We start from the raw sequence: 288,358 nt of genomic DNA, 5'->3' as shown, positions 1-288,358 counted from the left end.
ACTCAGACATCGCGGGAAATACAGCAACATGCTATATGCCGTTCACGATTATTTTAAACACGCAGGAGGCCGCGATATTTTTTTGTTAGATTGGTGTCAGGTCCTGTCATATGACGTTTCGTTTTTAAATATTCGCATTGTTGTCAATTCCGTCATTAATTTAGTTAATAAGAATTTACCTAGAACTCTACAAATATGTATGTTTCATTTCATGTAACAACTTGGGAGCAGTGTTCGGTTGAATTATAACCTAAAATAGATTTATTAAGACAAATCACAATACTGCCAACTAAAATGTCAGATTTTCATAGATAGTCCGAATTTGAAATAATCGTGAATGTTTATATGTTCATTTTGATAGATCCGCATGTCAGGCACTTTAGTGAGGGAAATCAAACAGTGTCCAACGTTAAAAAAATAAATCATGGCCTTCCATTATGCCAAAACAACGTGAACGGTGTTTACGTGTGATTGAAGAATTTTTGAATAACTTTTGAAAAAAATTTCGATTGTAATTTTAGTAATGATTCAAGGACCACTAATTTTGTGTAAGTCGGATTCACTGAAAACATGCACAATTTTGCACGGGTGTGTAAATAAAAATCTGGTCAAGAATGCGATGTCACAAATTTCGTTTATTTCCTCTTATGAAACCTTGTAGCTGTCACCACATGCTGTTACTGTCGCCAGATTTCACTTCCAACTTGTAATGAAATGTCCTTTTTGTTCATTTTGTGCTCTATTTGTAATAAAGAACTAATTGGTTTCTAATGTCACAAAATGACTTATTCAATTGAACAAAAGGCATTTTCTACAGAAAGTTGCTTTATCAACGGGCACAGGACCAACGGTGAGTTATTATTGCAATGATTTGCTACTTAATTAAATGTTTTACTAGAGGTACATTCCTAGCATTTTTCAAAATACTCTTAGAAATTATGTACAGTTTTCCATACCGATTTTTTAAATTCAATAAAATAACAAATAATTTCCAAATAAGACAACGTAAGAAATTGAAACAATTTATTCTCAAATTGTGATATGTACCGAAACTAAATTTGACAATCAAGAAAATAATCCTAACACTAGAACTATAGCTCGTAAATAAATTTTTCATTTTTTAGAGATAAAGAAGCAAGAGGTAGTTGTTTTGTCTTAATTTTTATCGATTTTTGAATTTTTTATAGGATCTGATTCTAAGCTATTATATTAGATTTTTAAACACAAAATTGCCAAGAGGGGACCATTTAATGATAAGAAGCGGTTTATTAGCAACAACATTTTTTTGAAGACTTCATTTGATTTTTTCAAGCGTGAACGTTTCTTTCACCTTTGCCATTGCCACATTGATCACCAATATTACTAAGTGTCTATTCCACAAAATAACATTTTTCTTTCTATCTTAATTCTTTTTCAATTCTGCCCCTCCTTTTCCATATCTCTTTCATCGATCCTATCTCTTGTCCGTCTTCATTCAGTATTTCTCCCCGTTCCTTTCTCTCCCTCTCTCTCATTTCGCTACATCCATTCCACATGTGCTCAATTGTCTGTCTCTCTCTCTCTTCATAGCACATTCTGCACCTTCTTTGCTCTCCTCCATCCAATACCTGTTTTCTCTCTCCCCTTTCCCACATTTGATTCTCGGCATCATTTTTCTCTCTCTTGCATTATCTCTCCCCCGGTACTCCGGAATTTGCTCTCATATTCCTAGACTCTTTGATTCTTTTCCTTCTTTCTTGCTTGTCCGTGTCTTTGTCCTTTTCACTCAGCTCTACGTTCCTCAATCTTCCTTTTGCTCTTAATCTTTCCGCTTCTTCACTGGCATACCCATTTCTCTCTCTCCTTCTTCTCCGTTTTTTTTTCTTTTCTCTCCAGCATTCCGTTAGTATCCTACACACTTCCCTTCAAACTTTGTCGCTTTCTTTCCCGCTTTCTTCACTATGTAATCTGGCGTTTCGGTGTCCTCTCCTAGCACCCCTCTCAAATATTTTTTTGCACCTTCTCTACCTATTCTTATGCCTTTCATCCCCAGATCTCTGCCCCGTACATCAATACACTCTATCAGGCTTTCAAACATCATCATTCTCTTGTAATCACCTCCCCACTTTCTTTCTCCTAATCCCCAAACACATCCTACTTCCTTATTTGCTTTCCTCACTATCTCTCTGATATGTGCCTTATCCGTAGCTCTTTCATTGAATGTGTAAGCCAAGAACTCGTTTACTTGTTCTATTTTCCTTCCTTCCCAGTTCCGCTCATTCTCTTCACCCTTCCTCTTTCTCTTATTGAACACCATCATTTTCGTCTTCTCAAAATTTACTTCTAGATTTTTTATATCAATCGTTTATGGGATACAACTTCCTCTGAGTTTTGAGTGGCTCTAAACAAAGTAACATCCTTGTAAAGTTAAGGGTTTTAGAAGAAACGTTTATGGGACCACCTTCATCCCCATCATCCAAATCAGATTTCATAATTGTATTCATAATTAATACTAATTATCACAGACGTTTTGTCTATTAACCAATGTAAATTATCGTATCTTGTAAAATTATGCAGTTGAAAAACTACAAAACAATTGAAATATTCCTTGGAAGCATACTTTTTTATAATCATATCTCCATGTGAATCCACTGGTAGATTTATTCCAACTTTTTCCATTAAGAATTTCTGTTTGCTTTGTGTGGAATAAACGAAACTAATGCAATGTAGGAACAATAATAGCACAATAAAATAAACTTTCAGGAAAACGCTGCACCCTTTGTTGTTTAGAAGATGAGCACAACTGGAAAAATTTAATATGCTATCATAAAATACGAATTATTTTGTTTCGTTTAACTTTATTACTGACTTGCCACAATCCGCTCTAAATGGAAGAATAAACTCTATCTATGTAAATAGAGTAAATGATGTAAACTGGGTAAATTATTATTCTTATACAGGGTTATGATAAAGTAACGCACAAATTCAGAAAACGTAAAGTATTAATTTTTGAAAAAAAAATGCAAAAACACGTCAAACAGTGTTTAGAGTAAATTTTTGCTTTAAAGTATTGTTTAATTTATATTATTATTAAAATCAAGTTTATTTCGTTCTTTATAAATTTGCTTATTTTTTTTATGTACTTAATCCCTACTTAAACTAGATTTTTATGATCCAGAAAAATAAGTTCTATCAAATAATCTAATCGGAATCGTAACTTCCCATTTGACAAAAATATTAATGACGTCATAACTTTGACAAATTTGACCCAATTTTTTTTTTCTATATACATACGTTGAAAGACACTTTTGATGTGTTTTTGCATTTTTTTTCCAAAAATTAATACTGTGCGTTTCATGCATTTTGTGCGTTATTTTATTATAACCCTGTATATCAAAAGGGAACAATATTGGTAGAATTATATTGAATTCACTGTAATTGTTGTACTCAAACATCAAAGTAAATACTATGGTACTAATAAACACTTACATAACAAGTAAAATCAATCCAAATATTATGGATTTAGTATAATAAAGATAGGAGAAGATAGAATAAATCCCTATCAGTGCTAATAACAAAATTGTACAAACAGAACAGAGTAAATAAATTGTTTCGAGTCGTAGAATATTTTTTCGTATTGCGTACAATAACGACCATATTACTAAATTCAAAATCATTTAGTAAGGTGGTACTTTACAGCATATACAATTGTAAATACGTTGCTTAGGGTTTTCAATACTGTTCGGTTTTAGGCATGAAATGAGACAAATCACAGCGGAAATGTTACAAAACGTAAGGAATGCATGCTACTACCGATACGCAATTTGCCAAGAAAGAAACGGTGTCCATTTTGAACATTTGATGCATTAAATAGTCTTCAAGTTATAAAATGGGTTTTTATTTCTTAGCACGTAGGCTTTGAAAATATTCAGGAAACAAATAGTACGTTGTATTCCTTGCTAAGTAACCTTTCAAAGGAGGTGTCACCTGGCATACCCTTCCATTAAAAAAAAAAAGTTAGGAGTGGTTGCAAACTTCTAGGAGCAGATACGCAAAAACCATATACGCCAAAATGTGGGCAAGGAAAAACAAAAATCGACCTGTTTCGGGATTTTTTACAAAAACTACATATGTCCAAGTTATGAATTTTATTCCAGTTAAAGTTTCTACACTGTATTATCATATCTAATGTCACTTTTACATACTTTTGTATAAATGAAAAATTGTAGATTTTCATATAAAATGCAAAAAAGTAGTCGTAAAGCCTTCGAAAGTGGTTTCACTGCTATTGCAATTAAAAAGATGTAAACACACACTCATTCAGTAAAACATCACTTTTCTAAACTTGTTGCGAAATATACCTACAATAATCGACACAATCGACATAAGTGACACAATTGTTTTTACTGTCGAATATTTGATTTAAAGAAGCAACGACAGTAGCTTATAAAACATTAAAAATAGGTCAAATATTTAGTAAAAAACTAGATAACCTAACAACTAGGACAAGAATTATTACCCTTGAAGATGATTGATATAACGAACAAATTTAAAGTGGTGAGGATTACCTAATGTTGTTGTTATCATTTTACGTGTGCAAAAATATTAAGGTCAGTACTAAGTCAACAAATACATCAATTATTGTTATGACAATTACTAAATTCTACTAGAAATACAAAATATTAGTTACAAGACAACTATTGCAAAAATAGACATGAACAGAAATGGCTTTGGAGTCATTTGATTTGACGTTTTCTTGCTTTTGTTTTAGTTAATAACCCATTTCGTTATTACTGATACACCTAAGTATCGTATTCGTATTCGTATTCATTTAAATTTCCCCTAAAAGTTGGCGTTGAAGAGTCGATTGTGAACGCACCACTCGTCAGTGTGCAGAGTAAAAGTACAAACAACGTAAAAAGTGAGGTTACATTTAAAGAGCTGCTCCGTGATCTGTAATCCGTCGTCCGTTCACAATCGACTCTTAAGCGCCAACTTTGGGGATAAATTTAAATGAACACCCGATATAATTTCCCACTATTTTAAGCCTACCTATTACTTTCAAATAATTTTTTCTTTCTTGACTTTGTACTCTGAATCACTTTCCATGAAAGTTACAATGAATATCAAATTATTGTATGCCTTGCTATAAGTAGAAATTCATAGTAAATTTATTATTAAAATATACAAATCAAGACTAATGTGGTCGTTCTACGACATAAATAAATTCGAAAAAAAATAGAATACGCGACATCTGTTTCCAAATAAATAAAAATTTATTACCATAGATAAACTTGCTTCCTGGTGAGAACAACTATTTGATTACATTGACATTTATTTTATTTTTTTTAAATAAAATTCTGGTTTTTATTTTGTCCAATAATTTATTTATGTACATAATACTCTCAATTGGTTGATAAAATAACTGGTGCTAGAAATTGTAATGTCTGTAATTGTAATACATTCAAGCATCAGTTGTTTCCAGTTGAAATAAATAAAACTAACCGTTGCCTTTTTATCTTAATTTTGCTTATAAATTATTGCTGCTAAACATAAATTACTCATTCAAATTTGATCTATTTATAACCTTGCAGTGATCTAAATACTTTCTAATCCCTAAAATTTATTTGAACGCTTTGAAATTTGTATCATGACAAATATCCCAACAAAATTGACAACGCTCCACAAGTTATTCATATTTTATACATTTGTTGTTCCAACAGAATATTCTTATATGTATAAAGTATTTGGCATCTCACTATTTTTTGTACAGTCTGAAAAAAGGAACAGTTACAAAAGCCAAATTTATTAATGGCAGCGATTAATCTTAAAACGATAAAAAATACAAAATCGTTTCGATTTGTCGTTTTGCAAATTCTTGGAACACTCGAGCAGTATCGACCATGTGCATTAACCCAATTTTGACTGAATTATCGGGAAACAAGAAGAGTAAGAAATCCGCTTGTTGTTATTCAATTTGGGGGATTAAGTAACAGTGCGGAAACAAATAATAGATGAAAAAAAGATTTCATCCCATAACATTGACAAAACAAGCAACAGCGGATCCGACCTATTATTTGAATCCCAAAATAGCGAATTTTCTTGCATCTCGAGTTATATCTCTGCATAATAAAACAGTGCGAACGCCCTCATTCCGTAGTTGCATAAAATATGGAACATCGAAGTGTCTTACCCAGTTTAACAATTTCGTTTCAAAGCTACGAGGTTTTTTTCGTTTTTGTCCCGATTCCGTTTGGGGTGAATGATTTACAAGGTAGAGACTAGAGAGTTAAAATAAAGTTATCAGAGTTATTCAATCATGTTTCTTGTTTCATTTTTAAACTTACATAATTAGTTAAATAGGGCGGTAACACGTTGATTTTAAACAAATTTAATAAAAATTTATTGTAATAAATATTTTAAATGTAGATTTATTGTATTTATTGTTAAGTAATGCTAATCATTACCCGCAAGCGTGAGTAATGACTAGTTACTTCACGGATTAACCAATTGCAAAATTGGCTATAACACAGCGCAGTATTCATATATCATAAATCATAATTATTTTTTGCACTACCGACCTTTATCACTCGTTTCCCGCTTCGTTAACAGGCACAGTTATATCAACTTACCGTATCCATGTCGGTTGTTATGGAAACTTCGGCTCTCGTTTCCCCAACTTTTTCTCGATCTGTTATAAGGCGATTACCGACCTCGTGCGTAATACACTATTGAAGTATTATAATTCGCGAGTCTGTGCACGTTTTTTATTAAAGAGAAGTGATAAATGAGTTGTAATAGTAAAAATGATGGGATTTGTACGTCGTAGAAAAGGTATCGTATTCTACTCGCATCTACGAGGTTTACACGCTCGTTGAATAAAACGCCATTATTTACAGATTTATTTTATTTGATGGTATTGTACGTTTTACATCATAGAGAATATGTATTTTACAAACTTTTAATAATTACCCATCCTTTGACAAATGAAAACAGTACAGATTTTTTTAAAATATAAAACAAACATGCACTACACACTACTTGTGTGAGTGTTTTTTAAGGATTTCACGAATTAATGAAAACAGTTTCATTTAAGTTTTAGTGAAAATGTCACTATCCACAAAACAGAGATAATACGCACGCAATGAGAATAAGAGCGATTCAAAATTGATCTCTGGGGAAGAGAAACAAACTCTAAACCACAAATTCTTGCAATAGCTGTTTAATCGAAGAAGTCAATAAATTAGGGATTGTAAAATAATTTAGCTTATCAAATAATGTAGTCAGCTCTATAACTTAATATAATTTTTTTGCAAAATGAATTTGGCAAAATACAAAATTTGTATTGTGAGATCTTAGTAAATTTCAAAGAGGAAAAATGCAAGATAGAAAATAGTTCGCGCCGAAAGTTTGGAAAAATGAAAACATTTTCTTTTCCCTTCATTTTTTAAGAGAAACATTTTCTGATTATTTCAGTTTTTACGCTCATTTCCGTATCCGCGCAATAACATCAACAATAGTTTTTTAAGCGGTAGTCCCCATTTTTTTTTGCAGATTTGGACAGATTATTAAATCCTAATTATGCATGACCTTTGGATTGAATGTTATATCAATATGACATAGTGACTAAAAGTGAAAACAGGTTGGCCGTGAAATTCTAATTTCACAACGAAATTTCCAAAAAAAGATCTTCAGTAAAAAGATTATATTCACATGGCTAAATTTCGATATTTCAATATCAGAAAAGTAATTTTGATATTGGCAATTCTTTCTTTCAGTTACTCCCACTGTAGCTGGCCAATTGAAGTAAACCTTGCCATTGACATAACTATCGGGTATTCCAAATAGATTTGCCGGTTTGTTGTAAATCGTAGCGGCTAAGAGTTTCTACTATTCAGAGTGGTACCGCAATAAGGGTCTAACAAAAGAAAGTGCGACTACCGATGCGGATAACGTGTTGCCATTGTGATTTGACGCTTGTAGTAAATAATCAGTGGTTAAAAAATGTTTCTTGATTAAAATACTTTGTACACAGCTAGTAATAAGAATTGTTGTAACTACCGTAGAAAACAGACTATTAAGTAAAATTAAATAATGTACATCTTCGTGTACAGTACCTATATTGAATGAGGTTCGAGACTGTAAATAATAAATAACAGTTGAAAACTGATTTGGAAGCGCTGGAGACCTGTCACTGCTAACCACCGCTGTAGAAGTTTTACGACAAACCGGCAAATTTAATTTATTTGGAATTCCCTATACATAGAAAATTTAACGGGGTGAGATTGAGAGACTACGTAGGCCACTCTTCGGAGCTCCAAATTAACCACAAATTTAAGAAAGTTTAGTTTCAAAAATAAACGACCTTTCAATTTATTGTTTTAGGTACTTTGTTGATCCCGTGGTGAGTAACATTTTCTTATTAATTATTGTTTTTCGCTTTAAAACTTGAGATCTCAGAGTAATGTCACGTTTGTGACTGACAGGCACCGTTTACCTTTGATTATTACTGTTGCTAAACTACCAGGATAACCAATTAATCACCTTTAACTCAGCAGCGTACTAGCAATTTTGACCAAATTTTCAATCATTTGTATCTCGAAAAAACTTCTATAAGAAAAATTTTTTGTCTATGACTTCTTCTCATGATCACCAATTACCTGTTTCTTTTTCAAATTTATTTCAGAATCACCCTGTATAAAATATAAAAAAAGAAAAATCGACCTGTTCGATTTTACTCAGCGGGAAAGAATAGTATATTATATCATTAAGAGTAGAAGTGTCACTTTTTGTGCTAAGCCCAGAGATTGAAGACGGAAACGCAGTTGAGGGCGACAACTGGGCGAAGCACAAAAAGAGCTTCCTACTAGCACAAAATTTCAACTGCCGATTACGCAACAGTTGAAGATAAGATAGAAAACACTCCCAGATAAATTTGGAAAATGAAGAAGAAAGGAAATAAAAGCTGGAAATTGCGTTGAGGTCTTGCTTATTACACAGTTTTTGAAAAGCTTTACAGTATTCAAAAGAGGTGACGGTAGTTTCACAATTAAAAAGCTTCTTCCGGACAAAATTGATATCACTATTTATTCTGTCATGTAACTAAATTTGTGACCAAGATTCAATAAATAATGCCAACAATGGTTTTTTATCTCTTTTAAGAACAAAACCCTGCCGTAACAATAATTCATAGGTCAGATTTTGTTCGTGGTCAGTTTAATTTCAACTTTTAGTGTTTGTATCACAACTCAAAATTTTCCTCGTTCAGTTTATAATTTAAACAGTCTTGAATCTCTTTATGACGGTAAAGTTTTAACTTTTCAGACTGCACCCGCAGCGCAACTTTGCTTCTGGTCAAGATTTATGTGGCGAAGCAATTTACAACTTTCACGATAACACGAGAAATAAGTCGACTATTTAGATCAACAATGAACCTTTTCAATTATCTTTATACACTGCGCGTGTTAACGATTGATTTAATTGTCAAAGCTCGCCGACCAACAAAGGGCGAACAACCCCAGGCGCTATCTTGATCGGCTAAGTTCCGAATTAACACATTGATCAGGCGAACAAGGTCAGATAATTAGATTATAAAAAAGTCACGACCACCAAATGGGTCGAAATAATCCGTAATTTCCGGACTCGCCGAAATTCTCTCGACCAGGAACTGAGACTTGACACACTTTGGGATTGATTAAACGTTCGGCGGAAACTGTAAGGCATAATAAATTTCATATCTAGCGACGTAACGAGCCTAATATCAAATCAAATAATGATAATTCTTGCGCTTCCGTTTCACCGAAATTATATTTGGCAAAGCCCCAGACGGAACAACGCTCGTAATGTACGGATTTTATACAACGATGAGAAAAGGGTTTGGGGAAGGTCACAAAACGGAATTAAATGACGCAAATCTTTAAAAAAGTACTTTATCTTCTTAAGTGACGTAAATCGCAGGAAGTGATACAGAGTTGGGTCCGCTCCTTTGTATTAATTTTAGTTATAAATCAAGGGATTTCCGATATTTTGTTTTATTAAATAAATCAACGTCGCTGCGATAAACCCGAACAATTGGGTAAGGCAAAAAATGAAGGGCGAGGACTGAGGGAATTAGTTTATTAAAAAAAGGAGAAGATTGGAATCCGGGATGAGCGACTTCATTATTAACTCTGTTATTAATGTACTAATCCGCTAAAAGATTTACGTTGTGCTGTGCTGTGATAAAGAAGATATTTTTAAAAGTCATCAAGCAAAATTGTGTCAGGTGTTTGTCAACGATTTAACAATAAGGGTGGCGTTGCTTCAATTTGTGCTCTGCGCCGAACATAGCTACTTGAGAGCGATGGGCAATGGCGGAGCTTCCCCGACCACGAGAGCCCCAAGGAACGAATAATAAATGAAAAATCTATCCCTTCAAAAGAAGACCTTTAAGACTCGTTTTAACATTTACTTTTACCTGCAATTTGCTACATTATTTTTGCGTGCCAAATTCGTAAAAATCCGTAACCATTCGTTTCTTACAAGCACATGAGCATGGATCATTTATAATAAAATTTAAAGTAGCATTTGTTCCAGCTAATGAAATTTTAATGAAGATTCCGTTCATGGTTTATTAAGTCTTAAGAACTTCTCGCAATAATAGCTTCAAAGATGTTCATAGACTGCACAATAAAAAATTATTTGCTGTGAAGGCAATTACTTACCGTTGTTACAAAGATATTATGGAACTTCAACAATCTCAGAAAACTCCTTTCGAAAAAAAACTTCATGAAAAATAATAAAAAATATGTAATTCGGTAGTTGTAATGGTTTTTTTTTCAAGTTTTGGTGTTAAGCCCTGTGGGACAAATCGACCGAAAACTTAATGAAAAGATTTTATTTTCTTGAACTTGAACTTTACGGAATCTCGAGGACAAAGCAGTCGACGATAATATCTGCCACTGTGAAACAAACAATAACAGTACAGCAGACAACGAAATAATTGCCAATTATTATCACTCGACTATTCTCCTTGGCTAGTTTTCAACCAGCGCTGTTATTTACAGAAATCCTTTCAATAGTGTAGGTTTGAAAAGGTTATGCAGTAACATTAATGAGGACATAAACATCGAGTAAAAGTCATCGCATAAATGAGGGATGAACGATTATTACTGAAGTGCTTTGCAATTCAATTAAAAATTATGAAGTGTAAAAATTGCAATCTATTAAGGCCTGCATTAATGCGTCATAGGGGCGCTAATTAGGTATCACCCAATGTGAAAAAGTGGAACATCAAGTGCACCAAAGTTTTGCATTTTGCGCATTTTCCTGCGATACCGCCAAGTCGCGGCCTAACGGTGCAAGCTACTTAAATCACCATTAAAGTCACTTAAGGGGAACTCCTCGCGATACATAAATTCGTCATAAATTCATTAGATATGCAACGGTTATCCGTGTGTACTACAATAGGTCGTCACACATCCCATGTGGGTTCTAAAATTAGAACTTCAAGTCTCTTCGTGAATTTGTAAACAGGAATTTAAATGCGAGTCTAGTTAAGCGGCAAACACACGATTATGACACCGTCAACATGCACTCGTCAGATGGTGGCGCTTAATAAAACAGAAATTTTGCTGGAGGAGGGAGAAAGACGCATCGGAGGTGTGACGAGACGTCTCCTAATTAAATGCCGTTCGATTCGTTCAAAGTAATTAACATAGTTCCTCGGCCCTTAGGGCGAATGTAATAAATCGTTGTCGGCGACAGCCTAACCGTTCCAGAAGTTGCTGGTGACGTGGTAATCCACCACTAATCTAATTTAAACCGATCTACTTGTCCCCATTAGATATGTCCCAGTTGTTTGTAAATCAAATTTCAGGGAAGGCTGAATGTCGTGTAAGTGGAACGTAGCCCAAGTCTGTCAAAAAGTATCGGCCTGCGGATGAAACTAAAAAATATGCAAAAGGGAAAAGTATTCCGGTGCACATAACATGTATCAATTGGTCAAATAGATTTCAGCTCTAGTCATCCTTGAAAATTTTAGTCCTCTTCATTAATGCAAACAAACAAACAAATGCATTGTCACTAATAATTATTTTAATGAGTTGCTAATTAGGAGGAGGAGCACAAAACCGTTTTCCTCCACGTTCTTCTTTTGCTTTGACGAATTTGTCTCCAAGAAGAATTGTTTTCTGCTCATATAAAGAGGTTAGGAACCTCATGCTAGCTGAGTAACCGACCATCTAAAAAACATCTTTGTTTGCTGCTCTTGCGTCATAACAGCAGTACTTGCAAAATGAAATAGTTCTTTGCTTTATTAGGCGTCTGGATATAATCTACAGTATTTATTGGATTATGGAAACTCGCTCCTTGGTCGCTCGTTCCACAAATTCCAGCTCGCCCGTAAAGATTAATTTACTAAGCGCGTCACATAAATACCTATTACAAGCTACGAAGCAATTCCTTAAGCAGTGAAGACGCAAATAATCCCCTTCCTTCTCAAAGGGAAGTCTTGTGATACATCATTAGAAGATCTTCCGCTGCTCTAACAGTGGCTTACTTTTTCAATTCCAGCAATTCGTTCTGGAGTTACAATCTTTTGAATGTGGGTTCATAGGTATGCTTTTGAGATGAACATTGTTTTTCAACAGGATGGAGCTCTCCCGTAATATTTTAGACCGGCACCTGTATTTATTATCCAATAAAAAAATATATTAAAATTATTATTAGTTGAAGGGTGCCAGAAGAACAAAAAGAAAGTCACATTCCTTTCGCATTTGTTGCAGGACCGGTATCCAATACAACCTGCTGCATGTTTGCTATATTTATCATTTTTTTATTTATACAGGGTGTTTCAAAATTCGCGAATTCCGAATTCAGAGCGTTGTAGGAGATCACTTCAGTAGTCCAAATATGGAAATTTAAAAAAAATCGTGACTCCCCCACAAAGATACATTGGTCTGAAGGTGCACTCTTTGAACTGCGTTTTCTTCAAATACAGGCTGAAAAGTTCAGTGTTTATTGTTATTAATGGTGTAGATGATTGTGGAAAATAATAACGTAAAACAATTTTTTGAAGAATAACTTTACTTTGGAGTAAAAAAATCTTAAATTTTTGTTATTTTTCTTAAAAATGGAACAGCAACGTAGCCTAGAATAGTATTTTGTCACAATGGATATGAAGGCTGGTATGTATTGAACAAAATTAAAGTGCTTATATCTTCTTCAGGAAGAGCGAATTTTTTTTTTCATTTTGGTCACATCGATTTTTCCCTCTTTTATTCACTGGAACGGGAATATCATACCGAGATTTTTTAACCTAATACAGGGTCATTATAAAATATTGTACCATCATAGTTGGCGTTAAAAACCCACACAAATTTTGGATGTGCCGCCAGCCTCGCAACGTTAGACAAACTAGTAGACAGATTTCCACTACCGCCAGGAGCGCCACCTATCGGCGATACTAGCCTCACTCATGTTATGAAGCTTGCGGCACATTCAACTACCACCAACGCCTACTACGATGGTACAATATTTTATAATGACCCTGTAGAAAGAAACTGCATTCTGAACATACAGTTGATGTCAGACATGATGAATTTGGAATGCCACTTTCATAGCCTTTAGAGGAGAGATATTTAAGGAAAGCAATTTTTTAAACTTACTTATTTAATTCTTGATATCATAAAGTGTACCGTGATGAATGCATGACTAGTGATCAATCTTTGTATATTTTTATTAATAAAAATAAATATCAACTCGGTGAACTACATACTTTTAAAAAAATTGTGATACCTCAGTGCACATGAAAACATAATGAAGTAACTCAACTATACAAAATTGTTACGGCATTTTATCCTCATTTACAAGTGTTGACGCCATTAATCCAGTTTCTAAAGACTCAGTGATCCAATCATCTACTTCTTTTAAAATTTGTATTTAATTAAAAATTGTTGGAGTTTATGGAAACGTAATGAAATGTCTAAAAATGTAGAAGAGCTGTTTGTTGCAGAATAGCTGTCATGTCCACATTCAGCAAGACCAAAATTCCTGGCTTTCAGATTTATTGCATCAAATCTGATTTCTGTCAAGTGGCTTGCAAGATAGAACTTCCCCAGGATTTAATTAAATACACTACCGGCTTAGAGCCATTTCGACCACATCAGACAAATTAAATTAGACAGAAAAATTAAATTAACTCAACCGAATTCGCGAAATACACTTTTGTTCGATATTTCGTTTGACACCAGGCGCATAACGAGAGGGTATGCAAATAGCTTTACACATTTAGAGATAAGTGCTTATTATTTCTGCACACATAAAGAAGCGCTTTGTAAAGCTGTTGTGCCAAACTGTTAAAAAAGCACGCAACGCTTGGGGCTATAAAGCAATAACAATCTGCACAAAAGACGAACAGTATCTCGAGTTTTCGATTCTTGAGACAATATTTATCGACTCCAAAGGAAATACCATAAAAGAAACAATGTACTGGAAGGATTGATGCAAAATCAGTCTTCTGATTTTAGATGTAGTTAAATATTCTAAGGGGTGTTTTCAGAGCTGGAGCACGCTAGCGAGTTTAAAGTGTTTAAGAGGATTGTGCGAGTTACATAACATGTTTTAGCTCTCCAGTTGACTTTATTTGGTCGTTGTCGAAGATGTTTGCTCTGCTAAAATGTCAATAAAATAGAATCTTTTTTGAATCGGGTATGTTTAGAGCAGAATCTAATTTTCCATGACGAAAACGACGTTATTCCTTCCAGTTTATATCATTTCTTATTTGTTTGTTGTTTCTGTTTTTGTAATTTATTCTATTATTTACATTATGATTACGACAAAGGCTTGATAAATATTTATGAGAGACAAATCTTTAACGAATATCAATCACATATAAACCAATTTAAATTGTAGTAAAACTTAAATTCTACCCGCAGGAATTTCTCACTAAGGTAATCAGTCATAACATAACAAGTGCTGTGATTATCTGTTACTACCATAATTACTACCATAATTCAGCCGATTAAAATAGTTGACAAATGATGATATATAAGTGTTGGATTTTTCACTGGTTTATCGCTCCGTTTCGCGCAGATATTTCCAAGGTCACAGCCCATGAGAGAATCCAATACCTCTAACACTTGAGTTATTATAGTTTTGTAATTATAAATACCCAAGCTATACATAATTAAATTTTACCCTTTATAATATACTAGCTTTTACCCGCGGCTTCGCCCGCAAATTTCAGAATGTTTTAAAATTATGTTTTTACTTTCATGTATTGTGATAAACGCAGTAATTTCAATATGAAGTTTGTCTTTTTACGAAGAATAATTAAAACTTTACTGCAGACTACTTTTTTCTTGGACTATATAAACAAAAAAATCAATACCATAAGAAACTAACACTATGATCACGTACCAATTCATGAAAATACGCCAACATAACACTTTTATTTTCAGTTGTAACCTTATTTAGATCCTCCTATTGTTTGATTGTCTCGTTTGATTTCAGATACAGTCGCGGCCAAAATAAAGTAGGACAATGTTTTTTCGCTAATGTAAATTTGCTTGCCCTTTCTATGGTTACTATGAAAATATTTATTTATTTATTATAGTAACCCCGGTTTACTCAACTCAATTTTGGCTAAATTTCTTAATAAGACTTGTCCTACTTTATTTTGGCCGCCACTGTACCTGCCTTTTGATTTCTCCGGTATTAAGCTATTTGAAGCTTGTTCTGCTTCATTTAAGACATCTTCCGGTAAAACACAATCATTCAAACACATTTTGCGAAATTGCTACTTTTATAAACAACCAAATGTAACTATGACACCTGAACATATCATGCAAACGCGATTTCCAACTCGAAAAAACTTTTTTTGTGCTTAACAGGCTTAAAAATGATAATAGGGGTTGATTTTTGTGGGTGTCAAGCGGCGAAAGTGACGATATACTCAGAGGATGAAATAGGGGTGAAGCGGCGAAGCAGAGGGTATTTCCAACTCGAAAAAACTGTCTTTTTTTCTTAACAGGGTTGAAAATGGTAGTAGGGGTTGGTTTTTGTAAAATTAAAGTAGACAGTAATTTTCTTTTTGTTTTGAAGATCAAGTGTACAAAATTTCATCAAGATCGGAGTAAAACTGTAGATTTGCATACAAAATATACAAACAAACACACATTCAGTTTTATATATATAGATTAAGAACATTATCCTAGTCTTTTGATTTTATTATTAGTTAGAAAAAATATCTAGTCTGAAACGTAATTGCTGGCATTTCTTTACAAATGAAGCCATTGTTACAACTCTCTTGTTAAATATTTTTATGTTTTCTACCTAAAGATAATGAATCAACCAGGATAATGCTGACGTCAGTTTCTCCGATAATTTGAAGACAAATGGTTTGACATGAACGCCAACTTTAGGGTCTTGAAGCATTAGTACGGTTCAGGAATCATCAATTAATAACTAGAGGCCTGGTGAAATTGATCTCCGCATCACACCGTCATGGGAGATGTCCTGTGAAAGGAGTACCTAAATTGTGCGACATAAGTAACGAATTGTGATTCCGTGAAAAATGCCAACAAAATGCAAATGTGACATGCACGATGTAGAATGTTTCAGTAAATTTAAAAGTTTGCCAGTCGTAGAGGCCAATATTGGAAATTCCATCCGAAGGATGTAAACTGCAAAACGCCAAGTGTTGGAATAAATTTCAAAAATACGTGTTTATAGGATACGCGGTGTGGCTTCCCGGAATAAATGGGCAACTTTCCGGACGAGCCGCTTGGCAAATCAAACACGCCGGAGTGGATTAATCCCTTAAAAAATCATGAGAGACGCTTCTTTCGGGAAATCACGAAGCATTAGTTAAAATCCAGTTACAGCACCGCGCGAATTAGACCCACAATAACTCACGAGGGAAAATGCGACTTGAATTATTGGCATGCACCAGATTTCTTCCTCGGGATGGGTTTATCAGTGGCTCATAAATTTGCCCAAACAGTCCGACTATTGATTTAAAACGGTTGTATTAGTGGTAGAGATACAAACTTTTCGGGTCAAGTGTTTGAAGATCCGGCATAAATTCGAGAATAGGCCTGCTTAAGCCGCAACAACCTCCTGCATATTTCATCTGAAAACACAACAAGAACTTGGAAATGCGCTTGTGCTTTGTTGACCGTAAACGTCCCACACTGCAAGTGTTGCAAGGCGATAAGCGCGACAAAGCGGGGGTGAAACCGCTCGACCAGACACTCCCTATCGGTTTCGCATCGACCACCACCACAAAAAGAACAAGCAAATTTTTTCGATAACTTGACATGAATAATGATCCGAGCTTTGTTTGTTTTCCGTCAATATTGAACTTTGCAACAATTAAATCATTCGGGGGAAAAAGTTGCCGAAGCGAAATCCAGTTGACAAAGCTGAAACTCTCTTTGCAACGAAGTTTCGGTGTCTTTTGTCTCACATGTACCTCCGATAGAGTCAAATTATTTATGGGCGAATAAATTCTTCCCCAATTTAAATTTTCTTTTATTTTTTCGACATAAATTTCACTGCATTAACCAGTATTTTCTTCCGATTTAGCTTTGGCTTGAGAAAAATGAAAAGGAGAACCGTGCAAAAAGTTCTCGTTATTGTGAAAATAACCTTCAACGGATAACTTAACTTCATTTTCTAGCTCATTTACTATTGGAAAATATACGAAAACCTCTTGCGTTTACATCACTATAGCTTTTATGTCTGTAGACTCGATTTAGATTGAAATCTTGAGGGGTATAAAGCTCATATTTTATGAAGCTCGGTACACATCGAAACTTTTGCAAACGTGATAATTCGCAGGGGTAATAATTAAAGAAATTCATTTCTCTCGAGGCTAAATTTAATGCGAATGTCATGTCTGACGGCGTTTAAATGCACAGTGGGCCCATCTCAGTTATTTACAGAAAATTGCATATTCATGTACCTGGAGTAATTTATAGAAAGCGTGATCAGCAAGTGCTCCAAATTTAAATCATTTAATGAAGAATTTCATACTTGTGCATCGTTTTGCTAAAATATGCAAATTGCTCTTGATTGACTCTTATACGGAGCTACTTAAATGTCATTTGTGTTCTGCACGTTCTTGTATTTTGGAAACTAATTTACAAGACTGTTCAAGATAATATTCTGGTGCAAAAATGTATATTTCAAATCTACTTGAAAATAATTATTTGTATGACAAGGTATATAAAAAGTCTGGATTTCCAAATCAAGATTATTAATGCGGTGGTGTAATATTCCATAATTGCACTAATGCATTAATTTCCGTTGTCATTTCCTTGTCATTGACTGAAATTCAAATTTGTTAGACATCTGATTGGTAAGCAGATTTTTCGCTGAAATGTCAAAAAAACGTCAACGATGTGCTGTTGTTAACCTAGAAAACAACTTTCCGATTCGGCAAAATTATAGACTTTTGTAAATAATAGTAATTTATGCAACAAATGTATAAGGTAGTACTTTTTTATCGGTAAGTTTAAACGCACGAGTCGCATTCGAGTGCGGCAATACCATGAGTGATTAGATAAGACTTTATGCGCGAGTTCCATACTATATTTTTCTACGACTGTCTGCACTTAAAAAATCAATTACAAATCAATACAGTTCATGTATTTGTAAAACACTAAAGGAAATAACGACAGCCTACGACACATTTTTTAACGGTTTTTTTAATTTTTCGACAACTTGCTAACAGAAGAATCATGTATTTCAACAGTCGAAAAGCTATTTTAATCCAGTTAACACTAATTTCATCCAAACAGTACAAAAATACATGAGAGCTCGCAAATTACACGCAAAGCTAATCGCATAAGCAATCTTTTACAAGACGTGAACAGCATATTAAGTGTAATTACGTAACACTATCAGCACAAGTGCCGCATATTGGCTGGAATTAAAATTTTCTAGACGTGTTCCAAGAACAAATTTATTTACGAGGGTGATTCATCATTTATTGTCCCTGGCGTGGAAAGCGTTAACTGACAAATAAAAAATTATTTGTCCACGAATTTATTGACAGTAACGTGTTTTGTGAATTTGGTTAAATGCCGTTTTGCTTTTCACAGTTTCAATTTTCAAATCACGCATTAGACAGCTTTAGATGCAACCCCATTGATTAGTATGTACTGTTAGTTACAGAACCTTGATCACAAAGATTTTTCTAAAAGGCTCAAACAAGAACAACAAAGTATTAGTATCTTAGGAAACTGTGTTAAAAAAAGTTGAATTGTTGGAGTCTTTGCTTTTGTCAAGGAGATCAAATCGTGAACAACCCTCGTATACTCCAGATCCATACCTCACGTACTACCTAACAAAATAAAATTTACATTTCCAACAATATATGTGATAAATTTATTGTCACTCTTTGACAATATTCAAATTAACACGATGAAGAGAGAAAATTAAATTGAAAATATACAAATATAAAAATAATAAATAATTTGTGTTGAACGCAATTATCCTAAATTGGAATCTCTGGTAAAATTAAATTGGTGAAGTAGATTTATTTTATTCCACAGAATTTAAACGTTTTATTTTTTTACAAAGATCTCTTTACTGAAATTGACAAAGATATGACACTTCTTAGTTTAATCAACAACCCAGAACAATATGAAATATCGATTATTTGTACCTAGATGTCAAATTTTTTTATTTTATAAATAATTCGGTACCATTGATATCCGGTGTTCATTTAAATTTCTCGTCAAAGTTGGCCCCGAAGAGTCGATTGTGAACGCACCACTCGTCAGTCTGTAGAGTAAAAATACAAACAAAGCAAAAAGTGAAGTTTGATTTAAACAGCTGATCCGTGATCTGTAATCCGTGGTGCGTTCACAATCGACTCTTCAACGCCAACTTTGAGGAGAAATTTAAATGAACACCCTATATGTTTCATTCTTGCCTGAATTTTTTGAATATATACCTAGTTCTCTTTATGTTTAGTTTTCATCCATTGATTTCTTTGAAATTATCAATACATATATGAATTCAATTTAAAAGTAAAATTTGATTTGCAGAGAATGGAAAAAGGTCTGTTCCATAATTCAAGGATATTAAAAATTTTAATGTCTCTTGACTTAGTTTAGTATTATTTTAAATAGATCAGATCAGATCCTGCGTTTTTGTAGGCTGTTGTGATTTCCCTAGCTGACAAATACAAAAGAAATTTAAATTAAAGTTTCGTAATGCATGTTGAAATATATTTTCGCTTGTAATAGCAACTAGAGAAAACAACCCTTAAGAAATGTTCTATGATAAATTGGGCACTAAAACTCAGTTATTTAATTTTCATCTATAATATTGCAATATATTTGCCTTCTTGAAGTACCGAGAGAATGTATTCTGTTATTCTATCTGCCAAGATATTGACTGTTTCATTTTGAAACTGCAGACTACTACAATAGACAGTTTAAGTTGTCTCACTATAAATTGTGCATTTGAAACTAGTCTTCCAATATAAATACATATACAGTGCTTTCGTAAAGTTCGGAATAAATTCTATAAAACTGTAAGTATTAATTTCTGAGAAAAATCCTCGAAGAGATCAACTTTGTTATATATTCTTCAGTACATGCTTTACTTATGTTTTTCATCTCCTAATTATGACGTCATCAAATTTTTTTTTTTTAATGACAACCCCCACCTTTTTCTTGTTTTTCTGATAGGCCTTCATACTAGCAAAACGATGAACGAAAAAAATTGATACCTTACAACAATTTTTTTTAATTTTTATTGTAAAAATTTTAATTGACCTTAAACAAAAACAAACAAACATCTAAGGTTAACAATAAAATTCAATGCAAATGTTGAAATTGCCTCCCGCCAACCATTTAGGATTCACCGACATTTTGTACACTGCGCTCAATAATGTCAGGGATTATTTGTTCCGTTTCGGCGCGAATTCTCTGCCACAAATCTTCTAAATTGTTTGGTCTATTAAAATAAAATTCGATTTTAACTAAACCCACAGAAAAAAAATGTTTACTTCAAAAATTAAATTACATTTTTGAAATAAAAATTGTCATTTTTTTTCCAAAAATTGTTATATACGATACGATTTTTTTTCATTCATCATTTAAGTAGTACGAAGGTCTATCAGAAAGGGAAGAATAAGGTGGGGATTGTCATTTAAAAAATTATTGATGACGTCATAATTAGAAGATGAAAAGTTGTCAACATAAGTAAAGTACTGAGGATATGCACATTTTAAAAACAAAGTTGACCTCTTCGAGACAAAGGAATTATCATCGAAACAAAATAATTTGTATTTATGCAGATTAGATAAAATTTTATGTTTCTGCTGCAATAAATGTACCTGGAAATTATTTAATAATAATCACCGTCCGCTCGTTGTTAGAGTAAATATTAGTAACTGAGACTAACATTGCGACAACTAACAAATTGCTACAACATAGAATCTTATTTCTGAAATATTAACAAGCAAAATCTTGCTCCATATAATTAATAGTATTAAATTTTGATGAAACTCCCTCCAAATGAAATTTTCGTGCTGGTATGCGGAATAAATCTCTGCCACGTGGTTTAATTTGATACTATTGGAAATGCCCGGAATTTTAATATAAAATCGGTATCGGCAACAGATTTTTTTCTAACAAAACACATTTTATTTTCAGACTAGAATACTCGTCCAATATTTATTAGGATTCAATAAGCGTACGTCTTGCTCTTCTTGTAGTTAACTTGTAGTCTGTTGTAAAGCCAAACGCTGTAAAACAATTTATGTTTATCACAGTCGCACATTTGGTTTCATGACTTACATAAAAATGTCGCGGAAAAGCAGAACACTTTCTACTTGCCCTGATAAAACTACATCCACCAGAAAATTAAATAATTATGTAAATTAAATATAAGTCAATTGTGTATGAAAATATCGTAAAATAAACTTCTTGTTTTTAATATACTTAAATTATGAAAAATCAAGATCCAGAGCCAGGGCATTATTTTAAGCATTTTAAGACATAATTACCTTAAAAACTTTTCGGCGACGGCGATTTCTACTCAAGAAAATCTAATTAATCTGTCAGCGAATCGACCATTTTCTGCTTTATACTAAACTGCAATTTATTGGATTTGATGGTATATCAATTAACCCTTTTACTACTTTTACTAAGCGTACAGTAAACAGAGAAGGGTTCTAAATTGCTTCTAATATAGCTTTGTTACTCAACCTACGTTGATACCAAAATAGATTCACAGAACAACATCCGAACTATTTGACAAATTGTATTGACAACAATACCAGTTGGCTACAAAATGTTGTAGTTGGCGATATTTTTTAAATATTGCTTTAACAAAGCTGATTATTTTTAATTCATTTTCTCATACAATACATTTTTCTAAAAATTGTTTTCACTGTTTTAGAAGTTATTTTTGAGAATACTCACGACCACCGATATATCATTAGTTTCTTATTGTGTATCCAGAAGTGGAATACCGTGTTTTTTGACAGCATTATACAAGAGTGGTTAAACGCTTTTTAAATGCTGGCAGTGTAGCTATAGACAAGTTTACAGTGGCTATACCAGATGTTGTGAAAAATGTTACCTAAAAAAAATACATTTACATCTTTACAAATAATCCTTGATTCATCAACTCCTACCTTCAGATTTTTTCTACGAATCCATTTTTACCAATTGGTACAACAACAATTTGCCTAATAATGACCAATAAGCCATGACGTATTTTTGTGATGAGGCATGGTTTCACATTTCTGATTTCGTTAACTCTCAAAATTATAGAACTTGATCACCAATATAATTCTCACAACATTATTGAGGTGTCATTGCATCCAATTCAATTTGGTGTTTGGGTTCCCAAGCGAATTATTCCAATCTTCTTTAATAAAAAAAAAATATCCAAAGATGCCAAAAATTGATTTTTGAAACATTTAGAAGTCAACTTCACGATAAACAACGGGGAAACGATTGTTTTTAGCAAAATTTGGTGCAATTTTTTCGTTAAAAAGACAATACAAAAATCTAGTAGGCCTAACAAAAGATAATCACACAATATGGTCACTCCATAAAGATTAATCAACCAACAAAACAGTTTAATAATTAAACATTTAATTATTTTAGTGATTTTAGTGATTTTAAGATAGCACCCTAGACTTTCACATTAGACTATACAAACCCTATACCGTTGGAAAACTTGTCAAAAAAGCTTTCAACCAGTGCAATAATAAATGCGGGGTGTCATTTGGAAAAAAAAATAGTTTTTGACATTTTTAGTTTGTTTTATTTAAAAAATCGCAGTAGGCATATGCGACTAAGCATGTTATTGAGTAAACACTTAACAGATGCGGCAAACATTCAGGAATCAAACAGCGTCAATTATTTTAATTTATGTGCAACTATTTCGAAGGTACGAATTTTCGAAGGGACCCCTGCAATTCGGAATTCTGGTAAAAAAAACGCCACTGATCAAAAACGATGACAGATAAGTAAAAACGACCTGTGTAGATTTGATTCACAATTTAGCATAGAATCCAAAAATGAAATCAAACTGGGTAGGTTCCATTTAAAAGAACATAACTTTAGTGTTTTTTATAATATTGGGACACCGTGTATGTATACCGCAATATTTTCCGAATATGCGTAGCTATCATCTAGAAAAAAGAAAAAGTTGATATCTTTAATATCAAACAAGTTATGGAGCTTTTTCGCAACTCTGGGACACCTGTGTGTACTAATAATATTGAAAAAAGAGAACTTTGAATTGCTGGTGCCTTAAAATTTGAAAATTGTCACTGTAACTGCAGCAAAAGAATGTCCGATTTTTTGTTGTGGTCCGCTTGAAGATAAAATAGTATATATCATTCAGAGTAGGTCTTTTTGTGCTTCGCCCAGTTGGCTGTTTCGACTTCGTCTGGGTCTTCTTCTTTTAAAATTATTTTAGAATCACGTTAGTGGTAGACCAAGAAAACGGAATTAGGTATGTGGTTTATAAAATTCGTCACTTATTGTTAACACTTTACTGGAGACATTTTATTTGAAAAGATATTCCTTATAAAAGATTAATTACATTTATTTCACAAGAACGAATTTTCTGGGGCTGTTGTTTGAAACTTTCCTTTAATTAGCAGCAGTTGTTAATTGACGCTGTGTAATAAGCGTCGTTCGCAGCTCGGACTGCTCCAATGTTTTGTGCAATCGTCGTCATAAATGCAAACTGCAACTGCATCTAATTTCAGTTTTTCACGAGAAATTAAACCCGTGACAATTATTCGTGGCGGAAACATATTTTGTGGAAAATTCTGCCAGCGACGGATGATTAAATCGCGAATTAAAAGAAATCCCTGAATTCGCCTGAACGGCTGGTGAAGTGGTGGAGAAAAAGCTCTTAAACTAAAATATAATCCAATTTTGGGCTTCACCTACGCATATGACGAGAAATTCCCCCGTTTTGATGGATTATTCCTGCCAGTTGAGCGACAAGCGGTGCATTATATTGTCTCCAAATTTAAATCATATTTGGAATTAATTTAATCTGGTTTGGTGGGTGGAATGTCACGATCTCTGTGCACGAAGGAAAAAAGCACTAACCAAAGTTTTACTGAAACTTCAATGGATCAGAATCTTTCGGATTTGCTGACCTTGAAGAATTAAATAAATTGCCGCAGACTAACAACGAAAGAGAAGCAGTAGTGAATAAAATTCTTCTCCGCTCATTCCGAATCGCCATAATAATAAAATTGAACAGTTGTGTTAAAACAGAAATAAGCTTACTTCTCGTATTCTTGAAGGTCTGTTCGTTCAATGTATAAACAAAATTCTTTTAGTTTCGCAAAGTGTTCTGGAATGAATTGCTTTTACAGAATCGAACATTGTTTCGTGTTGCCTTTTTCTCTCGTGCATTTTTAAACACATGTTGAAAATGTTATCTTATATTATTTTTTACAAAATAAAAAAGATACATAAAACAACCAACAAGTACTTATCTATAAATCATTTAAGTAAGTCAAGTGTTTTAAATCTTTTACTTAAACTTTCGGTCTCTGATTGCTTAGGACATTGCTCGTGAATATTAAGGATTGTAGAGGTACTGGATTCTCTCATGGGCTGTGACCTTGGAAATATCTGCGCGACGGCGGAGCGACAAACCAGTGAAAAATCTGTAAATGAAAACAGAAAACATCGACTACTTTACATGCAAATAGACGAGAGAGAGACGACACTAACGTAACGAATGACGATGTTTTTTGGTCGGTTTGTATTTGAGACCGATATCCCGTCGTTTGCGCAGATGTGACTCATAACCCATGAGAAAATCCAACACCTCTACAATATACGAGTGTATTGTATACATATTATAAGACAAATTAGGTCTCTTGAAAAAAAGGAACTTGTCTAACATAACAATTTGAGAAATTAAGAAAAAATCAAACAAATAAGTAAAAAATTAATGAGCTAAGCGAGCTCACTACACCACGATAACTTGGTACAGATTTATCGTTACTGTGTGGCTCCCTGACGTCACATCACGAGGAAACAAAGTGTAGAACACCATCAAAAAGTAGTTAAGTTTAGTTACCTGAGTTAAATGGATTCAAACAGTACAGAGTCTTTTGTATCGCGTACGTAACCAAAACAGTTGGTAAATTTATTTGAATATCAAAATAACAGAGAAATTCTCCAACTTTATTTATATGTAAAAAAGATTTAAAAAAAAGAAAGTATTGTGTAGGTATGTCAAGATCGTTACATTTTTTGATAAAACAGAGCGGTACACATAAAACCCATTATATTAGCAATAAAACCAAAATTGATAAAATTATCAAAATTTAAGAAACCATTTGAAAGTGGTTATTACCTTTCTTGTCTAGTTAGGTTTCGGTTATTCTCATTAAAACTAACACAGAACAAGCTTACTTTTAAATTTATTTTAGATTTAGATTCTGTTGGGCTTCCATTTGGTTCAAATATCTGTTCAGTTTTCAGATTGTTGTATGAATTGAATTAATGAGTATTTATGGCAAATTAATTCAACAGAACTATCTAATTCAGGCAATTTAACAATAACATATTTGTTGTGGTCCATATGTTCTCCCGTGCGATTGATGCTAATTAGAACACTACACTAATGATCATTACGGATTTTATTTAGCATAACGAATGAGTTATGGCTGCGGAATCCCAATCCCCAACAGATTATCAACAGCAGTTTGTAATTTATGGACAATTTAGCAATGGGTTGATCTGTCATATGTGAAATTAAATAAAGCACCTATGGCTGCACCGGTCTTTAGTCACAACTAATAAATTGTCAAGTGTAATAAATGGGATCTACCTCATAAAAAATAAATCATATTTAAACTGACTTATAAATGGCTTAAACATAATCAGATATTAGTTCATAATTAATGTAGTTATAAACTATAATTATAAATTACCATGAATAAACTATAATTATAAATTACCATGAATATTAGTGATAAGCTTTTTAAAAGCGTAGATTAACTGGAGCATGTTGACAGCTAACCTAAAATTTAGAGCCAAAAAATCTTTCTTTTTTTTCTTTCTTTACAATGTTTTACATTAAAAATATAATTCCTATTCTCGACACCTTTTGCTGAAAACAAACCTGTTCAATAATGTCCTGATTAAACATAAACATATGTCATTCGTGTCAAATGGCGGGAAATTCAAACTTTACACTGTTCTCAACGGTTTAATTTTTCAAACGCCTACTCAGCCTAGGATTTCATTTGAACGCACGATATCTATTGTTAGTTTAATTTACGAGTAGGTATGTTTCTTTTAATTTGCTGGATGAATAAGTTGGATATTTAATTTTTTCGTCACACATAAAACGGAAACGTAACAAGAACAAATAAAATTAACTGAAAATAATTTTCATAATAAGTTTTAAAGTAAGGATGCTCCAGAAAGTTTCAGGAGAAGTCTCACAGATAACGCTGATAAGGCTCAAGTGTGTCGTGAAGCAATGTTCGGTGAACACCACTGCGGCGATAATTCTAAAATTATTTTACTAAATTTAAGCGGATCTGCTCTAAAGGAAAGGCTCAGAATATTCCTCTTTTTTTTTTCTAATTAAAACCAAGATGAAATAGTTTTGTGTTAGGTATAGTAAGAGCACAAGATATTGGAAACTCATTATAAAATAACCCGATTGCCCCTTACAATGGTTTATGGCTTGTCCGTAAAGATGTCGTAAATAATACCGGATTTTGGTCGCTTCGGCACGCTCCGAGCGTTTGCAGCTTGATGGTCCGTACTCGAAAATTTGTAATGTGTCGAGGGAGAGACCGCCCCCACAGTGAGTCACGTGAATCTGACAACTGGAATCTTACCAGCGGCGTAACGGGTAACGGGAAACGGTAACGGGTAACGCGCACTTCACTGGTAAACTTCAAACTTTGGTACATTACCTTGGTAAAGAACACTGCAATCCTGTGTATCTCCGAAAATAACTAATTTTACAAAAATCACCAAAAACTGGAAATCACCAACAGACTAGGCAAATTCGAAAAGAATCTGGAAACAAGACATTTCAGCACGGGTGCTACTACCCAGGTAGAACACCCCTTCAATTTAAAAGTGGACACTTTATTACAATCCTGATCGGTGCGACCTATTTTGAAGACCCCCAGTAAGAAATATTTAAATATGGCCCATTTCTGAACCTTCAATAATATGAGCAATTTATAACGGCCGACAGCAATGTGCTGTCCCCACCGTTCCAACCCTCATAAAAGTATTAGTACGTTATAAAGACCTTCATAAGTCGTCCTACAATGATATTAGTGTTAAACAAACAAAAACTTTTCAAACTCTTATTTAATATCGATGGTCGACTCTGCTTTGAGATAATATATCTAACCGACCAGTTTTGTTTCTTGTTTCAATATGATGACAATATATTATCTTTTCCATTCCCTACATTATGATTTATACCTAAAATTTATTGCAGTATTGTTTTATTTATTTCCTATCAGGCAATCCAATATTCTCTAAATTCATTCCTCATATTAATACAATTCCTTTCTGTTCCATACGTTGCATCAGAACCTAGAATCTTTAAATGTGCTTCTTATTTCCTGGACGTCGTCTTATTTTAGAAAAATAACTAGAGCTAAAAGCGTCTCGCTCGTCCAATTAACAACAAACATTATTAGCTGTACTTTCAGTGAATACGTAACAGTTAAATAACGTTAAAATATTCGCCTCAGCTCTAGACCCAGACAGGAAGAATTCTCCTTTTATTAAGCAGGTATAATAGTGGGAAGCCAATTTCGTAGTCATAAATTGCCTGCAGTATGCTGTTTGCATGTACTCAGTGTGTAACATGTACATGTGTTTTGTCAATGAACATCTGCGCCTAACAATTTACTCGCTGCAGGAATATTTAATATGTGAAGCCACAAGTTTGACACGTTATATTCGTTCCCTTTACTCGCAATACATTTTTAGATTTCCATCCTGCAACATTTTCAAGAGTGAAATTGATGTTCTCATTAGAAGCTTTTATTACACACTTTTAAAATGTTTGCAGGAAATTATGAAAAAGTTAGACGAGCTTAATTGGTGGACTTGGGATTTTTCTCGTGTCTGGGGAAACAAAATTGACTAAATATGCATTAAATGTGTCATTTCTCATACGATTCGTTACTTAACGAACTATAGTGCTTCTTATTTAACTTCTATGATGCAAGATACATTATTTCTCTATTTTAGAAGAAGCTTTATCCAATTTAAAAGGCCTTAATTTTCAAGCGGTTTTAAATCTTGCTGATTATACAGACTGTCTATAAAAGAATGTAAGATCCCAGATAATTACTAAAATGATCTTCACACTTGAACAAAATAAGTCCATTATAATGTCTTATTACCGCAAAGGTGTTAAAAGAGACGGAGAACGGACATACAGCGTTCAAGCTTGGAAAAAAGAAAATTAAAAAAAAAATCGTCGGGACTGTAGCGTCAGAAGTACCTGTACCTTAAGCCTCAGGGTACTTATTTATTATTTACTTTTTCACCCTCGATGTTGTTGTTTACTTAAATTCCAAAGTGGGTTAGTAAAATTAGCATAAAAATGGATTTAAATGCAAAGCTGATCCACAAAGCATGGTTATGTAAGGAGGTCAACGGCAGTGCAGCAACTCTATCAGAACAGTTGGCAGTTAATGTCACAATAGAGTGCCACTTACGCACCCAGCGGGTCGCAGATTTTTCAGCCCCTCACGCTAAGACCCCGAGGGTGTTTCCTTCGCTTCCTCTTAAAACAGTCAGGTGGCCACGATCTAATTCTTATTTTTTTTTTTGCAGGGCTTCCTGAAAGAGATGCTCGAGCTGTTGGTCATAATAGCCATGACGTTATCCGAGACCAGCACCGAAACTTTTACAATAGGTTATCTGACCGGGTCGCAGAGGAGACCGGGAGATCTGGAATACCCGAGGCCGGGCTTGACCATCTCGGGGGCCATATCTTTGGCGGTTGACGAAGTGAATAGAGACATCCTCGGCGAACGTGGCCACCGGCTCGACTTCATCGTCGCCGAGACGTACGGGGAGGAAGTGATAAGTGTGCAAAAGACGGCGGATTTGTGGACGAAAAATGTGTCGGTGTATGTGGGGCCTCAAGAGACTTGTGAACATGAGGCTTTCATGGCGGCTGCCTTCAACCTCCCCATGATTTCCTACGTAAGTAGAAAACTTCAGAATTATGCAAAATACGCATCAGCTAACAATTGGCAGCATCGCTGAAAGCTTATTTTTCCAATTTTTTATCATGTTTTCTTATATTTCATATCAAAATATGTAGTTACATATACTATACTTTTTTCATTATCTCTATTTGTTTTGTTTTTTCATTGAATTTTTTTATAATTATTGTTCTTTTGTATTTGAAATAAATCTTATTTTATAAATATGCCCTCTTTTTTCAGTCATCACCCTTTATTTGTATTTTTTTTTCATCCTATAAAATGTACGTCCAATTTTTTACTGCTAAGAAGTTAACCCCATTCTAATAAAAGTAAAATCGTTGTAAAAGATAAGGTCTGTCGTCAAACGGTAGAACCAGATGCAAGACGGATTAGAGAATTTAAGAGCTATCATTTAAGCAGATAGAAAAGTTATAACACTTTCTAATTACAATGTACAGCTCTCTGAACTCCGTATCAGGGAAATTTTCAACCAAAAATTTTACTCAAACAAGGACAAGGAATTGAAGTAAATTAATGAATTTAAAATGTTAGCAAATTTCAAATTGAGAGAAACACCAAACGCCAGTGTCCGCAGCTCTGAAATAACTTGGTCCGGCGCAGAGCACAAAATACAGCGACGCCACTCATTAATGAGGAAATGGATGGTTGACTTGGCTGGCTTGTGAAAAGAATTTCTCGTGAGTGTGATGTGATGCCTAATGACACATTTACTTTTTATTCAAATTTGACCCAGAAGTTCCATAAGTATTCGCCAGTAGTCAGATAAAATTAAGCAATACAACACAGCGTAGGATGAATAAATTTTTTAGGCACCCTTAACCAAAAAGGTAATTTTACGTACTCTCATGCGGACAAGAAGTAACGCTTTTTCGGACGCACTTTTCAAGGCATGGATCGTGGCGCCATCTGTTGGTCTATTTAGTAAATTAACAAAGAAACCGACAAAACCGGCATGGACCGTGCGGCCATCTGTTGGTCTATTTAGTTACTCAACGAAACCGACAAAACCGAGTAAACCGACTGAAAATCAACGAATATTTGACAGTTAAATTTACCTAACCAAACTGTTTTATTTGCAAATGTTGTATCATTTACTTCTGGTAGCCGAATCTCAAGAGTGCATCGAAAACAACTGAATTTGTGTCATCATCTTGGCTTTAGACACGTCAAATTTAAGATCTAATTGTTTATTAGTTGTTAACAAAAATTGTATAGAACGCATCAAGTGTCATTTTGACACTCACGAGTCGCCTACGACTCGTGCGGCGAATCTTTTCATTCGTAACAAAAAGTGCTACTTTATGCACTTGTTGCGTAAATGACTATTAGTTACGCTCGAGCGTCATCGTAATTATATCAATCTACTTTAACACACATGATTATGTAGGAGTGGCAGATGCATACTAACTAGCAAAGTGTGAACGTCTCTCTAGCACTCCTAAGTACAACGCTTTGTCTCCTTAGCAACTTAATGAAGACCCATTTAACTACCACCAGTGGGTTCTGATTGATCTTAGTTGTCACACGTATAATATTATAGCCGCCCTTCATAATAAAATCGCGAATTACATATTTAAATTTTGCATTTTCTATGAACTGACATGTTCTAACCAAGTTCTAATGAAATCTTATTAAATTTCTTTCTCCGTTCCAGCTAAACCTTCATTCATGATAAAAGGAAATAACCCACACTGAAATTCCTCCTTTTGGGTCGACTTGTTTTTCACTATTTGTCGAATAATGAACGTGTCTGGGTGCAAAACATAAATCACTGATCAAATCAGAAAAAAAAAGCGTCAGCTGCTTATCTGTCTCCTCGTTATAAGTAATCCGAACCTTTGATGTAGATGGTCTCGAGATTACCACAAAACGATTTTCTCTCACGTCACCAAAAACCGCACATACAGGGTGACAACGAAAATTGCTTCATCATTTTTTAATTAGTATTTCCAAAAATACATTTTAAAGAGTTGCAACCAAATGTACTAAATAATTGTTTTCTCTTGAACAATTTTTCTTATAATATTTGTTGTAACGGAGTGTACAGAATGTAGATAAATCGAGTGAACCCTGGTGCGTTATTTTCTGCCCCACCGTGTATATCTCGATTGGCCCGAGTTAAAATCAGCCCGAGGGAATTTTGAGAGATCACGTGAGTTCAATGGTCGCACTAATCACGGCCAACCGTGAAGCTAACACGAGCATTGCGTGTTTGTTTTCCCTTATCGGTCCTCGGCCCTTTTCTTTCCACATCCTCCGTTAAATAGGACGTCAGTTGTTCAGCGAAAGAACAAGCAAGACGTAAGAAAACAATCAGGAAGGCCGCGACACTCGAACCTCCGACGTGACATTCCTCCAGATGGGGGATCGAGCGGTTGCGGAAATATTTCAGGAGAGTAGCCTATCTCTTTTACGGCAATTACACCGGACGAGGGGTCGTTTGCACCACGTGACCACTGTCACAATTACCTAATCTTGACTGTTTTAAAATTCCATTAAGCTTGCGAGCTTCCAAAGCAAACGATTCGGTTAAGTAATGGTAAATGTGTCGCCGAAGGAGGGTTGGAAGAGGATTTTTGGCGAGGGAATGATAAATTTGCTCGTGCTGCTGACGGTGTAGATGTGAACAGTATCTGTAAGCTGGAGACGGAACAAATCTCCAATTTAGTGTCGACAAACATTTATGTTTGTTGCTTTACACTGCTTCTTCAACAAACGAAAAAGATGGAGCCACAAACAATTTCTTCCTCTAGTACGAGGGTCATTCATCATTTATTGTCCCTTACCTAAAAGATTATACAGGGTGTCTTAAAATTATCGTATTCCGAGTTCGGGGCTTAGTAGGGGACATTCTGTTGACCAAGTAAAAATGTTAAAAAAAACATTGCTGTCACTTTGAAAAAAATATCAAAGTTGCCAATATTTGTTCAAAAGTACTTGATTAATATTCTAGCTATGTTGTACTTCCCTTTTGAACAAAAATTGGAAAAATGAAACTTTTATTTTTTCGAGATAAAGCTGTTTTTTCAAGAAATATCTTTTCATTTATATTTTAATATTTTACATAATCATCCTCACCAGATTTCAAAATGAATGTCAACCATTTATATTTTTTATTTGAAGAAAACATGATGAAAAGTTTGAACTTTCAGACCCATATATCTTTGTAAAGACCCCCCCTATATTTTTTGTTTTATTTTTTCGAGATTCCTGAGATTTTTCTCTACAAGACCCCCGACTTGGAATACGTTAATTTTGCGACACCCTGTATATTATTCTGAATTTTCTACAAGATATAAGTATTTTCAATTCACTTGAATATAAAATAACAATTTGCCCCTGGCGTGTTTTCTACTAAAATCAAATTATTAAAATAATTAGAGAATGGGAACATTTTATATAACTTATATGACAATTATCTAATTAAATCATTATAAATAGATATTACTTTCGCTTTGTACTTTAAAACTAATAAAAAACTAATTTTGATGATATACAGGGTGTATCTGAAATACGTGTGTTAATTTTAACCACAGAAAGAACTTGCCAATTCATGAAACCTTTCTCTATAGCATTTTTACGAAAAAGCATTACAAATTGATTTAAAATTTGGAATAAATTAGTCATCAAAGTGTATACAGCTGGTTGCAAAAAAAAAAACGGAAACTGTCAGAATAAAATTGACCCATTTTTACAATTTTTCCATAGTGTGAAACCTTCTTACGAGAGGAGATAGGTTAGAATCAACGTCAAAATTCAATGACATTTTCAAAAATTATTTGATAGGTAATTGTTAAGTAGACAATTAATTGACAAATTGACGAATCAAATTGACATTAGGAAAATTTTCGTTTCCCGTTTTTTTTGCAACCAACTGCACCCGCCTATGGGTAAGGGCGAAAATTTTCTGTTGTGTTAGAAACGTAGCCTTGTGAAAAAGTTACATTGTTACAGAAAAAAATAAATAATTAAAATAAAAATTTTCATGGTTGCAAAAAATAGAGACTAGTTAATCACACAAAACGACTCGTTTGGTAAAAATTGGGGGGCAAAATATTTTGGAATACTTTTGCGAATTTTGTAAAATGTTATAGAGAAAAATTTCATAAATTGGCGAGTTCCTCCACTGGTTAAAATTAACACACGTATTTCAGATACACCCTGTATATGTTAACGCGGCAGAAATAGTTGAATTTCACAAATTTATTAATATTTTTACTACAGGTCTGCTATCTCGATCACATAATAATCCTTTATTCCTACAATATAAGTAGCACGAATTTTATTCGTGCAGACTAATAGCACCTTTTTATTGTCGATGTTAAAGTGGGCAATTTTACTTTTTACACTTTTGTACATCGACATTTCCCAATCCTTTGTGGAGATTATCCAATATAAAATGTACATTAAAAACATAATTGTGTCGCCTTGAAAATTACTATTTTTTTTCTAAAGCTCCAATTAGTCTTTTCTGGTGTTATAGGAGTAAATGATTCTTTTCTTTAATAAAACGTACATTACAAAATAAAATCAAGTTTTTTATTGCTGTAATGGAGAATTATTAACAACAAATAAGTGAAAAAAGGAATAAAGAATAGCCCAAGGAAAAAGCTTGTCTTCTGCAAATTAACCACTACAATAATATTTATTTCAGGTAATATTTTGAACGCTGATTTGGAAATACAGTATGGAAACTTTAACTGGAATAAAATTCGTAACTTGGACAGGCGATTTTTGTAAAATGTCCCGAAATAGGTCAATTATTATTTTTCCTGGTCCACATTTTGGCGCATCTATCTGCTTCCGGAAGTGCGCAACCATCCCTAACTTTTTTTTTCAAATGTAACGATATATCAAGTAACACCTCGTTTGAAAGGCCACTTCGCAAGGAATACAATGTATTATCTGTTACCTGAATATTTCGAAAGCCTACGTGCTAAAAAATAAAAACCAATTTCTTGCAAAAATGGTGGAGGCGCCGGAATACTTTGTTTCTAAAAAAATTAAGACATATTTGTTATTGTTTAGGGCATATCAGTTCTAGAAACTACCCTTGACAGGTATAATTCTGTGTAAAAAAAATGCATGTTTATCTCTACTCGTAACAAATAACTGCAAATTTATGTTCCACAAATACCGTAATCGCCGCTAGATATTTTATTCAATTGTATTTTATAGATAAATCAAATGTAAAAATGATCGCATTACTCCATCTCTTGTATCGGGCGTTCATTGAAATGTATCCTTAAAGTTGGCGTTGAAGAGTCGATTGTGAACGCCCCACTCGTCCGTCTGCAGAGTAAAAACACAAACAACGAAAAAAGTGAGGTTAGATTTAAACAGCTGCTCCGTGACCTGTAATCCGTGGTGCGTTCACAATCGACTCTTCCACGCCTACTTTGAGGAGAAATTTAAATGAACACCCGATATTATAGTATTGCCGTTATAACTTTTTATCTGCTCCGCCCACTAAAATTGACCAATCAGAATCAAAGCCAGATTCAATCTGTATACTTTTTCATCACATTTGCCACGTAAAAAAGTTAAGGTTAAAATTTTGCTGTCAAGTCCACAATTATTGTTTTAGGTTCTAAAAAATAAAATGTCATTAAGACAATTCGAATGTCAGCAATTTTTACTGTGTAAATCAGATCGTCTTAACAACCTATTTGATTGGTAACTAAGAAAATGAAATAGGCGGGGCAGATAAAATGTTACGTTGTCCTTAGTATAATATAAAAACTACCACAACCAGTTTTGTACAGCTGATGAAGATGCCAGGATACTTTTAACCCTGTAACTTTGTTAACACTCAATTCTGCATTTTATGGATATAATTGTGACGAATGGAATGCACATAACTCTATCTCTAACATCTAATTTATTTTTCACACTGACGCTACTGGTCTTATCGATTCGGATAGATCAGAAGTTAGATTGCTTAAACATCGACCTATTTGTGACATATCTAATGCAAAAAAACTGCATGCTTCTATTTCTTGCACAATTATTTTTAAAGAACGCAATTTTATATTTTGCAAAATGGTGGAGGTGCCGGGATATTTTTTCAGTTCAAGCAACAGTATCTTTCTTGTTGTTCGAGCTAGCCCAAAGGTCAAGTCTAATAACTCTATCAGATTTATTTTCTAAATGTTTATAACAAATCAGATACACAAAACTTCATAACGCTACATCTAGTGTTATCTACACTTTATGAAAGTGGTGCAGACGACAAGATACCTTTTCTTTGCAGATAATGACATCTTTGTTATTACTTAACACAAAAAACAAATATCCAAGAACTCCAATATTTTTAAAACTTTAATATTTTTAATTGTGTCTATGCTAGTTTCCATTGAACACTTTATTATCAAGAATATTAAGTGAAAATTGGTTTAGTTGATCAGAAGACGTGAAGTCAAATGAGATTTAAATTGCTAGATTTGGAAAAGAATAGTACATTCTTCAACGAGCCGTAGGCGAGTGGTGGCATCATCCGAGTGAATAATAGCTATTCTACGTGAGTTGAAAACAATACTTTCTCCACGACTACACCAAGAAAAAGCAATCTTTGCAAATTGAATTTATTTTGATTTTTAATATTTGACAATTAAAATTGTGCCTCGTTAGCGGTTGCTACGCGATGCGCGACTTATTGTTTACAAACGCATCCGATTGACGATCTGCGACTGACGAATGAAAACAGGAGGGATATGATGTGAATATCCAACAAGAATGCATTCATTCTTTAATTGTCGCGGAGAAAAGACTTGATAGTTCTGTAATATTTTGGGGAAAGTACCTAATCTTTTTCCCTACACAATAATATCCATATGATTGTATCTGTTTGTAGGACAAAGTAATATTTAATATGTACAAATAAACGAAATGTTTATCCTACGAAATGTAATGCGCAAATGTTGCTATATGGAATTTTCGGTTTACTGCTGCGGTCACAATTCCAACTCGAAAGCTGCAGCCTTTCAGGTATAAACTTCCACAGGAACTGGCGTCGTTCATATTTATTTTAAGTTCACTGTTAACACAAAGTTAATTCAAAATAAAATAGAGACAATTGTTGACATTATTTTAGAGCACCTGTCAGATAACAAATTGTATCATAAAATTGAAATGAAATACTTGTCGTAGTCGTAAGCTTTGATATTTCACAATTTTCTTCATCGCACAGAAACGTGACAACCCCTCCGAATTTTAGTACATTAATTTTGTCCCAGTCTAATATATTGTAGTGGTACATTTCGTAGACGTAGACAGCCGTGAATTCTTGGATAATATGACACCCTGGAGCACCACTGATATCAAACGGTTGAACGCTTCACACTTGCTGCGCGAATGATCCACGACACCTACGCCTGATGTTCCACTGTAAAATAAAAAAAAAGTATATTGACGTTTTGTTTTACGAAGAATCGCCCAAGTTTCGTGAAAGAGATCAAGTAGATACCTACACGTGATACAGTATTAAGTACATCTCGCGTGAAATTACTTTTCGATGGTGTCACTGACAAGTAAATAAATATACCAATCAATTTCGAAGTAATCAAAACGAAAGCTCCCGGGAGTGAAAAACAGTCATCCTGAATTTACTCGGTGACATCGACAGATGAGTTTCAAACATTAAATAATATGCCCCAGAGCAATAACTGTTAATATTGTAACAGTCGAGCACCAAACTTTCCGAACCGAAGAGGATATGTCCTGTTCAATACTTTAGGTTTTACAACTTGAAACTAGATATTTCCAGAGTTTTTAATTAAATACAAAGTTTACGAAAGCTTTACTTTTAAATTTGTTTGGGTCAGAATTGCCAACAATAGAAAAAATAATGAAGGAATTGTGGACTCTTCCCACGATTAATAAAACAACAATGTTTAATAAAGAAACAAAACTATACAAGCTGTATAGGTAATTATGGAGAAACCTGAGAAACCTGGGAATCCTCCAAAATTGGAGAAAATGATAATGAGAAAAAATAATTCTCATGCTTCAAATAATTTAATTAACTTTTCAGAAGACACAATTAGCTTCTTAAACAAGATGTAATAATTGACTTTCTGAAGTTCTTTGTATACAGGGTGTCTCAGCTAAGACTTTCGAGCCTAATATCTCGGTTATTTGCCAACGGATTTTTATGAAATTTAAACTGTAGATATTTTGGATCGTGAAGGTTCAATTAGTAATAATAAAATTACCTCAAGTTAAAAAATGTAATTTTAACACATGTTTCCTTTATCGAAAATTATGCGCGATTATTATTAGATTGTTAAACATTAAAAAATAGGGGTCTACAGAAACAATTAAGTTAATCACTTGTCTGATTCAACGAAAAGATTAGATTTTGTCGTTAAAAATTTAATGTAAAATTTGAAGGTATTTGAGCAGTTACCTTTTGAAACAATTGATGATTAATTGCCAAACAGCATTTTGTACACCCTTTAAAGTCTGTCAAAATTGGGCGCGCTTTATTAGAAACATCACATTGTGAAAATTTATCGAAAATACCCTAAAAATAGACTACAGCGGCAGAAATTTCAATAAAAAATTGAAAAAGGACAAAAATTTTGCCTATGGAGAGTGTCGTAAGAACTTCAATGACACAGTTCGTTTTCTCGTGGAACACTATCCAAATGTAGGCTTTACAAAATGTAAGGTTAAGAGAGTCGTCGATTTATTTGAAGACACAGGAAGCGTACGTGAATTAAATTACCTTGCTAAAATATCCCGATCGTGCTTTAGTCCTTTATGGAAGAATTAAAGCATCCAGTATAATAAATTACGTCCAAATGTTGTCTTTAACTTTGTAAGTGTTTGTAAGGTCAGCAAGATAAACATCAAATATGTCACCTGCGCTTCTGCGAAAAGGGATGACCAAAATTCTGCAAAATTGCGCGTTTGTTTCATACGCGTCTACGTTTTTGTATTTGCCGCCACGTTTAACACAGTTTTTTGCTTTTTTCTTGCAAACCAGACGTCTTTCAAGGACGAGTTTTTCCCTACAGCATTTTTTATTGACGATGAATTTTTTATGTAAATCTTAATTGATTCAACATTTTAAAAAGCCATGTAAAAATTACTAAATGTCTAAAATATTTGCATTTTAAATTTCACAAAAATCTGCTGGAAAATAACTGAGTTATTAGGCTCGAAAGTCTTAGCTAAGGCACCCTGTATAACATCAGCCTATTTATAGATGGTCTGCTCCAAGGAGGGGACACTTCGAAAAACATGCGATGTAACGTGAGTTCTAGTTAAAAATCCCATGCTTTTATTTATGGAGATAAATATTACATTTCAAGGTCATTTGTATGTTTGTTGCCTATACAATCTGATCAAAAAGAAAACAAGTCAATAGTGCTACCTCATAAAATTTGTTGTGCACAGTCGTTTAATTGGTTGCCTATTCACCCCGTTTCGAAAGTAAGATTCTAATAAAAATACTTACCTTCAATGGTAAAACCCATTTTGCCACTTATTCTTATAATAATTGTTGCTTACAATTACAGTGAACGTCTGTAAACTTTGCCGAAATCGAAAAGTTGTTTTCTAGGTTAACACAGCACACCGTTGCTTTAAAATTGAGGTTTTTTTTGAAATTTCAACCAAAATTCTGCTTACCAGTGTCGCTTTATTCACAGTTTTAAATGCGCTTAATATCAATATACAAAAATTAAGGAATGTATCGCTAATCCTAGTTAATTATCCCATTTTAAATTTTACAAAAATGATGGAGGCGCCGGGATTCTTTTTCTATTCAAGTAGCGATATTGTTGTAATTATAACGCATCAAGTGCAAAAACTCTCTTCAGTAAATTAAATGTGATAAATCGAACGCAGAAAACCACATTGTGCTACCGTGCGATGGAAAAGTAAAAAAAATCGAGATAGCCATGATTAATACACTTCAGTTGGCAGCATGTAAAAATTTAATTCAAATCTCACTACAATAGTAATTGTCATTATTAATTATTGACTATTAAAATTTGGTATTACAATATGTTCACTTTAGAGCAACAAATTTTCATTGTCCAGGCTTGGTCCTATTCGACACCTCGAGTTTTTGAGAAATTTCAACAAACGTTTCCGGACCTTCAAGGCACTTAATCAAACAACTTGCCCAGAAAGTCTACAAATGCGTAAACAGGTTTTTGAAAACAGGTAGTGTTCTGCGCCAAAAAGACAGCAGACCACCGACAAAAAGATCAGCTGAAAATATTGAAGAGGGTGAACAAAGAATTATTGCAGAGATTAACCCAAGAAACTAACCTATCATTTGGTACAGTTCAGCTTATCCTTAAAAAATATTTGCACTTTTTTCTCTATCGTGTGTCTGTTGTGCATGAAATTACCCCTTGACAATAAGAGCCCCCACAACCGGCAACAACCTCTCTGGATAATATTGATTGATCGATGATCGTTGGATCTTGGATCGATTTATAAACAAGCGGCGCCACAGTGGGGCGAATGGCCTGTTTCGCTGGACAAAACTCGAAAAGTGAATATATCGCTCTGAAAATATGTACTGTAAGATTTTCATGGTCGCTGATTACGAATTTGATTTTAGATTTATCAAATTCAAAATGGCGGATCCAAAATGGTGGACCTATTGTGAAAAAAATTAAGTTATTGCTCCGAAAGTATATACTATAAGCTTTTCGGGGTCGCCGATTACGAATTTGATATCAGATTTATTAAATTCAAAATGGCGGACCTAAAATGGTGAACCAATTGTTAAAAAAATTAAGTTATTGCTCCGAAAGTATGGACTATAAGCTTTTCGGGGTTGTTGATTACGAATTTGGTATCAGATTTATCAAATTCAAAATGGCGGACCTAAAATGGTGGACCTATTGTGAAAAAAATTAAGTTATTGCCCCGAAAGTATGTTCTATAAGCTTTTCGGAGTTGCTGATTACGAATTTGATATCAGATTTATCAAATTCAAAATGGCGGACCTAAAATGGTGGACCTATTTTGAAGAAAATTAAGTCATTGCTCCGAAAGTATGTACTATAAGCTTTTCGGGGTCGTTGTTATTAGTTATTGCAATGAGAAATTGTATAAAAAAGTTTTCGGCATCAGTAATCATGAATTTTTGCTTTGCTTGAACTTTGAACTCCTGTCATCTCGATGAAATCAGCATTCTAATATAAATTGGAATCGTTTTTATTAATAAGCAGTGAAACATTTTAAATGGAAATGGAAATTATAAAAGCGAAATAAACAAGTACTAACTTCGATAGAGACGTTTTGTTCAAGCCAATTTTCATTTTTTGCGTTAAAAACATGCAGAGTTCGATGAGAATCATTCCTTTTCATTTTCGATATGAGGCTGCAACAATTTGTCCTTTGAATTTTGGGAAATAAAGAAACGAAAACCTTTTATTGCAGAAAATTTATTTTCAAGAATTTCTAGTTGTTCTTGTAATGTAGCACCCCATTTATCCTGAATGTATAAAAAATCTGCTGCCGTGTGCACATGATATTTTTGCAGGTTTCTTCTGAAAAAACAAAAAAAAAATATTAATATTATTATGACGGAGCGCGCCAGCCTGTGCCGCGCAAGACATTAACGGCTGTAACTTCTAAATAGGCAACTTTAGGCAATGCGCACTTTAATATTCAAAAAATATACACTTTAACGAACATGTGCATGTAAAAATCACGGCGGTTGCTCGTGGATGTAAAAAGTATACTCCACTTGTCGCCCGGCATGAAACAAATAAATTGTGAATTGCATTTCTACAGTTAGGCTTGATTTTACAAAAGAAGAAAAATATTTTTCGTTAATTAAAGTACATACAATAATTATACATACCTTGCTGATCGATTTCCATTTTATAAAATCAAAATCGTCTACGTCATTTTTACACAATGAGCACTTGAATTTTATGTTTGAAACACGGTAGCGAAGCGTCGTACGTGCTTACTCAAGAACCCTAAATTCAGACTGCTCTAGGGAAGCAGGTAAACAATATTTTGACCCAGGTTTTTTTGATATAGATGCAGCAAAGTCTTATCTATAAGACTGTGCACAAAAAACATCGAAATTTTGACCTTCGTTTTTCGAGTTTTGTCCAGCGAAACAGGCCATTCGCCCCACTGTGGCGGCGTGCGCGTGCTCCGTGCTCACCGTTGACGTTAAATAAAAGTGCGGGAGTTTTAAATCTCATTTTTTCATTGCACTAGCTGAGGAAATTCTTTTACAACCGACAGGTCACACAAAATTCTTTATGATTTATGAAAATCAAGATTTCAACATTCTCAAAATCACTAACCTAACTTTTAAGACTGACATCTGTTGAAAATCTCACGAATTGCCAACTGAAATGTTTGCTCAGCGCCTACTCTATTTCTTTTTCGATCTTACGGTATTAGTGTTACTACCGTTACTGATAAAAGAATGGTTTTTATTTATTTCCAAATCTAAGTTTTTTATAAAATATTTTCACAAAACCCGTCAATTATGAAACTAATTTTTAATATTGTTCAATACGGTGTGAGCAAAACCTTGCAGATATTACTGTGCGTACCTACCAATCAGGTGAAGATTTAAAAAATGCTTCGGAAAATAATATTATATTACAGATGGGGGCAAAATCCTGGTCATCACTTTTAAAGACCAGTTTATATCGACGTGTCACTTGTTTACTCCACCTTTTTATTTCGGTAAAAACAAGTCGATCAACACGATGTCCCGACTCGGTAAAAGGAGAAGGCAAAAGGCAAAGCTCGTCCGGTCCGAGTGTCGGAGATCCATTATCCTTTTCTCAAAGTAACAACGTAGAACGTGCCGATATCGGAACCCAAGTCATTTTTCTTAAGTAATTTTAAAGAAAAATCTTACTGCAGATAGAAACGCTCCGCGATTTTTTAACGAAACAAATGGACCAGATTGAGTTGAGAAGAAGCTTCTGAAACCGTTCCATATGATTAATTATCGCGTTATGCGAGAACGACCAAATTTTATCTTTTTAAAGTTCAATGGAACGCGAACAATATAATGGAGACGTCTTTAGCTAGAAAATTGGTTTAAATCAATGTCTGCTTCGATGAATGTACAATTTCAACTAAAATTGCCTCGGCTGGAACGTTCTCTAATCGAGCGCTTCCATTAGTGCAAGACAGGTTATTTTATGCCTCATGGAACCAAAACTGTATCAAAGACTTACAGTGTTACTGCAAATTATCAATACTGTGTCTTGAAAAAAAAATACGTTGAACTTGGTGGAATTTATGTCTTTTTGAAGTCGAAGCTACATCTATTTATTTCATGTAGATTTTTAAGCTTAGACTCTGAAATAGTCAACACTAGTGATATTTACTAATTAGAAAAAATGTAAAATAAGAGTTTATTCTGGAATAATACCTCCTAGGCCTTAAACCGCAGACACTTTGAAGGTTGTTTAATCCGGATCCATAATAAATACTTAACTCTAAGATCAGCACTAACTATACCGTCTTAAAGGGCCATTTCTTGCTTCAATAATCCGGATTATCCTTTAATCCGCGTAACCTTACCCTGGAAATAATGCGTCCTAATGAATTTGAACAGTAATTCGAACATACATATTCTCCAATAATATAATACGTGTTTTTCTTTTGGTTTTCTTCTTTTGTCAATTGTATTTCACTATTGTTCAAAACTATTTCATATTTACCTCACTTTGACATTTAATGGAGATAGGAAATAGTTTTGAGAAATAGTGAAATACAAAAGAGGAAAACCAAAAGAAAAACAGTGTAATAGATTTCCAAAAAAATGTATTGATATTTTATGACAGTAATTAAATTTGAAAGACCGAACAAAGGAAAATTATAGGTTCATTTGAATTTTTCCGCACAGAAAGAGTAGAAGTTTTTGTACTAAGCCCAGAAACTGAAGACCGAGACGAAGTCAAGGTCGCAACTGGGCGAAGCACAAAAAGACCTACTCTGAATGATATATACTATTTTATCTTCAAGCGGATCACACAAAAAAAATCGGAGAAATGCTTCAAATGACCTTACATTTGACTCGGTCAATGTGGACATTTCAACTCCTAGGACTTAAAGTGTTACAAAAAAAAGCCACTTCGACCGTTTCTATGTGGATACACAAAGGCGCGATTTTCGACGGCTTGAAGATAAATATATAAATGGAACCTGTTGCTACGTACATGCCGGTTTTTATTTGATTTTATTTTACATTTACATTTTCTCTACAAATTCCACAAATTTCTGAGCCAGTTTAATCTATTTAGAAATGTCCAACAATTCTCGCTTTATACCCCTTGATGATTGCAGATCAGCATAACTGTGAAAATTTACACCTCCATCATTATTTAACAACCGCAATAAATTGAAGCTTGCATATTTCAGCCTACTGCTGCGGTTCCACCACAAGCGTTAAATTAACCAATCATAATTCACTCTCGTCGCTCGACCATACTATTGTTATCTGCACAGTAAAGACAATAGAGTACTAAAGGTGACCATCATCACACTCTGTACGTTGATAAGGGTCACTTAACAGCCCATAACTTATTAAACCCTCCCCGGACGTGCCAAATCGTCGCTTTTTGCGATTAATTAATCCACAATAATTCCGCCGACAAAAAATCGCGTTTGCTTTACAAAACCAACTTTCAAACTTCCGCTGTTTAGTCAGACTTGTTCCTGCAGTCCTGCAAGGACTTTATCTGCCGTAAAGGGAAAATGTGATGAATCTGTCTATTTGATTCCACCGACTGTCCCTCTTTAGTGAGATAGCCGAGCAATAAAACTTGGACTGTGAGTCTGAGTGAGTCTATTTTGTTAACAGGATTTGTAAACTCCGAGTTAACAAGAATCTGTCACCAGAAACGAAATACATTCATTAATTAAGAAACCAAGATTCACTAAATCGAAACAATTTTAATTAAACGGGGCCCTCAACGTTGAAAAGCCGTTATTTATAAGTTGTATCAGGTGGCACCGGCTCTTCTCTCACCCCCCAAATAGCTATTGCTAATTAATGTAACACACAAAATAACGGGCCTTCAAATAAATTTATATTTAGAGCAACCTATGGAAATTCAATTGTTTGCAACATTTTTCCAGCGTAGAAAATGACACAGGAAACGTCTGACATTTAACGAAATAAAATTAGGTTAGAAAATATTTTTAATTTTTGTAGTGCATTCTTTCTCCACGGAATATGACAATATGAAATTGAGAAAAAGCTTACTATGAAACAGAATTAGAATGTCGCCTACGCCTACTCTAAATATATATTTATTTGAAGGCCCGATAGATATTGTTTTACTCATTTTTCTTATCTCTTATGTTCATTGCCAAATTTGAACATTTTTATGGCTCACTCAGGATAGCAAAGTCATACTTCTTACTTATCATTTCAGTTTGAAAATCATCCCTTTAATACACTAGTGCGAAAATAACTTTGGCCACTAGTGTGAAAAGAAATGTATAAGATATGAAATCAAACTTCATTGAAACCTTGACAACTTATTTATGTTATTTTTCTTTATTTGCAAATAAACAATAAAATCATCATTTGATTACGTATTGAGAATCTGACATATTGTGAAATGTCATATATTTATATTAAATTATTTTTTAATCTTGTCAGGTTCGTTGAGAAAATATCTTGTGTGATACTTGTGTGAGAAGTGCGTTTCAGACCACTGAATTTATTACTCGTGCGTTAAACATGCACTTTCAACACTAGTATCATAAATGGCTATTATATTATATTTTTCTGAATTTATGAGCGTTTTAGTTATTCTATAAATTCTGTGCAACGAATTACAAGCAGAGATCAACAGAATTGACTTGCAATAATGCTAAAATATTGAGTTATAGGAAGTTATCCAAGTATCAAAACATGTTAGTGAACAATTACTTTATATTTTAGGAGACACTCTGGACGAAACTATTTTGATTTATTTTTTGCAGTTTTGTACACACTACGCCACCTCCGACAAGACGAAATTTCCAACTTTCGCAAGAACCCGACCACCTGATACCCAAATCTCCAAGTCCGTGGCTTCCGTCCTGGTGGCGTTCAACTGGACACATGTAAGTTTCGCACTTCTTTTATTGCTTTTCCTTCATCTCCCGTTTTCCAGGTGGTGCTATTATATTTAAAATCGCCAGATTTGGAGTTTGGCAACATCGCAACTATCATATTACAAACTTTGGCGTCGGCTGGAATCACTGTGATCACGGCGAAACACTGGGACACCCCTTACCACCACGGCTACGGAGAGAACCCTTTTTATAAATTGGTCGAACAGACCTACAGGGATACGAGGAGTGAGTTTATTCTTGTTTCAACACGACTGTTCAATTTTATGATTACGCCGCTCGAGTGCGAGCGCCCGTTTTCTCAGAATAATAAGATTATCATGAGCCATTCATATCCGAATAAAAAGGAAAGTGTATAGGAAAAACATACAAACGGTTATAAATTACCGCCGCCCTACGCTTGTCGAATCTGATCTCGCTCGGAATGAACTTTTAGAAAAAGTAAATTCTGCTTTATGGAAAACATGTGGATGGAAAATTGGCCGGTTGGTGTCTTTTGATGTGACACAACTTCAAAGCTCGAAACAGCTTTGATCTTGTACAGTCATAAAAACAAACGATTAAAATCAATTATATCAATAAGTGGCTGATAATGAATCATTCGGTTCGAATCCAAATGCGATTATTCATTTAAACGTTTACTGTCCATTCAGTTTAAAGGGATAATGTACACTAAACCTCTTCCATGTTTGTTCAATTAAACATTCAGCAAACATAAAAGCTAATTCGAAAATGATGAATCCATACGAGGACTGAGTGTTTATTTTCGCTATAGTCCTCACTAACGTCAAACCAGCCAGTGCTTATAATTTTTTGAAACAATTATCAAAAGATTTATATTAAAAATGGTCATCGACGGCAAACTTTATCTCATTTCCAGTTGGAAATCTTCCACCCTACAGCTCTATCCGAAATATCCAAATATGTCCAAGACTTGAGACACACTTGTTGATTTTTTAAGTGAAAACTTCTTTAGGCGCACACATACATTTTATTCCCGGGTAGGACTTCTTTTTCACTTCTATTGTTTTTAAATTTGGCGTCGAAGTAGGCGTTGAAGTGTTGATTGTGAACGCACTATACAGGTTACGGATCTCGGATCAGCTGTTTTACACGAGTGGTGCGATCTCAATCGACTCTCCAACGCCTACTTCGACGCCAAATTTTAAAAAACACCCTTTATATATGACATTTGTTTTTCTTCTTTTTGATTTGTTTCTTAATTTCTTCATTCCACCAAGCTGTTTGTTTTTTATTTTTATTTATTACTACGATTCCACATACTTTTCTGGCTCCTTCTTATGGTATCGTTTTGAATGTTTGCCAGGCTTCTTCTGTGCCCATTTGTTCTTGTTGTTCTTTTGTCTGCCCCATTTTTGGTTCTACATATTCTTTATATTTTTCAGCTTGCAGTTTTTCTTTTTTATAGCTTCATGGTTCCAATTTATTCCTTGCTCCCTTTTCCGTATCTTGCTTCGTTACGTCTGTTATTCTCGCTACTAACATATAATGGTCGCTATAGATTTCCGGTCCTCTTTGGACCTTAGTGTCTTTTATCATTGTTCTTTGGTTCCTTTCTAGTATTATAAAATCTATAATTGATTTTTCTGATCGGCTTTGTACTTCTCTTGTTATTTTATTTGTTTCTTTCTGTGTTTGCTACGATTAAGTCATTTTCTATGCAATGTTCTATTAATCTCCGTCCGTTTCCATTTCTTGTATTTTCTCCATGTTTTCCTATTACTTCCATTGTGGTATTATCCTTGTTCCCAACTCTTCCGTTTAGGTCCCCTATGACGAATACTATTCCATTACTTTTTTCTACAGCTAAAGTCTTTTCTTCCCAGAATTTATCTTTTTCTTCTGTTTTTTCATCTTTGTTTGGCCCATACGTTATTATTATTGTTATTGGGTTTCCTCCATCCTTCGCCTCATCCTAGTATTTTCTTTCTCCATTTCTCGTTTACTAGGCAACCCACTCCCGCTTTTGCTCTTTCATTTGTCGGTACTCCGCTGTAAATTAGGTAATACCCGTTTCCTCCTTCTGTTATTCCTTGTCCTTTTTTCTTTGTTTCCGTGATTCCCAGAATATCTACTTTTACTTTTCGACATTCTTCTATTAATTCGTTCTCTTTTCCACTTAATCCTCTTATATTCCACGTTGCCAATTTCCAATAGTTCCTTGAGTTATCCGTATTTCGTGTTCCTTTTCAGTGCCATGTCTTTTCCATTTTCTGATTTCCGTGTATATGTTTATCTAGTTTTTTGTATCTTGAGGTTTTTTGGCTTGTTCTGTTTGTTCTTCCAGTTGGTATGTCTCGCTCTTCCATGTTCATATTTTTTTGTTTATTGTTAATTTCTTGTAGCCGATTCTTACTTTATCGCCTTTTCTGCATTTGCCTCTTCTCGTACCCATCCTTGTATGTCTCGTTCTTTCTTGGTGAGGTCGTTTGTTATAAAGATCTTTTTATTTTCGTTTTCCCAGGTAAGCATGATTTTTTCTGTATTTACCCACTTGTCCCACGTACATTTTCTTGTTGAGTTTCTACACACAATCTCGACGACTATCCCCAGGTTATTTTTGATCCACTTTTCTAGTGTTTTCTCCAACGTGTCATTTTTTTCTTTCATCAATTCCATTCGATAAATTACTATATTGTTCTTTTTCTGGTGTCTTTCCATTTGCTCTATTTTATCTTCCATGTATTGTATTTTCGTCCTCATTTCATTGTTTTCTCTCTTTATCTCTTTATTTTCTTCATCGAGCTTGACTAGTATCTCTTGATATTTGTGGTGTCGGATTTCCTTCACTTCTTCCATGAGTTTTTGGATCATGTTTTTCAGATCTTCCATTTTATAATTATAATGATATAAAATCACTCTTCAAAAATTCTTTATTGAAAATATCATAAGGCGGGAAGAACAACTGGGAAGCGTCCAGAAGAGTAGCCAAGCAGCACCTTTTTACAAAGGTGATGTAACTGGTTTAGATGAGTAATGATCCACCGCGAAGTGGTGAGGCCTACCTGGAATGTTCAATACAGGGCCGGCATCGGGATAAAAGGGGAGACGAATTATTGGCACGAATTATTGGCAAACGAAGACTGTGATTAACAAGCATTAATGCAAAAGTACGAATTTCAATATAATTTTGTGCGAAATTAATATTCATTCAGTGTGAATGTAAATTTGCTTAATTAGGTCTCTGCCTTGGGGTATTTTTATTTCAACAAAATTATATTGATGCATAATTTTTTCCAGATATTGAAAATAAACAAATTCATAATTTTTACATACTTGACAATTTTAAATCTGCACCGTACGTTGAAGGAAAATATTTTATGGACATTGATTAGTAGCAGTAAATAAATTTTGGTGATAGCTAAGCTTTATAGACCATTTTCCTAAAGACTCTTTTTAATGCTCCGAAATAGGCTTTGTGTCTGTCTAAATAGAATTTAAAAGATAAATCGGATTTTTCCGTTTTGTCTACTGCACTAAATGGGATTTCCACACATCCTTGGAATTTATTTCCTTTCACGGAGCAAATAAAACTCCATTAATTAGATAAACTGAATCGTTCTAATATCGAAAGCGTTGAAACCTTCACAAATTATTCAAAATCTTCACAGTTCGATTTTATTTGTTTGTTTTCAGAAATTCCACCAGAGAACCACGTCTAGGTTATTAACATAAATAAGGAAGTAAACTATCTACAAAATCCAAAAACAGCCGATTTTTCTACTTTCCGAGTAGATCCAATATACGTCATTTTTCCCAATAAGACGTATCCGGCGAAATGTGAAAATTATTCTATATTCTTGCATCGCACTCAATTTGAAACTGGATTACAGTGATGTCAACCTAATGACGTTTTCATTCATCCAAACTGAAAAGTAATAACCGAACTGTAATATTTCCTGATTTGTGTGACGCTAACACCATTACATCCTCCCCAGACCCTGCAACTTCTTTTACTTTCATATTAAATCGATTACCTGCGGAGTCGGAGAATTTTTGTAATAATTCTGCGGGATATATTTCACAATGAAATAAAAAAGTTTACTCCTTAAGGATCGACGCACCGTGCTTAAAAGCTTGTAGGTGTTTCGGATTCGAACAACACTCAAAAATTTCGTAAAGTTTCGAGCTTTCCAGAGATTTATTCCGCTCATAATGCGTTTAATAAATAAAAACTTTATTCGTGTTTCCTAATTTTGAGAAAAGGACGATTTATGCCGCCATTATCCTGCCACATATATTAGCCGGCTGTTCACCCCAGTCGCAAGCATCTCTTTAAAACCGAAAAGAAAGAGCTGTGGTTAATTCATTGTACAACACAGTTAGGGAATTTATCTCCCTATTTGTCTTCTTTGATATCTGAACTGGAACATACCACTCGGTGGAATCTAAGACTAATAACTGTGAATTGTGTGGATCATATCGTGGCTATTTGTTATGATAACAGCCACGTATGAGTCCGTAATGTGTAAAGTTTGATACTAAATTCGGTCTAATTGTTGCAGTTTTCGTAATTTTGGGTCACCATTACGAGCATTTGGGTCTTATGGTCGCGATGGAGGAGAAGAAACTGTTCGATAAAGGTTTGTAATTGCACCACTTAAAACTCTTCACGACTGCTCCAGAGGTTTTTAATATGGCACGAATGGCACTCGAGAACTGTAATAATGATAAAAAGAGATATTAGTTGCACTAACGCGATGAATGTTCCAGTTTTAATCGACACGATTTATTTACTTAAATTAGGATATTAATGGCCGAGGCGCAGCCGAGGCGCAGCCGAGGCTTGACAACCGGCGAGGCAAAAGGCACTTTTTGGCAATCTGATTTAATAAAGAGTGTCGTGAGAAAGGAATAAGAATCTTGTGGCCCAGTGTAAAGTAATCTTTAAAACGTGTGAAAACGTGATAGAAATGTTTAAATCACCTCCCCCGCGACGAAATCCCTTCATAATAAATTTTTGATCGATCGAAGATTTCGTTCTTATCGTGTGTTGTACTTATTGTGACGTAAACCACTCCGTTATATATCCGGAGTATTCAGTTCGAAATCCACCCTCCTCAGATACCAACATCCCGCCGACTACTTAGGCGAGCTCTGGAAACTGGAAACGTATCAATGTTCCGTATATTGATGGAGGGGACGGAGATTAAATCACATATCCGGACATTGCTCCAGCTTCCGGTGTGATTTCCGGTAAACCGGAACCCAACCAGCTTTGCTCCGACATAAGGGATGATTATGTTGGCTTTTTCCACCGGATCCGTTTGTGAATTATAAACCTATCGGGACCGCCAAATTCAGGATTTTCATTCCAGGTCAAGGTCCGCTTTTTCAGCTCGTTTGATAGAGCAACAATCAATTAAAGCTCCTAGTTGTGTAAACCTGTCACGTTCCGTATGTAGCGTAATAAATTTGAGATGAAAGTAATGGTTTCGGCTCGATCCTACACACAGTTTAACTTTTCCTCTTGTTGTCTTTGTTACACGACTTTCCGCGACGTCTCCTGAATAATATTAATTAACGAGGGGGTGATTTCCTAACTAGAACGCTGTGTAAATTATTTGCTTTCATCGAGAGATTGGGCAACAAGTGTTTAAGAAAACAAAACTAGAAATTTACTATTTATTTGCAATACAATTACTTTGGTTTCGTTGCTAACTTACTAAACAGACCAACAGATGGCGTCCAAAAAAGTGCGTCCGAAAAAATGCGTACGAAAAAGTGCGTCCGAAAAAGTGCGTCCGAAAAAGTGCGTCCGAAAAAGTGCGTACGAAAAAGTGCGTCCGAAAAAGAGTTACTTTTCGTCCGCTCGTGAGTACATAAAATTACCGTTTTCATTAAGGGTGCCTAAAAAAACAAACATTACATATTCAACTTTTAAAATCTGAAAGACTTGAAAGTTTTCGTAAGAAAAAATTCCAATTTTCTCATAAATATGTATTCATTAATTTACAAACCAATGTTCTCTCATTTCGTCCTTTCTACGCTCCCAATTAATCAATTTAAAGTTTTTTTGTCTTAGGCGAATACTTTGTCCTGGGCGTGGACATCGAGCAATACGACAGCGAAAACCCATCGAAATACTTGCGAGGACTGCTCCGTGACGAGTCGGACCCAGTGGCCCAGAAAGCCTTCCGGAATTATTTAGGAGTGGTTCCTTCCAGTCCTGTGGGCTTCGAAAACTTCACAATACTCGTGAATTCGTATATGGAGAGGCCACCTTTTAATTTCCCTAATCCCCTTATCTTCGTCGGGGGAGCGAAACGGGTAAGACGTTCGTAATTCATCCATTCATGACTGAATGTTACCTGCACCCCAGAAACACCCCCAGAGATGAAGTACCGCGCTTCGGCCATTATTGACATAAGAGCAGGGAAATATGGCCATCACTTTTTATCCTGCAAATGGTACATTTTCAGTGAGGCTTAGGCAGCGTCCCCCATTTTTATATAAAATGGGGTGACATTAATCGTTCGATATTACGTTGTGTATAGACTGTTAAGGGACGGTATGAAATATTCGCCGAAGAAAAAATATGAATGAAAAATGGGAGCGGTGTCTCAGGGTTTAAAAGTCTTCGATTAATTTTATGTCAACTCTAACCACAATAAATTAAAAATGCATGGAATATTTAATTTTATATCGCAAATTTTTGGGGTATCTGCGAAAGGAGATTTATTTTATGTATTCAAATAAAATATGTTTCTTCGCAATGATAAATTGCCTGATTCAGACTGGAAAGCAGGACGTGTTCCTCGACATTACACACAAATGTATTGATAAGAAATGATCAATCAAATGTCACAACCAGTACAGGAAACGGGTTTTATCGCGATAATAACGAATTACGAAGTTTTGAAATTTACATTTGACAAATGACACCCATCTTGCCTGAATGAGAAGACCGTAATGGTGTTTTAATCTGACATTTTTGTAATGCTAAAATATCTCCCTTACAGCTAATATAAATTACGAAACAGGTTATCTTGTTTAATTTACTTTTGCAATTATTATAATTCTTTTAAAATTTGCGTCTCTAATAGGTCTATTATTGTATTCAATTTGGAATCGTTTATGGCTATCTATTAAAGCACTCGTGGTTTAATACATCTCTAAGAATAGTTATTTACGAACCAAGTGCGGGAAGACGATGTTCCCGCATGAGCGCATTTTTTAAAGCACGAGCGACGAAGGAGCGAGTGCCTTTAATTAAAGCGCGAATGAACGGAAGATGTCTTCACGCAAGCGGTTCGTACAATATTTTTTGTACGAAAATTAAATTAATTTTTTTTGTTTTAATACATTAAACATAAACGATATAAAACCAAGTAGGCAGTGATCTTTGGTTGTTGGAAACAATTGTTTCACTTGATATTTCAATTTTTGCAATAATTTGTGAATTTTGTAGGAACAATTTTCAACGATTATAAATCTTACCGTACTTTTTTAACGGAGGAAAACCCAGGGAAGTTGTATTTTATGACCTAAATTTTATTATTATCAAGACAGATTTTTTTTTTAATGCCTCAAAGGGCCAGTGTTTTTTGCAATTTTTACATTCGAGTCGACCGGGAAGCACTCGTTTCGGAGCGAGCATTGAATGTTGGAAGCGTTGCTTTCAAGGCTATGAGTACAAAAAATTTTTATCAATACTTCAGTGTATTATTGTCATTTACACCAAAAAACTTCCAATATTAATGTTCAAACTCTACTTTTTAACATCTGTTGCAGATGTAGTTGCATCCGTTACCTTGAATTACCAATTAATGTTTTTATTTAAGAATTAAAACAAGAGTGCAAATTCGAAAAAATAACATAAAAAACTCGTTTTATAAGGGCATTGGCGCACTCGTCCCATAGAAAACTCCCCTACGGCTCGTATTCTACACTTGGGACTCGTGCGTCAAATCAACCCTTATAAAACTCGTTCTTTAATATACTATTTTTCTACTTTGCGTCTTTAATGACTATGTTATAACACCAAAAACAGTGTTTTAATGAAGCCTATTAAGATACTGTTTTGGGAAACTTTTGTTTTTGTCATATTGGCAGTATCACGCAATTTCTGTTAGTGGACCTTGAATATCCAACAAAATCGAACGTCAGTTGTCAAACAATAACAATCAGAACAGGAGTACCAACCCAAACATCATAGACAAAAAATCCCCCCTGTGAAGTGAAATTTCGTACAAACAGAAATTTTCGTAAAACTAACACAGCAAAGTAGAAAAATAAAAATGGAATTATCATTGCTTGATAGAAATAACCGCGATGATATATAACTCCGGCCTGGATGCCGTGCCTTCTTTTAATACAATCACCCGAACAACCACAATTTTATTATTTTACTCTTAATACATTCTTTCTTTATTTTTGTTATCTCTTGTCCTCTAGTAGAGAAACTGTTCTTGCAATAAGTAAATCACGTGCACTGCCCCAACAGACAAAAAATCTAATTTCCATTTTAAACAACTTACATTGCAAGTTGCACTCGCTTGAACCGAAACCCCGTATAATGCAACGTCAACTGCATTTTAACACAGCGTTTGCTAACTCTTGCATTTGCATTTTGTGGCTTCGTCTATTTACCGGCGCAGTGCTACAATTGGTAATGCAAAAAGTATCGTTCATTCGAATTAGCCAATTCAATCATTTTGCACGGGTGATATTTGCCCCCGCAATTTCAATCAATTGATAATCGCTAATTTCTTCATTAAATCAAATAGGTGTCTGTGATATATTTTTATTAAACATAAAATAACAAGATAAAATAACAAGACCTAATTTTTTTTATTGGATAAATTTTTCAATTTCACGAAAACTTTTTGCTTTGACAATTTTACGAGTTGAATTTGGGCATTTTTATTCTGGTTAGGCCCGAGAGCTTTAGCTCGAGGGTTTAACCTTGAATAAAAATGCCCAAATATGTTTAAGTGAAAATTGGGAAATTTATCAGATACTAAAATTTAGGTCGTGTTATTTTTATTAATTCCAGAACACAAACTTTAACGTTAGGTAATTATTTATTTATAATACAGTTATTAAAAACACAATTATTAAAAACAATTTGAGAATCTGACAAGAGTAGCATGCAATTTTAATCACTTTTGACAGATGACAGAGTAGTAGGACGTTTTTATCACGATAAACATTTTTGATAAAAGCAAGCGCTCTGATTGGCTGAACACGCACGTTTGATGTATGTGGGAATTAATCTTTCGTATTTGTCCAGATCAGAGCCGAAGCAGCTTACTTATATGACGCCGTTCATCTTTACGCCAAAGCTCTAATTCAAGTTATGGATGAAAATGGAGACCCCAGGAACGGCACAGCCATCGTTGACCACATGAAAGAAACTCATTACAAAAGTGCTATGGGGTAAGTTAGTTAGGTTTCAGCTTGCAGTAGTAATTCATTGGTTTCATTTTAACTGCACGGATATTGGAATCAGTTCGGTCGAAGGAGATTAATCCTTGGATCCTGCAGGAAACTGCACAGATTAAGACATAACTCAAATCACAGATGTCAATTTTATTTTACAATTGCTACGCTTTTATTGAGAAGTCGGGGTTTGATGTTTTGCTCATTAAATGTGTTTCGGATAATTATTTTGTTACGTGGTGATTAAAAAAAAGTAATGAAGCAAATACAGTTAACGACGTACATAATTAAGTTTCTCAATTGAGTTTGTTGAAAATGTGATTTTATTAAAGTTGATCAACAATGTAACGATTGGTAATTAGATACTTTCTGAAGCAATTTCAGATATGCTTGTACAAAGCAAAAGAAATAACTTCGACGAATTTGAGATCCAATTTCATTTCAGGAAACCATTTCATTTACGCACATTTAATTAACAGTTAATTGGGCGCTTTGTACGTCTTGACACAAAATTAATTATTTGATAAATAATGGCAAGATTTTCGGAAATAAATTACTGCTCATTTACGTTAAAACATTTTTTTAGAATTTAGAATAAATAATAGTAATAACTACTGGATTTTTCTTTTTCGATCGTCAGTTTTACGTTTGATAAAAAGATGTGGATTTGGTTTAAATGGAGCAACACAAGTTTGTTAAATTTTCTGTGTTGCGTTTTGTTTGCCCCCACAAAAGGGGATGATAGATGGGTGACAGAAAAAACATTGGCAGCTCGTTGTTATGGTAATTTCACGGGCGTGAAATGCCGATTTGATGGCAGAAAATCGCAAAACCGAAACTAAAATGGTCTTGTCACTTCATCTTTTTATATTTTCTGTCTAAAATATAAGAGGACGCCGAGTCGACGGAAAAATACCTGAGATATAAGCAGTCTCTCACAGGATGACTTGTGATGAAACAAGGGTTTCCATTGAGGTGAATAACAGTAAAAAATTGCTTTGACGATCAAATATATTTTGTGACTTATTGTTAGTTTTCATAAAATATAAATTTAAAAATATTGCTTAACAACAAGAGGTATTGAAACATAAATACAGACTGTCTATAAAAGAATGTAAGACCGCAGGAATTTGAATTTGCCACCTCGTTTAAATTCATAAGGTTTGAATGGTAGGACACGATCTAGGAGGACGCCCTGAGGCTGTCTATCCAAAAAAAAACGCGAAAATTCCAGAAGTAGTTAAAGTGAACAATTACCAAATTCATGAAATACTAATTGCAAACTCTCAAATATTCATAATCTGTCAACAAAGTCAACTTAACCTCATTTCCGCTTTCGAAGTTCTGCTTTGTTGTTTATTGCCGTCCTGGTCTGTTTATTCTTAAAAAACTTTTATGCAAAGGTAGATAATTTCCGGTGGTGTTACAAAGGTATTGTCTTTATCTGTGTTTATATTCGGCATAAATCAGCATAATTTTATAACCTCGCAAATATTTTTGAAGTAATTGCTCAAATGATCTTCACACAAAATAAGTTCATTAGGTATAATGTTTTATTGCCGCAACGGTGTTAAAAGAGACGGAGAGTGGACATAGTTGTAAATATTTTTTAAAATAAGAAAGTGAGAGTGGGAAGATGTTTAGAGCAACATTGAGGAAGGACACTTTGAGCCATTTCTTTAATTTTCATTGTTACTTTTTTAACTCAATCACTGATTGATTACCTTCTTCTTAAGTGTATAATAAATACGTAATTTGTTGAGAGTGTTCAGACCTATCAATAATGCATTTCATTATTTTTTTTATAAGCACCTATTTTGTCAAGCTATGTAATCAGTAAAATTTGTTCTGAGAGTTGCATATTGTAGATCATACTAACATACATATGTAATTCAATTTTTGGTGAAAGAGTCGGTAAACTTTCAACGCCTACTAGGATCCCCCATTCATTAATAGACACTGTATAATAAATTTGTTCAATTTATTTTCACATAAATTGTGATTAAACAGGTTCGATAATTTTAACAATTCCTAAAATTCTTGTTTCTTCGATATTTCAATTACAACAACTTACAGATGAATTTGTTATTTTATTGATCTCTATATCCGAATGAGACATCCCGGACTCCATAAAATTAATTTTCTCCTTTTCATTGAGCTACTTATCATTTAATCAAACCCACAATGCGTACATTTATTTTATCTTCTTACACAGTTTCCGTAAAATTATTCCCTAAAGCTTGATTTGTTATGTTGTAGTTGACATTTCTGACGATATTAAAGATAATTATTTTCTTTTCACAACTGCTTGTTGTGCAAGTCGCCAGAGGTATCATTTTCTTAACAATTTCATCTAATCTAATTTCCCCTTTCCATATTTGCTCCAATATCAAACACACACACACACACACACACAAATTTAAAAAGTGACCACACGTGAAACCGTCAGGAAAAATTCCATTCCAATTTCTGCTAATCGCCAATTCAATTCTCTTCGTATTTTGTACCGTAAACGCTCCAACCAGAACCGGGATAATTCCCAACAAAATTTTTACAATGCAGCGACTTCACTGCCAAGTCAATTCCGTCCACGTAACTGTTTTTAATTAAATCGGGACGCTCCGGAATTTCTTCACATTTCATTTAATCCCTCATGCATGTTAAAAGGATTGCTCGCTACTATGACAGTAACATCACAAGTGACAATCTCGACAGTAATTACTCCACTGGAATCGAACTGACTCGGATGTCGAGTAATTAACTCATAGACATAACTCCCGACTAAACACTTTTTATTCAACAGTTACATTGTTTATATGGACGAGAACGGCGATGCCGAAGGCAATTACACTTTAATAGCCCGAAAGGCCTACAATGGAGAAGAGGAATTCGGTTTGTTTCCTGTTGGGGTTTTTGCGCTGAAAAGAACCGACTCTAGGCTACCGGTAAGTAATAAATTACCACAATTATCTCATTACAGCACAGTTTTTACACGAATTAAGTGCCACGATTTTTCCCTCCTCGATGGAATTAAAATCCAGCAAAACGCCAACAATACCACAAAATGAGAACTCCTGTACAGGGTGTTTTTGAAATGCGTGCAGAAATTTTAATCACGAGCTACTGGCTTCAAAAATGACATTTATTTTTTGAGCTACAATTTTTTTAAATTGCTTTTAGTTTCTACGTTGTCCTACAACCTCGTTGGTAAAATTTCAGCACATTTTAAAAATACACCCTGTATATCAGGTTTTATAAAATGTACGCCAATGCGAAGTAACCTATAGGAAATATGCTTTAAAACAAGGAAACCGCGTTGGTGTACGTTTTATAAAATATGATATACAGGGTGTATATTTAAAATGCTCAAAAAATAAATGTCATTTTATTAGATATTTTTTCCGAGTTCTACATGAAGCCAGTAGCTCGTGGTTAAAATTTCTGCACGCATTTCAAAAACACCCTGTATATAATTTAAAAAAAATGAAAAACACTTTTCTCAAGTTATTTTATCGTTCTTAGTCGTTTAATCTCTAGGTCCAGTTCTGGAGTTAGGTACATTGCAGAGCATCTTTCAGAACTTCCGTTATCCTACTCTCGTATCTCTTCATAACTCCATCGACACAATCGTTGGCCACATTTCTTATCTCAATCGTCCTGAAATGGCCCTCCTTGTGCGCTTCGATGGCCCCTAACAGCGTCCTTTTAACCGGAGCCACGTCCTCCGCAATCACGTCCTTGTAGCAGGATATCACCTGCAAGCCAGGCCTGCGACTGCAATTATACAACGTATCCAGCAAATTTTGACCGCATTCCGTCGCAAATAATGTCGTGTTCATTAAACTGAACGAGTTTGCTGTCACTTCGGCCGAACCCTGGCTCACGCAGGCCTCCAACTCCCCCGCACCGTCTTCCACCAGTTTCTGTATAATTTGTTTGGATTCCAGCATGCACACTTGGTTGCTTCCGCAAGACATCTCTACAAGAGATCGCTTAAGCCGGGATTTGCACTCGAGCGGTACTTACTTGTCAGAGATAGTTCTTCGACCAACTCTAATTTGTCTTTGGCTCTTTCAACCGTTCTGTTTATGTCGCTCACCACAGACTCATCTGTTGAATTCGCCTCGATGTTTACCATGAGTTGGAGTTGTTCGAAAACTTCTTGAACGTTTGTTAAGAGATTCGCTTGTTCCTCTTTTGTCGGGAGCACGTTAGAGCCACCGCCGAGCATCATCTGCAATTCACAAAGTAGAAAAGTTCGATGTTTGTTCGGGTAACTCACGTCGAAGAGGCCGGTGCTTAGGAGGAAAACAGACATCGCGCAACTTTTCATCGTAGGCGAGGACCGCACTGAGACAATTTCCTCGAGGAGGTCGCTTATCAGCTTGTTTTTGTATAATTGCGAAACGCTGAGTAAGTGATGTGCTTCACGGTCACGTCAACAAAAATGTTGACGTTGTCTAACACCGGGTTTGTCCTCAGATTCTTCACATCACGGACACGATTGATTGGGTGGGGGGTCAACCCCCGATCGCCGCCCCCGCCTGCGGCTTCAGAGGGGAGAAGTGCATCAGTAAGTATAAAGTCCGAGTCTGAGTTTTCTGGCCGAGGCGCAGCCGAGGCGACACAAAACGCACTTTATAAACGTTATGTCACCCATCTTAGAGTCGATAGGGGATCGTGTTAAGTAAAATAAAATCATTTGACAAATATGTAGTTTTCTCTCATACTAGGCTAGAAAGTTATCAATACACCCTCGTATTTTGTACGTTTTTATTCCAAATAAAAGTAACTTTAATTTGCCAGATCCTAAGCAAATAATACCTTGTTGATCTATGCGTAACAATCGAGCACTGTGGCCAAGCGCCTGGCGCGCCACTTTGCATTCGGGAGGTCCTGGGTTCTAACCCCGGTACCGCCTGCCCTGGTGTGGGTTTTTTTCAAAGGTTTCCCCACACCATCACATCATGGTTTGAGCACAGGTCTCTTATCACAGATAAGGTAAATGCTGGGTCAGTATCAACCTCTCAGTACCTACCAACTTCCTTCTGCACCGTCAGTGTGGTTGAAACAGCTCTGGAAAGCCTCAGCAGCCGCCCCCCTTCGGGCAGGAATGAAATATGTATCCTTTCCTTTCCGATGCGTAAGAGAGCCCCCTTCCGACTCCTTCGAAACATTAAGTTAATCAGACTTAACGAGAGCCTCGTGCTCATTCGCCGATTGAACCAATTAGCGCCCTTTAATTGGCAATTAGCTAATTGATTTCTCCGGTAGCTCACACTATGGAGATAACGAGCGGCGTGACCGGAGGAATCGTCCTCGTCTTCCTGATAATCTCGCTGGTCTTCTACCGGAATTGGAAATACGAACAAGAATTGGATAGTTTGTTGTGGAAGGTCGACTTCAAAGACATCCAAATCAACGAAGAACCGAACGCCAACTCCCTAGGCACTAAAATAACTCGAGTCAGTTTAGATGTTGTCGCAGGTACACTTTTTCATTATTCTATTTCAGTCGATTCATCCCCTGATAAGGACGAGCCAAGTGTCTCTCAGCTCCAACCCCGACGCAGACTTCCGCTATTCAACAATTTTCACCCAGATCGGTATCTACAAGGGTCGAGTGTTCGCGATCAAGAAGGTGCACAAAAAGTCCATCGACATCACCAGGGAAATGAAGAAGGAATTAAAAATGGTTTGTCTTTATGGAAATTCGTTGCTCTCTATTAAGCACCCTCTGTGCGGACTCAAACGCCGTTTTAACTGTTGAAAAGTTTTAATTTATATTCATTAAAGTTGCAACGCGGATTTCGCCGGCGCTTTCTCTTATAATTTTCCGGATTATGATTTTATTCCGGTCCGAGTTTGGTAACAAAAAACAGATTAAGGAGGTTCGAGATTTTTGATTTACATTGTAACACAAACCTGAATGAAATGGGGTGGTTTTATTGTTGTTTTGCCGGCGTTTAGTTTATATGTTTACTACCCTCGTACTCGTATTTCATCTTGCCGTGACATCTAATATGATGAAACTATAAAAACACGACTGAAGGAATATGAGAATGAGATGTGATAGAATATGGATAAGGGGTCGGATTTCAGGTGTATTTCACTACAAAATTATTTTTAGGGACTCACTCAATATTATCTAGTTTCGAGTAAAATCGCTTGAAAGTCAAATGAAGGAAAATTTACAGCGGGGGGTGTTAAACGCGGGAAAATAAAATAAATAACCTAGAACTTTGAAATGTGAATCTAACAAGCAAAAAATATCAGATGTCCGAAAATGAGTGAAAGAAGACACTTATTTATTTTTCTCACAAGCACAACGGACACTATTTATGTTTTATCTCATGATTTGGGGCAAAAATAAAAAAAAACAACCAAAAAAAAACATTATATTTATTGATAATTGAAACAGAAATGTTATTAAATTCACAATGACACTTTAAAAAGTATAAATTATGAAAAATAGTACATTGTTCAATGAGCGTATAATGATTATTCTAGAGGATGAAAATTCCAACACGAGCCGAAGGCGAGTGGTAAATAATAGCCATTATACGCGAGTTGAAGACTATATCAAGAAAAAACAATCTTTGACAATTTAATTTAATTTGATTTTTAATATTTGACAATTAAAATTGTGCCTCGTTTCGAATGAAAATACGAGGGATGTGATTGGCCGACAGCCGTGGATTTCAGTATATTCTAACACGGGGCGTGGAATGGATATCATTCTTTCATTGAATATCCAACAAGAATGCATTCATTCTTTAACAGTCGTGGAGAAAGATCATTTTCTTTTTTTGCCATGTTTTTTATAAATCTTTTGAATTGAAGCTCTGTACTTGAATATTTTCTACAAATTTGAATAAAATGATTTCAGCACGAAGGTCCACACCAGAAGGAGCTTTTTTCTTTTATTGAATATGGTTCGCAATTTAATGATAAATTCTAAATCAACGAAGCTGTTTCGTCTCACTGTCCCTGATAATTAACTTTATGAATTGTTTCTTTGTTGCCAATTTAATATCGACTGTGGAGCAATAGATTTGATGCTCAAAAGATAACTTTCAGAAGCTTTTATTGTCCCATACCCGTAAAGTTCTTTGGAAGATGATTCAATCCTCTTAGACCATTTCTTCAAAAGTAATTTTAATGGTCCGACTAATCTTCCTTTTAACCTCGAGTCAATGTGGAACCACTGGTTTGTCTCTTCCCATATCTTCCAGGTACTGAACCGTAGAGTACTATATCGAAGTCTCTTGAAAAAGAGTCTATCTTTTCTGTACTTGATGTTCTTTTGTTCGCATATCATAAGCTTTATGAAACTATTTTTCTTCTTTTTGGATTTTTTCCAAGAACTTTGAGAAGGACTAACAAAAGGTTCTTTTGACTAGGTCAGGTCTTCTACTCTATCCCTGACCTGACCTGACCTGACCTGACCTAACTGGATTGTTTTCGATCAACTCCTAACATTATTCCAAAGTTAGGATTGTTTCTATTTCTTCTTCTTTTCTTCTTCTTCTTCTTCTTTGGGCCCTTCATTGTTCAGATTCTTTTGATAAATTGGTTTTGTCTAATAGAAATTCTCATAAAAAGGAAGTAGTGCTCTTTGTGCTGTTACTTAAACACAGTTCACATTATTTTGACATAGTGAGAGGCCACGATTTATTTTTTTAACGTTGGACACACTGATTTCCGTCACTAAAATGCCTGATATGCGGACCTATCAAAATGAACATAACATGTTGCTGAATTTCCCGCGATATCTGAGTATTCTTCTACTGCAAACTAGTAAAACTGACAACAATGCACCAGCATTGACGCTATTTATAACCTCAAATTTAGAAAAACATAACCTAATTCAACAGACACTTTACTACCAAATTAAATGCATTATGCCAAAACAACGTGAATGCATTTACTTTCATAGATTTTGGTCAAAAATTATTTCTCTACGTACAGTCTCCGCAAAAACAGTAAATATTTTTTTACATTTTTTAGCGGTACAGTCACTGAATTTTTAAAAACTTTGACACTGACAATAAACATCTATAACAATTTTACTTTACGTATCACTTTCATATATTTTTTTAATGTCAAATTTGACATATACCGAAAATCGTTTTGTTTTGTAAAATTTTTGCTGAAGCAATCAATTGCATACTTCTTGGTAAGCACTGTATCTGGTTTAATGGACCCCTTTAAGTCCCCAAACTTACAAGAAAGAGAAGTTGTTTATCCTGCTAGATGATGCAAGGGTTCTTCATTATTCAAATTTTAAATCAGCAATATTTCTTAATAATTACCTCGAATTTGTACGAACCAGAGTCTCAAACCTCTCACAATCAATTTTAAAGAGGGAAGCAACAGGTGTTACAATTATAAACACAAACGACTGATAATAAATTTTCACGAGACACGTTTTCCCCATTTTGAAACCTAAAAAAAAATACTAACTGACTAAATGGTGAAACAAGAGAAGTAGATATAATAATTTTTAAGACCTTTCAAAATGTCGTTATATAAATATGAAATGTATTCGCTTACGCTCGCGTTGTTGTCATTTTGAATTTTGCACCTCGTTTATTCCGCCACCCCTAATGCTCCTCAATTTTTTTACCCCCAAATTTGATTTAGCGTTGCTGTTACTTGCAGATGCGCGACCTTCGTCACGACAATCTCAACGCTTTTATCGGCGCCTGCACCGACCCTCCAAATATTTGCATAGTCACCGAATACTGCACGAGGGGAAGCCTGAAGGTAAGTCGCCCCTTGCAACAAACCGCTTTACCAAACACCAACAATCCGCAGGACATTCTCGAAAACGAGGACGTAAAACTGGACAACATGTTCATCGCCTCCCTCGTGGGCGACATCCTCAGGGTAAGTCCGTTCATTACGTTCGATCCCTTTCCGATTGGTCCCATAAAATTATATGAACACCCCACGGCCACATACGGGGTCGGCAAGTCCATTTCTTATTCCATGCATTAAATAAGCAAAGTGTGACCAACTTTGAGTTGGAAATAATACAGTTGTAAATGATGAGGTGGTTGTTTGTGCTCTGCGTCAATTAATTCGAAGTTGAAACAATTTTCGCCGCATCTATTTCTTCTTTCAGAATAGATTTTCTGGTGTGGTTTCTAAATGTCAATTAATAAATCAAATAAAAAAGACCCTAATTGAGTCATTTTTTTAGTTTAGATTAGCTTTTCTCTTTGAATTCGGGACAAATTAAAAGTGTTGGTTTGTATTTAGGGGATGATTTACCTCCACGATTCTCCCGTCCGATTTCACGGTGCCTTGCATTCGGCCAACTGTCTGGTGGACTCGCGCTGGGTGGTCAAGCTGGCAGATTTCGGGTTGAGGGAGTTCAAGCGGGGTGCGGAACAGCCCGGGATCAAGGACCCCGCCAAAGTCCGGGAGAAATGCTACAGTGAGTTTACACACAAAGGAAACACCTCTCCGGGAAACCAACGAATTCCGATCGGACCATCCGGAAATTTAAAATTTAAATGCCCACACTTCCGAACCAATATATTTGCGGCGTCTTTCTGCCAAAATTTACATCGAGCTGGAAGTGAAGTTTACTCGATTTTTGCAAAGCTAATTTCGAACGTAATTTCAATAATTATTTTCCACCGTCTAAAGCACATTTTTGGTTGAACAGATTTGTTGTACAAAGCTCCGGAACTGCTCCGCTTGCAAGATTCCTTCATCTCGAACAACCAACCGAGCGGTACACAAAAAGGCGACGTTTATTCCTTCGGAATCATCCTTTACGAACTGCACAGCCGGCACGGTCCTTTCGGTACGACCGAATTGTCGTACACAGAAATCCTGACCAAAATCATTCACAACACCGGACTCCAACCCTTCAGGTATTCCGTTTCCGGGTAAAGCTCCTCGATTCAAGATGATATTTTTAGACCGGCACTCGAAGCTTTAGAAAACAGTTTCGATTTCGTCAGGGACTGTCTCAAGGAATGCTGGGCAGAGAATCCCGACGACCGCCCCGATTTCAAAAGTATCCGAGCTAAGCTGAGACCCCTCCGGAAAGGAATGTTAGTACAGTATCACTCTCCCCCGCAACTACTTTTCTTTGCATTATTATACTCATGAGTAAAAATTAAAATACTTCTAAAGCTAGCATTCGCATCCTACAAATAATCAACAATTATCAATTTCGATACATTTTTACGATCACATTCTTTGAAAATAATGTACATAGTGGGTTGCCACTTTCGATTCGTGAAAAAAACTGCTTTACGTACTCGTTGCATAATAGTATATTACATTTCTAGGTCGGTAAGTGCCTTATAACAGATCTAGAAGAGGTTTTTCCTATTTTAGAGATTTATTACAAGCTCTCAAGGAGCGAGTACCGTATAATTTTTTTCCACTAAACAAAAAATACTGTTGGTAGAATTTTAAATCTATTCTCTGTTCATAAAAGCACCTTATATCGCGCGTTGAGTAGGCGTTGCAAAAATTAAACCGTTTAGAACAGTGTAAAGTTTGAATTTGCCGCCGTTTGACAGGAATGACATTTGTTTATGTTCAATCGGGACATAATTGAACATATTTGTTTTCAGCAAAGGGTGCCCTTAGATATTTGCTTCTAGAATAGGAATCGTTAAGTCATTCTATTTTTAATGTAAAACATTGCAAAGAAAGAAAAAAAGGAAAAATTTGTTTGGCTCTAAATTTTAGGTTAGTTGTCAACATGCTCCAATTAATCTACGCTTTAAAAAAGCACAATAATTGACGGTTTCTTTAGCAGTTATTGTTGTTATTATTTTGTTATTTCCATAATAACCCACGTAGATTTAGATTTAGAAATGGGTCGATAGCATAAAAATAGCTATTACTTTCCTTGTTTGTTAAGCTGAAAAAATAAAAATTAATAGAGAAAAATCAGCTATCAATAGAGTCAGACATGTTCTTGGCCGCAGTGATCTTAATCGCAACAAACAATGCAAACCACCCATTCGAAAAACTTTCTTGGGGTGAATGCTAGCTTTAACCCCCTTTTTCTCTCGATGGTGAGATTTCAGTTTGCTTTTGTTGTCGACGTCAAGCTCCAGCTTGTAGCCAATCAATCACCAGCTTCTTCCATTAATTACAATTTCCCGCCACAGGAGGCCAAACATATTCGACAACATGATGGCCATGATGGAGAAGTACGCCAACAACTTGGAGGTGTTGGTGGACGAGCGCACCGATCAGCTGCAGGAAGAGAAGAAGAAAACAGGTAAAACATCTGGGCAAAGTTTTCTCACAACAATCAATAACCAACAAAACGACTTTGTGACAACTTTCAGAGGCGCTCCTGTACGAGATGCTGCCCAGGCCAGTTGCCGAACAACTCAAGAGAGGAAACAAGGTTGAAGCTGAAAGTTTTGATTGCGTCACCATATATTTCAGCGATATTGTGGGCTTCACGTCCATGTCGGCGGAGAGCACGCCCTTACAGGTGGGTGCGGGGGATAATAATATTGGACGACAGTTTCCAAACAATAACACGCCGGAACTTTCGCTTTTCACCCCTTCGCCGTCAAAGCGAAACGCTCAACAACTTCGAGCGGTAAAAGATACGAGGAGGATAGATTTTCAGACGCGCAAATTGCATTTTCGTCGAAAATATTTCAGCGGTCTTGCTGGGCTCGGATCAAATAAAGAATCGTGTTTGCGAAATTTAATAAAAACGTCCTGAATCGTTTTCTCAACTACCTAGTGATTCAAGAAAAGTATTGGGTAGCATAAATACAGGGTACCTCTCATGACTGATAATGAGGCTGGTGAATTAAAAATGCAACCCACAATACATCAGGAGAAACAGCCGAATATTTGTCCAGGTTTACGTTCCAATGTATTGTGGGTTGCATTTTCAATTCCGCCGAACTCATTATCACACGTGAAATACCCTGTGTAGCGGAATGTGTCTTTCAAATTTAAAAGACCAAAAACAAGCAAACGTGTTGACCAGTCAGGACGCGATAAAAACTGTGATAATCTAATAAAATGCTGCTCATAGTTATTTGTATATCAAGGCCGCGAAATCATTCTTTAACGTACCGAGAGAAAAATTGTCGCTGTGTACACAACATTTTTACAAATAAAAAAGAGTGTGTGCTTAAGACCGCACGACAGAATTGAAAACTTCTATGATGCTCGTTTCTGATTTTAAGTAATATGTAGGTACTATCGCGGTCAAAATACTTTGGTCGTCACTTTTTGACACTTCAAATGTAAATCAAGTATTAATGTCAATATACATGACAATTTCAAATTATTCTTGTCAAAAATATGGCACCTTCAGTTTTTGATAAATATAGAATCCTCTTACTTGCTTCTGAACGTTGTCTAAACGGCGACCACGTTGATCTTTTGCTTTTGAACCCTGCCTCCGCAGCTGGGATTTACCCCATCCGTATGACACTGATAGATTAAAATAATTTTGACAGTAGTAAAAAAATAAGGTTAAACATCCTAAAGTTTGCTTTACAATTGAATGTCATTTATAGTTGATTTCATATAAATGTTCATCAAGTGAGCTGTGCATGTGTAAAAGCACCTTTAATTTAGTTACATTGAAAAAGACACATTTATGAAGGTCATGTCCAATAAATCTTTACTTGGTAAAAATACAAAGACAGAAACAAATAAGAATTACTTTAATTTAATCAGTAAAAAGACGTAACATTGCTTTTGAAATCAGCAATGTTAAAACGGACAAAACTGAAAAATTAGTCAAATCGGGTTCGCGCGTGGCAAGCAACTTTGAAAGTCAAAGTCACTAGCTTTGGCTTTAATACCAACAGAAAATCAGATTTTCATGGCTTGCTTAGATGCACATTTATATGAAATTGAGTATATGTCACATTGACGACCAAAGTATTTTGGCCGCGATAGTACCTATTCTATAAAAATAGGTATAGTCTATTTTTTAATCAAAGAACCACAACACCGCAATTTACACCCAAAATAGAGCTGACAACACTTTTGAGCTAGGGTGAAAAATCTCATCATATAAAAATTGAGGTTATTAGAGATATTAGTAGCGCAGCAATGTAATAAAGTTAATAACAACTAACAACAACTAATTTGAGAATTTTATAAATGTCTTACTTTGCGAGACATTTTTAATAACACGTTCAAATTTTAGCTGCGAGTTTGCGTACTTTTAAGGACATTAAAAATGACAGACGTTGGCAGAAATAGCCAATAGATATCATTAAATTCCCTAAATTTAGTAAAATTTTATGTATTTGCAAACCTAAATCAACAGGTCGTGGTTCTTTGATTAAAAAACAGACTTTATATCATTATGAATGACTTGGAGGAATAAGGAGCAAGGCATAAATAATTAATATTATTTAAATCCAATGCTGTTTTTAAATAAACATCAAAAATCTGTATGTTTCAATAGAAACTGTAAATACGTCCGCTTTTAGAGGTACACTCTGGCAAAATTTGTGAGGTTAGGTTTGGATGTTTAAGTTTTATTTTCTTGACGATGATATTGAACACAACACAAGTTTTCATAGCAATACCAGTACCCTGCATTATGACAGTTTGTCCATTTTCCTCTTCACATTTTGCTACACAAATTTTTCCAATAGATGAATTGTTGAAGCCATATAATTGAGAATTACGTATTCAATCCTACATTCATCTGTAAACTTACAATATTTGTCGTGTCTTTATCATTTATATTATATAAAACTATACAGGATATTTCACGAGTGATGATGAGCCTGATGGAATAATAAATTCAACCCACAATACATTTTCAAAAAAAACCGGACATTTTAATGCCAGTAGCCAGCTTTTTTCGGAAATGTAATGTGGGTTGCATTTTAAATTACGTCAGGCTCATTATCACTCGTGAAATATCCTGTAAATATATACAGTTGCTCCTGCAGCTCTGCACTGAGATCAGTCCAACAACACAACGTACAATGAAAATTTAAAATTGACAAGTGACGCACAGTTGATTGTTTTTCGCTCGCTCCGCTAAAAAAAACTCGACTCCCTTGATTTTAGCATGCCGTATCGTGCTGCGAACGATTTTCGCTGATCTGCGAACGATTTTACCGTGTCGCATGAAACTAATTCACTGCCCGGGAATAAAATGTATGTGGCGCGCCTAAAGAAGTTTTCACTTCAAAAATTTCTCTTGGGAAGCTTGGAAAGTCATTATTAAATAAGAAATGAATAAGCAACTTCCTATTTATTTATTACACAGGTTGTCGATTTCCTCAACGACCTCTACACCTGCTTCGACTCCATCATCGAGCACTACGACGTCTACAAAGTGGAAACAATCGGCGACGCGTACATGGTGGTAAGTATTCCGGGATCCCCACAACTTCTTTGATATCAGATTTTACGGCGCGCCGCTATTGCCTTCGGTGCTGGTGTTATAAAAATGGATTGGTGGTAATAGTTTTGTTACAGCGGCGAACAGTTTTTCAATTAAGCTGTTGCCGGGAAAATTGTGGATTGATTTATGTTGGGTGCCATGTGCAGCAGCAATTCGTGCCGTTTTCATGCTTTGCAGGTCAGCGGTCTTCCAATTCGCAACGACAATCAACACGCAGCTGAGATTGCCTCCATGTCTCTCCATCTCCTCGCAGAGGTGAAGCAGTTCACCATCAGGCATAGGCCCAAGGAGAAGCTGATGCTCAGGATTGGGATACACTCCGGTAAATATTTACAAAATAAAAGTAAACAGCTCCAACATGTGTAGGTGAATGATAAAAAAAAAAGTATCGAAACAAGCGAAAAAAATTGTGTCAGTACATAATTACATTTTTTTCCTTTAGACTTGAATGTAGCAGCACCAGTAATGACCCACTTTTCCCACAAGAACTTTTCAATTATATTTTTTGTCAAAGGAAACCGTGGTAACACTCAGAAGCGAATCAATATTCATATTCGAAAAACCCACCAAACAACCTAATCCGGCCACTTTGTGCTTTCTCAGTTTCTCATTTTACGTAAAATCCTGAAACATGAAATACAAAATGAAATATATTTTTTCAGGACCTGTCTGTGCCGGAGTCGTGGGTCTGAAAATGCCTCGATATTGTTTGTTCGGCGACACTGTCAACACCGCAAGTAGAATGGAATCCACGGGAACTCGTAAGTTTTGGTCCTTCCTCCGATATTGCATTCTACCTCTCTTTGATTATCCTTCAAGCGTTAAAAATCCACTGCAGCCGGGAATGTAAGGATCTGCTGAACAAACTAGGCGGCTACAACATGATGGAGCGAGGAATAGTGTCGATGAAAGGAAAGGGAGAACAGCAGACCTACTGGCTGTTGGGAGAAGACCCCTACTTCCGAGCCCTCCGCAAAGAAGAACGAGAAAAGCGCAGATTGAAAATGGAAGGCAAGCCGTACAAGAACGGCCAACTGGACAGCAACGGCCACTTGATAATCACTCGAAGCTCGCTGAAGAACAAGAACAGCATAGTGAGAAGTCCCATTCCGCGGTGTTCTTCGTTCGAGAGCCCCAAGAAGTTGCGTTTTGCTAGTGGAGACAATCTCGAGAAGAAGAACGACTCGAATTTCCTCGAAGTCATCAGCGACAACAGTCCTTGCAAGAAGTCTGCGAATTCCTTGATCGGCAACTCGCTGGATTGTTGCAGCGAGGCCTGGAAAACGTCGAGCACGTCGTGTCCTTGCATCGAAAATCTGGCCAATTCCGCGGCGACTTTGGCACAGTCGCAGCTGTCGATGCTGTACAAAGAGGAAAAGATCGTGAAACTAACCAGACCCACTTGTTACAGCGTCCCCATGTTGTGTTCGCAACAGTTGTCCGTTCCTCACTGTCCTGTTATTCACACGATTTCGGCGCCGACCAGTCCCAGGAAGCAGGACATGGTTGATCTGAGTAAGTTTCCCGAATGCGAAGAGGTAATCCCTTGGGCTGACTCGACTCCTTTGCTCAAGATTACGAAACCGCAGGATTCCGAAACTTGTGTTTAATGTAATCTTCGTGATCGTTATTTGTTAACGTTTACGCACCTGTCTAGTCAAGGATAATGTTTTATGTATAATTTAAGTACACGTGGAAATGGTTTTTCTTTCAGTTTTGACGACCATATTGTGACAATATTTCTGTTTTTGTTGATAACGAGTCCGGTGAGAAGAGATTCAAAAAGTATTGGTTCTTCCATATTGTGAGATGATGAAGATTTAAGACTGTTTAGAGGTTTTAAATGTAACCGAACGGGAACAAAAATATACATTTGTCTCCCTTTTGCTGCTTCCACGTGATATTTAAATTTTGTATTTTGAAATAAGGCTCGTGTATTTGAAATTATTTTTATTGCTATTTATTGATGTTTATTGTATTTAAATGGTTTTAATATACATACTGTCGTAAATACATTTATTTATAAATAATCTCCCAATTCCCGTTCAGCACGCAAAAACGGCAACTTATTTTCCATTGGGATTTTAAAGTAGTGATGTAATTACCTCAGTCGACATTCCAACCACATCCGAGCTTTCTTGACAGCAAATTGACAACTTAGGTTAGAAAAGTGATGCAAAAAGTGACAGCAATTGTCAGAAGTTTTTAAATAAAAGTTTTTTTAAGGTATTTTACGCATTGCAAGTAATATCTGTCTGGTTTTATTTCTTTTATATTTATCTCTATACAATTTTACCGACGTAAAAACAATTTTTTAAATTTGCAGAACATAACCTCAACATTATCGTTACAAACCATTCCAAAGATAAAATCTGTACAGTACGTCTGTACTCAAAGATTCATCTAATTTTGGATAATGAAGATGGAGCTTGTGCCCTGCAACAATGAGAACTTGCTTGCAAATTTTCCTCCCATCTTGCGGAAAAATTTCAGTGAACTGTTTTGTCGTGGAAAAATTGGTGAGTCAGGTTTCCACCAATGCTTTATTATTTATTATGGACAACAATTTTATAGGATTGTCAGCGTTGACATTAAATGATATATCACCTACGAAACAATATACTGAGAATGACTCGACATACAGCTACTATTACACTTTAAAAATTCCATATGCTGGGAAGCGCCTCTCGTGGGAACTTATTTTTGATCCAGAAGATATGACTTTTGCCCCTGATTTCAATTTCAATGATGATAGTTTTTATATGAGCAACGATTTGGAATTGGTCAGTGAAAATTTGCCAAGTTTGGCCAATTGGAATGTGAATGATCCAAATGCACTGACAACAGTTTTAAAAGAACTGCTCTGTTTATTCAAGAAACAACAACTAGTAAAGTTACAGCAAGATAATATTTATGCACAGCTGTATTCAGAGTATCAAGTCTTAACAATACAAATATCTCCAAGTGATGTAGAAATATTTTTAGAAAGTGGAGCTGCACACTTTTTGATAAACATTAAAGTAGATATTTCATCTTTGCCTGAATATTTACAACCAATGTAAGTTGATGAAACAATTTTTACCATTTATGAAAATCTGTCTTTTAGGAAAGACAATCAAAATGATGATTTACTCAATCCAGGTGATGACACTTGTATTTTGAAAGTGTCTTATGTGAAGCTGGATGGTTCAAAAGTTAATACTTCTCTTCAGTTGTCGCCACGTCTAGACCAAGTCTTGGGCAACATGAAAACCCTCCACATACCAAGTTATTCAAAAACAACATCACTAGCAGATTATGTGAATTTAGTTAATAAATTACTACAAGACCTAGTTGTGAGAGTGGAACAGCACCACAAGCTTAAAAAAGAATACATCATGACCTTAGCTGTTATGTACAGTAAAAATTTAATTGAGTTTGATTCAGAAACGTTCAACAGAGGAGAATTTCTGTGTGAAATTGATGGATATCACTGCCTTGTACACATTGAGATAGGTAAGAATTAAAATATCAATGACAATTTGAAAATTTACAACTTCTATGCAGGAGAGTTATTCCCAGAAGAGAAACCGATAGTGACGCTTCAGTCCCTTTATTGCATAGCGTCAAAGAAAATATGTACAGAAAGAATTAACGATTATTCATATAGTCCAAGATGGTCGCCGGAATTGATGTTACGTAAATTGAGAACGTGTCTAGCTGAGATAATACCAAAATTTAAAATGCACAAACACTAACACTTGTGTGCTAGGATGTGTTTATTAATGTTTATAGATATTTATTGAATTTAAAGCATTTTTTTTATTTACGATTATAGTTGTAACTGTAACAATAAAGGCGATTTTGCATTATTATTGTATATATTCTGTATGTTGCCTTGGTTGGTAATTAGTTTGCCAACTTAACTTTCACTCCTTAACTCTCCTATTTTTACTCACTGATGGGCCTGTTCAAAAGTTTAGTTTGAGTGATCCCCGCGGAGCGCTAGTGTAGGAGCGCTTTTTGGGGATATTATTTATCTTAAGTTTTTGTCACCGAGTATTTTTCTTGTTCAAATCACATTTTGAATATGAAGTCAAAAAGACTTCCTGTTTTTTGCTGCTTTGAAATTAAATTCGTATTGTTCGTTGTTTTTGTGTTTAGTGTTGTTATTGTTCTTTGTTATATTGCGTAGGGCCTATTGATTATTATTATTTAAGCGTGAAGCGCCCATTTTGTGGCGGCCTCATCGGTGGAAATTGGCACTTTCTCGGAAACATTTTCATAATCATAATGCATTTTTAATTTAATGAACAGGCCGGTTATAATTTATAATACAGCAGGTCGTGCTCAGTGCATTCTGCCTCACTTCTCTACTCGCTTAATTTTATAATATTCTCCTGCCTCGTTAATGTTATTAACTCCCTCAGTCTCTTCCTTCACTCTTTATTGACCTATCACTCTTCTTCATACATTCTTTAATCTATCTTCACGCATTCTTCTTCACTTCTCCATTTTCTATTATTCCTTTTCTTTTAATCGCTGCTTCACTCTCTTCCACGTTTACTCTTTCTGACTCCTTCACTCTTTCTCATTCTCACTCCTTTTTCCTTTACTTCTTCTCTTCTACTTTTAATCATTTGCTCATTCGCTTTTCCCTTATTCTCAGTCACTACTTAACTCCTCTCTCGCTCCCTTAATTCTCTTCATTTTTTTTACCCTTTTATCCCCAAAGTAGGCGTTGAAAAGCTGTTTAAATCTAACCCCACTTTTTGCGTTTTTACCAAGAAGACTAGTGTTATTGGTTTTTACTCAATGAGTGGTGCGTTCACAATCGGCTCTTTAACGCCAATTTTGAGGATAAATGAACACCCGATATAATATGCTACAGATTTAACACTAGAGCACTTTCCATCAGCGACTAATATTTATTGCTCATCACTGTGTCTTAATTGGACGGTGTCGACAGAAGGCTTTGTTTTGTTTTCCCCTCGAGTTCTGTTAGTGGTGTCCTATTCTCCACAAAAACTGCGCCAATGAGAAGCGACTGGAGTTTCTGGTGTTGCCGCTTCTTCAGAAGAGTCGAGTGTCCAACACATTCTCATTAACGCCGTCCCTGTACCTCACTCCTTTAATTTCTTTTTCTGCTCCACCCCTTTCCTCTTTTTACATTTTTACCTATTCTGATTCCTGTGTCTGATTCCATCCTTGTGTCACTCTTATTTATCAGTTAACTGTCCCTAACCCCTCCATTCTCTCTCATTCCACAGCTCTTCGCTCTTCTTCAATCCTTTACTGGGCTTCATTCTTGCATTCTTCTTTAATCTCTTTCGCTGCTCCACGGTCTCTTACTTTTTTACTGCCCCATTGCTCAATTTAGTGGTCATTGCTCATTTTTCTGTCAATGCCTCGTCTTATGTTCTACTGAATTTCTAAACGAAAATGTAATTAAATTGAAAAACTAACTTAAAAACAACAACGTTTATTGTTTTAATAGAGATTATTTACACTAACAATTTTTTTTCTACATTTATTAGTTGACTTACAATCTTTTAGAAGGCAAATATCCATTACAGTAACACTTGACCTTTGCACAATAGGTAATAAAACCAAAATTTAAAAAATCGTCTCAAATATGTAACTTGTTTTAAACATGACTTCAGATCGTAAAAATGACCAGTTTTTCAAATTTCATTTATTTATTTATATAAACTTCATTACAATATGTATAAGTTAAATTAAATAAACAACAATAATTCGTTCGTGGTCTGTGTCTTTTCCAAAGCGCTTTTCATCCACTCCTCCCACTCCAACATACTAATGTCTCAAATCTGATTGAAGTAAATAAATAGTAAAAAATCCCGGAGCAATGAATCAAAAGCACCAATTGCACATTTTTGAATGAATCGAACACGATGACCAACGAACCGTTACAAATGAATTAAAAGCAAATTGCTCCAATATTATAAATAAATCTATCACAATATCAAACGTCACTAAATGATGAGTTTCAAAGTAAAATGACTGACTGTTTTCGACTTACCACAAACAAACTCATATTTAGTAAGAAACGAAAAATCTAATGGTGGATCTTTAGGTAGGCATCCTCGAACAGCTCCAACTCGTGGGCCAGATAGTTGGCCTTGTTCCTCAACACTTTCGCCCTTCCGGCCGCGTTCTCCAACGTCGCTACATCCCTCTCCAATTCCTTCAGCTGCTTGTCCATGTCGCCCGTGGCCTCGTCGACCACGTGACACAACCTGGCGAACGTCCCGCTCAGTTCTTGCTGGACCTGGTGGCTGCAATTCGCCGAGGTCAAATCCACGATCATCTTCAGTTTCCTGGTGGCGTGGTTGACGTATTGCTTCTTGAACGATTTCTCTTTGGCCTTGTTGGTCCAGGTGAGGCGCTCGTACAGGTACAGACAGCTGTAGACGGCTCCGGTGACGGCGATGATGCGCCACCCGACGGTCTTGAAGAGGAAACCGGCGACCAGGAGGCAGCCCATGGTGCCTTGCGACGTCGCACCCATTATGGCCACGCGCGAGATTAGGGACCAGTCGTCGATGCTGGGGCCGGCGTACATCATCCGACCGTCCAGATGGTCGGTGGGGGTGGAGGGAATCACCGAGTTCTGGGGACTTTCGCGCTTGTTCTTCAGGGCGAGGAGGTTGGCGCCGCTGCCGGCGAACTTTTGGATCAACGTAGTGATGCCCCAGGAAAATCTGAAAACGATTGTCAAATCACAATTTCGATCAATTCGATCAGGTTTGATTATTTATTTGATGCAAATGAATTAAATGACTTACCTGAATTCCAGATCCTCGTGGAAATCTGCACACAAATTGTCGCAATTCAACCTGTACAAGATCTCGAAGGGCTGCCTCCTCGGCATGATGATGTTCGAAGTGGCTTTGTGATCCGGTGGTAACAAGATCTCCATCCTCTCGGTCATTTCTCTTTGGCTCGCTTCCATGTTCATGGCCAGCGCGGTCGAAAGTCTCGCCTTCAGATTGGACCCCAATCCGGTTTCCACGTGCAAGTGCAGCTCTTTCTTGTACACGTTCAACACCAGAGGTTCTGGATGGAAAGGTAGATTAAATTCGTCGACGAGGGTGCTCAACCGGCGAATCTCCTCGTTCAAAGCTTTGGATACTCGTTGTTCCACGTCCTCGACCATCTGATGGATCTTCTGTTTCATTTCTTGCGTTACTATAATCAATTGCTGTTCCGTGTAGTTGATCTTGTCGTGGACCTCCTTCCTCCGAATCAGCTTGTCTTCTTTGATTTTTTGGGCGTCATTGTAGATGTCGTCCAAGACCTCTCGAAGTTCGCTGGAAATTTAATTTAATATTTTTTGCTTTTTACAATTTTTTCGCATCTCACTTCGCTATGTATTTTCCCCGTTGCGAATGCTGATCGAATTTTGTTTTGACGGCTGATTTCGAAATGCACTCTTCGAATTTTCTTTCAAAGTCCTGAAACTCGAAATATCTCGTTTGGAAACCCTCCGTCAGCGGTGTCGAAGCCGTCTGTCCCTGTTCCGCTAGTCTAGCCTGGAGGACTTCCTTCGCCGATATGAAGAAGATGCGCTCGTCGGCTTCTTTCGGGGTGCAGACTTTCAATTCTTTCACCAGGAAGTCGACGGCTCTCTCTTGGTGTTGGCGTCTGACCTAAATTGCAAAAAACCAATCACTTACAAAGATCGTTTCGATGTTTTTAACACTGAAGACGTCTGATAAACTAACATTAACTCACCTCTTCCTGTTCATTGCAAAGCTTACGTGCAAAAAGATTTACATTAAATGAGACTAATGTATATTTGAAAAAGTAACAGAAATTATCGTTAAAAAGCGTCAAAATTATCGATACATTTAGAAAAACATACATTTTATAATAAGGTTCACGAAAATTCTGATTGCTTCACTGATCAGTGCCGATTCGACTTTTTTTCGCAAGTGATTTTCAACAGTCAGCTGAAATATCAATTTTCGTGAACAACTTTTTATACTTTCCCATATCTACAAAATCTTTATAAAACAATTTCATCTTTGATGTAATAAAACAAAATGGTGTCCTAGTTACGCCACTGATTAAGGGGATAAAAACAGAAGTACTATTGCGATCAAAAAATTTTGGACACTAATGCCATCGCGCTGTCATACATTCTAAAACGACCCTTATGTATTAATAACCTCAATTTTGATTGTGTCAATTTTGAAAATGTGAATGTCAAATTTAGCGAGAAAATATTCAAAAAGTTGTAAAAATCAGACAAATGGAACAGAACGAGGTTTTAATTAATAAAAAATATAAAACAAATACCCATTATTAATAACTGTGTTTCGACCAAATCATTATCATCCTTTGAGAATCTTTTGCTTTTTTCGTATAGAGCTTTCAATGTAGCAGAGAAATCTGATAAGTCGTTGAATAAGCATATAAAAGAAAATCTTTCTAATTTTGAAGAACCTCAAATACGAACTGGTTCTAAGAAACGTACAAATTTATCATTAGCTAAGAAAGTTGAAGCAAAAGTAGGCGATTTTGATATCAGAGGAGCTGTTAAATTATTGTCCTCGCGAACTTTTTTTCCCAGACCCTTTCAAACCAGGAGACATTAGTTTAATAGTCAATGAGCAAAACGTTCGAGAAGCTATAAATTCATTTCCTGCCGGTTCTTCACCAGGTTTAGATGGCATGAGACCACAATACTTGAAAGATATCATATCTTTGTCAGCGGGTGAAGCAGGTCAGAAGGCACTAAGAGCTTTAACCAAACTGTGCAATTTTTTATTATCTGGGCAATTTCCTTCAGAAATCTGCCATTTATTGTATGGTGCGTCTTTATGTGCCCTTAACAAGAAAGATGGAGGACTTAGACCGATCGCTATCGGAAACTGTTTGCGAAGATTGACCTCAAAGCTAGCCTGTTTTCAAAGTCGTGATATTGTAAATTCGTATTTATCTCCACACCAACTTGGAGTTGCAACTAAACTAGGATGCGAAGCAGCAATTCATACCACACGAACCTTTGTTAATAACGATCAAAACCGTGGCAAAGTTCTTCTTAAATTAGATTTCAAAAATGCCTTTAACTCAGTCGAACGGGATTGTATTCTGAAAGAAGTCCAATGTCATACCCCACTTCTGTACCCTTATCTTTATCAATGCTATAGAAATCCTTCAACTTTATTTTTCGGTAATCATTTAATTTCTTCTTCTGTTGGAGCCCAGCAAGGAGATCCCTGCGGTCCCATGATTTTTAGTCTTGCCATTCAACCAATTATTTTATCTTTGGATTCTCAAATGAATATATGGTATTTAGATGATGGAACCTTAGCTGATTACCCAGAAGTAGTTTTATCCGACTTTAAAAAAGTTATAAATTTATCTCAGGAAATTGGCCTTGAATTAAACTTTAACAAATGCGAGATCTTTTGCTGTTCTGGAGACACAGATTTAAAAGTCATAAAGGAATTTCAAAATTTAGCACCAGGCATTAAAATCTGTGACCGAGAAAGTTTATCTCTTTTAGGCTCTCCAATCTTTGACCAAGGTTTCAAAAACACCGTCGAAAAAACTATAATTACAGTTGAAAATCTTTTAAACAAAGCTGAACTCCTTAACAGACACGTGGCTTATACTTTAATCAAAAACTGTCTTTTCATACCAAAATTTAATTATTTATTAAGAACAACTCCATTTTGGAAATTTTCTAATTATGTTAATTCAATTGATTCTTCTTTAAAGTCTTGTTTAGAGAGAATACTTAATTTACGTTTAACTGATTTACAATGGCGTCAGTCCACTTTACCGATTAGATTTGGTGGTCTGGGAATTCGTCGCATTTCCGATATTTGCCTCCCTGCTTTCCTATCTTCAATTAATGGGGTTAAAAAGCTTGTTTCTTTATTACTAAACTCAAAGGATAATGAGCTTAATATTCACCATTATGATGAAGCTTTAGCAGTCTGAGGTGTAGCAAATGAGAACGAAATACCAACAATTCCACAATTTCAGAAGAATTGGGATAATAAAAAAAAATTTGTTACACAGTCTAGGACTGGTTTACAAATCTATGAGGGGCATGGTGACCAACTCAATAGACCGGGACCAATGGCTTAACGTGACTTCCGAATCACGAGACAGAATATAGCCTTTTTTTTTTTTAATTATTTTAAATTTCGCCCTGGGTCGGAATAGAACCCGCGACCCTCGCGTCCCTGAGCCGAAACGGACTCCCTTAGGCTATATTCTGCCTATTCAAAGGAATAATTGCCAATGACTTAATCTTTAATTCACCTAGAGACTTGGCTCGTTTTAAAGCTTTGCAATGCATAGAATCAGGATCTTGGTTACATGCAATACCTTCTCCTAATATTAGTACTCTTTTAGATAACACTTCCTTCCAAGTTTGTATTGGTTTAAGATTGGGTTGTAATCTTTGTACACCTCATATTTGCAAATGCAATGGGAAAGTTGACGAAATTGGCACCCACGGTCTAAGCTGTTTCAAAAGCAGTGGTAGATTTTCAAGACACACTGAAATTAATTCCATTATCAACCGGTCTTTAACTTCTATTCATGTGAATTCAACTTTAGAACCAAACGGACTGTCTCGGGATGACGGAAAACGCCCAGATGGGATGACTTTAGTACCGTGGATTAAAGGTCAACCTTTGGTTTGGGACGTCACTGTTGTAGATACACTTGCAGACAGTTACGTATTGAAATCATCTGAAGTCTCAGGTTCTGCCGCTGAAATGGCTTGCAAACGCAAACATAGCAAATATAGTTCAATCATTTCGTCAAACTACGTGTTTAAAGGTTTAGCATTTGAGACCTTAGGTCCTTGGTGCAAAGAAGCCATCGATTTTATTAATGTCATCGGAAACCGACTTATCGCGGAATCAGGCGATTCAAAATCAAAGAAATTCCTTTTCGAGAGGATTTCCCTTGCCATTCAACGTGGAAACGCTGCAAGCATTCGGGGCACTTTTCCAGATTCCGCAATATTATCGGAAATTTTTGTATTATAAAACAAAAATGTTTTTCTAATTTTGACATATAAAGTGACACTTTTCAAAATTAATCGACGTTTGGAAACGTCACACTTTTCGTAACTGGTTACGAAAAGTAAAATCTTTCCTAACTGGTTAGGAAAAATTTATTGTATCACCAGTTGACACTGTCATATTTTTTGTTTTTAAGCAAAATAACCGTGCCTACTTACCAACTTGATATTTTAACACAATAATAATGTATTATTAATGAAATTCATTACTTCGTTTAACGTTTGAAGAAACTTTTTTTTTGTCAAAATTAGAAAAAATCTTGTATGTAACACGTTTGGAAATGCAATTTTGTGTAACTCGTGTGATTTTGCGGGATCTCGCTGCGCTCGTCCCGCAAATATTCCACTCGTTACACAAAATAACGCATTTCCTAACTGGTTACATAAATAGCTATTATGTAATTATGTTATTAATATAAGCTCTTCTTTAAATACCCAAATGTACTCGCATATTAAAAAAAAATATATTTTAAACCGGTGTCAAATTGACAACAGTTTCATCTTTCATGTGACAGTTTCCATAAAGCATGATTTAGAGTAATTTGTTTAATGTGACAGAAGTTTGATGTCCAAAATTTTATGATCGTAATAGTACCAGTAAACAACAGATACATTTTTTCAATCGATAAATTACGCAGTTTTTATTGAAGTGAAAACTTCTTTAGGCGCGCCACATACATTTTATTTCTGGGCAGTGAATTAGTTTCATGCGACACGGTAAAATCGTTCGCAGCACTACACGGCAAGCTAAAATCAAGGGAGTCGAGTTTTTAGTGGAGCGAGCGAAAAATAATCAACTGTGCGTCACTTGTCAATTTTAAATTTTCATTGTACGTTGTGTTGTGACCTGACTGACCTCAGTGCAGAGCTGCAGGAGTAACTGTATATATCTACAGGATATTTCACCAGTGATAATGAGCCTGACGTAATTTAAAATGCAACCCACATTACATTTCCGAAAAAAGCTGGCTACTGTCATTAAAATGTCCGGCTTTTTTTGAAAATGTATTGTGGGTTGAATTTATTATTCCGTCAGGCTCATTATCACTCGTGAAATACCCTGTATAGTTTTATATAATATAAACGATAAAGACACGACAAATATTGTAAGTTTACAGATGAATGTAGGATTTAATACGTAATTCTCAATTAGTTATATGGCTTCAACAATTCATCTATTGGAAAAATTTGTGTAGCAAAATGTGAAGAGGAAAATGGACAAACTATCATAATACAGGCGTAGCCAACGTTAAATAACTAGCCGTGCTGAGAAAAAGGCAACGTCGCAATCGTTCAGACTGGCGGACCGGGTGACTGTGCCGGGTGAATCGCGAACATCGAACGCCTAACAAACAAAAAGGCGCGTTTTTACACGTTCTCAATAAATTGACATTGTTTATTAGATGATTATTAGTATTACAATAATTCCCATCTTACCCCCATGGAGTGAAGAATTGATGATATCTAATTTTACACTGTCCAGCAGTAGCGGCTCGTAACAAAATCAGAAGGGGGGGCAAACTTTTTTTTACAGACAGAATAGATATTTATAACAAAGGTGCTGTGCTACATGCTTTTCCTCATCACCGTAGAGGTAGAGTGCAAGATGCGTTTTTTTACTGTGGTTTCCCCAATAGGCCTAATCCAATAAGAAAAATTCTTCGTAACAAATAACTAAATAACTTGTGGAGTTAATTCTTCTCCTTTTATAAAAACTTTTACTTGAAGACATTCATTAATATAAATTTTTGTCTCAATATTTAAAGAATTATTAAAATTCAATGTAAAAAAATATATACTTACCAAATTCAACAATTTTATGTTTCCAGCCATTCAAATTAAGTTCGATTGAAAATGTTGTTATTAAATCATTAAAATTGTTTATTGTATTTTATCTGCTTTCATAAAATTCTCTACTTCATCGTTTTGCCTTTTAGAAATTGTTTCACGCCTAAACTCTGGATCAGTTCTCTCTTTAATTGCTGGCTTTGATAGATAAGACGCTAGGAACAGCCGCATCTTTTAGTCTGGGGCTTTTTAAAAGCAATTGTTTACAGTTTCCATCAGGTTGCAAATGTTTATCATATAAAATCATATCATCAGAACTAAAATGTAATTGACAGACCACACTTGAAGCTGAAGTTTTTTCAGGGGATTGTTTTTAACCATGCTTGTTTGCGCTCTACATTTTTGGGAAAACACTTCCACCGCGATTGTTTTGTGCATTTCTTAAAGACGAGTCGTAATTACTTTTACAGCCTGTTACACAACACCTACTAGGCATGTTTGAATAATATATAAATTTTAAATACCTACCTGTTACAAGTTAGAACCAACGATATTTCGTTTAACACACAAAAGTTAGGTTAGGTTTGTCTCGGTTTAACTTCCACCAAGTTGACGGCTTTAATTTCAGAAGAAAATGCCACAATTTATTTCACAAACTCTATACTAAATTCTCTTCAACTTTTAAACAACTTGGGGCCGGTTTCACCAACGCCAGTTAAAGTTAACTGTAGGTTAAAATGCTTCGTTACTTTAGTTACCTATTGTTATAACAATGTTTTCGTATATTTTAATCTATAGTTAAATTTAACTCACGTTGGTGAAACCGGCCCTTGGTAGCTTAAAATTTTGGAAATAAACACAGTTTTCTGAAGTTAAAACGTTAAGTGTGTACACACACATGCAAATCTGCACAAACTGACTCGGTCCTAGGTCTGCGGGCATTGTTGCCAAATTTACTTGAGCACGGCTAGTTCATTTAACGTTGGCTACGATACAGGGTATTGGTATTGCTATGAAAACTTGTGTTGTGTTCAATATCATCGTCAAGAAAATAAAACTTAAACATCCAAACCTAACCTCACAAATTTTGCCAGAGTGTACCTCTAAAAGCGGACGTATTTGCAGTTTCTATTGAAAAATACAGATTTTTGATGTTATTTAAAAACAGCATTGGATTTAAATAATATTAATTATTTATGCCTTGCTCCTTATTGCTCCAAGCCATCCATAATGATATATTTTTTATAGAATATGTACCCAATATTACTTAAAATCAGTAACGAGCAGCATAGAAGTTTTTACTTCTGTCGTGCGATCTTAAGCACACTCTTTTTTTTATTTCATTTAGGCCCAGTTTATAGAAAAAGAATGAAACATTCAATTCGAATTAAATTTTAATGTCCGAAACCTCGATTGGTTCAATCTCGTCACGTGTTCAGTTAATCTCGCATTTGATTACGATTTACTTAATTTCGCTTCTGTAAACTGGCCCTAATTGTTCCAAATTTAGCCGATTACAATTAATAAAACATTAAAGAAAGGCTTCTCAATTCGACAAGTTCATCATTAAGCCGTTGACGCTGTAGGGGTCGCTGAGATCACCCGTACATTAAAGTCACTAGATATCTAGTGATTTTACTGTACATGGATGTGACCACGGCCTTTGACGCAACATGTTTTGGATTAAAAATATACCAAAAAAAATATTACAACAGACCTTGTTGGGATTAGTAAAAAAAAATTAAATTTAGATGGTAAACTGCCAATATAAAAACTCCGTTTTTCCATCAACCGTAAAGAAAAGCTCTACTGCCGACGATCAATACTGCAGTAAATAACTGAATCCTTAAAATAGATTCTTTATTTCCTCACTGATAAAGTGATAACATTTCTAACAATGAACGCGAATAACATCATTTTAATTACATTCCAAAATTATTTTCCTTGGATTAATCCGCTACCGAAAAAATATTTTTTCACTGCACCTAGATAAAAATAAATTGCATCGCACAACAACATGAAATTGCACGAAAGATAATATAATGTTTTATTGCTATGCAAATATTTATCTTGATGGGATGATGGGGTACAATACATTTATATTACCAAAAAATTATGGCATCATGTTTTACTGCGCTCTGAAGTATTTACCAAAACAATAAATATAGTTACAAAAAATACACTACCAAAATTAAAACGTCACTAAAAATGTCAACAACATGGTGCTGCGCCCCGCTATGACTCCGTTACTCAATATTGATCTTACGATTGGCGACTTTTGGTTTACTTATTTTTACTGCCGCGAAATTTGTTTTCTGTCTTGAAAGAAATGGGAAAGTTTCTAATACTAAGCGATGCAATGCAAACAAAAACGGAGGTGATCCACTTGAACACAATCGGACAAGTCAAAATAAGTACTCACCTGGTCCAAGAATTCGGGTTCGGTTGCAGAAGCGTCCCATCGGTTGTTCAAAATGAAAATGTTTGGCTTTGAAAGTCGTGTCGAAACTTTGTGGAAAAAATTCTTCTCCTAAACAATTTCAACAGACAGATAATCGCCGAAAAATCAATCAGCAAACTTCATAATTACCGTAACCATAAGCGTAGATTCTGCATTTGCAACTAGAACGAAAACATCGGCATCTAAACAATGTTTATCTATCCATTCGTCTAGATTGGGGGTGACATCCACTCCAGGTGAATCCACGAAAACGACATCGTCGCGTAACAGAAGACACCGATTGCGGGGCCAGTACACCCGCACCATTTGAGACTCGCTTAGTTTTTCTTTGCACAAGGCGTGCGCTAATTGACCGACTGACTCAACAGGACAATGTTCGGTTGCACCTTCCAGAACCAAGTACGGTTCATCGGACGGTGATCCCTCCACCTGATTTACCGATTACGTTAGATTTAAATCGGCGATGACTCAACTGTACTTACTTGCAGGAAGCAATTGGTTGTGTGCCCTATACCACTAGGAAGAATTTTATCCCGGAGCATAGCATTGATGACTGAACTCTTCCCATTGGACGTCCTCCCAAAAAACGCCACTTTCATGTGGTCTCTACTCAGTACATCGCGAATCCCATGGACCTTGCTGACAAACTCTTCAGTTTTTTTAACTTTCTCTTTATTAACAATCTCCGGGAGTTTTTCAACCTCTACACGTCAATTCAATATAAATACGTCAAAATGTAAATTAGATTGATACCTACCATGCATGTACTCGACCGCATCTTTCACATAATCTTCGATTTCCACAAATATGTCGTTGATCTTCTTTTTTGCTTTGACAAAAATCTGTAACGGAGAGTTATCAGACGTTTGTCTAGTTGTCCTTGCGTCAACCATGCTAGAGGGGATGGACTTGTTGTGGGGGCCATCCCCTGACATCAAGGAAATTGTGCGGTTTATATAAGCAGCCATTAAACAGGATGCTAAGGGTGCCAATCAGTTTACATCTACCATGCGTCTAGCAGCAACTGAAACAAAAGTAAAAAAAAACATAAACATTGATTTAAGCCACAAAATCTTCAAAACGTGGAAAAATTGTAACTTTGATTTGTGCCTAATTACAGTGTCACACAATCTATTCGTCCTATGAAGAAGCAACATGCGACAAGAGTGTTTGAATTTCAACACGTGAACACAAAAAATTGTGAAAACCTGCTCATTTTTGGGCATCCTCGAGACGTGGGTGTTATAACCTCAAAGCCTGACCCAAAAATTTCAAAAAATTCGTGAATCGAGACGGACCTCTTAAACAATCCACCCAAAATACGTACCTACGTCGCATTAAATATATACAAAGGCTGTATTTATGTCCAAAAATAAATAAATCGGTAAAAATATACTAATAGATGACTTTTCTGTTCTGTACGTAAATACTGTCAAATTATTCAATTGTTTGGTATCTAAAGAACATATTTATAATTTTCATACCAATTAACGTGTTTCTTCGGCTTGTTACAACTTACATTTTTATTATTGATTACGTAATGATTATTTTTGTGAGAACTTCTTTTGAAGCACGAGTTTTCCTTTTCCACGAATGACATTTGACGGTGATTGGTTGAGTTGATTGGTCTGTGTGATTGGTTCAGCCGTTCAGCGTTGCCAGATGAAATTTAATAAGATCCCTAGCGTGATCCCTAGATTTGATTTTATCGCAAAAATCCCTAGATATGCCTAGATCACCTCTAAACGGTGTTGAAAGTGTTGAAATTAGTTATAATGTTTTTTTATCAAAGAACCACCAACACCGCAATTTATACCCAATATAGAGCTGACAACATTGTCCCTAGGGTGAAAAGTGTCATAATATAAAAAGTGAGGTTATGTAGAGATATTATTATTAGCGCAGCATGTTAATAAAGTTAATAACAACTAATTTGAGAGTTTAATAAAGTCTCACTTTGTGAGGCATTTTTAATAACATGTTCAAATGTTAAATGCGAGTTTGCGTATTTTCAATGACATTAAAAATCACACAGGCGTTGACAGGTGTAGTGACATTCCCCCCAGAAGTGGCGCCGTGGAGATCAGACGCACTAAAGCACTAAAGCTTTGCCCAGGCAGATCTATAGTAAAATATGTAGATTGGTTAATAAGTTTTCAAGTTTTGTAAAATATGTCACTCATCAAGACGGCGGTGCTCAAAACCAATGGGCTGTCGGGGTGGTGTAGCGGAACGGCGAAAGTAAATATCTCTGACGATTTTGTATTTTTAGAAATCATAGAAAATCCCTATTTTGAAGATCAATTCCCTTTTTCCCTTTTATATTGAAAATTCCCTTAAAAAAGGGAACCTCCCACCTGGCCTGGTTAAACTGGTAGTGGTAACTGGCAACACTGTTGTTTATATTCTATGACGTTGGTAACCGCATCGCACGTCAGTTTTCTATTCGCAGTATTAAATCGTATTTATAAAATTTGACAAAAAACCGTGCTAATTATGTTTTAATTGAAACGTATGCACATAAATGAAAATGCCGACTAAATTGGTTTAATTTTCGCAAATACGAGTTGAAAAAATGAACAAAACGGTTTTGAGACCCTTGACAGGCAGTAGTCCTGTCGTTAGGTGACCGTATTTGGGTTAGAAAAGGGAAAGTTTTTAAATCCTTTTATTTATTTTTAAAAGGATTTAAAAACATGGCCAAGTATTATGTAAGGTAAGCTGCATTGTTTTTATGTGTGTTTATAGATTTTAGTGGTGAACAGATTTATGTTTCTCGGAAAATTGCTACATCCGCTACTTGAACAAATAATCTGATAAAATGTGATTCATTTAAAATAACGCCAAAACCTCACAGTTTTTAGGTGCTTCAAGCTGTGTGCTGTTCGTCATGTTCACTTCTTTCACAAAGGAATTCAAAATTCCGTCAAATTGGGTTTACAGAGGAGAAGGAAATTGTAACGTGGTGATTTCATTACCAAAAGAAAGAAAAATACTTAGGATAAGGAAAATTAAGAAGACAACGTCTTTACTTGGTTGGTTACTTAACTGGATTACAGACATCTTATATTGGTATTGTGGTAATGGACTGGATGAGGAATTAAGAGATCTCACATTTTATAAGAAGATAATTAGGCCATTGATAGGAAGTAACTTTGTATGTGATGCTGAACAAGTGTTTTTGTCCAAGAAGCAAATAAAAATTTTAGAAGATGAACTGGCTCATCAGAGACCTGGTAATGATAAGGATTGTGATGTTCTTATCTTATCAGCACATTTTGTAGACTACAGAAAAGCTAAAAGCTTGCAATATGGCAGAGCTGCTCTGTTTGATGATTACGCATTTTTACCTGATGAATTTTATCCTTTTTTACTATCGAATAACACGTTTGCTGTTGAGATTAAGCCAAAGCAAGGTTGGGTGCCTTTTAGTGAGAAGCACTTTCCTAAATGTACTTTTTGTATGAATCAGTATGTAAAGGTAATTTTTAGTACTGTCCTCATGTTTATTTTTAAATTGTGCAATTTTAGCTTGAAAAAGGGCAAACCAAGTCATTAACTTCTTACTGTCCAAGTGATCTCTTTTCAGGGTCAGTTGCCATAAACACTTTTCATTTTTTATTCATCATGACTTTACAGGGAGCCAACAAAAATGATAAACGCTCTTCAAGGCCTGATACAAAATCCCCAGAATAATTTAAAAATATTTAAAAATGGCCAGCTTTGTTATGGGGAGTCTAGTGAGTCTGAGCCATTTGAAAATTTTGTTGCTGAATTCTTCAAGAATAAAACTGAAAGTTTTGATAAGTGAGGATGCCTCTACAATAGTGAGCTTCTGATCATAATTTTTGTTGCAGTTTGTTGCATGAATTTTGTTTGTTGGTTAAAAAATGCTTGTTAACAAATTTTGAGACTATAAAAAAGACAAACAACTGCAATATGAAATTATTCTGTGAATGGAATAAAATAATCCAAGAAAATTCTGTTCAAACTAGACTTCCAAAAGGATGTGTCCTTGAAAGAATATTATCAGTGCAAATGTTAGATGTGGAAGGTAATCAGTATTATTACAAACTGTTAGGAAATAGAAATTTAGGAGACTATGATTATGTAAGAGAACTCTTAATGGAAGTGTCTAAAAGACAAGGAACTTGTTTGAAATGTATAATTATGATGTTAGGGAATACAGACAAGAAAAGAACAAGAGAAAGCAGTCTGATACTTGTTCCTTATTTGATGTCAGCCATAGCAAAAGATTGCTCTCTAATGATAACTTTTAAAAAAGTTATGGAAATAACAAGGTAACTGTCACAGTGTAGGTATAAAAGTTACTGATGCAATTTAATTATAGTGACAACTTTGGCATGAAAAATGTTATTAGTACAAAGTATGGTGATTTTGTTGTTAATGTTGGTGTTTTTGATTTGTATCCTAAACCTGTATCTACCATTTTAAAACATAGAAAGAAAATTAAAAGAATGGTTGAAATGACGGTTAAGAATGAAACTACATAATCTTTATTAAATGTTATATTTTACAGTTGATCTTCAATATATTGTCCATTTTAGTGGTCTTAACTGTTTTATGTACAATAAAAAATATATTTTTGATACAGATCAGCGCCTTTTATTCTCCCAATATACATTTTGTTGAAAGAATCAATCGGCACAAACTATGTAATGATTTAAAACAAATACGTTTTTAAAGTATGTAGATATTCCACTGTGTTCCTGGATATACCATGGTACCACAGTTGTTTCTTATATTCTGGATTTGCAAGAACATTTCATAACCTATTCTGATACAACAAAATAACACAGCTGTTACGGATGATAACAGACCTGTGATGAATTATAACGGTATGGCAAAGCCAATCCAGAGTCAAAGACGATGAATGATTTATATGTAGAGTATACCTAACCAAATAAAGAAATTCCAAAATTGTAAAGAAAAATGAACATATTGTAATATGAGATTCAATTTAATTTTAACAGAAAGACTAAATAAAACTATTAAATTAAGAGAAAAATAGATTGATGAAATTGAAAAATGTAACAAAGGGAAGAAAAAATATGATACTTAACAAATTTTCTCCGACGCAGATAGGTGGATTTTTACCTGCTTTAGTTCCAGCAACAACAGCTGTAGCCAAAGCATTGGGATTAGGTGCAGCTAGTTATGCAGGTACTAAATTAGCGCAAAACGCTTTTGGAGATGGCATAAAAAAGAATTTAAAAAAGACTCCGAAGACACATGGACAAGGAATAAAATTAACAGGTTAAGTAATATAAATATACAGGGTGTTAGGTAAACGTCCGGCCAAACTTTAACCGCGAGCTACTGGCTTCATGTAGAATTCGGGAAAAATATTTAAAAAATTCTATGGCAAAAAATAAATTGACATTTAATTTTTGAGGAAAAATTTTTTTTAACTGCTTTTAGTCTTCTACGTTGTCCCACAACCTCGTAGGTAAAATTTCGGCATATTTTTAAAATACACCCTGTATATCATATTTTATAAAACATACACCAATGCGGTTTCCTTGTTTTAAAGCATATTTCCTAGAGGTTACTTTGCATTGGCGTACGTTTTATAAAATATGATATACAGGATGTATTTTTAAAATGTGCTGAAATTTACCTACAAGGTTGTTTGACAACGTAGAAGACTAAAAGCAATTTAAAAAAATTATAGCTCAAAAAATTATTGTCATTTTATTTTTTGACAGAATTTTTTAAATATTTTTTCCGAGTTCTACATGAAGCCAGTAGCTCGCGGTTACAGTTTGACAGGACATTTACCTAACACCCTGTATATAATATAATAGAAAAGAATTTACTAAATTTTCGAAGTTTTTGGAATTGACATGATACCAAAATACTTAGGTATTTAGACGTGTGTTAGAAGTGTGGAAGTTTATTAAACGAGCCGTAGGCGAGTTGAATAATCCACGCGTGAAAAAAAAAGCACGCTAACATTTAAATTTTCGCTGACAGAGCAAGACAAAGTTTTGATGATTTCCAAATTAGAAGAGGAGTGGTCCATAAGAAGAATTTAATAGTTCAGATAATTTATTTACACCAAAGATAATAGTTGGGTACATACTTATTACAAATATTTAAATAATATTCATGTCATATTGAAATAACAATTACTTACAAACTTTGTTATTTCTAATTAGTAAACTAGTTACACAAATACAGATATCACCTATCAGAAATGATTTTGTCAATCAAATACCTAAAAAAGCCGCACTGTCGCATTTACAGATTACATTATATATTACTGAAAAATGTTGTCGATCATGAAAATTAATTTGTTCAATAACAGTGTTCGTACACTTATTGTTCTCAACTGTCTGATGGATGTAGTCCGCTAATCCACCTAATAATTGCCCATCAAATTTACACATTACTTCCCACGCGCAATGTGGAACTTCTGTTCGATACACTGGATTCACCTGCTGCACGATAATTCCCGGCAGTAAGTGAGCAAAAAACGCGACATACATCTGTTGATAGATCGCTTCTATTTCTGGAAACTGTCCTTGTGGAAAAGGAAGTCGCCACGTCTGCGGACATGGACACGGACATGGTTGCAGCGCCATTTTAATGTACCTACCTATTTTCACAAAAATAATATCTACCTATTTTAAAAAACCAACCAAGAATTACAGAACGTTACTCACACCAAGGTTTCTTTAAAAGATAAGGAGTAGAAGAACACGAATTCGAACTCTCGAACTCGAAAACGAAACACGAAAAAATTGTATATTTAGCACTTTAGCAGTAGCACGCACAGACCTAGAGGATACAGGTACAGGAAGAGGAAAGTCGCCGAGGGGCCGAGGATCGAGGCAACCAATAAAAATTTTCAAAATGCATCACGCTAGCGCATGCGCCATAACTCTGCAAATAACAGAGGCACTGAAGCTGAAGCGATTAATTTTCAAGCGATTTTGCAACAAAACACCATTTTTTAATTGCTTTTGTTATTTGAATTTGTAAATTTTCTGCATATGTATAGGATAGCAGCTTATTTGTTTGTTGCCGATTGTAGGTACTTATTTTTCAATGTTTTGAAGAATTTCTTCTTCAGCAGCTAAAAAGCGATCTTCTCGTTGGCGGCAAAGATCGCCCTTATTCATTTGAAACGCCCGAAATCGCAAGGATGCTGTACAGTTGGTTGTAAAAAAAATGGAAATGAAAATTTTCCTAATGTAACTTTGGTTTTGTTCATTTGTCAATTAATTGTCTACTTGACAATATCTATCAAATAATTTCTAAAAATGTCATTGAATTTTGATCATAATTCTAACCTATCTCCGTAGAGGCCTATCTCACATAAGTTTTCATATTTTATTCTGACAGTTCCCGTTTTTTTATATACACTACTCAAAAAATAAAAGTAGTCACTTTTTTGAACTTCGATATTTTTTTTTATATTTTAAGAGATTTGAATCAAACTTAGAATATGTAAAGAACCTTTAATTGTTGAACATATTTTAACAAATTAAAAACAAAAACACACTGGAACAATCTACAACTAACTTTTATGTACTAACATGTGCAAAAATAAAGTGGTTGAAACCAAATCGAATTAAAAAAAAATCTGATAACTTGGCTAATTTGTATCAATTGTGATGTTAATATCTCGTGTGGTCACCTTTTGTCTGTACAAGTGCTGCGCAGCGTCGTGGCAGGCTACGAATAACCCTTCGCAAAGCATCTTGGGGAAAATTGTCCCATTCTTCAACTAACGCCTGTACCAACTGTTTAGTTGTAATTGGAGGATTTGGACGTCGTCGAACATGTTTCCCTAATTGATTCCAGACATGTTCGATAGGATTCATGTCTGCGCTGCATGTGGGCCAACCCATTTTACATCATCAAAATAATCAGTGACGATGTGAGCAATGTGCGTTCTGGCATTACTTCGCATTAAAATAAAATTTTTACCAACAACATCTGCTCTGGGGAACACTTGAGGTTCTAGAATCTCGTCAATGTACCATCGAGCTGTTAGTTCACTATTGCGAATAACAACAACGTCATTGCAAGCGTTTATTGTTATTCCACCCCACACCATTATGGACCCACCACCAAAAGGAACGGTTTCATGCACTGTATTTGGCATGAAACGTTCTCCAGCATTCCTCCAGACTCTTACACCTTTGTCATCACCTGACAGAATAAACTTGGAGTCATTAACATGACAGGAGTCCAATGACGAAGTTGCCAGTTTAAGTGTTCTCTTCCAAATTCAAATTTTCTTTGACGATGTTCTCTGGTCAATTTAGACACTTTTGCAGGACGTCTTGCTTTCAACCCAGCCTCTCTTAGCATATTGCGAACGGTTTGGTCGCTAATACTTGTTCCTCTTGCCCTCACTAGATGTTTTTGCAGGTCCCGCGCAGAATGTGTGCGATTTCGAAGAGCTTGCAATCGTAGAAAACGCTTATAACTGCCGTAGTTTTTCTCTTCCGACCTGTACCTGCTCGCCTTGTTACGGTAGGTACATACCTGTTTCTCGGTATCATTTCCATAGCTTCCACACAATTCCCTGCACAACCCCAAGCTGTTGGGCAACATAACGTTGTGAATATCCTTTTTTAAGTAACGTTACAGCTCTACTAATTTCTATCGAGGTTAATTGCTGCGCCATTGGTTCTTTTAAATGTTAATGAACTGTCAGGCTGATCTTATATTGTTTAAGACTAAAATGGCCCAAAGTTTGCTTAAACATTTATTTTTTTCATTTTAGTTTTTGTATTCTTCGAACATTTGAGGCTCTAAGATGATTATAACAAGGAGCATTTGAGTACAATTTTGTAATTACCTGAATAAATGACGGTTCAATATATGTTCCAAGTTTGATCCAAATCTCTTATAGTATAGAAAAAATATCGAAGTTCAAAAAAGTGACTACTTTTATTTTTTGAGTAGTGTAGCTCTGAATGTCCACGGACTTCGCCATAGATCAAAACCATATCGGTTTTCTCCAAGTTGACGAACGTCATTTGTGATTTAAATTGAGGTTAAGATTAGAGCTTCTTGTCAAAGTGACTTAATTTTGAATTAAAAAAAAGTTTACTATGATTTTTCATAAATTTCAGTGGCTCCCAAACTCTTTTTTTTTTAACTTTTAGTTCCTTTTTCTCGAAAAATATCGACATTTGTATAAGGCATTATTGGCTCAATCGTTACCTTTTGTGGGGTTCTATTACAGGTTAAAATATCTGTACAATTTTCAAAGTCACCCTGTATAGTTATGCGTCAATTGTAGACTGAGAATTCCGTTTTTATCTAATGTACAGCAGGTTATAATTTTATTTTTAATTACATTTTCTATTATTAAATCTCTAGCTGAGTATTACAGACATTTTATTTGTATGTAAATACCTATGTATGTACAGTCGCGGAATCAAAATTTCGGACAGCATTATTCTGTCATTTCAACAAAATCTCTGTAAACCACCTTTTACTGTCATCATGATTGACATTCAAAAATTAAACTTTTCTGTATCGGTCACGCAGTCAGTTTTTGAATTTTGGGTCTTGAGTTAATTGCAATGGGTGTAATGAAATCATCGCTTTCACCTGCTGCCTACCCGTTATTATGCCAGAAATCACTATTTTTTAATGTAAATAAATCAACATGACAAAAACATGACAAGAGTAAAAAATGAGGTTATCCACTGACGGGCACAAAAAACGACTCACTTTGAATTTTATTAATATAATTAAGTAATTCATTTTCTTAGAAATTTTTTTTATATCATATTGTATTGATAAGTGTTATTTAAGTTATTCTTTGCCAAAGAATATCCGACAAACAAAACATTAAACACAGCAAATAAAATTTTAATGAAAAAAAAATTAAAGTAATTTTTTAGAAAAAATTTTATGTTATGAAAAATTGACAAAATTTGAACAGCATTTTGAATTAATATCTCGCATTGTCAAATTAAATCTTTTAACACGTAAATCAACCGACAAAAACAACATGAAAGGAATTTTCTAATAATTTATTTAAACAAAAGAATTCGGTTGCCATAGTGACCATAGCACCCCCGATCATTGAAAATATCCCATTTTAACTATAATAACGAAAAAAAAGCACTAATATAATTTCAAGATCATTTATTAAAGAAATCATAATGAGTCGTTTTTTGTGCCGGTCAGTAAAGGTTGTTTTAGAGTTTACAGTATGAAAATGACAATACTGCCCGAAATTTTAATTCCGCAACTGTACAATGGCTTTATATACCGGGTGATCAAGAAGGACTGTTTAAGTTGGTAGTACAATTGAGAAAATTTTTTAATTCGGTTATTTGTAACACTGCAAGTGGATATGTTTTGTTGGTTTATTTGACAAATATCTGATATAGGTATAGCATTAACAACAACAAGCCACCAACAACCGGAAGTTACTCCTGTTATACGATTTAAAATACGATCCAGTGTTACCAACTTAAACAGTCCTTCTTGATCACCCCGTACATGTAGGTATGTTCTATTTTTTTCGTTATATTATTTATCTCCCAATATACCTTTTGTTAAAACAATCAATTTGTATAAGTGTACAGTGTGTTCGGAGATATACCATGGTACCGCAGATGTTTACACTGAAACCTCTCACCACGAACATTCCTGCATTGCATATATTTCTTGCCTCAACAGTTTTTCTTATATTCTGGATTTGCATGGACATTTCGTACTCTAAGAATACATATTAAAAACCACGGAATTACCTCAAGGATCTCTTTATTATGGTCGGTTGATACACTCCTTCAAGGTCAAGGGAAAATAGTTTCTGCAAACATTATACATACACTGCGTTTTTTATTTCGCTGAACATACAACGTAAAATGGCTATGTTCAGTTCTAAAATGGACAAGTCAATTAATTTGAAATAGGCAACCAAACTTACAGATCCATGAATCCTATGTTCAGTAAAATAAAAAACTCACGGTATACCTACCTATGTAACAAGATTATAGTAGTATAAAATCTTCGTCCATTTATTAACCTATTATTATACAGGGTTATTCTAAATGATTGTAGTCGAAGTAGGCCATGCCCATGTTATCACGTTTTTGCCGCTTTCATGTGAACTGTCAGTTGTGTCGCTGTCACTGTCATTTTTTATGTGAAAAGTGCGGTGATGAGGATTTTATTTATTTTTGTTAAATTAACGATTGAATCCAGAAATATTGAGTTGTTCTACAATCAATTTTAAAAATATTTAGTTGTTTTGCACCCAATTTAACACATCATTTTGATGATTTTTTTATGTGGAGCGGCAACCATAAATTTTACATTCAGTTTTCACGTCTACTTCGACTACGATCATTTAGAATAACCCTGTATTAAGTATGTAGTTTTATAACAAATACTTATTTGATCTTTTGCTAATCTTACCGATTTACACCCTAAAATTAAAAAAAAGTGGGATGACGAATTGACTTAAAAATATGATTTTTGAATTAAGAGCGAAAGTAACTATGAATTAACGAGGAGAGCAAGATATCTTGATGATTCAGTGGTTGTTAACAGAATCCTTGTTTTGAGCTATCGTTTGAGCGTTGTTGGCGCTATATTTTTTGTATTGAGAATGTAGTCAGTAAATCCATTGGGGTGTTTGGAGGGAGTGGCTATTCTATCTCATTACGGAACCTTTAATTGATAACGTGTTGCAATATTCTCAAAATATTTTCGTTTACCCATTCACGTCTATACAGGGTTATTCATGTAAGATGACGTGCCTGACCAGGTAAAAATGCAATCCAAAATACAATTTATAAAGCTATCTCCATGATATTACATTTTTATAGTGCACGTAAAACATACGATAGCTTTTAACCTCAGCCTAATGAATGCCAAATTCTGACAGAAAAATACCTCTCTAAATGTTTAAATGTTATACTTTACTTCGTAGCTTCACACTTTACCTGGACGCCTGACGTGAGACGGGTGCTAAAAGTTACCAAAAACTGTTTAATAATACGATCCGTTATTAAACTGTTTTCGATATAATAATGAGCCCATTAGTAACGTAAATTAGATAAAAGTATCTTTTAATCCCTCAGGTGATTATTGTCCTCGACTAATAAACTTCACCCTTTGAATTAAAAGACTCCCTTTAGTCTCTGGATATACCTACCTACAATATACTATTGTAAAAAAATGTAACATATTAATTTATACCATTATTTGTCATTTTTTAAATTAAAAATGCGAATCTATTAAGAATATTTCCTTTTCTTCTTTTTGTAAAAATTCATGATTAAAGAAAATTTAGTAGAATTAATATATTATTAGAATATGTAGGTATAGTAATAACATCCTGTTTTGTCCCTGTGGTGGAGAATTAAAATGTTTAAAATTTAACACTTAATTCAGTTTACAAAAATAAAAGTAATATCTGTTCACATTGGAATGAACATCAGTGGTGCAAATGACCTCGTTTCACTCGAGTTTTAAACTGGCCAACTCATGCCAAAAAAAGCCCAAATTACACACGAACTCGTTAAATAAACTACTACATATTACATATTTCAAATTATGTTATACAGGGTGTTTCTGAAATGCGTGCAGAAATTTTAACCACGAGCTACTGGCTTAATGTAGAACTCGGAAAAAATATCTAAAAAATTTTATGTCAAAAAATAAAATGACATTTATTTTTTGAGCACATTTTATAAAACATGATATACAGGGTGTATTTTTAAAATGTGCCGAAATTTTACCTACAAGGTTGTAGGACAACGTAGAAAACTAAAAGCAATTTAAAAAAATTGTAGCTCAAAAAATAAATGTCATTTTATTTTTTAACATATAATTTTTTAAATATTTTTTCCGAGTTCTATATGAAGCCAGTAGCTCGTGATTAAAATTTCTGCACGCATTTCAAAAACACCCTGTATGTAGTGGATTTTTGTCCAATTTCAACTTCTTAAGAGAGATTAATTTATTTAACCCAAGTAAGTCACTTTAAGTCCTAAAATATTACATATGCTAAATATTTCTATAATAAGAAATTTAAATATGCATTTAAAATCCAAGTTTGGTCTGTTGTTTGTTGGATAAGAACAGGACAAGATCAGGTAAAACCACAAAAATTTCAAGTCAATTAAAAGACATTAAAATATCCCGATTTGTCAAAAAAGTAATTATGAGAACCTGCTTTGCACCTTCCTGTAAACCATAAACGCATTGTAAACTTGCATTAATATCGTTGCAAGTCATGCATTCGTTTTTGCACAATTCACACAATTTATTTTTATTTTGATAGTTGTTGAGTACACACAAACGTAAACACACAGATAAAAATGTAACAGATATTTTTAGCCAAAAATTTTTATACCCCCTGTCCGTTCTCAAACTCGAACATAGGCAATTAACATTGAATTGAACGTTTTTGCTGATTCCTGCTCGCCAATTGAACTTACAGGTAAGGTAATGGTATCAATAGAAAGATAAAATTATTGCGCTTGAAATGGTACCAGTAATAAGATTAAAGGTGCTATTTTTACTTTAATATGCTAATTTAAAACTTGGCGATTTTTAAATATGACATGCCATGATTTTCAAACTTGACAGCATTTGTCAAAAAATTTGAAATTTGTTGGTTTAAGTCAAACGAAAAATGAATTGTTACTCCAATGAAGAACGAATTTTTATGGTAAAAACCTTTTACAGTGGCGTTAGTTTGCGGAGAGTTAGAGATTTGTTTGCCGTAAAGTTTCATACCAGACCTATACCTTCTGTTAGTACTATTCACAAATCTGTACAAAAATTTGAAAGATGTGCAAATATTTCTTTAGAATCAGAAGCTAGTGGTGGTAAGTAATAATATTTTGTATTGGTAAGAGAAAATATTCAAAAACAATAATTATATCGCAGGAAATAGACAAATAGTTGACCGTACAGAAGAACGTGTTTTGGCGATGGTAAATTTGGACCCAACATCCAGTTTAAGGCAAATTTCCCTTGAAGTAGGTTTATGCAAATCGCGGATACAGACTATCCTCAGAAAATATAAATATCATCCCTACAAGGCACAGTGCCATCAAGAGATATTTGCTGTTGACGAAGAAAGTAGGAGTGCCTTCTGTTATGAAATGCAAGAGCGTGCTAACAATGATCGTCGCTTTCTGTCGGCAATTTGCTTTACAGACGAATGCACTTTTACGTTAAATAACGAACCAAATGTTCAAAACACGCGATATTGGGCTCAGGAAAACCCTAGAGTTAATATTTCTACTCGAACTCAGTATCCTCAAAAAATTAATTCTGGGCTGGGATTTTTAATAACAATATTATTGGTCCATTTGAAATAGAGGGAAATTTAAATTCAGCAACTTATTTAGATTTATTAGTAACTAAGGTAGGACCTGCATTGGAAGAAGTTGCAAGAGAAAATCAGGAAATCTGGTTCCAACAAGATGGCTGTCCCGCGCATTTCGGCCTAGGAGTTAGAAATTTTTTAAATGATTCATTTCCAAATTGTTGGATTGGTAGAGGTGGTGCTATAAATTGGCCAGCAAGATCTCCTGATTTAGCACCTTGCGACTTTTTCTTGTGGGGCCACCTTAAAAGCAAAATTTACAAAAGACGCCACCCAGATTCGAGTATTAATTCTTTGAGAGAAGCAATAACTGCCGAGTGCGCGTTAATTACTGAAAGGCAGTTGGCTAATGTAAGAAATGCTTTTTATAACAGATTGGGGCATTGCTTATTTCAAAACGGGGGGTTATTTGAATATTTATTGTAATTTTACCTTTTTCTTTAGTTTCTTTGCTTTTTTTTTATTAAGAATGTTATAATAAAAACTGCTTTTAAAATGTTAATTACTTTATTATTATTAATTCTTTAATGTGTGATGTATAAAAATAATAGCATAATGCCTATAAACTGAATGCACAATGTTAATTGCCTATGTTCGACTTTGAGAATGGACACCCGGTATATGTAATTTCAAGTGCAGCGCAGTACCGATACTGTGTTAAAATTAAATATGATTTGTTGCACAAATTATAATTTTAGAACTTTTAGAGTTCATTATTTTATATAAACGCGTAATAAATTTTAAATCATTAATAAAGCAATAAATTAAAATTCAGCTCTTACAGAAATACAGTCGTGTTAATTAGAACGTGAGTTTTTGTGGCAATTAATAATTCATTTGATTAAACTGTTTCACATTTTACACAATTTGTTATTGTTATTAAGACATCATTTTATAATTTTCTAAAATTGTTCAAACAATTAGATAGGTCAACTCTAATTAACATAATAAATTAAAAAGAAAAGTAAGTTATCGTAATACATAATTGTTTTTGCTAGTAAATACCTATTTTACTTAAGAAGATTGGAAAAATCTCCACTGAATGAACAGATTTTCACAACATTTAGAACGCTTAATTTGTAATGGAAATTTCTTCTTACATAGTCATTATGAATCAACCATAATATGATACAAACTCGATTAAATTCTTCATGTGTGATATATGTGAGTAGTGACCATAAAATTTTGCAAAATCACCACTGACATTACAACATTAAAAAGTAAATTCTTACTTTCGGAAATATTTTATTAGCGCAATTTTTATGAAGGCAAACAATACGCTGACTAAATCAAGAATAATTGTGCTGTGAGAATAAGTTCAAGAACAACAAGAAAAAGATCGGAAGATGATGAATTGTTTGATTGCTGCTCAAAAACTGCGGCAAGAGTTCAAAAGAAGCGTGGAAAAATGAAAGATTATACAGGCTGGAACAAAAGTATCAATTATTGGCTGTAACTTTTTAATTTGACAATTTATGAAAAAATGTTTAATATAAAAGTTGATTGGTTTAATTTTATTCTTTTTCCCCATAATGGCAAAACAAACGCTTGTTTGAAAATCACACAAAAAATGTATGGTTGCTATTTAAAAAACCAAAGTTGGTTGCCATAGCAGCGAAACAAAAGAAGATAGGAACAAACTAGAAAGACCAGATAATGCAGGATAATACACCAATCAACTTTTATATTAAACATTTTTTCATAAATTGTCAAATTAAAAAGTTACAGCCAATATTTGATACTTTTGTTCTACCCTGTATATTTATTTTTAAGGTTCACAAAATAGTAAGTACAATAGTCGTTTAAAATTGATTTTCAGCTGAGAAACTAACTGTTATATTTATATGTTGTGCTCTTCATAGTTTCTTGATTAAAACCTATACCAGTTGACTAGAAGAGGTTGTGATAATTTTTTATAAGTTGGTAGCACTATTGAAATATTTGGTAATCCGTAATCCTAATGCTTAATCAAGACTTTGGCGTGCACAAAAGTCATTTTGACATTTATTGTTAATTAATTTTCTAAAATAAACGCGCACGCCTATGTCTTTTATCGAACACGGAATTGCCATCAGAATGACAAACATTTACATTGCCAATTTGACTTTACATGTTTACCAACAAATTAAAAAAAAAGTTCGCCTGAACTTGTAAATCGATGAAAATGTTCAAAATATATCTGTAGTAAGAGAAAACAATCGTGGGAATTTTTGTAGCGAATGTAGACTGTAAACAGCACTTGTATAAATTATTATTTGTGATTCATACTTTGTTTGGCTATTACAACTATTACTTATGTAATTATAATAATGTTATTTTTATAGCTGTTATAAAAACGTATTTTTTATTATAACTGCTTTTATGCATTAATTAATTATTTCATTACCATGACCTTTACCACAACTGTAATAAAATATATCAGACTCAAAGAAAATAGTAGATATAAATATTACTTCTGGACCACCGAGGTCGGGAGATTCTTAACCGTTGAACCATAAAAATTGTTATATTATGCTCAAATTTTCATAAAAATTAGCAATTTTTAACTTCGTCATCAATATTGCCAAGTGATGATGACCGTTTAAATTGAGACCAACAAAATCGAGAAGTTTAAAAAGTCATTCAAAACTAAAATTTCTCAGTGAAAAGGATCAAAATATTTTTTGAATTTGAATTACAAAACATAATTTGATAACAACAAAATGTCTATTTTATGTTATTCTCTCTTCTCTATTAAAAAAAATCTCTAATATTTACTGTGCATATTTGTAGTTTAAAGAAGCAGATCTTATTCTGTTTCGATTCATAATATCTTTCCATCACCCTTCATAGATATTTGGAAGCGAAATTTCTTCATTTTTTGATTTGTATACGTCATTGAGGTTATAACTTCAGTACACTTTTTCATTATCATTTAGTGACATCCCTTCATTCTAGGTGAGTATATTGGAAGCAAAAAATAAAATAAAACGACTGTGTTAACTTTATACGGGGTGTTTTTTAAATGCTAGTACAAAAAAGACTGGTAATAGGTGAGAATGAGTGAAACTCATACAAAATAGTTATTTTTATATTAAGTGCGCGAAGAGAGTGTTTTTTGTGCATGAAAAGGTCTTTTACGCCGAGACGAAGGTCGAGAAGCCTTTGAATGCACAAAAACATCTTCGCGCACGAAATATAAACAATATTTTTTCTATAATTGATTCAAAAAATTGAAATTAAAAATTCAATTTTTTGAAGGAACTCTGAAGTTTCAATGCAGTGACCATGTTGCTAGGTAACTAATAAAAAACAGTGCGTGAAATGAAAAACAGAAATAGTCGTATGCGTGAAATTGCATTTCACACACTGTTTTGTATGGTTTCTATGGTTTCGATCTTACTAACAATGTAAAAAAAAAGACACGTAAGAAAATGACCCACTTCATGCACAGATAACTATGCGTGAATTTCAATTTTTTGAATCAATTATATAAAAAAAAATATGTAATAAAAGTCTTTTCGTTTTCGAGATAAAATTGTCAGTATGCTGCTGAATTAAAAGTATGTACATAATTAAAAACGTAATTGGGGTTGTCAAGCAACAACAATTATTTTGTACATTATTATTTTTGTACATAACATTGTCGGGTTGCTATGGTTTAACTTAATGTTTACTATTGTTATGTCTGTGGCGTAGAATGTGCATGGACAGGGTTGGTTTATCCCTACCGTTTTAGATTTAAAAAAATGGTTTACTGGACTCTTTAGAATCTCCATATGACCCAGTCGTTTTTTTTTTTGTACTAGCTTTTATAAAAACACACTGTATTTTACAAATCCTGCAAATTGGTTCTGCTTTTTTTTTCTCAAGATATTATGTTCAGCTCTTGAACATGATCGATCAGATCTTGAACCCACAATACTTTTTCATTTCTAGAAATTGCTGAGGAAGATTTATCACTCACAAAAGAAATGTCGTATATTCAGACAAAATAAAAAGAGAATATTTATTTACATATGTACTCACAAAAACAAAAAATTTCGAAATAAACGAACAATAACTATGAGTTCACTGGATCTATTTGTTAGTTAAGATAACTAGTGTGATAAACAAAAAACTATTCCATACGAAATAAAAATAGCAATGGAAATCTTATAATTCTCATAAAGATTATCTCCAAGGTCAATAAATTTTATTACTGCCCACAAAAATATTCACATACATTTAAATTTAATGAAACGGAATTTTATACAAAGAGGATGCAGACAAAAGTTTAAATATTTTTTTATTCTATTTTGGTCAATAATCGTCTTTATACGCCCCTAAATGAGGGCATAAATTGGCCTTTATGGCCCGGATTTGTCAAAAATCTACCAAGCAACGGTTGGTTTAATTATTCAAACAATGGTATCAAACATTATTTGATTAAAGAAAATCATAGATTATATACACAGTAACCCTAACAACATCAAAATAGCTAACTAAATTTGCATGGACACAACTTTTAGTTGATTTCCTTTAAGGAATACTAAATATTTGTTTGAATCTTTTAGAAATTATAAAATAGAATAAAACGTTGTATGTACCACGGGCATAATTGTCGATTATGGCCCTCGGGAATTTAAAAGCCCTCCTTCCTCGGGCTTTAAACATTCCCTCGTGCCATAATCTCCTGATTATGCCCTTAATACATAAATAACTATGTATTATAATTATACCTCAAGCTCTAAGAAGGAAACGTTTGTGGCTAAAAGGTGAACTTGCCATACAGAGACTAAGATGAGGTTATTTTGCAACTTTTCCTTCATTTTATCGCTACACCATAAATATTCGTTTGTTGTCAAAGAATTAGTTTACTTCAGACTTTTTTCAACAATTTTAAATAATAACTTTCTCCCTATTTTGAGTACAGTTTTTGGATTATTCTTTTACGGTTTAGGTTGCAGCAGTAAGATTTTGATATTGCTATAAAATTAAGTATAAGGATAGGCACATATAAATTAATAAAATAAATCTAAATGTCTACTGACATTTGAAAAACTTTCATAGCATTATTAAATTTATGGCTAATTTCTAAACAAAACCTTGAGAACTACCGTATGCTAAGCTGTTCCATACATTCTTTGAAGGAAATTAATTACGCTAATCAGTAATGTGAAATTTTTGCATTTTATCAAATAAAACAGAGTCACCTACTTTTGTCGAAAGCTGCACTTTCTTTATTTTTATCATCTTAATTGTGATAAAGTCTAAATATTTATTTTCAACAATTTTTATTTATGCAGCTACACACATATTCCACTTACATAATCGTATCTAATTTGCTAATTTGTATTGTCAAGAGGAAAAGCAGATGTATTCTTCCTTTAATATTTCATATACCTAAGATAGATTTGAACGAACTGTTGAAGAATGAGAAAATATTTCAATGTTCTTCCTTTATGATTACCTAAGTAGGTACATACTTACCATTTATTCTGTTTTCAACTGTGAGTAAGTCAGCTAATTATTTTTGTATTCATAAAAATATTAATCCTGTTCCTACGAAGGTTGCATTGGAAATTTCTGCAGTATGATGAAATAGATTTTATTTCTCACTTCAGTTCTGAATTGTTCCAGAAACAACAAATATCAAGTCACAAGTCACACATTTTCTATTTTAATGTGGAGAAAAAATCACACAGTTTTTAAGACTCACCAATAGCCGAAGGAATTAAAATTTTAAGAAATAAGAAACAAGGATCGTCTTTCCTATACATACCTACTTATAAATTACTTAACTTTGAGTCGATCAGAGATGTTTGAAGATATGTAATTGGCTTTTAGTTTCAGATTCAAATGCATCTTATCATCCAGATTTGGTCACTTGTTATGACCTTGCGAACTGTTTAACCTTCTGAGGATTTTTTTAAAATTTCCTTGATTCATGCTGGGTGTTGGTTTGAGCATACGCAACGATAATTTTTTTTAATCTCCAAGTTTGATCCACTACCAACGTCAAAGGTTTTCTTACGGTTATCCTTTTACATATATTATTTTTCTAACAAAGACTCTATTTTCTTTAGTGTCAGTTGAAATTGCTCTCTTATGCTCTTATGCAAATTTTTTCTCTTTGACACTTTCTCACTTCTTCTCTTCAAAGGCAGAACGTATCGTTTCGGTGTAAGAAAAGTTATCTAGTTAAATATTGTTTTATCATTTAACACATATTTTATAAATACATAATGTAGAAAAATCGCTAACATCTAATGCAACAAAGGAATCAAAGTATAACTGTTAACTTGCAGAGTAACTTCTCTTTATACTCCTGTAGGTATAATATAATTCTGGCAGAAATTTTTGGTGCAACCTATGTATACAGGGTGTTTTCGAAGTTGAGGCGTTCCTTGTAACACGAGGTACTATACATTATTCTTAAGAATTTTAGCCTAAATCTTTTTAGTAAAATGTTTGTATTAACGGAGATAATTGATTGTATATTTTTATTGTTTTCTAAAATTTTGAGTCCGGCCTTGTCTACTTCTCCGCTGTACTAGATTAAGGGTGACCGATACCAGCGTTGACTAGAGTGTATTTCATTAATTGCAAAGAACTCAGTTAATACGCAATCATTCGTCAAGTATCATACATCAAATTAAAGGTTTTTTAATTCTCCAGACCGCAGCGTTATACTTTTTTTATAAGAGAAAAAGATTGTCTGATGATATGATAAAAACCTAAAGTGCGCGGCTTTAATTCGATTTTTTATTACCTAAATTTCAATATTATGCTTCCAGATTTTGTAGAATGAATCTAAATAAGTTTACTGAGTCCGCTGCGTTGTGAAATTGTGGATGAAACATTTGTTTTTTTTTATATTGAGCTTAACGTAAAAGTTAAATTTTTCGTCTTCCAGGCGAACATTTCGTTAGAATATTTTGTAATTCTATACAATATATTTACCTTTACCTACTACATTAAATAATAATTAAAAAAAACAGAAGTTGTGGAAGTTATTCATTTATAAATTTGCGAATAAAAACGGTTTTAGTTCATCGCTTTTGCCACCAGAGGCAGTAGAGGCACATCTTTTCTCCGATTTCAAAACTACCTACCTGTTTAGGAACGGGACAAATCCGGGGGTTAGTTTGGGCCGCCGATCAGTTTTCAACCAGGAAATTTTATGACTACAGATAATACCCTGTCCCGGTATTATTCGAATTTCTTCAGAAATTCTAATATAAACTATGACCGTACAGAGCGAATTAATTTTTGCTTTTTTTTTATGAAAGCTAATTTTTGGAATTAAATATTAGGTTTTTTTAAAAATATGTACGTATAAAAATAATGAATAAATTGTTGTCTAATTTAGTCCGCACATTATTACGTCAACGTCATTAACATTATATAATATATATACCGGGTGTATTATGAAAAATCTTTGGTGCTGTAACTTCCTTATTTTTCAGACGATTTTAATAATTGATGTGTCAAGCAAAATCGTTTTAAATGGGCTACAATTTGAATTGATCCAATATTTGTTCTTGAGTTCTGTTTTTGACAAATGATAGTCAACTTTTTTTTTCAAATTGCACTATTAACTTTTTTTGCTCAGTTTTATAGAGATTTTTATTTAGAATATGAAAATGTAAACAATATGTTCATGCATAGAAACAAAAAGAAGAAATTAAAAAATAACGTTTTTTTTTTAATCAAGCAGTCACATTAAACAGTAATAAAAGTGCATTCTAGACAATGTCTATTTGACTCCGTCGATAACAGAAATGATTTAGTAACAAGAATCGTAGCAGTATGTGAACAAATACCACCAGAATTTTTATTAAACGCCGCAATAGGCGTCAGTGGAAGCTGTCGAATGTACCTTAGAGAGAATGGAGGTAATTTCGAACATTTGCTATAGTAAAGTTATGGTTACTTGATTTTTGGAAATTCAATTTTTTTTAATTAAAAACAAATTTTTGATTTTTTATTTTAATGTTTGTGTTTCAGAAGATAAACATCTATCAGAATAAAAATAAAAAAATATACAATGCAACTTAAAAAAACAAAGTTAGCTGCGGTCTGTCAAAAAATATAATGTCAAAAAAAACTTATAGCATGTCGAGCTATAGTGTTTCTAAAACGAATTTTGTTTGATGTATCATTTATTAAAATCGGATAAAAAATAAGGAAGTTATAGCACCAAAGGTTTTTCATAATACACCCGGTATAACAAATTAAGTACAGAACTATTGATTTATAAATTAAAGTATGATCGTATGAAAAGTTTTGTGCGTTGTGGAGTATGCAGGTAGGTATATGTATAAATCACAAAAAGAAATCGCGAATTGGTAATTATCTACTCCTTCGCGAGACCAGTAGTTCCATTGCAAAATAGGTGGATTTTTGGTGGTCATTTGAATGTCACAATGACGTTCTTTTTCGCACTAATGCGTTTAACTGTCACTTTTTCGCATTAGTGCCAAAAAGAGTGAAAAGTATAAAATTACAAGAAAAGCTTTCTTTTCTTTTACTAAAGCAATCAAAGTATTGAATTGATCTCATCAGTTCATCATGTAAAAGAAACTTTTAAAAAACGCAAGCCATTGCTCAAATCGTTGATAACTGGCTGCGACTTCGCAGGTAATAAACTGGATATACATATAGCAGCTATACCGCAGATCAAAATCACTCATTTGGCAAGAAAATCGCTACAAAATTGTAACAATAAATATCACTTTTGTAATAAATGAATTGGAGTAGATAGAGAGTGATAGAATGATAGGAGTAATAAATTAGTGAATTAAAAAAATTAAAACCTGTATTTCTTTTTTCTTGTTTTTTGACTAATATCTTTACGGAATTAGAAAAAATCTTGTATGTAATTCGTTGCAAAAACATGTCTTTTTCGCATACGACGTCTAATGTGTCTAATGCGAAAAAGACATTTATTTATGGGCGTGAATTTTGGGACTTCATATTATTGGACCATTTTAATCTATTATAATATTAATAATTTTATTATTGGACAATTTTCCAGAAGAAAATTATGTCTTACATTTTTAGACAAAATAAGAAATGTATTTATTGTTTGTCTGATAAACCAGATTAAACCATAAAACTCCGAGAACCTTTCGGTAAGGGCATGGAAACGGTCAGGGCCTCAGGGCTTATTATTTCAGGTAAAAATTCAGTTTGGTTTCCATACTTATCTATATACTCTACTGTGTATTAGTGGCTGCGTTATAAAAGTGGCAAAACTGAAACACTTCGCCAGTATCGGTCACCCTTTTAATAACTGACGTAGCCCAGGATGGTGTCTTTCTGGAAATCGCTCTGCGTACTCTCTGGACGCCGCAGCTGCATTCTGATAAGTGATAACGTGATAACATTGCCCATATACATTAGCAACATATCTGTGAGCTCATTATTTTCGTAATGATAAAGCCATTCGACTAATTAGGTGACAACTCTAACAGTAATTTTGATTAACGTCCATGCTCATTTGATTTTTTTTTGTCAATTCTAATTCCTACAAATCAGCGCAAATTTGAGCAGGACCGGTTTCAAAAAGTTCAAAAAAATTAACTTATGTATCTTCATTGCCGCACACATTTTACTAAGGTGATTTTGGCTAAAACTCTTTAGAACAACGCATACTATCACATGTTAAAAGGAACGCCTCAACTTCGAAAACACTCTGTATACTTCGACTCCAAATAAGGCTTTGAAATTGTGGCCGTATGTCGACAAATGTCTGGAATTCATGGAAGTATTTTTGGTTGCATATTTTAAATTATATATTAAATTTGGAAAATTTTGCCTAAACTCGGTCAAATAGGCAACAGCGCTGTATGTCCTTTCTCCGTTATTGAAAACACCATTACGAAAGTAAAATATAGTAGTTTATTTAACGAGTTCGTGTGTAAATTGGGCTTTTTTTGGCATGAGTTGGTCAGTTTAAAACGCGGGTGAAACGAGCGTTTTAAAGGCCTACGGGTGCCAAAAAGAGCCCAATTTACACACGAACGAGTTGAATACAACGTTTTTTTGTTCGACGAGCCCTCTTAAGTTGTGACATTTATCAAAATCCGTTCACACAGGAAAAAATTCTCAAATTCTGACACTGTCGAACAAAAAAATCTTTTATGCTCTGAAGTAAAAACCATTTTTGCGTTAGAATTTGATTCATAGTGACAGTTGTTTTACGTTTATTAGCTGAGTTAGCAAAGATACGAAAAATCTGACACTGTTAAAGTCATAGCCTTTTATCTAAATAATTGTTGATCGCACCGTATTTGTTTAAAATGCAGGATGAACACCATCACTTTATAAAATTCTTAAAAACTAACTACGTACATATTACCTAAAATACAATTAGTGTCAATTATGTCAAAAAAAGGCTGCAACATCAAAATGCACCCAGCAGCTAATTTTATTATTTAGGTCGCATAACCCGATTAATAAATTATAAGTAAAAATAAAAGCGTTAAAAGAAACATATTTCTGATTAACAAATTTTTGGATGCATTGATTTTCACTATTTTATTTGAATTTGAATATTTAAATAGTTGATATTTTCCCGGTGGCAATAAAACTTGCTTCACCCGGTATCACCACTTAGAAAAACCTACGTTGTTAACATGATATGCATTTAATAGGTATAGCAGAGAGAAAGTATGACTGTATTAGATTCTCAAGATCACAAATTAAACGACATCACTGCAAAAAATAGATGTAAGTACAATAAAATTTTCAATTAATGGAAAAAAAATGGATGCAAGAAAATGTACATAAATGCAGATATTTCTGATATTTATTGCACATATTTTAAGTTTAGTGTCGATAACAGATTAATCGTTATTTGAAATAAATGAATTTATTATTGTGACACTCGCAATCAAGCAGGCATTGCCCCACAGATCCTACATCTAAAATCGAATTCCCTCGAGATAAGATAAAACGCATCCATTGTAGGTGCACTGGCGCATTCGCTCACGCCTCGGATGCACCGATGCACCTTTCCGAAAAAAAAATCGCAGGTTGATGACTTTTTTACAAGCCGTCATTGACAGTTCTACCGGAGCTGCGCCGTCTAAAACGCAGCACTCACCTCTCCGCCAATGGGCGTCCTCCGTCCGGCTCACGTGACCCGCGACTTGTTTATTTTGAGCATCAGCATCTTGCTTTCAGGAGAGGCACTTCGTGCTCGACGTGTGGTGGTAGTGGAGAGTGTTCGGTGAAGAATCGCGAGTTAACAAATCCAATCGATCAGGGGACCAACAAATCAGTTCCGGTCGGATTCGGGTGCGAACCGAGCCGGATCAGCCCTTATTATGTGAAACCGGGTGTGCTTCGGTGCGTGGAAGAAGTTCGGCGGCTGACACGACCTGAAAAATTCTCTTCCACTTGGTCGTCTTGTATGTAGTTTATAAAATGTTGGGCGTCTTGAAGCGACGTTGGAAACCGAAAAGGTACGTCGATTTATTTCGGTAAATGTTTCGGCCTTGTCTCGCCTTTTATATTGTCTGTTTACGATTACGAAAATAGACGCGAGTGTAGGTGCCGTTTTTCAAATAAACAATCCCGAAATGTAATTGTAACAGGGATTCCTGGGCAATTCGGGATTTGTTTGCGAATATTGATCGAAGCAGGCGAGCAATCCCCTCCTCGATGCTCAGCTGTTCCACTGTTGATATCTTATCGATCCGGCTCGTCCTAACCTCAAAAGCGGAAATCTGGAGTGGCAACCAGGTCAAAACGTCCGCTCGGGTTTCACACCGAAAATATAAATATTTAAGCGGCAGCAGAGGGTGCAATCGCGATTCTACCACAAGCTGAGAGATTGACACTAGTGACAGATGGGGTTGGGGTCAGGGCCAGCTGTAATCTTGGTATTGATTTTTTTCTGGAGCAGTTGCATCGTGCATCCGCAGAATCTTTCTGTCGCCTAATTGTCACAGTTCTAAATCCAATCTCTTTCATAATTCTGCAAGATTTTTGTAGTAAATCAAATTTTTTTAAGCAAGACAGAGCAGGACCAATTAGTCGATTTCTCCACCATTTTGACTACGTCACAGACAGTAAAAATGTGGAGAATTGGAAAAAAAATCAAGTAAATTCTCCATTTATTAGAAAAAACCGTGAGAATCAGTTTGATGTAAGCGTAATTGTATAAATTGGGTTATAGACTGCGTTTTTTTACAGGTTTCTATTTTTTCTACTTTACCATAGACCAAAATATTTCACACTTTTGAAAGCACAGTGAAACGAATGAAAGTGAAACTTTCGGTTTTGATGACACAACTGTGTATTTACAAAAGAGTGACATTTCGATATGTTAACAACTTACCTTGTGTGATTAATTAATGATGGCACGTGAATATAAAATGACAAGTAACGTTTTATGTATTGAGGTATCCTAAATAAATCTTCAATATTTGAACATTATGGGGACCCTCTAGGAGTCTAGGCCGTACAAAGGAATTATTTTTTGTTATTGTTTTGCAAATACATATGTATGACCATCAGTTGTTTTATTTATCTTTCGACAAATATAGAAACAATCGTAAAAATGATGGATTATGAAAATTAGAAATCTTGGCGACTAGTTTCTGCAAAATAAGAAACTTGGTTCTTTTGTAAAAAGTTTCACAATATGACTGGTAGCCAATTGACATAAAATTCAAGAAAATTTTATGGCTTAGTAGGTAATAATGATAATGGTAACAATTATATTATAACAATCACAGAGAGACATGTGTACTGTACAGTAATGTTTATAGTGTTGATAAAAATAAATAATCAGTCTTTGTTTTATGTACATAAAGCGAAACATTGACTAGAACTGGTTGGTCTGCTAGCTTATTACATCGGTTCTGAAAAATTTCCCATATAAAATGAGTAATTTTTGCGTTTTAAAAAAAAATTGGTGGGGCGACAGGTATAGCCCAAATCCTGTAAGTAATGAGAAAATAAAATAATAGAATGATAGAATTGTTTTAGCAATGCAAGGATTCGTTGAAATTGTTTGATTTTAAAACCCATTTTTTATAATAAATAATATCTTGACACTGTCTATTTCATTGCAGTTTCTTGTAGCTGCAATTTCATAAATTATAGTCTAAATAAACCACACACAAGATGTGATTAAGTAAGTCATCGACTTTAAAACTTTCATTGAAGAATGTTTCTGCTGGAAAGCTGTATTAAGGTATAGTAGATTTCTATTACATATTTGGGACACATCATACAATTCTTTTGTTTCAAGTATAATAGGTGGTCAAATTAAACTTGTAAATATATTTTTTTAACACCAGATAATTTTTGTCAAGTATTAGATATGTTACAAGAATGGTCTCTTTATTTATTAACGATATGATGTTGCAGTTAGCTTATCTGACGAACAGAAGCACTGAACTGAAAAAAAGTTAGTTTTGTCCTAAGAAACTAGTATTTTATAGATTTGTTTTTCAATATTTGGGTCAAAAAAACAGTCGTCTCAATTAATTATAATTTACTGTAACATGATTAAAGAACAATAGTCGAGACAACTAGATATATCGTTGGTATATACCTAACGTAAATAGAACAGGACCTATTGTTGTTTCTTGTGGAGCTCCTGGGTTAACAAACTGTATTTTATATGACTGTTGTCGGTGACTGCTATTAGGGTTCGTTACTTATAGACACATTGTGTGATTTGCCCCTTAAATTCAATGAAAAATAATTATGTACAACACATGTACATAATGTACATTTACAACATCTGAAATTCCATAGTAAAAAGTGGTCTTCTAGCTAAAATAAGTGATAATAATATGAAGAATAAAGCTTTCAGAGGAATTATCATTTACTGGATAAAAATATGTATCTGTAATGGTAACAGTAAATACGACCTGGATGCCGTGTCCCCTTTTTAATTATTGTAAAGTGCATCAAAAAGAATATCAAAAATCAACACAATCGAAGGCCTCCGACAGGTCACAAAATACATCTACAGGACACTCACCTGTTGGCCATGGTTATTAATTTGTAATAATTGTCGAGTCACCAGAGTGCATTTTGTAAAATAATTATTGATTCTCTCTCACGTTGCACATTCAACGATTTTAAAAACGTTGAAGTGTTTAGTTTTGGATAATTAGTAACACCGCGGGGATTGTTGTTTTTGTGTGTCACTAGTATTCTTGAAGTTTTTCTTTGAAAGACATCACAGTTAAATGAAGAGTTTCATTAAATACATCGTAGGAGGACAATAATATTTATTTGCAAATTTTAAAGGCGAGAATTTTTATTTTTAAATTCTTAAATAAGCCCACACTTTGCTTTTATCATAATCACACAGAACTGCTTGAATTGTTAATGCAATTTGTGTATTTGTTAAATGGGAGTTCTTGTGATACATTTGGTGCAACACAAAGAAATTATTAAAATGACTACGAGTACAACCTGATTTTTGTGGTTGTTCTCTATCAAGATAATACTTTTCCTTATTTGATTACTGTTCAAAATAAAATTGTTATTTTACTGCTTTTAATTTTATAAAAAAATACTTAGTATTTAAGAATCAGCTCTTATCAGACGTTATATGTCTTTTTTAAAGTGTTTCATTCATAAGAAACAATAAGTCCTGTGGAATTCGGATATATTTGATTTTTGCCGCTCTGTAGCATAGCATAGTGATACCAGATAGAAAAAGGGAGGTTATGTAAGTCCATTAATGACAGGTTTTTAATAAAGACTGTTGTAAGGTGAATAATAATTAGAATATAGAAAAACTGAAACAAAACAACGAAGACCGTGAATTCACAACTGACGCTAAGATCTAATAATTAGACATTTGACAGTTGACATTTGATTTGACAGCTTCAACGACTCGACATAGTTCAACACAATAAAATTATAGAGCTTCTTTATAGACACTTGTACAATTTTAGGTCTTTAGTTGTGTAATATAAGTTGTTAATAAATAACCAACCTATAAGAGAATATCAGAAAAGGATACTACAAATCTTGCATTCTTTGTGTATGGTTAGGTCCAAAAATAGTGTGACAACACTACCTACTTATCACATAAAGTTTAAATCATATTATCCTGATAGAATTTTCGAGAATAATTCAGTTATTTATTTATGAACCTTGTTATGTTAAGAAAACCTTTTACAGATTTTCAATCCCATATCCGAAAATGTAAAACTTCGAAAAGTGAAAGTTTTTGGCGGCTTGTACTGTATAAATTATGTCTGAAATTTTGTTCATATTTGCTTCACAAATTAGTTGCAAGTTTTATCGGATATCTTCGTCACAAATATGTATGTATGTATGTATGCTTTTTTATTAATATGTTTTATAGATTGTACGTGAAGCTATACCAGAATCAATTTACAAAAATTTAATTACATAGTTTGTTAAAAAGTTGCGTTTATTAAGATTATTTACCTTGTTGAAGCCTCATATGTACAGCATTATTATAAAGTGAACCTAGCCAGCCATATTCCATGGTATACGGTGTTGGATTTTCTCATGGGCTATGAGTCATATCTGCGCAAACGACGAATATCGGTCTCAAATAGGCGCTACAAACTGACCGGAAAACATCGTCATTCATTAGGTTATTGTCGTCTCTTTCTCGTCTATTGTAAAGTAGTCGACATTTTCAGTTTTCATTTACAAATTTTTCACTGGTTTATACTCCGCCTTCGCGCAGATTTTTCCAAGGTTACAGCCCATGAGAGAATCCAATACATCATTGTTGCATAATTTACGACCGTCCAATGAGGCAGATCATAAATAAAAGCGATTTTATATTGCAAAAGTGGCTTCTACTCAAAATCTACCTAATGAATATTTTTCTTTTGGTTTTACAAATTTTGTCAGTGAATCCCCATACATCAGCGTAAAAAATCAGGAACAGAAAATTTTGCTTAAAAATAGTGTTTTTCAATTTACAGCTCTATTTAATAACGAAAAATTAAAAAAAAAAACATGTTAATGATGAACCAGTTACGTGTAGGTACCAAATTTGATTAAGCTTGGTTAATTAGAAGAATTTAAAAAATAGCCGCACCTGTAGATAATCCAGAATTTTTAAATTTTTATTCTTTGATTATTATTATTGCTGAAAACTGTGATGTTTGAGGAAGCCTACTTGTCTTTTTCGAACGCTTTAAATCCAGAAGTATCTTATCAGCGTAAAACCGTGAACGTCACTTGTAATCAAGACATATCAGTTTCTAAATATTTACTTTATCGAAAAGTTTAGTATGTTAGTAATTGACACTCATGTCAACTGGATGATTAACGACTTGTCTTAAGTTTGTTATCTAACATTTAGCACAAGCAAAAACATAGCAAATTTTATTTTCACAAACTTGTCAACTCAGAATCGAATCTTAAAAATTGCCAAGATCTAGAATGATTTCTCATCATAACTGGGGTGTTGAAATGCAAACATTAATGATTAACTATCTAGACATTTTATCAAAACTCCCACGTCACTGGGTATCACTTTGTGACCAACTACTCAGAACCTCCTGATCGAATAAGAATTAATCGTTACTTCCTCTCCTCCAGTACTAATTTTTAATTTTTGTAGCCTTCAACACTTCAGATATTGTATTGAATTGTACACACCCACCATCGTCAAAATAACCGTATCGATATATTTTTTTAATTAAAAAATCATCGAAAACACTTAACTCTCATTTCAACATCGACTGTTTCCATCGGAATCTATTATAATTTACTCGCTTGTTGAGCGATTTCCACGAAATACTAAAAATAAACGCACCAACAATTACCACCAAATTGTAGAGCGTAAAAGAAGTAGCACTATTGCTGCATGAAAAGACTGACTTCTAATTTGAGAAATTGCGGACAGAATGTGTCGCAATTACTCTGTGTGATTTCGAGTGTAATTTTGACAAATTGTGCTGAAGAAGAGAGTCATTACCATCATCTCGCCGCTGAATCACTCTAATTATCACGGTTGGACATCATGAAAAATTTAGCGCATCTTTGACATCCAACCAGGATCTATCGGTGCCAATTGAGGTCAGAATCTGCATGGATCTCGTCTTTTGGACCAGAATAACACAACGCTGTCCTTGCAACAGATTTACTAACAGATTTTCGGTAAAATCACTCGTTTATTATTCCAAGATAAATATGTTATTTCTTTTGTCATTTCGATATTTACGTCGTATTTTGACGTCGAATGTAAATATTTGAAACGTAAGTTTCAAATATAGCTAATTTGCAAACATGTTTGTTCTTGATTGTGAAAGCAAACTTGAATTCTTGAGGCTGTAAAAATTATTTGGCAATGGTACGTCGTGTGGCGGTGTAATAATGTCTTGGGGCTTTCAGACGATGGAAAATAACAATCGAGACGAATTTTGGGTGTTCAAATGCAGAACAGTTGACTTTAGTGGGTTGCACAACCTTCGTAAGTTTACTTTTTAAAATGTTATTTAATAAAATGAAAGGATTATGCAAATGAGGCAGTAAAGTTGAAAGATGTTAGAAATTTGTTATGACTGAAAATCAACCATAACGAGGCAGTTTGCAGATTACAAGGTATCTGGAGAGGCTGGATGATGTTGAACAGAGATCGTCATTGAAGAAGAGTATTGACGGAGAGCTGCTTCGATAGGGAGAACTGTCAGTTTCTGCCTATTAAACTTGATAATACCATCTATCGAGACATCTCCATATAAATCAAGCCAGAGACAGGAAGCCATATTTCACTCATCATCCACGCAGGACGTTGAATCCGTTTACTTTATAGATTGTATCATTATTGTAACTACTGAAATGTGTCTTTGGGGAACGGTTCGTCCTAAGCTTAAGCTTGCAGTACCCACGTCGCACAAATACCATGTACACTTTATTGTGATTGTATTGAACGAAAAAAGAAATTAAACGGCTCGTAGGTTGTGCTTATGGACACACATTGAAAGTTACGCAATGTGCGACAAGAAAATGTGGATAAAGTGAATAAGGCGACCTACGCACGGTTTCGCTTCGAAAGTAAACATAAACTATGTGATATTCCCACAGCGAAAACAAACCGTGGATTGGTTGTTATCGTTTGATCAAATAATTGTGCACCACAGATCGACTTGGAATATGGTCGGTTATGTAAATGACAAATTGTGAACATTTTTGGCACCGGTACTGGGCCAGAGAGTGTGACGAGTTGTGGTGATCTGGCAAGTGTCATATTTAACATCGTTCCAAGAAGTGTGTGGATTATTTTGGATGCACGAAATTTGTGAATGGTGCAACGTCCACGAGGGAAAAAATTCGTGCAAGGAAATTGAGCGTATTGACACATTGATCTTTATTGTCCTGAGTGAGAGGAGTGCAAAAATGATGAAGTTTAATACAAAAGAGGAACTAACAAATATGTAGAAGTAGAAACCAAAAAAAATATCGAGGAAATTTTATTAAAAGGTATTTTGGAAAAAATCAGTCAACTAGGACGATTGTACAAATATGTTGAAAAGAAGTAACAACTAAAGAGACTTCCCAAAAATTTTCATTAAGGTAGAGATCGTGCAAAGTTCGATAATAATGTACCATCTTTTAACAAAAATGAATTACATACGATATTTTGTCTTGCCTTGTGTATAGAAAATTACTGCAAACTCACAGTAATTCAAGTTAAAAGGAATGTACGACCCTCACAACTTATAATTTTTTTCAGGGAATTTCAGTCCCTACATTCCAAGTCGCTTATTTCGTTTTTTCCCGCTAAAGAGACTTTAATATCCACGCAAAAATAATTAGAAATTTTCAACGAGCTGTGTCGATTGCCATGTTGCCTGTTATGACTGCTATGTGCTTACATTCTCGGGAAAATAATAAATTATTGTAATCCTATGACCGTGTATTAAGTTAAGTATAAACAAATGTTATAAGCAAGTTCTGTTGCAAGTTGCTCAGAATGGAAGGTTCATTTACGTTGTTGGTAGCACAAAAAATCTTGTAGAACCAGCGGTGGATTTTCCTATGCGAAGGTGCACCAAAAATTTCTGCTATGTGAAGAGACAATTTTTAAAGTTTTACCACTCAGTTCAGTATTTTTACGTAACAGGTGCAACCAGTTGACCAAAGAAAAGCTTCACCGTTTCTGAATTAATAAATATTATCATAAATAACGCTCTTAAAACTATTCAAAGCTTGATCGGGACTTACCAATCGCAAATCATGCATCTTGTCTTATAATCCGAATAACAAAAAGAAAACTCAAGAGGTGCCAGGTTAGAACTATAAGAAGGATGTTCTAGTTATTTGACTCTTGAAAACTCCAAACAGTTTCTTGTTTGTTGCACAGTAGGAGATGAAGGGTTGTCTCATTCGTAGGAGACTTCTCCAAGACTTTTGGAAGGCATAGGTTTTATTGTTTGTTGCAGTGTCTATGATTTTGCATCAACTGTGCATTGATTTCTCAAAGCAACAGATGAAAGGGATCATATTGTGAGAATACAGAAGGAATCATCTTTCATCACTAGCCACTGGGATATCTTTGACTGGTGGGAAACTCCCTATTGCTTTTGAAATCCAAGTTCTAAACCATATACCCAGATACAGTCTGATTTTAAAAGTTATTGTGCAGATATTTTAAGCTGAGGTAGTACGTGTCAAAAGAAGGCAAAATAACCCAACTTGCCTTATGCAAATGTTAATGGTTTACAAGAGAATCAAAGGGATCACTTTGTTGGGAAAACACTGAAAAATTTCAAATTTGGTGGGCAGTTTTGACATACGAGGTTATGTTTGACTTTTACCGTTTAAGTGTTTTGAGTTTCATCATGAATTTTAGATAAAATTTGTAAAGTGATGATAAAATAGTGCCTGCAACTTATTCAGAAAACAACAAAGGCTTAAACAGCAAAGTAAAAATACTGTAATTGTGAGTACGTAAAAGCATAAAATGAAACATCAAAAAAGTTGCTCGAAATGCCCGCCATCGTTTGCAATGCAAGCTTCAGTACGACGTGTCCAAGAAAGCCGAACCCGATTCAGAATCCCTGTGTTGCTAGAGAATTGCTAGAGGAATTTCCTCGACTAATCGGGGCAAAACTTCGTTTAAAGATAAGATAACCTTCTACATTCAAACGGCGAGGTAAAACATAGGGAGGGACCTTCGAGGTGATTTTCAACAATCCCAATCCACACGTTAATTAAAATGACTGCTGGAAGTGACGCTCTTGAATTTCGTGAGGAATGTCAAGATCGCGCTTATTAATGTCGAAACGCCTGAAATCGCGAAGATGCTGCACAACGTTTACAAAAGTTCGTGCTTCGGAAGTGTCCTTTGAGGCGTAGATTTGCAGTGCTAGCTCTGAATGTCCACAAGCTTCGCCATAGATCAAAAACCATATCGGTTTTCTCAAGGTTGGTGAAAATCATTTGTGATTTAAATTGAGGTTAAGATTGATGTTCTTGTCAAAGTGAATTATATGACAAGAAGAAAAGTCTACTATGATTTTTTAACCCATTTTTTCATAAAATTCAGTGGCTCCCAAACTTTTTTGAAAAACTTTTAGCCCCCTTTTCTCGAAAACTATCAACATTTGTATAAGGCATTATTGTCTTAATCGTTACCTTTTGTGGGGTTCTATTACAGGTTAAAAAATCTGCATAACCTTCAAAGTCACCCTGTATGTTGTCTTGGTGTTTTTTTGCATCATGCAGGGCGTTCCTTATTTTGAGCTAACATTTCCATAATGTTTTTTTCGATTTATTGTTTTTGCCTGCTTATTTATCTAACGTGCAAAAAGTTACGAGTATTATTATTATTATTATTATTATTATTTTATTGTATTGCATTTTTATTCTACAGTGTGTCACATTTAAGATGATGAAGATAATCTAATAATATCGGCATCTTTTGGAGTAGAAACGTGAATTTTTGCGTAGCCCTAGAACTTCATGAGTTGTTTTTTTTACAGTACTCGAGTCATCAATTGTAAGTAGTAAACTCAGCCTACTGTCATCTCGCAAATAGAGCCAATTTTCGATTTTGCATCGCGTTGGAGATCTCGATTTCGAAAAAGTTGTTCATAATCCAATTTTAATCCTTTGTTTCAACGGAAAACTCCCATTTTGATTTTTTATTGATATTCAGTTGTTTATTGTTTCAATGTCATGTGCGTTTCATATCTGTTGAATAAACAATAAATAATTTATTGCTTTTTTATTTGTTTCTTTCGTTCCACTACACTTCATTCAAAACTGAATATTATAACTTGCACTACCAGTGAACTGGACAACGCTATTTAAAAATAAAAATTCCAAATTTGTGTTGAAAGTCGGTACCTACGTGAAATCAAAATTGGGTTTTGAACAACTTTTTCTGGCAAATTCTTTTGATGTTTCTATCGCGAAGCAAATCTCGAAAATTGGCTCTATTTGCAGGTCGCAGGCAGCTGTGTTTACAACTTACAGTGGAGTGAGTACCTCAAAAGATGCTCCTCTTGAAGTTCTACGACTCACTCATTAAAATTTCTATTCCTACCGATAAATAAAATATCAGCTTGTCTTCATCTTAAGTGGGACACAATGTATCTATTTAATGCCATTGGTAGCTTGAATATGGCTGAAATTTGTACAGTAAAATTTCTAGTGTTCTGTCAACAGTAGTTGACTTCTTTTTATCTTCTTCGTCAAACACGAAAACTAGGTTGCAGATTATATTTTTTATTTTTCCTATTTGTTCCGTTCATCTTCACCCTCGATTTATTTATTCAAAGGGAAATCAACAGCTGTGTAAAAAATACACATGTAATATTTCACTTTATTTGTTCACTTGGTAGAAAATCTTAAAAATTAAATAAGTATGAAAACTGGAAACCAATTTCCAGAATCACTGGATTGCGCTACGCGGGATTATTTACTAGTCTAGTCTGAACGTCTAGACTCAAGGTCTTCTTCAACCCATGACATTTTTTTTTTAGTTTTTTCTTCATAAAGAGGGGATTTCAATGTGATCTTGACAGTTTGCCAACAGAAAATTTATTTATTTGATAAATTCTGTATATTTTACTTTTTCGTCTGATGAATGATGATTGTAGTTAGGTATTCTTCTTATCTTCATTAAATACCAAATAATAGGATAATAAGTGATTTCTTTTTCTTTATTTTCTTTTCTTTTGAGGGTTTGTTTTAATCAATAACCAGATAATAAAATAATAATCAACACTTTTTTTTCTTACAACTAATACACAAAATTTATTGGAATAATGGAATGAGTTAAATAAATATCTTTGAGAATCTGCTATGAAAGTCTCATACTCGTAAATTCACCTATTTAAAGGGTAGAAACTGCGGTTGAAAATTTTTTCTCTTCAAAAAACTTGCGTCTACCTTCTGGTATCCGAGCTCAAAATAATATTGATTTCCACATTACACCTGACACCATTTCTTCACTGTACCATTGAGTTAAACGTATCGAGTTCCCAAATCGCAAGTGAAGAAGAAAGGAAGGTCACTCCACCAAATGCAGTGAATCGTGCATTTCTTGTTGCCGAGCAGGTATTTTAAAAATAACCAGTGTTATATGAAACATCAGTATTTCACTTTTGCCTCGGCATCTTGGCCCACGTCCATACTTATGTGTGTTAAATTGAAATTCCCACTCTATGAGTCAAATCGCACGTATGTAGGTATGCGCAGATAAACCACCAACACGGAAAAAAGCGAAGCCGGTGCATTGTGGTATCAATGGTACGTACCATTATGATAAGTCTATAGGTAATAGAGCCGATAATGAGTGTAAGCTTTAGTAGCCCGGTTTCCACTGGCACTCCCACTATTAATAACAAAATGAGGGTCTATTAGTGCCTGCTTAGGAAAACTTCCTGTTTTTTGAGTGGCACAGGTGAGGCACATTTGGGTTGGGTGACAGGTTAGTGCAGAGGGTGTTCGTGTAGAAACCGGATCCGAACATCGAACATATGTCACTGCAAAGTCGCAGCTCGGCTTTTACAAGAACTATCGTCTTTTATTATTGAATCGTCGGTGTGGAAGTACCGTAACCGAAAGCTGGTTACCACTGCTACGCCCTTATAGGGAAAGTGATCATGAAATCTGCACGGTAGCCGGGATGAAATGCAATTCAATTGTTTCACTTGTTGCTCAGCTGCTGCACATAAATACCTAGTTGTCCATTCATGTGCGTGGTTGGTCTGATTATGCACGAAATATTTTTTTAACCTGATTTGGCCACTTTTAGAAACTTGCTGTTACGTCAGCGGTATGCTAATCTGAACGTCTGGCCAGAAGATGTTTACTTAATGAACGGAAAAGGTGACATCTCTGCTAACTGGATCTGGGGACGGTTTCCGTTGTTCTATGTAGATGTGCAGCTGCAGAAGGACATCCACTCCAGAGTGCAGTTTTCTAAACTTGTTTTGCGGCTACAGTTTGAGACATGGTTTTCCGCTACTTCTTCAAGAAAAGCAGCTCAGTTGCGGTAAATCCAAACCGTGATATACCACGAGAGTTTCAATCCTGCGGACGATTGATGGTGTTGAAATGCTCAGTTTCAGTAAGCCGAAGCGGTGAACCTAGAAAAGATGCGTTACGAGAATGTAGTTTATGATTTTGGTAAAGGTGGTACGGTGAACTTGAGTCTTGGCACAATATCCACAATATTAATAATTTTAAAATTGCTCAGTTTCATTAAGCTTAAGGAGTAAAGCTAGTGTAAGATACACTGGTGACGTGGGAAGTACTTTTGCCAGACTTGCAAAGGGTATATCCCTTTGTAAAAGCAAAGATTTCTATTTTCTGTTGGTACGATTTTTTGTCATTTTGATTCAGATAAGCAAACAATTGGGTATAGTACCTACGTTAGTAAATAGACCTTGGGGAATCGTAGAATAGGATGTGGAAAATGCTTTTGGCAGTTTGACAACGATATCCCCAAAAAAGTCAGTCTCTGCCAGTACGTTCTCTGATGTAACCCGATAAAAACGAAAGTACTTTAGCAAACATTAATGTGAAGAGTAGTTTTAGCTGGTTTAGTTTAGCCAATGGAAGCAAAGACAAAATATTTGTGGAATTTTAATTTGCAGTTTTATTTGCATTTAATTGGCAGTTTTCTTAGGCATAAAGCGTAAACAGTGAAGGAATCTTACAAGACTAGGAATAATGTCAGAATGTCACAACAGTTACAGTACTTTAACAAAAAAATCTTGGCGTAAGTTGCAAGCCATTGATAAATCTTTTGGCGGTTTTTAAAAGCCAGTAAATATATTGCCAATTATATTTTCATTTACATGCTACGTTCTACATTGATTCTTGGTAAAATTCACTTGGCAGTACTTCAGCAGCAAAAATGTTACTCTTAGTTGTGATAGGTACTACTTAATTTAATCTTGAAAAATTCTTGTTCCTTGGAAGAAATTCCAAAGGTATAAAGAAAGTATGTAAAAATTTGTTCCAGTGTTTGAAAATGGTACTACACATAAAGGCTAACCTCTCAGTCTTCTTTATAGATATATTTTTTTAAGAACAATAAGGTCAACGGAAATGATTTTTGATCTTAATGAAATTATCCGCTAATGTGATTAATCAATGTATGTTTGTTTTAATGCTTTTGGTTTTCGAAATGTCCCCTCTACTTTTCTGGTCTGCGTGTTTTAACTTCAATTTATTTTTTAAACTATTTTTATTTCTATGGGTTAGATCTAGCGATGGTTACGGTCTAGTGCCTTATCGATCCATTGATTTAATCTGTAACTTAGTAGAAGAAATTTGAAAGTGTAAAGTGCTGTATAGTTACACCATAAGTTGCTTATTCAAAAGTCATCAGTACGAATTTGAAAGTAGACCTTGGGTACTAAGAATAGTACTCATCTAGCATTTTCTAGTACTATTAATAAAGTTCGTATTTTGTCCATATTCTATATAATTGTTTTGTGGCTATGAGATGCTCTTTACTCTATTTTTCAATATTTTCAGTATTATTTTTGCAAATAATAAACCTCATTAGTAGGATTAATAGTACTATGTACTATGTCTACTTATTTTGGTGATCCTGCTGTTACACTTCCTTGTGACAAACTGCTAAATCAACACTCCTTCACAAAGTAAGAGATCAAAAGCAATCAGTGTTAGACCACCAGATCGTGAGTCTCCTCTCGCGGCCTTCCTATTTCTGGTCGAATCCTCGGCGAGATCTCCGATGTTTGTTATGTAAACAGCTGGTGTTTTTTCTCAAGCATCGGAAGAAAAATGGGTAAGTGGAAGATGATTAATAAGTACTTGTGGTTTTTTCGCGATGTCGGTCGTGTTGAGAGAAGTGGAGGCGTCACGCTGTCTGGCAACGAGTCTTGAGTTCACCGACCTACGGAACCACACTCTCTGTGTATCCACTTTCCAAGTGGAACTCATGTTGGATATTGAGTCACCATCACCGTGCCAGCCAACATGTGGGCCACGCATCGCATTATTTCACCATTATCCTGCTCGAGTCCGTAATGAGGAGTCGTAAATTGCTTCGAAGTGGCCAAATCTAATCGTTTCTTCTTCGATTTTTCTTGCCAAGATTCACGTGTGGAAGGAACTATCCGGAACTTCGCACTTGGCACAAGTTGCCGGATGTGTTCTTACTTGACCTTCGTCGCCTTCGTGATGGTGTTAAGCTACAGATTAGGAAAACATTGAAACGGGCACTAGTTCGGTTATGAATATGTAAACTGGCAACGATGGACTGAAGATAAGTTTGGTTAACATCCCAGGTGGGATTTTTTTTTTGGAAAATTAAGTAGGTAAATGAGGGAATCTAAGGAGATAGATAAGAATATAATGGAACAAGGTCACAAAATGAAGAATGGAGTTGTGAGATAATAAAGAAGAATACAATAATGGGAATTTTACACTGCTGGAATGGTAACATCTGAATAATTATGAAAATAAAAGATGTTAATCGGTCACTCGGATAACTCTTTCATCTTGACATGAAGAATTAGACTGCTGATGGTAACGATATAAGTAATTAATAATACTGCCAACGTAATATCCAATTTATAAAGTTTGTTGCTGAATATAATCATAAGTTTATGAAATGGAGACTGAATCTGGATCCGGTTCTGGTATCTGGTCCATCCGGCCATTTTGCCGATGTCGGATCTGGTTCCGGTAAATCCCATCGGATTCAGATTGATATTGAAATAACAAAAAAAAAAGTATACAGGGTGGTCCAACACTTACCATTTTTGCGATTACAAATTTAATAATTGTCCAAAAATTCTAAAATTCGGTAGGCACAATCTACAATTAGTATTCTATGATTGAGCATGATCAATTTAAAAAAAAAGGTGATAAAATTAACTTACTAATTAATAAAATGCAATATCAAGAATGCCATGCAAATTTGACAATTTTTGTTGAACGTCATGCATGATAATAAACCAAACAATTTTTATATTTAATTTGAAAAATTATGAAAAAATGTTTAATATAAAAATTGTTTAGTTTATTATCATGCATGACGTTCAACAAAAATTGTCAAATTTCCATGGCATTCTTGATATTGCATTTTATTAGATACTTAGTAAGTTAATTTTATCACCTTTATTTTTTTTTAATTTTATTCTTTTTCCCCATAATGGCAAAACTGCATTTATGAATACAGAAAGATACGCTTGTTTGAAAATCACACAAAAAATGTATGGGTGCTATTTAAAAAACCAAAGTTGGTTGCCATAGCAGCGAAACAAAAGAAGATAGGAACAAACTAGAAAGATCAGATGATGCAGGATAATACACCAATCAAGTTTTATATTAAACATTTTTTCATAAATTGTCAAATTAACAAGTTGCAGCCAATATTTGATACTTTTGTTCCACCCTGTATGTGTGTCTCTTCCTAGCCAAGTATAAATTTTTTTCGATAATTAGAAACCGCGTAATCGCAAAAATGGTAACTGTTGGACCACCCTGTATGTACTATATTTACACAAAATAAAATATGAGATAAGATACCTATTATTACATAAACGATTAGAGAATTACTTAATTTAAAAAGAAGTCTTTTTTCGCTGGGAACACTTGAAGTGGCACCGCTCAAATACTTTTTTCTCATATTTGCTACACAGTCGTGCTTTGTTAGATTAATCTGATTAAAGTAAAAGTAACTAGCAAATGGGGGAGACGGTAGAAAATTAATGAACAGGTGTTATGGTAGGATCCGGGGATCCGGGCGTCGATATCCTGCATACAGTTTGTATCGAAACCGGATCAGGTTCTGCTATCTGGTTTTTAGAAAGAAGGAAGGAACTAAATAAGTGTAAGAAAAAAAAAATTTACACATGTTGAGTTTATTGTAAACACACTTTAACTTTTTTTCAATTTACCAAAATGGAAACATTTTTGGTGCGTGACATAAATATGTATACTTCAAGTAATAATTTTCCAACCTAGATTTATTGATGTAATATTTCAAATAAATTGAATTCAGTATCTAACAGAAAATAATCAATTTAGACTTTTTTGATATTTAAATTTAATTTATTTTTGCATTAACATTTGTACATTGATATTTTTATAGTTGCTCTTTGAAATCATGTATTAGCATATGAAAAGAAAAACTTTGAGTGAGATCCTGGTGACTCACCAATATAAATAATCGACTAAACAAACAGTAGCGGTCCGAAATTGGACCCATGACGCACACCACAATCAAATCAAATGATTATTTAATGACGATTTTGATAAGTCAACAAACTATGTTCTGTTCTTCACTTAAAATCAAAGATATTATTTTAACTCGACATCTTTCTTTAACCAAACAAGAAAACAATGTTGCCAGTTCGTAGTCTAAGAAATTAAAACCTTCTTGCCCTCCAGATGTGACAAATGAATTTTTCATTTGTAGTTTTTTTTTCACAAAAACCACAGTATAATAACAAGTTTTTTGCGGTATACTCGTACAATGATAGGTTCTCCTAAAAAGAAAAATTCCAAATTAGAATCTCGAATGTGTTGCTTTAGCCCCATGTGTCTCTTTCTAATCTGGAGACATTTTAAAGTTATGAAACAAACTAGCTCATTTCATAACAAACAGAAAAAACTCGTTATCAACTATCAGTATGCAGTTTGCATCAGGTTTAAAAATAAGATTTACAAAATTTCTCTTTTATCCTTCCTAGTTCTTTTAATATAAATTTTTGTTTCTTATTTAAGTTTTTTTGTAATTTTTTTTGCCTGTATTTACTTACTTCTTGCTATATTATTTTTAGGTTTATTTGTTTTGTTTCACTCTTACTGCATATTTTGATAATTTCTTTTCTGTATCTAACATTAATTCTTTAACTTTCTCTGCATCTTCTTGTTTCTGTCATATTTAGACGCCTTCCACTCCAGAAATAACAGTAGACTCTAAATTTGCTTTGCTTTGCTTATTTTATCACTATGAACTCTGCTCCTTATCTGTTTTATATATTTCTTTTGTAACATCATTCTTATTTTTTCTAATTTTAAATCGCCATCTCATACGATATATTACTTGATAAAATTCAAATACATATGTACTGCCGTGTCATCTACAAATTTTCTCCACTTGTTGTCTTCTCTTTTTTCTTTTGTCCTTATTGCGTCCACTTCTAAATTACTTATATTCTTTTGTTCGATACCTCCTTAGAAACTGAGTCTATATCCATAGTTACCAGTGTGTGAATGTTTCTATTTCGTTCACTTCACTTTCGCTCACTGTCTTCATTCACTCGTAAATTTTTCCAATTCTTACTGATAATGTAATTTTGATTTTTTAGGCAGCATTTGGTATATAACTCTTCATCATCGATTTTCACAATTTCCACAACGTGCACACACCCACTTTATTGACGTTACAGAACTTTGTTTTACTTTTTCCATAGCAACAGATCCGTCCATAAATGTGATTTATTTTTATTTAAAATTTTGAACACAAAGTTACAGACTCGATTTCTAAGGAGGTATCGAACGTAACCAAATACAGCACTCGAGAGTAAGGCCATTTTCGTTCACTTGAATTGCATTGAACACGCAATTGCGTGAACGAAAGCTTTGCCTTGCACAGTCTTACTGTAAATAACTATTACTTAATCAATTCAAATTCAATTTCAAAAATTTTATTTATTAAAGTTTACTATTATGCCTCAGTATACATACTTTCTTCTTTATTTTTTATTTATTTCTTGCCTTCTTCTATTAGCACCTAAATATTTTACTAACGTATCACATAAAACAATATTATCTTCACCCTCACTCTTGCAACACCCGTTTTCTTTTTATATTCTTATTCTAGTCTTCCACCTGGCGACCCTATGTTTACCTGCACTACCTGCATTAAACCACCTTATTTTTACTTCTGTCTATGTTTCTTATAATTCATTTGCTGTCACTTATTTTTAAGTTACTCTTTTTAACGATATATGTGTGTTGTAATATTGAACGTATCCTGGTAAAGTGTTAACTTACGTAACAGAGGAAGAGTTTCTGAACGGAATGTGCAGTCAAGTTCCATATGTCAAGGTGATCAGAAATGGGATCCTAGTAGACTCCTGATTGGCCGACTGAAGAAAGTAATCGTTAGTCTTTATCCGAACCATGAAAAATATCATTATTCAATTAACCTAATGTTGCTGATTAATTCTTCGAAATTACACGGTTTCCTTTCTTAATTAATTCTCATTTGAGGTGCATGAGAGCCGCTTCTTCAAGAGTTACTTAACAAACTCAATGCCTGTAATAATTTCATAGGCTAGTTCGTGCGTGTCCACAATTAATCAGGACGTTGTTCAGTTAATTTATCATAAATTTAACCGGCGCCCATTTATCTATCGAGGAAGATTAGAAAGTACCCCAAAACTCAGCGTGTGAAGTTTTTTTGATTCCCAGATGGTAAATCCAATCCGATCTTTTACTTTCTTATCGTGATATTTTATTGAAATAATTTATACCTAGCATAAATTATTGAAGAGTTTTGAGGACTCTTAATCTTTGGCTAACAGTTAATCTGATCAAGTGTTGCGCTTAATGAACGAAGCGATTAGCATTTACTTTCCAATGATGTGCAGTTTTTGTCCAAATCTGCGGCGAAAGTTGCCCTCGTAGAGAAAAAACTGGTCGAATAAATTGGTTGTTGCATTCACACACGATAAACTTTTGAATGAGTTCATTCCCTGATATCTAGAAAGTAAGTGGGTTGCATGCATTAACTCATTGTTCTATCTATAACCGCGGCATTTCCGCATGGCATTGTGATGATTTCGTCGTTGACACAGATCCAGCCCAAATAACGTTCACTAAATTGCGTAAGGATAGACTGTATGGTTCGGTTTATGGGTGATAAACTACAAACAGACGTGAAAATTTGTATTTAGCGCCACATTAAGCTCATTCGAAGGATATTTTCGTCTCTGCGGACCGTTATTATTACAGTCGAGCACACGCTGGAGGTGTCGATCGAAAAGGTCAATCAATCCCTCCAAAACTTGGAGCCTCCTACCGCGTTACGCAATCTCTTTTACAGCAAACTAGGTCTAAAACCGGCGTCGAAAATAGACCACCCCTAATAAAATTTGAACGCTATTTTGAAATCCAAGCCCGTCGTGTGATTTAGTCGTCGTGGTTGACTAGGAGCGGTGCATTTGAAATCTCTTCCACATGCAAGTCATAAATAGAACTGGAAGTGGCGCACGTGAAAATATATCATGTCTAGACCGCCTCCAATTTGATGATAAAGACCGAAAACCACTTCTGATACAAGAGGAGACCGGATCGGGGCAATTTGTTTTTTGTATGACAATTACAAGCGAGGGTCATAAATTAGCGTCCAGGGGCATGTTATGGTCTGTCGCCCAATAACCTAATTTAATTATCTTGTAACGCAGGATCACGCAATTTGTTGACGTACACGTAATTATTATTCATCATCGTTCGTCATGACAGGCGAAAGCACGAAACCCTATTAAGTTTCAGCGTCATTATGTATGCACACGAATGCAATTGATGTGGGTACTACTAATACCAGACAACTAAATGATCATGTTGGAACGTTATTCGTTAAAAGATGTAAACGTGAGATGCTTGAAATTCAACGGGAGGAACTCGAGATGTTAGGATTGTCAGGACATAAGTTTGGCTGTTGAGTAAACACGGTCGTGAGAAGGTACCACCACCGAACCACCTTACAAGTGTAAATATTTTCGTTCGGGATTTATTTGTGTTTACTTATTACAGGTCCAAGGTTATAAATATTTATATTGACGTGCAGTAAAGATCATATTAACTGACTGGGGGCAGCGCGAAATCTGTTTTCTTTGGGCGAAGTACCGGAGAGGAAGTTCTTGAAGAATGCAAATAACCCGTGGAAAACGCTCGGTTCTAGTCTATTATAGTACTTTCACAGAGTAAAATATATGCGTAAAATTGTAAATCGTTGGGATGAATTAACTTTGTGTCAGTACCGCCTATTGTAATCTTGGAGGCGTAAATCCTGAAAGGTTAGGTAACTATTTGAACACATCGGAAACAAGTTTTGATCCCGCCAATATGGATTCTCCTCCTTTCCTGTTTGTTCAGTTTTGGCCAAATGTTTTGCCGTCAACGTATCTGGTGTGGTCGGAGTTATTGTTGCATTCTGTAGACTATATGTTGAGATAATAAGGTCAGACAGTGTCCCATTAAAGTGGGTTTGGTTTCGATATAGATAAAGTCATTTTAAAGAGCACTGTGTCTTTCAAGGTGGGCGAAGAGTACACCTACTCGATTATTGTGCCATTTGAATATCAAAGAATTTTCTGTTGTAAAGCTCGCTCCTATTCATTTTTTAAATGTCAAAGTGAGATCATTGAGACGTATAAAACTGTTCTAATGATGTGGATTTTTACCGTTGCTGAAAGCGTTCTCTTAGGAACCGTCCGGGATGAATAACTTTTACTATCTGTCGAGAATGTCTCGCGGTTTTATTTGATTTAAACCTTGGAGGGCATCGTGCCGATCGAATGAAAATCGCTAATGTTTAATTCATGTAGATTGCACGAATCAAGGCAGAAAATACGCGAGGAGGAACAGTCACGGTGCTGAAAATATGTATAAATTTGTATAAAATCAACTAAACTAACTGTAAGCAGAAAAGAATAATTATTAGGTTATTGGCAGATTTTTCTAATAATCATAAAATATGTATGTAAATATTTCTCAGTTCAAAAGAAAGTATAGGTTCGCGTGGAAATTAATCTTTTTTACACGGACACTCTTGATAATGATCAGAACAAGCAGAGACTTTGATAACAGTTTCTTTTAGAAACAACCTCTAACGCAGATACCAAACAATTGACTTCATTAACGTCACAAAGTTTTCATTGTCAAGTTTGCTAGTCACATCTCAAGCATTCTTCACTTTTTTTGTTGTGTTTTTTTTTTTCCACCACATGCCGAAAAACATAATGGGTCGACATTTCGTCAATTCAAAATTTATCTGTTGAACCACCAATCACGTACGTAATAGTAGATTATGTCATGAAGAGTAGAACTGAGTCTTTTTATGGTAAGCCCAGATATTGAAGACCGAGGCGAAGTCGAGGTCAGCAATTGGGCGAAGCACAAAAAGACCTACTCTAAACAATATATACTATTTTATCTTCAAGCGGATCACAAAATTTATTTTCTTTTGCTGCAGTTACAGTAAAATGACAATTTTCAAACTTACTAATTCTAGAATAATAAACTTCCTTTTATATGTTTCGTTGTCCCCTTTATCATTTTGAATATGACAGTTGCTATTTTAGGGGATATTCTAATCTAGAATGTTGAAGAAAACATTCTAATTGCTTTGAAAATGTGTTTCTAAAACCTAATCCAGAAATTTCCAAGTTTGAACAAAATTCTTGTCTTAAAACTTTTTTTCGTTTGTATTTTTTCTTGGGATATTTTAGTATTTTGAGAATTCAACAAATCACAACTGCAGATTCTCTCAATGCTCAGAATTATTTTTAGCTACAGATTTGTGTTGTGGTTTGCACCGGCTGATCTCTTGACGGTAGAAATCTGTCAGCTGAAATGAACCATGTACGTTTCTGTGGTAATGGACTGAAAGGTTGCATTAATACTAATGTGTGTGGTTTCACAATTTAATATTCGCTGGCAAAAGCTCGCCTGCTAAAAACGCGAAATGAGCTTTCAGTGAAAACCTTCATTAAAAATTTATTTAGGTACCTATGTTGTATTGTAAGTACCTAACGGGTCTTGAAATAAATTTATATTTAGAGCAACCTATGGAAATTCAATTGTTTGCAACATTTTTCCAGCGTAGAAAATGACACAAGAAACGTCTGACATTTTAACGAAATAAAATTAGGTTAGAAAATATTTTAAATTTTTGTAGTGCATTCTCCCTATTCCCCCTCCACGGAATATGACAATATGAAATTGGGAAAAAGCTTACTATGTAACCTGTGTAACTCCGGAGAATATGTAATTGGTTACCTACAAAAATTACTTTACACTGTTAACAGAATTAGAATGTCGCCTACGCCTACTCTAAATATATATTTATTTGAAGGCCCGATATAAGTATTAGTTTTCACACTCAACGTCAATACAAACTGTGATAACACAATCATTTGGAGATCGTAATAATTAAAATGAAAAGAAAATGTTTTTATTGGTCATGTTTTGGTATAATGCTAAAGAAGGCAAAGTTTCTTGTCCAGAGATGTTCTTCTAGATTGTCATTTGGTCACTGGGTTTTTCCATTTTCTACGCTTTCAACGAGATAGTACCTAATCTTACTTTGCACAAAATATGTTGAACATTTTTGTCCCGAGTGGTAAAATTTTTTTTCATAAAACTTTGAAGAGTACTGACACACTAAGAACTAAGAATTTTCAGTTTTGACTGTTGAGGAAGTCTACTTGCTCATTAAGGACTTATTTTGGTCAACAAACACATTTTCCTTTGAGCTGACGTTTTAATCACTTTTGTGTAGCAGTCAGTGTGCTTAGAACGGATGAATGCAAAGTAGGATACCTGAAAACAAATAAATAACAATTAAGGAGTTAATTAAATCCAGAATATCTTTAAATTAATTATGCTGAAAGGAGTACTTGTTCAGACTAATTTTATACTTTCGCTGCTAGAACCAACAAGTGTGGCTGTTCTTCTTTGCAAGCCACTTGTCGATTCATTAACATTTTTCTCGTAGATTATTAAGTTCTAAATGTATGCATTAGATGCTTGCGTGACGCAAGAATGCACTTTAATCAGTAAGATTTTTAATGAGTAAGAGCTAGTTCAAAAACTGTAGGCACACTTTTATTCTTTCTATTTGTATTTTTTTATTTGTTCTATCATGTTTTTGTCTGTTGTATTTATTTATTGGTCTAACTTCGGTCTGTTTAAAATAATCATATTTCCGCGAAAACTTACGATTGCATTTTAAGATTTTCAATTTTCAACGCTAACCAACAGCTGCCACCCTTCTTCCTAAATTTAGTGACCGTAAGTGTTTTTATTTCCGTTTTCGTCACCTAAGACATATGGTGTGCACCACACTAGACAAACAACCACGTACGTAAACTTCTTTATTATTATTGCATTACTATTCTGAACGTCTCTTTTGTCTGATTCCACGAATCTGTCGATATCCAAAAAGACAATCCAGACGAGTCCAAAGGAAGAATAAAGCGGCACACCACAAAATCAAAGCTATCACAATAAACACTTGGGAATTTTTGTGTATTTGTTCGTCTGTCTTGAAGAGCTACCGTTAACTGTTTAAAGAGCAAAAACTGTGCGGCTGTTGTTTGCTAGACACAATATGTTTGGAGTGCGGTTAACGATGCTCTTCACAAGAAGTCCGGGAGGAAGTGGTGCTTCTTTGTAACGAACACTTTCCGGTTTGGTGAAAGAGTTTCCAACGAGGCACGTGTTCGAACACGATTCTATTTCGCCGTAATGTAAACGAATTTCGGCACGAAAGGAAACTCCGGTACGGTGGCGATACTTCTTGTTAGACGTACGCGAAGGTGGAGGTCGTGGGAAGTCACGATTTGCGCCAGCACAATACACGGCTATTTGTCAAAACGTAATCGATATCTGATTGATGGAGTTTTTTGTATTATACTGTTCCACTATACAATACTTCATGCTCCACTTGACAGATTTATTTCAGCTGTGGAAGACTTACCTTTTATTAAATCGTAATAATAATGACGTTACTGGTAAGCTTATTGTTCGACAAGCTGAGTAATGGAATCATTATTATGTGTTATTTAAAATTCATATTTTTTGTAGGTGTGGTAGAAATAATGTTAATAAAAATATGAAAGCTCTATCTTCATTCGAGCGGTAAAGTTAAGCAATGTCAGTCGCCGTCGATGTTTGGATGGGTGACTGCCCGGGGGGCAACCGCCTTCTGTTGTGATTTCAACACTTCATAGCTTCATTACTTGATTTAAGTAGCGTCTGTAATCCGTAATGTTTTACGAACAAACTATGACGTAGATGTCTTGTAATAAGTGAGTGGGCGTATAGCAACATAAATGAAATATAAAAAATTGTACTTTCAAAGGAATTTACATTACTTGATAAAAATATCCGTAATGATAAATAACTCCGGTCTCGATTCCGTGTCCCCTTTTTATATCATTTTATAACAACAGTATTTATCTGCAACATAATAGAAGTTTTATTTACATACTATACATTGTTAAGGAAGGCTGTAATTTTGTTTTGTTTGGAGTAATGTGCTACAATATTTTCTTGTAGATACATTTTTAAAACATTGCATTCACGAGCAAGCCAGATTTTTAGAATACATAGTTATTTAAAGTATGAGTGAGGAAGGTAAAGTTTTCGTTCACGCGAATTGTGTGTTCGATGCATTTCCAGTGAACGAAAGCGGCCTTATTCTCGTGTGCTGTATTTGGTTTTGTTCGATACCTGCTTAGAAATTGAGTCTGAAACTTTGTATTCAAAATTTTAAATAAAAATAAATCACTAACTTCAAAATGACATTTCGCAAACGCAACAGTTAAGCCCGAACGTAGATTTCGTGCACTAGTGCTTCAAAATCATCCAAAAAGCATTGCCTTTTTCTGAAAATAATTTGACTTGATAATAACAAAATCTGCTTTACAAAACGTCATTTCTCCAATTTGGATGTTGTAAATTTCGAATAGAGGCCGCGAGTTACCAAATGTTGCCTAAAAATCAAAATTACGTTATCAGAAATAATTGGGAAAATTTACGTGCGAATGAAAAGCAGTGAGTGAAAGACAGTGAGCGAAAAACGATGAGCGAAAGTGAAGTGAACGAAAGAGAAACCTTCACCCACTGGTAACTTTATACTTTCTAGGGAGGTATCGAACAAACAATTTTTCTCGTATTTGCAGAAACTTCTTGCTATATGCTTTTATTTCTAGAGTATTTAAGACAATAATATCATCTGTACTAGGACAACTCTTTCCAAGAAATTAAATATCCTAGAACAAACTGATCACATGATGTACCATTTCCAGGAAAAATCCAGTTTTTATATTCTCCCGTTGAAGATGTGTTGTCTTACATATTTATAAATAAGAGAATCATTTTCTATTCATGGTTCAGGGTTTTCTATTGAGTTCTACAGGCCTGATGAATTTTCCTTCAGTTTGATCAAAATCTGCGACAACTGTCAATTGGCAATTGAAGGAAACTTTTCTCTTCCCACAAACACTCTTTTGTCACTTCACCTTTACTACACTGTTCTGCTTTTAATACGTAGTTTTTTCTATCAGGAGATCTTAAGAAGGCCCAGGGTAGCATCTACAATGAATGTTTTGAGATTTTAAAATTTTCTTCTACTGTCCTTACGCCGCACTTGTTTTGAAATAGTGATTAACTTAACTTCGTTTTAGTTCTTTTATGTACCCATTACTGTCTCCTTTTTAAATCCTTGAATTGAATAAATGATGGTAATTTATCATCACATACCTAATAAGATTTGAAAAAGTCAGTCTAATCCACCTTCTTACCACCGAAAAAGTAATTATTTTCACCGAGAGCGTATAACTAATCTTTTGAATATTTTCTTGTAAGTCTCTTTTAATGATCCTTTCTCGAGATTATGGCCAAGCTTACTGTAAAAGGGTCCGACAGGTGTTTAACAATTTTAATTTTATTCGAATCTTTGTTGTTACTTCTTTTCGTAACTCTAGGAAGGTACACGTATCTACTTGAAACAACTTGAAGGTATTTTAGTAATCTGGTCTGTATTAGAGAATTCGGGAGTTCGGGAGATAAACTGTCAATACAGAGATTTGTCTGCAGCTTGGGCTGAATGAAAGGTGTCAGTGTATCACCCCTTTGTAGATTTTGCCCAAACAAATAGTTGACACTGTACCTACAGCCTGTCCCAGAACTGCCTCCCCACAGAAAACAGGCATGTGCCGACAGCAAAAGAGACTCCAAGATGACTAAAATAAATTTATAAAATTCGAAATTCGTAATCCCGGCAACGCAAATTTGCGGTCGTCCTACAGGGTTATTATCGCAGTTGGCGTTGGTGGTGTAGTTGAATGTGCCGCAAGCCTCATAACATGAGTTAGACTAGTATCGCCGGTAGGTGGCGATACTGGCGGTAGTTTTTACCGCCGGAAAGCTGTCTACTAGTCTGTCTCATGTTGCGAGGCTGGCGGCACATCCAACATTTGTATGGTTTTCAGCGCCAACTGCGATGGGAAAATCATTTATAATAACCCTGTACCTCTGATTGCTCAAGTTTAGGATGTCTTTTGTCAATTATCGCTTGAGATAGGACTTTTTTTCTTTAAAATTCAGATATCACATTTATCCAAATACTCCATTTCTTCTCTGAAGAAGTTCTAGGACACCTGTATACTTACCAGGAATAGCAAAGAAGTCAAAATGCTACCTTGGGGAACTCCAAAACTAATCACAAATACATCTAAAGTGGGCTCTTTTTAATGTGTGATTGTCGATAGTTCACGTTTGCGTCGACATCACGCTTGACTGTTTGAAATAATTGGATTGTTTAATATTCCGTGACTGTAATTGTACTGGATGGACTTGTATAGTACAATTCATCATCACATTACCATTAATAAATAAAATCTTTTTTGTTGGTTTTATGCTAGTTAATTTATTTTTAACACATTTACCTATGAAAACAACGAAGAATTATCTGTTAAATGATTAGGGAAATTTATGTCTTGATTTTACTTTAGATATTTCTATCTGATTGTAGTAAGTTGTTCTAAGCTTGTTCGAACACTTTCATATGATTGGCCACACACCTAAGTCATACTGTTTCAAACACATTTGCGAATAATGTAAAAAAATAAAAAAAGAAAATCAAAAATCCAATTGAGTATCTACATGTAGTGACAAAGAAGTGTGGTAATTTATTCAGCTTTTATAATTTTTTATATGTATTTGAACTTGGAGAAAAATGATTTTCGTTAACTTTTTAAATGAAATTCCACTCGGCAATTGACACTTCAAGATAATATTCTTTTCTAGTTAATAAGTTAAATATACCTACTTCGGAATACGTTAATAATATTGTAAGAATGAATCGTATCTCGGCGGAGAACAGTTGGAAGTGTAATAATAGTTGGCGAAAGTTTCGTTTTCTTCGGCGAATAACATCTTGCCAACGCTTATTCATGCTTAAACGACCTTATCTTAAATGTGCCTTGCCTCATCAAGGTTAGTTTAAGGAAGTACAACAGCTAGCGGTCTCAAAACTTTCCCATAAACGCCCCAGTCTCCACTTTGTGCAGTCCATTACAGTTTCATTCCAAATGGAAAAATAAGTGGTTGTAAATTTAATTACATTTTTGTGTCCCATCAAATCCACCACCCATTTCGAATCTCTCACACGCCACCTCTCATTCATTCCTTCGCGGCGTCCTCAAACATTCTGATGGCAATCAGAGATAGGGATATTGTGGTCCTAATGAGCCGTGTAATGAGTGAAAGGACAAAAATTCTTCGGGCGTCCAAATCATTGTATGCGGAATTCGAGAACTTTCTGTTCACAAACGTAAAAAACGGGGGCATCTGGCTAAAAATTGTATTCCTAGAATATGTCAGAAATAGAAAAAATGGCGGATCAGGTGTTCACCACACAAAACGGGTTCACCGACTTGTCAGTTGGATTCAACTGACGCAATTTAACCGTGACTGGTAATGAACTTCCACAAAGAAAAAAGTCATTTTGCAGAGGTACACAGAAGAGATCTGGCTAGAGATAAATTAAATTAAGCGCCACAATTTTTTCAACAACACAGACCAAAATAAAGCAGATAAATGTTGAAAGCTTTGAAATATCTTGCTGTTCTTTCTCGTACTTTGACCCATTTCTCTTATTTGTATCCCATTTGATAGATCTCGGTATTGTTCTAACATTCCAAGAGAATAGTTTTGGCCAGATTCTGTTATTCCAATTGTTCTATTATGATGTAATGCAAAAGTGTGTTGAAAAAATGCTTGTGAAGTAACCGTTGATAGATAAGCAAATTTTGTGAGTATCACGTGCACGGTGCAGCCACGCACGCACGTCAGTTACCTACTTAAGCCACATATGGCTGCCTTACATGCAGTTTACGTCTGGAAAGCTTTGCACCATCTACATCTAATTAAACCATTAAAATAATTAAGAGTGCAAACACCCAAGATGGTAAATTGGAAAAAACGGTCCGTTGAGCACGTGTTACACGAACTCCATCCCAAATTGATTACATCCGTCGACAGGTGCTCCCGTTCATTAAGCTCGTTTTGTATACATTTGATTCACCTGTTCAACAAATCAAGCGCGTGAACAGTAATTTTTATCGCGGCTTTCTTATTCCATTGTCGAGGATGGATCTGCACTGGACCTCGCAGGTGCGAAGGTAGCACACGCATTCGATAATGTTAATATATTGTTGCCTTTGTAGCGTCAGCTTATTATCTTTGTACAAGTTTAACTTTCGTTACGGATTGACGTGTATTGAGAAGTACAAGAGTACTAACTTGTACCTACACGGTTGTGTTGTGTGTGTTCTCGCTTATTCACAGATCTCTATTTGGATGGATGTTACACCATCTTGTTCGAACATTTGCTTTGGGAAAGGACCACATGCGTGTGCATGCTTGTATGTATGTATTTGGGTTACAATGTGTCGGGTCCTATGTTGAAAGACACTAACAATATGAAGATGTCTCCTGTTAGTAGACATCTTAAATTATTGCTGTTTTTCTTCTGGGGCTGTTCTGTTACACTCATCCGAAAAAATTAAAATCAGTGAAAGTTTCATTAAACATGTGATTCTTGTCTTGGAAATATATTTGTTTCTCTCGTCATTGATTTGTTGTTTTTTTTTGACAAAACAGTCAACAGTTGACAAAAGTAAAGTAGGTTGTTTTTGAAAACAACTGATTACTGATTGTTAGGAAACTGTATACAAACACTTCTTATGTTTACATTTTTGTTAGTGTTAATAGTAAATAAAAGTGTGTTACTCGCTTCCAGGAAAGCAGTAGGCTTTTCAAGCTACTAATTTAGTGTAGCGGGATGTCTTGAGTTGAGGGTCGAAGAATCAGTTGCTATTTGTTCAATAACAATTTTATCTGACAAATACCAATGGTTAGTACTAGTTTTTATGGTATCTGTGATTTAGAATTTGAATGTTATATGTCAACCGGTAAATGCTGAATGAATGTATTGAATACGAAGGCTAAGATGCTTTTTGCATCTTTCAATAACTAAGAACGAAATAATTAAAAACATTACAAGGTTTGAAATTTTGTTTTAAAAGAATTATTTTCAACAATCACTAATTTATTGATTAACAGTTTATACCAAATGACCTTTAACTTTATACTACAGAAAATTAAATTGAAATTCGCACACTAACGCTTGTTAATCATCGTTATGGCTCACTGACAATTAACTAACCGACTGTTGGGAATCATCGCTCTTTTATCCCGCTGCCGGCCTTGTCTCGAACATTCCAGGTAGGCCTCAGTGCTTCGCGGTAGATTGTTGGTTGATTTATAGTTCATTGAATCCAGTGACACTGTCGTTTAAGTAGGTCCTCACTGATGGGAAGTATTTTGATATGTAAATTTTCGTTTAAAAAACTGGATTTGTATTCCCTTTATCCATATTTAATTTGTTGTCTTTTATTATCTTCGTGTAATAATAAACAAATCTTGAAATTACAAGTGTATGCACTTGAGAAGTTATTAAAAAAGGTAATCATCAAAACGTGCTACCAACCACAAGAAGTGGATTGTTATTTTTTTATTAAGTGTTTTTATAAAGTGCCACTTCTGTTGTACAAACTGTTTAACTGGGACACATCCAGGAGATTCTAAATATGTATGTATCTACAATCACATTGAAATTTGTGTCATTGTGCACATTACTTTAGATATTAAAAAGCCTCACTATTATGTCGTAGTGAAACTTTTGTGCCGTTATTGCATATACATATTGGTATGTATTTACTGCTACTGGACAGTATCCTGTTACGTTTTCATTTGTACTAGTGATTTATTTTAAAATACCACAATATATTTCTAGTATTTTACAAATAGGGTGGAGTTTTCTGTGAAACTTAATACGTAAAATGTACTTCTTTTTGAAGTGAAACTTTTTATGGGATGGTTTTGAAATTCTGATCGGCAACCTTTTTGTGTGACGAAAAGTGGTGGGGGTAAACACTATCGGGTCGAGTGGGAGCAGTGTCTCGCACAACGGTTGCGCCAATATTTCCATCTCACTTAAATGTAAGTTAAACTGTTTGACACGCTACAAACATCCCTTAAAATTGTGTATACTTCTGTCTTTGACACACTCACGGCATTTATCGATAATGTCCTCTCTTTAATTTGGAGGCTTAAAAATGAACAATGAGTTGCACATTTCAATATTGTTTAGTGTTATCGTTGTTTATAATTTATTTTCTTCATTAAAATATACAATTTTGTTGTGAATATGCTATTTAAAAGTGATTGATGAATAATTACAATGTTTCCCTGTAATACAAAAGTTTCACTTCTATCGTGCGTCTTTACGACACATGCTGTTTTTTTTTAGCCATATTTAAAAAAAAGGAGCGCAACTCTTTGAATTATTCATTCTTACATTCCAAATGGATCCATATGTACTCGATTAGATTCAGGTCTGCCACCAAGAGAACTGTGAAAACAAGTGATTAGGCTGCATTTTATACTGTTCATATTAAGTAAAGTAATATCTGTACATGTAAATTATAATAGACAATGTAAAATCTATCGCTTTCAAGAAAGATTGTAATTATGAATATTTTTTATACTATGTAGGTGCCAATATACAGGTGTTTCCAAACTGCCACCAAAACTTTACAGAACATGCTAAAATATGCTGTACTGAATAATAAATCATTTAAAAAAATAGTTTTTCTCCAGAAGATAAAGATTTGCAAATGCTGGAACAAAGAGATCATGTACCTAAACACTCTATACGGGTGTCCCAAAAGTACCGCCTTTCCTTGAAGGTGCGTCATCTAGAAGTGTTATGGAGTACTGATAAATAGTTTAAAAAATTCAGTAAGTATCTACTTCTACGGGACTCCTGAAATGCTTGAGCGCGTTCACGGCAACATCGTTAAAAGACCCAACGCATTTTTAGACGCAAATGGGCAAAATTTCGAATATTTATTTTAATAAAATAATATTTGTTGAAGTGTTTGATTGTTGAATTACCTCTCAAGCTCATCAGAATGGTTGCCTAGGTATACAATAATACAATGCTATTACGTATTTCTAGGTAGAGGTAATTCTCAGGTTAGAGCGTTGCTTTTTTTATATTTTAAAATTGCATATATTTCCTAAATGGAGGGTCAGGATTTTTTAAAAACATTTTTCCAGCACTCTACCACATCCCTAAATGACGTACCTTCAAGGAAAGGCGGTACTTTTGGGACACCCTGTATGTGTATCTATTCATATTATTTTAAGATGGGCACATGGACATAACTGACATGTTCCATTAAAAAAACTGTTTTCTTTCTTTTACCAGGCTTTCTAGATGCTTGTTTTATTTGTTTTTTTTTTAAATTTACATTTTTCAACATCGACTTACCTTACAATTTGCAATGTACAGATCGTTACTATGACTGTACAGTATAATAAAATGGTTGCTGTGATTACTGCTGCTTATTATCATATTCAAAACATCTTCTATACAACGTTGCCACTTTTATAGTAATTTAAACCTCCGTAAAACAATACAGACGCATAAAAAAGAACGTTTGATTACGATTTCGCGTTAATATTGATATGGGAAATTGCTGTGTAATATTTTTTGGCGATAGTCTTGGAACACGCTGTGTAATAAGGATCATAAAGAAATGAGGATGAAGTAGAAATTACATTCAAAGTAAAATTGAAAACATAAACCTACATAGAATGGTCTATGGTCAATAATAATTCTCTTGGATTTTCTTAACAAGGTTTTCCAATTAAAGAAATTGAAGTTTTTAAAATTGCACTAGAGTCTAACAATATCATACTCGTAGATATATGTACTTTAACCTAGTGACGAACCCTGAATTTAGCTAAACATAACCTCACAAAACCTTGTAAGAATAGAGAATAAAACAAGAAGTACTTTATGATATGTATCGGGTCTTCAAATAAATATATATTTAGAGTAGGCGTAGGCGACATTCTAATTCTGTTAACAGTGTAAAGATAATTTTTGTAGGTAACCAATTATTCTCCGGACTTACACAGGTTACATAGTAAGCTTTTTCCCAATTTCATAATGTCATATTCCGTGGAGGGGGAATAGGAGAATCCACTACAAAAATTAAAAATATTTTCTAACCTAATTTTATTTCGTTAAAATGTCAGACGTTTCTTCTACGCTGGAAAAATGTTGCAAACAATTGAATTTCCATAGGTTGCTCTAAATATAAATTTATTTGAAGGCCCGTTATTTCAATGCATGTAATTGATTTTAAAGATGTTGAATATGTCCATCATCTGGCACATGACATATTTTTATTATGTTTTTTATCCCATTATTCCAAAATTGAAGTCTTGTGCTGGATCACCAACAGTTTGGAAACAGAATTCTTGCGGTAAGGATATAAATGTAAATCCTTTGTAAATATTATGTGGCACGTTTCCACAGACCTTTTGAAATACATGACGGAAGGAAGTTTTCCATTCATTCTCCATAATTTTCTTAACTGCATCGACAGCTTCCGTAGTACGTTCTGTTGACCTTCCACTACCTTCATTCTTCTCAATCTTCCAGTCCACCAAACAATTTCACAGTGGGATCTCAACACTCCGGATCTTGTTTATAACCGACGACAACTTGTGGGAACTGAACCTGACATTCTTGCAAACAATGTTGTACTGAATAGGACCGCTCATCGTTGACCTTACAAACGTTGCGAAAATAACTTTCTGTCATAAACTTTTTGTGCTCAGTTGAGTAAATCATTTTATTTTTGAAAAAAAAGCTGTTTTTTATGAAAAATCCAACACAACACGAAACACAAATTTGAAGTTAAACGGACGCCTGGCGTTCTGTAAGTTACGACATACCTGACTAAAACAAAAAAAAATGTAGAAGGACCAGAAATTTCTTTAGATAGATACATATCGGTTGCTTATCTGTAGTGTTAAATTAGTCCGGCCTGAATGCCGTGTGACCCGATGTGTGGTGGGTCAGGACATAATGAAAAGTAGTGAATAATAGGCATATTATTCATCTTATTCAATTCTGATCCATGTGATTATGACGGTAGTTTATCATTCATTGTCCCTAGTGGAGAATCAAGAGGCTAGAAAAATTCAGATTATTAATTTCTCAGTTCTCAGTGCTTTATGCCTCAGAAGAAAGTGTTTAGTTTATGTCTCGAGGCACTCAGCAACATCATAAATGACAACCATAAAGTATGATGTACTTTGGAAATTAATTTAGCATCACACTCTTGTATTAGATTTTGTTCATGCGGCAAATACACAATCAAAACACTCCACCATGATTAAAAAAAAAACTGTTGTAACTTTTCGTGCTCGGGTAGTTGCATGAATATACGAATCTGGTGTTAACCCTTAATATAAAAAGATTTCATTTTTCAAGCCAAAATCATTCCAAATTTTTTTTCTTGTCTTATCAATAAAAAAAAAACTCTGTTGCAAAACAACTGAAATTGTCCACCGTAGAGAATCATATCGTGAACCATATCAAGGTTTTTTTGTGTCATAATAACAGTTCTGAGATGACCGGCGCCTGGTGCAAGTTCACAAGATTCTCTGTCAAGTTTAAGTCTTTGGACCAGTTCTTGACCACTTAACGTGACTCATATTCTTATGGATTTCTTGTGTCGACAAACACTTTTACAAAGGTACTTGTAAAGGTGGACAAACTTCACAGGACAATACACTTGAAAAAGAGACACCAACAAGATTCCACCTACCAAAAAATCAAAACACGTTTGCGAAATAATTTTCCAATTAGTCTTTAATTGGAGAGAAATGATTTTCGAATCATTTTGATCGGTTTTATGCCTCCAGTTTTATTTATATCTAGCGGATACCGTCTCGTTACCGGTCGGTATACACAGTTAAGGCGACTCGCATTTTTCACACCATCAATGAAAATTGCGTAAACCGTAATTACTCGCCGCCAAGGTTTAATATTATATTCCATACAGCTGAACACATAACCGACTGATACATTCCCTCCTCGGCTCATTAACTCTTAATAGGATTCTCCTTCTAACTAAACCAAGTACAGAATTACATCCAGCGGTTGAAAAGTGGAATGAACGTGTAAACCGTACCTCGTGGAATTGTTAACATGCAGCGTCGTTTTCTGGACAAATACCTAGTACGTCGGCACGTCGTTTGTCCAGCACTTACCTATATTTAACGTAATATGCGTAATATGCTTCGGAATGCAGTCTGGAAATAGCAAGGGAGACGTTGATTGATGTTGGAGTGAAAGAAGATGGCCGAGGTGGATGAGAGAACAGGTGCCTTTTGCAACTTGCAAAAGGACGACGACCTTTCAGTCCATAGCGTTCGGTACTTCATGGATCATGACCAATTGTCACGAGTTAATGCATTGGTACCATTGATCACTTATCGCTTCCTCGTTGCACGAATTCGGTGGGATCTCTCCGGACGAGTTATGATCAAGGTTGTGATGGTCACGGAGCTAATTTAACCCTTCGAACTTGGAAGAAAAAAAATAGTTTTCCAAAACTGCCACGGTTCTTGCATCCAAGGGATTAGCACCACTGACGCAATCCCACTGAATGCCGAGTGTTAGTTATTGCGAAATTTTTCCTTTCTTAATTAGCTAGCCAAGGAAACACGAGTTCCACAAACTGGAACTACTTCCGTCTCTTGGTTTCACCTGCTCAGTTTCAATCACAAAATCACTGGAGCGATTCGAAATGAGTAATTTATCGAGTTAGGCGCGGCCAAATCCTGTGATGTGTTTATTCGTGAACAACCACAAACCAAAGACTCGTTCAAAACCAACACTGCCTCTAATGGATTATAATGAACTCGAAGTTGGGTACAATTAGATCGATTTTCCCCGAGAGTGGCTCTCGACACCGCCGTGCTATTACCAATTAGCTTCATGCAATTTATCGCAGCCGGCATCACCTTGCTCACAAAATCCTCGACCAGTCTCGGATAGGATCCGAAGCGGAGAGAATTAAATCTGCTTAAGTGGAAGGATAACCGCGGACAATCAGACCGTTATGATCTGGAGCTGCTGGTCACAATAATTATTTGGGTTATGCTTCAAGATCGCTTCGCATCATTTATGCTCGACCAGATACGAATCCAATTATTTTGACGGGGTCACAGGAAATATCTCGATGAAGAGGAGCTCGTTTATAAAAATGTAGTAGGTACGCTTCATGGGGCTAATAATTCAGTGTTAGTCATTGAAACTGAGAACCCCGACCTGTAGATCAGCCAAGGCCAACGACAGATCAGTATATCTCCACAGCGTGCATCCACGAAAAAAAAGAGGAAATATGGGCGGCTGTAATTTGAGTAATTCCAGAAATTACATGGTGGAGTCTTCGTGTACGCTCCCGGCCGATGTCTGCATTTTTCAGGCGAACAATTGAATCCCAAAGGCGACCAATTACGGACCATTGGATGCATCTAGACTGATCCCTTCGAGATCCGAGTGATAGCCAGCTGCATCAAACCAGAAGTTCTTCTCCGGAGATCTTTCTGCGTCAGCGGTTTGTAAATCGATACATGTGAAAAGGATTTTGCTGAGTGAATGAATGCAAGTTTACGGGGGACACGGCGTTCAGGCCGGACTAATTTACCATTACGGATGTAGTATCAAGTAGTGATGAAATTTGTCAGAAAAACTTAGTAAACTTAGTAAACTTAGTATTGAAGAAGAAGAAAGTTTGTTATTCCTTTGCCGGATTGGGTGTGAGGCTCCTTCCCTTGACATTTAAACGCACGAAGGAATCTGAAGTCTTTTAAAGGATTACGACGAGTTAATGAGTTGACCGAGATTAAACTCGCGGGTTGAAGTGTTTTGATGTTCCAAGGTTCCAGGAGCAGATACACCAATTAGACCGAATAAATAATAATATGAAAGAACCCGAAGGCGCTATAAATTCTCAGGTATTTATTTTGGTCTTCTTAATTGCCCCGGCGGGCTCACTCTACGCTGCATTACGTAAATTAAAAATAGTGTGTTCAAACATTTTGGGAGTCCTGTGATAATTAGACCCGCCGCCATCTTCCCGATGATAACCGACCGGATATCGCCATCCTGTCTGATGTGAGTTTGGGTTGGCATTTCGCCCACTTCGATGCCATTTCACACTTATTAAGTACATTCCTTCACTTGGACAACCATCCGTCATGTTGCCAAAGAAACGAAACTTTGTGCCAGAAATAATACAGTAATTTAGAGAAATTTCCGTGGGACAGTTATTTCGTAATACTTACGCAGGTTCACTCCCTAAAGAGAACAAAAAGAATTAAATAAGTCTAATACATAGATACCCGGTATTATGATAATTTATCCATTTTCCGCTTCACATTTTGCTACACAACTTTTTCCAATATACATAATTGAGAATTACCTACTAAATCCTACATCCATCTGTATTTGTCGTGTCTTTATCGTTTTTATATATGGCTACTTCTGCAGCTCTGCGACGAAAACACAATGAACAATGAAAATTTGGAAGTGACAAGTGATGCACAGTTGACTGTTTCTCGCTTGCTCCCGAGATTTAAGCTTGCTGCGAACGATTTTAGCGTGACGCGAACGCGAACGATTTTAGCGTGATGCGAACGCGAACGATTTTAACGTGACGCATGAAACTAATTCACTCCCCGCGAATAAAACGTATGTGGTGCGCCTAAAGACGTTTTCATTTCAAGCCTATCACATCAGAAAGGGGGCACAGCATCCATGCCCGATTCATTATTCTTTAATTGTAGTAGCATTCAAACTACTGTCTCAGCCCTCCACATCGATTTGAAATTTTAATTCCCACGAACGAGACCTTCCTTCCAGCCGAGGGTAGACCCGGAGCCACTCCTTCCTCGTCGGTTATTCCACTTTTCGTTTCATCCCATCGTTCTATAAGTTTTTTCCGTTTTGTTCCGGTTGGTTAAGCTGCGTCGTTCCAGTTCTTGGTTTGACCGCTCGGGGCTTCCTCTTTTTTTAAAAAATTCATGCGATGACTCACGCTATTTTGACGCCGTCTGCATCGCAAGCAACATCAAAGGACAGCTTATGGACCTTACATGGGGGTAACATGCCTGATTAGATCACAATGTCGATGTAATACTGATGACGTGGTGCAAATTGATGTTTCACTATTGTCGAAGAAGATTACAAAGGACACGATGAAAAAGAGAAAATGAAGGAGGAGTGAACGCTTCATGCGTGCGCTCCAAGTAATTGAAAATTCTCAGGACTCGAAAGGAACACGATGATAATGCCAAGCTGGGGAAGAAATCAGATGCAACTTGCATTTCTCATGGACGGTTTTCAAGCGACTTAACGGCAGGAAAATTACGGGTAATGATGCGTGAGAGTTTCCCACAGGAAGCGAAAAACTTAATTAGAGCCTGTTTACACTTAGACTAAGGGGCTCCTAATTTACAATTGTAATTTACGAGCCCAGCCTCCAAGAGAGCCAACATTACTGGCTCGACTGTTGACTCTTTGTCTCGATTTTGAGTGATTTTTCGTTTTTCTGTTTGTCCAGTTAGAAGCACATATTTTATTCTAAGGGGAGAGAAATGACGTGTTAGGAATGATTCATTGGCCCAACACATGAATTCATTTGCATATTAAAGATGATTTCTCTACTGTAGTACAGTGAAACCTGATTACTTTTTAGTATCCACTCAAGGGAAATAAATTAAGAATCATAATTAAGATAATTAATTTAACGGTTAACAAAATAGGAAAGTAGCAAATGGACATACGAAGCACAATCAGATTCAATTTATTTTATGTATCTGGTGGATTAGTAATTGTAATTTTATTAATCAATTTGATAGTTTGTATAATTATGTTGCACGGTTCTGTGTGGGAAGAGTTATGATTGTTAAGTGGTTTACACTAATTTGTAATCGTTTTATTGAATAGTTTAATTAATTTGTTAACGTAATCACATTAATTAAATTGTAATTTATTCGCCGCGTCAAGCAACTATTTGTTTACATTTAGATAAGGGTTGGCTGCCAAGGTGCTAGTTCTTTGGGTATAGAACTTTTTATTTCTTAAGCGAAAATGAAAACAAAAAATTATTTGTTGAAAACGAAAATATTGGAAATATTTTAAGTTTTCATAAACGCATTTGAAAAAAAAGCCCACCACAGCACATTAACCTCTTCGCAGTATCACGAGTTCAACCACCACTTCCGTTATCGGAGAATTTGTTTTTACTAGCGGTTTCTGTCAGTTGGGTACAAACTACGTTTTTTAGTAATATTGTGTTTATGGATAAAGCAGTGTTTATTTCCGTAAAGTCGTGGCAAAATTTATTTTACAACTATGTACATATTAAAATAATTTCTAAACATTGTGGGTATGAGTTATAGGGATAAAGTACACATTTTTTGCTGTCGAAATTAAATTGATTAAACTGAAACATAAACATTGAAGAAATTATTAGAAAAAAAAGTAATTTGTGCCTCAGTTATTGTTCACATAAGATTTAGCCGAAGCAGGTGGTGGAAGAACTGTTGCTCGGTGACACTGAAGATTAATGTTTTGTGGAATTTAGTTTTGAACTTCATATTATCATTCGTTTTGAGTTTTTGCTGTAGTTTCCCTTTCAAGGTCCATAGTGGTAGAGATGTTGGATTCTCTCATGGGCTGTGACCTTGGAAGTATCTACATGCAAATATGTAGATGAGAGAGAGACGACACTAACGTAACGAATTACGATGTTTTCTAGTCGGTTTGTAGCGCTTACTTGAGACAGTGATTCGTCGTTTGCGCAGATATAACTCATAGCCCATGAGAAAATCCAAGACCTCTAACACAAGGTTTTCCTAATCTGTGTTTATGAATTGTTAGGTGTACCAAATCATTGCACCAAGAGAAAAAATGATTTTTATAATGTTTTATAATTCTGCAGTATGGTGGTATAGAAATTTTACGTTTAATATACAGCGTGATCAACAATGACTGAGTCTGTTGGCAATGAAACAACTGAAAATATTGGTGTTTTTCTGTTTCTGTTTCAAACTTGACACGACATTAAAAAAAAAAATAGGTTATGTCGGGTATGTTTATGCCATTACAAAAATGACCCTTTGGTGGTAAACGTCAAATTCGCCTGTCAACTCTGTCAAAGTTGACAACCGGATATGCGTTCTGATTACAGTGGTACCAAAATTATTCAAATTTTCATTGTTACCAATAGATTCAGTCATTCTTGATCACTTTGTATTATTAAAATTATTTTAATTGTCAGATTTACAAAATGTGACAATTGTAATTCGAATTCATTCATATTTATATTTTTTCTTTTCTTCTTATTTTTGCAGATATTTTTTTCAGAGAAGTTGGTTCTCTTATTCTCGTGCATGCTTTGTATTTGTGTTTTCTTCCAACACTCTTCTAATTCTTTTTCTTTATACCGCGTCGGAAATTTTAACTGTAATAATATGTAACAGGATGCAACGTGACAGTAATAATAATGTTACTACATAAAAGCTTTTGGAATTATCATAGTGCACGGCATAATGGTAACCATTAGTTAAATATAAAACGTTTAAGATTTAAAAAAGTAAAAGGAAATCGTTCAGACATTAAGGACAAAAATATCTTTGGTAATTTGTTTGTGTCGTCTAGTAATCATTTTATGCTTTTACTGATAAGTAAAGCTTACTTGCTTGACATTTTATTATCTTTTATTATTTATTCTATTTTATCAACGTAACGTTGGCACAACATAAATTATAACATTTTAGTCATAGATTTATTAAAACACTGTCAAACTAATGTTTATAAAGGGAACCCTTTGATTGTTTCTAGATTTGTAAGTGTTTTACATTTTAATGTCAGATATATGTATGTATCGGGTGTTCATTTAAATTTCCCCTCAAAGTTGGCGTTGAAGAGTCGATTGTGAACGCACCACTCGTCAGTCTGCACGGTAAAAACACAAATAACGCAAAAAATGAGGTCTGTAATCCGCGGTGCGTTCACAATCGACTCTTCAATGCCAACTTTGACGGGAAATTTAAATGAAGACCGGATAGTACGTTCATCATGCTCAGTCTATTATTTTTATTTCTTTTTGGAGCATCTTCCTATGAGTTATCGTTTTTTGAATATTTTTTTCCGTTCACTTATTTCTTCATACATTTTAAATTTAATTCCCTGTTCTTCATAGTTGATTATTTAAAATTTATTTCATAATAATATTGTGGGTCTAAATTTGACACAAGATTTGAAAATCACTTAAAAAAAAATGTAATTATAAAAACAAAGAAAGAAAAGAACAAATTAGGTATGAGACGGAACATTTTTGACGATTAGTTTGTGTTCTTGGAATTATTTTATGCATTTATTGCTTTCGCATCATCATGATATCCAAGACATCACTCGAACATAAATTGATTAAAATATCATTCCAAAATGACATGGCCATATTTTATTATCTTCCATATATCTTTGTACAATTAAAAATTAGAAAAAAAAAACATAAATGTTATCTTTTCACTCATCGAAATTTTGTATGTGAACAATTTTTTTTCAGTATTGTGACATCCACTTAAAACGATATTAAGTGTGCGTAAAAAAATAATGGGCCCAAAAATGGTTATAAACCAGGAAAAATATCTTTCGTTGTTAGTTGGTGTCATCTAATGGTCACTTTGTTTTTAGTGGTGTCTCATTTATCATATTTTATGTCCACCTCGTTACCACAACACAAGTGGTAATATTCTAGCGACAGAATTATTAAAGCTAAATCTATCAAACTAACATTAATGCCAATATGTTATGTATTTTTACTCTGTGTGCACCTCTTCCATTTTAGTGCTAAATATGAAATAGTTGTCGTTTTAAGTGTTGCAGACACATCGAAGCATTAAAATACGCTCTTATGCGGTTTAAGCAGCACTTTGAGTTATTTACTTGGCAGACAATTTTAACAAGGATTTTCAGCGTCGCTAACCAAGATAAAGTAGCACTAGCAATTACAGTAATCCTTGATGCAGCATACGTGCAATATCTCCCAGTCTCAGTTTACGACACCTACATTTGATCCAATTTATACGACAGATAATCTGATTATAATTTTTGATAATCTCCCGGCGAATAATAAACCAGACTGGAGCGTATTTCTTGACGTTCCGATGGGATAGAGGTATTGTAGTTGTCGGGATCACTGACAGGTGGGGTTAACGAGGCGTTACCGTCGAGATAACAATGCGAATAAGAAGCGCAATTACAGGAACAGTCCAAGACGATGATATATAAATATAGGGACACCGGCGGAATGTCGCTCCGTAAACAATGGAAGACCATTGAATAAATCTGAATTTTAGGTGCGATCTACAGTGTGTCCCGAAAAGTGGCAGGTATCGTGATTTAAGCACGGTCTGAATGAAATCCCGTGGGTGTCTATTCCGCCTACCAGTGTTGTGTGTTAAAAACACGGGCTTGGCGGCTTGTGATCCAGTATTTGCCGCAAACACGCCAAACGATTTATTACCACTGGTGTATCTTTAGGTGCTCCTACATGGTTCGCGGAACGTGACGTGCCCTAATCCACAAATAAGTGGTATATTGTTGCATAACCCGGAGGTACAAGCCATTGTACTATTTATGCCTTGCAAGTATCCAAGAAATTGTTGTTAACCTGGATGACTGCCTTTTTATCGGTTTCCCGAGTTCCGTGAAAAGCGAAAGTCACCGCGCGGATTGATTCACACTACTTCGATGCAATTGGCTGTCGAGGCACAAGTAGGTCACATGTCTGATTGGCGCCAGCATCTAACTAACTGAACTCGCTGTTGTTTTACTTTAAGGTGATTACTGATAATTGAGTTACAAAAATGTAAAACGTTTTTTCGCCGCCGTCAAAGGAATTTAAAATCAATGAAATATAATTATGGAACTTGGAACAGGTCATCTGAATCATTAATTTTTTATTAGGGTTGGATCATGTTTCTCACCCGTTTCGAGGGGTCGTCGCACAGATATCTCACCCTCTATCTCGCTGAATAATTAACTAATCAATAATTGATTCATATTTTACATAATTTAACAGTTCTTGCCTAATAAAAATAATTTACGTGGCTCGGAGATTAAATGAGACATTTCTGGTTGTCCAGGTTGAAATTAATTATCTAGAAATCTTCCAAAACATATTCTTGAGTTGTTTTATAATCCGTGTGATATTTAAATCATTAATAAATAAAAAGTGAAAATTTTGTCCAGTTTTCAGGTGGATTAAAATTAAAAGTCTGTGAAAGATTTATTATATGAAGGTGACAGCTGGTTGAGTTTTTTCTTCTTTTTAGTTTTAAATTTCAATCCAGGTGGCAGTATCTAAATACCGTTCGCATTATTTTGACATAGTGGGAGGCCATGATTTATTTTTTTAACATTGGACACACTGTTTGATTTTCATCACCAAAGTGCCTGACAGACCTATCAAATTGAACATAACATGTTGCTGAATTTCCCGCGATGTCTTGAGTATTTTTCTATTGCAAACTGGTAAAACTGACAACAATGCACTAAACTAGACATTGACGCTGTTTATAACCTCAAACTTAGAAAAATTTAACCTAATTCAACAGACAGCTTTACTACCAAATTAACTAAAATTATCGGGCTTATGCAAGTTGCATTTTGATCGTTGCACTCTTTTGAAGATTTTTTATGGCTCTAACTGATCTATAACGTGCGTTCCATTTGACCGGTATATTCTTGGTGCACTTTTACAAGTATGCACCAGCCTACGTAACAACTTTTCCGTAAAGTGGGCCAAACTTCGTCTAATCCACATCACATCATCTCCGCCTAGTTATTTCTCTGCAGCGATTCGTGGAAAACCATCTTATTAATAAAATCGTAGGAAACGAACGTTTCGTTAATTCAGGATATGAAATGTCTTTTTACAACGATTTCAAGAATGCAACTGCACAACCATTGCATTGTCATTAACCAAGCCGAACACCTGCTGTAACCGTTTCGTCTCGCACACTCCTACCTATTTAGCGGTCATTTAATTGGCAAATTACGCAATTTCGTCCTGTTTCTACCTTGATGTATGTGACAGGATAAAAAATCTTGCCTGTGTTTTCGAAATCCGATTGGAATCTGCCGACGCACTCGCAATTAAGTGCAATGGAGTGTAATGCGAGTCCTAGAAGAAGATGCTTCTGAATTTTCTCGAAACTGGTGCAGTTATAGATTTGTACTATTGAGTCATGCATTTTTGTACGAGAGAATGTTTCAAGTCACGATAAAATGCATTCCGTTGAGAGATTATTGATAAAACTGTTTTTGAAATGTGAGGACCTTGCGTGATTCAGTGATTTATCGAAACAGGCAGTTACGTCAAATCTTTGTGTGGTTTCTGGTTTTGGCAGAACGGTTCATAACAATGAGAAATCTCTAAAGCGAATTGTATTTCACCTATTCAAAGCCAAATCGTTGCCAGATTCATCTTGGAGCATGAGTCACCGGAGAATTACTTTTGGGAAACCTAGTCAAGCGTGCTCTTCGCTCTTCTACTGTTCGGTAATTAGTGATTAGGGATCGTTTTGTCCTTGGTTCATAACTTAACGCCTTACCAAGTTCAGTAAGAGTTTGAGCAAACTTTGATAATGTTGACAAAGTGTAAAAATGTCAGTAAACTGTTGACAAAAGGAGGAGAAAGTTAATCAATGATTAAAGAGTGTTGGAACGCTTTTTTGAGGATTCTTATTATTCCGCAGCGAAAAATGAGTAAAACCAATTTGTCTAGAAACGAAAACAATTTACAGCAAAGAATACTTAGAAAATCTTTTTGTAACAATATGTATTGTGAAGAAAAAAATTCGAAGATCGGTGACAATACACAAATTAGTAATATGACGTTCGAGAATTACAGAATTCATCAGTCTACACGAACAAAAGGACTAACGAGTGGAAACGAAGCTGCTATTGATTTTATAGTCATTGAGTAATTGAAAACTCCGGTTTCTTTTATTATTTCTTTCTCAACAAAAAGTCATTTGCGTTTACCACACCTCAAGAAAATAAAGAGAAGAATAAAATCATGCGTAGATCAAGATTAAGATTTTTCTGAGTGAAACATAAAACTGGTAAACAACTATTGTGTCTGTTTTCTCTCTGCGAATTTATTTGTTCTTAAGATCAGCGTACAAAATATTTTATTGATATGAAGAAAAAAATGTCTTCTAGGTCATTTATAATACATAAATATAAGTAAATTAAGCAGCTATTTTTAAAAGGGGTATCCGGCAAAGAAATTTTGATGACATTTTGACAACATTATCAGATCAATGTTCTTCCTGTTTTACCATAAAAAACTGGGTTGCGGCGTCTAAGATGGATAACAATTTTTTAAAATGAGCAGAAAGGGGAAAACCGATTTCTGCGTCAACAACAGAAAGCGTCGATGTTGTCCATGGTACGATTTGGGAAGATCGAAGAATATGTATTCATATCTCATATGAACGGGTTTTTCATATCATTAACAATGAATTGGGTATAAGAAAATTATCAGCAAAATGGACACCCAAAGGCCTGAATGGAGAATGACAACATCCAGATCGATTTGCAACCAATTTGAAAATAGTTGGACCGTCTGGCTACAATTGATGAACCTCGGGTTCATCAAAGAAATGTCAATAGAATGGAAACATCCTAGTTCTCGACGTAAAAAGTTTCACGTTCAGGTCTGCCGAAAAAGTCCTCGACTCCATTTTCTGGGATAAAGATGGGGTAATTTTCCCTGATTACATGCAGCAAGCAAAATCTATGACGGGGAATTATTACTGTTCTTTGTTAGCAAAACTTCGAACCAAAATTGTGGAAACACGTCTTGGGAAACTTTCTTAAGGTGCCTTGTTTTGCAAGACAATTTACCCCTCCAAAAGTTCAATGAAATCGGTTGTAAAGTTATTGATTTATTCGCACGTTGTTCTGACTTTGTAAAACTCCACAAAATCTTAAAAGAATGAATATCCACGTCAAAAGAGTTGGATCGATATTCTAGAGAGCTATACTTGGGCCAACCAACAGATATAGTAATAAAAAAAAGGGGATGTGGCCTAGTTGCGTAAAACGATATACGCAGAAGCCTGTTTCACAATGAAGCAAGTTCTTTGCCATTTGTCATTCTTATATGTCTTGAAAAAAAACTATTTTGTAATACAAATCGAAAAATGCCAAGGAAAACAAACAAACATAAACACGTGGTCAAACTCCCGAAGCGAGGTTAAAACGAATGAGATGCCGAATGCCATCAAGTAATTTTTGTGGATGTGCATCAGGCTTTCGAAAATCTGCGCACGTTTTGAATAAGCCAATTGGAAGCTGCTATTTAAAATACGCGGGCACTAGGGGGCGGTTTTATTACTATATCTGTTGGTTGGCCCAAGTGTAGTTTGCAAAGCAAGGAAACGAATTTAAGGGGTTAGACTACTACATGAACGTTGTGAGTTGATGGATTATTGTGGTGAATAAAATATTATTTTGCAAATAGTTTCCTTTTACACTACGCTAGATATTTACCAATAGTCCCTTGTAAAGTGTTCAAATACAGAAAAGATACCTTCAATTATTCTTATTTTTTTCATTTATTGTCTCTGACTTGAATCAGAACTCTAGAAACATTCAAAAAAATTATTTTTGAACATAACCTTCCAAAACAAAGAGTAGAAGTGAGTCTTCTTGTGCTAACCCCAGAGATCAAAGACAGAGACGAATTCGAGGTTGCAACTGGGCGAAGCACAAGAAGACCTTCTACTCTGAATGATAGAACGGGACATTTTTTTAACTCAATGCATTGAGAGTATTTGTTATGAAACCAATTTATACTAGACGCACCCGTGGTTGTTAAATTGAAAAAATATTAAAAATCGTTCCGATTGATGGAATTGGTCTATCGGGAAAGTGACGGAAAAAATGTAACGCACATTTCTTATCCTTTGATTGGCACGGTATATTTAATTTATTTTGTAGGCAACCGTACGCGAAATGAGCACTTCGCGTACCAAAAACAGGCCGCGAAATCCAATTTCGTGGCCATTCATTTTAACTCTGCTGCAAACTGTGTCCAAATCGTTTTTTTCGTCACAACAGTTTTGGGGTGTCTGTCACCTGATTCACAAGATTCTCTGCCAAATTTAAAATCTCGGATCCAATTCTTACCTAACACGTAACTCGGATCACAGCCAGAAGTGTTTTACTCCACAAATATTTTCCCCAAGCTGTTTCGTGTAGTCTTCACAAACGCTTGTAGCACAGTGATAATAAGACAGTAGGTACTTGCAAAATTCCGAATAGCCGTCATGTACGTACTCCTATCAGTTCAAATACTTTCCTTACATAATTTACAAGCTTTAAACAATACTCAACTCAAAAGTTACAGTATCGTAATTTTTTTTTTAAATTCATAAACTCTCCAATATCGTTAGACAAATGCTTATATAATCCATTTCCCATTTGAAATGTAAACATACAAATCGTTTATTTTGTAAACAATTTCATGTAAGTACAAATATTTACATTTTTATTGCGTATTGAGACCTTGCGGAAAAAGTACAAGAAATTGTTTTTCACCTACAAATATATACTCTCTTACAAGTAACAATTAACAGTTACGTATAGTAAGTGTATCTAGTACTTTTTAGACATACTCTAAGCTGCAAATATAATTCTAATATGATAGTGATTACTGATTACGTAGGTAGAGTAGACATGATTAATTATAGAATTTAATCCTAGTACGGACCGTAGTTCTAAAGTAATCAAAATTTCAATTAATCTAATTGACAGCTGTATCATCAGAACTCCAACAGTAATTTTGGTTTCGTCGTTGCAGGTCTGCCAACGTCTCTCGAATCCCCGGCGCCGACACGAATCCAATCGAAGTTGACAAGGAGAAACCCTCCCGTCCGTCGGTCCGTCAAGTTCACCCCGTCTGTGAAGACAAAGCTCATTTTTTAGGGTACGATAAGCACGGCGTCATGCCGGAACTATCACCTAATGATATAGTAAACGGAAGTCCGCCACCATATCCAAAGCGCGCTAGTCTCGATTCAAACCCCAGCCCCACCCAGTGCTACCCTCTCGCGCCCAATATATGCGTCGAAGCGGGGAGGATTCAGTTCATACGCCAGGAGACAGAGGGCGTGCAACAATTGCCAGACAGTTTACCGACGCCGCCGGCAACACCGCGCTCTTGTGGAAGGGTGACTGTGACAAGAGGACAACAAACAGAACTGGGGGATGAAGCGTTCGACGAGGAAAAGGTAGAGGGCGCTAGCGTACACTATATTTGACGTTTGGCAAGATTTTTAGTTGCAAATCTGTCACATTTTTAATTTGGGAATTTTTAAAAAATTCCCAATTGGTTTGATACTTAGGGGAATTACCTAGAAATTTTTAGGGACTTTTTTCTTGTTCTTACACGTGTCGTCAGATAGAGTATTGATTCTTGTGTTTTGTCATTTATCAACACGTTTCTCTCCACGTGGATTTATTGATATAATTTCATATATGAAAGCGTAACCACCACCCACACGACAAAAAATTTGTCTTGAAGAAAAACCAGTTTTCGTTGTAGTATTAATGTCAAATTCAGGTGTGTTTGTTCTTGTCGTGAAGAGATATTTAGCGTCGTATTGCTTGGAGTATAACTGTTGGGTGCATCCTTTCCGTAAGTAAGTTAGTAGTTATGTCGGCGGCGTTGAATCCGAAGGAGGAGGCGTAATCCTGCAGTAGACTAGAGGGAAAGCATAAGGGCCTTACTCTTAAGCTGACCAAGAGGCTCTCTCGAATCCAGATCGATGCATTCCCACATAAAACTAAGTGTTATGGAATTCGGGATTACGTAGGAAAAACCACTGCAGACTGACACACGGACCAATACACGCCAACAGGATTACGGGGGCGAAATGGACGAGTTTCCATTAAAGAGGGTTTCAGCCTACTTAGGAGGGCCGTTTTTAAACTCGTCGCAGCTTCGATTATCGCTAATCCATCAGGAGCCGCCGAAATTATTTCATCTTTGCGTTAAGTCCATTACTCGCAAACAGGAATGTATTATTTATAAGGGAGGATTTCGTCGGGGGATCGATAAAAGTGTGGCGACTGTAAATTTGGAAATTGGATTACGTGAATTGCGCCAAATCAGGAAATTGAAACGTTTCCATGCATGAAAAATTATTTTGAAAGGTTTCACGGTAAATATTGCAGGGAAATATGTGAAGGTTTGCGCAATAAAAATTGTGGTGGAGGAGGAGGTGGTTTATCGGAGGAAATTGGAAAGGATTAAGCACGGGGGGAAAACAAAAATTTTTTAAAGTTGGTTCGGCGTAAAAAATAATTTTGGGAGTGGTATTTTTTACCACACTCTAGAGTTTTCAAATTATTTTCTTCATCGATTTAGTACAATCGCTTTTATTTCTTGTTATATTTTTAGAATTTTGAAGGTGATCCTTTTTATTTGCTCCTTCATAACTAAATTAAAAATTAAATTTTTTGTTCGAGACTGTCAGAATTTGAGAATTTTCTCCTATGTGAACGAATTTTGATAAATGTGACAACTTGTCAAAACGAAACGTCAAGTTAATTTTAAATATTTTAAGCGATTTGGAGCTTTTAAGGGGGTCGTCGAACAAAAAAACGTTGTATTCAACTCGTTCCTGTGTAAATTGGACTTTTTTTTACACTCGTGGGCCTTTAAAACGCTCGTTTCACTCGCGTTTTAATCTGGCCCACTCATACCAAAAAAAGCCCAATTTACACACGAACTCGTTAAATAAATAACTATTTTGGTACAAAATTGAACGATCGTAAAATCATAACCTATCATCATGTTGTATGACATTAATTATTTAATTTTTTGACACTTTGTTGACGTGGGCATAATCAGACAGGGAAAATTTTTTAATTTGTGACAATCTAACCAAATTTTGAAATGACATTGACGACCAGAATTTTTAGCTCGCGACAGTACTATTGCGGGCAAAAAAAGTGGGACATCAACGTCATTGTCTTGACTTTTAATGTGAAATAACCCTTATCTTATTTGAATTGATTGACGTTGTCATTAAGTATTGTAGGTTGTAGGGAATGATTGTAAGTAAGGACGTAGTGAAGATTTATTTAAGGCAAAGTCCCAATCAAAATCTATCTTTATCAAAAGGAGAGAGCATTTGGAAAAGGAAAATAGGAGTATAAAATAAATTTTTAAACTGTCATCTGGAATAGTGTCAAAAAAATGACAATAAAGCTTAAACTACATCGAATTTTTCAAAACTGACAGAAATTTGATGTCCCACTTTTTTTGCCCGCAATAGTACATACGATCAATATTTTCAATACATATTGCTTTTTATTGTTGAAGCTGTCTTTAGTTTTACAATTATTCTTAATAAACTAAGTAACAGAAACTGAAAATAGTTTCAAGATAATATTTAGTTTGCCCAAAAGGAGGGAAAAATTTCATGGGGCAGCTACGATTGGGCTGTGCCAAAGGTGGTGGCCGCCCTTGTTCAAAAAGTAATTTTGCAAATGAATCGAAAGTCGATTTTTTATTTTTTGTATTAAGGAATGTTTTGAAATTATTTTTTGCATATCGTAATGAAGTGGCACTTTTTTACACGAAAAATCGTAGTGAAAGTAGTACTTTTTTGCATCATTTTATTCCACTTCCTTGGAGATGATTGTCAAATCATACCTATTTTTTTTTTAATTTTTCATAAATCCTTTTAGACCAAATTTCTCAACTTACATCGATTTGCAAAAAAATAGTGTGTACAACACGTTACGAAAGTTTCTTTTTTTTCACTTATTTGTTTGATTGATTGATCAAACTGCAAATTCATGAAAAAAAGTATGACTTTCATAACCAGTTGTACAAATAACTATCTAACCATGGGTTAACTCAAATAAAACGGATTTCAGTAAGTTGCTAATTACGAAATCATTTCAATTACATATTACTAAGGATATCCTAAAGTACAGTGTTCGCCAAAGTTTGCAACAATCTGAATATGTATTTTTTTTTTCGAGTTGAGCTTTTCGAAAAAAAGTCGGACAGGTTAATTTAGCTTTTTTTTTTAAAGAATCGCTTTCCAATAATTTTCATTTTTCTGCTTCTCTTTGTTTCCATGCAATATTGTTATCTCCATTTCTTTAAATGCCCATCCCCCTTTTTTCCAAATTTATATAGATTATCAAATTCTGATTTATGCCAATGGAATCTTTGCACTGATGGTTTCTGAAATATCGATTTTTAAAGGTGAAACAGGGTAATAGTAAAATTCGAATTTCACTCCGAAATTACCACAAAAAATTCATTTTTCAATAAGAAAATAGTTTCCACATCACATAAGGTATTTTCGTATTAACAAACTAAAACAGCAAATGAAAAAGACGCCTTTTGCACTTTTTTTAAACTAAAACAATCGACTTCCAACGAAAGCAATCAAAGTAAGTGTTCAAGCAGATTTTCTTTTTGACTACATGCTAATAGTTTTTGGAACATTTTGGAAATTGCCCTCAATTTTTTATTCTCCAAAATTTGCATTATAGGAGAGGGTGTTTTTGAGTTTATTGGTTCACTTTTTTGATATCAAATTACTTTGCTGATATTGACACATCGAAATTCAGCCAGTGAGTATTATTTTCTTATTAAAGAATTGTTTGTACAAATTTCGATATAAAATTCCGATTTTACTGGCATCCTGTTTTACCTTAATACAATTCAAAGTTCATACATACGTACCACTGGGTAAAAATTGTAATTTGATATTTCACAGTCCATTTTAAAGCAAAAAAAAAACTCACAGAAAATCGATTGCCGAGATGCATATTTTAAGGGTAAAATTTTTTGTTCGTATTAAGCGACAATAGTTTTCACCATCCCTGTGCGAGGCACACCTGCTTGGTACGTCCCTAAGCTCCGGTTTGATTTCGAATAGTTATTATTTGGTAAAGTATGAAGAAAAGTTTTTAAACATATCAAGTAAAATTTTTGTCAATGTCCGATAATGTTATCGCACATACAATAAACGCACACGATAGCATTGTTTGCCAAGGCAAGTTTGTTTATTTTGATTACGAGAGTGGGCAGATGTGGTTAACATAATGTCAAGTTTTTATTGAAGAATAGTAGTTCAGCAGTGCAAATAGGAATCTGTATTTACAGAGTGATTCTGAAAGATGTTGAATAAATTGTGTTTTTTCAAGAAACTTCCAAAGTAATTTACACAGTTATCGATAACCCCTGCTTAATAACAAACTAAGGACTGCACTTTCTGTTTGACTTATTTTGATCCTTGTTTGTATTTTAAAATCCACCCTACTGTGACCCTCATAAAAAACTCTGGGGTGGTAAATCAGAACACCTGGTGGCTATCCTATATATCCCCACGTCTATGATATTCATATACATATCAGTTATTGTTCTCACTTGAATTGTATGTATTTAAGGCGTGCATCATTTTATTGAAACCACACATTTTGATCGTATTTGTTTAGATAGGATTAAAACATGTAGGTTCAAATTAAATTTTCAAATTGTAAAAATATTGGATACTATTTTCTCGTCTCTCAAGGCAATATGTAAACTTAAAGATATTTTTTTGTATATCGTAATGAAAGTGGCACTTTTTTACACGCAAAATCGTAGTGAGAGTAGTACTTTTTTGCATCATTTTATTCCATCTCCTTGGAGATGATTGTCAAAGCATTCCTATTTTTTTGTTGTAAATTTTCATAAATCCTTTTAGACCAAATTTCTCAATTTACATCCATATGCAAAAAAATAGTGTGTACAACACGTTATGAAAGTCTCTTTTTTTTCACTTATTTGCTTATTTGCTTATTTGCAAATTCGTGAAAAAAAGTATAACTTTAATAAGTAGTTGTACAAATAACTATTTTTTGATGTTGACATTCTGCTGGAATCAAATTTTCTTATAAAGAAGGGAGATAAAAACCAAAATTCAATCAGTTACAAATAGGAAGATCTCGATCTCGTTTCAAAGTTCTTACGAATTACCTCAACAGCAAAATTCCAGATTCAAAGAAGAAGAAGAAGTTCATAAAGTTTACAATATATGGAAAAAAGGATAGGATCAGGTGCACTCTCTCTCTTTCCCCCCACTCTCTCTATTTCTCTCTGCCTCTTTCTTTAATTGGCTTTCTACACGTTACTATAATTTGTGACTTTTTTACTGTTATAATAAACGACGAAATCCTAGATGCATTAGAAAAAGTGAATCAAGCAGTAAAGGCTACTTTCCATCTTCGAAGAGTATAAAATCATGCATAAAGGGAAGTTATGTCTATCAGCAATAAGACCAAAATAAAAAGTGTTCTTCGTATTCTTGAGTTTTACTAGTTCAAGTGTTGACATTGAACTAGTAATGGGAAAAATCACTCGTGAAGTTCGCTTTCGGTACAAGAAAGGATCAATAATGAGACCACTTCGAGAAGCTTCGTCGACAAGAAAACTATCTTTAAAGTACGAGTTAAGAGTGATTTTCAACATGGATTAAACGTGATTCCCTAACAAACTTTATTCTCCCAGGACAGTTTGACAGACACGTGCAAAACATCTTGGATCTAGTTATATTTCGTTTATACAGAATCATGTCAATATTTTATAAGATAATTCTCTCATGTATCTTTTGACTTACACAATCGGTGTGCAAATCTTAACATACTCGTATTTGAAAACACCTTGAGAGATCATTCTACTTCCTCAAACATGTCAGCAAATCGCTTAAAAAGTATAATGCATTCTTTGCTTCAGTTTCGTCAACTCTTCAAATCCTTTCAAAAATCATTTCGAATCATACAACCAATTATTCAAAACACTCTCAACAACATAAACATTAATTTTTTTCTTCTGTATAAGAATCAAAGCGTCGAGAGCTCTAAATGTGATAAAAACAAAACTTATTCTACATTCAACTCTTAACTTAACAAGTTTTAGTGTTTTATACATCGACATAACTCTCTCTTCATTTTAAAATGTGGGTGGACTTTTTAATCCTAATTTACTAACCTTGATGAAATATAAAATAATCGTTTATCTTATACATGCTCTTATTTGAAATTTTCCAATTTATAATGATTGGAGTTCCTAAATTTTGAAAAAGTATCAATATATGTTACTAAATTCAAAGTAAGGTTATGTTCTATTTTTATTTATTTTCTAATTATGGTATAAATATCTGCACAAATTAGTGTTTTTTCCTAACTGTAAAACACACCTTTACCTTTCAATTTAGCTAACAAGCTTTATTTGCCCTACGGGCTTTCTGATTCCTGTTTACAATTTACCTTTCAATTTAGGTTAAGGTAGCTGCGATTTACCGACCGGTGTTGTAAATTTCTGGGAGAGTGCGGTAGCACACACGGTTAATTTACTCTTTTTACAGTTACGTTAAAATTAAAGTGTTCATATGTTACTCTAATTTAGTGTAAAAAAACAAATTTACATGTATTATTTTTCCGATAAATGTTTTTTTTATTGACTAATAAATAATCATAATCATAATAGGGAAAATGCAATTTATCGGGTTGGCAGATCTGCATGTCATAAAAGTTTGACATTTGTTATTTCATAAAAATCTGCAAAAGTGCAAAATAAAACATTCGGTCAGAATACAAATGTCGTACGGTAGATATTTTACAGCGCTCCAACTAATCGGGACGAGACAAAGCCGAGTGCCTGAAACCTAGTCTTAGCGCTGTAAAATACCCCTACCGTGCTTCAATGTAAATAACTACAGCGTGATCAACAATGACTGAGTCTGTTGGCAATGAAACAATTGAAAAATATTGGTGTTTTTCTGTTTCATAATTGGCACTGACCGGATGTTTTAACTTGACACGACATTAAAAAAAAATTAGGTTATGTCGGGTATGTTTATGCTTAGTTTATGTTATTACAAAAATGACCCTTTGATGGTAAACGTCAAATTCGCCTGTCAACTCTGTCAAATCTGACAACCGGAAATGCGTTTAGATTACAGTGGTACCAAAATCATTCAAATTTTCATTGTTACCAACAGATTCAGTCATTCTTGATCACGTTGTATTACTTTATTAATTAATTTATCAACAAATAACTCTTCGAACCATTTTCAATAAATTTCTTTTAGGGTTTATTAAAATTTAGCAATGTCTGAATTATTTAAAGACGGTTGTTTTAAATACATATTTAAAAAAATATTTTCCAACTCAACAAAACAACAAATTAAGATTTTATCTTATAAATAACTACACTCTATTAAAGCTATTTAATAAAATCTGCTTTTTATTCAGTCCACAATTTTTGTGAGATAACTTAGATGATATGTTAATTTTTGGAAAATCATCACCTGACTTTTTAGTCCGATTTTTGTGTCTTCACGTATTATGAACTTGAATTATTCATGCATATTTATGTAAATATAGGTAAATGAGCGTTTTCCTGCATTTTTTATGGCCAGGTGCGTTCCGTTGGAATAAACAGAAAGATAACTTAACAAGTTTCCAAGCCCACGAGCGATTATAGTAAATTAATTTTCGGCATTTTTCTCGCAGCACCGGCTGCTTCTCGACGAGCTTTCTTAAAGCAGCCCCAAATTTTGTCCGAAGCTCACGTTTACAACAACAACTTTTTGACGCCGCAATCAACAATCGAGATTTAATCAGCACCGGTCTGCACCACAGGTACAGTTTATAAATGATTCAATAAAGCAATTTCGCGAACGTTATTAGTGTCCCAAATTAGATTAAAGAACCAATTTTCCGGCCTTGTGTCCCACTTGAATTATTAAGAACGCTATTTACGATCGCTTTCCATGTATTCAGCTCCCCTTTCTGCACGTCGAAAAAGATGATTAGGTACTCCATCGTTAAATAAATGACAGTCTGAAACTAGCAGATGTAAAAAATCATCATTCCTCCCGCCCCCGATTTAGCACAGCGTCGTTTCGCCGATAAATTCCTCCATTTTTGGAGGTTTTGTGCGGTCGAGTGAGGTGGCACGCCATCCAGTTTTATAGCGAGTTCCATTAAGGCCGTACCTAATGATACTTATAAACAACTAGTGCGGCAGCACTTACGCGAAAGTGAAACGTGCAGAAAACATCCGACATATTTTCTGTCGTTGTGCGTTTGATGCCTCATTTCGGCCAAACGAGCACTTTAATGCAATTTAAATCGACTCCGGCGTGACAAGAGTGCAACGATAATTCATCCGCTCTTGAACGTCCGGAATTTTTGATTTCGATAAAAGCCGGAAGGAAAAAACGTGATTTATACGTCTGCGTTTTGATACATCCCATTGTTAAGTTGTAGCAAGTGAATATCATCAGCGAGCAAGATTTATAACGAATAGCTCGTCAATGGAACCTCCAGTGTCGCCCCTTTTATAAAATTTATCCAAGTGGAAAAAGTGATAACGCCGAGGCGAGCCGAGTTATTAGAATTTGCTCTTGATTGATTTCCCAAAGTCTGTATTTTCTCGGCGACGTTATCACCGATGGAAAATAAAACCTTCGACAAATCCATTTAAATCCATAATTCCGGCACACTAACATAATAAATTCATTCGGCCCTTGGCGCCGCCAAATTTATTAGTCTCGTTAAGGGGATGTTGCGCCCCACTGTTTTCGAATAAACAACCGAAAGCGTTATTTAAAATGTAAATGCATACAGGGGATTCGAACCGTCCAATACACCGGAAAATGGACGTTTTTACACTAGATTTAATTCGGCTGCGCCCATGAAATATTGATAAGTTATGATTTCGAACGGTGTAGTTTGTTTCCACTTTCGGGGCTTATCACGCCGTTATGCTCCTACGCTGGATGTTTCCATTTAAATTAACTAATTATTCGATGCGTGTAATTGGTAAATAAAAAGCGTGGATGCCAATTAGGCGGAGTGTTTTTCTGGAATTAATACATTTATAGAAGTCTGCAGTGGGCAGGAGCGGATCCATCTCGCGTAATTGAGATGATATTTCTTTCGTAGGACACTCATAAATCACTGTTTTCAATCGGAACGTCCGGAAAACACAAAAGAAACGAATTTTCTTTGTCTCCCTGCAAATATTGTCCGCGATAGGAGCGGATTCCGATTCTTCCAGATGAAAACTTAGTTTTCAATTAGCAGTGCTTGGCATTTTGTGGATTTTTCTCAAATGAAATTCATTTTTTCGGGGTCCTCTTTGTTTCTGTAAGAATGAATTAGAATGAAGTACGTGCATTTCGTAGTAATTGCATTCTTAATTCTACTATCCCACCTCCACCCGGCGGCACGGCAATTTTGCCGGAGTACATACACTATTACGGATATTACTATCAAGTAATAGTGCAGTGCTTATCAACATAATTACCGGCGTCTCGCCTCCGCATTTTGACTTTGTTGTGTATTATGTTCTGTGTCAATGTTAAGGAACTTCCTCACGATGTGACATGAGTATAATAATATACCTTTTTGAATTTCAACTACCAATTTGTTATCTAAATCCAGAATTTTTAAATTTTTAAAAAGAGATTGCGGTACTATTCCCGTTGCTGAAATTACAAGTGGTAAAATCGAAATTTTTTCTAAACACCAAAGATTTCTCATAGCAACGGAGAGCTCTAAATATTTATTAATTTTTGTGTTATATGTCTGTGTTATATTATGTGAATTTGGAACAGCTATATCTAAAAGATATGCTTGCTTTTGTTGTTTATTTAAAATTATAATGTCTGGTCTGTTATGCTTAATATGAATGTCAGTTAAAATTGTTCTATCAAAATATAACTTGTAACTGTCATTTTCCAAACAACTTTCTGGTGTATAACTATAATGTGGTTGTGTATTCTTTAATAAATTGAGTTTAACAGCTAAATTCATGTGTATAATTTTAGCGAATATATCGTGACGTTTTTTATATTCGCTTTGAGCCAAAACGGTGCAAGAAGAAATGATGTGTTCAATGGTTTCCCCTTCAGTTCCGCAAATCCTACATTTATCAATTATCGATTGTAAACCGCATATGTGTTTTTTATAATTTCTTGTATTTATAACACGATCTTGTATTGCAAATATAAAACCCTCCGTCTCAGGATGAATATTTGATTTCTTAAGCCATGCATGAGAGGCCTGAATATTAACTTCTGGTTGTTCCAGTTCTTTAAAGTATCTCCCATGTAAAGACTTCTGTTTTATATTTGCAATTGTGTCAGGTATATTTGGCTTAACAATGTCTGAAATTATATTATCACTTAAATTTAAAGGTGTGTAGCCTTTATCGGCTGAAACCAAAGCATTGAAAAAGGTGTTATCACGAGCTCTATTGAGGAAATAATTTTTTAGTAAAGCAATTTGATTTTTTAGCAGTATTTCTAGATTTGAAAAACCCCTACCACCGTTTTCGCGTGGTAAATTAAATCTTTCAATAGCAGATTTAGGATGGTGTTTACTAAATTTGGTAAAAAGAACTCTAGTTTTAATGTTTATGTTCTGTAAATTAGTTTTGGACCATTTTATAACACCGAAAGAATAGGTCAGTAATGGAACAGCATATGTATTAACTGCTTTAATTAAATTATTACCGTTTAATTTTGATTTTAAAATAGATTTAATTCTTAAATAAAATTGCTTTTCTAAATTTTCTTTTATAATTGAGTGTTGAATATGATTTGTTTGATTAATACCTAAATATTTATAAAATTTTCCTTTATTTAAATTTTTAATGATTTCTCCTTCTTGAGTTATATATTCTAAATGTTCGTAATGACCGCGACATATTGATTGCATTTTACACTTATCAATACCAAAACTCATCCCAATATCATTTGAGAAATTTTCAGTTATTGTTAGTAAAGATAAAATGTGGTTCTTTTTCGATGCATAAAGTTTTATGTCATCCATATAAAGAAGGTGATTTAATTTGGATAGTGTGGTATTATTAAGTCTAATATTGAAACCATATCCAGTGCTATTTAATAGATTTGTCAAAGGATTAATGGCTAGACAAAACCATAAAGGACTTAAAGAATCTCCTTAATAAATTCCCCGTTTAATTTGAATAGGCTCGGATTTTAATTTAGTATTGTTTATTGATAAATTTAAAGTAGTTTTCCAAAATGTCATAACATGAGATAAAAAGTTAATCAAATCCAAATTAATTTTATAAATTTTAAGAATTTTAATTAACCATGAATGTGGTACTGAATCATAGGCTTTTTTGTAGTCTATGAATGCGGTATAAATATTTCTATTATTTTTTCGAGCTTGTTCCATTATTACCGTATGAGTTGTTCTTTACAACCAAAACACTCTTTAACACAACCTTTTTGTTCTTCATTAAGTATATTTAATTTTTGACAATGGTCGTAAATTATTACTTTAATGCAAGATGTCATAATTTTATAAATTGTAGGTAGACATGTGATTGGCCTATATTTTGATGGATTTTTAGTATCGGAATCTTTTGGTTTCAGATATGTTATACCATGGGCCAAAAACTCTGGAAATGTGTTAGGTTCCCTAATAAATCCGTTAAAGTGATCAAGTAAGCATTTATGAATACAAGTAAATTTTTTTAACCAAAAGTTATGAATTTGGTCACCTCCAGGGGATTTCCAATTATGTGAACTATTAATATTTTCAACTAAAATTTCATGGCTAATTTGAATATGATGTCGATTATTACTATCTGGTATATCATTTTCTAAATGAGGAATCCATTCTGCCTGATTATTAAATTGAACTTCATTTGACCATATGTTTGACCAGAATTCTTTAATTTCGTTTATATTTGGTGTACCATTATTAGTTTGAGTTTTATTATCTGTTAAATTTTTGTAAAACAACTTCTCATTATTTCTAAATAGTTTGTTTTCAAATTTCCGTTGTTTATTATTTTTATATCTTTTGAGTCGTTTAGAATAAATATTTAACTTCTGTAATAAAGTGTCTTTGATTTCTATTAATGTTTTATTATATTCATTATATTTTAAACAATGTATTCGGTTGTTATTTAAAATGGATTGAATACAATTATTTAGATGATTAGAATTTATACCCTTTAAATATTGAGTTATTCTACCTAAATCTCGTCTGATATTGTTAATGCGTTTATTTAGTCTTCGTTCCCATTTTGGTAATTCTTTAGCTTTTATATTATTTGTCTGGTCAATTTCTTTTGAACCATTTAATCTGATAATTCTTAAAGCTCCACTATATATAATACTGTGTAATTTTTTAAAACTTATTATTTATTTATTTTAATTATTAATTAAACTTGAAATGAACAAATAAACCGCACCTGTCGTGATAATAAATAGCTGTATGCAGGAGTGCCACTAAAGGAATTATTTCCTCTTTCTATTCAAGGCAAAGGATCTAAGGCTCCTTATATCATCTGTTTTTACACTTTCTTTGTTTTTTTTATTCTAACTTTGTTAATTCTTATGACCACATAACATGTTTATATTCTATCTATGATGATAGTACTGTTTTTGTCAATATCGGAGAATACAATAACAGTTTATGAACACGATGTATTCACAGATAAAGGTAAATGTGGTTTCACATTCGGTGTTCAATTTTGGTTGTAATTTCCCCCCCATTGATTTTTTGTATATTATTTTTGTTCGTTTCTGGGTCAGTTTTAGTTGGGGAAGTAAATTAAGTTTATCAGTGTTAAGCAAGTACATTTTTACATACTTTCTACACTACTTGGACTAAGAAATTATAAATTATTGTTAAGGAAAAATGAAATCCAGAAAACCACTGGAGGAAACTGAAAATGAAAACAAAAACTCACCGAATTCTTAAAAGTTAAAATTAAAATATTCTGCAAAACCAAGAAACCGTTACCCATTAAGACTGTTTAGCAGTTCTACAAGTAGAAGGCACTACTGTTAATTTCTTATACAATTTTATGGAAAAATAATTAGTAGTTTCTCCGCAACGAAAGGCTCTTGAAATGTTCAATCTATATATATAAAACGAATGTCTGTTTGTTTGTATATTTTGTATGCAAATCTACAGTTTTACTCCGATCTTGATGAAATTTTGTACACTTGATCTTCAAAACAAGAAGAAAATTACTGTGTACTTTAATTTTACAAAAACCAACCCCTACTACCATTTTCAACCCTGTTAAGAAAAAAAGACAGTTTTTTCGAGTTGGAAATACCCTCACCTTCGCCGCTTCACCACTATTTCATCCTCTGAGTATATTGTCACCTTCGCCGCTTGACACCCACAAAAATAATGAACTGAAAATAAAAGTGTTATGTTGGCGTATTTTCATGAATTGGTAAATGATCACTGATCATAGTGTTACTTTCTTATCGTATTGATCTTTTTGTTTATATAGTCGAAGAAAAAAGTAGTCTACAGTAAAGTTTTAATTATTCTTCGTAAAAAGACAAACTTCATATTGAAATTACTGCGTCTATCACAATACATGAAAGTAGAAACATAATTTTAAAACATTCTGAAATTTGCGGGCGAAGCCGCGGGTAAAACCTAGTTGATAATAATTCAGTTGCTCTTATGTCATTCTTGGAATTATCCGGTATTTAATATAGAATAAGAATTAATTTCATCAAGGGTATAGCTGATAAAACAATACATGAGTAACGAAATATCAAGAAATTTGAGGATTTGCTGAACTTTATTGCTCTTCGTTGAGTTCTTGAAGAAGACCTTGAATTTAAAATCATGTTTATCTTTAATTTTTCATGTAGAGAAACTTTGTTGGTTAAAGATCAATCGGCTTCTACATCGATGTTAATAATAGAAGTTTGGGCCAGGTGAATTATAATTATAAATTGAAAATAGTCCCCAAATGGAACCTTGAGGAGCGTCATGTAGATTTTTTTTCAAAAGGGGCACTATCAATGTTAGTTATCAAAAAACTTATTAATAGCGATGAAAGTATTGTCTTAGAATGTTTATAATTAAGATTACAAAAAAATAATAAAGATTTTTTTCTAAATACATAGATAAACTTTTATGTTATCCGACTTGATCCTTAAAAAAATGTGTGATAACTATCGGGTGTTTATTTTAATTGCTGATCAAAGTTGGCGTTGAAGAGTCGATTGTGAACGCACCACTCGTGTAAAAACGTAAGATAAACATCCGATCCGTAATCCGTAGTGCGTTCACAATCCACTCTTCAATGTCAACTTTGACCGGAAATTTAAATGAACACCCGATACCTTGAGATGTTTTGGAAATGTGGAATTATTAGCAAACTTCTTATATCACTTTATCACTGATCTATTTTATTGTTTTTATGGCATACCCTTAATTATATTGCCACCATTCAATTTTTTTTTTGTATACATACTTTGTTATTGTATCTTTCTTTTTATTTTCTTTTATTTGGATGTTTTATTAGTATTCTAATTTATTTTTAGTACTTTACTCTTCAAAATGTGTAATTCCTCTCTCTTGACCACAGTTGTCAGTCGTACTGCAATGATTTGGATTTCCTGCTCTATTATCTCTTCTGTGAGTCTCTGTTTTTTATTTCTTGAGGACACGTAATACCGTATTCAATTCAAGAAAACTGTCAGCAATACCTATTTCTTATAATTTTTCGCAAGATAACTAGCTTTATTGCTGCAACAATATCACAACGTATTGGACAGACATACATTATGTATAAGTACAGTGAATTCCGGTCAATTGGGACACAGTTAACTGGCTGGTTCTATTTTCTGAATTAACATACAAAGAGCTAACGAAAGTTTCCTAAACGCTAAATTATTAATTGAGATAAATGTACGACAATTGGCAGCATTTTGTCCTAAAGAAATAAAAATAAAAATTCCACAATTCAATTAACCCAAAATTCATTATTTTTCCTTCTGTTGCATCTAATTTTAATAGTGATGCAACAGACTGCATACAAAATTGATTTGATTCCACTCTTAGCCATTTCTTCCTTTTATTTGCAGTTTTAAAATGTATTTTTCTTCTGTTTTGTTACATTTCCAAGGTTTTGTTTGTTGCGTTGATGTTAATAATTTTAAATTTTCTTTCAGTAATATCTTTTATACTAGGTACAATGTTCTTGTTTGCTCGTTTGCTTTACAGAATCTTTTGCTGCTTTTATATGTACAGAAGTAACGTAATAATAGTAGATTGTGTTATTAGGATTAAAAGTGATAGTTTTTTTGACGGGTAATTTGTTTGCATAGCTAGGCGAAACGTACCGTAGCCGAACTACTGCAATCATTTCAAGTCAAAAAAGTCACTTTTAATCCGAATGACACATACTATTTTTTCTCCAATCAAGTAAAGGATCCATATCATGAAAAGCACGAAACTCATAGGTACATTTAAAATTTTGAAGTGAACGTTTTGTTGAAATATTCTTGTAACCAAGGAGACAGTTTTGACTTTTTTGTTTACATATTTAGTTGTTTTCTTCAAATCAACGAAGTGTTAAACTACTACATAGTTGGAAGTAAAACTTTTTAAGCCTAGGATTAAAAGTACAGTTACAAAAACATCAATTTTAGTGACAGAAAACGGTATTAAAAGTAACCTCTTTTAAGACGGTTGGAGAAAAATAATTTTCTTCTGTTTCTAGGATAATTTCATTGGACGACTTTCTCGTTGATTGATTTCATTGTTTTGACTCCGTTCTACTTATACATTTCTTTTCAGGGATGTTTTTTATTTTTTCTTTTCTTCAATTTACATCTATTTTTAAACTTACTTCATATCTGCTATACTTTTTTCCTACATCGCGTAGTCTATTTTTTCAGGTTTTATTAATATATTTTGATTGCCTTGCCTGAAAAAATCTAGGAAAAGTATCACGATATTATTTGGTATTATTATAATGGGAAGCACGGCATCGAGGTCGGATTTATTTATCAATATTAATAATATCCTTCTCATTATTATTACGTGGCATTGTAGAGATAGATAGTTTTTTTCTGGAACATGCTAAAGTCTTGTTTACGTCGAATTTGTCAGTTATTTAAAATTTCCAATATCTCTAAAGGCTACTAGATTTTAATCTTTAGCAGACACAGTGTATACTTTATGTAATATTTATTACAAAAATACATTTTATAATTGATGCAGCTGTAAATGTTTCTTTTTTCTATTTTTGAAAATAACACCCTGCCAATTAACTCTTTATGTACATATATCAGTTGATTTTGATGGAAATGATTTCAAAAGTATTACCACAATAACACCAAACACCTGCTTGTTATTACAATAGGACAAACAATTTATGAAACGGGATTTTTGGCAGTTGGTGGATAAGAACAGGTGTGTGGTTCATTCAATGACCTGCACTTAAAGCTGAAATTTATAGAGATACAAAAGCCTGGATGAGTTACAAAACCATGATTGTAGCATTAGTCATAACATCACTATTATTTGCGGAGAACTTATTTTAGGATCCAGAGAGTCTAATTTTCTTTATGACAACACATCTGATGCATGTTTTTCAAATAATTCATCGTTTTGACTTATTTTTGTTTGTAAACAGGGAACCATTGAATTTAAAGCAAATTTGGGTCGATGGAGCATTCACTTTCTTTCAACCTTCATTGAGTTCCGTCTATCGACGCTTCCTCCATCTAAACCAAATTAATTTTATATGGTTTCCGCTAATAAATTTGAACGTGATGTCGCATCCATCGATCGACTCGACCTGTACAGCAAAAAGAAAACGGCATTAATTTTTAAGCTGCTTTATTGGCATCGAAAGCTCCATTGAGAATGGTTCAATGGAAGCAAAGAGAAATCGTGTCATTGTTCCACTCGAGCTTTTAACGCAATCAAATATTGTTTCAACTGGCTTTTTGTTGCAGAAATCACTCGAAGACCGAATACAAGAACTCGAAATAGCGCTGGAAGTAGTGCAGAAAAACGAACTCCGCGACAAACAAACAATTGCCAAGTTGCAGAAGCAGCTAGCGAGGGTGAGTTTCCGGACGAAATTACTGTCCAATTGTGTGAATTAAGCGTGGAGTTTTTTGTTATTCTTGAATTTCGTCGAGGGTCGTGGCTGTATGTCAAATTCGGGGCGGAAGGACAGATGACTACCCTTCCGATTGTACTAGTCACTTCTAAAAAATGTTCTCTGCCGATAACAAAGTAGTTTTTCTTTTGGGAAGTCGCAGCGGTTCCAACTTTTCATTGTTATCACTCTCCATAAAAAACAACATCTCGAATTAAGTATATTGCGAAAAAGGGTAGACTGTTGGCGCCATTGCACCAACAACACGGCCCCGTTCGGTGGGAACTTGACTAATTTAAACGTTTGTGTGGAAATAAATTAATGTCTTTTATTAGGAAGAGCCAGCGAAGTGCTTTGTAAAGAAATTGCCAGATCAACCGCCGATATAATTATTATTTTCGTTAGATGTGCGGCCATTAATCAAGCCAAATTCGCTCGGGCTTGTGAAATATGGTTACGCTGATGGCTATTTTTGAATTGGAACATCAAAGCTGGATACCGATTCCAGAGTTTCGGGTTTCTTTGCTGTCTCAAATATGAATACCGCAATTTGTATTGAGGAGCAACGAATTATTTTAGATCACGGACTCGTCCTCAGGATTCCGTCCCGACCATGTGAACTGTCTCTAACAGGATTTGGACCAGATGGGAAGTTTCACTACTAGATTATCTATTTTATTCTCGCTTTTCGTACCGGTTTTCGGCTTTTTTTCCATAATATCCAGTAAGCAAACTCGTGATAAATTCTTTAACAGAAACGATGATGCAATGGAACCGCAAAATGAGATTATTGTAGCAAAAATAGTAGATTTTAATTATTAATTAATTTAATTATTCAATTAATTTAATTTTTTATTACATGGATAAAGTCACCAGAATAAATTAGATTGTATTGTTGTGCAACCGTACGCGAAACTCGTACTTAAAACAGGCCGCGAAATCCAATTTCGCGGCCGTTGCTTTTAACGACGGCCGTTAAAATAAAGTTAGATTTGATTTTCGGTACAGAAAAAATATTGTGTACACCTTGGTCGCGAAATCCCTTAACGTCCTCGAGATTGTTTGCCTCGGCCGCGAGCGGCCTCGGCGCCAATTTTTCTCTCGGTACGTTAAAGAATCATTTCGCGGCCTTGATATACAAATAACTGTTTTGAACCTCCGCATCTCTATAATTCATCTAACAAGGGTTGAATTCTACAGTGAGAGAGTCAACCCTGCGGGGTCTTATGTGTAAATAATGTGTTCATCAATTTGAGGAGGAAGGACGCACTTTTGGCGTTAGATCTTCTTACATTGTCAGAGAGGCAGTGTATGTGATAAAGATTAATGTTTGATCGGTGTTATGGATATTAAAGGGGAGGACAGTTTTATGTGAGTCAGCGCCTGTTACAAATAATTTTCTCTCGGTATCTTTTATTAATAACCGAGAACAAAGATCAATTCTTCCAATGAATTACTTCCCGCCTTGCAGTTATTGATCCTGCGGGCGTCCATCTGACCTACACGAAAGTGGCAGCGAAGCGAAGAGTGTCCTGTTTATTTCTTCTAATTCGTTTGGCGAAAAGGTCCCCCGACTTAAATAAAGATCGAGTGGCTCTCCTCAACTTCGCGTTCGATTCGTGAGAGTCGTAACAATATCGTAAGACGCAGGAGGTTGTTAAAGTGATTTAGTTTGGATGTGGTGTCGGTTACACGACCTGTAAAAACCGCCACGACAATGCCGCCCCGTTCACATTTATCTTATTAGAGGGAGTTTGTTTCCATCGGATTCTGCTCGATTGATTCCGCGTACGGGGTTCTCCGGAATAAATTCCGGTCGCGTCGTACATCCTAAAAGACGGAGCCGTCATCGAATCGGCGATGTCTTCCTCAAAGCCTCCACAAATATCAGATTTAAACGTAATCTTGTTCATGCAAGGCGCTGTTGGCAAACACAACCCAATAAAAAGTCTCGTACACATAAATCTGGACGAGGATGATATTGGTAGAGTGAGTGTTTGCGCGATGCTGCCGTGGAATTCGACAACAGCCGAAATTGGAGGAGTTATCTTTCTCCCATGCCAACAGGAAGGAGCACGATCGATAGTGGCATCGCTTCGTTGTCTTAATTCATCATCAAAAGTCTCCTGCAGGAAATTCACCGAACGGGAAGCTGAACGTTAAAAAATGGACAGGAACTAATCGACGGATGTCGGAGCGGGATTGGTCAGATGGTCTGAAAATATCTCCTGGAATACAGGTTTTAACTTTTGTTTGGTCCGTTGTGGGAAATACTTGAGATTATGTCGATGATGTCCTTCATGGTTTACGTTTCAAAATAAATCCCTAATAAATTCTTTCTTTCAAACAAGTTGTTTGAAGGCATCTGCACAATGCGACGTACACATGTCGACAGCAAAAAAAGAGAAAAATCGGCTTGAAACAAGTTATATCTAAAGGTGTGTCGTCCATGGTCGTGTCATAGGTTTTAATTCTCTCAATTGTGCTTCAGGAGTTGTTCGTCTTATTGTAGTAAGATGTTCCAAGCATGCGCTAAGCTTGAATGAACCAACTGTTGACGATCCACCTATTATTTTTTTACGTTTATTTACTGGAGACAATATGACAATAATGATCACTGCACAAGGACTATGAAAGCAATGTCTGTCGCGGCAAGTGACCTGACCTGATGCATTTCGTTTTCAATGGCATCGGACATACTTGAGATATCGCTAAATATAACAAAAATTATGAAAACGTGAATAGCAAACGATTACAACTTACAACTGTTTACTTTTTAACACTGAACGACCATCTTGCTTGCGTTATTTCTGATTTTGATATCACATCTGACAGCATGGACACGCCCACAACGAACGACTCGTTAGATACGACAGTGGGTGAAATATTGGATAATAATTTCGTTATTTCTCTGTTTTGGAGACTTTATTTTAATAGGAATAATTTAGTTATTATTAAATATTTGTTGTAATTGATACATAAATCGTGACAAATGCTTCAAATTACCTTACATTTGACTCGGTCGAACAACCTATGGACACTTCTACTCCTAAGACTTGAAAGGCTTGAAGTACTTCTACTCCGCTCAAAAAAATGACACTTTAACCGCCTCTGTGGAGAAGATAAAGAATTTTTACCAACGTCCAACGTTCTTTTAATTCTGAAAAACAAATCCTCGGATTTCTCTTGTGTGTTTACAACCACTTTCTATTTAATTATGACGTACTAAAATATACTTGCCACGTGCAAAAATACATCTCTCTTTACGTCCTAAACGTAAGAGGATTAAACTTTTTTAATCGGCTACGAAATTTAATTATATAGCGGTGGATGTAATAAAAAAGTTATTGGCAATTAAAAAATGGATAAAATTTCATATTTTTTATCATGTCTTAAAGTTAATTAAACTTATTCCGCAGGTTTTTAATAAATTTAAAGCTGTCTTAAGCTGGCGGACTGAATTTGCGCGCACGGACAACGTGAGTGCCCATAAATACTCTTCTGTGAGTGTTTTCCTTTTTAATTCGACATTCGCATCCGGCATCATGTGTGATCACGGCGCTTGAGTCTTGTGTACCCAAATCAGTGCCAGGACCAGTTAACTAATTTAAGCGCAAAAAGGAAATTTTTTTCCAAACAAGCGCAGCTTTGGTCTTGTTAGATCTAATGAGTAGGGTTGGACACGCTGAAAGCTCTGCTATGAAAGTTCATTAAATTCTCTATCTGTTATATCAGAAACTACCTTTTAAAGTGCTTTGTATTTTATACTTTTGAAAGTACTCTTAAAGAGAAATTACGTAAAAATTTATTCAAATTGTGAAATATGTTTATTTGTTCGTCCATAAATTTTTGTAAAGAAAACGGATTTCGCCCAGATGAAGCCTTGATCGTGATGGAAACCCTTGGCCCAGTTCTCCACCCCTCGATTTTTCCTTCTGTTTACCGCTCGATTTGGCCCCGAAAACATCTTGGATGTGATGGTCTCGAGTGTCACTCTTCTTATTTTCATCCATAACAATCCATTATGTTAGGTATCTGTTGTAGGGCGCCGATCACTGTGGATGATGTATATTCATGATGCGGCGGCTGAAGAAGCGGTGAACTCGGCGCCGCCGGGTCACGACACAGGCGTCGCGACGCTCTGCAGGGAAACGTACGATACTACGGCTCGTGTAAGGTTAATGCCGTTCGTACGTGCATTTCCGAAAGGAAAAGTTGCTTTCATTCAATAACGCCAGACGTCTCACCGCGCCGATGATTAAATTGCATCTTGGGCGAGCGCAACAGTCGATTAAAATCAAATAGTGATGGGGTTGGGTTTGCAGTGGGGATCGTAAATTGCAATTCGGGTAATGTTTGTTTTTGAATTATGCATGGAAAGTTTTTTAGTCGGACTGCAGACGAAGTGGTCTGTGCGCTTTGCTATTAGATCAATGGACAAACTATGTAAAATTCAGTGTTGTCGTGCACTGTGAAATCAATAAAATGGAGCTTTAGAGATTTTCACTTCAAGTACCACGTTGGTCTTTGATGGCTACTGAGCTTTCAGAAGAGCTGTAAACCGTGATGCGCCATTTTCATAAAAAATGTTTTTTAAATTTAATTTTCGCCCAGTTACACATATGCACCACCCAACAAAGGAAAAGCTTCAGAAGTTTTCTTAGATTTTCCAATTTTTTTAAATCTTTGTGTGGATTTATAGTCTCACCTAGAGATCTGTCTGATAGTTTTTTTTTAATAACTTCCATTAGGAAAATAATGGAATCAAATGACATTTTTATGTATTATTTTTGTTAACAGCAAATTTTTTAAACCCCATCGTTTTTTTTACTTTATAAGTGTTTATTCTGATGAATCATCGATCGATAATTTATAATGTAGGGCGTTTCTCGGTATATTAAAGAATGAATAATGAGTAGTAAACCTCGCTTTAGGCAGAAACCTGAAACCCTCCCTGTATTATTCAAGCACTCTGAACCTTTTTATTTTACGAAGTAGTATCAAAAAATTAGGGAGATTTTTTATAACCTAAAATGAATCCAATTAATCTGTTCTAATGTTTTATTTTTTTATGATGTAAAAAAACAAATTTGCCTTCTTCCTGTGTTTTTATGTTCAATTTAATGAATTATGATTTAGCTTTAAACACGAGGCTTGCGTCATAAAAAAGTAAGTAGCAAGTCTATTACATTACACCGTCTTTTTGTTTTTCAAATTGGTATTTAAAGATTGTGGAAAAATTGGTCTTTGATGAACCCGAAAATTAATTCCATTGAATATTTGGAAAAAAAAAATTCAATCATTGTTTTATATCGCGCGTTCAAATGGAATCCTGGGCTGAGTAGGCGCTGGAAAAATTAAACCGTTTAGAACAAAGTTTAAATTTCCCGCCGTTCGATTGAACATGTTTGTTTTCAGCAAAGGGTGCCCTTCGATATTTGCTTCGAGAATAGGAATCGTTAAGTTATTCTATTTTAAATGTAAAACATTGCAAAGAAAGAAAAAAAAAGATTTTTTTGGCTCTAAATTTTAGGTTAGCTGTCAACATGCTCCAATTAATCTACGCTTTAAAAAAGCACAACAATTGACGGTATCCAACGCCTTCCCAGCCCAGGATTTCATTTGAAGGCACGATATTTGGTAGATAATTTATACTTTACAATCTGTGCGATTCCATTTACACATTGTTATGATTTAGCGATCGTTATTTTAACGATCGATTTTTTAAAATGATTTTTAAAGAGCTTGCTGATTTCTTAAAGCAAGTTGATGATCTCTACAAGTATATATTTGCTAAATTAACTTGATTTTTTTTAAATTTTGATTCGGAAGTGATTTTCTAATTTTTAAAAAAATATTTAAAACAACCAATTTTCAATGTAACGATCGATATTATAACTATTTGGAAACAGAATCGCACTGATTGTCTGTCTGTTACTTAGATATTTAAACAAATTTTAAACTTTGTGGATTGTTTACCTTATACAAAAGGAAGATCTTTTGCCACTTTTTAGAATTATTGTCTGTCTGTCTATCTGTTTGTTTTGAGTTAATTCAAAAACTAATCGATCAATTTTCTTCAAACAAAATTTGTTAGAAAGGGAAGATTACTGGTTGTGTTTTGCATTTTGTTCCATCACGATATGACGTCATTGAGCTGCATAGCTGTGCCGAGTATACTCTGGTGTAACGGGCTCTTTTTCCTAAGCTTTAATTTGACCTGCGTTTGGTCGTGGCAGATCACACCAGATTTTATTTATGTTGTAATGTTTTACTTTCAGAAGTACATACATAGTTTGGTTTTTTAAATGTAAATGGTAGGACGTAGATACCTTTTTAACTTACTTTTCACTACTAACAATAAGTATCGAAGGTACAATTATTTCCCTGAAATATTCTAGTTTCTTAATACTTTTCGATCATTTGTGTGATTTCCTCATTTAATTCTTAAATATTGTAATTTCGTAATTTGTAAGCTTAGCGTACTTTTTTTAAATTTGTGTAAATTTACTGCAGCTACTTAGTTTGCTTTTGATTTATTTAACAAGAAGAACATCTTAACCAAAATTTTCACTTTTTGAATATCTGATTTTCTATTTAAAATATTAATATCTTCTAAAAGTTGAGTTAAATGAACTGGAAAGAGATTTGAAACTTTGCGTTTTGCGATTTGAAAACAAAAAATTATTTATTCCGTTTAAACAATTTTGAAAATTTTTAATAGGAAATGAATGATCTGTTACCATTTAACTCCAAAAATGACAAAGAAATTTTTTAAACAAACAGATTAACCTTGAGATTTTTTTTTTATGATTTGAGAAGAAAAACAAATCATTTTTTTACTTGACGCTCACTATGTTAAGATACTAACAGACCTGTCTTAAATAACAGTAAGTAGACCAGACTGAACCCTCTAACACCCCATTATGAGTAGATGTAAAAGTATATGGTTTTTTAATTTTACAAATCAATTTCTACTACTGAGACGCTCTGTGTAATTAACAATTATCAAATTTATTAAACATCACATAAATAAATATTCGTAGAAGAATTTATACTACCAGTCCCTAGCAGTAATTCAGACACCTTATTCTGGATAAAAATAAATAAATAAACAATTAAATGACCTTATTTAAAATCAGTGGAGTAAGTTACAATATATTGACATTGCATTGCCGTTATTAGAACCTAGAAAAAAATGGTAATTTTATGTTTTTATATCAGTTAACGATCTGAACATGATTAGTTTGCAAAAATAAAAATGTACCTTTCAAAGGAAATTTTCAGACTACTTAATACATATTTGAAATAATAGTGGTTCAAGATTAGAGTCTTGAGGAACACCGGAACTAATTCAATAAAGAAGCATAGATGAGCTTTGCAAAAACGTTCTTTTAATTTGAAAAAGAAAATTAGTTTTGATCTTATTTCTTATAACGGGTGTTCATTTAAGTTTCTCCTCAAAGTTGGCGTTGAAAAGTCAAGTCCGAACGCACCACGGATTACGGATCACGGATCAGCTGTTCGAATCTAACCTCACTTTTTGCATTGTTTGTGTTTTTACTGTGTAGACTGACGAGTGGTGCGTTCACAATCGTCATCTTTGAGGAGAAATTTAAATGAACACCCGATGTAGGTTCCTTGTGATAATTTTTAATCTTATTTCTGTATGTTCATTCTATTCATTGTATTGTGAAAGTTGATTTAAATTAATTAATTTCAATAGGTATAATAATTGACGTAGGTCATCTATTCCAAATCATCAGTTGTTGAGAATTGCTACAGACAAACCTTGGATAAATCTGTGTGAACTGTGAACAAGAACAAAGTAGTCTCAAATAATTTATCAGAACTTGATAAAAACGAAATAGATCTTTATATTCAATTTATCTCCAGAAATTGGATTTTTCCTGGACGCTCTCCAAACATTGTTTTATGTGTACAGACTTGTTTTCGAATAAAATATCTAAAATCGTAAATGTTGTGTTGTAAATTCTTGCTCTTCCATTATTTGTTGTGCAGAATTTACATAATACGGAGAAAAAAACATATTTAGGGTCATTAAACCGAAACTTATAAATTTGCTGGTTTGCAGCGGCTTACAGAAAGTTATGTCTTGAGCCGAAGTTACTTACCGCTTGCAGATGTGTATGGGCGCGTGTCTAATTGTTCTCTGAAGTTTTTTAGTTTCGGAAATATTTCACTCATGGAAAAACTTTCATAACTTGTTACCCTTCCGACTTTTAGTGTGTGGCTCGATAAATCGCAAACTACAAGTCGCGTTGCTAATGGCTTTATGAGCCGAAAACTCCATTAAAAATATTTTTTCTCTTGCGCCGCAATATTTCTCCCGCGACATTCTTCCTACCACAGAACGTAAAATACCCCCTTTAATTTAATATTTACCAACAGAAATCCCAAACATTTCTCCGCGCGACACCACACCACAGAATATAAATTACAATAATTAACCGCAGTACACAAATTACATTAATTAAGATAAATGAACGACGAAAGAATCCGGCGGCGGCGTGACTTCCACCCTTTCCCACTATTAGGCAGACAAGATAAGGAGAGTGATTCCTGGTTGAGCAACCACCGCATTTGCGCCCCCATACTGATTGAAACAACTCGAGAAAAGTCGGCTAATTGTGACAAATGGAGGGCTGTTTACCGCCCCCGCCGTGTGCCTTTTTGACGGTGGAATTTATGCAAGATTATTCACTTAATAACAGTTGCAAGGTTAGAAATGGACCTTAATTTGGGGTAATAAATAATGTAACAGATGTAACTTGTAAATTCTAGGTTATCAGAAATATTCGAACCGGTGTAGTCCAGCACGCAAGTCGTAAACCATAAGGGTGGATTTTTCTGTAAACTCGACTAATTTTTGCTGGAATTATTTATGGTCTTGTGTCACCGAATAAAAAAATTTGACACGCAGATGCGTATTTTATAAATGACGCCACATTAGGAGGAAATTAGGCGCGAGGGTGTCGGTACAGGTAATCATAGGGTTGCACCCTGCGTCGTTAGGCGCGTTGCGTAAAATCGGAAAATTCCGAAGACTTCGAATTGTCGAGTACACGATTTCGATGGCGGCGGAATATTTCACTTCCGGACCAATTAGGGTAGTTTTTGTCGAGAAAGGGCGCACCATTTCGCGTGGCAAATGCCAGTTTAATTAGTCTGGCTTGCAACAGAAGGTAAATTTAATAACACTCGCCTAAAAACAAAACCTACATGGGAGTAGACTGCTTTTTAGGTGTTTCATGAAAATCCGCCGTCGAGGGTGGGTGGTCAACTCTGCCCGACGGGTCACCCTGTTGTGTACTGTTAACTGACCATTATCTAACGCATTCGTTTTATTTATGGCATCGAAATTTTGTAAATATTCATACAGTGAGGGATTAATAGCAATTAGGGATGGCCACATTTCGGTGTATTGCACAACGGTCGGACTCGTGTTACCCTCTGCATGGGGGAGATGCCCCTCGCGCAATGTCAATTCCAGAATTAAAAGGTTCGCAGGGTACACGTTAAATACAGAACCGGCGTAAGTGTACACGGGATGCAAATTAAATCGTAGTGACGGCATGAAGACCTTGATTTACACTGGCTCGCCAAATTTGAGTTTTGTGCGGGAAATTTAAATCTTACTACTTTAAGAATGGATGGAGATTTCGGCTACGTGCATTGAGCACCATACTTCTTAACGCGCGTCCTTTAACCAATAGGAAACCATAGTTGTAATGCAGGTGATTATATGGGCGCCGTCGTATATGTATTGACTGGACTATCAGTGTTTTCAAAACGGAAATGCGACGATAACCAGTGATGATTAAAACATCAAGTACATTTTCGAAGACATAAATGTGCGTAGAAAACATGCTATAAAAGTGTCCATGTACGAAGTGCCACAAGTTGTAAAACGTATTATAGCTGCCTTCGTTGATCTGCCAGGCTACGTTTGTAGAATAGACAATCAAACAATGTTTCCGACGTTAATCTGTGTCATTTATTTTTCTTTGCATAAAATTGCAACAAATAAATAAAAGCGTAGTGACAGGCTCGGGAAAGGGAGTGTTAGGTCCGGGACGAGAGAACAAAGCCAGACGAGTGTTTCTTCTGATTATTTCTTACACTTATTACATTATGAGCATCGAAATGTTTTTTGATTAAGCGGAGAAGAAAATGCACAAAGGAGAAAAGTCAGTAATTAATATTGCTGAAAGCACAAAGTAGATTTTAATAAAATATCAGAACTATGACTCGACGGAGAACATTTCTCTCTTAAAGCGAGAAAAAATTATGTGCAGGGGAGAGTGGGACAAGCTGTTACGATTTCAACAATTACATCGGTTTCATTGAACCTTTAGCTAAAACATTCGGATATTTTAGTCATGATTATTTATTAAAAATTGCTGTAGATGTTTAAATAAAATGATATAACTCTTAAATGATCGTTAGACACACTATTGACAGGATAGTTGATAGTACTCCAAATAATCAATTATTATTATTCAAATTGGTCATTATGACGTTATGGCAACCAGTGCGAAATAGAAATAATGGGGGCTATTACGCACGAAGATGAAATGTAATCACCCGAGTGCGTAATAGCCATCATTACAGCATTCTTTTAAATAATATACTATTTTATTAGGGTTGTTTCGTTTTCAGACCTATAATTTCTATTGCGATTGTATTTCTAACTTTATTTAACAGTTTCTTTTAAGTCTGAGTTTTTAAAGACAATATTTGATTTTTTTTTTATCCAGTTCAAAAATTAGTAATGTGGTTTTTTTGCAAAGTCTGCGCAAACTACGAAGTTGATCCTCATTAATTCAGTTTGTCTGTGATTAGGATTTGTTGATTTAAAAATTACCCTGAGCATCTCCGAAGTGAGAATCTTTGTCTTTGTTCGGCGTGCCATTTTCAAGACAATTTAATTACATCTGTCGCATCTTGCATCTCACCGTTCTCGTTCTCACATTATTTATCTCTTTATCGAATGCGGTACAGAGTACGCTCATCATTGGTCCTGAATGGTTCTCTCAAATTGCATTAATTAACGTCTGAGAGTCTTCTTGAAATGTAATTTAATTTCTCGTGTCTGTAAAGTTTAATGGAATCTTAGCGAGGTACGGTAACCCGCCACCAAACATTTCTGTTATGGATTAGTGCCACAATAAAACAACCTCCATCGATACAAAGCCGGGGTTGTTTTAATCTTCATAGTGGGAGGCGTCGTCGCTCGGCAATGTCGCATTCATTGTCCGTTTTTCAATCACGAACTCCTTAATGAAGAAGAACTAATTTTGATTCTCCATCCCGTTAATTATCATTTAATTAAATTCGAGGCCATTAGAGGGAATGACCGAAATGTAAATTTTACGTAATGAACTTGATGCTAACGTAAAATCTTAAATTACACCTCTCGAAACAACCCCAAGGAGGGAGTATCAGCTGGAACTTCACACTTTCATTTCCTCTCCTGCGAGGCTTCCTCGCTTTGGCTCGTTCCAGCGACAATTACCGCTTCAGGTTTAGGTTTCCTCCGACGGAATTAATCAGACGGACTTGGTGTTTTGAGGAATCGTCGATTGATTCTTTATTTTCGTGTTTTTCGTAGACGGAGTCGACGTGAGGAGACGGAAATAACGAATGGGGGCGCGTCTGGCTCAGTTGGTAACAGAGATTTCCCAACGGAATGGCAGCTCTTAAATCTTGAGTAATAGCCGTTTCATCTGCAGGGCCAGTGTTTTAAATAAGCATCGCGCTCTTCCGACCAATTAACCCAACCTAGACTAGAGAGCAGGAGATGCGCCCACAGAACGCATTGTTGGCAGGAGGACTAATGCTTTCGTTCATTATTCATAAGTTCCGGAGACGCTGCATTTGATAATTCACAAGGTATTATAACCGTGGATGTAACGACCTAGGAAAAAGTAAACGACTGCAAGGATTTCAGTCGCGGGGGGCATTTTTTAAGCTGTTTTATCAGTGCTGAAAAACGCAAGACTTCCCGAACCAAATATCGTTGAAACTATTTGGCAACAGCATTTCCAGGGGATAGAAATAAAACGAGAGATGCACTCGAGAGTAACATTTTTGTCGGATATTCTGGTCATATTTCAGTGTCTTTCATTTTGTTGTTCACATTCGTAATATCTGAAAGCTTCAGGAGGAACTCTCTTTGTCAATAAAAATAAAGAACGGTTGAAGGTAATTTTCTAAAACGTATTGTTCCCCTTGATCAAGTCTTCTCTTGCATTTTGCGATTTGTCTGATCACTTTGTAACAGAATCCGATTTATTTTTCTCAAATGTTGATACAGTTGTGAACCAGTCTGGATAAAAAGAGGAAAAGATTTAAGCACACGAGAAGCTAGTCTGAGTATAGATGTATGGAACAAAAGGAATGGTAAATTGTTTTTAGAGTGTATGAGCTAGAAATAGAATAGAGGATACGTCAAGTTGTGGAGGAGAAAACAGTTGGGGCAGATTTGAAAAAAGACTTAGAAGAAATTAATTGCCGGATGAATAAAGAATAAGAAATTTTCATAAAACATCGTAAAGTTAAGAAAAAAAGAAGTGGATAAGTATTCATTTGAGAATTATACTTAGGAGCCTAAATGGGTGATTTTCATGAAATGAATGTGCTTGGAATCAGAACAAATAACAGTGAAATAGGAAGAAAAACTAAATTAGAAAATGGATATACATATAAAAAATAGGTGAACATAAAAGAACAAAAAAGATTGTTAAATGGAACAAGGAGCAATGAAGGCTTTATCTTGGTTGAGAAACGAGAGTAAATGAAGATTTAGTGAAAGAAGTTAGAGAAAAAAAATTGTAATTATGATTAAAATGTGATAAATAAGGATGTTCTTCCATAAAGAAAAAGAAGCAAGAATCATGCAAATTGAAAAAAGGAAATAAATAAATAGCTAAGTAAATAGGATATTTATTTCCAAGGGGTGCAGTGCAGAGTTACAGTAGACACTGTATCTATCAAGGAGAGATAATAATGAAGGATGGATTGAATCAGATTATTAAAGAGCATGAGAGCGTAGTAAATAAGAAAATTAGTGAAAGCATTTTTTGGGAAAACCTGGTGGCAAAGACCTAATTTTTTATCGTATAAAATTTTTCAATTTTACGAAAACTTTTTCGTTTGACAATTTTACGAGTTGAATTTGGACATTTTTATTCTGGTTAGGCGCGAGAGCTTTAGCTCGAGGGTTTAACCTTTGAATAAAAATTCCCAAATATCAACGAATAAAATTGTCTAAAGCAAAAATATTTAAGTGAAAATTGGGAAATTGATCAGATATAAAAAATTAGGTCGTGTTATTTTTGGCAAGATTAATTCCAGAATACAACCTTTAACGTTAATTATTTATGTATAATACAGTTGTTGAAGACACAATTATTAAAAACAATTTGAGCAAGATTAATTCCAGAATACAACCTTTAACATTAATTATTTATTTATAATACAGTTTGTAGGATATTTTACTCCTTGCTAATAGCTAATATATAGGCCGTGGGTGGTGGAGCATTCAGAGAAACACAACCGCCCAGAATAACGTCTATTTACATACTGTTGAAATAATAATACAAAAACTCTTGATAAAAACCACATACAAAAACTAATCACTACAACTCTCCCCTGCTAATTGAAAAAATAATAAAAATAAAAATACTCAGAATACATAAGTCTCAAAAATACATAAGTCTCTGAGGTGGGCGCACTTCCCGTCTAAGACGCTTCCTAACAGGCGAAAACACCCCTGCTGGAGACGTAGCTTCCCGTTTTCCCGGAGCCGACTCCACGCTTCCAGGTTCAACTGGAGGTGCGGAAACTGGCAAACTACCTTCCAGTCTCAGTTTCCTGATCTGGTTCGTGTGCCTTTTCCAGATAGCCCCTGTCTCAATTACTTGGCACAAAAACGTACATTTTCCTATAATTTTTTTAATAATCGCCTTCGTCCAAACTTTGGTTCCCTTGTCTCCCCTGTAATCCCGCGTCATTACTTTGTCACCAACTCGCAACTCTGCCCTCTGTCGCCCCCCAAAATGAAATTCCTGAATACCTTGCTTCTTTTTAACCGCAAGCTCAACGTTTTCATCGCAGATTATATCAAAACGTGTGCGAATATTCCGACCAAACATCAGAAATGCAGGAGAAAACCCCGTAGTTGCATGTGCACAATTTCGATAATCGAATAAAAACTTATTAAGTACCTCATTCACATTAAAACTACTATTTTTAACAACTGCGAAAGCCTTCTTTAACGCGTTCTTTACTGTTTTGACGGCATTTTCGGCCGCACCATTACTTTGGGGAAAATATGGGGCAGATGTGATTTGTTTAATGTTAAATGCCTTTAAAAAATCTTGAAATTCAGAACTTGTAGCGAGATTTGTAGCGTTATCGGAGACAATTAACCTAGGAATACCAAATCTTGCTATAACACTATATAACGCTGAAATTGTGAAACTCGTTGTGATATTCGTAGTGGGAAAAACTTCTACCCACTTCGAATGAGCATCTAAAATTACTAGGAAATGTTTATTTAAAAAAGGTCCTAAGTAATCGATATGAATACGACTGAATACTTCTTTAGGCCACTTCCAGTTATGCAATATGGTCTTTGCGGGGTGTTGTTGATTTTGCCCACAACCCTCGCAAGCTTCAACTACACGCTCAACATCGCGATTAATCCCCGGCCAAAAAAAATAAGATCTTGCAATCTGTTTCATTTTGACTACGCCCAAATGCGACTCATGCAGACTTAAAAGTAATTTTTTTCTTAACCCGGACGGAATTACTATTCTATTATTCCACCACAATAAGTTCTTATCCAGAGATAACTGGTGTCTAATGTTGAAATAAGACCACAACTGCGAATCTTTCTTAACCGAGCCGGGCCAACCCTTCTTGACCAAGTTAACCACCTTTGTTAAGGTATTATCTAAACTCATTGATCTTTTAATTTCGTCTAAATCAACATTCGCACTTATGTGGTTTACTGCTCCCTCGACAGTTTCCACCGAATCATAGTCATCGATATCGCCCTTCGTTGGTAATGCGCGTGACAAAAAATCGGCCGAATTCCTATCCGATCTGACATATTCAATTTTGTATTGGTAATTCGAAAGAATAATCGCCCAGCGCCTTAACCGATTCGCCGAATATTGTGGAATACCCTTAGTTGGGTGAAAAATTGCTATCAGCGGTTTATTATCCGTTACCAACGTAAATGGTCTACAATATAAATATTGGTGAAATTTTTTTAAGGCGAAAATAATAGCACATGCTTCTCGTTCAATCTGACTCCAATTTTTTTCACTACTAGATAGAGTTCGAGATGCATACGCTATGGGTCTTTCACTACCGTTTGGCATCACGTGCGAAATTACTCCCCCTAAACCGTAGGGACTCGCATCAACGGATAATTTAATGTCATAGTCTGGGTTATAATGAGTCAACACTTGCGCCGACGTTAGTATCTCCTTAATTTTTTTAAACGCAATGTCGCACTCCTTGGTCCACTTCCAAGTCGTTCCCTTTTTTAATAACTCATATAACGGAGCCAAAATTGTGGATAAATTTGGTACAAACTTTCCATAATAATTAATCATACCTAAAACTGATTTTAACTGAGTGATATTAGCAGGTATTGATGCTTGATTAATTGCAACGACTTTATCTCGCGAAGGATGCAACCCAACCTTGTTAATTCTGTACCCCAAATAACTAACTTCGTCTTGAAAAAAGGTACATTTACTTGGCGATACCTTTAATCCATTTTCACGCAAACGGCTCAAAACCGCTTCAATTCTTTGCACACTCCCCTGTTTATCCTTACCGCAAATTAAAACATCGTCCAAGAAACAAACTACTCCCTCCAAATCAGCCAACAATGATTCCATAATTTTCTGAAATTTGGCTGGAGCCGATGCTACTCCAAATGGAAGACGCGTATATTGATATAAACCCTTATGTGTTGATATCGTCACCAACGCTTTTGACTTTTCGTCCAGTAGACACTGGTTGTACGCTTGAGACAGGTCTATTTTGGAAAAAACACACGACCCATGCACCTTTGCAAATAGATCATTTATGCGCGGTAATGGAAATTTATCTATCTCTAACACAGGATTAATTGTTATTTTGAAATCACCGCAAATGCGTATACTCCCATCTTTCTTTAATACAGGAACAATAGGCGTCGCCCATTGTGAAAAATTCACCGCAGTTAGTACCTTTAATTTCACTAACCTATCTAATTCCGCCTCTACTTTATCGCGCAATCCGAATGGTACCGTTCTAGCCCGAAAAAATTTCGGTGTAACTTCCTCATCCAACAATTTCAAGGTAATCACCCCTTTGTTAAAGGTACCCAATCCCTCTGAAAATACATCGTCATACTTATTAACTAAATATTCTAAATTAGTCGAACTGAGATTATTAATTTGACTCTGCATAAACTCAATACTGTACAATTTCATAAAGTCTCGCCCTAAAATAGGAACTCTCCCATTTCTGACTACAAATAACACTATCTCTTTTACAACGTTATTGTATTCTATAGGGATTTGACAACAACCGATAGTATCAAGCTTTGCTCCATGATACACAAACAAATTACGTTTAGATGGTTCTAATGCTACATCTTCAAGGTTACTCTGCCAAAATTCTTCCGAAACAACCGAAACGCTCGCCCCCGAATCGAGTTGAAACGAAAATTGTTTGTTAAAAATCGTTATTGGCAAATAAATGGGTTTTAAACCATCTGACTTAATACAAAAAATCGACTCATCCTGATCTTCCATATAGTTTTGGACCCTGTGTCCGTCTCTCTTCCTGGAGCAAACCGGAGCCAGATGACCTTGGACCCCGCATACATGACATTTGTAATCCTTGAACCGACAATCCTGTGCCATATGATTACCTCGGCCACATACTTTACATCGTTGCGGACTCTTAACCTCGCCTTTTGCACTTTTCTGGGCTCCTGGAGTGACTGAAGGTTTGAACTGTGGTTTGAACCTACTGCTGCCCTTGCCTTGTGACACCTTCAAAACTTCGGGTTCCAACTTAACTTGCACTTGTTGTTGAAGGGAATGTGTTGCCATTTTTCTGGAAGCAACACTAACGGCGTCAGCGAAAGAAACTGAAATCTTCTCCTCAAATAGCCGATCTTGCACCGGTCCTTTACCGAATCCCATGATGAACCGGTCACGAAGTGTCATATCCAGAACCGCTTCCGGAAATTCACTCTTACACGCCAGCCCTCGGAGTCTTGCTGCAAATTCAGCTGCACTTTCTTGAGAATTCCTCGTTGCTGCATAAAACCTCTGTCGTGCCACGAATGCGGATTCACACGTTTTAAAGTGTTTATCGAACAATTCGGTTAATTCTGTAAACGACTTGTCCTCTGGTGCAGTCGGGAGACACAAATTAAAAATTAGTTTGTATGCCTCTTCATCTAGTGCTGTTAATAACATTGCACGCTTAAAGTTGTCATCCGTAATCGCGTTCACAATAAAATAATTGTCCATGCGCCGTTTGTACACTGTCCAATCTGACACTACCGGGTTAAATTCCCGTAACTGGCCATAGTATGATGACCTCGGCTCTTCTTTCGTCATTCTGACCACCTGATCTCACTTCCACTGCTGAACGAGCCCGTAATAAATAATAATCCTCGTCGCCACTGTAGGATATTTTACTCCTTGCTAATAGCTAATATATAGGCCGTGGGTGGTGGAGCATTCAGAGAAACACAACCGCCCAGAATAACGTCTATTTACATACTGTTGAAATAATAATACAAAAACTCTTGATAAAAACCACATACAAAAACTAATCACTACACAGTTATTGAAGACACAATTATTAAAAACAATTTGAGAATCTGACAGGAGTAGCATGTAATTTTAATTACTTTTGACAGATGACAGAGTAGTAGGACGTTTTTACCGCGATAAACATTTTTGATTGGATGAAAGCAAGCACTCTGATTGGCTGAACACGTGTGTGGGAATTAATCAACAAAAGAAAAAATTACGTCCGAAAATATGATCTTAATAGACAGATAGTTAAAAACAAGATTAACTGATTTTGTGGAAATACAGAAAGTAACAAAAGACTAGAATGACAGAATAAGATAATACAAAATATGAGTAAATATTATGTGTGAAGAGCATTATGATAAAAAAATCATTCACGTAGCTAAAAGATCATAAGCAGATAAAGTCGACAAAGTTTCCCGAAAATAAAAAGAGAAATAAATAAACAGAAACTAGAGCAGAAAAAGGAACGGGAATTATAAAATACGAAGAGGAAAAAAAACATATTATAACAAATATCTATTGAAATATAAGGTTTAGGTTTGTCTTTGGTATATGCAAAGATATGGGAGGAGTATGAGTTGATAGGAAAGATAAGGAAGAATTGATATTGCAGAGCAAAGAGTAATAATGAAGTGCTATGTGATTGAAAAAGAAAGCTGCTAGAGGTGTAAAATATGCAAAGAAACTTTGGAGAGCCCTGAAGTATGGAGTTAAAAACAAGGTGATAAGATCTTTACCTGGAATATTCCAGCTAATTAGTACCTGGAAGAACAGTTCTTTTTATCATCACCATTCCTGGTTTTTCTTATCTCCCAACTTTGTACACCTGTTTAACGAAGTTTCTACCCCTTTGTAGTGTTCGTAGAGTATTGATCTGTTTAGTTGTTTACTTTGCAACACAATTTGTGACACATATTCTGCCTTTTGGGGGCACGCTCAATTCCTAGAAGCAATAACGGAAAAGAAAAACTGTGATGATTCAAAAACAGAGATAACATAGTTTTCATAGCCCTTCGATATAAAGCATCGGAGTCAGAAAATGCCTGAATCGATCCGAGTTTAATAATCTGAAGTAGAAAAAGGGATAGATTAGATATGCTTGCGTTTCTTTGCATTTGTGTTTTTACAAAATATGTAAATAAACTCGCGGCGTCCTTTTCTCTTTGTGCGGCGTCCCATCTTGATGAAGAGTTGAGCCTCGCCGTAAAAATCCAACTTCGCACTCCTCAAATGCCAGAGGAGCAATCAGAACGCGACGTCCGCGTCCATGGCGTCGCTTGTTAAAGTTTATTAGCGCCGGCCCGGACCAAAATTACCATGCCGGAAGCGGAAATCGGCCAAATGACAGCCACCACACGCACAGGCTCCTCTTAATCCGCTTTATGGACTCTTCTTCTATTACGATATGGTGGAAATAGGTCGCAGATCGGCGACGCGGTTTTACTGCATACATATCCAGGCGAGTCCCCTTTCTCTTCTTCTGCGCTATATCATTGGAAAATCGGGACTTTTGCCAAATCTCCGCGATCTGAATCGTTTTATTTTATTGCGCCGTTGCCATGTTGCACATAGCCGGATGAAAACAGTTTTGATGTCGAATTAAATCTTAATGGCGAATAAAAGAAGGAATTCCAGGAACGTAATAGGGAAAGGGCGGCAATTTGTGTATGGTCCAAACGGAATTCTAACGATCCGGACCGTTTTAACCGCATTTGAATTCATGGAAGCGGCGCATACACGTGTTTATGACAGACAGGGCCGACATTCTCAAAACAACAATTAATGATTTTGGGTATATAAGGTTACTGACAGTGAGAAAAAGAAAAAATATATTGGAAGAAGCGAAAGGCGTGCAAAGAAGGAATAAAAATAAAAAGCTGTCGAAAGTGATCTAAATCAAGGATTAGAACCAAGAAAGGATTTTTTTCTCCCGTCCTACTACTATCATACAGACTGTCTATAAAAGAATGTGGGATGGCAGAGGGCTCTGGAATTTGAATTTGCCAACCCCTTTAAATTCGTCAACTACTAACCGCCAAATTGTCAAATATATTCACAAGCTGTCAACACCAAATCAACTTAACCTCATTTACGCTTCGAAGCCCTGTTTTAATGTTTCTTGCGTTCCTGGTCTGCTTATTGCTTAAAAAAACTTTTTTCAAAGCTAGATAACTTCCGATGGTGTCACAAAGGTATTGTCTTTATCTGTTTTTATAATTTTACAACCTCTCAAATATTTTAGATTGCTAAAATGATGTTCACACTTGAACAAAATAAGTTCCTTATGATGTCTTATTACCGCAACGGGCAACGGTGTTAAAAGAGAGTCAGGGAATGGACATACAGCATTCAAGCTTGCAAAGAAGAATTTTTAGCCAAGTACCTGGACGAAAATGTTTTAGAAAAGTCCCACACAGCTCACATACATCGAATTGTTAATCATTTTGTTACTACCGGTAGTGTTGGAGCTAGATAATTTCCGGTGGTCTTACAAAGGTATTGTCTTGAGATATCTGTTTTTATATTGAAAGCGAGCTTGAGTTTGACAATCCACATCTAAAACGTTTTTACTATATCGGATTACTCTTTATTTCTTGAAACTTCTACTTTTTCGTATTGTTTTTAGGGTATTAGATAGGATATTTAGATACCTATTTAAGTTAGAAGATAATAGGTCTTGGAAGTCATTCTTGTGGTATATTTGTTGCGATGGATATTTTATTTGGATACCTACAAGAATGTTATAAAAAGAAATGTGTAAAAATTGTAGGAATATGAGGGAACATACGAAAGAGAAATCATGAACTACATATGGAAGGGGAAAGGATGATAACTAAAAATAAAGGCTTTGCAAATGACACAAATTAGGTAATAAACGGCTGTAAAATGTAAAGGATGAAAAAGGAGTGACCCTTTAGGTGACTATGTAAAGCAGAAGGATAATACAGTAGGAAAAAAATATGGAATATCAATATAGTTAGCTAAGAATAGTATGGAAAGCTAGCAGAAGGAAGACGAATTGCATATTATAAAATTGAAAAGTGGAGATAATTAGGAAGGGAAGGATGAAAGAGAAGAAAGTATGAAGAAAACTGCCAGTATGAGAAATACTGAAAGGTGCATGCAAGAAAAGAGATGTGAAGAAAAAGGAAAAAAATTGGGAAAAGAAAATGTGATTGTAAGAATTGTTAAGTGTTCAGAGATGACATAAAAATAAAAGGATATAGAAGGAAGATGTTTAAAAGATATGTTCAACAATTTTTTTTTCCTAAACCTTTCACTTTTCTGTATTGCTCGTAGAATACGACTATTATTCCTGACTTGCTTTTTGTCTTATCTAAGAAAAGTTTATTAGAGACTGGGGAAGAAAAAAAGAAGAAAGAAGAAAACTTAAATTTGATTCCAAATAAAGGAGAAGGAAAGACAAACAACAACGAAACTGGGAATGATAGAGAGAAGTCAGTAGAAACAGGTGCAAGTGCAAAAGAGTGCAAGTAGGGAAGAGAATTGTACCACGTATTATGGAGAATGTATGAACAACACTAATAAATGCATATAAGAAATAGGAAAATAGATGTGGAGGAAGAGAGTAAATTACTAAATAAAAAGTATGGGGTGTTTATTTAAATTTCTCCTCAAAGTAGGCGCCAAAGAGTCGATTGTGAACGCACCATGGATTACAGATCACGGATCAGCTGACAGCTGTTTAAATCTAACCTCACTTTTTGCGTTGTTTGTGTTTTACTGTGCAGACTGACGAGTGGTTCGTTCACAATCGACTCTTCAACCGCAACTTTGAGGAGAAATTTCAATGAACACCCTTATATAGGAGTTGTAGAACAAGAAGTAAATTGAGAGATGTACACAGGCAAGAGATTAACTTCAGGAGAAAGTTTTTTCTTTTTAATGATAATGAGGAAGGATAAAATTTTGCTCGAAAGGAGGAAACACAAAATCCGATTAAATTGTGACGTCTAATTTGCATATTTTTCCAAAAGTTTTTTTTAAATTTATTGACACAAAAGTTGTGCAAATACCTTACCATCTGGAATATCTTTACGTCCTCAATGAATCAGAAGACATGACAACTTTAAATGACATATTTTATATGTTTAGTGTAACAAAGGAACAAGTGTCAGTAAAAAATTGCCGTTTCATGTTTCTAGTGATTTATAATAGTTGGTTCCGTATTTATGAGTATAGGAGGATTGCATACTGCGTGCAGATTAATTGCCTACTGCTGTTCGCTTGTTGTACGCTAAAAAACGTCAGCACCAGTAGTATCTGTAGTAAATAGTAAACTGTCGGCGCTTGCGTCACACGCCACCAAGAGGGGTCCTCCGCGACCGCCACATTCGCCCGACCGCCGCTCATCCAGAGGGTGTTTTGCTCGGACGGTGCGCGTTTGCTGCGACTTTCACACCACTTTCCTCCGCAAACTTTCACTTTTTACAATTCGAGCGTCCTACGGGTGTACCTCCGCCGCCTCATCCGCTCTTCCAGATGAATACGTTCCACCCTTTCGTGTTGTTTTCCGTGAGTGCTCGCACGATGCGGGGTTGTTCTATAATTGTATATTTATGCGCTGATACATTTTAATGAGTGAGACTTTGTTTTCCCCGATGACCAATAAATTTCGGTGATAGTCGGTGGTGTGTGTTTTGTGATAGGGGTTGACGACGTGCAGCCTACCTTGATTACCGACTGGAGACTTGCGGTGGTGGTTTTTTACTAATTGACTGTTTTGTTGCGCTGTTCGGAGGCTCCGGAGGAAAGGCGATCGTCGCTCGTGAATGGGATCCACTTTAACCAAAGCCAGTCGTGTAAGTCCATCAACGAGAACATTTTCAAAATTTTAATAACACTTCCAACTAAAAAAACCCAACCAAAAAGAAAGAAAAAAATCTTTGGAATTTTTTGCATGTGAACACTTCAGCCAAAATTTGGTGGATGCGCCGGGTCAATTTTTGAAAATAAATTTTCTCAAATTCTGGACAAATTGGAAATATTTCATTACGTTAACACCTTTATTAGAACCAAATTATTTATGGCCTAAAACTCCCCAAAGGGAGATTAATAGAAGTCTTCAGCAACACAACCAAATTGTGCCGTTTTGATGGATGTTAAATTTCTGACAATTGGACCACCCTCGCGGATTTTTCCTTTATTTCCGCAAACTTGACGAATTAAACGCGCCCTTTTCGCTGCACGAAACAATTCATTCGCGTAATTAATGAACGCGATAATACCTTTGAGCCTCGTGCATTCTGGCGGATTGGGCGAGGAGGGCCCCCATTGTGTCGTACGTCCTAGATTAAAGCAAATTAAATTTGTGGCGTTGGCACCGGCGTCTAGACGGTGGGACCATATCTGTTAAAAATGATGGCCAGACCCGGAGAAGATTCACGCGTGTGGCGAGCAAGGGTGAAAGCGACGACAAAAGCAGACAAAGGGTGCTAATCGATAGAGACGTGCCTCCCTTGACGCTCATTGATTTTAAACCTGGGACTGACGTTAAATAAAGGACGCTTTCGATAACCTGCCTCGCAGATGGGCTTATTTATGATGCTGACGGGTCGAGGAGGAATATTATGTTAAATCAGCAGATCGTGTGGTCGTCGTTACTGTGAATATTGCAGTTTCCGCACGAATCAAACTTCTTACATAAAGATAACGAAGTTTCAAATTTATTTTCTTGCGAGGTGAAGTGGAACATATATTTGGAAAAATCAGCGGTCCTAAGACGCCACCTTGCAGAATTCCATTATTCAAGTCCTGAATGTTATTATTTTATCTTTTATATTGAAAATCGAACGACTGGAACCACAACCTTCACAATCTTTTAATCAAATTAGTGAACACACTTCGTTAATTAATTAATTAATTAAATTAATTTGGTACTCACTAATCAACTGTTACCATTTTCCAAAAACTGTAATGAAATCGTTATAATGTTATCAAAACAAATCTTTTTCATTTAGAATTATTTTGGTGTGCTACAAGGTTACAGTTTGGAACATTCGTTGTTTCAAAATTTTCCCTTCTTTTGTAGGATAAAAATATTCTTATTGTTGTTGTTACTATTAAAAAAATTACCAGGGTACTGAACAGATTTGGGTCTAGCAAAATAAATCGCTTACTTCCATTATCGTTTTCCACTTTCGTTTTCTCGTGAGATTTTTGTGAGGTTGCATTTTAGCAAGATTCATGGTGACCCAGATATAAGCCCACCGAGGGTGTGCTGATCTGTTGACAGATATGGAAGCTGCGGCCCGAAATTTTATCTGAAAATGTAATTTTAAAATGGGTCCTGGCAAAATGTATACAAGGGTTGGTGCCGGATACAAACTTAAACAAAGCTGTGACACGAAGTGAATTAAATTCCGGCCGCGTGTGGACAATAAACAACGACAACGGCATATCAATGGTGGATGGCGTGGCATTAGCGCGTATGCGAGACATTAACATTCCGGTTGGAGCTCATCCTCTGCAGGCGGCGATTACGAAGGTCCCGAAGGGACCACGGATTTCTGCAAACATTACGCGGATTTATAGATAGAACAGATGATAGCGTCCCGGATGGCCGAATGTTATTTCTTCGGTGGAGATTGCGACCGCTCATGACCGTCGTCAAGCCCAATTTAAATACCGAATTAATTAATCTCGGTTTGGGATTAAGTTTGTGTGTTTTATCTGGAATTTGATTCGCCAGCGCTTCCCAAACAACAGGAAGTCAAAATGTTGATAAAGGACATTTTTGCAAATTTTTTTATTGGTTTTTGATGAACTTTGATTTCAGCTTCCAAAATGATACTTCTTTTGGTTCTCTAATTAATACAGCGAGCCCCAAAAGTTTGGAATAATGGAACTGTTTTCTTTCTCGTTGAGCTTTTAGAAAGGAACTCGGCAAGTCAGGTTTATTTTTTGACAAAAATATCTTATTCGATCATTTTCACATTTCCATTTCCGAGATTATGAAAAGTGAAAACCGAGTGAAATATCGATTTTATAATAATTGATACATATTTAATTGGCGATTCCAGTTAACGGTGAGACATCTGGTGTGAATTGTATGAACTAATTGTAAGGCATACTCAAGCCGGTGTCTGTTCAAGTGTTTTTGGCTGTAACACGTGCCACATTTTTTTTAAATGTAATCTATATTCCAATTTATTTATTTTGTTGTTGCAAAAATCTGTCAGAATTAGATTTCGTCTTAATTTTCCGTTTTCCCGTTATTAGATCAATCCCTCAGCAATCCAGCCCGATTTGAAAGATTGCCCGAAATTTCCCGTCCACATTTTCAGCAAAACTAGGACAGCTCTCCGAAGTTCGGTTGATTGATTTGGCACATGATGATGTAACTGTTGCGTGTTTGTCTTTAAAACTCATTAATTTTTCCGACTTTGTTTTGGCCGGTAGCCAGCCGGTGCCATGTTTTCGGTCAACCAGCACCGTCCATAAATTTTTTCACCTAAATTAATTATCCAGAAACTATTCGCTTGTAAAAAGGGAAAAACGAGTTTAGCAGTTTCGTAAAGAAAGCAAACAAAAACAGGCAAATTGCCAATGTTATAATGCAGCGAGTCGTAAGGAAACTGTACCCCCTCTGGTTAACGCGTCGTTAATTCCTGAGCCCTGAACTAAAATTCTTGAAGTTTCGCCCTATAATTGCTTAGTTTCTCCTGACAATTACATTCATTTAAAGTCTAATGCTATTGTTCGCGAGAGCAATTTAAAGTTTGTTGTTTCCCCCGCGATAGAAAGGTGACGTTTGGGAGTTGCAGCGGCGCTTCTCACCCTCCACGAATTATAATAATTTTAATGGATTCGTAAATCACTACTTTTATTTCATTTATTTACTCCGTTAAAAATATTAATGTGTAAAGGGTTTTTTGCTGATCGGACAACTCACCGATTTTCCCCCATTTTCGTAGTAACGAGACCAATAAATAAACCAAAAGAAGACCACAAAGCAATAAATTCAATCCACATTTTTTCTTTCTTTTAGGTCTACCCCATTACAAGTCCTTTCTCCAAATCGGTGGTGGTTTTTTCTTTGACAAACGTAATTGGATTGTTAAGAGCGACTCTTATTCTTAAATTCGTGCCTGAAAATAATTTCTTTTACTTACTTATGACCTATCTAAAAATAATTATTTTTGCCTTTACTCTTCTATTGTATCTCCCTCCTCCTGAAACAAATTTTCCCCGTTTAGAAAATATTTCTCATTATTGACCATTCCCAGTTTCCAACGAAGACATCAGTATTCATGCTCAAATTCACAACTGAATCCCTTATTGTTTTAATACTGAACGAGGAATGAAAATTTGCTGTTTAATTCCAAAAACCCTTCGTTCGGACCAAATAACGACACTTTATTAAAATTTCCCCTTTCCACCTCTTGTAAAAGCTTCCCGTTAATCCTACTCTTGGTTGCGATAACCTCATGTATACATTTTTTGAAACTAATTACCACCTCCCCTGAATTACTAATTTTGCAGTATCGATTTTTTTGCCCCTCGTCACTATCTGACGATGTTGTAGGCGTACTTTAGAGGATTCTGCTCTAAGTACCTGGGATTAAGGAACGGATCCGCTTTCGACGATTATTTGATGAAATAATCCTACAAAGATAGGCCAGTTAAAATTTAAATTGACTCAATGAAACGAACGTTTAGTTCTGGAGCTTGATTGCGATGGAGATACTGAATTAGAGAGAATTTTCTGCGATGGTTATTCTTGAAGAATCACCGTTTCTATTATCTTAAGTGATGGCACAGCAGTGGGAGAGGTTTCATCTTTCAAAGTCATATGTTTGAAAACTCTAGTATTGCTAATGATGACTGAAAATATTTGTTGGTGAATGGTTGTCAAAATTAATCCTTGTAATTTGATTCACATCTCCATAAATTTATCACAGAGTGTAAATCCGGTAGGTTCAAAGGCTGAGTAATCATTTTTAGTACTGAATAAATTAAATATGACGATTTTTAAATATTTACTTTTTAAATAATGATCCTCATTCATTTACATCCTTTTTTAAATTTTTTCAGTTAATTAAAATTGTCGTTTCAATACATCATTACCCTTCTAGGATTTATTCTCTAGTTGCTACGATATCAAAGGAGTAGTGTCTATCAAAATTAGTGATTTTTAATAATTCGCTATCAATTGACATTGCTATAGATTTATTAGTGGTTTTAAATCAGGAACGTCCAAAGGCCGAGTAAACATTTAGTATTGAAAAATTGAAGGTCAAGATGTTTCAGTGTTTAGTTTTTAAATAGCAATTGTCACGTGTCAAACATAATCTACAATTATTTAGATCTAAAGTCGCTTGCTGAATTTTTTTTTTAATTAAATACAGGTGTCTCAAAAATGGCGCCCAATCTCCTAAGGGTCTTAAAGAATAGAAGTCTGGGAAGGTAAATTTCAATACAAACTTTGATCGGACCAACAGATTTTGTATAACTTGCTCTTAAATATGGTAATTTCAAAGAGATGTATCTCCTTTATTACCAAATTTTACAGCTGAATTATAAATTACTTTACAATGTTACTTTTTCCAAGACCCCTTTAGGTAGTGGAACAACACCGAAGTAATTCTTTTTAGAGTAATGACCTACCAAAATACGCTAAAATAACAGTGGCAACATTGTCTTCAAAGGAGAAGTGGTTTAGTTGATTGTGCACACCAACCGATGTTGCCAAATTTGCTCTTCAAATAGTTTAACCCCTCAAGAGATTGGGCGCCATTTTTGAGACACCCTGTATAGTACTCTTCCAAAATTATCTCTACTCAAATTTTTGAACGGAAATCCTTTTTGGATCTTTTTCTTAATTTCTTCAGATGTAAATCTTCAGCGGCTACCAAACAACTAAAGAGTTTTTTCTTATTTACACTCACGATTTGCACATCTATAACTTTATCAGAGGGTTCAAATCAGGTTCGTCTGAAGGCCGCAAAAACATGGTCAGTGCTAAATAAATTAAATCCAAGAATGTTTAAATGTTTATTTTGTAAATGTTAATAACACTATTAAATTATTTTCATGTGTTAAGGTTAATCGATAAATCGCAGCTAAAATCAATTTCTGACAAGTTTCCAAAATTTTCAAATCCAAATTTTTGAATGGACTCTTATTGAATTTTTCAGTAGAAAATCGTTTCTTTACACTTGCTAAATATCACTTGTTGATTTGTCACTGACCATCGATTAATGTTTTTTTGTAGTTTACACTTTTGATTTACATCTCCATAAATCTATTACGGGATTTAAATCAGGTGCTTCCAAAGGCCTAATAAACACATTTAGTGGTGAATAAATTCAAGCCAACCGTCTTTCAATGTTTACTTTTTAAACAATAATTATCAGGTCCTTCACATGTGTTAAGGATTTACACCTCAAATCTGAACTTATTTTTTGATTATGTTTCTCAAAACTGCTAAAAATTTGGAAGTTTTCAGTCTAAAATATTTTTTAAGTTCTTGCTTAATTGTCAGTTGTTGACAAGTTTTTACCGTTATTGTTCTCAATTTAGGAAGAATATTTCACGATTTACGCTCTCCACAAATTTATTATAGGGTTTAAATCAGGCCAACTCGCTGTCAGCTCTCAAATTTATTTTTGCCAAATTTTAAAAACCTTAACTGTAAATTATGTGATTATTCATTTATTATTAAGTGTCACATGGAGAATCACCGTTCAACCTATGTGGTCTGTTTTTGGATTAATTTTTTTTTTCTGTTTACAAAAGATCTTAATAAAAAGAAGATTTGGATTAGTTGCCTTAATTAGAAGTTTCAATAAAAATAATCAGCTTAAAAAATAATGAATCACGTCATTCACATCGTATAGCAAATGTAAAAAAGGTGTAATGAATCAAAAACCTCGGGGCCACCCGTTGCGGCGGCCCCTCCCGAAGAGCTCCAACTTCTGAAACCAAGCCCCTTTCGGAACTTTCTGGCGCACTCCGCCTTGTCTCGTCTTGATTGATACCGCAAACACATCGACATCTGTACATAGAAGTAAGAAAATCGTAAAAAGGTCCTCGTCTTTTGCGCGCTTGCATTACCACCTCGTCAAACCTCTTAAAAATGTCGCCTCACTTCCTACGCACCCGGAAGTGCATTAAATCCGACATTATTTATGTTTATACGGCAGATAGCAGAGAAACACTTAACTGATGAGAAATTACTGTTATGGCAATCATAACAATAGAGTCTCCTGGTGACTATTTCTTCATCAACGTACATTAGCACCTCGACGCTTCTCCTAATTTATTTATTTGACAGTGTCTTTCCCTAGGCGATAGACGATACTTTATTTCTCGGATGCGATTTCAGGTTAACTCCATTATGTCCTTAAGCCCAGACACGCAGCCTGCTATTAGGAAACTTTTGTGTTATCATGCAGGGCACGGCTGTCGGCGATATAAGCCACCTTAGCCGCCTCCCGAATTTTTCCCGCGTCTCCCTGCTGAAAGTGAGGGGATGCGCGCCCCCCTTAGCTTTCTAGATTGATTTCTCAATCCCTACGATTATAGGTCCCGGCTAAAATATTAACGTATTATATTGGCCGGGATTATTTTTATGATTGATATGTAAATAACCGGGAGCTACTTCAGAAGTTGACTTGGCTTTTCTGTCAGATATTTGGATGTTACAGACAGGGGATTCAGCCGGGATTATGTTGAAAACCTTAATCTGGAAGAATCTCTTTATGTGTCAGCTTCAACTCAGTTTGTTCAAGCCTCCCTCGAAAGCTGAACGAATTTGCCGTGGCTGGATTTTTACAAATACTTGGGCAGCTTGATAAAAATTAAAAAATACCAGATAAGCTATCCTATCGCTGCGAGTTCAAAATGTCTTAAAAAAAATTGAATCTATCTGATCCATTGTTTCTCTTTGTTGTTATGTCTTTACTGTCGTCGTGTAATATATTTGTTCGATACCTCCCGAGAAACTGAGTCTGTATCCATAGTTACCAGGGCGTCAAGGTTTCTCTTTCGTTCACTTCACTTTCGCTCATCGTTTTTCGCTCACTGTCTTTCACTCACTGGTTTTCATTCACTCGTAAATTTCAAACACGTGGAATGATCTGAGCAGAAACTTTCTTTGACCCATTAGAATGAAAACTAGGAAATAATTATAATTGCTAAACGATTTTCTAAAGGATGATGTAGATGTTCCGTAAGGGTCACTTCTGGGGCCTTTTTATTTATACAATACTTTTGACATATTGTAATGTAGCCGTTTGAAATAATATCCTTAGGTATAATAACAACTTGAGGGAGAAACAGCAAAATATATTTCTCTTGAAATACGTATGAGTAAAATCCAAAAACTAAAAATCTGGTCTACAATAAGTTTATTTTTATTTAGTCTCGAAATCACAAAAAAAGTTCTTATGACTTATTCATATTCATTTTAGTTTCTGAAAATAACTTCTTTCTAAATGTTTAGTAAACACGAATATACTGTTTGGCTTTTAATCATTCCTGGAATGTATTAGTCTTCGGTAATACCGGGCGTAGCCCTCGGTGGTCATGACCAACGTCAAGCACTTATTGGACTTCTGGCGAATTCCAAAACCCTAATGAAAGAACGAATGACGCGTTCGTTGCGTGGTCCCAAACGTGGACCTCTCCGGATTCCGGTCACGTGCGGGTTTCCGGCGTTGGAAACGGTCACGTATCCTCGCCGCCGCCATCCTCCCTTGATTGACAAATTCAATTTCGAGGACCTACCGCAATGGATCGCGACGACAGCTATCTCGACCGCTCCTTCTTCCATGATGAGACCATATAGTAGATGATGATAGGATAGGACGGGAAATGGACAGAATAGAATGTGATTGGATGGGTGCTTCTTTTTATCCTGTTCTAGGGCCGTTTGGTCCCCCTCAACCGACTAGCACGCCGATAATAGTGACATCATCTTTCACGATTATGCGTACACGATGTGCGAACATTACGTTCTATAAATAAAACAGGAGGTTCGAAGAACGAGAGGAAACAGGTAGCTGGGACTTCCTCCCGGTGATCGCAGCCGGTTCAAACTGCGGAAATTCTACATCGCGTATAGTGGTGCAAATGTATTCAGAAGGCGGGCTCCGGGAAACCGCTAGAAAAGATTTAGTGGAAGTGCCGAATAGATTTACTACGGAGAGTTATAGCTTCGGGGTATTTACCGTAAGATTTCCAGTGTTTGATTATACGCAATAGAAAAGCATCTTCGACGAGGTTCAATTCCAGTAAGAGATGTTTTTACACATTCTGATCTGAATTGAAAATCTCGAGTCAATTTCATAGAAAGCACTTCTTGTATAAATAATCAATGTAAGAGGATCGTGTGGAAAATTTCTGACGAGGTGCTAACTATAAACATTTCATCACACAAATTTTAATTTCAAATTTGATGAAGGATATTCTTAATCGAGATTTAATATTTCAACAAGGTTTTAGCACTATCGTTAACCTAAAAAAAATTACGATTTGCGATTCTACGTGAAGTGGAAAAAAGACATTACGCAAAAACTCAAAAGCATCAAGATTTTTTCTAGTTGAATTTAGTTGAAAGTTTGCAATTGAATATCTTTTTTTGGTTTGTTGCCAAATGCACTCTAGATTTCGCCAAATTTTTACAGAAAATACAATACGTTCTCCACTCATTAAAATGCATTGAGAACAATAATACTTTTATCCTCAAGCACACCTTTGTGTATCTCCATAGAAACGGTTGAAGTGGCTTTTTTTGTAACCTTGAAACTTGAAACACTTCAAATCCTAGGAGTTAAAAAAGCCTCCAATAAAACGAAATAACGAAAAAGTTTGAAAATTGTCATTTTACTGTAACTGCAGCAGAAGAAAATATGTGACTTCATGGCAGATTTTTTTGGAATCCGCGTGAAGGTAAAATAGTATATGTCATTGAGAGTGGAAGGTCTCTTTGTGCTTCGCCCAGTTGTCGACCTCAACTGCGTTTCGGTCTTCAATCTCTGGGCTTAGCACAAAAAGACTCACTTCTACTATTTTATCTCATTGTACAAGTTTTTAGAAGACGTCATTGCTTGCATCACATATTTTCTTATGACGCCGCTAGTTCTTATTTTAAGCCTTCCCTCTTTAAATTTTTTCATAGCTCTTCATATTCGCTGAGAATTTATGAAACACGAGAGAACTGTAATGGAGTATTTTTTCAAGATTCTATTTTACTTAATTCTACTCCAATCTTCTTTCTTTACATTTAATCATGTAACAAAAATCCGGTTCCTGTACGGTACATGTAGATTTCGGATAATATTTGTCTAGAATCTCCTGTGTGCATCAGAATTTGTTCGAGTCAAAGCGTATCTTATTATCTTGATACATGCAACACACTGGAGTGGTTCATATGAGTTTCTTCCGGTTAGAAACGTCTTAGGTGAGGGTCTGTTTCTCTTGATCATTAAATGACACGAGAGGTCACCGGTTATTGTCACCTCTTGCAGTCCTTTACGGCGAAACACCTTTCTCGACATCGCACAAGTCAAAACCAATCGTAATTGGATAAGATCTTTTTTTTTTGGCGTTCCGGCAACTGACACGTTTGCAAATTGGTTTTTTAAAATATATTATATTTAACAAACGAAAAACAAAGCTGCTAAACGAACAGTTGTTTTCTGTAGTAATTGTAATTATTTCCTAGCAGAAATTATGGGGACTTAACTAACCAATCTGAAAACTGAAAAAGTAAGTGTCAAAAAATATTATGCGATATTTGTTATTATTATTAAATTAAAACAAACTTGGAATTTTTGTGTAATTGTTTATATTAAATTTTATAAAATCTATCTTCATCTTTACCTAAATAAACTGTTGTTTAAGTTTTTACAATCACCCAATATGTGTAATTGCCATTTTCAAGATCTCAACGAGTGACTTTTAATGATTGGGACAAATTTAGTGGGTTGGCACTCCCGAATAATTGGTACGCCTAGTCATTTGTCAAAGAGTTGTCTGTTGATTCATATTTGAATTTGACTTGACAGTCAAGTGTACCAACGTAAAATCGTAAATGTGTTACCACCCAAACAAAAATTATTTCACCCGGTAGAAATTGATATCTTTTTCACGCTCTCATACCGTTGTTTAAAATCAGCCAAATAAAATCAATGTTATAATACTTTCAATATTATTTTTTGTTAGTTGTTGCTTTAAAGAAAAGAAAATTTAAATGTGAAAGGTACATGAGTCATGTTGGAGCAAAATGTGTGCACTGCATCAACCAGAAATTGTAGCGTTAAAATATCTTTTTATTGTTGAGGTGTGAAGAATAATCGAACTCTTTTAATTTATCCGAATAAAAAAGAACGGATCGATCGCCACGCTCTAAATCTTGCATTACTTGGTGCAGTTGTTAAATCGATACTTGTGAGAACTTTTTGCGTCTTTGAACACTCCAAATTGTCACTTTTTACATGACGAAATCGTGTCTGAAGGTTATTTTTAGGCAATCTAGGGTATCGAGAATTTGTTATTAAATTTGTACTTCCCTTTGTGTTCCAAACGCTGTCAATCTAATAGATTACAAAGGAAGCTTAATAATCTCGCTTTCTTCTTATTGAGTGATTGAACGTCCTTAAAAGCGCCTTTAGTTGCTACCCAATCAAACAGATTTCCTTCATTCTCTCGTTCATTGCCAATAACGATGTTAATTCTCCTTATTTAATCCTCCAACAGTGTAGTTAGCAGCAGAGCAGGGCCGTAGCAACTCACTGATACACCGTACAATATCATCTCTTTAGTTTCCTGATAATGGGGCTTTAATTTCCGTCTTCAACCCTCTCGCCCCTGCATCACGTATCGATTCCTATGACGAACTTAACGGCCCAACAGCTCGAAGGATTGTTATAAGGATAATGTTGACAAACGCAGTCGGTGGCGTGTGACGCCCCTCTGCCCTCCCGATCAAAGGACTGGTTTTTATTGTCCTGGCCCAGTTTTTGCCAGGCTCTGACATTTTTTAAGGTTAATGAAGCTCTATTAACCTTTTGTGAGGAGAAACATTTGCGGCGTCAAGACTCCCCCGGTATATTTTTCGAGTGGTGGAAAGTGATATGTGAGCAACGCCCCCGTACGCCGCCGCTAATAACTGCGATATTGCGACAAGTATAACACATCAGATAAGCAGCTTGGGACATTAGGGCCCTAGGGGACTGACCGTGACAGACGGCCAGGACAAAGAGCCCTGCACTGGGCAGTGACGGACGTGGGGGTTGGTCGCCGCCGCACAATATCCGTCCTCGTCGCCGGTGCAAGCGGGCTTTCAGTCGGGATTACAAAACCGAATACACCCCCCAATATCCGTGAAAGGCAGATATGCACCCGCATGAGGGACGTGCCACGGGGTTGGGCGAAATGCACTCAGACTGAAGACTATTGAAAAATTTTAACAGCAAAGAGTCTGCAATAGAAGTTGTAGTTTTATTTTGATATTGCAATGCGTTTGAAAATTGCAAATTTCTCCATTGTTTGCCGTAATGACATCTTATCCACAAGCAACTTTTGATATAGTAATCAAAGAACTGTTAGGCTGTTATCAATAACAATTTTGATATATTGTCTGCTGCTAAGAATCTTCAGCAGACTCTATAATAGTATTATTTAAAAATTCCCTCCTTTTCAAAGCAGTTCTTCCAAGCTAGACTGTCGTTCGCAAACTTGAATTTTTCTTTTTTTTTCTTTCGAATTTTCCTACTCAAAATAATTCTTCTAAGTAAAATATTGATATATATGTCTCTCCTCAAATTTCACCATCTGCAAAGTATAAATTATCATTTATCATTTAGACTCTTGAAGATGTCTTCCTTCTTACAATGGTTCTTCCAAGCTAAGCTAAAAGAACTACTAAGAACTGATCTCCAAAAATTTTATTGTAATTTTTCTAGAAGCCTTGGAAGAAAGAATAATCAACAGACACTAGACTATCATTTGCAGTTTTGAACATTTCAAATCTTCCTATTCAAGATAGTTCTAAGTGAAGTATTGATATATACATATAAAGGATGTTTTTTTAAATTTGGCGTTGAAGTAGGCCTTCACAATCGACAGTTCAACGCCCACTTCGACGCCAAATTTAAAAAAACACATTTAAAAAACTCTAGATTATCTTTCTTCATTTAGTCTTGAAAATTTCTTGCTTCTTAAAATAGTTCTTCCAAGCTAAGCTAAGGGAACTTCTAAGGTATGATTCTCTCCAAATTTCATTATCATTTTTCTAAGAGTCTTGGAAGAGAGAATTTTCAGCAGACTATAGACTATCATATGCAATTTTGAAGATTTGAAATCTTCCTACTTAAAATAGTTCTTCTAAGTGAAGTATCGATATATGTCTCAAATTTCATCATCAGTAAACTCTAAACTATCATATATCATTTAGGGTCTTGAAGATTTCTTCCTACTCGAAATAGTTCTTCCAAGCTAAGCTAAGTGAACTACTAAGATAGGATTCTCTCCAGATTTGATCATCATTTTTCAAAAAGTCTTGGAAGAGAGAATTTGCAACAGACTCTAGACCATCGTTTGTAATTTTGCAGATTTAGAATCTTCCTTCTCAAAGTCGTTTTTCTAGGTGAAGTATTGATATATGTATGTCTCTCCTCAGATTTCACCATTTGGAAACTATAAACTATCATTTATCATTTAGAATCTTGAAGATTTTTTCCTTTTCAAATTGTTAAGTAGCTAAGCTAAAAGAACTACTAAGATATAATTCTCTCAAAATTTCATTATAATTTTTCAGAGAGAATAATGAGCAGACTCTAGACTAGCAAATTTTGAAAATTTGGAATCTTCCTACTTAAAATAGATCTTCTCTCAAATTTCGTGGTCAGCAAACTCAAGACTATTATTTTTCATTTGGAGTACTGAAAATTTCTTGCTTCTCAAAATGATTCTTCCAAGCTAAGCTAAGTGAACTACTAAGATAGGATTCTCTCCAAATTTGATCATCATTTTTCAAAAAGTCTTGGAAGAGAAAATTTGCAGCAGAATCTAGATTATCATTTATAATTTTGAAGATTTAGAATCTTCCTTTTCAAAGTAGTTCTGTAGGTGAAGTATTGATATATGTCTATCCTCAGATTTCACCATTTGGAAACTAGAAACTATCATTTAGAATCTTGATGATTTTTTCCTTTTCAAATTGTTAAGTAGCTAAGCTAAAAAAACTAGTACTAAGATATGATTCTCCCAAAATTTCATTATAATTTTTCTAGAAGCTTTAGAAGAGAGAATAATGAGCAGACTCAAGACCAGCAATTTTGAAAATTTGAAATCTTCCTACTTAAAATAGATCTTCTAAGTGAAGTATTGATATATGCCCCTCCTCAAATTTCATGATCAGCAAACTCAAGGCTATTATTTTTCATTTGGAGTCCTGAAAATTTCTTGCTTCTCAAAATAGTTCTTTCAAGCTAAGTTAAGCAGACTCTAGAGTCTAGACTATCATGTGCAATTTTGAAGATTTCAAATCTTCCTACTTAAAATAGTATGTACTTCTTAAATTTTATGAGCAGCATTTATTACTATCATTTACAATCTGAAGACATCAAATCTTCGCAAAACAATTTTTCGGAGTGTAGTGAACTAGTGAGCTAGATATTTTATGGGTTGACAAAAAGACACTTTCCCCTGAAAACTGATTTCCGGTGATTAATTGTCGTGAAAAAATAAAACCGTTGTGTATTCAGACTTATTTATGGACCCAAAGGGTTGAAATAATTCTCCGGCTCATTCATCTAGCTGTCCGTTTTTATTGCTATTTTACACGGGATAGTTCGGCATAAATATTGAAATTGCCTGAGGGCTGAACCTTAGCTCGGATAATTTACGGTTCAGCCATACAATACAGAGATAGTCTGTTACGTAAAAGCTGGCAAACTTTATAGCGCCCTTTATGCTATGCATGCTAATACAGTTTTATTACTATAACCATACCGAAAGATTATGCTATCGTACCATATAACCTTCATCAGATAGAATTAATAATAAAACGGCTCCTTGGGGGACTCCTGAAATATTATCCAATAAAAAGTGGAAATCAATATTTTTGCAAATAAGGAAATTGAAGTAACGAAGAAAATTTTTTAACAGAACGTCATTCTGCACAGGTACAGCTCTACTTGGAAAATGCCAACGGTTTACAGTATATGCGACACTTTTGGAATGTGAATGTCTTTTGTAACTGTAAGTGGTAACTGCAATTTACGCACTATTTGGTCGTTGATTAAATTTTTCACGTTAAAATTCATATTGCTTTCGTGTGACTCATAAATATATTGTGTTAAAAATTTGAGAGCAACGTCTGGACACAAAAGAACAAAGAAAAATTGTTTCCAATGGATAGTTTCATTCGTTTATTACTTCATTACTACATAATGCTCAACCTATTACTCAGATGATTAAGTTGGTAATCAAGGACTTAATTATGCGTAATAATGTATCCAGTCGTTTTGATCTAAAGTCGCCATAATTTCCGCTTTGGACAAAAACAAGTTAAGTTGAAACAACTTATTTGTACAAAAATGATGTTATTTTTGCACAGTTGCTCTTTTCGAAAAATATACAAATAAACTTTCCAGAAACTGGAAAATTTATTTCAAAACAGTCCAATGAGCAACACTGTTCTAATTGATAATGTGTTTATCTACGTGTGATTAAATATTTCTCGCATTATTAGCTTTCAGACGTCGGTTCTACTTGATCAGTTATAAAAATGTCATCTTGCCCAGTTAGGTGACAAAAAAGCGAAGCAAGTTGAAGTCATTTCCGGTTAACTCTAAGTGACAGCACATTACAGCAAACATAATAATTAATAACTAATTTAGCACTCGATTGCCGTAAAGAGACATTTTTTTCCTTCTCCAGCACTGCTTTTGAAGAACGTGTTTGTTGAACATTATCCAGTTCAGATACTTCTGGTTTAATCGAATGAAGTGGATGCTGTAACGGTCTGTTTCACACGTTTCAACCAATCGATTGATTGGTAAACAACCAATGAACGTAATCATGATAATATTGGCAGCATTGGGTTTATGGATGCGACAGCGTTGTAACAGGATGTCAAACAGTGTCGAGCTTAGATCCCCAAATTAAATAAATTCACATACGAAACGGGATTCGAGTGACAGACCCTCATTATGCGCCCCAGCTCTCCTATCAAATTATCAATCAAAAAATATTCAATTATAAAGTTATAAGCAAATTTGGGGGATCTTCGTCTGAAATTTGATTCGCTAATCAACGCTCTGTTCATATTGAAATTTGTGCTATCACACCTGAGATTTTTAATCAAATTGCCAAATCAAACAAGTGGGACAAGTAACGTTAAATGTTGAATATTCATGGAAATTTGGAATTTTTAAAACTGTTACAGGAAAATGTTGTTTGAATAAAACTGGTCGGAAAGTGCGGAATTTGTTGTAATGTGAACATGGTTCATCAGTCAGGACTGATCCTTGTTGTTAATTGTTAATGGTGACTCATCATCTTCTAAAGCAGACCAAGGTAATATTGATATATGAAGAAATATTTTTCCTTTTACTTATCCTTGCCGCATAGTTTGATCAGCAAACTCTAATTTCTGCGAGCGTTTCTTAAACGATCTTTTTAGCCACCTTTAATGAAAGCGGATGAAAAGTAACATTTTTTCGGACGGTGAGCGTGGCGCCATCTGTTGGTCTGTTTGGTAAATTAACATCGAAACCGACAAAACCGATAATTATCCTGTCACTATAAATTATGTAAATAAGTAATTGTACCTATTGCAAATAGTATATTTTTCGTTTTGTTGAAAAGCTGATAAAAAATACTATAAAAAAGGTAGATACAAAATAAATTTGTAATTTTTTCAATGATGTCTTTTGCTTTGTAGTTGTAGCCGTGAGGTCGCCTAAAAAATGTAAAGTGCCTTTTGTTCTCGCCTGTTGTCAAGCCTCGGCTGCGCCTCGGCCAGAAAACTCAGACTCGGACGAAAAAGGTGCACTTTTTGGCCTTGATACACAAATAACTATTTTACTGTCATTGTCTCGAAATATCAAACAATAAGTGTTGCATGTGATTGTTACCTTCAACAAAGAATGAGACTTTAGAATCTCCTTTTTTATAATCTCCTTGTCAAACCAAATATATGTATATTTTTCTGTTCGAAAACTCGTTCATTAATGCTTTTACTTGCCTTTTCAACCTGCTCGCTGTACATTTTTAAAAATCGTTAAGCCAACCAGTCCGCTTCGAATGAATCAGAAGCTTATCGAAACTCGCAACAAAGGCGTCTTTATATTTCGAAATTGAGTTGTTAAATTCGATAATTGCTCCGTCGGTTCTTTTTCCGCCACATGCCCCGTCTGTCGAAATCATCCAATCCGAATCGAACTGTGCTTAATTATCAAATAGATCCCATCTACACGAACGGACGCAGAAGTTGGCTTGTTTGGTTTGAGTTAATTAAATCAATGAGAACGCGCTTCAATGGCTGTTTGTATGATATGTTCCGATGACGATTCCGCTGTTTGACATGTGTGATTGTGATATACATAGCAGTTGTTTCAAACAACTCTCCGGTTGATTTTGTCCTGTCTGAGTGGTTTTTCGAGTGGTCGTCTGAAAGCCCCATCGGTGGTGTTTTTCCCCATGGCTTTTGCGAGCTTCAAATACCAATACGTGTACGGCGCAGTATGTATATTAATTGTACAAATAAAACAGTCTTACAATAACACAATTATTACCAGAAAATACACCGGACAACTCAGACATGTGTGCATTGCATAAATCAATATCGTTAACACGGATCATTTTAATATTCTTTGTTGATGCGCACCGTCTGACGTAAACACCGCAAATGTCATTAAACCTGGCGGGGAATGTACATACTCTCTGAATTACGGTTTTGCGCTAGACGGGATGACTTGTGAATTGCAGCTTTGAACCGCGAATCTTGTTAGTATTCCGAGGTACACGGAAAGCAATCGAGTTAAGACGTACGTTTTGTACTAATTTTAGGAAGTACCGCTAAATGCGAGCTTTTCCAAGTAATTACTAATTACGTCTTGTGGAGTCGAGGGACACAGAGTAGAGAAATCCTTAAGTCTAGTGATATTTGACACTTGATGCTAGATGGATGACTTACGTAAAGACGAACATCGAGATCCTGTTAGAAATCACACTTAATTAATGACATGCACGTTGCAAAATGCCGGGAAGTACTAAAATTGATTGGAAAGCTGTTTTGGCGATTTTTATGTAATTATGGTGGAAAAAAAATTATACTTGCTTAGAATTATGCTGATTATTAAGTTTAAAAGAACATTTGGTATAAGTTGTTACCAAAACCATAATAAAGCACTCATTAATTATTTTTGCTAAAAAAAAAGAAAAGCAAGCTAAAGATTATTTATTTATTTCTAAAAATATGTGTCGCAGACATTGTAATGCACGTAATGATAATACATTTTGTATTTCTTTCTCACGACATTATTTTAAATTGTCCTTAAATAGCTATTTGTGTATGAAGGCCAAAAAGTGCATCTTTTTCGTCCGAGTCTGAGTTTTTTGGTCGAGGCGCAGCCGAGGCTTAAAAAAGCCGAGGCATAAGCATAAATGAGAATTTTTGTATTTTTTTACAATAAAAAATATTAATCAGGTCCGAGTTCCTGACTTGTCTTACTTCCCAGAAAACAGATAATTCCAAATGTTTTTGCCGCCATTATTTCTCTCGGTTTGACCTTACAAATGATGTTGTCAGGTTAACATTGCAAACAGCATCGCAGCGATCTTGTACCTGGAGGGACACGTGTTGAGAAACCATCCTTGACGTGTAACAAGAACTTTGAATTGCACTCCGGTTGTAGCAGTTTTATTAAAATGCACGTTTTTTATTCCAGAGGGAATCAGCTCAGAGGGATGCTGACCGAGAACGCCGCCTTCGCGCAGACAGCGAGTCTAGGGCAAAACAAGCCCTGCAAGAAGCTGCTCGCTGCAAGTCTAGACTCAAACTACTCACCACTGAATTTACCAGGTGTGTATATTTCAATTTTAACACTTTAGAATCCCAGAACTGAATCAGTGGAGAATGAAATGAGACAACATTGTGTTGACATTGGAATTAACTTTGTCAAAGTGTTTATAGGATTTTTTTAATGAAATCTTATAGTTTGAATGTTGATTAATTTAAGAGGAACGAGATAGGTAAAATGAATTCGAAAGGGTGGTGAATGTTGTGAAACCTCATCTCGTCAGCGAGCACAACAATGAATCCTCAATGTTCTTCAAAACTCGTCTCATTTCGCTAGTCCCTCTATCCGTCACCTCCCGACTTTACAAAGTAGAAAGGCATCATCCCCCATTGTCCCCCAAGAGGATTATTACAGTATTCACTTTTTCGCCATTGCCAGGTTTCAAGTTTATTTCGTTTTATAACGTTTTTACGTTAGGCATAAAGAGTTTTTTAGCACGTTTTTTACGACGGCCATTCGTCCTTTATTTGATGCACAAGCGTTTTTTTAGAATAAAGGGGCCGACGTTACACTGTACAACCGAAGGAAAATTGATGTAAATCCCCGGAAAATGAGAAAGATGACGTTTGCACCGTATAGATAGCCAGATAGCTTGTGAAGGGACGCCAGGATTTTAATGAAAATTAATTTCGAGTTTTAATTAGAGAAAAAATGAATTCGACGACGGACCGGAAAAAATTAATAGGAAGAGAAATTACTTCGGGGGGGTCCCAACAAAGAATTTTCTTTTGTGAAGGAGCGCCCTCTGTGAACGGTGCGGGCAAAGGGCAAAGAAAACATTCTCTTGGACGACGATCCGGAACGGTAGACATCGTGCTTGTAATAAGATAAGACATTTTAAAATACACAGAGATTCAAATATTTGCTTTCACTTTTACTGTGTACTTGGGGGAGATAAGCTCGGACAGGGTCTCGAAAAGAAAGTCCCCCTTACATCTGTATAAATCAAATTAGGAGAGCAACCGACACGTACAGACTCGCCAACAAAAGAATTAATAAAAAGCGAGACTAACAACGTCAAGAGCTTTTTTTTAATAAACTGTGCGAGCTCGCAGGACGCAGGAGAAGGAACGTACGGCAGAAGAGAGCCGTTTCTGACGGGGATGAAAAGAATCGCGTTATTTACCGTTTGGAAGCGCGCATACACACGAGACCATTTAAATTTCAAATATTTACATTTCGTTGGCGGAAGCCCGAATGCTTCTAAAATTCCAGTCGAGATTATTACGGAAAGGGTCCTCGAAGAATGCAAAGCAGGAATCAATAGAGGCGAGGTAAGAAGAGAGGGAATCAGGACGCGAATCGATCACAAACTCGTCGATCACACACCCGCACAGAACAAAAGGCAATTACAGAAATCTGTAACAGGTGAATGCTCCCCGTTTCGGAAAGTCAGTCGATTGTGAAACGGTGTGTGCTTAGTGAACGCGGCCAGGAAGGAATAAATTGTCTATAAATAAACAATTTTTATGTGTACTGTGGGCCGGAGAGTTGCGGGGATCGAGGTCTGCCATATCTAAAATACCTCGATGATTTAAAGTGGCCGTACGCCACCCTCGGTTTGAGGGTTTATGAAGCCAATATCTACTAAATCATCCGCATATTGCCAGGATAAGGATAGTTTACTGACGATATCCTTGCGGATTTATCTTATAACGCTGCGTCCGGCATTCGCAACCTGAAATCACTTCAGCAGTATATTTTTATGATTTGTAAAAGAGGAATGCGAATGAAATTAAACTTAAGTCAAAATAAAATACGCATTTTTAAATACATGAGTTCATGTCCGATTTTGAAGATAAAATAGTATACAGTGAGTTTTTTTTAAGACTGGCCATAGGGTTTTACATGCTAATTTTTCAACCCCCTGTTAATTTTTGTTCCGATAAAAATATCCAAACCATTTTTGGAACAAAGTTGGAAGATTTTTTAAACTATCGGATAGATTACAATTTAATATCCCAAACCGTCGAAAAAGTTGTGAAAAAATATTTTTTAGGGCGCCGAAATAATAGTACGTCGAGCGGCCGCCAGAGTAGCGCCATTGTTGGCTCAACCAGCACCTGACGCTCTCCAATTTTGGACGCTTTCGGCGCGCTAAAAAATTTTTTTTCACAACTTTTTCGACAGTTTGGGATATTGAATTGTAATCTATCCGATAGTTTAAAAAATCTTCCAACTTTGCTCCAAAAATGGTTTGAATATTTTCATATATTATACAACGAGAGGATTGAAAATTCTCGATTATACGAGACGTGTTGCCCGGAAACACCACGAGATCGTAGATCGAGTGGTGTTTCCGGCAACACGTCGAGCAATCGAGAATTTTCCATCCTCGAGTTGTATACGGGTAGACTATATCATGAATTAAATAAATAAATAAATAAACAGGTTCCCGAAACCGCCTGGGCGCATTCAGTAGCAGAGCGATTTAATGTGACGTTAATGTGACGGATAGCGCAAAAATTTTTGTAAGTTAAGGCGGCGAGCGAAAATACAAAGGTTGGTATATTCGAATATACAAAGGTTCGTATATTCGAAATCGCCCTGGTTACTACAATAACCGCTGTAATACATGGTAACTAAAGAAAATCAAAGATTCTTATTGGTTTATAAAGTAATGAATGATATAGTCATCGGAATAAAAGTTAACAGGGGGTTGAAAAATTAGCATGTAAAACCCTATGGCCAGTCTTAAAAAAAACTCACTGTATATTATCATTCGGAATGGCTCACTTCTACTCCTAATGATATAATGTAATAGTGCAACGATCTAGAAGCTAGTGAGCTCGAGCTTTCATGATTAAAGCTGTATGAATGAATCTACAATCGATTTTCTTTTTTGACAACCAACTTCCAATTTTTTGATCACACAACATGAGGTAACAATTTTCTTATTCTCACGGTTCGAAATTCAAGATTACCAAATTTCAAAATTATTACAAAAACGTGTGCGTCACTTCCGTTCCCTATTTGAAAATTGAGTTATTTTATCGGAAGCGACTGTGTTGGTGAAATCTGTGAAAAAAGCATTTTCAGTCGTTTCCACCGCCATTGTAAATATTCATAATTCCCCTCTGTTTGCCGTTCTGATTCAAGACTTCCACCCAAACTCCTGTTTCCTAATATGAAGACATAGGGTGTCCAAATTGACTTAACTGGTTTGACGCTGGAATAAGATAACTTTATTACGCTAAGCTGTATTTCACGCCGCCCCTGCTCACCACGAGGAAGAGGAAGTGCAGTCGAAATCACTTTATTTCCGATGATATCTGCGGAAGGTGTGAGATCTGAACCGCTCGCTCGTTTCGGAATATTTCCCGAAATGTAGATAGGCTGACGGGTGAGGGACCTTCATGGTCTCTGACAGACGAACAGCTTGATTTCGATATTGTCCTTTGTTCTTGCACTTTACAATACTACTGTAGCGTAGCGAGTCTTGAGCACAGTAGTGTGCTTGTTAATTTCCTGTTGTCAACGTTGACATTTGATACGAGTGTTGACAAAAGAGACCGCCGGTTTGCTGTACTGGGGGAGAGTAAGTGTGGAACCGAGACTGGGGAAAAATGAATGCTGATTGCGACAAGTTCGCTTCCTGCAAAACAATTCCGTTTTCAGGAGCTTTAGGTTACGTGCAGTTATTTACTGCAACAACGATCGACGAGTCCACATTTTTTTCCTTAAAAACTCGGCTACGCCTCGTGCCTGAAACCTAGTTTTCGCGCTGCAAAATACTCCTACCGTACTCTAATGTAAATAACTATTGTGTATCGTTAGCTTCTTTTGGAATGAACTGTCATGAAGCTTTATTAGCCATTACTTTACACTACTTGACGAGACTTAAGAAAGAAAGAAAGGAGGTGTTAAAGCAGCAGAGAATCCATCATAACGTCGACGTTTCCAATTTTGAGAATGAGTTATAAATCGAAGGTATTGAATTATTGAAATATTATTGATAACCGCAGACCGACCGTTTGCGTGCAGCAGCGCTGCAATTGATTAATGTTGTGAATCGGCGAGGCAAACGTGCACGACACATCAAGATGATGTAAAAACAACAATAATAGCACGAACAGTTGCAACCAATAAGCGAAGGGGGTGTCGAAACTGTAATTGTAATTCTCCACAAGTTAAGGTCTATAAAGCGGCGCACTGTTGGTAATACGATAAAATGCATCGTAAAAGCGCATTCCGTATCGTCTGACAATTAGGTGTTGATTTCTGGTGCAGCTAGAAAAGAAGGATCCACCAGACGAAATAAACAGGAATTTATGCATCCTGTAACCGTAACCGTCTTCAAAGTCAATTGCAAACAGCCAGCAGATGGTAGCACACCCGTTATCAAAACATCTCGCTTGTAAATGAGTTAATTCCTCATCTGCGCAACCAGTCACTTAATAACAACAATCACCAATAGAACGTTGGCAGCGCGAAGGGGCGGCGAAGTGGCAGTTGCGGCACCATCTGTTAGTAATGTGTCGAATCGGCTGAGAACAGCGAAGAGTCGAGGGATGCCTCCCCGGCCGTATTCTTATTAACTCCAGCAGACCCTTTCACGGTTCGCAAATCTCGCATCTGTCATTACCGGAGAAAGATCTCTGGATGTAATGAAAACCGAACAGGGTACAAAGACGTTCTCGAAACGTCGAGGAGTCCTCGAGCGGGCTGAGGAATTCGTCGCAGGGGTTGCGGGAGTGGTGGCGCTTCACTGCTCGCGAACAAGACGACGATGAGGGTGCTTGTGATGATGAGCGAGCCGGGATTTATTCGAGAGTGTCAAGTAAAGCGGCGGATCTTGCCAAATTTTCATATTGACAAGCGTTGTCACGTCAGCCGAAAATTCGAGATGAGTGTTGTTTGATTTCTTTTTTCTTTTCAGGATGGAAGAAACTGTGCGGTCAATGCTGGTCTACAAAAAGCAAGCTGAACAGCTACGCCAAGAGAAAAATGCATTAACCTTAGCTTTCGAGGTGAGTGATCAAAAACAATGAGAGTGTGAATGTGACGAAACGATCCATACAAAAACACGGTAGTTACATTTTTATCTGGCTGGAGTTAGTGGGGTTTTTTTATTATTGCTGTGTTTCCATTTAAAATTTAAATGGAGCGACCATTTAAACAGGAGCGAGATGCACTGGCGTGTATTTTTAAGTCTACGGGAATTTTTAGTGTCCATAGAAATGGCAAACATAGTAAACTTGGTAGAGGTAGTGGTTTTTGCTTTTCTATAGTGGTAATAGAAATTTTTTAAACTTGTCAATGCGACTTTCTGATCCAATGTTTTGGGCACATGACTTCTAGTTACAAGAAAGAAAGTGATGTTATTAATAATACAAGTATATTCAAGTTTCATATTTATGTTGAAAAATAATACAGCACTCTTAACATACAGGGTGAATTCGAAATACGTCACAATCTTAAAACCCCAGGATCTTCAGTAAGTGAATAAAGCAAAATTCGAAACAAACAATAACCGAAGGTCGCACTGAACGCAACTAATGTGCACGCGGTACTAGCACCCGCGTAACAAAACTTTTTGCACCTTTTTTGCGTTACACTCGATAACTTTTTAAATTTTACTATCCGTCCTAACGTGATATTATTGGCGTATTCAACTTTTGTGGTTGAAGCTTACATGGCTTTTCTGCCCTTATGCGGATCTATAGCCCAAAACTGAATGCACGGGATTTTTACAATTGGTTTGAAGATCCTAGGGTTTGAAGATTGTGACGTATTTCGAATTCACGCTGTATAATAGTCCATTCAAAAATCAAAAAACCACCACCTGTTGCTCTAGGTTGGTAAAATTTAAAAAACCATAGGTACAGTCGGTTACATAAAAATCAAAGGCACTGAATTTTCCTATTTTTAACAAATGTAGATCAGACTTTTCTGACTTTTAATGGCATATTTTTTCAAGTAGGTTATGTCTGACACAAGGAATGTCATTATGTCTGACGTAAGAAATGAAACATTTTGACATTTTACTTGGCTCGGTAACATCAAAACTGACAACAAGAAAGATAAATTAAACTAGAGAAAATTTGATGTACTCGATTTTTTGCGATCGACTGTACTTATTTTTTCTTACTATGTTGGTAACTATAAATCATGACATTTATTTGATTCAAAATAAAATTCATTTGCTTTGAATTTCGTTCTGATTGTTTTATTATTGCTCAGCACGTTTCATTCACTTATTTATTAATTTTTGTTATTTTTACTTAAACTTGCCCAGACTAGAATTCACACGAACCCCCGATAAATTTGAGTAATTTGACGCTTAACCTCAAAATTACAATTCTCACCAAATTTTACACTAGACAGCGTTGCCGATAGTAATTATCGAGTAAAATGCGACGTTGGTGGTTTTTTGAATGTACCTTATGTATAATGGCTGTCTACAAAAAATGTATACGGAAAAAGTATAAGACAATTGTCTTTATTTTTTGCCCCTGGAAATTATATCATAAAATAAATATTAAAATGACTGTAAGCCTGCAATATAAATACATATTTGGATATTGGATGTATCGGGTGTTCATTTAAATTTCCTGTCAAAGTTGGCATTCAAGAGTCGATTGTGAACGCACCACTCGTCAGTCTGCAGATTAAAAACACAAACAACGCAAAAAGTGAGGTTAAACAGGTGATCCGTAATCCGTGGTGCGTTCACAATCGATCCTTCAAGGCCAACTTTGACCGGAAATTTAAATGAACACCCGATACTATAAGGACTTTCGTCCAAAGCTCAATGATAAAGTGCACGAGGCAGAATGGAAAACTGTGAAACTCAGAATAATTAAGAGAACGAAAAAAGTGTATCAAAAATGGAGGATCATTGGCAATTGGAAGTAGTTGAAGTTTTGTTGAAACGATTTAAACTTGTATAAGTTCTAAAAACAATTGTGAAATAGTTATTTGTACAACTAGTTATGAAAGTCATACTTTTTTTTCACGGATTTGCAGATTGATCAAGATCAAGCCAATAAGTGAAAAAAGAGACTTTCATAACGTGTTGTATACACTATTTTTTTGCATATCGTTTAGAAATTTGGTCGAAAAGGATTTATGAAAAATCACAAAAAAATAGGTATGTTTTGACAATCATCTCCAAGAAGATGGAATAAAATAATGCAAAAAAGTAGTACTTTCACTACGATTTTTCGTGTAAAAAAGTGCTACTTTCACTACGATTTTGCGTGTAAAAAAGTGCCACTTTCATTACGATATGCAAAAAATGTCTGAATATACCTCTACTTAAATTAACAGAGTTTAGATCCAGTGATGAGCTTTGTCGGACACCATTCAAAGCGACACTGAACGTGTTTCCAATTTTTCTGAAGCAATTTTGTTAATTAAGAAATTATTGATCTGACTAAGTAGCAGCTCATTAATGCCGCATGCTTTTAGTAGTTTCAAAAGAAGTGATTCTGTGGGAGGCTTTGTCAAAACTTTAGTAAATAATCCAATCAAAAAGTTTCTGTTCGTGTACCACAATTCAATTATGCTTCCAACAATTTATTTTTAAGATATTTTAGAAACTAATAAGCTATAAGTTTTGACGAGCTTTGCTTCCACCGTAAACAGGCTTGTTGTGTAACCCTTTTTAATAAAGTACATGTCAAAGCAAAATTTCCCCAGCTCTGTATTCTACGTGGTTCGTAGTTTTTAAAGAAAACTCACATTCTTAGTTATATTTTTCACATTTCCACAAAAAGTTTGTAAAAATGGGAATGACTTTAATAATTAGAAGGAATCGCGTTTAAAATTGGAAGTGTTAGACCATATTCTTATTGTTTTTAAACTGCAAAGACATTTGATTATTAAAAGTTTCAAATAGTTTTTTGAAATTTATTTTATAATTGACAAAAAAAATAAGTATCATTGAAGAAAACGTTAATTGGAGATGACGTAATGTAATGGTCTGGTCGAATATAATTTTATTAGCATAACTTCTTATCTTACCCTGACATTAATTTAATCTAACTCTTGATGGCTATAATTTTATATTAGAGGGGCTATTGCATACACTGTAATTTTATATTTAATGTATAAATTATATAAAAGCAACTATTATTTAAATTGATCGCTGAGGTCATGTCCACATGACACATGATATTAGTAAGTTTGTCTTTTACACAGTTTTTCTGGTCATGGCGCTTCGTATCAGATCAGTGTTAGTCCAATTGTACTAGTTCCTTTATTAAAACCTCCAATTGCCTACTAAATGATTTTTTTGTTCGACACTGTCAGAATTTGAGAATTTTCTCCTGTGTGAACGGATTTTGATAAATTTGACAACTTGTCAAAACGAAACGTCTAGCTAATTTTAAAGATTTTCAGCGATTTGGAGCCTTTGGGGGACTCGTTGAACAAAAAAACGTTGTATTCAACTCCTTCTTGTGTAATTTGGACTTCTTTTGGCACTCGTGGGCCTTTAAAACTCTCGTTTCACTCGAGTTTTAAACTGGCCCACTCATTTCATGTCCAAATTACACATGAATTCGTTAAATAAACTACTATTGTTTAATTTAATAGTTATTTACGAAATGAGTGCGGGAAGACATTTTTCGCGCATGAGTCCATTATTTGAGGCACGAGCGACGAAGGAGCCAGTGCTTCATTTGCGCGAATGTGCCGAATAGGTGTTCTCGCATCGAAGTTCGTACAATATTTTTTGAAACGAACACTATGTCTGATTTGTCGTATACCCTTTGTGAATAGGCGAATGCTTTTTGGATGATTTTGAAACACTAATATGCAAAATCGACGTTCGCGCACTAGTGCTTCAAAGTCATTCAAAAAGCATTGGCACTAGTGCGCGAAAGTCGATTTCGCGCACTACTATGCGGTCGCGAAATGTCATTTTGAAAGTAGTGAGTTCAAAAAATATAATAAAGTTTTGGTAACATGTTTTAAACCGAGTTTTAATTTTTTTCCAAATAATAATTTTTTACCCCATCAGAATTGAATTTTGACGCATTAATCAGTACAACTTTTTATCTGCATCAATCAGAAGCACTACCGACAGCAGCAGCATTTTCCTGGTTGTACTTCCAAAACGGAAATACATCGCTATAAATTGGAAATGTGGAATGACAATAAATTTCACAAATCGCGAGAGACGGCGCTTAAATTGCACACTGCACTCGTTTCCATTTGCTTTTATTGCTTTTAAAGTAAACACAGATAAAAACATTATTCCGTCATTACCGAATTTTTTATTTATTGACATTTAATAAAAACCGGTTCAGACGTCAAAGAAATTAAATTTCCATTACATGTCATAATAAAAACGTGTTAAAAGTCAATATTGAAAATTCCGTCCGGTTTTTAAAACACTAAATTATTTTTAACCGATTCTGTTGAAAAAAAATCGAAACAGACTTTTTAACAATTATCTCAATGTCAGATAGAATGAAATTCGTTTAGAATTTAATTTTATATCGCGCAAAAAAACGCTGAATTTGTATTTAATTGAAATAAAATCAAATTTTAATTTCCCGGAAATTTGTCGAGATGTAATAGAGATGATTTAAACCGATATTTTATTTTTACAACAGCTGTCGCCATAAAGATGACATTTAACAAAATTTCCCAACAAGAGACATCAATCATTTTGCAAATGTCCCTGGCTGAGCTTTTATTGATCGCGCAATGGACCAACTATTATTCAAATATCTTTTTTCAGGTCAAAATTTTTGGCACGAATTTCTTTCACCCTCGATTTACATTCAAAACAAATACATTTTCATATTTTTCGTATTAAATTGCGAACAACACTCATATCTTGAGTGTTGTTCACTTAGCATAATTGGGACAATGATGGTGGCACATGTACAAAATCTTGTCTCGCTTAGCGACACGGAAGTAGTGTAGAGTTGAGTGTAATGAGAACGACCTTGAAAACGTTTAATTTTAAACTAAAATACGTCTTAATCTCCTTCATTACGAGGAGCAAAGGTGCTTATTTCGAGTTATTATGAAGCTTCCGTCGATTAAGCTCACTTCCTGCGCTCGCCATCATCCCCTCCCCAAATTAATTAAAATTTTAATTCGAAAACTCCTTTTTCGACCACGAGTTTTTAATTATTCCCGGCACATTTTTTCCGACAAAAGTTCCCATTAGCGATGCTTCGGGGTCTCCGGCTGCAGTTTAATAAAATAAATATTGAAATCCCCGTGTAAATATTTGCTTTCAATTAGATCCTCCCAAGACTTTTTGTACTTGTATAAAGCCTGCGAGTTTATTTAAAATGATGGGTCCGGATTAAAGCCAGGCCCGGCTCCTTTCACGGCGGATTAGCGAACTTAATTACTTATTTAAAGTCTCTTTTCACTTCCTGCGAAACTCATTTAACATTAACGGACGGAACTGTTCCGGGCGATCGATGCGAGGGTGCCGAGAAATCCCCGGACGTAACCGGAAATCCCCCACATTATTTGGATTTTTTCGGGAAGAATCGGCAGATAAGGTGGGCCGCCGGGATTCTTGAAGAGGCCGGATTTGCGGGGGCGGCTACCCTCTCAATTTTTTCTTCCTTGGGAGAGGCAAATGAAGCGGGTAAACCGAGTTAGCTCTAACAAGGTTGCGTGGTGCAGCGTTTGAGGGGCAGTTTGGCCGATACGGCTGTGCATTAATAAAAAGATGTCGGGGGGCGGCGGCGCCCCCGGTGTTCGGAGGGTTTCACCCCTTGTTTGCATGAAACCGCAGTCCGATCCCTTTCCCCGCAACTTTCGGGACCGGTGGCCCTGCTCCTGGACGGCATTATATTATTATGGATACATGTCAAGATTTAAGCCAGGATAATTGGAGAGATTCCTTGCGCGAGGGGGACTTTTTCCACAGACGCGCCAATATGAAAAGTGGAAGGAAGGAACTCCGACACGACCAAAAATCAATAAAACTACTAATTCACCTTCAACTTCGGCTTTGCATTCGTCTGGGGCGTCTCAAGGTTCCGCTCTTGGACCCCTCCTGTACACCCCGACAGATACAAAAAGACGAATCAACTTCGCCTCTGATCATCTTCTTTCTGGGGGTATTTTCACGGTTGTCAGATTTGCAAGCGCCGTCTTAAAAAGTGCAAATTTTCTTTCCCCTCGCCTGGTTTCGGGTGGGGGATCTCTCGAAGTCGTTATTAATCACTTGTATGATATTTATTTTTGTGGAGAACTAATGTAAATGTATAATGGAGAGTCGGCACGTTAATTAAGGCGGCAAAAACAGGCGCGTCCTACTTTTTCCGTTTAATTAAATTCAAAATTGAAGGGCTGAAATGGGACAGCTCTAAAATATTTTCGGTAAACATCGAAAATTATAGCGGGAATATTAAAGCAGCGGCCGTAAACACTGGTGGAATCGGGTCAGCTTCCGGGAAAAGTGCCCTAAAATCCCGCAATGGCCTGCGGGGGACCGCGAAAAATGAATGCCTCCATTCATTGAAACCATTATGGAAAAAGTAATGGCTTTCCTAATTTGAATCCTCATCCTTTATTTGGGCGTTTGTTATGTGAAACCGGGAAAGCTTCATCAATTTTCTTGGTTTGGGAAAGTTTGTCGTGGCGATTTTGCCTGTTAAGTGACGATGCGTGATTGCGATGACGACGACTTGGTAGAGTAAATTATTGTTCTGGTATGAATATCGATTCTATTTCGGTCTTGATCGACCCGACCCATTACTCTTCGTTTAATAATAATTGACGTTTTAATTCGAAAAATACTACGTTACACAGCAAACGATTTACTAGACGTAATGCTGAAATATAGACGCGATGACGGAGCAGAATGTCTGGTGATGAATCGATGCGAAAGATTTTACCCCACGGGGAGATTCGAATCATTTCAAACGGATATTTTCACCAAATAACTAACATATTTTCCTGTCAAATATTTCTGCAACCCGTCTCTAAAATATTCGAGCTTTGCTGCTAAGCACGAGGAAGAGTTTTTCTCACAATCTTTACGAGAATTATATGCTCCTGATGATGTCCTGGACGAGGCAAGTGCCGCGAGGTACCAAATGTTGCCTAAAAACTCAAAATTACGTTATCAGAAAGAATTGGAAACATTTACGAGTGAATGAAAACCAGTGAGCGAAAAACGATGAGCGAAAGTGAAGTGAACGAAAGAGAAACCTTCACCCACTGGAAGATGTTTGATCATAATCTCCTATCAAGAAGAGAAGAATGAAGCCCTTTTTCCCTTCGACTCCTTTCAGATATCATTTAGAACTAAAAAAAGCGCTTCCTAGTGAGAGATTTAAAATTTCGTCGTTTCGGGCTGCACTGATAGCTTGAATAGAGACATAAGTGCCAACTAGAAACTCCACTCGCGCACGTTTCCTTCAATTCGCCTCCCTTGGAAACATCCCACAATCGACTCCCTCTTGACATAAATCCGTTTAACCGTGCTGGATGACACTACACAAACGACTCATCATGTGTTTTGGTTTAGTGATGAAACTGGTCCCGTAACTCATACTACGTGAATGTAAATGACATATTAACTCTCGGCTCGAGTTTTAATCTATGTTCGCCCTTACAAGCACGCAATTAACTCCTTATAAATAGTGCATCCATCCCTCTCCTCCTTGCTACATATCTATTAAGGCCCCGAACGGCTCTTTGGTAATAGCAAGGCATTAAACCGCCATTGCAGGGCATTTACCAGGGGTCAGAGGGGACAGACGGATCTTGGTCGTTACGCCCCTGCCGCGAATTACCTACGGCGGGGGATTAACGAATGCTGAACGTGCTGGTGCAGCTTAATTTTGCATTATTTGTTGTTTCCCCCTTTTTGTCCCCGGCTACACTCACTTATGGTTTTTTAAATGATTTATGTCTTCACATGTGGGCCCCATGTTTTACAGTTTGCGGAAGCGGATCAAAAACACCAAAATTAGCAAAAGTTTAAGCAAACGAAGCAAAGTAGAAACTGAAAATGTTATAAAATGCATTCACGTTGTTTTGGCATAATGGGAGGCCATGGAAAAGTTGCATTTAATTTGGTCTGTTGAATTAGGTTATGTTTTTCCAAGTTTGAGGTTACAAACAGCGTCAATATCTAGTGCATCGTTGTCAGTTTTACTAGTTTGCAATAGAAGAATACTCAGACATCGCAGGAAAATTAGCAACATGTCATTTAGATAACTTTAGTGACGGAAATCAAACAGTGTGACCAACGTTAAAAAAATAACCATGGCCTCTCATTATCCCAAAACGACATGAACATGTACAGTTGTAGAATAAAAAAAAAGAAATGTGTAAGTTGTTTTTTGACAGATGCTGTCGAAATTTTTCACTTTCGAAAATTCATAATTCAAGAGCAATTCACTAAAAACGATTAAAACATGAAAGAAAAGATATAAAGTCATGCATGAATTGCATGAAATAATTAAAACAATTTTTTTCATCGCGGGCTTACGTAATCGGTTAGATGAAGCAAAATCGGTTGCGGTCAATGTCTGGATGGGTGGCCGCCAAGGAAATTAATACTTCATTCAATGCTTGATAAAAACGAGCAAAAATAGCTTATATTCCCTTGAATGGGAACAAATATTCTTTTAAAGCGTCACGTGAATACGTGATACAGTAATCTGAGGAGTACCACAGCGGTCCAATTTAGACTCCTTGCTATTTCAAGTTTTCAGTGTTATCTAAGTGATCTCTCTGTCCGAGCTGTTTTTTGCGCTTGATCTAAAAATATTTGATGAAATCACCATTTAAATGGTTAATCTTCTCGCTAATTTAAATATAATTTTAAACTGGGGTCAAAGAAATCATTTATGTCTTAATTTTAGCAACATCGTAAAAGACTCAGATTGAAGAATCAGATTATAATTTTATTCTATCCAGATGTGCAGTTCTTAGCAAGTTTTCCTTAACAGAACATTTTGTAAATTGTCTAAATATTGAACCGTTAACAGTTCCTGTTTCAGTCTTGATATTTAAATCGATAATTTTATTTAAACGAAATGCTTAGAATTCAAATCAAGCACTCTTCATCGTGCTTTCTACTAACCATATTCATTTACGGTAGAAGCAACTTGGCATGACATTTATACCTAATAAGTGTCTCACATAACACGTGTCACCCGCAAGTACGGGACGTAACGTACATACAAAGCATAAACACAAAGGATACCGCAGAAGTGGCGGGGTCATTGCAGGTTCAGAGCCCGGCGGGGTATGTAGCCCGGGGAGTAGCTGTTTTTGCTCACGTGGCTAACGCTTCTAGTTTGTGGGAGTTCTATCTGTTCTCAGATGCAGTTTCTCCCACTTCTTAACATAACTCAATATGTTTTGTGTATAGTCGAAGACAACAAGTAACGAGAGATGACTTTCGAGTCAAACTATTTTATAAGTGAGCGTGTAGTATATGTATTATTTTTTATTCAGCATTTTCCGAGTTGTCGCAAGAGACTTTAGTCTTGATAATTACCGAATTTGTTTGCGAAGCATCCGCATCGATTGTTAAGGTTAACGAGTTGCACAGCCGCGAACTTATTCGCCAAATTAAACACATTAGACTTAATGGCGTTGTAACAGCGCAGCATTTTTTCGTGGTAGTTGTTTGGGCGATATAATCCCACCCCCGTCAAAATCCGTGCCTGTGAATATTCACGAGACAGAAGGACCGACGAAACTCCGGCGAGCACACAGACGTACACATATTAATTCGAGTTTAAATTGTAAATTGTTAGGAAAGTTGCCAACTACCAACAGTAACTTCCAGCGAGCCGGTTCCGTTGATTAGTAAAACTGTTATTGCACTGCGTCATCTAGATCTAGACTGGAGGGAGTTGCGCCACGAAAATTAATTCGCACGAGCTTAACCAAAAACTTAACGCACCGACGAAACGATGCAAGTACACACGCCATTAATTCGGCCCTTCGGCACACGCACGCATTACTTCCGCTATCTCTTCGAACAATTAAACTTTACTTTGGCGAGATGACGAACATGGTTCGGGTTAGCAAGGGAAATGAGACAGAAAGAACGATATCGCGGAGGAAGTCGGCCGGACGGGTGAAGGAAAATTGGGTCCGGACCAGAAATTATTGCACAAGTAATATGGGAGAAATTTATGACGTGTGGGGTGAGTCGAGTGAGGGGGCACCTTTACGCGCGGTGGTGATTAGGCCGTTTACGGCCCGAGTTGCCATATGGCAACAAAGGAATTTGTAAATAAGTAAACATGCGCGCGATTCATTTTCCAAAAGGCAAGTCAGCCTGCGAGGAAGAGCTGTTACTTAAGCTGAACTGAAAAATTCTACGAAACAGTAACACTTGCAGAACTCTCAAATTGGGTGCAGATGTATGAGAGAGGTGAAAAAATACGTCTGACTAGAGAACATTTTAGAGCTACGGTTTATTATGATTTTGTTTTAAACTAGTGCTAAGTCTTGTGATGAGACACGAATTTGTAAAGAAACAAGAATATGTTTATTTCTGTCTTCAGAGGATTTCACATCACAAAATAAATTCGTGCAAGTGCTTTTTGGTAAATCTAAACCGTGAGGGGATGATTTTTTTGGATTGTCTAAACATGACCAAGCACTGTATAGATATGGTGAGCAGTGTGTGGAAGCCAAATCACCACGATTAAAATTCAAGAATAGATAGCTGTATCGCTACTTCCTCGGGATGCTAACAGAATCACACTAAACATGGTATAAAAACTGTTGGTGTGCATTGTTATTATTTTTCAACGAGCAAAAAAGAGCCCTGCGAGTTTTTAACTTGAGTAAGCCACAGTACCAAATAAGGTACCATCTGTTTTTCTACATTTCTATCAAATGAAACCTGCCGATTCTTAGAAATCTATACACAGTCATTCTAAGAATCACCTTTACATGAAGAGAGAACAGATCATTAGACAACTTAAAGGTGTAGAAGAATTAGAAACCATTGAACCATTGAAAAATCTTGAATCGGGGTACGACTTAGATAGAAACAATAAATTTTGTGATGAAATAGAACCATCAGGAGAGCCTTCTCTATGTTCTACACAGCCACTGGAAAACATGGAAAAATCTCTTCAAGCGACTTCGACATGCTGTTACATTGCTCATTGAGTTATAAACTCTGTCTATAGACACGAGAAAGTAGTGGTCCGTACTGACTCGCAATGTAGCAGTAGTAGAGAATCAAGTGTTTTAAATTATCACAGTAGAAGAGGTAAAAATATAACTAAACTGAAAAAGAGAAAGGCACCGAGAAGGCAGAATGAAATATGGATGTATGGGACAGAAGGAATAGTAGAGAGACTGGTTGAAGTAATGAACGAAGTATGGAGAGGAGAGGGATTCCCGGTAGACTGGAGAGAGGGTGTAGTTTGCCCTATTTACAAAAAGGGCGAGAAAAGCAAAGTAGAAGACTACCGCCGAATACCTCTGCTAAACACATGGTATTTGTATGTGTCAATTTTGAGCGAAAGAGATGAAGAGAGAGATTGAGGAAAAGGGAGTGATACCGGATAGCTAAGCAGTATTCAGAAAAGGACAATGTATACATCCTGGATCACATAACAAAGAATGAATTAAAGAAGAAATGGGGGAGGATGTATGCAGTGTTTGTAAACTTCAGGACGGCGTTTGGCAAGATAGACAGAGGGAAAATGTCTGGGTGTATGAGAGAGAGAGAGAGAGAGAGAGAGAGAGAGAGAGAGAGAGAGAGAGAGGAATAAGCGAATGGCTGGTACGGAAAATTGAGGAGATATACGCAAGAACAAAAAACGAAGTGAAAGTGGAAGAGAAAGAAGGTGAATAGTTTGAGACGACAAAGGGAGTAAGACAGGGCTGCCCGCTTAGCCCCCCGCTATTTACGATATATTTAGCAGATCTGGATGGAATGTTAAAGAAAGCACAAGCGGAGGGGAGTGTGGTAGGTACAGAGAAAGTTTGGAGCCAGACGTTTACGGGCTTCTTGGCAATTGTGGCAAAAAGCGAAAGAGAAATGAAAGAAATGATGAAGAGCCTAGGAAAGTATGTGAGGAAGTGAATGTTGAGAAGACGAAGATGATGGTGTTCCATGAAGAGTGAAGAGAATGACTGGAACTGGGATGGAAGGAAAATAGAACAAGTACCTAAATGAGTTCAAATACTTGGTTTACACGACCGAGCACATATCAGAGAGATAGTGAGGAAAGCAAATATGTAGAAGAAAGTGGAGAGGTGATTTCAGGAGGAGAATGATGATGTTTGAGAACATGATAGAGAGTATATACTCTCTACGGGGCAGAGATCTGGGGATGGAAGGAACAAGAATAGGTAGCGAAAGTGCATGAAAAATATTTGAGAGGGGTACTCGGAGTTGACAGAGAAAAGCCAGGTAAGGGAAGAGTGTAAGAGGAATAGGCTGAGAATGAAAGCGGGAAAGAGAGCAACAAAGTTTGAAGACAAACTGAATGGAAGGGAAGAGTGCAGTATTCTAACGGAATGCTGGAGAAAAAAAAACACGGAGAAGAAGGAGAGAGAGAAATACCATCAAAGAAGAGACAAGGATACAAACCAGAAAGAAAGAAGGGAAAGAATCAAAGAATCCAGATATGTATAACAGGAAGTATGGGAGGTGTATGACAGAGGAAATTCCGGAGTACCTGGAGAGAAAGAGTGCAAGAGAAAGAAAAATGATGCCGAGATTTAGATGTGCGAACGAGGAGAGAGAGAACAGGTATTGGATGGAAGGAGAGGAAAGAAGGTACAGAATGTGCTATGAGGGGAGAAAGACAAAATTACGCACATGTGGAATGGATGTGGCGAAATGAGAGAGAAGGAGAGAAAAGCAAAGGGGAGAAATACTGAATGAAGACGGAAGGGAGATAAGATGGATGAAAGAGATATGAAATAGGAGGGAAAGAATAGAAAAAGAAAAGAGGGAGGATAGGAAAAAATGTTAATTTTTGGAATTGTTATTTTTATGTTTGTAATCCGAAAGCCCTGAGGGCAAATAAAGCAATTATTAATAAGTTATCTGTGAAATACGATCTTCAAAGTGGATTTTATAAAGAAATTCTTCTATCCAAGAGAGAAAGAGAAAGATGTTGCACCTTTAGTGGAGTCAATTTCGTCTACAACTCGTTCAAACATGATCGAACCAGTTTTTCAGTTGGATGGTACTTTACAGTCTCTTGTGTAGACTTACCGCAAGGAAAGAACATCGTAGTAATTAAAATGAACAAAGAACCCAACACTCAGACCGTTCTATTTTCTAGTTTTAAAGGGTGCCCGTGAATCGAGACAGTGACAGTGTGTAGAGTATGTTTGCCGTTGTTTATAGACTTACTTTATTAAAAAAACAGTTATTAATAGGAAAAATTCTACTAGGGGTGCCAAGGCCAGTGGCGGTACAGCACCAAAGACGTAACGAAAGTTAAAATAAATATATCTCCTTTGGTAATATTGTATTTTTTCAAAATTCGCCTCCGTGATGTTTTTACGCCACCACTGATAATATTGTGCAAATTTTGTTGATTCAATATGTTGCTCTTTCTTTGGACGAAGTCTACCTCTTGAGTAGAATCCATTTACTCAATTACAATCAAAAACTTCCGGTAGACTTCCGGACTTGTTGCAAAAATAATTTCTAATTTAGGAAAACCTGGTGTGAAACAAGACTGTGTTATCCTTTTTACAGAAATAGAACGAGGACATGTTCTACCGCCATTGCAGTATTGTTCAGGCAATATAGAAAAAATTCTCAGTTGATGATGACTTTAGATGTGTCCATGGTACATATACAGGGTCTCTATAAATGATTGTCGGGTCCAGCCAGCCATGGAAAGTTGTCAAATTTTGAATGTGCCGCTTTGTTCGGCAATTAATGAATGTCACATTTTCAGGTTAGGTTGTTGGCTTTTAACCAGAGACAAGTTTCAACTGTGCTTTACTCTTGCTAACATTAATGTATTTATTATTTAATATCAACACCAACAGGGGAACAATTATTGCCCCCATCGTACCGCCACACACTGTACAGGAATTGGTATGAGAACAAATCCAAACAGATAAATATTGAGAACACCTTGTCCCCGTATACCACAATACAATACTTGATACTGCCTTTTTGTCTGCTTTAGTGCTTTCACATTTCTTGTTTTATGCTAGTGATAAATACGACCTAGACTGAATTGTCGAATATGATATTGACTCCCATTTTTTCTTCCAATATAAATAACAGTGTTTTTCATAACAAATAAGTCTTACTGGTTTTTCAATAAAATCAAATGTATTCAACAACATAATTTACAACACTAAATAACGATAATAAATAGGTATTTTTTTTATAAAATAGATTGAGAATGTCCCACATTAACTTCTAAACACTTGACAATTCTTCATTTATTTTCAAAAATATTTTGCAGCATTTCTTAGTTAAGGGTACAGCAACACTGCTATCCACAGTTCCACACACCAATTTTCAAAACATGTAAAGGAGTCTCTACAAATTGGTGTGGATTCTCAGCACTCCAAATTATGAAATTGAGGTGATTTTCAAACTGAATACATTATTAAACACAACTTTGATAATCTGCAGGTTGGAGTTCTTGTACAACACTAATTTTATAAAGATGCAGTTGTAGCCTATTTTTAATGATTTTGTGACAAGTGCATCGTGGTACACCAGATTGTTGAGATAAACAGGCTATGGATATCTGTAGAGTCTTTTCCACCATTTCTTTCAAATCCTCGAGTATTTCATCAGATACTGGTGCTCATCCTAATGATTTACCCTTGCTAATTGTTCTGATTGTTAAAAATCTGTTCACAATGTTGTTCAGATATTTTGATGGAATTCATTTTTACAAACAGATAATTCCCCATTACTAAATCTTCCATTTCAAAAGTAAAAAACAACAATGAACGTGTTCTGTTCAACAGAATAAACCATTGTAAAGAAAATAAAGCTAAAATAAAACATAAAACATTAAAGCATAACCTCACAAATTTTGCCAGTGTATTTACCTCTAAAAGCGGACGTACTTGCAATTTTTATTGAAAAATACTGATTTTTGGTGTATATTAACTGTGATTAACTGCGATAAAACAAATGCAAGGAACCAAAACTCGACTGACAAGCGCAAACGAAACGTCAGTCACTAATGTCAGAAGCACCGTGAAAACGAACTAGAATTTGGCATCGGTTTCAAAAAAGCGGAACAGTAAAATTTTTTTCCAAGGCTGGCTTGACCAGACAATCATTTATAGAGACCCTGACTTACTGTTTATCTGGCTTTCTAGGAAAATTTTTGTAATCAAAAACAATTTCTTGATTAAGCAAAATTGGTGGAACAGAAATAACAAACGTTATGGTGATGCCTTTTCCTAATTAATTGATTTCCAAAAACTGAAAAAGAAAACATCTAACAAGACTCTAACCGTGAAAGTACCAAATGACAAAAATATGTCGCCGAAATGAAGGATTTAGTTCTGTAACCTCCACATTATCATTATCATTATTATTATTTTAAGTTCAAGAACAACACGACACAGTGTTCCCACTCGGCAACATGATTATAGATTTTTGTTCCCAATGACATCATCCTAGTTTTACATAATCCTTGGAAAAACTATTCGGGCTTTAATAGGTAAAAGCCATGAAATATCACCATTCGACTCCATCGTAACAAACCCCAAGAAACCGTTCCAACAATCCGCAATTCATCACTCCTTTCGTTTAAAATTCGTGCTTTCTTCCAGCTCAACTCGGTACTTCGCCCTTGTCTAGTTTTTAATTTAGGGCGCGTAAATAATACTACCCCGTGTGTGGTCTGGCAGTGGGGGTAGTTTGCACCGTTGCACGGTCTAATGAAGGGGACGTGTGCATGATTCGGCTGTATTTCCCGCACGTAGTTTACCTATTCGCGTTACGACCACCAGGGTCTCGACAATCGATATCTCCACAACATCGGAACAAAGTTGGGGTGTGCAACTGTAAAATCCTCCCTTTCCGTGTTTGCATGGGACATAATCTGGCGATATCGTTATCAGGTGTTGTGTCAGACCCGAGCGATTTGATGGTGGTGACTCAGGTTGTGGCGAAACACCGATGCGAATCGGGATGAAACCCGGAATCGTCTGCCGAAATGTGATAACTGACTAAGGCTTATTTGAGGTCCGGGGATAAAGCGCTGTTTCCGGTGCAGATGCTCCCACGACCGGAACTCGCCACGCTTCTTAATCACAATTAAAGCGTTAATCAATAATAACAAGAATTTATTTTTTGCAACCACCAGAAATGATCCGATCATGCGGGGATACTCTTTCTCTTGTTGCAAATATGTTAAATATAATTGAAACGAATATATCTCGTCTCAAGTTGGACCCCTGTCGAAACACAACGTTACAATGGACTATTTTCGCATTAAGCAGAAACTCGTGTTACTAAATTATCAGAGCCCCAACAAATTGAGTTTGCAAAGTAAAATTGACTATCCTAACTTGTCAAAGGCTTTAGAAAGTCGGTGCAGATTGTATCTATCATCTGCCTCTCAACACCAAGTACGACAGATGCAAATTGACAAAAATTTCCTGAACTAGTATCAATGGTGAATGGTGATTTATGATCAGATCAATACAAATCATTTTCAACGAGGCACGTTTCTGCGAATGAAGAGTTGCAAGATTAGAAAGTGTGGAGATTGAACTGTCATTAAGTAAATAATTGCGTCGCCAGTTTTGAGGAAAGGACACGTCAAGCACAATGACATAATTTCCAACAAAAAATTGACATAACGTGACATATTTTGTTAACAAGGTGCTTTTATAAACTAAACCACAGTAACAATAAGAACAATGTTGTTAAGCCAAACAATATCTGTTTGTTGTGGTTTCACTGAAATGGTGCTACTTCTTGCTTGTCAGTGCACAGCTGATATTAATAGTTATTTACGAAATAAGTGTCGTAACGTGTCATTTTACGATACGAGATGAGAAAATGGTCCAACGAGGCTTAAACTGTAGGCTTTACCATACTGGTGCTGCAAAGTATGTCATTACGACATTCAAATGAACACAGTAAAATTCGACAGTATGCGTTGATAGTAAATAATACGTGGTATTTACGCAACAAGTGGAACATATACATTATTATAACACGTAGGTGAAGTTTGCACATAAATTCGATAATAGTGTGGTATCCCACGTGTTGCCTACAAAATTATATCTACCGCCGCTCAGAATGTTTTTTATACAGGTTGTCCCAAAAAAAGTCGAGTCCGTACCTCCCTTATTTATCGGAGAATTTTAATTATCTATACACCAAATTAAATGTTTGTGAATAAAGTACAAAATGGCTTCAAGGTTTACGCATAGACGATAGTGTTTTTTTTTTTACTTTTTTTTGTTTTTTTGGTATGTAAGTGTATACTTGTGATAATTGTTGTTTTCAGAATAAAAATCTCTGTCAGAATTAATAAAAAGGGTATGATTCGTATTAAAAAAAATTTTTTTTGACAGTTTAGCCTTGAAGGCCTTGTATCTATACATGATTTTATTAGGCTATTTTGTAGCCTATCACAACCATTTACTTTGGTTTTGATAATTAAAATCCTCCAATAAATAAGGGAATTATAGGCTCATCTTTTTTTGGCACATCCTATATACATTCAAGTCAAAGTAAGAATTGGCGAGCGATTGTTTTCAAAATCATGACAACGCCTTAGCAACCACATAAACAGGAAAATTTAGATTTTCGTTTTTGTGAAATTTTGCTTTATTTTTCTATTATTTGCTTTACGGCGTATGGTTATTCAGTTATTATTACCGCACGGCGTGTCGTAATGTAAGTCATTACCTGTTTGAATTGAATGGAATAAATGGACCAGACCTCAGCGTCGTTATTTTCAAGGGCAGTACATAAAGACTGTCAATTGGAATGACATTTACTGTGATTTATGTGCTGCTTTAGGAAATGTTCAAGAAAGAATTTATGTACTGTCGCGAGCAAAAAATTCTGGTCGTCAATGTCATTTCAAAATGTGGTTAGATTATCCCAAATTAAAAAAAAATCCTTGCCTGATTATGTCCATGTCAATAAAATGTCAAAAAAATGAGAAAAAAACGACAATTAAGGTCATACAACATGATGATAGGTTATGATGTTTACGACCGTTTTACAATGGAGCATCTTCCATTGCGTCAAAGCATGATTTTGACGCCTAGTTTTTTTTTTGCTCGCGACAGTAAATAGCTATGCCGTCTAAAGTCCATTCAAAAATCAAAAACCACCACCTGTTGCTTTAGGTTGTTAAAATTTAAAAAACCCCAGGTAGATATTTTTTCATACTATGTTGGTAACTATAAATTATGACATTTATTTGATTAAAAATAAAATTCAGTTGCTTTAAATTTTGTTCATATTGTTTTATTGGCAGCACGTTTCATTTATTTATTCATTATTATTATTTTTACTTAAACATGCCCAGAAAAACAAGACACTTAATAAACATTTAACCTCAAAATTACAAGTCTCGCCAAATTTTACACTAGACAGCGTTGCCGATAGTAATTATCGAGGAAAATGCGACGTTGGTGGTTTTTTGATTGCTGAATAGACTTTAAATATTTTATGTAAAAATTGAAGGGTTATTTTTTGGGTTAGTGCAATGATTTTAGGGAATAAAAGTCAAAAAATTATTACATACAGAGATCACGTCGAGTACTCCACATTGCAAAGCTGTGCTGACGTTAGATTTGACGATTTTCTTACTAAACCAAGTTTAAATAGAAATTTGGAACATTAGGCGTAGTTATCGACGAAGATGTAGCTATGTAGGTTTTATAAATTACGTAACTATCGTTTGAATTTTCTTTTTGCAGAACCGCTGCCAGCAGTATCAGAACACTATAAGCCGCCTCAACAATGAGATCCTAAGCCTTCGACAGCAATTGGCACAAGCGGGCAGCGAGTACAACCCCGAGGAGATCCTCCACGCTCACGCCGCTGCTCTACACCGACACGCCGAAGAGTCGCGCAAACAGTATGAGCGTTGTTTGGACGACGTTGCCAACCAAGTCGTCAAAGCCCTACTAGCGCAAAAGGTAAGAACGAGACCGTCCAAACGGTTCGAATTCAACCGCCGCGTGCTTCAGGGCTTACGCGAAGAAGTTGGCGTGTTGAACAACAGGATACACGAGCTGGAGTCCCAAAATCGTGCTCTCACGTCGATGCTTGTCCATCAACTAAGAGGAGACACTCCTCCGGAACCAGAAGCCAAACCCGCCACTCCGGAAGACAGCAACCCCTCCACGACCGTCGTGAAGCACTACAACTCTTTCAACTCTGAAGTTCTCGATGAAACTCCGACCGAAAACCGAGACAACGGGAACGAGACTGCCTTGTCGAGGATTGAAAGGCGGCTGTCGGCCAACTCCGAAATTTTAGGTAAAGACAACGCGTCAATTCTACAAGAGTTCTTCTAAACGTACTTCTAGATACAAGATTGTCTCTGGAAGACAAGAAAAGGCACCAAGTGCTGACCAAGCTGTGGACCGAACTGAAGGGGACGGAGGTCACGCCCAAGAAACTGCTGGAAGCTTTAAGTGCCGTCGATTCCGCCCTCTGGGTCCAACCGCAGAGGCCTGTTTCTCTCAATCTCCACCTCCCGATCGTCCAGGCGTCGAAATATAGAAGGACCAGGCCCATTTTAGGTAGAAACTCCAGCATCCTCCAGATCCGTCGTTTGAAATGCCATCTTTCAGCGCAAAGCAGCTCCAAAAGCGAGGAAGAAACTACAGGGAACGAATCACCCGAGAGCGGTAACCGCGACGAGGGTTACTCTACTATGTCATCAGATGTCCAAGCGGACTTGACCAGAGGTTCAGGCGAAGCAATCCCCAACAGAGGTCTCGAGGATTTGAAAGAGGCCACAGACGAGACTGACATTACCGAAACGCGCCTTCTTGTGACAGACAATAAGGACCCAGACATTCTTTACATTCCCTTCAACTTGCTGAATCTCAAACCAAGGTAGTCTCTCATTGTGTCTCAGTCAAGGGTTTGACACTGGGTTTGCAGAAACAGTTATCCGCCTGGAAAAGACATGTTGCCATTTCAACACATCATGAGAAGCTTCTCGGATTCTCATTTGTGTATCAAAATTACGACAGCGCCCAGTCCTTGCTACAGCTTCAGTTCTCCGATTTCCAGCAGTCCGTCGATTTTTCTTCTGGACATCACCGACAAGAATCCGTTGAGGAGGGCCAAAGCGACGAGCACTCTCTGGGGTAAGAAAGAGCGAACCAGTTGAACAAATTTAAATAACTTGTGCTTGTCCCATTTTAGGAAATACCAATTTGGAATTCTGTGATGACAAAGCCTCGCAAATCTCCTGGTCCAGCGCCGCCGAGGAGCGCCTCGAATGTACCACATGGGACGCCGAGTACATCCAACAGTGGTTGCGTCTCGACGAGACAAGGTCCGCTCTTCAGCAGCAACACCGCGACATGCTGGAGCTGGAGTACGACCGCGCGGAGCTGGAAGACTGGAGTCTGAGTCTGTCGAATGACGACCTAAGGGAGCAGTACAAGCGGATGGAGGCGCTCACTCCGGGGCAGATATCCATCAGCACTCTTCCCAGCATCCAGGAAAACAACGCGCTGGAACTGGAGGAAGACTCGAACGAGTGTCTGTGGAACAACTCCAGCTACATGATGGACAAGGAGGGTAGGGAGTTGATGACGTTGCTGATGGACAACGGGTCCAACGGGGAGAACGAGAAACCGTGGCCTTACGCCGTTTCGACCATGATGAACCAGCAAGTCTCTCCGGACAACAGCTGGTCGAGCGGGTCCGACTGCTGCCACTCGCACGAGCCGGAGACGTGTTCGAAGAGGTCGTCGGCGGCGCTGAGCGGCTGCAGCGACGACACAGGAGAGCTTCCCGCAGTTGGCACAGATTTCACGAGAGATTTTTACAGGTACCTGTAGAAAATCAATTTAATTAGGTTTAATTGCGTTATTGCGTTATGATGTAGTGATCTGGTATAAAAGTGGTGGTTGCCGTTGACAGAAGCTGTCAAGTTGACAGCATCGCGTCGGACAGCGCCACCGGTAAAACGATGAACTAATCGAAGTGTCAAAACTTTCCCTTGCGCGAATTACTTTGATCGCAGGCGGCCGTGAAATAATTACAGCTGTCAGTAGTGTTGTTATAAACTCTATTAAATTAGTTAATTAGAATAACGTTTCTGGTTGTTCGATTCCAGACTGGTGAAATTCGAAAGCACCAAGAGCCTAGCGTCGACGTCTTCCAGGAGCTTAGGTGGCGCCCTCAGCGAGAACGGCGACCACCGCGAAACCACCCTTCACAATGTGCTCAACTTCATCGCCGAGCAGCAGAAGTACGTCGCGTCCCGAGAACAAAAAGAATCAGCGAGACCGTGCTCCGTCAACGACCTCACCAAAGAGTTCAACATCGAGGGTCCGCCCCAGCGTCTAGGCGACGTGAAGATATGCGACAGCGACGTCTGCCTCAACAAGAGCGCTGACAACGAGAACTACGTCACGTTGAAGCAACTGTGCGAGGAGTACACCATGAACGAGCAGAACAGCCTGAAGGCCGCCCCGGCGGAGGAGCTGAAGCAGAACATCGCGTACGCCGACGAGGTGTGCCTCGTGACGCCGCTGGACGTGGAGAGCGAGAACTGCTCGAACATGAGCGAGCGCCCGGTGGACATCTGCAGCAGCGTGAGCGTGGAGCTCGCCTCCACCGAGTACCAGTCGGGCGCGCCGGAGGTGACCGACGAGTCGTTCACGAAGTCGACGAGCAGTGACGTGTCCGCGACGAACAATTGCACCAGCGAGTCGTTGACGTCGAGCGTGAGCACGCCGGAAACGGTCGTCTCGAAGATACCGCGCCGCAAGCACAACTCCAAGATACCGGTCAGTCCCGCCAAGAAGAACGACGCCAACCAGGAGACCAAGATACCAAAGAGCAAGATCCCGCACAAGAGCGGCCGGCCCGCCAAGGCGCAGAAACAGAAGATCGTCGAGGTGCGCCAGAACAACGTGCCGCAACACGTGATCACGTCGGAGAGGTTGCCGCAGTGCTCGTCGGGAGTGATCAGTAATATTATAGACGGGCCGCCGCACAGGGCTGTGAGCTTTCACGAGAGGGCGACCTCCAAGGATGTCATCGACGAGTTGAATCGGATGATCAAGAATGGGGACGAGAACGCGGCGGCGACCAAAGAGGAACAAGGGGATGCGGCCAACGGGACGAGGCTGGATCAGGGGTGCAAGACCACAGGGTGGGTGCACGTGGAGAAGGACATCGATCTAACAGATCCCAAGGTAACAATCGAACACTTAAAAATTAGAAATATCTAGTTCGTCCGCGAGAAAATCTATTAATTGGAATTTTAAAAACGAATTTAACATTATTTGCTTTACCTAAATGGTCATGTTGATTAATATGTGGGTTTTCCGATCTCGTCATGATGATTTACAAGAACTTGATAGTATTTACTTTACGCACTGATAAAAGTCGTAATATTTCCGAGGTGGTCAGTATTATTCCTTCAACAATCTCTTTAAAACGGTTTCAATTACTGACTTGTGATAAGTAAAAGAACATTACGTTACTTTTTTACCAATGATTTATGTAAGTGATGAAACATTGTTACCATTTTAGTTGCGTTTTGAAATTTAAAATGATTGATTCCCAATTACCTACCGGAAGTGAGAAAAAATACAAAATGTTTTCATTGATTTTCTTTTTGGGTTTGATACGATAGTCGTGTCCAAATCAAAAAAACGCCAACACCGCATAACCCGAAATTATAACTGGCAACATTGACACATTTTTACAATTTTTTCATAGTGTGAAACCGTCTTACGAGAGATAGGTTAGAATTAACGTCAAAATTTAATGACAATGACATTTACATAATTATTTGATAGATATTGTCAAGTAGACAATTAATTGGCAAATGGACAAAATCAAATTTACATTAGGAAAATGTTCGTTTCCCGTTTTTTTTTTGCAACCAACTGTACTCCTCCAGAGTTAAAAAGTACGTATTATAAATTCTGGGGTTTTAAATTACATTCCCGAAAAATCTTAACGCCAGTCTTACATGGAAACTCTTATTTGTTTCAAATATTAAAATGACGTTTACTTTAAAACGGTCGCGAAATTGGATTTTGCGGCCTGTTTTTGGTACGCGTACGGTTGCACTACAGTCGCGGACAAAAAAAAGTAGGACAATGTTTTTTCACTAATGTAAATTTGCTTGCCCTTTCCATGGTTACTATGAAAATATTTATTTATTATAGTAACCCCGGTTTACTCAACTCAATTTTGGCTAAATTTCTTAATAAGACTTGTCCTACTTTTTTTTGTCCGCGACTGTACATGGGCAATTGAAAACAAAAGACAAAATGATATAAAACGTAACTGATTTTGCCTTCGACTCAGCTGATAAAATATCCATCAAAAAGCACGTTTCTACAACGTTCATTTTTGAAAAAAGAAAAGACCAAAATCGAAATTGAACACAAAGCACTCTGTAAAACATACTGACATATTACTTGCAATGATGTTCACTTGTTGTCAGTCACAATAACTTATCACTTGCTTCTCGTATCTTTATGAAACTATCTTCAAGAAAGATCGTCTACTTTAGAAATTGCTCGTTTCTCTTTTTCGGAAGCTAAAAAACTTTTGACTTATTGACTGACAAAAATCTTTGTCGACGTTTTCTAAAGTGTTTGATTTTTTTCGTAGGCCAGAGCCAATCTGCTCGACGTAATGATGGCGTCGGTCTCGAGCGACTCTTCTCCCACATCGTCCTGCGGAGGGAGCGTCGCCAGTGACTCGACTGAAGATCCCCCAGATTACGGACATCTACATCGGATCCACAGATTTCACCGACAGAAGAAAGGTATTTCACATTTATCCTTTTGTTTTCTGTAGACACCTCTACTAGCACCTAGTAGCTGCCGCAAAAACCTCCGTTTCCATAAAATCCTCACAATTAAAAAAAAAATCAGTAGGTAACTTGTGCCAATAAGTAATAACAAACAGTTGCAATGATATAAAGATGATATAAATAAATAAAAATGGCGAATGTTATATTTAATAAATAAAGTTAATAAACGGGTTTTCACCAGTCAGTCAACAGTAACGTCAGTTACAAAAATGATAGAGTTTTTGATATTTCTACTACTGTTGGTTAGAAGTTATAGTTGCCACTGTCGTCAGGCAACGAGTCACGTCAGCACACCGATCAAAACGAAATTTAAAATTGAGAAATAACTATTTAAGAATTAACGACTATTAGTGTTAGATTGCTGCACTCTATTTATAGAAAATGCAACGCAAATTGGTTGTTATTGCTTAATTGTCTGTCATTACATCATGACAGTTGTAACCTTTATAAAGAGCAATTTGTGCGTTACTATTTTAGATTTGGATTCAACATTAACAGTGATTTTTTTTTTCAAATCGATCAAAATTATTGTCGTTCCGTGACACACAAACGCCCTAACACCACCACGTAACTCCGCTCCTAACGTTCTGCTTGGTTTATGTGCCACTAACCCGCATGAAATTTTTGCACTCAACAACTTTTCGCCGTCACGGTGATGACCAGAAAATATGTTTGAGTCCCGAACATTTTACTAGTACGTTCAGCTCCATGAACTGCTATCCATTTACCCGAAATTTTCTCTATCGAATCGGCAGTGGATACCTATCAGCAGATTTTTTTTCTCTTAAAGAACCTCTCTATTGTGTCTCTTTTTATTATCATTATTCTCCTTTTTATATGTTCTGGTAGATTTAGTGCTATTCGGTATACTAATAATACCAATTTTTGTTTTAATGCTAGTTACATTTTCCTGATGAGTTTGTTTACTGATTCGATTGGTTTGTTTTTCCACTCTCCGACTATTTATGATTTTGTGACTGTTTTGGCTGTTCGTTATTCTTGGTTTGTCTTCAGTATTGCGACAAAAGTGCAAAATGTTTAAACATTTCAGCACTAAATATTTTATTTAGTCCGTGGATGCGCCCCAAAATTAATTCGATACAAAAGCGAAATGAAAATGAGAATTTCAAATTTTACCCCACATTCTGACGTTACGTTATGCAAATGTTAATATAATTTTTACAGAAAAAAATTAACACAATAATTGTACTTGTACTAAGTATTTTTTTATGTTTGTCGTTTCAAATTTCTTACAGTGGGTATTAGAAAATAAAAAATAAATACTTACATAAATGTATTTTTTTCTTAACCCAGGGATGCGGTAATTGTACAACAAAGTGGCTTTTTTAATAAGAAAAAGGGGAAATATAATAGAAGAAAAAAGAAATATAATTTTTAAAAACATACAAAACAGTAAGCAACAACTACGAAATACATAAGAGATTTATTAAGAGATAAAAGAAAGGTTAGGAAAGAATGGCGGGCAACTAGAAATGCAGCAGACAAAGCCAAACTAAACAAACAACACAAAAATTAAAACGTGGAATTGTAAACTTGAAACAATCCTCCATGAATAATTGCTTGAGAGAACTAAGAAATGAAAGAAGTCCAGACTACACTCTTCGGAGAGCCACTAGGAAGCTAAGGCAACCAATAACATACATACCGCCATTAAGAAAAACGGATGGTGATTGGACAAAAAACGCTAAAGAAAAAACAGAGGCTTTTGCTAATTATCTAGAGCTAACATTTCAACCTAATACCACTCAAAAGAACGCCATTAACCAGCAAGAATATAATACATAATAATCAAAACGACGAGAAAATTCCCTAGTTATTCCTAGGAAAATCCCTAACGATATTAAAGTAAATCTTAATCCAAAGAAAGTCCCAGAATACCTACGGTGATCTACTAAAAAACCTGCCTTAAAAAGCAATCAAAACGAATTACGAAGAAGCACCAGATGGCAGGGAAACCTGCTCGGCGGTATTCCTGGACGTTGTCTAAGCCATTGAAAAGCCATAAGTGTGTCTATTGGAATCATACGTCTTAGAAGTTCGAAGGATATTTCAATTAAAAAAGTAAGGTTATGTTAATTTTTTCTCTGTACAAATCAACGAAAAAAGTTTCATTAAAAACTAACTAAATCATTATCCTCAATTCCTGACTTAACTGAATAACTATTTTCCAATAGTTTGTATAGCTTCATTAAAAAAATAAAAGTTAGAAGTTTAAATTTTGAAAAATTGGGCTATGGTAAGTTTACTAACTTAACACGTTAAAATCTTGTAGGGAATACCGAATGAATAAAAAAAAAACGACAAATCATGACTAAATTGACAAATATTGTCTAGGAACAGGAATAGTTCTAGTAAATAAATAAATAAAACATGAAAGTTGGCATTTTAAAAAGTGAGGTTATGTTGAATTTTATTTCCTGGGTCCCTGGGTGGTAGAAGCTATACAATTACAATAATTCCAAAAAATGGCAAATAAGAAAAATCATTTACTATCCAATAATTTAATATTTTCTACGATTGTAATAAACGTAGTAATTAAAACATGAAAGTTGAAATTTTCAAAAAACAGGGTTATGTTGAATTTTCCAAAGCTGTCAGATGTTAAGAGTTTAGATAAAAGCGGTTATCGAATTAATTAAAAATAAGATTGGGGACGCACAGTATGACAGAGAATAAGTTTGGATTAAAACGAAGCAAGAATTACTGAAATCGAGGTTTTAAGTCGTTAACTTTCCTCTAAATTGGTTAATAGATACAAATTGCTGAATATTTTTTTGCAAAAGAATTTTGAAATGAAGATTTATCTGCAGATGGAAAGGAACAGATGCTTCAACAGCAGAATTATGATTGTTTTATTTAGTTAATCATGTCAACATAATATCTTTGTTTATCTAGTTCGTTTGCTGTTGGTGACAAAAATATGTAAACATTTCTTAACGTGAAGATCATTTGACGTTTTCTCTTGTATGTGATAACTTGAAGGGTCACCATCCCTCAAAACACTTTCAGCACTAATTGCTAGTTTTGTGGGGACAGTACTTTATTAATTCATTTGTGATCAATTCATGTTTTAGATCAAATATTCATAATACAAAAACAAGTGAAGGATATACATATTATGCAACCAACAATACGGAGATAACTCTAGTTCTATTATTATATTTTGTTGCTGCAGTCTATCTTTTACTATCTTAGCTTTTCAACATTTTGCTTTGTCCCATTCTGAAGATAAATATTCTGCCACTTTTTTCCTATAACTGAAAATTCGTGTGTTTCATGTGAACGAAACGAGTATGTTCGAATTATAAGTTTCCATTCACCTACATTGTAGGCGTAGCGAAGAATGTTTGATAAAATGTGTGGTCAAAAAAAGACGTTTTTCTTTTTTAAAGAATGCTATAACAGTCGTGAAAAAACTGATTTTGTTTTTCTGCACGAAAAATACGTATCAGTAAGCAAACTCAAAGTCTAGCTGAGCGAACTGTACTGTAAATGTTGGGGATTTCAAGCTTCGACCTCGGCACCCTGCACGCCCATCACGGAGACGGCCGTCTGATCATTTCGCCTCGTTACTTCCAGCGAACGCCGCCAGGCCCGAGCTGGCGGTGGTGAGGGCGTCGATGGGGTCGACGCGGCCGACCATAATCGGCCGCCCCGACTTTTTCGTGCGCTACGGCGAGAAGGAGATGGAGGCGGTGGCAAGTTTCGACTTCCTCGACGATTTCAGCACGACCAGCAGTTCGCTCAGTTGCTCGATAGACGAGAACGCCGAGATCGAGGAGGAGCTGAAAGGCAACGACGACCGAATGCTCCAGCTGAAGATCAGTCAAGTTTGAGTTACTTTTGACGAGCCGTAGATTATCATCCACTGATATTTTCTTTTGTATACGTCGTATTTATTGTCTATATGTAAATTATTTTATTTATATCTGAATACAACTGTAAAATTTTTCATCTTTAGTTTCATTTCAATACGTATTGACAAATAAGAGGATTAAGTGCGTTAGAATAGAGCGAGCTTAGATGATAAGACTGTACATAATATAATCAATCGTATTTTTCTTAAATCAAATCTTCAATTTGTTTTGAACGGAACGAATTATGTGTAGTACACTTGAAATGTACTTTTGTGATATAATAAAATTTATTTAAGCAAAATAATAATGGATGTTAATATATTGAACATTTAACCAAAAAACAGTTTATTGATTGGACAAAAATGAATCGGGTTATTTTTCTGTCGTTCTCTATTGGGCCTACCAAATTTGTGATCATTTCAAGATAGATATTTTTATTTCACTAAAACTTCCCTATCGGTTGGCGGTCAAAGACTCCGACGTAAACTGATTTCATTGTAGTGCAATAAATCGATGAGATTTTCGTTTTGATTTCGATTTTGAAATGATCTCTTCATGATGTATGATCATAAAGCAATTCTTTAGATCATGTAGACAACAGACGATGTTGAAATTATGTATAAACTGTGTGTAGAGTGTATTTTTATATAGGGTACTTATTTATATTTAGTACAAATCTAGACTATAAATACATTATTATTATGATTAGTTTTGCTTTATTTTCCTATCCTTTCCTCTTTTATGGAGTCGTTCGAAAACTAGAAAAGACAGAGTTATCTCTAACAAATAATTTTGATTAGATCAACCGATAAGAAATTTAGGTGATTTTTTCATGTTAACAATAAAATATGTTTAATTGTTATTAGTATTATCAGTGAAAGATTTATGACTTCGTAGAAATGTGTTGAATCATTCCAGGATATTTCTACAATTTCATTTGACGTTTTTGATACTTGACACTTCAACAGGGTTTCCCCCAACATACATCTTACACTACACAAATTTGTCAAATTTGCACCAGAAACAGGATAAGATAAAGAGTATTGACCCCAAATACCTATAGTGGTTTTTTTTTTACATGAGAAACCGAAAGGGATTTTATTTTCGTTGTATTGAATTGTCCTAAAATTCAAATTATTTTGTTTTTACATTGTAAAGTTTATTTCAAAATTATCGAGTACACCTCAAAAATCAAGAAGTCGATTTATTACAGTTTTTTCCACATGTAAAGATGCCTTTTGTGAAATTTGAGCGTCATATTTTTTATATAGGTTATGTAAATTTGATCACATAAAATGTCGCTGATATTTTAGAACACCATAATATTGTCTGTTTTATCATCCTCTGCACAGTGCTCTTCGCAATGTTATAGTCCTGGGCTACCCTCCGGATCGACCACCCTTCTTCTAATTTGGAAAGAATGAGCACTTTTGCGTTTTCGGTTAGATTAGGCATTTTGTTTGTCAAAATTGACATTTATCATTGTAGAAATTTCACACTGTATAAAATTAGGTGTACTCCATAATTTTGAAATTAACTGTATCTTTTTCTTATGTACGTGACAAAATTAAATTTTGAAAACGTCAAGCATTTTGACGGCACTTTGTATCATTTGTAAATGATTTCATTAATTCAGTGAGAAAAATGGTCAAACTCTATTAAACTTCGTCCAGCGAGAGATTGGGAGATTCTAAATTGTATTAAATTAACCCAACAATACAAAATCCACTAGAATACATTAATTAGAGCATAATTTCATGGCAAAAATGTTACTGCTTGAAGGATATATTTATTTCAAATTTTACGTGCACAAGCTACTCTTTTCTCTACGTAGAATTTAGTGACTTTTATGCCAACCAATCTCTCGCTGGACAAACTATAGTAAGTGTCGAAAAACTTTTGCAGCAATAATACCGGGTGACTATAAATGAATGTGACTTTTTTTCTTAAGTTGGGAACATTTTTCATAAATTACTTTGGCGAACCTGATACGTTAATCAACACATTGGCGTGCGTACGTCATTTTGACATAAAATGTATTATGTATTTATGTATTAAAAATTGTATCAAATAGGCGAGTACGCCTATGTTTATGTCAACTATCACATTAAACAGAAGAATAACCAACAATAGTATTACCAACCTTTGCGATAGTTAAGCTAAAATACACAAAATTTTAACAAATAGGGGAAATGTCCAATAATGAAAGCTTAAATCACAACAAAAAATTCACCAGATTTAGTTACTCAAGTTTTAACAAAAGCCTACAAGCATATATCTATTCCTACAAGGTATACTGGGTACTTTGAAAACAAGATTAGACACTTTAGAAGAATTTTATTGGACTGAAAATGACCAGCGAAGAACTTTCAAAAATTTGCAACATGTGATAATTAGATAATTGACGATAATTCAATTCCAATAGAAGAGAAACTTAAGGAAGCTCCAAAGGTAATTTCAGAGCCTCGATTGACAAATAAGAAAAAAATCACACGTCACAATTTTTTTTCAAGTTTTGGGGAATCACTGCTTTAAATAAGTGCATCAAATATTTGATTAGAGTATTTTCTTGTCATGAATCGATGACATTGTTGCCGATAAGATAAGAAACTTAGTCACCGGCATGATATGACAACAAATCTAGTGATGACAATAATTGCATAATAATTACAACAATATGTGGAATCGCAGATAAACCCGAAACTATAGATGTGCTCTCTCGTTGTTCGCCTTTTTTCTAATTATTGTGAAATGAACAAGATATTAATTTGCGCGATTGCCACCAGACCGCGCGCGCCCACTCACAAAACCTGTAAACCGGGGAAACACTCGCCACTCCCTATAAATACTACGACCTTCAGATACGCTAAAAACGCAGTATCGGTGTTGTGCAGCGTGAAAACACTTCGAAAATGATGCTTTACTCGTTTTCGCTAGATTTCGACGAAATTTTCATCGTTTTGTCGTTACTCCTAATTTTGTATTTTTCTCGCAAAATTTTAAACATCAAAACAGTGAAAAAAGCGCCGGACCGAATCGTGCCCAAGAGCGTGAATTACCATTTCACCAGGCGATGCAACTACGAATGCGGATTTTGCTTCCACACGGCCAAAACGTCATTTATGCTGGATTTGGACATCGCAAAGCGTGGACTGAAGCTGCTGAAAGATTGCGGTGAGTAAAGTTCTGTCGAAATCGAGGGAAGAGTTGTGCAACTTGTACGCTCTGCAGGGATGGAGAAAATCAATTTCAGCGGGGGAGAACCCTTCCTCCCGATGCGCGGCCGCCACTTGGGGGAAATGATGAAGTACTGTAAAACCGTCTTGAAGCTTCCCTCAGTGTCTGTGGTTTCCAACGGGTCCCTCATCACCGAGAAGTGGTTCCAAACCTATGGAAGCTACGTGGACATCATGGCGGTCTCTTGCGACTCCTTCGACGAAGACACCAACAAGGTAAACCCAAAAATGAGAGTGTCGCACCTTTTGACATGGCTTCTCAGGCGATCGGTCGAGGACAAGGCAACAAGAACCACCTCGAGAAGATCATACAAGTGGGTGACTGGTGCCGCCAATACAACGTCCTCTTCAAGCTCAACACAGTCGTCAACACCTACAACAAAGACGAAGACATGTCCGAGCAAATCCGCACCATCAATCCAATCCGGTAAGGCTCGAATTTTCGCAAACCACCCTCTGATTGTTCTTGCAGGTGGAAGGTCTTCCAGTGCTTGCTCCTCGAGGGCGAGAATGCAGGTCCCGACGCTCTCAGGAACGCCGAACGGTTTTACATCGACGACGACACTTTCGAGCGATTCTTGGACAGGCACAGAGACGTCGACTGTTTGGTCCCAGAGTCCAACACCAAAATGCAGAACAGTTACTTGATTCTCGACGAATATGTAAGTTTTTTGGCGGTAGGGGAGTCCCCCAAACTATTAAAAGACACGGCTTGCAGATGAGATTCTTGGATTGCACCAGCGGCTCCAAGATTCCGTCCAAGTCTATTTTGGACGTTGGCGTCGAAAACGCGTTAAAATTCTCTGGGTTTGACGAAGCCATGTTCAAGAAACGCGGGGGTTTTTACAAGTGGTCCAAAGAGGCTGACAAGTACTCTTGGTAATGGACGCCGAAGTCGGGGATTTCTCTGTGATACTACTGTTTAATTAAAAGTAGAGGTTACACAGAATCTAAATTTAATCTCATGTAGAGGTACTTTCATATTTGGTGGCGGAAACAAAAGACTGAGAAATGTCACAAATTTGTATTGTCAGTGTCAAATTTGTCAAAGACGTTCGTGATTTCAACAGGAATGCAGCAAATTGACAATAAGAAAGTTATTCATCGTCGAACTAGAGAAATAATTTGTAATACGTTTGATTCTATGAGAATAACTTTTCCTTATGAAGCACTGACAAAAATTGGTTTCCTTAGAATTTGTTTTTTCAATCTATTTAACGAAAATTTAAATTTACCTAGACATTCCTTTTTACGGCGTTTATGAGAAATTTGACACTAACAATACATTTTTGTGACATTTCTCAGTTTTTTGTTTCCGCCACCAAATATGAAAATACCTCTACGTATTAATGCAAAGATATCTATTTTTTTATATAGAGATAAGAACCGTAACTCAGTAAATTACATAGATAGATCTAGATGAACTAATTAGGTAGGTATTAATTAGGTTTAGGTCTACCGACTTGTACTTATTGTTACCACTGTTTGTTATTGTTAAAATATTTATAATTAGGTTATGTGATAAGCACAATAGAAATAAAAATTTTACGAACAAATTTTTGTTGTTTACTGTTTTAATATCATCAACTTATGTATTTATCCTATCATTATATCTATCTACCATAGAAGAGAGAATCGGGCTTATTAGACCCCAGAGCTACCAGGAGCGCAGCAAAACGAAGATATTCCGCTCCCAAGACGAGCATTCCTCGCCTCATTTTTAAACTTGCCGCCACTTTCGGTTTGTCACGTTGGCGCTTCGAACGCCGCTTGGTTATTTTATTTTTAAATTGTTGGCGATGATCCACATAAGATAATATTCGTTTTCGGTATTTATTGTGTTTGTTTAACAATTTAATAATTTTACAAATAGTGATACAGCTTTACTGCAATTTTTACAAAGAAAATGAGACCAAACATTAGGGTGGAGATCCAAAATAACCTCGTCGAAGCGATGGACGTGGACGAGAACGAAGAAGGTGAAATTTCTGATAATGACGCTAAAGAAACGCCAGAGACACAGCTGGAGAAGCCCGAACCCGACCAAAGTGTGTACAAGGTTCGTTTTAATTTGGTGTGGGCCCCAAATCGGTCCGTTGTTGATATTGCATGTGTTTGTTGATGTGGAGTGGCATCATATGTTTATGTTCGAGATGTTCCAACACATGCACGGTCTGTTTGGAAAAATGCAAAGGTTTACTTTCGGTTTTGACGTTGAGACAGCCTTAGTTATCGATTATTTAACGACGTGATGTTACAGGAATTAATAGTAGTGTAATCTTAACAGAAGTGATGGCTCTAATCAACATCCTACTTTCTTGAGATACGAAAATTATGCAAAAATAAGCAATGACGTGGAAAAACACAAATAGATGTTTGATAAACAACATTAGATAAATCAAAAACACGTTTTGTTTGGGTTTTTTGGATCAATTTGCAAAATTAATTGGTAAAGAGTGCCCAAAATGTACTTTCAACTTGTTTTAATTTAAGTTCTATATTTTGATTTGCTCACCCCATGGTTTAGGTTCTGGTACAATACACAAATACAAATCTACTTGTCACAATGAAGGTTTTATAAATATTTATTGTAAAAAAATTTGGGAGACATTTTGAAATTAATTTTCAATGAAATGACATTGTTTCATCAATACCAACCCAATTCCATTAATAAAAGTCACTAGATGATTATTTTATATTTTTTTAAATTAAATTAATTAAACCGAAATAGAAAAAAAAATAGCACGTTAGACTCGTCTCCTCGTTGCGTTCCCTGAAGGCCCATACACAATGGCGTTAACGTTACGTCGATGTTAAAACGTTAATGTTAACGTTAGATCTAGAAATTCAAAATTACATGTATTTCATTGTGGACCGTTCACAATGACGTTATGATGAAAATTAATGTTGCATGATATTGTTAGCGTTAACGTTAGTTCTAGAAATGTTCTGGATTCTTAACGTTACATTCTAACATTAGCCAACGGAATTCATTTATAAAAAGTACTCAAATACATGTAATTAGATCTAACGTTAACATTAACGTTTTAACATCGACGTAACGTTAACGTCATTGTGAAAGGGCTGTAAACCTTCTCGTTCGAGCTGGTCTTGTGCAACTCGTACAACAAAATATCGGGTGACTTAATGATTTAAATTATTTTTGTTTGATTTGCAACGCATTTATGATTCAATGTTGGTTGTCGTGACTAGTAAATTCAACTATGACAGTTCAAAAGACAAAATAATACAAGGTGAGCAACAATAACTGTTTCAGTTGGCAATACAAAATTTTACATGAAATTTTCAAGACTATGAATTGTATATTTCGTTTTTTTTTATTGACATTATTGACAGTTGGCATAGATTTCAAATTTAAACGTTTTGGTTTTTGTAATTTTTTATTAATAAAATGGTTTTCTCGTTAGAACAAGACATAAAAGTCACCAAAAGTCACTAGAATTTATTGCCAACTCAAACAGTAATTGTTGCTCATACGGTAATAGTTTGTTTAACGAGTTCGTGTGTAAATTGGGCTTTTTTTGGCATGAGCGGGTAAGTTTAAAACGCGAGTGAAACGAGCGTTTTAAAGGCCCAAGAGTGCCAAAAAAGTCCAATTTACACACGAACGAGTTGAATACAACGTATTTTTGTTAGACGAGTTTCTCAAAGGCTCCAAATCGCATAAAATCTTAAAAATTAGGTTGACGTTTCGTTTTGACAAATTGTGACATTTATCAAAATCCATTCACACAGGAGAAATTTCTCAAATTCTGACAGTGTCGAACAAAAAATCAAATTTTAACTAAATCTCAACCGAAAAGGCGAATCAACAGACAACTCTTTGACAAATGACTGGGAGTACGAATTATTCGGAAGTGCCAACCCACTAAATTTGTCTCAATCATTAAAATTCACCCGGTACTGTTACAATAGTTTTAATAGTATAGTAAAAATTTGTTTCATAAGACCAGTCTTGAAGCACGAATTCAAGTTTAAAAAACGAGTGCCCTAACCACGAGTTTTTTTATACTATTTTTTGTAATTTGCCCTTTTCAAGCCGTTTTTAAACAAAAATGTTTACTTGAATCGATTTAGGGATTTTTGTGGCGGTTGGTGATGTCTTAATTTTAAAAGTAAACATTTGATCTAGTCGCCGTTTGTTTTATCCAAATTCTGTCACAAAACACGAATATGGAAGATAATCAAGATAATCTTGCATGTACGCCCCTTGAAATACGTGAAATTGCTAAAAATACCTTCAAAATTTTCCATTGGACACTTCCTGTTCTTGACACATTTTCTAATTGACATGCATAACAAAATAATTCCGTATCAAGCTTTGCCAACTTAAAAATTTTCGTAAAATGTTCCGTGAATTAATGGTTATAATGACATCGAAGATGATGACGTCGCGTTCGTTAATATGTCTATTGGAGAATCAAAATGGAGGCAAATTGCAAAAAACACATTTGTCCTCTTTCGTAAAAATAATCTGGCACAATTGAACTGTTTATTCTTTTGTGTTGTGTTCACCTCCAGCACTGTTGTTTCAGGTCGCGAAGCCGGCATTCATGACCGGCGTCGACATCCTCGACAAGCGCGAACAAGCCAAATTGCAAGAAAGAGCACGCAGATTCTGTCTGAACCCCGAAGAGATAAAGAACTTCCGCGACGAAGATTTGCAATTACTCCACGGCAGTTTAGGAATAACGCCGTCGAATGAATCCAATGTCCGGTTCGAGGTAATTCATTTGAGAGGAATTGAACAAATGAACGCAGCAGACATTTTAGATTATTTTTTGGAGTATGCACCCGTTTCAGTCGAGTGGATAGACGAAGAGAGTTGCAACGTCGTCTGGTTAGACAGAATCTCTTCGGCGAGAGCTGTGCATTTCATGTCGAAACCTGTAAGAGGCATGCCGGTCAGGGACGACACCAGCTACTTCGACAACCTCCAAGAGAGCGAAGAGATCAACGAGAGCGTGCTTCTCGTGAACAAGAATAGAGAGGTGGAGCTGCAAGAAGAGGGCGAACCTCTGCCGAACAAGTTGCTGAACGAGAAGAATTCTGTGGACATTGCGGACATCACGACTACCATACCTCCGGGGTACTGGAGGTTGGGCAACAAGCACCCGAAGGCGAAGTGTCTGTTGCTGAGATTCGCCCTGAAAACGGACAAGAAACACTTCAAAACGGAACAGTTCAGCCGGTATTACAAGACCCAAGGGAAGAAGAATGTCAAAGTTGGGGTTGCAGCTGTTGGGAGGCAGATGATAACGCAAGGGATATTTGGAAGGAACAAGGATATGCACAAGAGCGGCGACAATCCGTGGGGGGTGTTGGCGAAGAACTGGGACGAGGATGCGCAGTTCAGGGAGAAGGAGAGGGCCCAAGACTCGGGAGAACCAAAAGTGGAAATCAAGAATCAGAGTCTGAGGGTGCGCTTGGGCACCAAGAGAAAAGAAGAGGAAGAGTCGGATTCGGAGAAGAGTGAACCGCCGAAGAAAGTAAAGATACCGAGAATGAGAATGTACGCGGACGAAGAAGAGGAGAAGATCAAGAGGAAGAAGATGTTGAAGAGAATCAACCACCAGATACGGAAGATCGAAGAGGACGCCGCTCCGAATTCGGACCTGCGCACGGTGCTGAACATGACGAGCAGAACCCACGGGGTGAAGTTGGAGCAAGCGGAACCGGAAGTGTTCGACTTGGGAACCACCCTGAAGAACAGGAACAAGAAGATGGTGTTCGAGATAAAAACGGAAGCGGACCAAGACAAGAGACTGAAGGAGTACAGGCATCCGAAGCCGTCGCGGGAGAGGACGACGGTGAGGGACAGGATCAGCAGGAGGTACTCGAATAGCGACGACGAAGATTTCAATGACGGCAGAGGCGACTACGGCCACGGCAAGCCCAGGAGCAAAGTGGCCGTGGTGATTAAGACGCAGAAGAAGCCGAGCGTGGCGTCGGCGGTGGCGTCCACCGTATGGTCGAGGGTCAGCGATCGATGCAACGAGTCAGAGAGCGGATCGGAGTCGGAATCGAACGAATCGGAACATTCCTCGCCAAGTGAGAACGAAGAGGTGGATTTGAAGGGTAGATTGTCCAGTCGGCCAGGGTTCGGGGCGCACTTGAAGGAGCGCTCTCTCAAGCAGAACGACTACAAGAGTCCTCTCAAAATCGAAATCAATAACGATCACTTCAAGAGGACCTAAAGGATGCGGGTTTATTTTGAGTTTTTTACGATTTTAATTTATATTCATAATGTCTACAGATCCCATGTATATTTTTAATCTGTGTGTACTTTTTTAAATTCTTACATGTATATAGAGATGATTGACTTGATTATAAGTTTTCAGTCAATTCGATTGCGTTTTATTTTCGCGAATGACAAATGTTTGAACATTCGTGTTGGTCAGGGAGAGTAGATTCAGTTATTTGAGTCAAATAAAAATATAATGTGTCTTTGTTCTGTGTAAAAACATATTTTGTATGAATAAAATGTTTATTTACAAAAATGTTCTTTCGTGGGTATGCAACCAACAAAACATACACGCTTCTTGCATGAACTAGAGTTGACAGCACAACTTCCTGATGGCCGTTGCTTCAAAAGACTGTTTCAGAAGTGTCAGTTGATAAAACTTCATCGTCTTTCACGAGTGAATGAGCCCGACGGAATTGAAAATGCAACACACAATACATTTCCAAAATTAAGGTGGATAATTGTTTTTTGATTTAAAATCAAAGTTAGCTACGCAATTTCGTAAATTTTGAGATAAACGTCATGCGCTTGGTTAAATGAAATTGTGAAAAAAACGAAGAGTTAATAAATGAAATTGTCAAATTGACGTTTCCAAAATAAACAAAAATTGATCAAAATATCGGGAGTTATAAAAAAAATCTATCTGCTGTTTCAATATTTGAACAATTAAAAAAAAATTGGACTCCCCATTTCTTGTAAAACGTCATAATTGGAACGTATACCATAACATTCAAGTTTCGCACTAATGCCAGAAAAACCCACCAAAAAAACTGAACGAATGGGGCACTTTGGTACAAACTCGAATATATCAAGATAAAGTTTCATTTGTAAGAAGCAAACTTACCGAAGTTATAGTAACATTCCTTCGAAAACAGTCAAAAACATTTAATTAAAGAAGAGCCTTGACAGAACTGTCAGACGTCAACTCGTCAACGCCACCAGCGCAAAACTACCGCATTCGTCACGTAAATAATAATAATACTTAGGCCATACAGAAAACATTTTAACAGTTTTTATAATTTTTATCTGGTGCTTTGTTTGAATCCACTTCATTCAAGAACCAAGAGATAAATTTTCTTCAAAAAGCATTAGGTATTTGTTAGAAAGGGAAAACACTTCACTGGGCGGTATGATTTCCCATTCGTTAAGCCTTTGATTTTGTTAAGCCTTTCATTAGCTAAATAATTGATTAGACAAAGTGAGAGTATATGCCAAGCACTATGTTAGACAGAGACAAAACAATTTAACGACGTTCTTTAATTGAACACCAGAACACGAACTCGACGTCTTGCAAGTGTGTAGTTTGGCTACGAGTTCAAAACGCGGCTCAGAAACAGAAGCATTCCGAATCGAGTTCCGCTTTCTCGGGCACGTCGTGCTGAAGCTTGCATTGTAAACGATGGCAAGCATTTTCAACAACTTCTTTGATGTTTGATTTAGTCCTTTTTGTAGTTCCGTGTTTAGGCCTTTGTTGTTTTCTGAATAATTTTCAGACACTATTTTACCGTCACTTTTGTAGTGACCCAGTTTAAAATTTAAATTTAAATTTCCGGTACCGCCACAACAGCGCGCCAAATGTGAAGGTACTAGCGGCTAGACTAGGCACTACGAGCGGAAATATAGCGGGGGGTGAAACGGGCCCGCGCGGGTGGTTGACGGGGGTAGGTCACTTTTGTTGAGTTTTTCGAAACGAACACACCTTGCGAAGAGCGATCCAAGTTTCTGAAATTTGTAAGTTAAATCTGAACAATTACACTACCGTTCCGAGTAGATATTTTGTGTCCCCGTGAGGAATTCAACGTTTTAATTCACCTGGGTAATTTATCCCACTTTCGTTGTTTTTTTTTTGTGTTTTGTTTTTGAGGCCAGGACCACGTGGTAAGGGTATGTTGTAGATTTCATTTTGTTGCATGCTGTTTCTTTAAGAAGCGCCCATTTGTTAATTTTAAGTGTTATCTTTCACCCGGGAGGTTCTTTTTTAGCGATCTGGTAATTTCGAAAATACGGAGCCGTCGTCCGAACCGCGTGCGTCTATTTTGTTTTTGTTCTTAACTAACATTTTCTAACGGCACTCGACCCGCCATTTTCTTTTGTTTAACATTACCAGCGATTATTGTATTCGCGATTTATGTTGTTTACTGCCATTTGTGCCATTTAAAGTGGTTCTATTTTATCGTTATTTAACTTCACGTTTTGTTCTTTTTTATTTCCTCATTGTTTAATGTTGCGGTTTGTTTTTGCTTATGTTATCCTTGTTTAATGTTGCGTTTTGTTTTGTGTATTTGATCATTGTTTAATGTTGCGCTTTGTTGTGTTGAATTTTCGCATCGTTTAATGTTACGCGTTGTTCGATAGAATTAAACCCGGGTTATTCCTTCGTGTTGTTGCTAGATTTCGGAAAAGTTAAAGTAAAATGTTGTAAGTGCGCCCCTGTGGGAGCTAGGTGACAATCAGGAAGTCGTGGGGTTGTTTAGTAAATTTCTGTGGAAGCTACGGTTATTCAGAGCCGTTAGCGGGGACGGACCTTAGTCTTTGCGGGAGCGGCGTCGGGATGTTTTCGTGAAGCTTCCGTCGACGGTTATAGAGACGTTGGGGTTTTGTCCGGAAACGGTTGGTTGGGGACGGCGGACCTAGGTCTTTGCGGCTGCGGTCTAGGAATGCTACTCGTACGACCCCGAAACGCTCTGTCACTCTTGCTTGGTCGGTGAAATAGTCTGACGTTCATTAATACCCCGAATATCTATAAACGTCGCTTGATTTCAAGATGATTCAGATTATTCTTCTGAGTCCCCTCGCGGCCGAAAGTTTGTTACCTCCAGCTCTAAGCTCCCGTTGGCGTACCTTGACCGCGTAGTTCCAAATTAAACATTGTTTGTCATTAATCGAATTGTAAAATATGAGTAATACCTGGGATACGGTTTTTGAAGAGGGTTTTTCATCCGTCCCTGTCTGTAATAACTGCACCATAATTTGTTTAGTGGTTTTGCAAGCTTTAACTGTCATTTTGTCTGTCATGTGCCCGTTTTTCTGTTATGTTAAATATTGTTGCATTCCTCTTGTCGTTTGTCTTTGTGATGTAATCAACTAGTTAATTTCTTGTACTTCGTTAAACTTAATTTCTGTCCTTTGTATTCGTTTCAATTTCTTTTTCATCAAAGTTATTACAGACATTTTTAATAAAAGGTATTTTGCGTCCCTCACATGTGTGTTTTATTTGCGGCACTCTTCCAACTGGAACCCTCACCGTTTGCATTCCGAACCTTTTCCGCCAAAAGAAAATCACAACGTAGGGCTCCTCCGATTCGATGACGATCACGACCACATTTGTTACCGTTTTACGCAGGTTCAAATATTTGGCGGAAAAAGTAATGTATTCAAATCATTACACTTTACAAATTTTAGCAATTCATGATGAAACTCAAAAAACTTAAACGACAAAAATTAAACATGACATAAAAACTGGACTTTTTTAGGTTGGTTGTCCGTCGAAACTGCCCCCCAAATCTGAAATTGTGGCTAAGTCACTCGTTTTTAAACTTGAATTCGTACTTCAAGACTGGTCTTACGAAACTTGTTTTTTAATACATACAGGCTGTTTGATGAAAAACGCCTCAACCCGTAATTTTTTTATTTATAATCCGATTTCAAGGAACAAAAAAAACAAAGATATGATTTCTCATGCGCTACAAAACAGCCATAAAATTTTTTTTTTTGCGTTATCTTCAATTGCCAACGATAGTCAACTTTTTTTTTAAATGGACACGTGTAGTTTTTTTTGCATAGTCTGGTAGAGTTTTTTTTCTAAATCTAATGATGTATTAAGTTAACATTTGGTCGATAGCTAACTGAAAAAAAAAAATTAATTGCGGTTCAGCTTATTGTGAAATTTTCAAGTGTGTTGTGAAAAACAATCGGAATACAAATAGCAACAAATGTCAAGTGTCAATTTGAAAATTTTCACGTGCAATCTTGAAGTGCTTTATTATTTCGTTTCACTCACGTTTTAAATTGGCCCACTCGTGCCAAAAAAACTCAATTTATACAAGAACGAGTTGAATACAACGTTTTTTTTTGTTCGACGGGTCCCTTAAAGGCTCTAAATCGCTTAAAATCTTTAAAATTAGCTTGACGTTACATTTTCACAAGTTGTGACATTTATCAAAATCCTTTCACACAAGAGAAAATTCTCAAATTCTGACAGTGTCGAACAAAAAAATACATTTCTACAATATTATGCCACTTAAACGCTGTTCAAAAATCAAAAAACCTTGTGGTGCAAATAACATAGGTACTAATTTAGGCCGTCATTGTCTGTCAATTCAAAAAAAAATTGTAATCCGTGCTTTATTGTCATCATTATACCGTCTTGATTATGAACGTTATTTTTTGGGTGGTAAATTTCTAAACTCTAAATTATTTTGTTATTTCTACTACAAACTACAAGGAACGTTTACCTCAGGTTATCTATGTACGATAGCTCTAATTTTGTTTATTCATGTCGGATTTTTGGAATATCTGAGCTTTAAACAGTTTAAATTGATTGTCAAAATGACAAGAATCGAAAGTGGGGTTATGATTCCTAAAGGTTTATTTACACTTTACTTGAAAGTCAAGAAAGTGACGGCCAAAATTTTTTGACCGCCATAGTACAATTCGAGACACAGAATTTCGGGCATCACTGTCAATATACCGTCAAAAAATGTAAAATAGGCTTTACATTATTAACCTCAATTTTACCGTTTGCGACGATTTTGATTGACATGCGATTGACGTGAACAGAAAATATATTTCAAAATTTGACTTTTGAATGTCACGTTGACAATAAAGAGTGATTTACATCGCAATTTTTTGAAGTGACAGAAGAATGATGCCCGAAATTCCGTGTCTCTATCTGTACTATCGGTGGACATTAAAAGCTGAAACATCCAAAATTTGCTCATTGTGTATCAGACTTTTGAATTGTCACTCAAAATAAAAATTGTCATTAAAGAACTGAACTTTAACTTGATGTTTCTGACAGTATGTCATAATTTTTATAACCTTATTTGTAAAAAGTCAAATTTACACGATGTACGTATATTTGTGATTTTTGACTTTATGCAAATTTGAGGTTTGTCCCAGTTTTTTATGCCCACCGATAGTACTATCGCGGCCAAAATACTTTGGTCGTCACTTTTTGACACTTTAAATGTAAATAATGTATTAATGTCAATATACATGACAATTTCAAATTATTCTTGTCAAAAATATGGCATCTTCAGTTTTTGATAAATATAGAATGGTCTAACCTGCTTCTGAAGGTTGCCTAAACCGCGACCGTGTTGATCTTTTGCTTTTGAACCCTGCCTCCGCAGCTGGGATTGACACAGCTGGATTGAAATAATTTTGACAATAGTAAAAATTAAGGTTAAACATCCTAAAGCTTGCTTTACAATTGAATATCATTTATGTTTATGTCACATTGACGACCAAAGTATTTTGGCCGCAATAGTACATACCTACATTTTTTATGACATTTCCTATTACTTATCACAGTGACAGGTAAGTCATTTGCACCACAATGGTTTTTTGATTTTTGAACATCGTTTATAATACAGTGAGCGGCAAAAGTATGGAATAAATTTCTTAAAAATTAAACAAAATTTTTTTCAACAAAATCTTTCGACATGTTTTAGTACCAATAAAAATTCCAAGCAGTGATTTGTTTTCGAGTTATGACGTCATCGATAGTTTTTTTAAATGGAATCCCCCTATTTTTTTCTTGATTCTGATAGCCCTTTTAATTGTCTAAATGACAGTATAAAAATTTTGTTATCTTATAATGTATTCCAACTTTAAAAAAACGATGCTTGGCCATTACAATCTGACAGATTTCATCCTGTATATCTGAATAAAAGTTTGGTTAGGAATTTTGAAAATTTTGAAGGCACAGTGTTGCCATACTTAGGTTCCGCTTTTTTGCGAATCGATTGAAACTGTATTACAAGAGATTAATAGAGAACCTAGCATTTTTTATTAAAAATAGCAATTGAAAAAAAAGACAAATTTAAAATATAAACATCTGGTGGCGGCTTTAGTCGTTGAATGAGTTTCAAGAACGCTTGCTTTAGTTTAACAAGCAGAAAACGGATAAGTTCTCCAAAATGGAATCACTTTTTTTAAAAGACATCTACACTTTAACCTCCTCCATTATTTCATCTTCAGAATTATCTTCATCATTAGATTCCGAATCATCTTCTATGTATCTAATGTTTAGCCCACGAATAATTTCGTTCAGATCTCTTTTAAAAAATGGTTCCCTTTTCTGATTTTCCTCTTTTTGTAGTTCTAGTATCCTCCAGACCCTTTTTTGTAATTATGCAATATATAACAGATCCCACCTATAAATTAGTTATACAGTTCAGGATTTCATCGAGTACAAATTCATTGTTCTCACATTGAAGATATCCATCAATCAGTTAATAATCGCATCATTACTTAGATCGGGCTTATCTCGTTTAAAATGTGTCTAGCCCATCAACACACCACGTTTTGTCTTGACAAACACAACTTTTGGCATTATGCACTTGTAATAAACCCTTTAAATTATTACTTTATGTTGTCTAATTTAAAATAAATTGGAAAAACGTCAAAATGACATTTATTGACAACTTTATTTACTTTTTGTTTTAGAATCATCTTGCAACATAGCACTTCAAATTTAGTTACAAAAGATTTACAACCAAAATGAAATGAAATATAACTACTGCTTTCCTCAGTACTGCCAATTTAACAAAATTAAAGCATGGCAACCTATCGTTTTTTTAAAGATGGAATAGATTATACATAAGGAAATTTTTGAGAAAAACAAAAAATAAAGTTGGAAAAAATAAATTTTATAACGAACAAAAACAAGTCAAAAAATCAAGTAGGTAAATCAAACAGTCAAATGTTACTGTCAATTTCATTCGTATGTGTTGTTTGTTTTACAAAACATTTTCGAAAATGACTCATTTAACAGAAACACAACGTATAGAAATTTTAATTTTGATTGGGTGCGGGGATAAAACTAGATAAAACTAAAACGGGGAATTTCTTCTTAAACTTGCTTATTGTCAACAAGCTGGGGGATGGCAATTCAAACATTTAATTCCATAATTTTAAGTACTTATTTACTAACACAGTTTTTGACTTGTTTTTGCTCGTTATAAAATTTATTTTTTCCAACTTTTTATTTTTTTTCTCAAAAATTTCCTTATGTAAGGTAACAACATTTTTATACTGGCGTTTAGAGAATTAAAAAGGCCATCAGAATCAAGAAAAAAATAGGGGGTTTCATTTAAAAAAAAACTATCGATGACGTCATAACTCGAAAACAAATGACTGCTTGGAATTTTATTTTGTATTAAAATATGTATTTTTATAAACTAAAATTGACCTGTTCTAAGATTTTTTTGAAAAAAATTTTGTTTAATTTTTAATGAATTTATTCCATACTTTTGCCGCTCACTGTATATATATTGTTAACATTCATTAACTTATCTATTTATTTACCTCAATGACTACTTAAACAGTTAACATTACTTAACTACAACATTAAAAAACCTCCAAACTTTTCAAACCACATTTTATTAAATCTGAACAAACGAAAAGTTCTACCTAATCTGAGGAAAATAGGAAGAACAATTTTTCAGAAGAATCGCCCTTCTTCTTCTCTTTCCCTCCATCGGAGACTGCCGTTTCTATATAAATCTTCGAATGTACATAGATTGTACTGTACCCCACTACCACATTCCAAGATCCATTGTGTTTCTCTTCAAACAACGCAGCCCACAAAGTCGCTCTTTCCTCATCGTCGTCATAAATCGAATAAGCTTCTTGCAAAGTCTCCACGGCATTCACTATGTAAGTCACCGATGGCACCAAAGTGCGATTCGTCGCTTCCACCTTACAAAAAATCAATACAAATTAGGTATATGCAACAGTGTGGATCCAACTAACTACTCACAGTAATTGGACTCCCTGCTGCAAGTTTTTTACCACCGTCTCCTTCACTCTCCAAAGACTGTACAAGAGTGACACACAAGATGACGATTGCCAATTTGTCAAACATTTTGTTTTGAAACTGTACACGTGAGAAGAGAGAACTAAAAACTGTCACAATCGATGGTCGTTTTATACCTTTTAATTACAAACTCATCGGTAAAAAATTCATGAAGCTGTCAACAACGCACACGTGAAGTGTTGTTTGTTGACAGGAAAGAATGTTTGTTCGGGGAAAATGGAGTGATCTATCTGGGGTGTTATCAGTCATTTGTGACTAAAATATTTGTAAATAAGTGTTTGACCTTATTTTTCCATTTCCTAGAGACAACACTCGTTCACGAACAAGTTTCAAAGCAAAACCCTGTCAGGATACAAAAATTTATGATTGCGATAGTTTGGAGTAGAAAAACAAAAGTAGTTGATAAGCAAAGCAATGAAATTCCTGTTTACATAATGTGGTGGTAATGGGGGCGGTTCAGAGAACTCTCCAGAGAACGCAGATTTTTTGTACCGGGTGAGATAAGTTTTATCGTCAGCACGATTAACCCTATTAAAAAATTAGTAAAAATTAAGAAACTTTAGGGTTACATTCCCTTGATATAAGACTTCAAATGTGTGTAATCAATTTTCACTTATCACTTAATTCAGAGCCATAAAATTTAATAAATCGATTTTGAGCAAAACAATTTTTTTTCGTACACGCTCATAATTCACAATTAATTCAAAGAACACATTTACGAAATTCACATCAAAAGAAAATTATTCGTTTTTGAATTATTCCAATTTTAACATTAAGAGCGAAAAATGACCAAGAGTTACAGCTGCAGTGTCATAAATAAATATCTCATTGTTGGGAAACATCTGTTGACCACTTTTCTAGTAATTCTTAAGTCCCTAGAGGGTATCATAAAGAACCTACGTCAACTTCTTTTGTGGAACTGACCGCCCAATTTAATAATAAATCATAGCTAAATTTTAGGCTTTAATATCAAAATCCATTTATTTCAAAAACCGGTGATGTTTTCATGATTTCAATGACGTCAAATTCTTCCTAAATGTTTGAAAATTATGTAAATTAACGTAGCATTTATTGAATTAAAACAAAATCTTTACCTGATTAATTAAAAATTTTGAAATTTTTACAGACTGTTCTAGAGTGAATTTTTCCTGAATTTTTTGAGAATTTTAAATTGATTAGAAGTGGATGTTTTCGCACTGACGATAAAACTTATCTCACCCGGTATTTGCTAAATCAAACATTGAACTTGTCATCACCAAAAACAATTTTTGTTACAAATACTTCTGGAAAATGTACAACAGTTAGTTGACATTTTTTCACTGTTCAATAACACTTGAGTTTATTTGTATTATGTATAAACAAAAACCACCTGGCATAGGTATATAACCACGCGACTGTAAACACTCTTCAGTCTTCCAAAGATGTCGTCGCTCGCGTTACTCTCCTTCATTTTCCTATTGTTCTCTTGCACAAATGCCAAAGACGATCCACCAACTGAAGTCGTCGTAAGTATCTCATCGAATCTAATAATTCATTACTAATAAATAATTTTAGATTCACGCCACAAACAAGACTTCAGTTCCGTCCGTGCATTACATAGTCGATGCAGTGGAATGCTTGAAAGAAGCGTTTTTGGTGTACACTGAACCATTTGACAAAGCGAAACTTTACTCGGAATTGTTTCAAGAGAAGCACAACGAAACCGAATGGAATGTTGTTATTGGGTACTCAGCGGCACACGTTAAGTCTCAGTGGTACGTAGAGACTTCGGTGACGGATGGTGGCAAGGGTAAATCTTCCAAAGACAAGGATAAAGACACAAGTACACTTTATTTGATATTTTCCAAAGTTTAGACAAGTACTGCAGATCCTAGTTATAGATTAAAAAATAAAAGGTGTAGTGAACGTGGAAGAATTTCACTTGTATGTAATGGACATATAAATATGTATGTATAAAAGGGTTTTTAGAGTAAGAATATGATATATGAAATGGTATTAGGAATAATACATAATTACAAAATGTTATAAAACTAGAATAATAAATATTTTTAAAAAATAATAAATCAGTTTCTCTAGTGACTCTAGTGCAATGTTGCAATGTTGGTTGTTTTTTTATGCCCGGATTCACCCATAAGGAAAACCGGATTTTATGTTTCTCTTTTGCTGCACGGTTCCACACGTTGGAGATAAGATTTGGATCTTACAGCCCATCAAGGTAGAAGTGACGCTACAGGAAGAGATGCTGTTAAGTTCCCTCATGACGGGTTGCTTCATGCCACGAAAACTCTGACAGACGCAACAGCTAACCTGACCTCGTATCCTTCTCTTCCCTCTTCTCCAACTCCTTCCTGCCCATGTTAAGTTCTGTGGGACAGGAAAGCTCAACGTCTGGTCGTGAAGAATGCCTAGTTATGCCGGTCTATACGCTTGCCCGATATCGTTTTCTGACGACTGCCGCGCCGCCTCGCGGAGGCAGCGCGCAGCTCTCAGTTAGTGTTTTCAAAATTCCGCCTGTCTTGATATGTAATATCACTCATTAAAACACAGGAGTTTTTGAAATTTTCGCATTCAAGTGTACAATAAATCATGCAAATAATAACTTGCGACTTTCAGTCGATTGATTCGAGCTGTTCACGGAAAAAAACTTGTCTAAAGGTAAAATTTTCGATTCGGAATTTAGAGAAATATTGGCGTCTCAAAACACCAATCTCTATAAATTGTTGCTATATTTGAAATACAAATGAGTAAGTTCAACGATAAAATTTCGATTGGGAACGTTTTTAGTGTAATTTTTGAGATTTGGCAATTAAAAACATTGGGCCGCATGATTTCCCTTTCATTAAAGTTAAAGAACGTCGTTAAATTGTTTTGTCTCTGTCTAACATAGTGCTTGGCATATACTCTCACTTTGTCTAATCAATTATTTAACTAATGAAACGCTTAACGAATGGGAAATCATACGGCCCATAGGTATTTAAAGAGGAACTAGCGCGATTTTAACAGTACTTATTTGGAACATTCTCATTGCCAAAGAGCAATTTCATGCACAAAATTGCGATTTTTTGTCTATTCTCCTAAAGATCAAGTGCATATTAAGATGCAACGAAATAAAATTGTTTTGAGGACAATAATTCCTAACATTCAATGGTTTTACTTCAAGTACTTTGTCCAGTATATTTAACGCACGCATGTAAATTATTAATGCAATTGAAATTAACTGTGTTATGCGTCAACTGTTTATTTATTGTATAAAAAGTAACAATTAACTGTTGTTTTTTAATTCTCACGAATAAGAGATTCTTTGTTGTTAGCAAGTACGCATGCCAAATACATGATTAAAATTTCAATTACCGATTCTTTTTTTTCAGTATTTTGGAAACCCGGAACACAGCAAACACCTCCCCGATTGATCATTCTTTTCTTTTTTCTAAATAATTTGAATTTCTTACTTTCAAAAAGTCGATTTTACACGTCGTCAAATACGAAATTGTTTGTTTACAAACTGACCTTCGTCTCGGCGTAAAAGACCTTTTCATGCACAAAAAACACTCTCTTCGCGCACTTAATATAAAATAGTTATTTTTATATTAAGTGCGTGAAGAGAGTGTTTTTTGTGCATGAAAAGGTCTTTTACGCCGAGACGAAGGTCGAGGCAGTATAAGCCTTTGAATGCACAAAAACATCTTCACGCACGAAATATAAACAATATTTTTTCTATAATTGATTCAAAAAATTGAAATTAAAAATTCAAATTTTTGAAGGAACTCTGAAGTTTCAATGCAGTGACCATGTTGCTAGGTAACTAATAAAATACAGTGCGTGAAGTGAAACACAGAAATAGTCGTGTGCGTGAAATCGCATTTCACACACTGTTTTGTATGGTTTCTATGGTTTCGATCTTACTAACAATGCAAAAAGAAATACACGTTAGAAAATGACCCACTTCAGGCACCGATAACTATGCGTGAATTTCAATTTTTTGAATCAATTATAGAAAAATAACTATTTTCTACAGCCGTAAAAAAAACGTGACATTTTTTCATCGCTATCAAGTTGCAAAGGACCCTGTTTTTTAACATGATAAAACATTTTTTTTTAACTGAAAAAATTTTTTTTTTTAACAGTGAAAAAAAATTAATGTTTTCTTCAATTAATTTTATTCAAACAGAATTACAGGCTATAAAACAAAGCAAAGAGAACTATGGGTATAACTACAAATTGTTACAATCACTCAAACATCACTTATTATTGAAATAAATATTAATTGTGCATTTGGAGCCACTATTTCCTTCATTAATTCCGGAGGACTTCATTACAAATGATTCGTTCTTCTCACAGATGTTTTCGCCCACTTCTTCGCACTTCTTTTTCACTCCCTCAGAAGTGCAAACCTGATTGTCTGAAATTTCGACAGCCATGTTCTGTTGTTGGGAAGTGGAGGGTTGACAGTTTGAAATTTTATTTTGAAATTTTATCTTCTATGTCATCGATTGTCAATTTTACTAACTCTTCTCGACGACAAGCGCCACTTATGCCCAAAATGAGCACAACCTGTATCGAATCATTATTATTAGCTTTGTTTATGTATAATATGATAATTATGTATGTGTATACTCGTATTCATTACCTTCTTCAATACATTTTTTTCATCGGCAGCTTCTTCTATAAATTTACTAATATCTTCTTGTGTTAAAATTTTTGATTTTTTCCCTCGATAACCAACTGATTTCTTTTTGAGATAGGGCACATTGGTGGGAACTTTTCGGACGTCGATGTTTTCCTTTACATTTAACATTGCTTTCAGCATGGAGAAGGTAGACCATAGTGTCGGTGGTTTTAGCTTTGCTGACTTTTCATCCAAATACACCATTCCCGAAATTGAATGTACGCTTTCTCATTTTGGATTTTCGATTTTCCAGGTATTATGGTTGCAATTGCAGCATTTGCTCGCTCCGTTACTTCAAGCGGATTATCGCTTTCACTGTCATAATCACAATCCATCACTTCGTTCTAAAAAATTATAAAATACGTGTAATTATAACGAAATTATAGGTGAATTCGTAATTCTTACCGAAACAAATGTCAGATTTTTTCATAATAACAAAAAAACAGTTGCGCGTTCCCTATGTTACAAAATGTTTTCATGATAACTTTATATTTTGATGTTATTTCTCAATTATAATAATTTTATTTTCATAAATCTAGTTCTTTTTTGACTGCTGTAGAAAAAATGTTGTTTGTATTTCGTGCGCAATTCGTGTTTTAATGGCGCTTTCGAATGTCGAAAAAAATTTGACATTCTCAAGCGCCATTAAAAAAACACTCATTTTGCGCACTTAATTGGAGAAAATCAGCAACCGCAAGATGGCGCTGCAAATTGAACGAAATAGGGAAAACAAAGAACAGCTGATTTTATTTGTATTTGGATTTAATTTGCCGGTAACAATTTTTGACATTTTACATTATAATAAATGGTTTAAAACAAATTATAACATTATAACATTATCAAACAAGTTATAAGAACCACCAAGATCATCAGTTTGCGTTGATTTGTCTACCAAGACCTTTGTCATTGCAACTTTCTGAAGCGGCTCTCTAACATTTATGTTTGTCTGTTGTGCTGTTTCTTCATTAACATCAACAGTTGGAGAAAATTTGTCAGCATCAGCAGCGTCACCCAGATCATTTCCTGCTTCTTTTACACCAAAATGTAACCTTCATGAACTACAAGAAAAACAACACTAGTTTGGTCAATAAAATTTGTTATTATACCTAGTACCTAAGAACCGTTACCTATTAGTAGTTTGTCGACATTTTACGGTTTTATTGTGAGCACCCACTGGTAAATTGTGAGACAGAGTGGCTGTGAGTTTCAATTGTCTCACCTGACACCTTTTGCTGTTGTGTAAAAAGCTATAATCATCAAAGCTTCACAAACTTGCCCAAAGGTATAAAATCGGTTGGTAGAAAGTGCTTTGTAACCCCCAATAAAAATATCTCCGAATTTAGCCTGAGTCCTTGAGTCTGCTTGCAAAAAATCGCAACATCTGGACCTGCTGCAAGGGGTTTTAAACAATTTATTATTAGGGATTGATACCCAACTCTTAGGGGCCAATAAAGCAGTTGACTCTATTCTTACTTATTTCTAGAAGCTCTTTAATAGGTTTTCCGATTTTTAAAACTTCCTGCTTGGTATTTTTTACAGTTTTTCATTGGGAAATAACATCATGGAAATAGTGCAGAGAAATGTCTTTGCTCACTAAATATCACACTGTATCACTCTGCGGCACGGAACAATAACACTTTGAGGTACTCGTCATCACTTCATGCACAATTTATTATGAAAAAAAAAACGAATTTGGTTATTTTTAGGCGATTGAAATGTATTACGGCCAATACGTTGTAGTGACCCAGTTTAAAATTCAAATTTAAATTTCCGGTACCGCCACAACAGCACGCCAAATGTGAAGGTACTAGCGGCTAGACTAGGAACTGCGAGCGGAAATATAGCGGGGGGTGAAACGGGCTCGCTCGGGTGGTTGAAGGGGGTAGGTCACTTTTGTTTGGTTTTTCGAAACGAACAGACCTTGCGAAGAGCGATCCAAGTTTCTCAAATTTGTAAGTTAAACCTGAACAATTCCACTACCGTTCCGGGTAGATATTTTGTGTCCCCGTGAGGAATTTAACGTTTTTAATTCACCTGGGTAATTTATCCCACTTTCGTTGCCTTTTTTTTGTGTTTTGTTTTTGAGGCCAGGACCACGTGGTAAGGGTATGTTGTAGATTTCATTTTGTTGCATGCTGTTTCTTTAAGAAGCGCCCATTTGTTAATTTTAAGTGTTATCTTTCACCCGGGAGGTTCTTTTTTTAGCGATCTGGTAATTTCGAAAATACGGAGCCGTCGTCCGAACCGCGTGCGTCCATTTTGTTTTTGTTCTTAACTAACATTTTCTAACGGCACTCGACCCGCCATTTTCTTTTGTTAACATTACCAGTGATTATTGTATTCGCGATTTATGTTGTTTACTGCCATTTGTGCCATTTAAAGTGGTTCTATTTTATCGTTATTTAACTTCACGTTTTGTTCTCTTTTATTTCCTCATTGTTTAATGTTGCGGTTTGTTTTTGCTTATGTTATCCTTGTTTAATGTTGCGTTTTGTTTTGTGTATTTGATCATTGTTTAATGTTGCGCTTTGTTGTGTTGAATTTTTGCATCGTTTAATGTTACGCGTTGTTCGATAGAATTAAACCCGTTTTTTTTTCCTTCGTGTTGTTGCTAGATTTCGGAAAAGTTAAAGTAAAATGTTGTAAGTGCGCCCCTGTGGGAGCTAGGTGACAATCAGGAAGTCGTGGGGTTGTTTAGTAAATTTCTGTGGAAGCTACGGTTATTTAGAGCCGTTAGCGGGGACGGACCTTAGTCTTTGCGGGAGCGGCGTCGGGATGTTTTCGTGAAGCTTCCGTCGACGGTTATAGGGACTTCGGGGTTTTGTCCGGAAACGGTTGGTTGGGGACGGCGGACCTAGGTCTTTGCGGCTGCGGTCTAGGAATGCTACTCGTACGACCCCGAAACGCTCTGTCACTCTTGCTTGGTCGGTGAAATAGTCTGACGTTCATTAATACCCCGAATATCTATAAACGTCGCTTGATTTCAAGATGATTCAGATTATTCTTCTGAGTCCCCTCGCGGCCGAAAGTTTGTTACCTCCAGCTCTAAGCTCCCGAAGGCGTACCTTGACCGCGTAGTTCCGAGTTAAACATTGTTTTTGTAATTAATCGAATTGTAAAATATGAGTAATACCTGGGATACGGTTTTTGAAGAGGGTTTTTCATCCGTCCCTGTCTGTAATAACTGTCTTATAATTTGTTTACTTGTTTTGCAAGCTTCAAACTGTCATTTTGTCTGTCATGTGCCCGTTTTTCTGTTATTTGAAATATTGTTGCATTCATCTTGTCGTTTATCTTTGTGATGTACTCTATTAGTTAATTTCTTGTACTTCGTTAAACTTAATTTCTGTTCTTTGTATTCGTTCCAATTTCTTTTTCATCAAAGTTATTACAGACATTTTTAATAAAAGGTATTTTGCGTCCCTCACATGTGTGTTTTATTTGCGGCACTCTTCCGACTGGAACCCTCACCGTTTGCATTCCGAACCTTTTCCGCCAAAAGAAAATCACAACGTAGGGCTCCTCCGATTCGATGACGATCACGACCACATTTGTTACCGTTTTGCGCAGGTTCAAATATTTGGCGGAAAAAGTAATGTATTCAAATCATTACAACGTAAACATTTGTTTTCCCTATTTCGTTAGTTCAAAAATTACCACCAGAGGTCAGCCACTTCGCTGATTTTCTCCAATACAAAAATAACTAACTATAATATATATAGAATATAATATACAGTGAGCGGCAAAAGTATGGAATAAATTCATTAAAAATTAAACAAAATTTAAAAAAAAAAATCTTTGAACAGGTCAATTTTAGTTTACAAAAATACATGTTCTAGTACCAAAGAAAATTCCAAGCAGTCATTTGTTTTCGAGTTATGACGTCATCGATAGTTTTTTTAAATGGAAACCGCCAATTTTTTTTCTTGATTCTGATAGCCTCTTTAATTGTCTAAATGATAGTATAAAAATTTTGTTACCTTACATAAGGAAATTTTTGAGAAAAAAAAGAAAATAAAGTTGGAAAAAATAAATTTTATAACGAACAAAAACAAGTCAAAAACTGTGTTAGCAAGTACTTAAAATTATGGAATTAAATGTTCGAATTGCCATCCTCCAGCTTGTTGACAATAAGCAAGTTTATGAAGAAATTCCCCCTGTTTTAGTTTTATCTAGTTTTATCCGCGCACCCAATCAAAATTTCTATACGTTGTGTTTCTGTTAAATGAGTCATTTTCGAAAACATTTTGTACAACAAATAACACATACGAATGAAATTGACAGTAACATTTGACTATTTGATTTACCTACTTGATTTTTTGACTTGTTTTTGTTCGTTATAAAATTTATTTTTCCCAACTTTATTATTTTTTTTTTCTCAAAAATTTTCTGATATAAGGTAACAAAATTTTTCTACTGTCATTTAGACAATTAAAGGGGCTATCAGAATCAAGAAAAAAATAGGGGGTTTCTATTTAAAAAAACTATCGATGACGTCATAATTCGAAAACAAATGACTGGTTGGAATTTTCTTTGGTACTAAAATATGTATTTTTATAAATTAAAATTGACCTGTTCAAAGATTTTTTTGAAAAAAATTTTGTTTAATTTTTAAGGAATTTATTCCATACTTTTGCCGCTCACTGTATATTACACTCCTATTTTCCTTTTCCAAATGCCCTCTTCTTTTGATAAAGGTAGATTGGGACTTTGCATTAAATAAATATTCACTACGTGCTTACTTACAATCATTCCCTACAACCTACAATACTTATGACAACGTCAATCAATTCAAAGTAGGGTTAGAATCAGATAAAGGTTAGTTCACATTAAAAGTCAAGACAATGACGTTGATGTCCCACTTTTTTTGCCCGCAATAGTACGGTTGGCATAAAAAAAACGGGAACTGTCAGAAAAAGTTCTGTCAGATTTTATTAAATTTTTATAGTTTGAAACGGCTTTTTAGAATTTAGGTTAAAAAACTGCACTTATGTGTCAGAAATATTACTGTCAAACAGACACAAATTGACATAAATTGACAAATTAAATTTCCTATTCACATTAGGTCAAATTTCATTTCCCGTTTTTTTTTAAACCAACTGTACGTATGTACTGTCGCGAGTAAAAAATTCTGGTCGGCAATGTCATTTCAAAATTTGGTTAGTGTGTCACAAACGAAAAAAAAATCCCTGTCTGTTTATGCCCATCTCCACAAAGTGTCAAAAAAATTTGAATTGTTATTAAAAAAATGACAATTAATGTCATTCAACACGATGATAGGAGTTATGAATATGATATGTATTTACGCATTTTCGATTGCGTCAAAGCATGATTTTGACGACCAGTTTTTTTTTTGCTCGCGACAGTAGGTATGCACCAGACATATCTGTTATAGTTTTTTTTTATCCAATTTTGCCTTATAAAGTCATGTTTAAATACTTAGATACAAGGGATAAAAGCACTAGTGTAATGAACAAATGAATAATCGAATAAAATTTTAATTGCTCTAGAGGTTTAAATAGTTATTTATTTAACGAGTTCGTGTGTAATTTGGGCTTTTAAAGGTCCACGAGTGCCAAAAAAGCGCAAATTACACAAGAACGAGTTGAATAGAACGTTTTTTTGTTCGACGAGCCCCCTCAAACGTTCCAAATGGCTGAAAATCTTTAAAATTAATTTGACGTTTCGTTTTGACAAGTTGTCAAATTCAACAAAATCCGTTCACACAGAAGAAAATTCTCAAATTCTGACAGTGTCGAACAAAAATTTTTTATTTCGGTAGCGGTTTAAAAATATCAAGTAAATGTCAAAGAAAATAAATAAAAATTTATTAAACAATAATTATACATATATTACAGGTATTGGGAAGCAATTCTCCATAATTGTATCATTCATTTTATAGATTTTCATCTTCTACACACTGATACTCCGTAAAGACCTAATTTTATTAGGAGTAATATTGAATAAAATAGTTAATACAATAGTTTTATATTCAATTATCATTTGATTTAAAAAGAAAGGGAAAACATTTTTTCTGCATTTTCTTTGATTTTAATGTCTTTTAATGTCTTCCTCTGTGTTGAAAAAGACTTTTTAATAACAGAAATAGGGGTTTCAGATGAAGCAAAAAATATTATTCCTCTGAAGTTTTTGCGTAAAATCAAAAATTAAAATGTTTTCCCTTTTGTAAACTCAATCCTGGGACATACTGTATATAGATATTGGCAAAAACACTGTTAAAACAGGATCCCTATTGGGAGATTGGACCGATGAATTAGGTAAGGGCGTATGGATTGTTGACTGGGTATCAAGAGGTCCAAAGAGTTATTGTTATAAGACTAATAGAGGTGAAGTAGTTTGTAAAATAATAGTAGTTTATTTGACGAGTTTGTGTGTAAATTGGGTCTTTTTTGGCATGCGAGCATTTTAAAGGCCCACGAGGGCCAAAAAAGGCCCAATTTACACACGAACGAGTTGAATACAACGTTTTTTTGTTCGACGAGCCCCTTAAAGGCTCCAAATCGCTTAAAACCTTTAAAATTAGCTTGACGTTTGGTTTTGCCAAGTTGTGACATTTATCAAAATCCGTTCACATAGGAGAAAATTCTCAAATTCTGACAGTGTCGAACAAAAAAAGGATTCACATTAAACTATAAAACGTCCGAAAATAGTATACAAGTATATTATGATACAAGTTTATAAGGAAGCCTTTCAAGCACGCGCGACGAGTTTAAGAGCACGACGCGTAGCGGAGTGCTTTTAATGTCGCAAGTGCTTTAAAGGCCCTTATAAACGTGTATCATACGCTATTTTTTATTATACCTGCACTACAATCTGAAAATTATAACAAAAAAAGTAAATTGAAATACCTTTTCCGAAGTAATCTGTGTTAATCGTTGATATAGAAATGGTCAATTGTTGTTTTTTCGTTGCTATCATAAATCGTGTATAAATGTCTATTTATCATTGTTCAAAATGTAGGTGAATTTGTTGTTACCTAAGCAACCCTTAAAGCTTTAGTGTTTTAAAGGCCCCTTTTCGCACGCATTTTAGTGTCAAAAACAGGAATTATGATTCAGGTATAATAAAAAATTAATTCCCATACTATAAATAATATTTTAAAAATAGCCAATAGAAAAACAGAATTAGGTGTCGTTTCTATAACAATATAGAGATTTCCTGGAAATTTTTTGCACCTAGCTAACCCCGCATGAAATTAAGTGGAAATTTTTTCAGCCAATCAAAATCATTTATTTATTAAAAATCTCAATTTTTTTTCCGTTGTCAAGGATAATTCTGTTATACAACTTGATTTTTTTTTGTCAAAAATTTATAATTTAAGAAGCATAATGTCCGTGTTGTTGCGATTGTCTTACCGAATATGCCCTCGTGCATTGATTAATATCCGGAAATTTTATTCTCATGCATTCCCCAAACGTAATTAGCCCTCGTGGGCTAACGGTAATATGTCCAAGAGACTGCCCAAACCAAAACGATATGCTGCAACTCTTTCAAAACTTGACACCGCCCGACTGCCCCTTCCGTCCGACGAAGATTTGGAGTCGTGAGACTAAAAAAAAACCTCTTGTTTATGGTGTGTCTCAGGCCCGGACTGGCCATAGGGCAGATCGGGCGAATGCCCGATGGGCCGGATGCCCGGTGGGCCGGCCGCCGGTCTGACTCGATCGATCGGCCATTGATTTTTTTTGCTATTTAAAGAAAATATTTAAAAAAAATAAGGAAGAAAGGAATTTCCGCGGATATTTCCAAGTCAGGTAATCGACTCAAATTACGGAAAGCATAAAAATTCCTGCCAGTCGAACGTGCAGATTTGTTATCATGTAAACAATATGATACGAATTCTTTAGCGGTGCGAATATTTCCGCGTTGGTGGCGGCGTGAGGGATCCTTTAGTCTTTTTAGTTTTGAGCCGCCTCGCCGGTACGTTCTAGAAGCTTTCTTCGTTTTTTGTTTTGCTATAGTGTAGACACAAAAAAAATAGTGTTATATTATAAACTTTAAAAAGACATCGTTCCGTGTGCGCGCAACAACTAAGTGAGTGAGTACTGAGTAAGTATTAATTGAGTACCTTATCCTACATTTATCTACTAGTATGTTTGTCAAAGCATTATTTTCTTTTGAATAAATTAATATAGTTCACAACACACACCATGAATACATAAATACTTTTTTTAGTATCTAGTATCTAGTGACTAGTGAGTTGAATAATGAACAACAAAAAAAAGCGCAAAGGGGGGGCAGAGAAAATCAGATTAAAGAAACAAAAACTTTTGGAAGCCAGTGGTCAAAAATGTGTCAAGTTGACAAGTGTTTTCAAGTGTTCGTCGTCTTCGTCTACATCTACATCTGATGCAGTGGCGGAGGTGGTAACTGAAGTAATTAATATTAACACTTTGTCTCAATATCAAGAACTGTCATGTACTGGGCAACAGTTACATGATCATATTGGAATTGAACAAGAGAATGTGAACACACACCATGCGCATACCCCTGCCCTTGATCCTCCTCATCCTTCTGCAAGCGAGCAACAAACTGAACAAGATGACAGCCATTTAGATTTAGATGTTTCGTTTGATTATTTTAAGCATCCTAAAAAAGGACAACTCGATTTTTCTTTTAAATATCATCCAAACCAAGACAGTAGTGATCCTGTGTTACAAAGGGCCATATATCGCAAAGATGGGTCCAAACGCAAGTGGTTGACCTATAGTGAGGAACAAGGTGCTCTATTTTGTTCAGTTTGCTTAGCATTTTCTACAACTCCTGATAGCAGCTCAGGTCCGTTTTTACGAGGAATGAAAGATAGGAGACATGTTCACCTCAGAGTCGAGGAACACGAAAAAACCGAAACGCTTGTGCGGAAGCTTACTTTTTAAGATCCAACAACGCAGATATTGACAATTTACTTTTTCAAAATCAAATGTCCCTACACTGAGCACAAGTAAGGAAGAGAAGAGAAATTTTACAGCGGATAATAGACATTGTCAAATTTATTGGAAAACGAGGACTAAGTTACAGAGGCGATAAGCTAGAAGCAGCATATAGCCTTGAGAACATGTCCGTAGACCATGGAAACTTTTTGGAACTCGTTGTTCTTCTCAGTAAATATGATATAAATTTAAAAGACCATTTGAAAGATTGTATTGAGAAAAGTAAAAAACTTCATGGCTCTCAAAATTCCCAAAAAGGCGGTAAAGGCAGAGGAAGAGGATCATTGTTAACGTTTCTGTCCAAATCAACCATTAATAAGATTATTCAAGCAATTGGTCAACTTATCGCAAGAAATATTAGTACGGAAGTACAAGCAGCTGGTATGTTTTCATTACAAGTAGATATTTCATGTAAAGATCAATGCTCAATTATTGTACGCTACGTGACAGATAATTGTGTAAATGAAAGACTTCTCGCTGTTGTAGAATGTAGTTCTTCAACCGGGAAGGATATGTTTTCCTTGGTCGATTCGGTTTTAAAATCTTCTAATATAGACATAACAAAATGCATCGGTAACTCGACTGATGGGGCTGCAAACATGCAAGGTCAATATAATGGATTTTCTTCATGGCTTTCGAAAGAGTTTCCAGGACAAATCCATGTCTGGTGCTATGCACATGTATTAAATTTAGTACTAGGAGATACTACTAAAGCTGTAATTCAAAGTGCTTCATTATTTAGCTTACTGAATGACGTGGCGATATTTCTTCGCGAATCCTATCAACGTATGGATATCTGGGAACAAACTAAAGAAGACGGAAATACTAAAAATCTCTCAACTATTGGAGAAACACGTTGGTGGTCTAAAGACACAGCTTTGAAGAAAATTTTTGGTTCATTCTCAAACTTTGATTCTGCTTTATATGTAACAGTTATAATAACTTTGGCCACAATACAGCAAAATCTGAAATTCAAGCCAGAAGTCCGTGTGAAAGCAATAGCATACTTGGAATCATTATGCAAATAGGAAACAGTGATCACAGCCAAAATATTTTTAAGAATATTTGAACTTACTACACCCCTCTCAAAGTATCTGCAAACCTCGGGTTTAGATATATTAAAAGCCTATCATATGGTATCACAAATCTGTTCAGAACTAAAAAAAAATAGCGAGAGATTTTGATGCAATACAGAAAGCCACGGATGATTTTGTTTCTTGGGCCAATGAAGAGTTTAATAAATTTGAAGACTTCGATATAGAAGTCCAATCAAAGTTTCCTGAAAAAAGAGTTAGAAAAAGAAAATTGATGCCAGGTGAGATGGCACAGGATGAAGTTATCTCTGATGCACTTGCTGCATACAAGATCAATGTTCATAATATTATTTTTGATACAGTTACTCAAAGCATGGATCGCCGTTTTCTCGCAAATGGACAATTGTACGCTGATTTTTCGTGTCTAGATCCAAAACGTTTCCCTGACATACGCAATAATAAACTTCAATCTGGTGAACTAGATGAGTTAAGTAGACACTTGTTAAAATTTGATAAAACAGCTACAGGTGAAAATTTGCGGACAGAATTGAAAAATTTACCATTGCATTGGGATAAACTTAAAACTACTGAGTTAAAACATTATAAAATCTTAATAGAAGGAAATAATACTGAAGGTAATGACGAAATGTCTTTAGAAAACCAAGAAGAAGAAATGTTTGTAGCATGTGCCGTACATGCAAAAATTGCGCAGTTTGCTGCTTCAAAATTTTGCATAGATTCAACCTGTTGACCGATGCCTACACTTTAATTGGACTAGCATTCAAATTTCTGCTTACGTTATCATTGAGTCAAGTTGCTTGTGAAAGATCCTTTTCTACCCTAAAAAATATAAAAAATCGCATGAGGAGCACCTTATCTTCCGATTACTTAAATTCTTTCATGTTAATGGCGGTAGAAAAGGATCTGTTGATGAATTTAGATTGCGACGAAATTATTGATAAAGTAGCTGAAAGCAGTGAACTTCTTCAGAAGTCATTGACTAACTAACTTGAATTGTTAAAAATGACAGTAAATATGATACAAAATTTACATTTTTTGTAGTTATTTTGTTGCTTTCTTGTGGAGATTCAGAGGGCCGATTGTCTATAAAATGCCCGGGCCGGTTTCAGGTCCCAGTCCGGGCCTGGTGTGTCTTATACCAAAGTGTGGATCCAAGACTACAGTATTTAAGAGGTACCCAGGCTCGACAATTACGGGTGCAATTGAATGAACGTAGACCAGTTGGTGGTGAAATCGTGGACTACGAGTTTTATCACAATTCCGCGAGCAGTGAACAAGGTTGGTTAATCAAATGGAAACATCTAGCCTGTAGGCATACACCAAATTTTCATAAACACCACGATACCCGTATAGGGGAGCTTCCTGTAGTGATTGTAGTGATCAATTCTCTTATTAATTTAATGTAATTATTAGGTTTTTAATGTTAATGTTTAATTGTTTTTTTTTACTCATTTAATGTAATTGCGGTTTTAAAATAAAAGTCTGGAGTCCTTTAATTAGTATTTATTACTAGGTATGTCCTCACACATAGGTAAAGAAATCAAGACTAACTAATAATTAATGTAACATTTGCTTTAACCTTGTTCTAAATATGCTCTGTTTTACACTGACCGGCAAAAAAAACCGGCCACCCGAACTGTTTTCTTTTTAATCGTTAATAAATGCTTACATATTCATTACTTTAATTAGAAATTAGTATTAATTTAAAAAACTATTCATTATTGACTCAGGATGCTCAACTTACCCAATAAAAAATAAGTTAAACACAAGAAAATAAATTTAATTTGAAAAAGTAACAAAAATAATAAAAATCATTAAAAGCACCATTGTTCTTCGTAGAACTCTTAGAACACGTCAAACTCACTTCCAAAACATTTGACATAAGCCTATTTGATTTTTAGTTTCAAAAATTGTTAACAAACTTAGTACTTAGTAAACTGCTGAAAAATTTGCAGTGGGAACATTCTAATAAAAACCAAAGGGTGTTAGAGTATATTTAACATCTTAAAACATAGATAACAGAAAATAATATGGTTAACCCCCTATTAGCCCATCAGATTCTACGGTTTTACCACACTTTAAAAAAAAGTTCAGGGTGGCCGGTTTTTTTGCCGGTCAGTGTATAATTAAAGATGCTCATTTTGCTATCTTATTATTTACTTTCCATGTGGTCATACACACCTAAAGTCCATTCAAAAATCAAAAAACCAGCACCTGTTGGTTTAGGTTGGTAAAATTAAAAAAACCCTAGGTAGATATTTTTTCATACTACCGGGTGATTTTAAATGAATGTGACTTTTTTGAAGTGAAACGTTTTATGGGAGGGTTTTGAAATTCTGATCGGCAACCTTTTTGTGTGACGAAAAGTGGTGGGGGTAAACACTGTCGGGTCGAATGGGAGCAGTGCAATGACGTTATATCTAACTAGACGCGCCGTAGAGTGAGAGGCATTGACTTCTACATAGAAGTGAGACAGCGAATAAAAGTCAGCTGACTGTGGGCAAAACATTCTGCACTTCTGCAGTAACTGCGTGTTCCTTACTCTTATCGAGGTGTAATAAGCATTGTAATCGCTTTAACACTAAAACACCTATCTTTTAGAAATAATATAACAGTAAACTTTTGCCGCACAATAGATAAATTATTCGGGCGTCGGGGCGGATTCACCAACGCTAGTTAAAGTTAAATGTAGATTTAAATGCTTCGTTCCTTTAGTTACCTATTGTTATAACAATGTTTTCGTATATTTTAACCCACAGTTAACTTTAACTGGCGTTGGTGAATCCGGCCCTACCTAGGTACATAATAGGTACCCGAAATTCACTCAGTAAGAATCCTTTCAAAAAATCTCTTTCAGAGGTGAATATTTCTTCTGCAAATTACTGAAGCATTCTTTGCCCAAGCTGAAAACTGCATCATAAATTTGAAAAATCTGTCGGGTGGAAAAATGGTTTTTAGTAAGAGAAAAACTGGCTTTATTGGACTAATAATAATTAACATACTTTCAGTAGAATTCATTATTGAATTTTTGTATTTATTAACGTACAAATTAAGTGAAGATCATATTGAAACCTTTTTTTGCGCAATTAGGTCAAAAGGATTTCAAAATACACTGACTATACTGACGATGTTATTACCTACATTTGTGGCTACATACGCATTCGGGGCACTTTTCCAGATTTTGCATTATTATCGGAGATTTTTGTATTGTAAAACAAAAATGTTATGTACTTATTAAGTTGATTAATAAGTATTTAGGTACTAATCTGAAAAATAAAATTAATTGTGCAGAATGTTCTCAACTAGTAAACCAAAATTCAATTTCCAGACTAATAAGTCGAAAAGAGCGGGGAGGTTTAATTAAACTGTTTGTCTCTGTTGTAGAAATATGCAAGATCGCAGAAATGATTTATAAAAGTAGGTAATAAAAATTTCGCTGGAAACGTTCTTATAAGACTTAAGTTATTTAACAAAAAAATATAAAAATCATTTTCCTGAATTAAATGTTCATATTTTAGACCAAATCAGTTCAATAATAATTTATTACAGTTATTGAATTTAATGTTAAAGCAAATATTATTTTACTATCAGAATACATCTTAAAAATCAATGAGGTTAAAAAACGTATTAGGCCCAATTTCATAATCAGGCCGTTAACGGCCTGTGTGTTAAAGTGAACTTTAAAATAAAGTCCACTTTAAGTAAGCACTAAAGTCAAATGCATTTCATAAAACGATAGCAGCATTTTTTAACTAAAGTAACCTTTATCGATTCCGACAACCGTCGAGCATTATGTTGGTATGCCTGAATCTTCCGTTGTTACTGTATCCACTTCTACGCGTCTTTGTTTCGTGGTGTTCTGTGGTTTCGTGTTAACCACGTGAGAAAGTAAGGTTCTGTTTTGTGTGGTTATTGTTAGCCACATTGTCGGTTTTGCGGGTTTTTGCGTTTTTCTATTTATATTTTTCAATAATTATGGCTAGTGCCAAGAGAATGCGCTCTAATAATTATAGAAAAGAGGAAGAATTGTTATTGCTAGAAGAAATTAGCAAATTTAACAAAGCCATCACAGTTGCTTTTGTAATCCGAAATCTGTCAAAGAAATCGAGATCATCATAGTGTTCAAAGTAATTTTTCCTTTGTCTGTAGACTTTCGTTCTTCTGACAAACAAAAATTCTTCATCTTCTGATGATGATGAACTTAATGAATTGTTTATTACGTCCATACTTTTTATACTAATCACAAATTTTAACACTGCAGACTGCACATCCAAGACGGCGAACTGTCATGTCTGCTCCACAGTGTGCTTACTTAAAGTTCCTTTAAATTATTTAAAGGCACTACAATGTCACTTTAAGTTAAAGGTACGTTAACGCGCCATTAAAATAAAGCCTACGATTATGAAACTGTTTCTTATACATAAAGGGACTTTAAAAATTTAAAGACACTTTAATTTTATTATGAAATTGGCCCTTAGACATCATTATTCAAAGTCAATTTTGTTTCAGCATCAGCAAAATGTATATTATAATTATTATATTCTTAATTTACATGTTTGTTATTTTACTCTAAAAAATAAACGTTTCTGCCACTCTAAGAAGTATTAATAATTTATTAATCCTTTCATAATATACTAATAAACTTGATTCAATTTCACTGCAGTTGTTTTATTACAAATTAGTAAGAATTCTTATTAATTTCCCCATAAGAGCCAATATATGTATAAGTTGAGAAAGTTGCCCACAGTCACGTGGTACCAGTCAGCCTCTCTTTGTTAAACCTGTTATTCATTCATTTGCTCGTTCTCACTCTTATGGTTGAAATCATTTCATCGCATTGCCCGACCCAGCTACGGCGCATCTAGAGTAAATTGTAAGTTATATTATAATCTGTTTGAAACGATACAAACATCCCTTAAAATTGTGTATACTTCTGTCTTTGTCACACTCACGGCATTTATCGATAATGTCCTATCTTTTAATTTGGAGGCTTAAAAATGAACAATGAGTTATGCATTTCGATATTGTTTAGTGTTATCGTTGTTTATAATTTATTTTCTTCATTAAAATATACAATTTTGTTGTGAATATGTTATTAAAGTCCATTCCAAAATCAAAAAACCACCAACGTCGCATTTTCCTCGATAATTACTATCGGCAACGCTCGAAAAGTAAATTGAATTCAAAAACTAAATTAAAAAAAAAGGGGAGAGCTGAAAGCGAAGCCCGATATCGTCCTCGACGCTACTCTTCTACGCCGCCCACGATCGGCGGGACCGTTCCCTCGGGCCTCGCCTCGTTTCCCAAAAAAAAGCTACATTCAAAATAGAAAAGGAAGTCGCGCGGCGGACGAGGACACAAAAGATAAAGAAATAAAATAAACAAGAATTTTTACAAAAAAAACTGTTATCGGCCTGACCGGCCGTTTGCAGGCGAGGTCACCAGCAGACCGATAACTCAACCCGAACAAAAAAAAAAACGTTCTGCCTGAAACGACGCGCTGGCTTCGCGAAAACCGAAAATGTTTTCTATCGCCCTGGCCTTGATCGTCACGGGGCAGTCAATGTCTCTAGAGACCTGGCCTTTTCTCGGGGACTTCCTCGGGCCCACGATAGACGACGAAATCCGGGCGTGGAATTTGACTCCGCACTCCGGCGTTTGGTTCTTCACGAACCTTCCCTCGGGGATCCGCAAATCCGCTCCTCGGCGTCTGAGTGTGGACTTCCTGGATTCTTCTTCCAGCCTCACCCTCTTCGGACCCTCGACGTCTCCACACCCTTTTCTTGCCGTTCAAGCACTCGCCGTTTCAGCCCCTTTCACAGTCCCGCACCGATCTGACCTCCCTGACCAAAAACCAAAAACCCAAAAAGCCCCTCCCCGCACTCTCTCCTGTCTTTTATAGTTTCGCCCCTCTCTATTCGGGTTATTATTATTTTTGGCGGAAAAGGTCGTGCGCACGATGATCGAATCCTTGAGAAAACTTGCATTTTTTAAAAAATGTAACAGTACTATTCCGGACACGGAATCTTGGCCACAACTGACATTTAACTGACAAATATGTGTGAACTGGCCTTTATTGAATATAACCCAACTTTTGACTCGATAATGCCATTTCCTTGCTTTTTTGATGTCAGAATAAAAACTTCAAAGTGATTTTTAATAATTGTAATTTATTAATGACACTAATGATTGGTTTACATCATTTTTGTTAGAAATGTCAAAAAAATGTTGGCCAAGAATCCGTGTCCGGAATAGTACATTCAAAGCGAAAGAAGATAAAAACTTAGATTGTCAAGCAAAAACCAATTCTTGATTCGTACTCGTAGTAAGTGAGAGTGACATTGAAGTTACGCACCACACTTGATTAAGGGTACTAGACTACTATAACATTGCCATCTCGAACTCCAGGCCTTAAGCCAGACAGCATGTGACGTCACGAGGAAGGCCAAATGTCAAAATTTGACATTTGTTTACATTTTCAGAAAGTAGGTATCAAATACGGTGTTTTAAATCATTCTTATGGAAAATTGTGAGATAAGCAAAAGCTTGGTGGCAAGTGTATACAGTGCATTTTTTTTAACTGTTGCCATAGGGAATCGCATGGTAAAACTTATACCCCCTGTTAACTTTTGTTCTGATGAAAATATTCAAACCATTTTTGGAACAAAGTTGGAAGATTTTTTAAACTATCGGATAGATTACAATTCAATATCTTAAACTGTCGAAAAAGTTGTGAAAAAAATATTTTAGAGCGGACCGGAATAATAGTACGTCGAGCGGTCGCCAGAATAGCGTTCCTGTCGGCTCAACCAGCACCTGACCAAATTCCATTACGGAGCGACATTTACAAAATAGTCGAAGAAAAATATTTTGAACAATTCCTTTGATAATTTCTGTTAATTTATTGAATTATTTGTGCGTTAACGTTATTACGTTTTGTTTTTTTTTATAAAGAAATTTAATCATAGCCACGAGAAGATCTCGCTATTTATTTTTGGGTATTAATATAATGTTCACCAAATTAAATTATACACCCCTAGCGCTGTCCTCCAAAAAATTAAATTAACATGAAAAATTCTTAGTGGACATCAAATAATGATACTTTGGAAAATGAGAACAGTGTCACCAAAATAGCAATGTTTCGTATTGTTTTACTGTTGCTTGCATTCTAAATGCTATATGTTTACCGATTTTACTAAATGTTCACCAAATGTGGAACGCTCACGTTACGCGGCTTTACTGCAAATATAAATATTCACGCTATCCATTTATATTAAGCACTTGCTCAAAAAAACTTTTTCGAAAACTGATAAAAAAATTATTAACATTTACATGACCTAAATCGGTTGTCAAAGTGACTGTTTTTTGTTCACTGGATTTATAGTCCGGACAAAATAAATGTGAATCCTGACTTTATTAAGTCAAATTATTTA

The 288,358-nt window shown here is 35.4% G+C and overlaps 8 protein-coding genes and 3 long non-coding RNA genes across 23 annotated transcripts in view; 7 read left to right on the top strand and 4 right to left on the bottom strand.

Moving 5' to 3' along the window:
• Nucleotides 1-71,609, top strand: part of LOC138127358 (guanylate cyclase 32E) — a 74,115-nt gene extending 2,506 nt beyond the window's left edge. The window contains exons 2-22 of the mRNA XM_069043402.1: nucleotides 29,310-29,684; nucleotides 45,665-45,787; nucleotides 45,838-46,024; nucleotides 50,323-50,400; nucleotides 51,843-52,087; nucleotides 55,053-55,198; nucleotides 58,005-58,146; nucleotides 59,684-59,774; nucleotides 60,476-60,666; nucleotides 60,716-60,895; nucleotides 63,865-63,969; nucleotides 64,021-64,092; nucleotides 64,468-64,645; nucleotides 64,880-65,090; nucleotides 65,139-65,273; nucleotides 66,351-66,463; nucleotides 66,534-66,685; nucleotides 69,461-69,559; nucleotides 69,776-69,920; nucleotides 70,261-70,359; nucleotides 70,418-71,609. Of these exons, the coding sequence (XP_068899503.1) occupies nucleotides 29,325-29,684; nucleotides 45,665-45,787; nucleotides 45,838-46,024; nucleotides 50,323-50,400; nucleotides 51,843-52,087; nucleotides 55,053-55,198; nucleotides 58,005-58,146; nucleotides 59,684-59,774; nucleotides 60,476-60,666; nucleotides 60,716-60,895; nucleotides 63,865-63,969; nucleotides 64,021-64,092; nucleotides 64,468-64,645; nucleotides 64,880-65,090; nucleotides 65,139-65,273; nucleotides 66,351-66,463; nucleotides 66,534-66,685; nucleotides 69,461-69,559; nucleotides 69,776-69,920; nucleotides 70,261-70,359; nucleotides 70,418-71,208 (3,843 nt within the window). The 5' untranslated portion in view covers nucleotides 29,310-29,324 and the 3' untranslated portion in view covers nucleotides 71,209-71,609. The remainder of the gene's footprint in view (nucleotides 1-29,309; nucleotides 29,685-45,664; nucleotides 45,788-45,837; nucleotides 46,025-50,322; nucleotides 50,401-51,842; nucleotides 52,088-55,052; nucleotides 55,199-58,004; nucleotides 58,147-59,683; nucleotides 59,775-60,475; nucleotides 60,667-60,715; nucleotides 60,896-63,864; nucleotides 63,970-64,020; nucleotides 64,093-64,467; nucleotides 64,646-64,879; nucleotides 65,091-65,138; nucleotides 65,274-66,350; nucleotides 66,464-66,533; nucleotides 66,686-69,460; nucleotides 69,560-69,775; nucleotides 69,921-70,260; nucleotides 70,360-70,417) is intronic.
• Nucleotides 58,145-59,607, bottom strand: LOC138127362 (uncharacterized). Its single transcript, XM_069043410.1, has 3 exons — nucleotides 59,484-59,607; nucleotides 59,228-59,435; nucleotides 58,145-59,180 (listed from the first exon to the last, which is right to left on the bottom strand). The coding sequence occupies exons 1-3, from the start codon at nucleotides 59,532-59,534 to the stop codon at nucleotides 58,753-58,755; spliced, it is 687 nt and encodes a 228-aa protein (XP_068899511.1). The 5' UTR covers nucleotides 59,535-59,607; the 3' UTR covers nucleotides 58,145-58,752.
• A 129-nt stretch (nucleotides 71,610-71,738) lies between the features above and the next one.
• On the top strand, nucleotides 71,739-73,449 carry LOC138127361 (BRISC and BRCA1-A complex member 2-like). Of its 2 annotated transcripts, none has more exons than XM_069043408.1 (5): nucleotides 71,739-71,824; nucleotides 71,925-72,117; nucleotides 72,173-72,656; nucleotides 72,705-73,093; nucleotides 73,145-73,449. In XM_069043408.1, the coding sequence occupies exons 2-5, from the start codon at nucleotides 72,015-72,017 to the stop codon at nucleotides 73,333-73,335; spliced, it is 1,167 nt and encodes a 388-aa protein (XP_068899509.1). In that variant the 5' UTR covers nucleotides 71,739-71,824; nucleotides 71,925-72,014; the 3' UTR covers nucleotides 73,336-73,449. The 2 variants fall into 2 exon arrangements, with proteins under 2 accessions (XP_068899509.1, XP_068899510.1); XM_069043409.1 differs by having other exon boundaries at nucleotides 71,754-71,842.
• Nucleotides 73,450-75,043: 1,594 nt separating this feature from the next.
• Nucleotides 75,044-86,580, bottom strand: Marf (Mitochondrial assembly regulatory factor). Of its 3 annotated transcripts, none has more exons than XM_069043404.1 (8): nucleotides 86,423-86,580; nucleotides 85,661-85,927; nucleotides 85,386-85,606; nucleotides 85,033-85,332; nucleotides 84,865-84,972; nucleotides 76,964-77,250; nucleotides 76,387-76,911; nucleotides 75,044-76,302 (listed from the first exon to the last, which is right to left on the bottom strand). In XM_069043404.1, the coding sequence occupies exons 2-8, from the start codon at nucleotides 85,869-85,871 to the stop codon at nucleotides 75,657-75,659; spliced, it is 2,298 nt and encodes a 765-aa protein (XP_068899505.1). In that variant the 5' UTR covers nucleotides 85,872-85,927; nucleotides 86,423-86,580; the 3' UTR covers nucleotides 75,044-75,656. The 3 variants fall into 3 exon arrangements, with proteins under 3 accessions (XP_068899505.1, XP_068899506.1, XP_068899507.1); XM_069043405.1 differs by having other exon boundaries at nucleotides 86,388-86,544; XM_069043406.1 differs by lacking the exon at nucleotides 86,423-86,580 and adding an exon at nucleotides 86,231-86,365.
• A 740-nt stretch (nucleotides 86,581-87,320) lies between these two features.
• On the top strand, nucleotides 87,321-89,519 carry Ipk1 (Inositol phosphate kinase 1). Its single transcript, XM_069043407.1, has 7 exons — nucleotides 87,321-87,619; nucleotides 87,761-88,139; nucleotides 88,188-88,384; nucleotides 88,435-88,493; nucleotides 88,543-88,710; nucleotides 88,761-89,204; nucleotides 89,255-89,519. The coding sequence occupies exons 2-7, from the start codon at nucleotides 87,794-87,796 to the stop codon at nucleotides 89,415-89,417; spliced, it is 1,377 nt and encodes a 458-aa protein (XP_068899508.1). The 5' UTR covers nucleotides 87,321-87,619; nucleotides 87,761-87,793; the 3' UTR covers nucleotides 89,418-89,519.
• Nucleotides 89,520-110,401: 20,882 nt separating this feature from the next.
• On the top strand, nucleotides 110,402-249,413 carry LOC138127240 (uncharacterized). 5 transcript variants are annotated; one of them, XM_069043154.1, is made up of 14 exons: nucleotides 110,402-110,691; nucleotides 157,822-158,251; nucleotides 174,812-174,922; nucleotides 215,759-215,892; nucleotides 220,770-220,860; nucleotides 239,717-239,938; nucleotides 239,990-240,281; nucleotides 240,332-240,547; nucleotides 240,599-240,866; nucleotides 240,915-241,123; nucleotides 241,182-241,815; nucleotides 242,104-243,190; nucleotides 244,626-244,782; nucleotides 248,244-248,338. In XM_069043154.1, the coding sequence occupies exons 1-14, from the start codon at nucleotides 110,654-110,656 to the stop codon at nucleotides 248,321-248,323; spliced, it is 3,969 nt and encodes a 1,322-aa protein (XP_068899255.1). In that variant the 5' UTR covers nucleotides 110,402-110,653; the 3' UTR covers nucleotides 248,324-248,338. The 5 variants fall into 5 exon arrangements, with proteins under 5 accessions (XP_068899255.1, XP_068899254.1, XP_068899253.1 ...); XM_069043152.1 differs by lacking the exon at nucleotides 248,244-248,338 and adding an exon at nucleotides 248,431-249,413 and having other exon boundaries at nucleotides 110,403-110,691; XM_069043155.1 differs by lacking the exon at nucleotides 248,244-248,338 and adding an exon at nucleotides 248,361-248,574 and having other exon boundaries at nucleotides 110,403-110,691.
• Nucleotides 249,414-251,383: 1,970 nt separating this feature from the next.
• On the top strand, nucleotides 251,384-253,500 carry LOC138127242 (S-adenosylmethionine-dependent nucleotide dehydratase RSAD2-like). Its single transcript, XM_069043159.1, has 5 exons — nucleotides 251,384-251,882; nucleotides 251,940-252,160; nucleotides 252,208-252,371; nucleotides 252,417-252,606; nucleotides 252,663-253,500. The coding sequence occupies exons 1-5, from the start codon at nucleotides 251,621-251,623 to the stop codon at nucleotides 252,825-252,827; spliced, it is 1,002 nt and encodes a 333-aa protein (XP_068899260.1). The 5' UTR covers nucleotides 251,384-251,620; the 3' UTR covers nucleotides 252,828-253,500.
• A 217-nt stretch (nucleotides 253,501-253,717) lies between these two features.
• LOC138127241 (nuclear cap-binding protein subunit 3-like) lies at nucleotides 253,718-258,310 on the top strand. Its single transcript, XM_069043158.1, has 2 exons — nucleotides 253,718-254,003; nucleotides 256,501-258,310. The coding sequence occupies exons 1-2, from the start codon at nucleotides 253,851-253,853 to the stop codon at nucleotides 258,160-258,162; spliced, it is 1,815 nt and encodes a 604-aa protein (XP_068899259.1). The 5' UTR covers nucleotides 253,718-253,850; the 3' UTR covers nucleotides 258,163-258,310.
• Nucleotides 253,764-254,674, bottom strand: LOC138127243 (uncharacterized). Its single transcript, XR_011158158.1, has 2 exons — nucleotides 254,460-254,674; nucleotides 253,764-254,118 (listed from the first exon to the last, which is right to left on the bottom strand). It is a non-coding gene; the product is annotated as an uncharacterized lncRNA (long non-coding RNA).
• Nucleotides 258,311-265,539: 7,229 nt separating the features above from the next.
• Nucleotides 265,540-268,316, top strand: LOC138126298 (uncharacterized). 4 transcript variants are annotated; one of them, XR_011157738.1, is made up of 3 exons: nucleotides 266,730-266,748; nucleotides 267,632-267,758; nucleotides 267,808-268,316. It is a non-coding gene; the product is annotated as an uncharacterized lncRNA (long non-coding RNA). The 4 variants fall into 4 exon arrangements; XR_011157737.1 differs by having other exon boundaries at nucleotides 266,734-266,748; nucleotides 267,555-267,758; XR_011157736.1 differs by having other exon boundaries at nucleotides 266,734-266,748; nucleotides 267,380-267,758.
• A 2,083-nt stretch (nucleotides 268,317-270,399) lies between these two features.
• LOC138127416 (uncharacterized) lies at nucleotides 270,400-272,565 on the bottom strand. 3 transcript variants are annotated; one of them, XR_011158226.1, is made up of 4 exons: nucleotides 272,033-272,565; nucleotides 271,325-271,977; nucleotides 270,881-271,263; nucleotides 270,400-270,804 (listed from the first exon to the last, which is right to left on the bottom strand). It is a non-coding gene; the product is annotated as an uncharacterized lncRNA (long non-coding RNA). The 3 variants fall into 3 exon arrangements; XR_011158224.1 differs by having other exon boundaries at nucleotides 270,881-271,977; XR_011158225.1 differs by having other exon boundaries at nucleotides 270,881-271,977; nucleotides 272,047-272,565.
• Between the last annotated feature and the right edge of the window lie 15,793 nt (nucleotides 272,566-288,358).

The sequence above is a fragment of the Tenebrio molitor genome, chromosome 3 (assembly GCF_963966145.1).
Source record: "Tenebrio molitor chromosome 3, icTenMoli1.1, whole genome shotgun sequence".
Classification (NCBI taxonomy): domain Eukaryota; kingdom Metazoa; phylum Arthropoda; class Insecta; order Coleoptera; family Tenebrionidae; genus Tenebrio; species Tenebrio molitor.
Note: the sequence above shows the minus strand (reverse complement) of the source record. Positions and strands in the feature narration are given on the sequence as shown.

Excerpts from the sequence above, each read along its gene's own strand:
- LOC138127362 (XM_069043410.1), bottom strand. The coding sequence starts at position 59,534 with ATGAAAAGTTGCGCGATGTCTGTTTTCCTCCTAAGCACCGGCCTCTTC. Across the intron at positions 59,436-59,483 it reads TAAGCACCGGCCTCTTCGAC|ATGATGCTCGGCGGTGGCTC; the intron begins GTGAGTTACCCG and ends TGTGAATTGCAG. Across the intron at positions 59,181-59,227 it reads CGAAGAACTATCTCTGACAA|AGATGTCTTGCGGAAGCAAC; the intron begins GTAAGTACCGCT and ends GATCTCTTGTAG.
- LOC138127361 (XM_069043408.1), top strand. The coding sequence starts at position 72,015 with ATGAAGATGGAGCTTGTGCCCTGCAACAATGAGAACTTGCTTGCAAAT. Across the intron at positions 72,657-72,704 it reads CCTGAATATTTACAACCAAT|GAAAGACAATCAAAATGATG; the intron begins GTAAGTTGATGA and ends TCTGTCTTTTAG. Across the intron at positions 73,094-73,144 it reads CCTTGTACACATTGAGATAG|GAGAGTTATTCCCAGAAGAG; the intron begins GTAAGAATTAAA and ends ACTTCTATGCAG.
- Marf (XM_069043404.1), bottom strand. The coding sequence starts at position 85,871 with ATGGCTGCTTATATAAACCGCACAATTTCCTTGATGTCAGGGGATGGC. Across the intron at positions 77,251-84,864 it reads AACCCGAATTCTTGGACCAG|GTCAGACGCCAACACCAAGA; the intron begins GTGAGTACTTAT and ends TTTGCAATTTAG. Across the intron at positions 76,303-76,386 it reads CACGAGGATCTGGAATTCAG|ATTTTCCTGGGGCATCACTA; the intron begins GTAAGTCATTTA and ends AATCGTTTTCAG.
- Ipk1 (XM_069043407.1), top strand. The coding sequence starts at position 87,794 with ATGTTCACTTCTTTCACAAAGGAATTCAAAATTCCGTCAAATTGGGTT. Across the intron at positions 88,140-88,187 it reads ACTGGCTCATCAGAGACCTG|ACTACAGAAAAGCTAAAAGC; the intron begins GTAATGATAAGG and ends CACATTTTGTAG. Across the intron at positions 88,711-88,760 it reads AAAACTGAAAGTTTTGATAA|TTTGTTGCATGAATTTTGTT; the intron begins GTGAGGATGCCT and ends TTTTTGTTGCAG.
- LOC138127240 (XM_069043152.1), top strand. The coding sequence starts at position 110,654 with ATGTTGGGCGTCTTGAAGCGACGTTGGAAACCGAAAAG. Across the intron at positions 110,692-157,821 it reads CGACGTTGGAAACCGAAAAG|GTCTGCCAACGTCTCTCGAA; the intron begins GTACGTCGATTT and ends TCGTCGTTGCAG. Across the intron at positions 158,252-174,811 it reads AAGCGTTCGACGAGGAAAAG|AAATCACTCGAAGACCGAAT; the intron begins GTAGAGGGCGCT and ends TTTTTGTTGCAG.
- LOC138127242 (XM_069043159.1), top strand. The coding sequence starts at position 251,621 with ATGATGCTTTACTCGTTTTCGCTAGATTTCGACGAAATTTTCATCGTT. Across the intron at positions 251,883-251,939 it reads GAAGCTGCTGAAAGATTGCG|GGATGGAGAAAATCAATTTC; the intron begins GTGAGTAAAGTT and ends TACGCTCTGCAG. Across the intron at positions 252,607-252,662 it reads ACTTGATTCTCGACGAATAT|ATGAGATTCTTGGATTGCAC; the intron begins GTAAGTTTTTTG and ends CACGGCTTGCAG.
- LOC138127241 (XM_069043158.1), top strand. The coding sequence starts at position 253,851 with ATGAGACCAAACATTAGGGTGGAGATCCAAAATAACCTCGTCGAAGCG. Across the intron at positions 254,004-256,500 it reads CCGACCAAAGTGTGTACAAG|GTCGCGAAGCCGGCATTCAT; the intron begins GTTCGTTTTAAT and ends CTGTTGTTTCAG.